The sequence below is a fragment of the Manis javanica genome, chromosome 3 (genome assembly GCF_040802235.1).
Source record: "Manis javanica isolate MJ-LG chromosome 3, MJ_LKY, whole genome shotgun sequence".
Lineage (NCBI taxonomy): Eukaryota > Metazoa > Chordata > Mammalia > Pholidota > Manidae > Manis > Manis javanica.
Window position 1 is genome coordinate 176581169 of NC_133158.1, and position 288358 is coordinate 176869526.

Sequence of the window (288358 nt, forward strand, 5' to 3'; positions counted from 1 at the left end):
GTGAAAATACAGTTAATGCAACTAACCCTAAAACAGCAACAGGAAAGAAGGCTGCACTAGACTGCATACAGACCTCAAGAACAGAGGTAATGTACCAAAGCCTTGATCTGGATGGATCCAAGCCCTTCCCCCACCCCAGCTCACTACCAGAAGGAAGAGAAATGGAGCGGGGAGGGGGTGGAAGCCTGGGACTGCTGAACATCCAGCCCTGGAGGTCTGCTTTGCAAGCAGAAACCTACACTGTGTGGTGCTCTGGACGTTGGGGAGCTCAGAAAGGCAGAGTGCTTGAGAGACTAAGATTCTGGCCATTAGTGGAGGAGGGGATTCACACCTGGCCACTCTGGGACAAGGGAAAGGCAGGCAGTCTGGGAGGATTCCTAGCAACTGAAGCATCAGGGTTTGTATGGAGTTTGCTGCATGGGAGAAGAGGTAGGGGGACAAGGTTGTCTGGGCATGCTCTGTGCAGCAGATGGGAACTTGGAGGAGCTTCAAGCACTCCACCCCTTGGCTCGCTACTCAACACAAAGCCCCCCACAGTGACACACAGCCTGCTGAGCCTCCCTTCTGGCCTGATGGCACCGGCTCACAAACCAGCAGTCACTGCATTGGCATTAGCCAGTCAAAGGGAGGCCCTGCCAACAACACTAGAGTTGCCAAGCATAGAGGCTTATATACAATGTGCTGGGACCACTGGCTCTCATATGGGAGATGGCATGGCAGACGAGAATCAGGAAACAGGTCTTTCCTCTGCCCAGGCATCAGCACTCCCCTACGACCCCTAACCTCACTCTAGGGGCTGAGCAGCTCCAGAGACAGGAGCTTCTGGGCACTAGAGGGCACCACACAGAAATATGAAACATCAAAAGAACATGTTTCAGACCAAAATCTCACAAAGCCCCCAAAAAGGGCCAAATGAAACTGAACTCTCCAATCTTCCAGAAAGAGAGTTCAAAATAAAAATCATAAACATGCTTATGGAAGTACAGAAAAATATTTAAGCACTCGGGAATGAATTTAAGATGGAGATTCAATCATATAAAAATTCCATATCTGAAGAGAAACATACAATGGAGGGATTTAAAAGCAGATTCGATGTAGTGGAAGACATGGTAAATGGAATATAAATTAGAGAAGAGGAATACAAAGAAGCTGAGGAACAGAGGGAAAAAAGAATCTCTAAGAATGAAAGAATATTCAAAGAACTGTGTGACCAATCCAAAAGGAATGATATTCACATTATAGGGGTACCAGGAGAACAAGAGAGAGAAAAAGGGATAGAAAGTGTCTTTGAGGAGGTAATTGCTGAAAACCTCCCCAATCTGGGGAAGGAGATAGTTCCTCAAGCCAAGGAGATACACATATCTCCCAAGACAAGGGACCCGAGGAAGATAACATCAAGACATATAATAATTAAAATGGCAAAGATCAGGGATAAAGACAAACTTTTAAAAGCAGCTAGAGAGAGAAAAGATCACATATAAAGGAAAACCCATCAGGCTATCATCAGATTTCTCAACAGGAACCTTACAGTCCAGAAGCGAGGGGCAAGATATATTTAATGCAATAAAGGAGAAGAGCCTTGAACCAAGAATATTCTACCCAGCAAGGTTATCATTTAAATTTGAAGGAGAGATTAAACAATTTTCAGATAAGCAAAACCTGAGAGAATTTACTGCCCACAAACCACCTCTACAGTGCATTTTGGAGGGTCTCCTATAGATGGAAGTATTCCTAAGGCTAAATAGATGTTACCCAAGGGATACACAAAGAGTACAGAGTATAATTCATAACATACAAAGAATGGAGGAGGAAGAAAAACGAGGGAAAAAAAGGAATCTTTAGTTTGTGTTTCTAATAGCATATGAAGGGAGTTAAATTAGACTGTTAGATAGTAAGGGAATTACCCTTGAAACTTTGGTAACTGTGAATCTAAAGCCTGCAATGCTAACAACTACATACCTATCGATAATCACCCTAAATGTAAATGGTCGGAATGCACCAATCAAAAGACATAGAGTCACTGAATGGATAAAAACACAAGACCCATGTATATGCTGCCTACAAAAGACTCATTTCAAACCCAATGACATACATAGACTGAAAGTAAAGGGATGGGAAAAGATATTTCATGCAACTAATAGGGAGAAAAAAGCAGGAATTGCGTACTTCTATCAGAAATTTTAGGTTAGATTCAAAACAAAGAAAGTAAGAGACAAAGAACATTACATAATGATAAAGGGGTCAGTCCAACAAGAGGATATCACCATTCTAAATACCTATGCATCCAACACAGGATCACCTACAGATATGAAACAAATACTAACAGAAATAAAGGAAGAAACAGAATGGAATGCATTCATTTTTGGAGCATTCAACACACCAATCACACCAAAGAACAAATCAACCAGACAGAAAATAAATAAAGCGACAGAGGCAGTGAACAATAAATTAGAACAAATGGACCTAAATGGACATCTACAGAACACTCCATCCAAAAGCAACAGGATACACATTCTTCTCAAGCGCACATGGAACATTTCCAAGAATAGATCATATACTAGGCCACAAAAAGAATCTCAGTAAATTCAAAAAGATTGAAATTGTACCAACCAGTTTCTCAGACCACAAAGGTATGAAACTCAGAATAAAATACTCAAAGAAAATGAAAAAGCCCACAAACACATGGAGGCTTAATAACATGCTCCTAAATAATCAATGGATCAATGACCAAATAAAAACAAAGATCAAGCAATATATGTAGACAAATGACAACAAATAATCCAGCACTGCAAAATCTGGGGACACAGCAAAGGCCGTGATAAGGGGGAAATACATTGCAATACAGGCCTACCGCAGGAAAGATGAACAATCCCAAATGAATGGTCTAAACTCACAATTAATGAGTACATAAAAGGAAGAACAATGAGGCCCAAAGTCAGTCAGAGGGACATAATAAACATTAAGCTAGAAATAAATAAAAACAAGAAGAATAAAATAATAGAAAGAATCAATGAAACCAGGAGCTGAATCTTCAAGAAAATAAACAAAATAGATAAACCCCTAGCCAGACTTATGAAGGAAAAAAGACAGTCTACAAATATAAACAGAATCAGAAATCAGAAAGGATAAATCACTATGGACACGACAGAAATACAAAGAATTATGAGAGAATACTATGAAAAATTATATGAAAATAAAATGGATAACCTAGAAAAGGACAACTTTCTAGAAAAATACTACCATCCAAGGTTGACCCAGAAAGAAACAGAAAATTTCAAGAGACCAATTACCAGCAAAGAAATTGAATCAGTAATCAAAACCTACCTAAGAAGAAAACCCCTGCACCAGATGGTTTCAGTGCTGAATTTTATCAAACATTTAGCGAAGACCTAACACCCATCCTCCTTAATGTTTTCCAAACAGTAGACAGGAGGGAATACTTCCAAACTAATTATATGAAGCCATCATCACTCTAATACCAAAACCAGGCAAAGACCCCACAAAATAAGAAAATTACAGACCAATATCCCTGATGAACATAGATGCAAAAGTACTCAACAAAATATTAACAAAACGAATTCAAAAACACATCAAGAGGATCATACACCATGAACAAGTGGGATTCATCCCAGGGATGTAAGGATGGTACAATATTTGAAAATCCATCAACATCATCCACCACATCAACAAAAACAAGAACAAAAACCACATGATTATCCCCATAGATGCTGAAAATGCATGCGACAAATTCCAACATCCACTCATAATAAAAACTGTCAACAAAATGGATATAGAGGGCAAATACTTCAACATAATAAATGCCACATATGACAAGCCCACAGTCAACATCATAGTTAACAGTGAGAAGCTGAGAGCTTTCACCTATGATTGGGAACAAGACAGGGATGCCCACTCTCCCTACTGTTATTCAACATAGTACTGGAGGAACTTGCCATGGCAATCAGACAAAACAAAGAAATATAAGGCATCCATATTGGTAAAGAAGAAGTAAGACTGTCAATATTTGCAGATGACAGGATATTGTATGTAAAAAACTGTAATGACTACACTCCAAAACTACTATAACTAATACCGGAATTCAGCAAACTTGAAGGATACAAAATTAATACACAGAAATCTGTGGCTTTCCCATACACTAACGATGAACTTGCAGTGAGAGAAATCAAGAAAACAATTCCATTCACAATTGCATCAAAAAGAATAAAATATTTAGGAATAAACCTAACCAGGGAAGTGAGAGACCTATACCCTGAAAACTACAAGACACTCTTAAGAGAAATTAAACAAGACATGAACAAATGGAAACTCATCCCATGCTCTTGGCTAGGAAGAATTGATATTGTCAAAATGGCCATTCTGCCTAAAGCAATCTGCACATTCAATGCAGTCCCTATCAAAATTCCAATAGCATTCTTCAACGAACTGGAACAAATCGTTCTAAAATTCAAATGGAACCACAAAAGACCACGAAGAGCCAAAGCAACTCTTAGAAGAAAAATAAATCAGGGGGGATCTCACCTCCTAACTTCAAGCTCTAATACAAAGCCACAGTAATCAAGACAATTTGGTAGTTGCACAAAAACAGATTCACAGACCAGTGGAATAGAATAGAGAGTCCAAATATTAACCCAAACATACATGATCAATTAATATATGATACAGGAGCCATGGATATACAATGGGGAAATGACAGCCTCTTCAACAGCTGATGTTGGTAAAACTGAACAGCTACATGTGAGAGAATGAAACTGGATCATTGTCTAAACCCATACACAAAATTATACTCCAAATGGTTCAAAGACCTGAATCTAAGTCATGAAACCATAAAACGCTTAGAAAAAAACATAGGCAAAAATCTCTTGGACATAAACATGAGCAACTTCTTCATGAACATATTTGCCTGGGCAAGGGAAACAAAAGCCAAAATGAACAAGTGCGACTAAATCAAACTAAAGAGCTTCTGTACAGCAAGGACACCATCAGTAGAACAAACACACATCCTACAGTATGGGAGAATATATTCGTAAATGACATATCTGACAAGGGGTTGACATCCAAATTATATAAAGAGCTCATACACCTCAACAAACAAAAAGCAAATTAGCCAATTAATAAATGGGCAGAGGAGCTGAACAGACACTTCTCCAAAGAAGAAATTCAGATGGTCAACAGGCACATGAAAAGATGCTCCACATTGCTAATCAGCAGAGAAATGCAAATTAAAACCACAATGAGATGTCATCTCACACCAGTTAGGATGGCCACCATCAAAAAGATCATGAAAACTCTCAACCTGCTGGGCAGAGTGAACCCACCATTTGTCTACCTATCATTTCTCTGACGAGTAAGCTCTGTGCAATCCTTCCCCCTTTAGCAGCCCTCTTGCTAAGGGCTTCTTGTTAGGAAGTTTCTCAGACTGCCTGCTGTTTTCTTGTTGCAGAGAAGCTGGATGTGGATCCCTGCTTTCCACAAGTGACTGGAGTCTCAGTCTCTCCAGGAATTCTGCCTTTCTTAGCTTTCCAACCCCCTAACCATGAGATTACCATGCAAGCACCATGAAATGTAGGTTTGTGCTTCCAGAGCAGATCTCCAGAGTTAGGTATTCAGCACTCCCAGGCTTCCACTCCCTCCCCGCTCCATTTCTCTTCCTCCCACCAGTGAGCTGGGGTGGGGGAAGAGCTTGGGTCCCATCGAGCCACAGGATTGGTAGATTACTCTGTTCAGTGAGGTCTGCTCTTTTCTCCAGGTGATTGCAGTCTGGTGCAGTCCTTTTTCCTGTTGCTCTTTCAGGATTAGTTGTATTAATTATATTTTCATATTTTATGTGGTTTTAGGAGGAAGCCTCTGTCTCACCTCTCATGCCACCATCTTTAATCTAGACCTTATAGTTTAAATAGCATTTAGATTATGCATGAAATCATAGCACAATTCCATGAATGTTAAAATATATATATATATTATAACAAAAGCAAACAAACAAGCAAAAGCTAATGATGAATTTGACTTGTTTTCAACAGCAAAATCTATGTACTTTTGGAACATCTGTAACTCAAAACCAGTTAATAGCATTTATTATATACAACTCATTTTGTTCTCAAGAAAACCCTCATTATTCCTTGTGGGGAGGGTAGAGGGAAAACTGATGACCAAAGATAGTAAAGTCACACTCCCATTAAGTGGCAGAGAAGGTCTCAAACTCAAGACTGCAAGTTCTGAGTCTATTTTCTTTTTATTATATTTTACTTATTTATTTATTTCTTTTATTTATTAATTTTGTTATCATTAATCTACAATTACATGAAGAACATTATATTTACTAAGCTCCCCCCTTCACCAAGTTCCCACACACACACACCATTACTGTCACTGTCCATCAGCATAGTAAGATGCTGTAAAATCACTACTTGTCTTCCCTGTGTTGCATAGCCTGCCCCATGACCCCCCACACATTACAAATGCTAATCATAAAGCCCCCTTCCTTTTTCCCCACCCTTATCCCTGCCTTCTCACCCATCCTGCCCACTTCCTTTCCCTTTGGTAACTGTTAGTCCATTCTTGGGTTCTGTGAGTCTGCTGCTGTTTTGTTCAGTTTTTCTTTGTTTTTATACTCCACATATGAGTGAAATCATTTGGTACTTGCCTTTCTCCACCTGGCTTTTTTCATTGAGCATAATACTCTCTAGCTCCATCCATGTTGTTGTAAATAGTAGGATTTGTTTTCTTCTTACTGAATAATATTCCATTGTGTATATGTACCACATCTTCTTTATCCATTCATCTACTGATGGCCACTTAGGTTGCTTCCATTTCTTGGCTATTGTAAATAGTGCTACAATAAAGATAGAGGTGCATCTTTCTTTTTCAAACCGGGCTGCTGCATTCTTAGGGTAAATTCCTAGAAGTGGAGTTACTGGGTCAAATGGTATGTCTATTTTGAGATTTTTGAGGAACCTCCATTCTGCTTTCCACAATGGTTGAACTAATTTACATTCCCACCAGCAGTGTAGGAGGGTTCCCCGTTTTCCACAACCTCACCAACACTTGTTGTTGTTTGTCTTTTCAATGATGGCGATCCTTACTGGTGTGAGGTGATATCTCATTGTGGTTTGAATTTGCATTTCTGATGACTAGTTATGTGGAGCATCTTTTCATGTGTCTGTTGGCCATCTGAATTTCATCTCTGGAGAACTGTCTGGGTCCCACTGAATCATGTCTTTGCCACTTTCCCTTTTCTGTGAGGTCTTCTCTTCTTCCCAGATGTAGGCAATCTGTTCTGCAGTCTTCAGGTCATTTTCAGGATTAGTTGTATTTGCTGTATTTTTGTTTTATGTGACTTTGGGAGGAGGTTTCTGCCTTGCTTTTTACACTGCCATCTTTTCCCCAGAATCCTGAGAGGTTCCTATGTTATGATAAAAGACAAAGTCCTTAAAAACAAGATCTGGCCTCCTGCTGTCTTTTGTTAACCTCATCTTCTGCCAGTGTTTCAGTGTCCTCCAGGTACCTGGCAGCCTAACCACTCACTGAGTACATTAGCTATGCTCTCTCTCAGACCCTCTGTACTCTGTGTGAAATGCTTTCTGCCTGGATATTTACCAGAGATGGATTCTTCACTTCTCTTAAATATGCTAAAAAACACCTTAGGAGAGATGATTTCCCTCATGGTCTATTATATATAGCACCTTTTAGTTCACTTCCCCTCCTTCATTTTCTCCATAGTACCCACCTCCATTTTACATACTACCTAGCCATTTGCTTGTTAAGTCTGCTCAGCCACTAGAAGATAAATGCAGGAGGGGAGAAACAGTTTTGCTCACTGCTGCATCCCACCGTCTAGCACAGTGCCTGACACATGATGGGCTGAGATATTTGTTGGATGATGGAACTAGGAAATGTACTGAAGTAACTCAGAATCCAGGACTCTCAGGGCCTGAGACAGTCTCCAGTTCCAGTGCAACCCGACCCGGGTTGACTCTGCCACTACTTGCAGGGTAGAATGTTACACTCTGGGATATAAGATAAACTTCCCCAGCAGCTGCCAAGAGGGACCAAGAAACCCAGCCTTCAAGTGTAAAGAACCTAGTGTCCATGGGATAACTTCCAATAAGAGACAAGAGGCAGCAGATACATTCCATCCCTGTCTTCCCCACCTCCACTTAATGGACTGCCCCTGGGTAGTCCTGCAAGGCCTTTCTAAAAAAATGTTCTACATAAATGAACAAACAGTTGGGTTTTCTTCAGGCCAGCCTGATTAAACTAACTTGATTTCCCTCCACTCCTGCATGACTTACCTTTTTTCCTTTTCTCTTGCTTCCCTGGGGTTGCATCTCCCAGTATAAGCTTTTCCTCAGATTCTGTTTTATATAGTCTATGCAAGCCTGTAAAAAACTTTTCTCCCCAGTGATCCTTTATTAAATCCCAGGAAAATAATTCTGGTTGGTTTTATTTACATTATATGCAAACCCTTGAATTAAGTACAGTTTCCAAGGAAATGCAGTTGGTCAGAGCAGGAGCACATTCTCCACCCATAACCAGAGTGTGCAGTTTGCTGAGGGAAGGGAAATGAGAACACATGCTGGGTAAGCAGGAACAATAGCTACCTCAGTTTTCTACAGAGGAGCAGGGGTCACAGGATCAACACGCAAGTCTCGGGCTTTGCTGGTTTGGATAAGGCTTACTTCCAGTAGTCTGCAAAGGAACTTAGAACAGGCTTGTTAAAAGGTAATTTAAAAAAAAAAAAGGTAAAATCATGACTCACACAAATATAAAATGAACACACATGTTAAAACATGTTGCTTAGCCCATTATTGAGGGAACCAAAAAGATGTTACCACTAGTTAAAAGAAGTCAGAGGACACCTTTACTCAGGCTCACTCCACACTCTGCCTCTTACCAATGTGAGTCATCCCTAGGGGACACGGGTTAGGGGAGTGGTTTGGAGGAACAGGGACAGTTTCTTCATCTACTCTTTGCATTGGTTCCTAGCTGCTGTTATGTCCTTTGCTCTTAAAAGCTTTTCCCCACCTTCTGCTCCCACCTTGTCCAAAGAGTGTGCATCACAGGTTGGAAGCAATATGAAGAGGTGGGAGGCAGCCGTGATGGTCTGGGGGCAGGGGCCTGAACAGTGGAGGCAGCCATGGGAAAAGGACAGAAGGAAGCTTGGAAGAGACCTGCTAGAGGTGACCTCTCTGTCCAGCCATCCAGGATATGACAGCTAGTTGGGTGGGTGTGCAAAGTAAGGAGAGATGGGTAATTCTAGAGCTCTTAACCTTTGCCAGCATTAACCAGAGGGAGAAGGAACATTTTGGGGAGGAAAACAGACCCTCCCTAAATGGGGCAGGTGGATGGGGGTTTTAATCACGTGACATGCTGGCAATTCTTCCTCATGGAGCCTCTCATGGGATGTCAGAATGAAAGGGCTGGAGATGAGGGATTGGGTGGAGTCCCTGGGAATGTGGGGAACTCATGAGGGGCCCACAGAGAATGTGTGCTGTGGGAGCACCAGAATCTCTTATAAAACTGTTCGTCCACACAGGGCACAGTGGCACAGAATCTGTCTTTCACTTGGGCTCCTCCCAAGACATCCCCATCTCTGTTCAGCAGGAGAACCTCAGGGACCCTTCCCAATCCAGTGACATTCAAATGTTTTGATTGCTACCATGCCTGACACTTCCCTTCTCAGCAACTCACTCCAAAATGCAGGCAAGTTGCCTGCTGGTGTCCAGAGCTGATTCTGCATCGTCCTGCCTGGGTCCAGATCCCTTTTCTGCCATGCACAGCACGGTGTGTCCATCCTCTGCCTCTCCGCCCTGGGGTGGATGGCACTGCCCTGATTCCTTCTACCTCCAGCTTCCTGGTTCTGGGGGAGGCCCTGGTAGACCAGAGGGAGGACAAGAGACAGGGTACTGTGTCTGCTCCCTCCCTGCTTTGGCACCGTGTCCCTGGTAGTGGCCATCCCTCTGTGCCCACAGCTTCTCTGGAGGTCCCTCACCTGGACTCCAGACACACATTCCTTCCTTTGCTTCTAGGGATGCTAGAAACTAGGGGATGGCACAGGCTCCAGCTGTTGCTGGCACCCGGGGTGTCACTGTCCCCTGCCACACCTCTGTAAACTGTTCCTGTACTAAACTCTGTGCTTCTTGCCAGGGACCCTACTGACATTGCTGGTGATCAGAGCGTCAGCATGCCTGATTTGTGTTTTATTTACTAGATCAGGCCAACATTTCGAGCTTAACACTGCTTAGTAACAACAGAAGCACAAATACTTTCTTTATTCATTAAATTTCCACACTACAGAAGGAGCCAGTGCTGGAAAGGGTTTTGTACTTGACACTCCAACTCACACAGCATATTTCAAAGCATCCAGGACATAAGTGACATGCCATCTTTGTCTCCTAGGTTAAGACCATATACTGTTTCCCCATGCGTGTCTTCCTTTCCAGACAAATCTTCCTAGGCACACCTCTCCCCCCATCAGGTTTCTAAATCCTACCCACCCTTGGAGGCGTGGCTCAAATACCATACTCCCCCCACCTCTGAACTTCTCCCAGTTATTCTAGCTTCCTGCTACTAGCAGGTGCTGCGTCCTGTAGGTCTTACTCCCCCTGCTGGAGTCCACTCTTAAAAGGGCCAGGTCTCACTCACGGTGGATTCCTTAGCACACCCAGCTCGGTGCCTTTTATGTAACAGTCAATAATAGGTTGTCTGCTGGAGAGATCTGTGAGCTGCTTCAGCTGAGATTAAACAGCTGGATTTCTCGTTTCCTGTTATGTGTCTCCCTGGCTCCTTTTCCTCCCTTCTCTCGTCACTTAACCTGAGTCACCAGCTTCATCCTCCCACCTTCCTCTCCCTTCTGCCGGCCTCTGTTCTGACCAAGGCTTCCTAGCTCCTACAACCACAAGGGCCAGAATTAAGAAGACAGCCCCTCATGTCCAACTCCTTGGACAGCTGTAGAAAATGATGCTCAGAGCCCTCAGCAGCTCACCCAGGAAACTGGGTCCCAAGGGCAGGATGTTGACCTTGGTTCATGGCACCCATACCAGGGATTTTGACCTGCGTCTTCCTACCTCCCCATGTGTACCTCAGGCCTGCCACTCCCAGTGACCCCAAGTCCCCTTCACTGGGGCCCACTTAAACTCATTCCTGGGCCTTTGCTTATTCTGGCCCCCTCCCTAGGCCTTCCCCACCAACCCGGGGCCAACCTGCTCTCCCAGAGCTGACCCGTGAGGCCCCATCAGTGTCCCTTCCACATGGATCTTGCTTCTTCCTCTTCACACACCTCTGTGGTTTTTTTTACACAGCTTGTCCTCTAGTGTCCTTCAGTCATTTGTGTCTACATGTGTGTGCACTGTGTCTTCAAGGACACATGAGGCCCTCACAGGAATCCACCCTAGTCTTGTTTGGCTGGCAGCATGTGGCACAGAGCAGGGCTGATGACAAGGGCTCAGCGTTCTTAGCTGGGTCCCTGAGTGTTTCAGGTCCCTGAGACTTTGAGCCCATCAATACTGGGCTCACCAGGGAGGCCAGCTGGCGTTTCTTCCTGGCCTGGGTGGTCTGCTGAAAGATGAGGTGCGAGTTCCAGCCAAAGGCCTTCCTGTGCTGGCTGTGGCTCTGCCGGGGCCCCAGGAGGGGGCAGCTGCAGGTGAAGGCCTTCCCGCACTGGCACTTTAGGGCCTCTAGCCCATGAGGCTCTGCCGATGTAAAGGGAGGTAGAGCTTGGGCTGAAGGTCCTGCCACACTGGGGGCCAATGTACAGCTTCTTGCCTGTGTGCACACCCTGCTGCACGATGAGGCTTGAGCCCTGGCTGTGGCCTTACCACACTGGCCACAGACATAGGGTTCTCCCATGTGCACCCTCAGATGCCGGATCAGGTGGAGCTGCAAGTGAAGGACTTCCTGCACTCCCTGCACCCACATGGCTTCTCCCTGGTGTGGATTCCCTGCTGGACGACAAGGGTGGAGCTCTTGCCACAATCAGTACACAAGCAGGGGGTTTTGGTGCTGAGGCGGGCGCCTCCATCAAGTTTCATACAGTCCTGGCCTCTCTCCTGATCCATGTTTCTTTTCTTTTGGTGCCTGGCATGTCTCTCCTCACTTGCTTGTCTGCAAGCCATTCAGATTGTTCTACTTTCCCACTCCCCCTTCTCTGACTTCCCAGCCATCTGGAATTTTACCCTGGATTCTTCCAGAGAATTCTCTCAGATTCACTTGTTCCAGAATCAAATCCATCTTTTTAATGTTGGTCTCAAAATCTGCACAATACATAGAAAATGAAAACAAATAATATATAAAAAAACAAATAAAAATAGAGTCATCTTTATATTATGGATAGGAAACATGAGACTATATTGAGATTTGAGGAAACTCAGTTCTCTGAAAGAGGCAAGACGGCTGAAAAGTACAGTATAGGGAATATAGTCAGTAATGGGATTATCTTTGCAGATGGTAACTACTTACTGTGAGGAGCATTTTGTAATGTATATAATTATTGAATAACTATGTTGTGATTCAACCAATAGGATACTGTATATTAACCATAATAAAAAAATAAAGGCAATATAGCAGTGGGGCCAAGAGTACAGTCTCTGGGACCAGACAGCCGGAGGCTGAATCCTGCCTCTGCCACAGCAGTTACTTGACCTCTTTGTCCCTCAGTTTTCCTATCCGAGTTACTACTAGGACCTATTTTATGGTAATGTTGTAAGAAATAGATTAATGTGCATAAAGTATTTAGCTAGGTGTTAGCTATTAGTATAATAATCTGCTCAGTTGAGAAATAAGATATGGGGAGAGCAATATATCATCTTTATTACTGAAAAGCTGATATTGGTGAATGTGGCCTATAGCTGCAGGCAGGTGGGGTCACTAACACCTGAATCCCAGGATGAGAGCACCAAGTGCCCAGGGACTGCTGTGGGAGCATTAAGCAGCCTGAGCTATCACAGGTTTGCTCCTATAACACTGAAGAGAAGAGGAACAGGCAGACACACGGTCTGTGTGGATACTGGAACCCAAGGGAGAGGAGGGAGGACTGGCTTTCTCAGAGTCCATTTCTTTCCACTCATAGTTAAATCCAATCCCCTTTTGTCCTGGGGCAATAGTGTGGGGCCAGAGAGAGGTCACAAGTGTTACACCAGTGAGCTTCCTGAAATATCAGGAGTCAGGAAACAGAGGACTTAAACTCAAATTTTATAAATGTGTACCATGTTTTCAGTATGGGTAGAGAAAACAGAAAAGAAAGAGCAGTAAAGGAAAGCATGCATTCTGGGAAAGGGGCAGGGATGGCACCATCACTAGACATTTGCCCAGGGAGGGCACGCCTACAGATGTAAAGACTGCCAAGCCAGGAGGAGATACACAGGGAGTCTTGGGAACTCCAGAGCAGCAAGTAGGGTGGCTGGAGAAAGGCCCAGATTTGGACAGAGGGGTTCTGGGAGTTAAGGGGCTTGACCGAGAGGATGCAGGATGAGAATTCCTGAGAGAGCTCAGGCATCTATGAGATAAAGGAGAAGAGGGGAGAACAACAGAGCTGCCTGCAGGGAAGGGTGTGGACGGCCTGCTGTGGGCAAGGCCAGTGCTGAGCTTGGCAGTGGGGAAGGTAGACCATTATGGATCCCCTTGCAGCCCATCAGATTAGTCTAGGCGGTAAAAGAGAGCAGAGCAGCTGCCCCTCCAAAGTGGTGGTTGGGGGGGACACACACATGCCCCTTTCCACCCAAAGCTACAGGAAATAAGAGCAGGAAAGGAGGACCATGTTTGAGGAGGTCCAGAAGGGCGTGCGTGCGTGCGTGTGTGTGTGTGTGTGCACGCGCCTGTCTGGTCTGTCTGTAAGTGCTACAGCAGCTCCTTAGCAGAGTTGTCAAGGTTCCACAGGGTGTGGGAGAGCCGGGAGCCAGGAAGGGGAAGAGTTGGCCCCACACTGGGCAAAAGTGTTACCTTATCAACCTGTTTTTGAGCACATTCCTGTAGGGCAGAGAACTGTACTGAGGGTAGAGATGGCCAGGGTCTGCCTCAGTCCAGCACTAGCCCCCAGTCTAAGCTTATCTCCCATTTCCCAACTCCCTCCTCAGCTTCCCTGAGCTTTCTGGTCATACACTCCCCAAGAAAGGTTTCCTGCCTCTGTGTCTTTCATTTTCCTCCTGGCCTGGAGTACCCAATCCTGTCCTCACCTTAACTGCTCATCCACCTACCCCTCCCCCGCTGGCCACCCATCCTCTGGGCCTGGTTCTGCACCTCCCTCAGAAGTCTCTGTCCACTCCTCCCACAGCTCCCAGTGAGTGACTGCATCCCTCCTCTATCCCGACCACCTCTGCCATTCATCCTCACTACCTCGGCAATGACCTCATATTGGTGAATTAGATTTTTCTTCCCACATGTCCATCTTCCCAAGTAGGCTAGGGTTTCTGCAGGACAATAGCTGACTCCTATTATTATACCTGTAGCCTTCTTAATCTGATGCACTTGTGCAAGTCGCTATGAGGACAGGATGCTGGGTGGCACAGTCCCTGCCCTCAGATGTGACAGGAGGTAAAGGGTGCTTTTGTCCTGCCTCCTTTGAGGCCCAGAAAACTCACTACTAGTGCATATCTGGCTAAATGCCCAGAAAGGCTCTGAATGATGGGCCCTGGAGTGAAAGTAATCCTGAGTACTACTGTGTCTGCCAGACAGCTACAGCTAACCAAGGGATGAGATTTGCTGGAGCGGTTCTTTGTTTATTGGGCTATTAGAAAGGATTTGGGACCGAGGCCCAGGAAAGCAGCCTGGTGGTAAACACAGCCTTGTGGCCCCTGGCCTGGCTGGCATTTGGAGCCGACCTGCTCACAGAGCACCGGGCCACATTCTCTCTGGTGCCCTCCTCCACTGACAGTGCAGCATACTGGTGTAATTCTCAGAGATACCCACCAACTGACTAGGGGAAACAGCCGTTCCCAAGACACACAGAGCCTGTCTGGTCACCTTGGGGGTAAGTCAAGTGCTGAAGCCTGGGTCCTAAGAGGCCCACTCTGCTGAGAAGATTGGTATCACCTACATCGCAGAAGAGGGGAGGCCAAGGCTAGTGGGAAGCAGCCTTACCCAGCCTGGCGGAGGCCACTAGCTTTGGCCCCAGTCGTGCTTCCCCAGCAGTGGCCCTAGGGACAGGATCCAGATAGGTCCCAGGAGGCAGGGGGCCTCAGGGCCTAAAGTCAGAGACAGCCCTGGGTGGCTTTCTCATCCCAGATATCATGCTATTGTTGTCGGGATTGGTCTGAGACCTGCAAAGAAATGTTAGAGAAAGTCCATAGCTGACCTTAGGAAGGGAAGCTAAAGAGGGTCAAAGTGCCTTTTCCCTGTCTCCTGGCTGATGGACAGTGGGGAGAACCCATAACAAGTGCAAGGACAACTTTCTGGGGAGGTTTGGGGCTGGAAGGTACAAAAGGCATATACCAAAGAGGCCCCTCCAGCAGGGGATGCTAGCCCTACACAGCTCTTGGTGCACCCCTCCCAAAGAGTATACCCTCTCTTCTTGGACGGGGACTCAGCCTAGTTAATGGTCATGGCAGTACCACATGACAGAACAGTTTTCACCCTGTCCTAGCCAGCTGCCTTTGATGCATCCTGTGAGGCTGGCAGGGTGGGAAATGCTGCTTCATTTGACAGGTAAGGAAACTGATTTGGAGTTTTGACTTCCCTGAGGTGAGGTGACCCAACTAGTCAAGAGGCAGAACAGCTCCTGAAAGATCCCCAATGGGCTGCCTGGACACTGAGTTAATAAGGGAGCCCAGCACACCACCTGTGCTTATATATCTAAGGGTCCAGGTCTCATGAGGAAACAAGAATGACTTGTAAGAGGCCAGAAAATGAGTCCCACCCCTACCTGGAAACCCTCGGTCCTTTTACTGCCCTCTGCTAGGGCCAGCCTATCTTCCACCTCTCCCACTAGGCTGTGGCCCACTGTACCCCACTGGGGAATGCCTGCCCTCAGCCCTGCTGCTGGAGGTCCCAAGGCTAGAGCAATGGGCCCAGGATTCCTCCTCCTCAGGCTCACAAGTCTTGTCCTCCTTTGTGTGCGTCAAATTCTCACTCGTCCCCAAGTGATGGCACAGCAGTCCTGATTGGTCCTGAGGATGGCTTCTTTGGGCTCACAGAGTGTCACCTGGAGGGATGCAAACACTTCATCAGAGACTGGTCCATCTCAGGGGGGCCATACACTCCTGAAGGAGGTAGGGCCAGCCTTGGGATCAGACCCTCTGTGAACACAGCTCATGACAGTGTTGCCCATCGTTCAAAGCCCGGCAGGATGGAAGGAAGGAAAGGTGCTCTTACCCCAACGTCTAGAAGCCACCCCAGTCCCCACAGCTGTTTGGGACAAGTGCCCACCCATCCTACTCCTGCTTCAGGTCCAGACCCTGCCAGACTTACTTCCTGAGACGTCCCCTCCCCTCAGAGGTGCTTCTGGCCTCAGGGGGTCACAGAACCATCTGGCTCCTTCCTCAGCATAGTGGCTTCTTGGATTTTAAACAGATTTTACCTTTGGGTGCCTGAGTTTTGACTTCACATCTCCCCTCCCTGACCTGTTTCCTGTCTCCTCATCAGTGAAGGCCTCTGCTTATTACTCTCAAAGCTCAGGCAAATGTGAAGTAACTTTTAGCAGCCGAGTTGGGGAATCTAGCCTAGCTCCGGGGCAGGACTGTGCTTGGCTGAGGCCTTGACTGGCTCCAGTCTCTGCCCAGCTCAGGGTCCACCACCCACACCAGACAAAATGGAATGGCTGCTCTGGAGCTCCTCCCACTAACATGTATACCGGAAGCTGGTAGTGGGAACTGCAACTCATGTTGAACTGTGAAAGCGTTAGGCAGAAAAATAGGTATGAGCAGGGTGGATAGAGAACAAGGCCAGTAAAGCCCACTAGAAAGGACTCAAGAGTTAATCAGGTGAAACTAGAGAGCCAGAAAAGACAGAATTAATCAGTTGAAGCTCCAAAGGTCAGGAGTAACTTGGCATGTCCAGATGTTCTCCAGATAAAGAGAAGTATCCAAGCACAGCCCATGTCTTCATTGTGTCAATTAGATTATGCAATTGTAAGATTTACTTTAGCCTGCTAAAAGGCCCAGCTTATTCTTTAACTTAGCCTATGTGCTGTTCTTCCTCCTCCTTCATCTCCTAATCAAGTAATTTTATAACCAGGGTGGGAGACAAACATTGTAGCTAATTTTCCAAACAAGCCCAGATATAAACAGTATAGTAAGAACAGGTAAGTTTCCATCTTAGCTAAAATTGCATTTTAAGAGCCAAGAAGTTAGGAAGATTCCTAACATATTCTTTAGCAAACAGACCTCAAACTCAGCCCACCTTGAGGCAGGGCAGGGGTCTTGATTGATATGTTCCCAGAGGAAAGCCCCTATCCAGGGAGAGGAACCAGATCAGTAAATTTCGTGTGTTAATTTAATTTTGCAGAATTACCTGGAGGAATCTTAATAGAGGAAACATGGTGTCTCTCACCAGAGATAAACACCTTGAGGCCACTTAACAAGTCAATACCGGCTAGTCCTTTGTCACGTTCCTGAAAAATCCCTAAAAGAGGGAACCCCCCAACCTTACATGCTCCTCCTGAGGACGCCAGCACTTCTTCACTAAGTGCTTAACTTCAAATAAAACTTTTACTCTGCTTCACTAATGAGTCTCTACCCTTCAATTGTTTGTTGTGGCAGGGACAAGAACGGAGGAAAAAAAAACTCAACCCCCATAAAAAAAGTAAAAAGTTTTCCCAATCAAGTCATGCTTGGTTTTCTTTTGATCCATGGCTACCCTGTCGTCCAGCAGAAATCTGGCAGACCTGTGCAACCAGGCAGCCTTTTAACAGTTACAAAGCCACTTCAAATTCTTCGTTTCATTCCAGCTTCATACCCAGGTGGAGGCGGGGAAGGGAGCATTGCTGTTCAGAGAGGTTAAGGACTTGTCCTGCGTTGGAGGTGGGGGGGCAAGGCCGGCCTAGAATCTGGCTTTTCTCCCACTGTGAGGTTCGAGTGAACAGTCTTCAGCAGCACCTCCGGGTTCTGCCCCGCCCACTGAAGGCCAGAGAAATAGGCCCGACAGGCCCAGGGCGCCACGGCCTCAGAGGAAGCCGTCCCTCCCCAGGACTGAGCCCCTCTTTTCCCAGCCCCGGCCTGTCCCCTTCCGCTTACCGTCATACCGTCCCGCACGTCTCCCCCCTTCCGGTCCCCACTGCCAATTCTCCCCCTGCCGCCCCTGGCCCCCCACCGAGCCCTTCCCGCAGCCACCGCCCCCTTCGCCGCGCAGACCTCAGGCTGCAGCCCCTTTCGCTTCCCTACCGACACGCCCCCTCCCGGCGCCAGGCCGGGGCCCTGCCCCCCGCCCCCGGGTTTCTCGGAGCAGGGAGGCAGCTCCGCCCGTTCTAGCCGCCCACGTCAGGCGCCGCTCTGTGAACCCGCCCGGGGGAACACCGGCTGCAGGCACTGCCCGGCAGCTCTAGGAAGCGGGAGGCGTTTCATCTTTGTGGTTCTGCTGGGTTCCTCCGGCCCGACCCTCCAGGAAAAGGGGCGGGTAGCGGGGTCAGGACCCAACTCAGTCCTTATTCCAAAACTAATTTTAAATGGACCCATTTCAAAGGACTTGGTGAAATAATGGGACAATCCCCTTGAGAGAAGTCTGCTTTTACTTCAATACAGCAATAATTAAAGTACTACTTATAAACTAGGGGAAATATTTGCAACATATATGGCAAATATACACCATAATTTTCTTACTACAGAGTTTGTACAAATAAATTCTTAAATGGATCAACAACCCAACAGAACTGCTAAAGAACATGAACAGGAATTCACAGAAGAAAAAAACACAATTTTTAAACACAAGACACGATTTCGTTTCATTCATAATTGAATGCAAATCAAAATGAGGGCACTTTTATCAGATCAAAAACTATAGTTTTAAGGATGACTTCGGGAAATGGACATTTCTATACACTTACTGGGAACCACATTCACACTTTCTATCAAAATACCAAATGCACCTACCCTTTAACAATTTATCCTGCAGGCGAAGTTGCACAAATACCAAGGATGGTGTGTTGGTATATTCAGCACGGCACTGTGTCTAATACGGCACACTACATGATGTGTGTACATTCATACAGTGGAACATCACACAGCAGTGAAAATAAAATGAGGTAGACCTTACAGGCTAATACAGAACCAGCTATAAGACACACTAAGTGAAAAAAACCAAGGTGTATAGAGAGTGTCTGTGCCTGTGTGCTGAAAGGGGACACATAAGATTGTAAATGCATGGGCTATCTCTGGAAAGATCCTCAAATTTCTTTATAACAGTTATCCTACTTGGGGTACTCCAGCCTGGGAGGGAGACTTACTCTTCACTGCTGCAACTTTTAAGATGGGGGTACAATGAGAAAGGACCTTGAGAGAAAGGGGCACAGGCTTAGCCTCAGTTATTCTGACTGTGACTACTGGCCTTGCAAATGGGGGTCATCAGAGAACTTCCCACCTCAGGAGAGGAATAAATAAGATAAGGAACATGTGGCATTCAGCACTATGCCTAGAACACAGGAACCCCTCAACTAGTGGGGTGATTACAACCTTGCTACTGGCCTGCTAGGACTTGGGCTGCCTTCCTCAACCTCTCTCCCAGCATTACAGAGGTGTCAGCCACTGTGCACACAGGGAGCCCCAGAGAGACACAATGGGACCGGGGCCTCTCAGGCCTGAGCCAGGCCCCATCTGTCACAGGTCATGTCTCATCAGAGTGCAGAGGCCCAGATTTCTGGTTTGGGAATTTGCTACTTGATCCTTCATGCCCCTAAGGCCCGCTCATCCATCTGTCCCTTCTCTGGCCTCACCCCACCACCTGGGTCAGAATCCCAGTGGTCTCTCAGACTCTGACAAGCTAGCTGTCCATGTGGCCTCCAGGGCTCCTTTCTTCCCTTTCCCGCCTAGCCACCACACTCCAGCACAACTGTCTGCCAAACACCAGGGTGACAGTATTCCCTGGTGGAACTCCTGGTTCTTGGAGGTAACTGAGCATTTTATTTTCCCAGTCCTTTATACTGTGGCTCCCTACTGCCCACTCTGTATGCCACAAGGTCTTACCACTCTGCATAAGCTATGATCTTTCTTTTATTAACTTTTCCCCTCCTGATCATGAAAGTAATTCAGGCTTATTGTAGAAAATGCAGACAATATGGAAAATTTAACTACTGTTAACATCTGATGGACTGATTTCTATGCATGTACATTTAAGAAAACTGGGTTTTCTATACACACCATTTAACTTTGTACTTTGCATTTTTCATTTAATATGGAGAACATTTTGTATCACTTAACATTCTTTAAATTTTTTTTAGTGGTTATATTATATTCCATCGTATTATAATTTAATCATTTCTAGTCACTTGGGTTCCATTTACACCTTTTGTAGATTAATAACCCTGACAAATAACAGTATCATTGTCAAAATACTCTTCTTTTGGGATAGCTTTCTAAAGGTAGTACTACTGTACCAAAGTATCCAACATTCTTTTTAAAATGGTTTAGCTTCCCCTGAAATGATAATGGATTAAAATGGTTTAAATAACACTGATGGGATATGGGGAAAATTTTCTAGAAGATGAGAAATAGATGAAGTGGTAACTGATAAAGTTGGGTGGTCACAGCAGGGAACACTTCTAAGAGCAATAGACTGGAAAGAGGCAGGAGACCTACCCTGCCAGAGCCAAGCGGCCTGGAGCCTGGAACTCCCAGGCACATGAAGGTTGGAAGAGAGAGAAGGGCTTAAAATGGGCATTAACTCAAAGTCTGTAATAAACACTTGATTCTCTTCTCCCCCACTCCTACAGTAGCACTCATAGCAACCTCAGACAAAAACATCAAAGGATTTTTTTACTAGAGAAATTTAAGAGCCCACACAAAAGACCTCTGTATTCTGGCATTTAGAGGTTTCCAGGGGAACAGCTTGCTCCTCACCAGTCACTACACAGAGGTCTCATTTGAGTTTTTGACACACACACACACACACACACACAGATTTATGTGTATGTGTATATATGCTGATTTATCAGTAAGAATCACAACATATTTGAGGAAAGTCTCCAGTGAGAGTAAATGTGATAAAGAGAAAAAAGGACCCAGGGGCAAGGGCATGAATGAGTGAGATCATTCAGGTGACAAAAGAGACAGAAAACAAGAAAAGGCTCTTAGAAGTTAAACTAATTACTGCTGAAGTAAAAACATTCACTGGAAAGGTTGAAAAATAATTAAGGTATGCTCCCAGAAAATGGCACAAGGCAAGGAACACGTTGTTGAGGATCAACACACAAAGTACAACATGTGATTGAAAGAAATTTCAAAAAAATTAAAAAGAAAGAAAAAAAAAAAACAGAAAGGGGGAACTGTTACATAAGTAACACAAGAAAATTTCCAAGAGTAGAAGTACCTGAGTCGCTAGATTGAAAAATTCCATTGAGTACTTCTGGGAATTGAGTATATCAGGGATAAAGAGGAGACTTTAAAAGCTTCCAGGTATGGCTGTGGGGGAACAGATCACAGTAAGGTAAATACTATTTACTGATTGTCAGAGAAGTAAAAATCTGACTGGAATCACACAGGAATCCACAAAATTCTGGAGAAAGTTTTCAATCTAGAATTCCAGAGCTAGTCAAATTACCAATCAAGTGTGAGAGTAGAGGAAAATGTTTTTGATATGTAACCAATCAATAATTTTGTCTTCCATATACTTTTTCTTGGCAAGTGACAGGAAGATGTGCTACAGTGAAATGGAGGGAGTACATGAACAAAGAGGAAGATATGGGATAGGACACAATGGAGTCCAGTATAGCATCAGGGCAGTAGGCAGAAAACAGCAAGGGCAGTATAGAGCAGGACGCAAGGTCTCTGGAAGGAAATATACAGGAAAGAAGGGGGCTCAACAGAGTATCTAATTGGATGGAGAATTTGAAAATAACAGAGGATGTGCTAAAAGCAACCAGTGCAAGGGGCAAAGAAAGGTAACTAGAAACTTCAGTAAAAACAAAACATAGTTCCAAAAGGGAAGTATCATCATAGAAAGTTACTTAGATCTGCAGTGAAAAACATTTACATGGTCATAGTAACATTCATGCTGTTTATTTGCAACTTTTAGAACAAACCAATACACAAGGGATAGAAGACTATAGTTATAGGACAGAATTCAAGAATTATCAGACCTGACATTTTCAGAGGTGAAGAGTAGAAAAGGTGGTGATAAAAAGAAGTGCAGGGTATATTCCAAATTTTACAAAATGGGGAATTGAGATAGTTTATAATTAATACAATAAAACAAAATATGTAAATACAATAATTTTTTCCTTATTATAAAATTCTTGCTTATAGAAAATATGGAAATTCCTAAAAACAAACAAATAACCTCTTACTCACCCATAATTCTATTACCCATAGGACCTGGGTTTGAGCCTAAGCTCTGCAATGTACCATCTTTTATGGCTGTGAACAAGTCACATAGCCACTTATATTTTCTTAAATTTCCTTCAGGTAATTTATTACATTTTAACTGTATATGTAACAATATTATGAGAACTGTACTATATTCACAATTTTGAATCCAGATTTTTCTCACTTTAAAACAAAGTAAAATTCTGGATATGTATTATATGCTCTTCTATGCTTCTAAATATGTCCTTGCTATAGGGCAGTCAGTGCTTTCCCAGAAAAATCTGACCAAATCTTGAAAGAAACTTAGGGTTAGGAAAAGTAGGTGGAAGCTGGGTAGGAGGTGGTGGTAACAGGCACCAAGGACAGTTGAGCAAAGGCACAGAGAGCAAGCACGTGCCTCTAGGCAGTAAAAGGTTCATGGAAAGTGAAGAAATGAAATTGGAAGATGACAATGAGAGTTTAGTAAATCATGTTAAGGGATCCAGGCATTTTTCCTGTAAGAGCCATGAGAAAGGGTTTGGTAGACCTTGTTTGTTTAGCACCCCAGGACCTAGTACCATGTTTGCCACAAAGAATGCATCCTAAGAATTTTTGTAATGAATGAATGATGTATAGGAAACCAAAAATGTTTCCAGGGGTTCCAGTGTGAGTGCTGAATAATGCTGCAATTTGCTGGGGAATCCTTAAGAGATGCAAAATTTAAAAGGTTATGTGTTTGGAGATCCTTAGAGATTCTGACCTCATTTAAAAAAACGTCACAGATGATTAAGTAGTGCATTCCCAGATGTGGCTTTAGCCCCTAGAGGATCCATGGATTGGCCACAGGGAACCTATAACCCCAACAAATGAGCAGCTAATTGAATGTGCAATCTGCGTTTCTCCAGAAGGGAATATACAGCCTACATTAGGTCCTCAGAGGCTGTAGGCCCAGGAAGGCTAGGCTCACTGGATAGAGAAGCAAGTGGAGAAGTGACAGATGTGGGAGGACAACTGCTTAGGGAAAGAGGGGAGGGGATCCAGAGCAGAGGAGAATTAGCTTTGCCCAAAGACACCTCTTCCTGACCCAGAGGAATTCGTGGCCAATTGTATTTGACAGATGTGTGTGTGTGTTGAAGAGTCTGCCCCATGTTCCCAAAGCACTGTATGATTTTATTATCACTTTTGCATCTCTGTGCTCCACTTTATGCATCTGCTAGTCTCATTCAAGAGTTAAGGACTGACTTCCCAGCTCTACCCTTACTGCCCATCACTAGGTCTGGCTCTTCCCCTGATAGCTAAATCTGATAATTCTCGGCAACTTAAGAAACAGGGCTTCAGAGTTCCCATCTACTTCTAGAAAGACCAGCCATGAGGGAAGGGAAATGACCCTAAGAAAAAGAAAAACCTAAGCCAACTCTGACAACAAGGGGTGCTCACTCCTCCCCTATCAGAAACCATACAGAAAAAGGGTTGTAACTGATTTTATGAGCTGGAATTGAACTGAGAGGGAGAGTTCTAACTGGAGAAGGATCTAATCTGTTTAGTAATCCATTAAGATCACATGATTGTGGAAACCCAGACCCGGAGAAGTAATACAAGTAGAAATGTCGAAAGTCATTTTGGTGAATGAGGAACATAAAAGTATGTTATATAAAACTTGGTTTGCTTATGTAAATAAAATGTTTGGTATATTCACTTAAAATACAATTAAGTCGGGTCACAGAATCCTTACAGAAAAGGCTTGGCGGAGGTACAGGACCCCCAATGCAGCCAGTGTAGCTGGAATTCTTTCTGTTTTGCTGAAGCCACACAGAACACTGTGCACATTTAGATCCTCACACTGGAGCTGCGCCCCTCCCCCCCACCCTCTGATGGCACACATTTGTGGCCTGCAGGCTTTAATTGGCTGCAGTGGCCAACTGCCTTGGTTGCAGAATGTATTCTCCTCCAGAGTTTTAAAAAATACTGAGGCCTGGAAATGGAAAAACTTTAAAGTGCCCTATATGATTCCAACATGCAGCCGACTGAAAACCACTGCTTTAATGCAGCACTGGGTCCGATTTGCAAGCCCAGCTTTACATTACAATCATCTGGGTAGCTTTTCCACCTATGAATGGCAATCTTTACCCAGGAGATCACAATCATCCATGGTAAGCATTTAACTGTGAGGATGAATATACAACCTGAAGCTAAAACAGTTTAACTGTCTTAATGATCATGAATCCCAGCTGACACCTTTCAGGGACATATACTTTTGGCCTCTTAGAGGGTCAAGTCACAGATTCATCCCTCGGATCTGCTCTCCCTCTTTTCTGAGGATCCTGATCATGCAGAGGGGAAAAAATATGATCTCAACAGAGATATATAGTGTTATCTTTGGGCCTCTTCACTCCCAGACAGGGGGATAGGAACAGTCACTGTCAGGGTAAGTGAAGGAATGAGTATTTTTGATTCTTACTTTTGACTTCTATTGATTTCTTGTGTTTGTATGATTTTAACTAGGGAAAGAAGTTGCACATGCTTTGAAAGGGGAGAGAAAAGGAAATTAATAAGCTTTCTTGTGTATGCCTTCTGCATGTGAAAGTGCTTTGTAAACTACAGAGCACTATTAATAATTGTTGTAGAAATGAAACAAATGCAGGGCACTTCTGCACAAGAGTTGCACCAAACTGCTTATCCCCGGGTATAGCACTTGAGATAAATGCTCCTGCATGCTAAGAGGAGGGGTAGGTGTCAGGAGACTTAAATTCCAGTCTTAGATTTGCTGCTTGCTGGTCACACTGCCTAAGGCACACCCTCTGTCACCTCAGCTTCCTCACTTGTAAATGGGACTATACACCCCATTCTCAAGCTCTCTACAGATCTGGGTGGGGGATTATAGGTGGTTAGACAAGCAGCTTGGTAGAACAAGAAGACTCTGGTTAGATCCTGGGTTTGAATACAGGCTTTGTCACTTGTTACTTGGCCTTGCATTAAATGACCACCATCAGGTAAACAGGGAAACACCTCCTTCAGTGTTTTAGGGACTAAAGTAATGATCTATGTGAAAGCATGAGATAAGTTCTAGGTACCATGATTCTGTACATTATGGTGCATAAACAAAGTTCTATATAAATACAAGGCAATATTATTACATAATTCTTCCTATTGCATAGTTTTATAAATCATTTTCCAGGAGTAAAGGCTCAGTGGTAACAAAGGTTCTTACCTTAGCCAGTTTCCTCAGCCTTTTAAAAGTTTTCATATTCCAATAGCTTTGAACTTTTCAAAAAAAACAAAAAAACAAATTAAGACCTTAGGAATCCCACTCTGTCTCCTCCCTCTCCTGTCATTTCTTTCTTCCGGCCTCTTAAAAATTAAAAGGGCTCCATCATTTCTTCTAAAGACAATAAAGTGAGAATGAATCCCAAACTAAGCCCCCTGGCTGGGTCTGAGTAGAATGAGAGCAGAGACAGTGTGGGCATGCCTCTAGTAAGCCTTCTTTGACTCTTCTATCTGGGAAAGGATCTGTCAGTAGAATCTCACTCAAATGGAATGCAGTGGAAAGTGGGAGTTATTTGGAGCCGCTGATCTTAGCAAATACAGTGCAGCAGCATTTGTGGCCCCAGTACATTGTCTACATCAGTCCTCAAGTGCTTGGCTGTGTAGACTGGGGAATGGTTAGAAGGGACTCATCAGAGGTCCCCACAGCTTTGCCAAACTAAGGCTCATGAGGGATAGGCGTTGAGAGAATTGGCTGTTTCCTATTTCTACCCATTTTAGGAGCTGTAGACAGTTATTAGTTTTGTGGGGGTTTTGATTTTTTTAAATTACTTAGAGACTGGAAACCTTGTATGTGTTCACAGGGGAGTGGTTACTGAATTTCTACCCCTTCACTAGTCAATGCTTAACCCAAAACACTAGAACACAAGGTTCAAAGCTCCAGAATACTACCAAGCAGGACTATACCACTAATGCTTGCTGCTCAAGAAATTACCAGTTTTAAAAAACAAAAATAAAAAATACCTTTCTCAAAATGGGATCTTTATCACTTAGCTTTGTATGACCCATTTCTAAGAAAGCCACCACATTCCATTTTAGACAACATGATCACTTAGGACACAGTTACAAAGTCCTTGCCTTTAGGTGTTTAGTTTCATTTTCTTTAAATTAGCCTCTGAAATGCTTCTATTGTTTTGTGCTGCACTCCTGAAAACTGTTACTTCTAAGTAAATAGCAGGCCTCATTTTTACAAAGGAAGAAGAAAACAAAGAGGTGTCCAATTTGGGAGTAGTAGTTTATGACCAATGCCTGGAGTCTTCCTCTTTACTTGCTACTCAACAAGATGGGTTCTGTGGTGTCGCATGAGATGTGAGTTAGAAATGAAAGCTGCACCACACTTCTCACACTCATAGGGCTTCTCCCCAGTGTGGGTTCTCTGGTGTACAGTGAGACTTGACCTCTGCCTGAAGGCCTTGCCACACTCATTGCATGTATAAGGTTTTTCCCCATTATGGATTCTCTGATGAATAAGCAGGTATGAGCTGCACGTGAAGGCCTTCCCACACTCGTTACACACATAAGGAAGATCTCCACTGTGAATCCTCTGGTGCACAATAAGGCAAGAGAGCTGACTGAAGGCTTTTCCACACTCACTGCAGTCGTAAGGTTTCTCTGCAGTGTGAATTCTCTGGTGGACAATAAGGTGTGAAAAACAACTAAAGGCTTTTCCACACTCCTTACACTCATATGGCTTCTCACCAGTATGGCTTCGCTGATGCACAATAAGATTTGCACTCTGGGTGAAAGCTTTGCCACAATCATTACAGGCAAAAGGCTTCTCCCCGGTATGGATCCTCTGATGAACAATAAGGTTTGAGCTCCGAGTAAATGTTTTTCCACACTCATTACACTCATAACATTTTTCTGTAATGTGGACTTTCTGGTGCCGAGCAAGTTGTGAGCTGTAACTGAAGGCCTTCTCACATTCACTGCACTTAAAGGTTTTTTCTAAGGAGTGGATTTTTTGATGTACAGTCAGATTGGAACTCTGAGTAAAGGCTTTCCCACATTTTGAACAAACATACGGTTTCTGTCCAGTGTGGATTCGCTGATGCACAACAAGGTTAGCACTCTGAATGAAGGCCTTCCCACACTCATGGCACTCAAAGGGTTTCTCCCCGGTGTGTATTCGTTGATGTACTACAAGGTTTGCACTCTGACTAAAGCCTTTCCCACACACACTACATGTAAAAGGTTTCTGCCCAGTCTGGCTTTTCTGGTTTTTAATAGAGCCAGAACTTAGACTATATATTTCCCCAGATTTCTGATATTTTTGGTCTTCCTCTTCTTTAAAACTTTCAGGTACATGACAGTCCTTCACTGTTACTTGTCTGAAATCTCTCTTTTCCCTCTTGATTCTCTGCCTCTTTATGTTCCCTTTTTCACAGGCTTCTCCAAACTCAGGTCCTTGAGGGTCAACTTTCTGGATTCTTCCTGATATTATGAAGGGTTTTTCTGTTTCATCACATATCTCCGTTTTTGGAACCAATAACTGTGGGTTCTTAGTTTCAGCAACTGAAACAAACAGAAAATACAAATGTCAGCTTTTTATGGTCCAAAAAAAAAAGTAGGCTCTTCAAGTCATAAAGGTTACTAAGTATGTGACTTCAGTGTCTGTAAAACAGCTTCATCAAAGGAAAGAATTCCCTCACATGTCACCTGTCCTCTGTGGGTTCTTCTGCCAGGTCTCTACCCTCCCCTACACCTACAGCAGAATCCAAAGACTCATGGTCCTTCCAGTGTTTACCTCCATTAGACACTGAACCCAAGTGCCTCATGCCATGAAAGCCATCTCGACAGCTCTCCTGATTGTGTGATGGCTGATCTCACAACTAGGACCAGTTTTGTAGGATACCAGTCTTTCCCCAGGTTTGGCTTTCTAGCCACTTAGTTTGGATTTGTGTACAACCCACAGTAGTTACTTAGGGAGATTCCCTCCCAGTGAATGAAGACCAAAGCAACTTAGGCTTCTGTATGAGGAAGTTAAATATCAAAGAAAGGATAAGCATGGACAGAAAGGGTCACACTGGATTACAAGAGGGCCACAGTGACCAAAAGTATCCAAACCATTGAGGGGTTCTCGAAAACCTCTATGCTGCATAGCCTCTCAATATTCTAGTAATTTAATTTTTGTGCCTCAGTTTCCCTATTTCTAAAATAGGGACAAAAACAATTTCTACCTCATAAGACCATGGCAGGATTAACTGAGTTACTCTATGTTAACTGCTGAGAACAGCCATGGATCACAGGGAGTGACTCTGTGAGTGTCTGGAATGAATTTCAGCTGGGCCAGCAGTGCTGTGGGTCAAAGTGCTGGAGTTCAGGAGGAAAGATGAACTTTAGGGGACGGAGTTGTCATGCTCATAGAAGGGAGTACAAAAGAAGGTGAGCAGAAAACAGTTTATGCCTTGTGTGGAGCAATTAGCCTAGCTTTATGTCAAACTGACCTTTCTGAGTTAAGTTTGAGATGTGGCCTAGTGTGGGGAAGTTGGGGTTCCTATGGCCAGGATCCTCACTGAACTAAAACCACCTGATGATTTAACTGGCCTGTTCCTAGGCTGCGGCTTCCACACTTTTAGGCAATAAGCTATTATTGCACTATATAGGGAGCTTGGCCCAGTGCTCTGGGCAGAGACAGAAATGCTAGTGCTTGACCTACTGCCAGGAGAACAAGCCGGGTAATAAACCCTTTCACCCCAAAGAACGTTTTGCTGTCAATTTCTTTGGTTACATTGAATCCATAGCGAACTTGCCCAGGGCTGAAACACATTGGCAAGACAATTGGCAAAGTCAGCAGGGTTCATTGTTGACCAAGGGAAAAGATAGGCTGCCCTTATGGGAGGAGTGCTTCAGCGGGCTGCCCCTATGAATGGGGAGACAGTGAACTGTCCCCCAATGGGTAAGTGGTCTGAGGTGGCTTGCCTCCTAGAGGACTGGGCCCCACCCCAGGACTGGAGGCAAGTGGAGGTGACACCTGATGCTGTAGGGGTGGCCCTTGGTATAGTGAGTAGGTCTTTTCAGAGACCGAGTGCCCGTGAGGCAGCAGGGACTGTGGGTTAGCTGTTTCTCACAGTATCAAAAAAGTCTGCAGAGGAGAAGGACACGCTCCTGAAAAAGACCCAAGAAATGGCGGCACAAGAACACGAGCTGCAATCTGCTGTGGATTCCCTGAAGGAAATGACATTTATACAAGAGGAGGCAGCATGAGAACACCAGCAGCGAGGTGCCATTGAAGAGGTAAAAGATTCCTTGGAGAATGCGATGGCAGTACTGCCAGGTGCTCTGAAGGAGGAAGAGACCATCAAGGAAAAAGATGAACTCTTGAGGGAAGCACAGGCAGAGGTGGCATGAGAACGCCAGCTGCGAAGCATAGAGGTGAAGGTAAGAGAGCTTCTGAAGACTGAGCTGGCATAGCTGCGAGGCACAGTAGAAAAGGTAAAGGTTGTAGCAGAGAAGGCACGGGGGAGGGGATAGAAAGGTGCCATCAGCCCCGGAAATGGAGGAGCTGGGGAAGGATGAAGGGGTGGTGCCAGAGGCACTGACGCCTCCTGTATTAAAAGCATGCCCACTGGTTGTAAAGAAAATAAAAGACCTAGCAGCTGAAAGTTCCCAGAGGAGAAAAGGAGCCTCCTCCCCAGGTCATGGAGCACTCTATGCTCTGTCCCTATACTCAGGCTGAGCTGGTGGATTTGGGCTCCCAGTTTAGGCAGAAGCCCTTGGAGTCAATATTAGCTTGGCTCCTGCGTCTGTGGGACTTAGGGGTGGATGGAATGGTTCCGTCGGGATCAGAGATGGGAAAGCTGGCTACCCTGACAGTGCAGCCCGCCTTGAGGCAGCGATAACAAAATGCACATCAGACCCCAGGGAGTCACTCTTCCCTCGACTGGCTTATGGCTGCACTTTGTGCTGTGTGCCCCAATCAGGGTGATCTGCCATTCTCTCCTGTTAGATGGCAGATGTATGCTGAGCTCCAACAGGAGCTTCGAGAGCTCGGCATAAGAAATGCCATTTACAGTGCAGAGAATTATGGCCCAGATGAAGAGATCGCACTACTGGGATGAGAAATATTGTGCTTCAAATGGCTCCCACATCCCTCTTTGGGTCTCTAGTGACCATTCTTTCCCCTCACTTAGGGCATCCCATAAGTGAGGTGACACATACAGTAGCAGACTTAGGAGAGGCTGAAACAATGAGAACAAAGAAATAGGGTCTGCTATTCATAAGAAGAATTTACAGGGCCCCATGAAGGTTAAGAGGACCCAGATGTGGGCTCATTTAATATGGGTGGGAGCAGATGGAAGGAAATTAGATTCGAAGTCAAATAGGATCTTACTAGAGCTATGGCAACAACTGAAACCAGAGCAGGAGTTCCAGCCATTAAGACCAAAGAGGCAGAGGTCAGACACAGAGCCACGAGTCCAGCCTGTGTGTTTGCAAGACTTTCTGCAGGAGAGCGAGCCAACCGCACTTGAGCCCACACAGGAAGGTGACTGGGGAACATGGTTTGACTGAGGGGAAGGTCAAGGTATCTGCCCTGAAGGACCAGGGGGGACCAGAGGCCACATGCTGAAATAGCTGTCCATTGGTCCTCAGTGAACATACAACGTGTCCTGGCTCTGGTGGACACAGGGGCTGAATGTTCACTGATTCATGGTAACCCTGAGTGGTTCCCCGGGACCCCCACTATCATAGATGGATACGGGGGTAAGTCTATTAGAGTGAAACAAGCCCAAATCCCTTTGGGAATAGGGCGTCTACCCCAAAAACGGTATACTGTGTATATATCTCCTATCCCTGAGCACATTTTGGGGGTTGATATCCTGCTGGGTCTATGGCTGCAGACCACTGCAGTTGACGTCAGACTGAGAGTACGTGTGGTGAAAGCAGTTCTGAGGGGACATGCTAGGCACCTGCCCATAGCTTTGCCTGTTCCCCGGCGGGTGACTAATACCAAACAATACAAACTGTCTGGAGGGCATAAAGAGATTGGAGAAACTCTCCAGGAGCTGGAAAGGTGGGTATTATAAAGTCCACCCATAGTCCTTTCAATTGCCCAGTGTGGTCAGTAAAAAAGCCAGATGGCTCCTGGCGTATGACTATGGATTACAGAGAACTGAATAAAGTCATACCCCCTATGCATGCTGCTGCTCCTCTATTGCAGGACTGATGGATACCCTCAGCCATGAACTAGGAACATAACATTATGCGGTAAATCTTTGTAATACCTTCTTTTCCATTGACATTGAGCAGGAAAGTCAGGAACAGTGTGCCTTCACATGGGAGGGACGGCAATGGACTTTCACCGTCCTTCCACAGGGATACCTCCACAGCTCCATCTGTCATGGACTTGTAGCCCAGGACTTGGCTACATGGGAGAAACTGCTAATGGTGCGGCTGTACCAGTATATTGATGACGTCATGCTAATGTCCGATTCTCTTTCAGATCTAGAAGGTGCACCACCTAGACTGCTGCAACATTTACAGGAGAAAGGATGGGCTGTGAACAGCATCAAGGAACAGGGACCTGGTTTGTCTGGCAAATTCTTGGGGATCATCTGGTCGGGTAAGACCAAAGTTATACCAGAAGCAGTTATAAAGTCCAGGCCTTTCCTACCCCTACAACTGTAGCATTGCTACAGGAGTTTCTGGGTCTTCTAGGCTACTGGAGAGTGTTTATACCGCACTTGGCACGAATTCTGAAGCCCTTATACAAGTTGGTACGAAAGGGCATCAGGTGGGACTGGGATGAGACATGTGCAGCTGCCTTTACTACAGCAAAATGGGCAGTCAAGGCCGTACAGGCCTTGAGTGTGATAGACCCATAAACACCCTGTGAGCTGGACATTCATGTCACTGAAGACGGTTATGCCTGGGGTCTCCGGCAGGGGCTTGAACGAATTCGCCAACCTATTGAATTCTGGTCACAACTCTGGAAAGGGGAAGAAGTATGATACACTTTGATAGAAAATCAACTGGCTGCTGAGTCGTGTATCATGCCTTGCTGGCTACAGAACCCATCACTGGAATGGCCCCAATAAAGGTAAAAGCCACCTGTTCCATCTTGGGGTGAGTACGAGACTGGATCCAAAAGTCAAGGAGTGGTGTGGCACAAACGCTCACACTGGCCAAGTGGAGTGCTTACCTACAGCAGCATAGTGCCCTGTCTAGTAGCCCCTGGAGTGAAGAACTCCAGTGCTTATTGGGGCCAGTGACATGTACTAGTGAAAAAGAGAAATAATTTGCTTTTGAACCATTAGTAGCAGAGAGTCCCTATCGGGAGGGAAGAGCCCCTATATCTGAAGATTTATGGTACAAAGATGAGTCCAGCCATGGGGAGACCCCAAAATGGAGGGCCATAGCTTCCATCCTAAGACTGAGACAATATGGATAGAAGATAATGAGGGGAAGAGCAGCCAGTGGGCAGAGTTGTGGGCCATGTGGCTTGTGATCAGCCAGGAGCCCTCCCCTATAGTTGTCTGTACTGACAGCTGGGCTATCGGGGCTTGACTCTGTGGCTACCAACCTGGTACCATGCCAACTGGCTGGTTGGTCACTGACCCCTTTGGGGGACAAGGCCTGGAAGCTGACCTCCTGTTTATTTCTGGAATAACAGCAGAGGTGCCCCCCAAAGGTCACAGTAGTATATCCTGAATGGCCACAAGGTAGGAGCATCTTGCCAGGGAGTTTTGTTTTATCATTATGGCCAGTGCATGCACCTCCAGTAGCACTATATATAGACCCTTCAGTAGCCCTCATAGGGAAAGGAGTAAAAGTATGGTATACTAGACCTGGAAAGGACCCCCTTCCTGCTACAGTCCTATGACAGGACCACTCTCTTGCATACATCCTACCTGATGGAGAAGATTTGCCTATGTTGGTGTCATTAAAACATGTCTCTTATTGCCCCAAAGGTCTTTGTGGATTGAGAACTTCCTCTGGCTTGAGGACTATTATAATTTTTGTTATTAGGAACCTCACCTGGCTTGAGGATTATTATAATTTTTGTTACATGTATCAAAATCTTGTTGTATTTTAATTTTTGTTATTATCTCTAAGTTGTTGTTATCTTCTCTTGCTATTGTGGAATCTGGTTACAGTGCTCCAGCTTTCTTGCACAGGGACCACTGTGGAAGATTGAAAGCGTGTAGATTGTAAGATGAGAATCCTGGAAGGGTGGAGTGTGGGGAAGCTGGGGTTCCTATGGCCAGGATCCTCACTAAATGTAAACCATGTGATGATGTAACTGCCCTGATGATGTTGCTAGGTTACCGCTTCCACACCTTTAGGCAATAAGCTATTATTGTGCTATACAGAGAGCTCGGCCCAGTGCTCTGGGCAGAGGCAGAGACACTAGTGCTCGACCTACCGCCAGGAGAACAAGCCGGGTAATAAACCCTTTCACCCCAAAGAACGTTTTCCTGTCAATTTCTTTGATCACATTCAATCTATAGCGAACCTGCCCGGGGCTGATACCCATTTGGTAAGACACATAGCCTGCTCCCTAATGCCAAAAATAGGACAACACTAAAACATACCTAAGTTTTAGAAGTCTGACTAGTCTGACGATCTACATTGCCTCAGAGCCCTAATGGTGTCAAAAAAGGGTCCTGAAGTCAGTAACATCATATCTGAGTTGTCTGTCTACTCTCTACCCCCACCACCCTTGACCCTGGAATGTGCATCCATTAGCCTAGTGTCAGTAGAGTGAATCCTCAGTGTTTGTGAATTAAACTAATGTCAGAAAAAGTACTCAATAATAAAACAAATGAAATAAGGTCCAGCAGGAATGGAAGGCAAGCTTGCAGAAGTATTCCCACCGAGGGCATCAGCTTAGAAGTGAGTAGTAAAGGTGTGAGCTGCAAGTCATGCAGCAACTGCAGGAGGAGAATGCAGCATCCACAGAACATCCTACCAGAAGAGGCTTGGGCCATCCTGCAAACAGTGAGGTAAGTGGGCAGCATGGGGATGGTGGGGTACAAAGCAAAATGGGGAGGCAGGGGAACAACCCAGTTTCATTGCCTAGTTCAGACACAGTAACATTAAACTGTATCACAGTCATTCAGATAAGATGGGCATTGTTGGAGAAAGGAAATACCTGAGCACCAGATACAGTAAAGCCCCAAATGTGACAAGAACAAAAAAAATCTGAAATGCTATCTTTTCCTGGTCATTTCTATTCCTACTATTCTGGTATCTTTTTAAAATCTATTCCATTTTTCTCCCTGTCATTTAACTGCTCTTAGATCTTTTCTTCTCTTACCTTCCCCTACTGCCTCTTCATCTCTCCTCTCTTGGTCTTTATTTTTAATTTTGTGTGAAATATTCTGATTTTTATAGTTTCACATCTCTTCTACTTTTCTTTTGCTCATTAGTTTCTCCTATGTTTTCCACTATACTTTATCACCTACACTTCACCTTATTTTTCTCCCATCTAACATTTCTGTCCTTTTTCTCACCTTTTCTCCTTTACCTCCCCATCACTGACACTGGGGACCCCTGTCCCCCACCAAGCATCTCTCCAACAGAAACAATGTCCAAGAACACTTTACCCTATGACCTCACTCCTGTCCTCCTCACTGTGAGATTTGAAATACTAGAAAGACATGAAACATGAAGCCCAGTGGGACCTACTGAACCAACTAGAGCCAGCAGAAGAAATAGGGAGCTACTGAAACAACTAGAGCTGATAGAAGAAACAATTCCTTATATTTGCATATGCTTTATTATGTCATAATTATTACAGAGCTAGGCACAGCTGTAGCCTACAAGGTCTTAATGTAGCAGTAATTTAATAGGGATGAAGTAAGAGCCAGGATCTTGGCAAGTGCTCAGGGTGTAAGAAAAGGGAGTTGAGGCCCTTCTGTGTGCTCAAGCTCAATGTTCTTGGGCAATTAATTAGACAATAACCTAGGACCTGTAACTTTGGCTTCAGATGGTATTTTTTCTTTTTTTGGATATTGTAGGATTACTGTAACCTTAGGAAGTAGAGAAATCAGTATACAAATAATGAAGTAGTAAACTAAAATCTCACTGGTGATCAACTAGAGTACAAACATAGTAATAAGTTTTGAAATCCTTTTCTAAAAAGGAGAGATGTGAAATGCTATATGAATCTGCCATCTTAGTTGGTGACTATATTCTGAGATATGAAAGGCAATTTGATTTACTAAATTTGTAAGTCCAATTCACTAGATTTACAAAAGCTCTGTGTTTAATCAAGATTTCTTTTATAAGATTTGTAAGTCTGCCAACTTAGGTATTTTTTTATAGAAGGAAATTGATACATAGGTAGAAGAAAATGTTTTTAAAAGTTTAAAAATTTAATCTGTAAAACTTAAAGCTTAACTAAACATGAATTTAAGAAAAAGCACAAGTGTTCTCATTTTTATAAAAGTATTTCTAGGTGTATAAATGAAATAAAAATAAGTATGCTTGAAAACTTGGTTTTAAATGTATAAACTTTAGTTCACACGTAGGCAACAATAGATAAGCCTCTCAGATATTAATCCAGCAATACACCAAAATTTCCAAAGCACTGTGGATAAAGTGAAGGCTCCTATGGCTTCTCACCTGGCCTTGGTCAGCTTACTCACTAATATGTGTGGGCAATGCGTTGTTACTGACTGTATATAAAGAGATCCACCCAGTGCTCTGGGTGTCACGGTGGCATGGCTGCATGGCTGCAAGAGAGCAGAGACTGGAGTGGTGGCAGCGCAAAGGACAAAGACTGAGACAACTACAGTGGTAGAGAGGCCCAGAGGCAGTGACTGGCTTGCTGCCACCAGGGGAATAAAGTTGGGTAATAAATCTTTTTTACCCCCAGAATGTTCCACCGTCATTCCTCATTCTCATTGAATCCACAGTGAATTTGTCTGGGGCTGAAACCCACTGGCAAGACAAGTACTTTCATGTATATTATGTAATTTTATCATCAAGATGAAAATTCTTGTGTGGGAACTTAAACAGGGCAAGGCTGTGTCTTAATTCACTGCTGTATCCCCAGCATCTATCACACTGCTCAGCACACAGGAAGCAGGTCCCCAACAAATACTACATTTATTGAATGAATGCACACCAGTTTAGAGAACAGGAAATGGAGGTCCAGAGAAAGAACTTGCTCAAGGTCACAGAGTTGTCAGAGGCATGGCAGCAACTACACTCAGATCTTTCTCTTAATTCTTAGAGCTCAGTGTCCTGCCATCACCTGCTATTATGGGAATGACTGGCAGCACAAGAAAAGGCAAATCTTGGCTGGCTTACTACAGGGTCTTGAAGTAAGAGGCAGGAAGGAAAATGGTGGCCATTCGAGGGTATGGGAGCAGCTGTGGGAAGTTTAAGACTATGAATAACTGTTAAGCAAGGGAACAGAAATGATACACAGGGAAATACATCACAGAGAGTGGAATAGGTCAACAGAAGTTGCCAAGAGTTTGGGAGATAATTAAAGGAGATAAGGGAATGAAAGTTGGCAATCCTAACCTGCCCCACAAAACTGGTTTAACACAGTGACCTGGTCCACAAGTGCCTGAGGAATAGGCTAGGGAGGAAAATGGGTTAAAAATATTCTGGCACAGCCCTGTACTACGCAGCCTCAGAGCATGTGAGTGCCAAAGGGGCCTTGGCAGTCATCCAGGAATTGCTTCCACATCACAGGACCCATGGTCACCACACTGCTGACAAGTTACATGTGTCGCTCTTTCATATGCAAGCTTCTGCCACTGCCAGTCAAACATATCCTGAGTCTCACCTCAGAGAAAACCAGGTGGTAAGCTTTGGACATCATTATGGTTGGCACAACTGCTCAAAATCCTCTATAATTTGCACAAAGATGTATGAAAAATGAACATCTCCATGTAAGATCCTCAAAATTACCACAAAAGCTGAGCCTTCCTAACTTAGCTAGCTTCTCTTGCAGGCTTACCAACCTGTGATATGTCTCCATGTGCAAATAAATATGAAACTTGCTGAACAAATGTGATTAAAAGGTGAACTCAGTTCACCTGTGTTTGTCCTGAGACTGTATGTAAAATAAGCCACTTCTTGTGACAAATGCACAGGCATTGTCCAGCATTCCTCTATCCAACCCCCCTGGACTCGTTCAACGCCTCAGCGCTCTCTGTTGCTCAAACCAGGAGATCATACCATCAGTCTCTTAACAGATTTTGAGGAACCCCAGTGGTCAGATTCTGAATCACAGAGGTTGAACCTTACCTAGAGAAGCCATGTTCCCATAAGTCTCCATTATCTCACTCTTGGCCAGAGTCCCTGGTAATGAGTAGATGCCAAGGCTTGAAGCAGCAGGCACCTCCTTCGTTGCTTTCAGAACCATAGCCATGTCCCAAAACATGTTTGGACCCTGAAGACAAACAGATACAGGTGAGTTTAGGAGGGGATTGTCAGTTGGAGGTGGTGTGAATACAGCTTTGAGGATGAGAACATAAGTAGCTATTCCTGGAGGCCACAAAACATTAAGGAAAAAAAAAAAACAAGGAAAAGGAAACCAGTCTTCCCTAATCCCCAAGGTGAGTTAGGCAGAAAAGCAAACCTGCTACCTTTTTCCCTATCACTTTGATTTTACCTCATTGTCCACTCCAGCACCCAAACCTAACTTGCCTGGAGTGCATGACAAGTGAGCACAAAAGGACATTCTCCAGAATAGACTTTTCTGAGGTCTAAAGATCAAAGAAGCAAGGTTCTGATCATATTAGCACAGGGATGCTTTGAGAAACCTCAGTCCTTATCTAGCTAGTGATGGTAAGGGATGTGTTTGAAAACACTGAGGGCCACAGTATATAGTTTCACTACTCAAAGCGCGGTCCACAGATCAGCAGCATCACCACCTGGGAGCTTGTGACAATGTCAGACCACACTCCAGACCTCCTGAATCAGAATCAGCATTTTCAGAATACCCCCTGGTGACTCCTATGTATATTAAAATTTGAGAAGCACAGGTTAGAGTTATCAAATCTTGACTGTTATCACCTGAAGAGTTTTTAAAAAATACTGATGTCTGGGTCTCACCCACTGCCCACCCCAGAGATTCTGATTTAACTGGAATGGGGTATGGTATAGGCATCACTATTTTACAGAAAGCTTCCAGGTCATTCTGTGTAGCAAAGTATAAAAGTACTATATGTCACATCAATCAGAAGAAAATGTTCCTATTATGTTCTAAAGGACTAAAGGCCAGAGCCCTAGCCAGGACACAAGATTGCAGGTGTGCAGTCTCCTCTGAAACCACTTGAGGTCTTCAGTTCTCTCACCCCTCCTTCCTCCCAGCCCTTTTTTACCTTTTCCTCCTGTTCTGATACATCAAGGCCTGTCTGAGGACCCTCCCCAGGAGCCCAGACCTTGATGTTCTCAGAGGGCACTTGCTGGCTGGACGCCTGACCTAGGAAGTTCTCCTCCTCTTCCTCTTCCTTTTTCACTGTCACTGGGCCCCAAGGGGCCAGGGCAATAGCCTCTCTCAATTCTGCAGTCATCTTCTCTGCTCAGCAGGGGAACTCCAATAGCTGGGGGCTGCCGAGCAGAAGTCAGGCCCCATCTAATCTTTAAGTTTCAACAGCTTCTTCTTGAGTTTCTCCCCTGGGCCAGGATGAGTATCGTCTACTGAGAAATCAGAAAACATTGTCAACGCTCAGCAGAGGTTTGCCTGGATGCCACTAAGCCCACTGACCAGTTTCCTCAGTGCCTGGGCAGTGGCCACTGCAGTACAGTACTCATAGGATGGAAAGAGTTGAACCGTGGACACATAATTTGTCACCTTACAAACAGCTTTATATAATAGCCATGGATGTCCCCCCCCCCCCCCAGCGATTACACAATCTATTTTTATTGTAAAAACTTGAAAAATACAGAAAATGACTAAGAAAAATCACCCTGGTCTACCTCCAAAGACATAACCCCTGTATATAGAATTAAAGATATTTCTTATAAGGGAAAACCTCCTACACTGACAATTATGACAATAAAATTTTTGTGTTTACAGGAATACATATTTTCACAATTATCACCATGTGTTTTTCAAAGAAACACTATTACAATACAGATTTATTTTTTATTGCCAAAGATACACAATAGCATGAACAAAAGAAATCTCAAGAAAAAGACTAGAAGTCTAGACACCAACATGTTAGGGACAGTCATTTCAGGGTCATAAGATTACAGGTAGTTTTGAGGTTCTTTTTGTCTGATTTTTACATTTCCCACTTCTTCCAAATGTCTAGTGAGGTCAAGTATTACTCTTAAGATAAAAAAATATTTTTTCTTGTTGCCATTCTTTATGCTTATCATATTTAGTCTACATAATAATGTATGGTATTGACTGTCATTCTCACTGAAAAAGGACCAAATAATACAGAAATATGTAGAATTAAATGTCTACACACACACACACACACACAGAATAATTATCAGTTATCAATCTTTTCTTGGCATTTCTCTCTCTATATATACATCTTCACACATATTACTTTCCCCAAAAATACATCAGCTTACACTTGTACATTGTTCAGCAACTTGTAGTGTTTGTTTTTTGAACTTCCATATTTCACAAGTCTTCAATAGATCTTTCAATGTAAGTACATACACAGGTACCTCATTCTGGCACAGTATCCTAAATCACGGCTACAATTTACCTAGCCACCCCCTATTTATGAACCATTGTTTTAGTAAAAATTTTATTTCCAGTTTTCCTTAATAATTATTGTTAAAAATTTTTCTGTTCAACTGGTTATTTCTTCTGCTGAATGACTCCTTTAGGATAGAGGAATTACTGGTTCAAGGATTTTATATTTGACATGTATTCTAACATTGCTTTCTAAAAGGACCACACCAAATGACACCATCACTAACTTAACAATACCCTTTATCATAGCCAAACCAGCAGGTTTTTGTTATTTTTTTAAATTTGTGAGTTAAAATATCTACTTTAGCTGACCTTTAAGAGATTGAAAAATTCCTATTCCCCTTCAGACGTTTTATTAGAAAAAAAGTGCTAATTTTATTAAGTCCCTTTTTGAGGCTACTGAAGTGATTATATGCTTTTTCCTCTGTCAACTTACTGTATACAATGAATTTGAGAACGCAGTAGTTTCATTTCTGCAACAAATCTTAATTCTGGGTGATTATCCTTTCCATGGCTAGCTGAATCTACTGGGCGGGAAGGCCCTTAACACTCATTTCGTCTGTGTACTGAGCACGACGACCTACGGTGTTGTCATCGGACTGCTGATCAAACTCAAATCGGCCTCCAGACCCAGAGAGTACAGTCCTAAGAAGGGCTTCCTTTTCAATGTCCTGTCCCTATTTCCAAAGGTGGCAACCTGCCGCCTCAACCCCACGCCGCCCTGTTCCCGGGGGTGAGCCTGGACCCTGGGGCGGTCCGTGTCCAACTTCCCCCGGGGTCAGGCCCCCGTATGGCGGCAGCCAGCTTTCCGAGGTGCTGGGGTGCGGAGCTGCCCCTAGACAGACAGGGCTGAGTCCCCAAGAGAGAGATGCAGCGGGCCGCCCCTGGGATGACTCCTCTCGCGCCCCCGACGTTCGTGCCTATCCCCGTCAACCTTGCTCACCGTGCGCAGAGAAGAGATCCGGACAGAGCTCGCAGGCTCTGGAATAGAAGGCCAGCGATCCAGTTTACACCTACCGGCGGTGGGAGAACAATGACTGGACAGGAAGTGCCTCGAGATGGGCTTCCGGCTCCCAACTCGTCAGGATGTCCTCTCTAGGCATCTCGGAGGTGCTTTCTTCTCGATGGGTGTCCGATACCGCTCTAGACCAGGAATGGGGAGCAAGGGCGTCTAGGCTGAGGTTGCAGATGGACTGTGACACAGAGCCTCGGGGAAGATTTCTCCAGGCGGGGCAGTTAAGCGAGGAGCGCACCCGGGAGTCTGAAGCTATAAAGCACTAATCTGCAGAAAGCCCTGATAATTTTGGCCCAAACGTTTTATTTGAAAATATCAAACAGTAAAGTTTAAAGAATGTACAATATACCTGTATCCTTCATCTGGACTCAATAATTAACACTGGGTACGTTTGCCTTCTCTCTGTATACCACCTACTGAAAAACAATTTTTTGGAAGTTGTAAACATCAAAACACTCTATTCTAAATATTTCTATATGCATCCTTTAATAAGAATATTCTCCAAATTAACATCATTACAGGCAAGAAATTCAACGATCCCCTAATATATAATATCCAGCATTATTCAGATTTCCCCAACTGTCCTAAATAACTATATATATATATAGTTTTGTTTTTCCAAATAACACTGCATTTGGTTATGGCTCTTTAGTGTTTGGGTTTTTTTTTTTTACATTTTGAATTTATAAATTGACAGGAAGTTTCAAAGATACTTACCTTTCACCCAGATTCCTTCAGTGGGTACATCTTACATAATGACATAGTTTAAAAATTAGGAAATCGACACTGGTAAGACGTGTATGCTTGCGTGGCCTTTTATTACGTGTATTCGTGTAACTACCACCACAATCAAGATCACAATTGTTTCCACACCACGAAGACTTCCCTAGTCTACCCCTCCCTCTCCTGCCTGCCCCTCCCACCATCCCCAGCCTATGACAACCACTAATCTGTTTTTTCATCTCTATAGTTTCATCATTTTAGAATATGTAAATAAAAGGATGTCAATGCAATTATATAGTATATGACCTTTTTGAGACAGGATTTTTTTCACTCACACAGTTCTGAGATTCACTGATTCATTGCAGGTATCCATAGCTGATTCCCTTATTGCACAGTATTTAGTATCCCAGGGTATAGTTATTCCAGTTTTAACCACCTGTTAGAAGATATTTGGATTACTTAGCAATTTTGACTATTATGAATAAAACTGCTATGAACTGTCATGTACAGGTTGTTGTGTGAACTTAAGTTTTCATTTCTCTGGGATAAATGCTCAAGAGTGCACATAAGTCGATCATATGGTGTTTGATCTTACAAGAAACTGCCAATCTATTTTCCAGAGTGGCTGTACCATTTTCTGTTCCTAGCAACATATGGGATCGTTTCTCTGAACTTTGATAACACTATTTTTTAAAAGCTATTATGATAGGTATGCAGTGGTCTTTAACTTGCATTTCTCAAATGGCTAAAAATGTTGAACATCTTTCCATTTGCTTGCCATCTATACTTCAGTAAAATGTCTTCCCATGCCTTTTGCCTATTTATAAAAAATGAATCTTATTAAGAAACCTTCATGTAATTTGAGAAATCTTTATATAGTACAGATGCAAATTCTGTGCTGATACATGATTTGCAAATATTTCCTCCCAGTCTGTAATGTTTTATTATCCTCTGAAAAGTCTTTTGCAGAGCAGTTATACTTCTGCTGAGGTCCAGTTGATCACTTTTTTCTTTTATAGAGAATGCTTTTGATATGAGTCTGAGTTCAGTTAGTCCTACTCCCTTATTTATTTACAGCCTATGGATATCCAATTGCTCCAGGAGCATTTGTTGAAAATACCATCCCTCCTCTACTGAATTGCTTTTGTACTTTTGTCAAAAATCAATAAGGCATTTGTGTTAATCTATCTCTGGGTCTTAATATATTTTAAAAACAACCCCACTCATCTACTTTCTGTGTTTCATTATGGGGAATTTCATATATGTACAAAAGCAGAGAACAGTACAATGAATTCTCAGTACACATCCAGCTTCAACAATTGTCACCCCTCCCTTCTTCACCATATCTTTTTGAAGAATCCAGTGCAGTTTTCTTATACAATATCCCACATTCTGAATTTCTGACGGTGTCAATTATCTTGTTCCTCTGCCTCCTGTATGTCCTGTAAACTAGCAATCAGATCTAAGAAACTTGATAAATTGTTATACTTTTGGCTTGTTATATCACCTGAGGAAGCACATGATGTGTGCTCTCAGTCTTAGTGATGTTACATTTTGTTAACTAGTTAAAAGATAAATGGCATCTTTCTCCACTATTAAAGTACATCTTTCCCTTTGCAATTATTGTGCAATCTGGGGTGATTCTTCTACAGCAGGTACATAAAACATCTTCATATTCATTACCTCATCACAACTTTGTGAGGTAGATATTCTCCCTGTTTAACCGATCAGAAAACAAAGGCTCCAAGAAATGTAGGCATTTGTCCAAGCAAAGTGGCAGAATCTGACTCATACCCAGTCTTTAGACTTTAAACCTGGGACCCCATTTCCAGTTTTCACTCTTGGGTACCTTTCAGTCTAATGAGGTACCTTTCAGTCTAATGAGGAATCAACCCTCAAGGAACTTCGGGGTTGAATTAATGACCTTTATTATAATCAATACACCACTTCAACACAATCAGCAACAGAAAACACCATCCTGATATTAAGGTATTTATAGTCCAGCTGCAAAATTGGAGTTTTGAGAATTACAATATAAAATTAGCAACTCAAGAATATAGTATGAATGAAATCTACAAATGTACATAAGGGCATAGATTGAATGAATGATTGGTTCACATGGAGTAACTGACCTGACCAACCAGAGGTGGATTCTGAATTGGTTTAATCAGAACTTGAAGGGACTGGCTCTGTGTGAAAAACTTACATAGTAACTTAAGTGCTGGGCCAGAATGGTGTTCCTTAAGTAGCAAGTTACCATATGTCAGCAAAGGTAAAATGCTGATTACAACTGAAAATGACAGTGGCAGGATCATCAGCTCAGGAGGTGGTGTTAAGGATTTTTCCCTATGAATAAGGCAACATAGGATCATCCTTTCATTTTGACACTCTACATCTCTAGGTTTCAAAGTCAAAAGTTGAAAAATAAATTTTCCTTGGCAACAATGTTGGCAGTTGGACATATTATTTTTCCATAATAAATATTTTTCCACTAAAACAAACCAGGCATATTATCTATTAATTCCCTTAAACATTTTTAAAGCTACAGGTTTAAAAAGATTTCTTTGAATAGTAAATTCCAAAGTCAGCTACCCACCATACTTCCTCTTATAAAAATGAGTATCTTTTGAGGCTGGCATCCTTATACTGACTTAATGAATCCTTATATTACATTATATCATATTCTAGATTTTGACCTTACCTCTTTTTCCAACTTTACTGACAACTAAATTATTTCACAAAGTCCTTTCACAAATACCCTTTCATTTAATCCTCACAACAGCCCTGTGAGATGGGCATTATGTCAACATTTGACTGAGGAAATGAAGCTCAGAGACTGACCTAAACATATGACATAGCTTAGTAAAAATAGCCAAGACCTAAACCTAGGTCTTCTAATTTCAAATCCACACCTCTTCTTAAAGGTCCTCAAACAAAAGTCTTGCCCACCAAACTCCATGTCCAACTCATCTCGAACATACATACTGTCTATATACTTTCTATAGCAGTGATGCTATCTTTACAATATACACATTTCCAGAAAAAAATGTCCACTTTTTAATACAAAGATATTTTTACTGTCATATATAACTACATCATTACATCTTATAAAACATAAACCCAGCTTCTTCAGAGTCCTCAGTTGTTTGAAGGTCCCTTTCTAGCGTCATAACAAACAGCCTGAGAGTATCCTTTAACTAGAATTTGCAGATAATGTTTTTGTAGTCTTGAAAGTCTATATTAACTTTCTTCTACATGCAACTCACTTGTCAACAAAAGGGTCAACCATGGGTTTTTTTCCCTATGAGAACTATATACTGCCATTTCTTCAACAGTTACTTAAGTAGGCAGGGATTCTATTCTATTTTACATATGACACTATTTCTGAATCTCTATCTTGGACTTGGCATTCCTCCACAGTATGGGTTTTTTGTTGAAGATGAAGGTTTGAAGTCTGACAGAATTCTTTTTCAGACTCATCACAGTTACAGAATTTTTCATCTGTATGAATTTTCTGATGTACAGTAAGGTTTTTCCTTTGCCTAAAAACTTTACTACAATCATTACACCCATATGGTTTCTCCCCAGTGTGGATTCTCTGATGGCCAACTAAATTCCTCTTAGAAGTAAAAGATTTTCTACATTTCTCACATTCATATGGTTTCTCCCCAGTGTGCATCCTCTGATGTACAACAAGGTTTTTATTCTGACTGAAGTCTTTTCCACACTCATTACATTTATAAGGTTTCTCTCCAGTGTGGATTCTTTGATGCACCATAAGATTTCTACTAGAGGTAAGAACTTTCCTACATATATGACATTCATAGGTTTTTTCCCCATTGTGAATTCTTTGATGTTCAATAAGGTTTCTGTTGTAAGTAAAGCCCTTCCCACACTCATTACATGCATAGGGCTTCTCACCAGTGTGGATTCTCTGATGGGCTATAAGGTTTGAGCGGTAACTGAAGACTTTCCCACAGTCATTGCATTTATAAGATTTTTCCCTTGTGTGAATCCTCTGATGTCCAATGAGGCTTTTCTTCAGAATGAAGCATTTACCACACTCATTACACTCATAGGGTTTCTCACCACTGTGGATTCTCTTATGTTCAATGAGGTTTCTGTTAGAACTGAAAGCTCTTCCACACTCTCCACATTCAAAGGGCTTTTCCCCAGTGTGGATTCTCCGATGTACAAGCAGGCTTGAATTGTAACTGAAAGCCTTTCCACAATCCTCACATTTGTAGGCTTTCTCCTGTGTATGGAGTTTTTGATGGACCATGAAACTTTTGCTCATAATGAAGGTTTTCCCGCACTCTCGACATTCATAAGGCTTCTCCCCATTGTGGAGTCTCTCATGGTCAATGAGGTTTCTGTTAGAACCAAAGACCTTGCCACAGTCTTTACATTCATAGAGATTCTCTCCAGTGTGGAACCTCTGGTGTAAAATGAGGCTCTTCTTCAAAATGAAAACTTTCCCACATTCATTACATTCATAGGGCTTCTCTCCATTGTGGAGTCTCTGATGGTCAAAAAGGTAAGCACTCTGAGTGAAGGCTTTCCCACATTCAGTACATTTATAAGGCTTCTCTCTGCTATGCATCCTCTTATGGTCAATGAGGTTTGACTTGGAATTGAAAATCTTCCCACATTTTTTACAGCCAAAGGTCTTCTTTTCTGTATGTACTCTCTGGTGTAAAAGGAGGCTTTTGCTTCTAATGAACACTTTTCCACATTCTTTACATTTGTATGGGTTCTCTGCACTGTGGAGTCGCTGATGGTCAACAAGGTAAGTGGTCTGAGCAAAGGTTTTTCCACATTCATCACATTTATAGGGTTTTTCCCCAGAGTGAATTCTCTGGTGTAAAATGAGGCTCTTCTTCAGAATGAAAGCTTTCTGACACTTGTTACATTTATAAGGTTCTTCCCCTTTGTGGAGCCGCTGATGGTCAATGAGATAAGCATTCTGAGAGAAAACTTTCCCACACTCATTACATTTATAAGGTCTCTCCCCAGAATGGCGCCTTAAATGTATAATAAGGCCTGAGTGCCTATAGAAGCCCTTTCCACACTCCTTACACTTATAAGGTTTCTCCCCGGTATGGATTCTTTGATGGTTTAGAAGATAAGCACTTTGAGAGAAGGCTTTCCCACATTCATTACACTTGTAAGGTTTCTCCCCAGAATGGTTCCGTAAATGCATTAAAAGGCTTGAGCGCTGAATAAAGCCTTTTCCACACTCCTTACATTTATGAGGTTTCTCACCAGTATGGATTCTCCGATGGTTTATAAGATGGGAGATTTTATTGAAATGTTTACAGCATATATCACATTTGTAAAACTTTTTTCCTTCAGAACCTATTAAATTTTCAGAAAGAGCTGAACCTAAAGTAAAGCTTTCTCCAAATTCTTTCCACTTTTGGCTTTGCTTTTCTGGTTGAGCTCCTTTCTTCTTGTCTCCTTCACAGAGGGAACCTTTCTTCAGCGTATCTCTTTCCCCTATTTCATTTCCCCAGTGATTTACCAAAACTTTCCATTCATATTCTTCCTCCAAATGAAGGACTTGGGGAATACCTCCTTGAAGTCTTTTTGATGTTCCTTTCTGAGAATCTGCTCTTTGAGAAATACTTGGCTTTGATGTCACCTCCTCATTCTCAGTCATGGTCTCCCATTCTAGTAAAAGGAATTAAAAATGTAAATGTTACCACATCCCTGTGTTAGTGCAAAATCTTCAAATGACTTTAAAATAAGCTAATAGGGAACACTTACATAAATACAAAAAAATAAACTTTTTACTAAATGAAGGTACAAAGCAGAATGAAACACTGACAGAATGTTGTAAATAGATTGACACAATTCACTCTGACTCTGACTCTTCAAAGCTCTTTGTCTTCAGAGCGCAGATGGGAAAATAGAAATGTTGAAAAAAACAGATGCAAGGAAAAACCAGATAGAGAACATGGGATCCTATGCAGGTGATTCAGATCTGAGGCTCAAGAACTGGGATGGAATAAAGAATCATTTGGCTCATAAAGAACTATCTTTTTGTTTTCTTCATGCTAGCAAGGGAACTGTAATGGAGAGAAAATATTCTTAAGGACTCTGAAAAGGCAATCTTTAATTTCTGGAGCGTCAAATGCGTCAATACTTTTTAGTTACTTGAAAGCAATTCATCTACAGGAAAAAAATCCATTTAAAAGCATCTTAATGCTGAGAATTCATATATAACTCTCACTATTCTAAAATTGAGAAATGGAAATTTAAAAATTCATTTCACAAAAACATCAGGTCTGGGTTAGAAACTCTCAGTTAGACACAAAAGAAGAAATACAGACTGAAAAGAAAAGGTATAGAGACAAATTTTAAAACTATGATAGCATCTATAAAATGAGGCTGAACTAGTAAACCGCCAAGGTCCCTTTCTTCTTTCTCAGATATTGTAACATGTGGAATTATTTTTTTTTTGAAAATCCATTGGAAACTTACTTTTACCATCCAAATGTGAAAAAAATTATGAACTAGTTCCCCAAATTAGCTAAAAAGTAAAATTATGTAATAACAGTAACATTATCTCCTGTTTGAGAATAACAACACTGTTCTTCTACCTAAACAGCAAAACATAGGAAAGGAGTATACCTATTTTATTTCTTCTTTAAGTTTATGAGAGTACAAGAATGGAAAAAATTTGATAAATGTTAACTTTAACTATATTCTTAGGTCAGGTCCTCGTGTCTCATCAACTGCCCCTGTTTCCAGGATTTAGTCAGGATTGCCAAACACCCTACCCTACTTCACCTGGCATGTATCCTGACCCTACCCAAAATTGGCACTCCAGTTTCTCTATCCACAGTGTTTGGATCAAGGACTGGTTTTTCAATTTAAGAATGAAACTGGTAGAAAGGAAGGATCTCTTTGAAATACAAGTGTTTTAAGGAAGTAGTTTTAATGAAGTAGAAGTGTTGCAAGTGGTTGAGAGGGAAAATGTTTAAGAAATGAAATGAGCAAGTTTTGTACAGTTGCCCTTGAACAGCACAGATTTGATCTGCACAAGACATTTATACACAGGTTTTTTTCAATAAATATATTGGCATTTTTTTTGAGATGTGCAACAATTTGTAAAAACAGTTCCTTTCCTCTAGCTTACTGCATTATAAGAATACAGCATACAACTCACATAACATACATGTGTTAATTGACTTATCAGTAAGGCTTCCAGTCAACAGTAAGCAATTAGTAGTTAAGTTTTTGGGGAGTCAAAGTTTATATGGATTTTTTTTTACTGTGAAGGGGTTAGTACCCCTAACCCTTGCTTCAAGGATCAAATGTACACACAGTAGCTAATTAGATGGCTACACTATCTCAAATTTTAGTTTAGGAATCAGACAATATATGGGCCTATTGAGCTTTAGGGGACTTAGTGAAAAAAAATGTCAGAATAATAAAGGAAGCTAGTTATTTTGTGCAATCTTTGATTAAGCCTGCAAGAAACAGGCTTCCCTATCTTCATCCTCTCCATTCTTTTAATGCATTTCCACTCCACTGTCAATTATCTTTCTGATAGGTAAGTTTGATCATGTTACTCAACTGCTCAAAACAACTGGCTCTTCATTGACTACAGAATAAAGCACAAATGACCAGCAGGGCCCAAGACACGCTCTCACCCACTGTCTGCCTACTTTCTGGTTTTATTTCTTGTCAGTATCCTTTATGACCTTAGACTCTAGCTAGAGAACTACCTGCAGATGCCCAAACATGTTGTTTTTGCTTGCTCCTCTATCATTGTCCATGCCTTTTCCTCTTCCTGAATTGCTTTTCCTCTTCCCAACTTACTATAAGCATTGTACTTACACCCTTAAAAACTAAGCTCAAAAGTCACCCCCTCTGAATCTACAGATTCAATACAATCCCTATCAAAACACCAATGGCATTTTCCACAGAACTAGAACAAATAACCCTAAAATTTGTATGGAACCACAAAAAACCCAGAGCAATCTGAAGAAGAAAACAAAGCGGAAGGTATTGTGAATACCGGTTTCAAACTATACTACAAAGCTATAATGATCAAAACAGTATGGCACAAGCACAAAAACAGATACACAGATCAACAGGGCAGAACAGAGTGCCTAGAAATAAACCCATGCTTATATTGTCAATTGATCGACAACAAAGGAGGCAAGAACATACAATGGGTAAAAGTCTAATAAACAGTGTTCAGAAAACTGGACAGCTATATACAACAGACTAAAACTGGATCACTTTCTTACACCATACACAAAAATAAACTTGAAACAGATTAAAGATCTAACTGTAAGACCTGATACCATAATACTCCTTAAAGAAAATACAGGAAGTAACTCTTACTGTCCTGAGCAATTTTTTTCTGAATATGTCTACTCAGGCAAGGGCAACAAAAGCAAAAATAAACAAGTGGGACTATATCAAACTAAAGGCTTCTGCACAGTGAAGGAAAGCATCAACAAAATGAAAAGGCAACCTATGGAATGGAAGAAAATCTTTTCAAAAGATATAACCAAAAAGGGATTTATATCCAAAATACATAAAGTGCTCATACAACTCAACACCAAAAACACCAATCCAATTAAATGGGCAAAGAACCTGAATAGACATCTTTCCAAAGAAGACAGATGGCCAAAAGACATATGAAAAGACGCTCCACATCACTAATCATCAGGGAAATGCAAATCAAAACCACAATGAGGTATCACCTCACACTAGTCAGAATGGTTAGGATCAAGAAAAAAAAAATAACAAGGGTTGGCAAGGATGTGAAGAAAAGGGAATGCTTGTGCTCTGCTGGTGGGAATGTAAATTGGTACAGCCACTATGGAAAACAGTATGGAGGTTTTTCAAAAAATTAGAAATAGAAATACCATATGGCCCAATAATTGCACTTCTGGGTATTTACCTGAAAAAAAACAAAACAAAAAAACACTAATTCGAAAATATACATGCACCCCTATATTTGCTACAGCATTATTTACAGTGGTCAACATATGGATGCAACTCAAGTGTCCATAGACAGAAGAATGAATAAAGAAGATGTGGCATGCACACACGTGCACACACATAAACACACAATAGAATATTATTTAGCTGTAAAAAAAGAAAGAAGTTTTGCTATTTTCAACAACACAGATGGTCCTAGATGGTATTATGCTAAGTGAAGTAAGTCAGACAGAGAAAAGACAAATACCCTATGATTTCATTTACATGTAGAATCTAAAAAACAAAACACAAACAAAACACAAATACTCATAAATAGAACAAACTGATGGTTTCAAGAGAGGAATGGGGTGTGGGAATGGGTGAAAGAGTTGAACAGGATAAAGAGGTACAACTTCCAGTTATGAAACAAATAAGTCACAGGGATGAAAAGTAAAACATGGAATATAGTCAATACACTGTAATAGCTTTGTATGGTGACACTGTAACAACATGTATCACGGTGAAAATTTCATAATGTGTATACTTCTCAAAATCACTATGTTGTACATCTTAAACCAATATAATATTGTATATCAACTATACTTCAATTTTTAAAGTCCATCCCCTCTGGACATTACGACTGAGCTTACAGAAACAAAAAGGATTATAAGGGGACATTATAAATAAAATCTGTGCCAAAATATTGGACAAGACAAAATGTGCAATACAAATTACTAAAACTGACTCAAGAAGAAATAGAAAATATGAAGAGATCTATAAAAATTTAAGAAATTTAAACTGTATTTTTTTTAAAACTACCTACAAGGAAAATCCCAGGCCCAGACTGCTTCACTACAAATTCTTGGTAGCAGAATTGGTAAATTCTACCAAACATTAAAAGAATTAATGCCAATTCGTCACAAACTCTTCCAATAAATACAAGAGGTAGGAACCCTTCCCAACGCATTCTATAAGGCCAGTATTACCCTGATATCAAAACCAAAGATTATCACACATACACAAAAAGCTACAAATATATCTTATAAATACAGACATTAAAATCCTCAACAAAATACTACTAATTCATCTAGCAACACAAAAAGAATTATATACAATGACCAAGTGGATTTACCACAGGAATGAAATGTTGATATAAACCAGAGAATCAAGTAATGTAATACACCATATCAATATAATAAAAGACAAAAATCACATAATCACCTCAATATACATAGAAAAAGCACTTGGCGAAATCCGACACTGCTTCATGTTAAAAACACTCAACAAAGGGGGCGGAGCCAGGATGGCGGCGTGAGTAGAGCAGTGGAAATCTCCTCCCAAAAACACATAGAGCTATGAAAATATAACAAAGAAAAATCTTCCTAAAATAGAGACCACAGGACACAGGACAACATCCAGACCACATCCACACCTGCAAGAACCCAGCACCTTGCGAAGGGAGTAAGATACAAGCCCCGGCCCGGCGGAACCCGAGCGCCCCTCCCCCCGGCTCCCGGCCGGTGGAGAGAAACTGGAGCGGTTTGTTTTTTTTTGGCGAGCGCTTTTTGGAAGCCTTAGAAGGACGGGCCCCCGTTGCTGGGGAGGCAGGGTGGCGGGACCGGTGAGCAGGTGCCTGGGAACGGCGCCGGAGGACAAAGAATATCCCGCGTTACTTCCTGCGGGACCGGCGGGCGGGTGCCTGAGACCGGTGCCAGAGGACGGAGGAGGTCGCGCGTTTTTCCCCCTTTTTTTTTTCTCTTTTTGGCGAGCGATTTTGGAAGCCTTGAAGGGACGGGGACCCCAGTGCTAGGGAGGCAGGGTGGCGGGACTGGTGAGCGGGTGCCTAGGACCGGCGCCTGAGGACAAAGAATATCCCACGTTTTTCCCTGCGGGACCGGTGGGCGGGTGCCTGAGACCGGCACTTGAGGACAGAGGAAATCGCGCGTTTTTCCCCTATTTTTTTTCTCTTTTCTGCGAGTGCTTTTTGGAAGCCTAAAAGGGACAGGGACCCCGGTGCTAGGGAGGCAGGGCGGCGGGACTGGTGAGCGGGTGCCTGGGACCGGCACCTGAGGACAAAGAATATCCCGCATTTTTCCCTGTGGGACCGGTGGGTGGGTGCCTGAGACCGGCACCTGAGGACGGAAGAAATCACACGTTTTTCCCCTTTTTTTCTCTCTTTTTGGCGAGTGCTTTTTCGAAGCCTTGAAGGGACAGGGACCCCGGTGCTAGGGAGGCAGGGTGGTGGGACTGGTGAGCGGGTGCCTGGGACCAGTGCCTGAGGACAAAGAATATCGAGCATTCCTTCCCTGTGGGACCGGTGGGTGGGTGCTTTTTGGAAGCCTTGAAAGGACAGGGACCCTGGTGCTAGGGAGACAGGGCAGCAGGACCAGTGAGCGGGTGCCTGGGACCGGCACCTGAGGACAAAAAAAAAAAAAAAAAAAAAATCGCTTGTTTTTTCCTTTTTTCTTTTTTTTTTTTTCTTTCTTTCTGTTCCCTCTCTCATTGTTGCTGCTGTTGTTTTGGTTTGGAGAGTGCTTTTTGGAAGTCTTAAAGGGGCAGGACAGGTCACTTAGACCAGAGGAAGGGAATCTGGGGATCTCTGGGCACTCTAACCCCCGGGGCAGCAGGGAGCACAGAGGCCCCTTACGGAGATAAATAGCCTCCTGGCCGCTCCCCCTCCAACGGGGCTCCACCATTTTGGAGGAAGAGCCCCAGCCAGGCCAAGCCCACAGCAACAGCGGAGATAAACCCCAAAGCAACTGGGAAGGAAGCAGAAGCACTGTCTGCGTACAGCTGCCCAGCACAAGCAACTAGAGGTCGCTATTCTCCCAGGAAAAGGCTACAAACCAACAAGAAGGGAAGCTCTTCCAGCGGTCACTTGTACCAGCTCTGCAAACGATCTTTATCACCATGAAAAGGCAAAACTACAGGCAGACAAAGATCACAGAGACAACACCTGAGAAGGAGACAGACCTAACTAGTCCTCCTGAAAAAGAATTCAAAATAAAAATCATGAACATGCTGACAGAGATGCAGAAAAAAATGCAAGAGCAATGGGATGAGATGCAGAGAAAAATGCAGGAGCAGTGGGATGAGATGCAGAGAAAAATGCAAGAGCAGTGGGATGAAGTCCGGAAGGAGATCACAGATGTCAGGAAAGAGATCACAGAAGTGAAACAATCCCTGGAAGAATTTATAAGCAGAATGGATAAGATGCAAGAGGCCATTGAAGGAATAGAAGCCAGAGAACAGGAACGTATAGAAGCTGACATAGAGAGAGATAAAAGGATCTCCAGGAATGAAACAACACTAAGAGAAATATGTGACCAATACAAAAGGAATAACATTCGTATTATAGGGATACCAGAAGAGGAAGAAAGAGGAAAAGGGATAGAAAGTGTCTTTGAAGAAATAATTGCTGAAAACTTCCCCAAACTGGGGGAGGAAATAATCGAACAGACCATGGAATTACACAGAACCCCCAACAGAAAGGATCCAAAGAGGACAACACCAAGACACATAGTAATTAAAATGGCAAGGATCAAGGACAAGGAAAGAGTTTTAAAGGCAGCTAGAGAGAAAAAGGTCACCTATAAAGGAAAACCCATTAGGCTAACATCAGACTTCTCGACAGAAACCCTACAGGCCAGAAGAGAATGGCATGATATAATTAATGCAATGAAACAGAAGGGCCTTGAACCAAGGATACTGTATCCAGCATGACTATCATTTAAATATGATGGTGGGATCAAACAATTCCCAGAGAAGCAAAAGCTGAGGGAATTTGGTTCCCACAAACCACCTCTACAGGGCATCCTACAGGGACTGCTCTAGATGGGAGCACCCCTAAAAAGAGCACAGAACAAAACACACAACATATGAAGAATGGAGGAGGAGGAATAAGAAGGGAGAGAAGAAAAGAATCTCCAGACAGTGTATATAACAGCTCAATAAGCGAGCTAAGTTAGGCAGTAAGATACTAAAGAAGCTAACCTGGAACCTTTGGTAACCACGAATCTAAAGCCTGAAATGGCAATAAGTACATATCTCTCAATAGTCACCCTAAATGTAAATGGACTTAACGGACCAATCAAAAGACATAGAGTAATAGAATGGATAAAAAAGCAAGACCCATCTATATGCTGCTTACAAGAAACTCACCTTAAACCCAAAGATAAGCATAGACTAAAAGTCAAGGGATGGAAAAACATATTTCAGGCAAACAACAGTGAGAAGAAAGCAGGGGTTGCAGTACTAATATCAGACAAAATAGACTTCAAAACAAAGAAAGCAACAAGAGATAAAGAAGGCCACTACAAAATGATAAAGGGCACAGTCCAACAAGAGGATATAACCATTCTAAATATATATGCACCCAATACAGGAGCACCAGCATATGTGAAACAAATACAAACAGAACTAAAGAGGGAAATAGACTGCAATGCATTCATTTTAGGAGACTTCAACACACCACTCACCCCAAAGGATAGATCCACCGGGCAGAAAATAAGTAAAGACACACAGGCACTGAACAACACACTAGAACAGATGGACCTAATAGACATCTATAGAACTCTACATCCAAAAGCAACAGGATATACATTCTTCTCAAGTGCACATGAAACATTCTCCAGAATAGACCACATACTAGCTCACAAAAAGAGCCTCAGTAAATTCCAAAATATTGAAATTCTACCAACCAATTTTTCAGACCACAAAGGTATGAAAGTAGAAATAAATACTACAAATAAAACAAAAAGGCTCACAAACACATGGAGGCTTAACAACATGCTACTAAATAATCAATGGATCAATGAACAAATCAAAATAGAGATCAAGGAATATATAGAAACAAATGACAACAACAACACTAAGCCCCAACTTCTGTGGGATGCAGCGAAAGCAGTCTTAAGAGGAAAGTATATAGCAATCCAGGCACACTTGAAGAAGGAAGAACAATCCCAAATGAATAGTCTAACATCACAATTATTAAAACTGGAAAAAGAAGAACAAATGAGGCCTAAAGTCAGCAGAAGGAGGGACATAATAAAGATCAGAGAAGAAATAAACAAAATTGAGAACAATAAAACAACAGCAAAAATCAACGAAACCAAGAGCTGGTTCTTTGAGAAAATAAACAAAATAGATAAGCCTCTAGCCAAACTTATTAAGAGAAAAAGAGAGTCAACACAAATCAACATAATCAGAAATGAGAATGGAAAAATCACGACAGACTCCACAGAAATACAAAGAATTATTAAAGACTACTATGAAAACCTATATGCCAACAAGCTGGAAAACCTAGAAGAAATGGACAACTTCCTAGAAAAATACAACCTCCTAAGACTGACCAAGGAAGAAACACAAAAGTTAAACAAACCAATTACAAGCAAAGAAATTGAAACAGTAATCAAAAAACTACCCAAGAACAAAACCCCGGGGCCGAACGGATTTACCTCGGAATTTTATCAGACACACAGAGAAGACATAATACCCATTCTCCTTAAAGTGTTCCAAAAAATAGAAGAAGAGGGAATACTCCCAAACTCATTCTATGAAGCCAACATCACCCTAATACCAAAACCAGGCAAAGACCCCACCAAAAAAGAAAATTACAGACCAATATCCCTGATGAATGTAGATGCAAAAATACTCAATAAAATATTAGCAAACAGAATTCAACAGTATATCAAAAGGATCATACACCATGACCAAGTGGGGTTCATCCCAGGGATGCAAGGATGGTACAACATTCGAAAATCCATCAACATCATCCACCACATCAAAAAAAAGAAAGACAAAAACCACATCATCTCCATAGATGCTGAAAAAGCATTTGACAAAATTCAACATCCATTCATGATAAAAACTCTCAGCAAAATGGGAATAGAGGGCAAGTACCTCAACATAATAAAGGCCATATATGATAAACCCACAGCCAGCATTATACTGAACAGCGAGAAGCTGAAAGCATTTCCTCTGAGATCGGGAACCAGACAGGGATGCCCACTCTCCCCACTGTTATTTAACATAGTACTGGAGGTCCTAGCCACGGCAATCAGACAAAACAAAGAAATACAAGGAATCCAGATTGGTAAAGAAGAAGTTAAACTGTCACTATTTGCAGATGATATGATACTGTACATAAAAAACCCTAAAGACTCCACTCCAAAACTACTAGAACTGATATCGGAAAACAGCAAATTTGCAGGATACAAAATTAACACACAGAAATCTGTAGCTTTCCTATACACTAACAACAAATCAATAGAAAGAGAAATCAGGAAAACAATTCCATTCACCATTGCATCAAAAAGAATAAAATACCTAGGAATAAACCTAACCAAAGAAGTGAAAGACTTATACTCTGAAAACTACAAGTCACTCTTAGGAGAAATTAAAGGGGACACTAATAAATGGAAACTCATCCCATGCTCATGGCTAGGAAGAATTAATATCGTCAAAATGGCCATCCTGCCTAAAGCAATATTCAGATTTGATGCAATCCCTCTCAAATTACCAGCAACATTCTTCAATGAATTGGAACAAATAATTCAAAAATTCATATGGAAACACCAAAGACCCCGAATAGCCAAAGCAATCCTGAAAAAGAAGAACAAAGTAGGGGGGATCTCACTCCCCCACTTCAAGCTCTACTACAAAGCCATAGTAATCAAGACAATTTGGTACTGGCACAAGAACAGAGCCACAGACCAGTGGAACAGATTAGAGACCCCAGAAATTAACCCAAACATATATGGTCAATTAATATTTGATAAAGGAGCCATGGACATACAATGGCAAAATGACAGTCTCTTCAACAGATGGTGCTGGCAAAACTGGACAGCTACATGTAGGAGAATGAAACTGGACCATTGTCTAACCGCATATACAAAGGTAAACTCAAAATGGATCAAAGACCTGAATGTAAGTCATGAAACCATTAAACTCTTGGAAAAAAACATAGGCAAAAACCTCTTAGACAAAAACATGAGTGATCTCTTCTTGAACATATCTCCCCGGGCAAGGAAAACAACAGCAAAAATGAGCAAGTGGGACTACATTAAGCTGAAAAGCTTCTGTACAGCGAAAGACACCATCAATAGAACAAAAAGGAACCCTACAGTATGGGAGAATATATTTGAAAATGACAGATCCGATAAAGGCTTGACGTCCAGAATATATAAAGAGCTCACACGCCTCAACAAACAAAAAACAAATAACCCAATTAAAAAATGGGCAGAGGAACTGAACAGACAGTTCTCCAAAAAAGAAATACAGATGGCCAAGAGACACATGAAAAGATGCTTCACATCGCTAATTATCAGAGAAATGCAAATTAAAACTACAATGAGGTATCACCTCACACCAGTAAGGATAGCTGCCATCCAAAAGACAAACAACAACAAATGTTGGCGAGGCTGTGGAGAAAGGGGAACCCTCCTACACTGCTGGTGGGAATGGAAATTAATTCAACCATTGTGGAAAGCAGTATGGAGGTGCATCAAAATGCTCAAAACAGACCTACCATTTGACCCAGGAATTCCACTCCTAGGAATTTACCCTAAGAACGCAGCAATCAAGTTTGAGAAAGACAGATGCACTCCTATGTTTATCGCAGCACTATTTACAATAGCCAAGAATTGGAAGCAACCTAAATGTCCATCGGTAGATGAATGGATAAAGAAGATGTGGTACATATACACAATGGAATACTACTCAGCCATAAGAAGTGGAAAAGTCCAACCATTTGCAGCAACATGGATGGAGCTGGAGAGTATTATGCTCAGTGAAATAAGCCAAGCGGAGAAAGAGAAATACCAAATGATTTCACTCATCTGAGGAGTATAGGAACAAATGAAAAACTGAAGGAACAAAACAGCAGCAGAATTACAGAACCCAAAAATGGACTAACAGGTACCAAAGGGAAAGGAACTGGGGAGGATGGGTGGGCAGGGAGGGATAAGGGGGGGGAGAAGAAGGGGGGTATTAAGATTAGCATGCATGGGGGGGAGGGAGAAAGGGGAGGGTGGGCTGCACAACACAGAGAGGACAAGTAGTGACTCTACAACATTTTGCTAAGCTGATGGACAGTAACCGTAATGTGGTTGTTAGGGGGGACCTGATATAGGGGAGAGCATAGTAAACATAGTATTCTTCATGTAAGTGTAGATTAAAAATTTAAAAAAAGAAAGAAAGAAAGAAAGAAAAGGGGGATTACTCCTTAACAGGATAAAACTATTGGTAAATCAAAGATCAACGCATGCTTTAAATATCCTTAATGTTGATCACTTAAAGGGTGTCAGATGATCAGCTATGGAGGTACTCTTTTCTGATAATATTCCTTTCTCTTAATTAAAAAAAAAAAAAAAAGCAGTTACTGTGTGCTGACCTCCAATGAGTTCTGCACAGTGGTATAGAGGGGATGTCAAAGTGTGGGCAAAGGGTCTGTTTGTTTCTACGCAGAAGATCAAGGCCTAGCTTGGATACCCAGAAAATGAACTAAGATACGATATGAGGAGGAGCTTCCGGCATCAGCACTCTCTGGAGGACTCGTGCCAGGGGATGATCATCAAAAAGCCTCCACAGGGATCCGGACGATGCTGCGGTTGTGGCTGCATCCAGCCCACCGTCTCCTGGACTTGCCATAAGAAGGAGGAGGGAGATGTCTAGGCTGGCATGTGCATACAGTGAGACAACGAATTTGACCGGATCTGTACTGTTGGAACTCAACCAGGAGGTGGGAGGGGTGCAAGGTGTAGCACTCCAAAATCTCATGACTATAGACTATCTATGGTTAAAAGAACATATGGGATGTGAACAGATCCCAGAAATGGGCTGCTTTAATTTGTCTGATGGTTCAAGTACAGTTGGACAATATCCATCATATCATAGATAAATTTTCACAAATGCCTAGGGTGCCTAAATGGTTTTCTTGGCTTCACTGGAGATGGATGGTAATTATAGATTTGCTTTGTTTACGTCACCGTATTCCTATTATGTTAATATGTGTGTACAAATTAGTTAGTAGTTTAAAACGTATACATACTTAAGGTACTCTACAAGAAGATATGTCAAAGAAATAATCAATCCTCCCAAGTTTCCTTCATATGCTACATCTATAGCTTTTCTTCTTCCTTCCTAATTACAACCCTTAAATAGAATTCGTGCCTCATATCGAATTTACCGAGTATCATAATTCCTCCAGGTGGTAAAGATACCTCGAGACAAGTGCTGGGCATAGAAGCCACAGGGCATAAATCTGCAAAGAAGTAAAAAGCTAACCTTTTCAAACAATATGGCTTCTCTCTCACTTACCAACTTTACATTTCCCTGTATGGTCCCGGAAGATGACTGGTTAGCCAGAGACGGGTAAGATTCCTCAAGGGAGGAACAACCTAAGACAGGCACAGTCGCAGGGGGGGCCATCAGGTGAGAATTTGGGGATCAACAGAGGTGAGGCTCAGAACCTCACCCCCCCTGCTTTGAGAGAAATCTTCTGCATCCGTGGATGTCTTGCTGCCCTTGTCTAGCCTGGATTAATACTTAGTCCATAGGCACACACCTGATCATCTGATCATCTACATTTGCCTTCTTACAGCACTAAACTATGTTTTCTACCTTTATCTTGCATCTACCTACCACTTCAGCATTTTATTAAAAATAAAAATAATAATAATAATAAAGGGAGAAATGTGGGATCAACATATAAATCAAGTACAAAAATCAAACGAATATTCATATTTGACCTGATTGTTTATAGGTCATAATGCGTGATCAAAACCGAAAGTTTCTGTGATGACTGCCCTTGTACTGTTCACCATGTAAGAATTTATTCACTATGTAAGAATTCGTTCACCATGTAAGATCTTGTTCGTTATGCTTCAGAAGATTGGAGACTGACGAGAATTAGGCTTGAGATGGATTAATGATTGTACATTGAGCGTTGACCCCCCTATACTGAATTTTATTGTTGTTAACAACCATTTGATCAATAAATATGAGAGATGCCCTCTCAAAAAAAAAAAAAAAAAAAAAACACTCAACAAAGTAGGAACAGAAGGGACCTTCTTCAACCTGATAAAGGACACCTACAAAGCTAACACCATACTTAATGATGAACAATTGATGCTTTTTCCCTCTAAGAGCAGGAACAAGAAAGAACTTCTGCTCTTGCTACTTTTATGAAAGACGTACTGCAGGTTCTAGCCATGGCAATTAGGCAACAGAAAGAAATAAGTCATCCAGATTGGAATGGAAGAAGTAAAACTATCTGCATCTGCTGATGACAAAATCTTGTAAAGAATATCCTAAGCCATTTACAAAAAAACTATTAGAACTAAGTAAGTTCAGTAAGGTTGCAGGATACAAGATCATATACAAAAATCAGTGGTATTTCTATATACTAGCACTGAACAATTCCAAAATGAAATTAAGAAATAGTAACATGAAAAAGAATAAAAGATTTAAGAGTAAACTTCAAAAAGAAGTACAGAACTTATTCTATGAAAACCACAAAACATTGTTGAAAGAAGTTAGACTAAATAAATGGAAAGATAGCCCATGTTCATGGATTGGAAAACTTAATATTGTTAAAATGGCAATACATCCCACATTGATCTACAAGTTCAATGCAATGTCTATCAAAACCCCAGCTGGCTTCATCACAGAAATTGACAAGCTGATCCAAAAACTCATGTGGAAACTCAAGAGACCTAGAATAGCTAATCTTGAGTAAGAACACAGCTGGATGACCCATACTTCCTGATTCAAAATGTATTACAAAGCAACAGTAATAAAACAGAATGCCACTGACATAAGGATAGACATAGAATCAAAGGAATAGAACTTAAGAGTCCAGAAATAAACCCTCACATTTATGGTTAACTGATTTTCAAAAGGGTACCAAAACAACTCAATGGGGAAAGAATAGTGCTGGGATAACTGAACAGTCACATGGAAAAAATGAATTTGAATTTGGATGTTTACCTCACACAATATAGACAAATTAACTAAAAAATGGATCAAGACCCAAATAAAAGGGCAAAAACTATAAAAATCTTAGAAGAAAACATAGATATGTTTTCATGACTTTGGATTAGGCAATAGTTTCTCAGATATGACACTAAATCACAAGCAATAAAAGAAAAAGTAAATGTGAATGGATAGCCAACAAGCATATGAAAAGATGCTCTACATTGCTTAGTCATCAGTGAAATGCAAAACAAAACCAAATGAGGTATCACCTTACACCAGAGTGGTCTCTATCCAAAAGGCAAGAAATAATAAGTGTTGGCAAGGATGTGGAGAAAAGGGAACCCTCCTACACTGTTGGTGCGAATGTCAATTGGCACAACCACTGTGGAAAGCAGTATGGAGGTTCTTTAAAAAACTAAAAATTGACATATCATACAACCCAGTAATTCCACTTCTAGGAGTTTACCTAAAGAAAACAAAATCCCTGATTCATAAAGATATATGCACCCCTATGTTTAGTGCTGTATTATTTACAATAGCCAAGTTATAGAAGCAACCTAAGTGTTGATCAACAGATAAGTGGATAAAGAAAATGTGGTACATAAACGGAATATTATTCGGCCATGAAAATGAGAAATCATGCCATTTGCAACAACATGGATGGACCTAGAGGGTATTAAGCCAGGTGGAGAAAGACAAATACCATATGATTTCACTTATTTGTGGGATATAAAAGCAAAACAAAACAAAAGGAACAAAATAGCAGTAGACTCATAGACACTGAGAAATGACTGGTAGTTACCATGGGGAAGGGGTTGGAGCGGGTGGTAGGGCGGCTGAGTGAGATAAAGGGGCACAAAAATTCTTAATCATAATATAAGTTGGTCATGGGGATAGTAGAGTAGAGATAGTCATGGAGAATATAGGCAATGATTCAGAAACATCTTCCTATGTTGACAGGTAGTAACTGAACTAATGGAGGTGAGGATTTAATAATATGGGTAACTGTTGAACCACTGTGTTGTATACTTGAAACTAATATAAGATTATATATCATTGATACTTCAATAAAAAAAGTAAAGGTGAATTCACCTTTGTGCTTCAAAGGATACAACTGAGAAAGTGAAAAGACAACCCACAGAATGGGAGAGAATACTTGGAAGTCATATATCTGATTAAGTACTTGTACACAGAATATATAAAGAAGCCCTACAACTCAATAATAGACAATCCAATTAAGATACAAGCAAAGACTGTGAGTAGACATTTCTTAGAAGACATATAAACAGCCAATATGCACATGAAAAGTTGCTTAACATCTTTAGCCATTCAGGGAACTGTAAATTAAAACCACAATGACATATTATTTCAGACCCACTAGGATGGCTATAATCAGAAAGATAATATATGCTAGAAGATTTGGAGAAACTGAAATCCTTATGAATTGTTGGTGGGAATGAAAAATGGTGCAGCAACTTTGGAATATAGTCTGTCAGTTTATCAAATAATTAAACACAGTTACCATATGACCCAGCAATTCCACTCCTAAACATATATCCAAGAGAAATTAAAACATGTCCACACAAAAGTATAGACAAATGTTCATAGCAGCATTATTCATAATATTCCAAAGGTGGAAGCAACTTAAATGTTTATCAACTGATGAATGGATCAATAAAACATGATATATCAATACAATGTAATATTATTCAGCAATAAAAAGGAATAAAGTATTAATACATTCTACAACACGGATGAACTTTGAGAACATTATGCTAAGTAAAAGCAGTCAGTTACAAAAGACCACATGCTGTTTGACTCCATTTATATGACATGTCCAGAATAGGCAAATTTAGAAACAGAAAGTAGATTAGTGGTTGCTAGTTGTAGATTGGAGGGGTGAGCTGAGTGAAATGAAGGTGACTGCTACAGTAGACAAGGTTTCTTTCTGGGATGATTGAAATTTTCTAAAGTTGATTGTGATGATGGTTGCACAACTCTGTGAATGTACTACCAGCTACTAAACTATAACCTTTAAATGGGTGAACTGTATGGTATATGAATTACATATCAATAAAGCTGCTATTAAAAGTAAAGTCACCCCTCTGCAAATCTTTCCCTGGACTACCCGCCTCTCCAACTCTTCCAGTCCTTCCACTATCCCAAGCTCCAATGAGCTCCCACACTTGTACATACTTTTATTACACAGCATTTGCCACACTGTATTATAATTACTAGTATAAATGTCTATCACCCCAACTTGAATGTATTTCAAGGTAGGAGGTAAGCTTGACTCCAATCTCTTAAAAGAACATATACAAGTCTTCTCATATCGAAGCAACGTGTAAAAAGCTATTTGGGAGTCTGCTTTTCCATCAAATAGTTTTTCAATGCATGGAAATTGAGTGCACAGAGTTGTCATATTCGATACTATTATAGTATAACTCCAGGTCAAAACATCATAGCCTGCTTAGTACTTTATCTTGGGGGATCTGGTTGTGCCCAACTTTCAACCATTACAAACACTTTGCTGAAAGTATCTTAAACATATTCCCTATTTTTCCTCTTTCTGAACCATTTCCCTAAGGTATCCTCCTCAAATCAGAATTATGAGGTCAGAGAGCATTAACACCTCGGTGTCTATTTGCCTAAAGCCCCAAAAATATTGCAGTTAGAGTATATCTTGTTCCTTAAAGTTGATTCAAACTTCTGATTTTTCAAAGAGCTAGGATAAATAAGCAGTTCTATTTTGTAATTTTTTTTTAGTTTAACTCTTGGACCCATCTGGAATTTATTTTGGCTTACAACATGAGGTATGGATTCATGGTGAGTATTTTTCATAAAGTTAATCAATTTACCCATAAAGCATATTTAAAAATTCTTAGAAAATATGGATTATTGAGTAAATAGAATTGAACTACTAAAAGCCAACTGGGTTAAAAAACAAACAAACTGGACACCTATGTCATTCTGTATAATAAGATAAATTTTAGATGGAGTAAAGCTTAAATGTAAAAATGAAACAATAAAGTATCTAAAAAGAATACAGAAGATTAAAAAAATTATGGAGAAGAAGACCATGACAGCCACAAAGGAAAATACTGGTAAGTTTAATACTGCATAAAATATTTTCTTAGGCTTAAAACTAACAAATCATAAATAAAGCTGAAAGGCAAACAAATGGGAAATACATACACAACACTTGACAAAGGGTTAGTGGTTCTAGTAAATAAAAGAAATATGAAGGACGGACATGTATGAATAGGAGCAAAATAACCAATAAACATGTGAAAAGATTTCAACCACAATAATAACCAAAGAAATGAAAACAAACAAAAGACAGTGTTCTTCATCTACCTAGCAAAGATTTAAAGCACTGAACAAATCACAAACACATACAAGGGAAATGGACCCTCTTTTACTGTTTCCATGGTTATGTAAATTGGTACCCCATTGGCAGAAAGCCATTTGGTAATGTGTATTAAAATATAAAATATACAGAATGTTTGACTTACAAGCAGCACAGCTGAGATATTAAAAGGTTCTCATAAGTATAAAAATATACAACATAAATTACTATGGACAATAAAGGCTGCAACATAAAAAAATCAGTATTTTCATATATGCAAAAAAATAGTCAATTAGAAAATATCAGAAAAGATTCCAATACAAAAAAAATCAGAGGCAGAGCAAGGATGGCGGCGTGAGTAGAGCAACGGAACTCTCCTCCAAAAACCACATAGAATTATGAAAATATAACAAAGACAACTCTTCCTAAAATAGAGACCAGAGGACACAGGACAACATCTAGACCACATCCACACCTGCGAGAACCCAGCGCCTCGCGAAGGGGGTAAGATACAAGCCCCGGCCCGGCGGGACCCGAGCGACCCTCCCCCTGGCTCCCGGCAGGTGGAAAGAAACCGGAGTGGTTTTTTTTTCTTTTTTGGTGAGTGCTTTTTGGAAGCCTAAAAGGGACAGGGACCCCAATACCAGGGAAACAGGGCAGTAAGACCGGTGAGCAGCTGCCTGAGACTGGCTCCTGAGGACAAAGAAAATCGCGCGTTTTTCCCTCTTCTTTTTTTTGGTGAGTGCTTTTTGGAAGCCTTAAAGGGACAGGGACCCCAATACTAGCGAAACAGGGCAGCGAGGCCGGAGAGCGGGTGCCTGAGACAGGCACCTGCGGACAAAGAAAATTGCGTGTTTTTCCCCTTTTTATTGGCGAGTGCTTTATGGAAGCCTTAAAGGGACAGGGACCCCAATACTAGGGAAACAGGGCAGCAAGACTGGTGAGCGGGTGCCTGAGACGGGCGCCTGAGGACAAAGAAAATCGCGCGTTTTTCCCCTTTTATTTTGGCGAGTGCTTATTGGAAGCCTTAAAGGGACAGGGACCCCAATACTACGGAAACAGGGCAGCAAGACTGGTGAGTGGGTGCCTGAGACAGGCGCCTGAGGACAAAGAAAATCGCGTGTTTTTCCCTTTTCTTTATTTTGGCGAGTGCTTTTTGGAAGCCTTAAAGGGACAGGGACCCCAATACTAGTGAAACAAGGCAGCAAGAACGCTGAACGGGTGCCTGAGACCGGCGCCTGAGGACAAAGAAAATCGCACGTTTCTTCCTTTTTTTTTTCCTCTTTCGTTGTTGCTGTTGTTGGTTTGGTTTGGAGAGTGCTTTTTGAAAGTCTTAAAGGGGCAGGACAGGACGCTTAGCACACAGGCAGGGAATAAGGGGCTCTCTGGGCACTCTAATGCCCTGGGCAACAGGGAGCACAGAGGCCTCTTACGGAGATAAATAGCCTCCCGGCCACTCCCCCTCCAATGGGGCTCCACCACTTTGGAGGAGCAGCCCCAGCCAGGCCAAGCCCACAGCAACAGCGGAGATAAACTCCATAGCAAACGGGCAGGTAGCAGAAGCCCTGTCTGTGCACAGCTGACAAGCATAAGCCACTAGAGGTTGCTATTCTCCCAGGAGAGGAAGGCCACAAACCAACAAGCAGGAAAGCTCTTCCAGCTGTCACTCGAACCAGCTCTGCAAACTATCTCTATCACCATGAAAAAGCAAAACTACAGGCAGACAAAGATCACAGAGACAAAACCTGAGAAGGAGACAGACCTAACCAGTCCTCCTGAAAAAGAATTCAAAATAAAAATCATGAACATGCTGACAGAGATGCAGAGAAAAATGCAAGAGCAATGGGATGAGATGCAGAGAAAAATGCAAGAGCAATGGGATGAAGTCCGGAGGGAGATCACAGATGTCAGGAAGGAGATCACAGAAGTGAACCAATCCCTGGAAGGATTTATAAGCAGAATGGATAAGATGCAAGAGGCCATTGAAGGAATAGAAACCAGAGAACAGGAACATATAGAAGCTGACATAGAGAGAGATAAAAGGATCTCCAGGAACAAAACAACACTAAGAGAACTATGTGACCAATCCAAAAGGAATAATATTCATATTATAGAGGTACCAGAAGAAGAAGAAAGAGGAAAAGGGATAGAAAGTCTCGTTGAAGAAATAATTGCTGAAAACTTCCCCAAACTGGGGGAGGAAATAATCGAACAGACCATGGAAATACACAGAACCCCCAACAGAAAGGATCCAAGGAGTACAACACCAAGACACATAACAATTAAAATGGCAAGAATCAAGAACAAGGAAAGAGTTTTAAAGGCAGCTAGAGAGAAAAAGGTCACCTATAAAGGAAAACCTATCAGGCTAACATCAGACTTCTCGACAGAAACCCTACAGGCCAGAAGAGAATGGCATGATATATTTAATGCAATGAAACAGAAGGGCCTTGAACCAAGGATACTGTATCCAGCACGACTATCATTTAAATATGATGGCAGGATTAAATAATTCCCAGACATGCAAAAGCTGAGGGAATTTGCTTCCCACAAACCACCTCTACAGGGCATCTTACAGGGACTGCTCTAAATGGGAGCACTCCTAAAAAGAGCACAGAACAAAACATACAACATATGAACAACGGAGGAGGAGGAATAATAAGGGAGAGAAGAAAAGAATCTCCAGACAGTGTATATAACAGCTCAAAAACCGAGCTAAGTTAGGCAGTAAGATACTAAAGAAGCTAACCTGGAACCATTGGTAACCACAAATCTAAAGCCTGCAATGGCAATAAGTACATATCTCTCAATAGTCACCCTAAATGTAAATGGACTTAATGCACCAATCAAAAGACACAATAATAGAATGGATAAAAAAGCAAGACCCATTTATATGCTGCTTACAAGAAACTCACCTCAAACCCAAAGACAAGCACAAAGTAAAAGTCAAAGGATGGAAAAACATATTTCAGGCAAACAAGAGTGAGAAGAAAGCAGGGTCTGCAGTACTAATATCAGACAAAATACACTTCAAAACAAAGAAAGTAACAAGAGATAAAGAAGGACACTACATAATGATAAAGGGATCAATCCAACAAGAGGATATAACCATTCTAAATATATATGTACCCAACACAGGAGCACCAGCATTTGTGAAACAAATACTAACAGAACTAAACAGGGAAATAGACTGCAATGCATTCATTTTAGGAGACTTCAACACACCACTCACCCCAAAGGATAGATCCACCGGGCAGAAAATAAGTAAGGACACACAGGCATTGAACAACACACTAGAACAGATGGACCTAACAGACATCTATAGAACTCTACATCCAAAAGCAACAGGATATACATTCTTCTCAAGTGCACATGGAACATTCTCCAGAATATACCACATACTAGCTCACAAAAAGAGCCTCAGTAAATTCCAAAATATTGAAATTCTACCAACCAATCTTTCAGACCACAAAGGTAAAAAACTAGAAATAACTTCAACAAGAAAACAAAAAGGCTCACAAACACATGGAGGCTTAACAACATGCTTCTAAATAATCAATGGATCAATGAACAAATCAAAATAGAGATCAAGGAATATATAGAAACAAATGATAACAACAACACAAAACCCCAACTTTTGTGGTATGCAATGAAAGCAGTCTTAAGAGGAAAGTATATAGAGATTCAGGCACACCTGAAGAAGGAAGAACAATCCCAAATGAATAGTCTAACATCACAACTATCGAAACTGGAAAAAGAAGAACAAATGAGGCCTAAAGTCAGCAGAAGGAGGGACATAATAAAGATCAGAGAAGAAATAAACAAAATTGAGAACAATAAAACAATACCAAAAATCAATGAAACCAAGAGCTGGTTCTTTGAGAAAATAAACAAAATAGATAAGCCTCTAGCCAAACTTATTAAGAGAAAAAGAGAATCAACACAAATCAACAAAATCAGAAATGAGAATGGAAAAATCACAACAGACCCCACAGAAATACAAAGAATTATTAAAGACTACTATGAAAACCTATATGCCAACAAGCTGGAAAACCTAGAAGAAATGGACAACTTCCTAGAAAAATACAACCTCCCAAGACTGACCAAGGAAGAAACACAAAAGTTAAACAAACCAATTACAAGCAAAGAAATTGAAACGGTAATCAAAAAACTACCTAAGAACAAAACCCCAGGGCCGGACGGATTTACCTCGGAATTTTATCAGACACACAGAGAAGACATAATACCCATTCTCCTTAAAGTGTTCCAAAAAATAGAAGAAGAGGGAATACTCCCAAACTTGTTCTATGAAGCCAACATCACCCTAATACCAAAACCAGGCAAAGACCCCACCAAAAAAGAAAATTACAGACCAATATCACTGATGAATGTAGATGCAAAAATACTCAATAAAATATCAGCAAACCGAACTCAACAGTATATCAAAAGGATCATACACCATGACCAAGTAGGATTCATCCCAGGGATGGAAGGATGGTACAACATTCGAAAATCCATCAACATCATCCACCACATAAACAAAAAGAAAGACAAAAACCACATGATCATATCCATAGATGCTGAAAAAGCATTTGACAAAATTCAACATCCATTCATGATAAAAACTCTCAGCAAAATGGGAATAGAGGGCAAGTACCTCAACATAATAAAGGCCATATATGATAAACCCACAGCCAGCATTATACTGAACAGCGAGAAGCTGAAAGCATTTCCTCTGAGATCGGGAACCAGACAGGGATGCCCACTCTCCCCACTGTTATTTAACATAGTACTGGAGGTCCTAGCCACGGCAATCAGACAAAACAAAGAAATACAAGGAATCCAGATTGGTAAAGAAGAAGTTAAACTGTCACTATTTGCAGATGATATGATACTGTACATAAAAAACCCTAAAGACTCTACTCCAAAACTACTAGAACTGATATCGGAATACAGCAACGTTGCAGGATACAAAATTAACACACAGAAATCTGTACCTTTCCTATACACTAACAATGAACCAACAGAAAGAGAAATCAGGAAAACAATTCCATTCACCATTGCATCAAAAAGAATAAAATACCTAGGAATAAACCTAACCAAAGAAGTGAAAGACTTATACTCTGAAAACTGCAAGTCACTCTTAGGAGAAATTAAAGGGGACACTAACAAATGGAAACTCATCCCCTGCTCATGGCTAGGAAGAATTAATATCGTCAAAATGGCCATCCTGCCTAAAGCAATATTCAGATTTGATGCAATCCCTCTCAAATTACCAGCAACATTCTTCAATGAATTGGAACAAATAATTCAAAAATTCATATGGAAACACCAAAGACCCCGAATAGCCAAAGCAATCCTGAGAAAGAAGAATAAAGTAGGGGGGATCTCACTCCCCCACTTCAAGCTCTACTACAAAGCCATAGTAATCAAGACAATTTGGTACTGGCACAAGAACAGAGCCATAGACCAGTGGAACAGATTAGAGACGCCAGAAATTAACCCAAACATATATGGTCAATTAATATTTGATAAAGGAGCCATGGACATACAATGGCAAAATGACAGTCTCTTCAACAGATGGTGCTGACAAAACTGGACAGCTTCATGTAGAATGAAACTGGACCTTTGTCTAACCCCATATACAAAGGTAAACTCAAAATGGAGCAAAGACCTGAATGGAAGTCATGAAACCATTAAACTTGTGGAAAAAAACATAGGCAAAAACCTCTTAGACATAAACATGAGTGACCTCTTCTTGAACATATCTCCCCGGGCAAGGAAAACAACAGCAAAAATGAGCAAGTGGGACTACATTAAGCTGAAAAGCTTCTGTACAGCGGAAGACACCATCAATAGAACAAAAAGGAACCATACAGTATGGGAGAATATATTTGAAAATGAGAGATCTGATAAAGGCTTGATGTTCAGAATATATAAAGAGCTCACACGCCTCAACAAACAAAAAACAAATAACCCAATTAAAAAATGGGCAGAGGAACTGAACAGACCGTTTTCTAAAAAAGAAATACAGATGGCCAACAGACACATGAAAAGATGCTCCACATCGCTAATTATCAGAGAATTGCAAATTAAAACTACAATGAGGTATCACCTCACACCAGTAAGGATAGCTGCTATCCAAAAGACAAACAACAAATGTTGGCGAGGCTGTGGAGAAAGGGGAACCCTCCTACACTGCTGGTGGGAATGTAAATTAGTTCAACCATTGTGGAAAGCAGTATGGAGGTTCATCAAAATGCTCAAAACAGACCTACCATTTGACCCAGGAATTCCACTCCTAGGAATTTACCCTAAGAATGCAGCAATCAAGTTTGAGAAAGACAGATGCACCCCTATGTTTATCGCAGCACTATTTACAATAGCCAAGAATTGGAGGCAACCTAAATGTCCATCGGTAGATGAATGGATAAAGAAGATGTGGTACATATACACAATGGAATACTACTCAGCCATAAGAAGAGGAAAAATTCTACCATTTGCAGCAACACGGATGGAGCTGGAGAGTATAATGCTCAGTGAAATAAGCCAAGTGGAGAAAGAGAAATACCAAATGATTTCACTCATCTGAGGAGTATAAGAACAAAGGAAAAACTGAAGGAGCAAAACAGCAGCGGAATTACAGAACCCAAAAATGGACTAACAGGTACCAAAGGGAAAGGAACTGGGGAGGATGGGTGGGCAGGGTTTATAAGGGGGAGGAAGAAGAAGGGGGGTATTAAGATTAGCATGCATGGCGGGGAGGGAGAAAGGGGAGGGAGGGCTCTACAACACAGAGGATAAGCAGTGATTCTACATTTTGCTATGCTGATGGACAGTGACCGTAAGGTGGTGTTTAGGGGGGACCTGATAGAGGGGAGAGCATAGTAAACATAGTATTCTTCATGTAAGTGTAGAATAAAGATTAAAAAAATAAAAAAAAGAAAGAAAGAAAAAGGGGATTACTCCTTGATAGGATAAAACAATTGGTAAATCAAAGATTAACGCATGCTTTAAATATCCTTAATGTTGATCACTTAAAGGGTGTCAGATGATCAGCTATGGGGATACTCTTTTCTGATAATATTTCTTTCTCTTAATAAAAATAAAAAAAATAAAAAGTAAAAAATAAAAAAATTTTTTAAAAAAGCAGTTCCTGTGTGCTGACCTCCAATGAGTTCTACACAGTGGTATAGAGGGCATGTCAAAGTGTGGGCAAAGGGTCTGTTTGTTTTTATGCAGAAGATCAAGGCCTAGCTTGCTACCCAGAAAATGAACTAAGATACGATATGAGGAGGAGCTTCCGGCATCAGCACTCTCTGGAGGACTTGTGCCAGGGGGATGATCAACAAAAAGCCTCCACAGGGATCCGGACGATGCTGCGGTTGTGGCTGCATCCAGCCCACCGTCTCCTGGACTTGCCATAGGAATGAGGAGGGAGATGTCTAGGCTGGCATGTGCATACAGTGAGACAACGAATTTGACCGGATCTGTACTGTTGGAACTCAACCAGGAGTTGGGAGGGGTGCAAGTTGTAGCGCTCCAAAATCTTACGATTATAGACTATCTACGGTTAAAAGAACATATGGGATGTGAACAGATCCCAGAAATGGGTTGCTTTAATTTGTCTGATTTCTCTCAGACTGTTCAAGTACAGTTGGACAATATCCATCATATCATAGATTAATTTTCACAAATGCTTAGGGTGCCTAAATGGTTTTCTTGGCTTCACTTGATATGGCTGGTAATTATAGATTTGCTTTGTTTATGTCACTGTATTCCTATTACGTTAATATGTGTGCGCAAGTTAGTTAGTAGTTTAAAACCTATACATACTTAAGGTACTCTACAAGAAGATATGTCAAAGAAATAATCAATCCCCCCATGTTTTCTTCCATATGCTACCTCTATAGCTTTTCTTCTTCTTTCCTAATTACAACCCTTAAATAGAATTCGTGCCTCATATCGAATTTACCGAGTATCATAATTCCTCCAGGTGGTAAAGATACCTCGAGACAAGTGCTGGGCATAGAAGCCACAGGGCATAAATCTGCAAAGAAGTAAAAAGCTAACCTTTTCAAACAATATGGCTTCTCTCTCATTTACCAACTTTACATTTCCCTGTATGGCCCTGGAAGATGACTGGTTAGCCAGAGACAGGTAAGATTCCTCAAGGGAGGAACAACCTAAGACAGGCACAGTCGCAGGGGGCCATCAGGTGAGAAATTGGGGAACAACAGTGGTGAAGCTTAGAACCTCACCCCCCACCCCCGTGTTGAGAGAAAGCTTCTGCATCCATGGATGTTTTATTGCCCTTGTCTAGCTCGGTTTAGCACATAGTCTACAGGCACACAGCTGATCATCTACAATTGCTCTCTTACAACACTGAACTATGTTTTCTACCTTTATCTTGCATCTACCTACCACTTCAGCATTTTATTAAAAATAAAAATAATAATAATAATAAAGGGAGAAATGTGGGATCAACATATAAATCAAGTATAAAAATCAAATGAATATTCATATTTGACCTGATTGTTTATAGTTTATAATGCGTGATCAAAACCGAAAGTTTCTGTGATGAATGCCCTTATACTGTTCACCATGTAAGAACTTACTCACTATGTAAGAATTCGTTCACTATGTAAGAACTTGTTCATTATGCTTCAGAAGATTGGAGACTGATGAGAAGTAGGCTTGAGATGGATTAATGATTGTACATTGAGCATTGACCCCCCTATACAGAATTTTATTGTTGTTAACAACCATTTGATCAATAAATATGAGAGATGCCCTCTCAAAAATAAAAATAAAAATCAATATAACCAGAAATACGCAAGATCTAGATGAATGAGACTTAAAAACAGGCTTGAAACACAGTAAGGTAGAACTGAACAAATATAAAACGCATGTAATGCTCTTGAATAGAAATCCAGTATCATAAAGCTATCAATATAAAGCATGTTACACGAAAAATGGAACACTATGCAGCTATTTAAACTGATAGAAGTTTGTATTTCAGTCCAAATTAGGCCAGTCCATTAGCTGATTCTTCAATTTTTAATGTCTGTTTCTCCAAACAAATCCTGCTTTTTTCTTCAAGGTCCAGCACAAAGCTGCCTCCTTTATTGCCTGTCCTAGTCCTCAGAAATGGTACTGGTTGCTTTGTTCTCTCCATTTCCATCTTAAGAGCCTTATGACACTCTTATACCACTTTACTTTGCCTAATTTATTCTTTCTATATTCATCTCCCAAACCCTGGTAAGCTACTTAAGAGCAGAATCACATTCCCACAGTTGCCAAAACATGATAGGTATTTTATGTTGGAAGTACAAGTAGCTAATAAATTTTTTAGAAATACTCTTACTTTACTACAAAGACAGCTGCTTGAGAATAAATAGATATTGTAGCTTTAAAAAAAATTGTCATAGCAAAAGTTTAAAAGAATGGGTTTTCTCAGTACCAATAAAGACAGAGCAAAAGGAGTGTTCTTATGTACCACTGGTGAGAGCAGAGAAGGCGGAGACCACTATGGAAAGCAATTTGGCAGTATGAAGCAAGAACCTTAAAACAATTCGCACACTTTGACCTTGTAGTTCTACTTATGAGAAATAAAAAAAGACCTAGATACAGTGATTGCAGTGGGGTGGGGGGGGGACTTGATTGTGGGTGAATGTAGTAACCACAATGTTACTCATGTGAAACCTTCATAAGATTGTATATCAATGATGCCTTAAAAAAAAAGACCTCAGTCATAGAGATAGATGATTGTTACAGCAATTATCTAAAACAAAGGAATGGCCAACTGAATTATGGCACAAATTATATATGTATACCAATATAGATAATACTTAAAAATAATTTGTAATAATGTAAGTGAGGGAAATGCAAGGGAAGTTTACACATACACACACACTTATTACACATACTTAAAACAAAGTAAGAAAAACTTAAACATAGGAAAAAAAACAGAAAGGTAATATGCCAAAATTCGAATAGTGGTCTGCAAATAGTGGGTTTAAGTGTTTTTTCTTGTTTCTAACATTGTGTTTTCCAAAATAAGTATATACTACTTTCATAATCAGAAAATAAACAAAGGCCGATTAAATGAATTTAAGAATTATGGGAAGAAAGGACCCTTACCCAAGGAGGTCACATTTCCATATGTCTCCAGCATCACATCCCAGTACAAAGCCCTCTGAATTGGGCTCAGACATGACCATTCCTCTGAAGTGAAGCATACTGATACTTCCTCAAACATCACCAATTCCTGAAATAACAGGTATGTCTAAGATTATCTATGGCCAGGAGCTCCCCTACTGAAAGGTTCCTTTAACTTCTGGGGAAGGGACACACTGTGAGGCCAGGAAGTGGGCAAGGGGTATCAGGCCCACATGAAGTTTGCCTTCCACTAGCATGGACCTTGATTTGGAGATGGGAACTGACTGGACACCTAAGTACCAGCATTAGAAAGAGCACTTCAGCCACAATTAGGTAGTGCAGATAGGGCCTTAGGAAGGAAAGAGGTTGCAAACCTTACCTGGGGCTGTGCTGTTAGGAGCATGAGGGCCATTAATTGATTTCTTGGGTTCTCTTCCTGGGAAAGTGCAGAAGCTTCAGGGGCAGGAGAATCTGAAGAAGGAGAAAAAGCTGCATGTGAGATTACTGCTGTTCCTACCTACTCTTCAAGTCTAATGTCTTCTACAAACAAGGAGTTCAGAAAGACCCAGAACTCCCACCATAGACAAAGATGGCTATGGAATGACCTACAGACCTTTTCTGAGTGACCTACATATGCAGGGCTGGAATAACACAAAGAGTAGCAATAAGAATGGATAAAGGGTCAGAGGAACCCAGGAGAGAATGAGGGAGAATAGCAGAAAGAGCTTGGGACCATAAAAGATTCATACACAGGGCAGGAGAGGAGGCACCTATCTGGGAATAGGGGGAGATGAGCCACAGTAAAGGTCCTGAGAAAGTCCAAACACAGGGCCACTGAGTAAGTACCATGTTGAGGATCCTGGAGATTGAACACCACTGGGTCAGTAAAAGCATATGGACAAAATTCAGCAGACAAGGGGCTGCCAGTGGGTGTATGAAGTGTTGTTCCTGTAGTGCTCATACCCTCCTGGAAAGTGTCCTGGTCCCTGATGAGGACTGGAACCTGAGGAAAACAAAACAAAATGAGCTGACTCTTCTTGTACCTCCAGAAAATGGACTCACCTAACCACCATGAACCTCCTTCTGCCCACAATCTAGAACTGTGAGATCAGAGAAACCCATCTCAAGTATGGAGCATCAAAACAGCAGTAAAGCTTTGCCTTGAGAACAATGGAGCTGCCCGCTAGCCCCACTCATGGCACTGGTGACCTCTCCCAGAGGAGACTGAACAGAACAGTGGAAACAGAAGCCATACCTGGGTGTGGATTAAGGAGGGAATGGGAAGGAACAGGTAATAATTAAGAGCATGGGTTTCTAGCTTCAGACCTGGTTTTAGATCAGACCTGGGTTCCACACACTCTTCTACTTATTTAACCCTTTCTGCTCCAACAGAAGGAACACTAGAGTAGGAGTCTAGAAAGTTGCTTTTGCTTTTAGTGAGACATCTGATCTAAGGCAATCCAGTGAACCTTCCTCTCCCTTCATTTTTTTCTCTCTCAAAGGAGAAGGATGGAATAGTGATTTGTAATGAAATACAAAACTCTAAAATTCTTCACTTTTATGACTTTAACAAACAAGCCCATCCTTGGTACCACTCCCAAGTTTAAGCTATGTTTCAGACTTCTTAAATAGATATGTTTCTAGTGGGCTACAGACTGACAGAATGAGACCTCTCACACTCTAGAAATTATATTAAGATCCCAATTTAATAGTCAAGAAAATCTTCAAATATTTCAACCCAACCTATTGGCTATAGAATACCCAGTAGGGGCCACATGGGGTGGTCTTGACAAGTCTAGAAAGCTTCATTCTTGCTCTCACACTGTCTTTTATACTACAGGTTTACATCATCATTCCAAAGAGACTTACACAAATAGTATGCATGCTTCTGATCAGAAGAACACTTAGAAACATTATAGTCTTCAGGTTTTAGAACCAACCTTAGCATTAGCAAGCATCTCCCAGGGGTACAATGCAGTCAAAGCCTTTGTGCTGATTCTGAATTGACCCTAATCATAAATTCATTTCTCTACAAAGATATTCTATGGTTCTCAACAGCTCATGAACCTTCTTTAATTAGCATGAGGGTTACTAATCTGCTACTGTTAATGAAAATCACAGCATCACACTCCAGCCCAGCCTGTCCTGCCTTAATTCTCTCTTTCTTTTCAGCCCAAGCTCTCTCTCTTCTCCCTTTCTCACTTTTAGTTCTGGTCCATCGAGATCTTTCTGCAGCTCCTCTACAAGGGCAACGGCCTCCTCACCACTCCCGGGGCGATGGATCTGCACCCAGGTCCGAATCTCCCCAGGCAAGATGCTCAGGAACTGCTCCAGCACCAGCAGCTCCAGGATCTGGGCCTTGGTGCGGGCTTCTGGCCTCAGCCACCGGCGACAGAGCTCCCGCAGCCGGCTCAGCGCCTCCTGGGGTCCAGATGTTTCATGGTAACGTAACTGTCTAAAGTGTAGGTGGGAAGTCTCCCAAACAGAGGAGCTGCTCCCTTGGAAGCTCGTTCCCCATTTCCAGGTATCATCCTTCCCTTTAACAAGCCCCTCTTGTCTCAGGGCATTGTGGGTCCAATTTTCTCTTGTCATTGTTGTCGTTTAAGAAAGGCTCCTCTCCAGGCCCTCTCAATCTTTGCTTGAGTTCTTCCTTAGAACTTGAAGAACATCATCTATAAGACCTCAAGAAATAATTGTTAAAGTTAATCCAGAGAAACACCAAGTTTTCCAGATCCCAGTCAGCTCCCAGTGATGAAGAGAACCTCCCTGAACACAAAATTCTAGGCTCTGAGCAATGTCTCCTCTGACAGAAACCCCCTGCCCAAGGCTCTGGGGACACAGACACTCATGTTACCCAGACTGTCTTTGAAACCAAAGACATGAAATTCCTTTGGTCTTTATTCACAGTGTCTCCTCCACCTAATTACAATAAATCCTTTATCTACCACTCTAAACAGAGGGCACCCTGTCTACTCCCGTATGGCCTTGAACAAGTTACCTCATGTTTGAATCTTAGTTTCTTAACCTGTAGAACAGGGAGTAATAACATTTCCTATCTCACAGGCTTGTAAGGATTTGATATCTAAATACATTCAAGTTTTGACCAGTGCCTTGTATATGGACTCAAATATTAGTTATTATCGTAATGTAACTAGCACTCTTTCCTATATTCTATATGGTCAACAAGTAATCATGGTCTTAATCCTGATGCACATGAGATAAAACCCTAACACCTTCCCAATTAACAAAAAAAAGCTAAACTAAGTTTTGTGCAGCTCTGCTGCACATTCTTTGAATCCTCTGAAAATTATTCACTCTGTTGATCAAAATATTATTGAATTATCTGAAAATTCTTCATTCTTAATATTAATCCAAAAAACATTTGGAAATTTTTGAATAAGGTTTTATTACACAGAACTTATGCTTGTTGCTCTTTAGAAATAACATTTACTTTTCTTATCACAAAACATATAATTTGTAAAGTCAGAAAAGACATAGAAAACCAGAGAATAAATCACTGCTATTGCTTTGTACTATGTTCTTCTCTATGCACTGATTTGGATCACAAGATTGGACCCAATGATACTGCTCTGTAACTTGCTTTTCACACCTATTATGTGTGAACATAATATTCTTCATCATTATTTTTAAGAGCATGTGACCCTATTCATACTTAATTGGTCCTCTGTTTTTAGCATTTATTTTTACTTTTCTCCTATTATAAATTATGCTGCAGTAACTATCCTTGTTAGTGAATTTATGGTTACATCTATGCCTATTTTTTTTTTTTGGAAAACCATCCCCTAAAGGGGGAAAATATTGCATCAAAAGTAAAATAGCTTTAAACTTTTAAGATTGTAACAGTTACATCACTATCAATGACATATGAAAGCACCCTCATTCATTTTATTTAACACATGGCCCCTTAAGAAACATGCTTGTAAATGAGCAGAGGAGGCAGAAATATAAACAATTTCAGTATAAAGTATAAGTAAAATTAATAGGAGGTCATACAAGCATAGGAAGAATTCCTGAAAGGTAATTTTGGGTCAGGCTTTAAAGAAAAATAGAGAGCACTGGAGTACAAGAAAGAAAGAAACTATAATTTCAAAAGCATGGCAATGACAGCATGAATAGCTGTGTTAGAAATGAGCTTTGCAAACCAGAAAAGGGAAGTAAACTCTGGAGGTAAGGTTGTAAGAGTAGAGCGGAGAGATACAGAAGTTAAATTATAAAGGCTCTTGAGAGGCAGAACAAGGAGGTGATTGTGTACTATGAACGATAGGCAGCCAGTAAAGGATTTGACTTTACATTTTTCTTCATTATTTCTGAGAATAGATAATATATTCACATAGTTCAAATTTTTAAATTAAGAAATGCATACTGAATAGTTTCTCCCCATTAGTTTCTCAAATATCTTTCCAGCTATTTACATACAAGTATGTATAATGTATGGTGTTTTGTACTTCTCTTTTCTCACAAGTGATAGAACACCATGAATCATGTACTCCATCTTCCTTTTCTTAATTAACAATGTATCCAAGAGCTCCTTCCTGTCAGTACACAGCTCCTCCCCCATTTCTTCAAGTGTATGGTATCACTGTATAGCTGTATCATAATTTATGTACCCACTTCAGCACTGATGGGACATTTAGGCAGTTTTCAATCTTTTCTTATTCACAATATTATCATGAAAAACGTTGGGCATACATCAATTTGCATGCATGTGGGCAAAATGAAAAAGTACAGAAAAGTTCCTTGAAACAGAATTGCTGGACCAAAATTTATGTGACTTCATAATTTTGATACTGTCAGTTAGTCCTTCATTGAGCTTGGAACAACTTACAATTTACACTCCCATCAGCATGAGTGGTGTGGGAGTTCCTGTTTTCTCACCAATGCAGCTGTCAAAGTTTGGGATCTTTACCAAATCTCTAATTTGCACTTTGAGAGAAGGAGTATATTTTTAAGTTATCTATATTTTATTTTCTCTTAACTATCCCTATCTTTTCCCTGTTTCTATTGGAATGTTTGGTTTTGTTCATTTGTACACACTCATTGGAAAGTTAGTCTTTTGTTTACAATGGGAGCTGCAAATTTTTCCATTTGTTATGTCTGTCATATATCATGTGACTTTGTTTTTAGTTTTTGCCAAGCACTAATTTTTTCTTTTATGGCTTTTGGGTCTAGTGTTATACTTAGAAAGGACTTTCTCACTCTGAACATGAAGACAGTATTAAGTAATGTGGGCAGGAACCTATAAAGGAGGAATGATGCAGTTGGGAGGACTGGTATCAGGAAGGCTGGTAAGCTTTTTGCAATAGTCTGAACAAATGATTAAGTTCTAATATAAGTAGCAGTATGATAGAACAAGAGATGAAAACTGAGCAGTTCTTGGTAACTGATCTGGGGGTGATGGAAAGGAATTCTTAAAAAGGACTTTTATCCCACATCCATAGCTAAAACGTCTCAATATCGTCAAAGAGCCACTTCTTTCCAACTTCGTCTATAGATTCAATGCCATCCGAAGCAAAGTATCAGCTAGTTATTTTGTGGATATTGACAAATGGATTCTAAAGTTTATATGAGAGGCAAAAGACCCAGAATAGCTAACACAATATTGACAGGGAAGAACAAACACCACCAAACCACTTGAGGTAATATAAATATGTACAGTAATCAAGACAGTGTGGTATTGGCCAAAGAATAGAAAACTCAATGGAACAGAGTAGAAAGCCTAGAAGTAGACCCACATAAATACAGCCAACTGTTCTTTGATAAAGGAGCAAAGGTAATACATTGGAGCAAAGATAATTTTTTTCAGCCAAGGTGCCAGAACAATTGGACATCCATATGCAAAAAGATGAATCTAGACACATATCTCACACCCTTCATAAAAATTAACTCAAAATGGGCCTAAATGTAAAATGCAAAATTATAAAACTCCTAGATGATAACACAGGAGAAAATTTGGATTATCTTGGATATAGTGATGACTTTATAAATATAACACAGAAGACATGATCCATGAAAGAAAGTTAAGCTGGAGTTCATTAATATTAAAAAACTTCTGCTCTATGAAAGACAATGTCAAGAGAGTGTGAAGATAAGCCACAGACTAGAGAAATACTTGCAGAAGATACACATATTGGATAAAAAACTGTTATCTTTGTATATGTTACACAGAGAACTTTTAAAACTCAAAAAGAGATTTCACTCATCTGTGGAGTATAAGAACAAAGAAAAAACTGAAGGAGCAAAACAGCAGCAGACTCACAAAACCCAAGAATGGACTAACAGTTACCAAGGGAAAGGGACTGGGGAGGATGGGTGGGAAGGGAGGGATAAGGGTGAGGGGTTTGAGGGGAAGAAAGGCGGCACTAGGATTAGCATGCATAATGTAGGGGGGGCACAGGGAGGGCTATATAACACAGAGAAGACAAGTAGTGATTCTACAGCATATTACTACGCTGATGGACAGTGACTGCAATGGGGTATATGGGGCGAACTTGGTGATGGGAGGAGTCTAGTAAACATAATGTTCCTCATGTAATTGTAGATTAATGATAACAACAACAACAACAAAAAAAAAACTCAATAAGAACAACTCAGTTATAAAAATTGCCCAAAGACCTTAACAGACACCTCACCAAAGAAGATACACAGATTCTAAACAAGCGCATAAAAGATGCTCCACATTATATGTTGGAGAAATGGGCTAAAACAATGAGAAACCACTGCACACCTTTCAGAATGGCCAACATCCAGAACATGGACAACGCCAAATGCTGGTGAGGATGTGGAGTTGAAAACTATGTTGACACAAAAATCTGCACACAGATGTTTATAGCAACAATATTCATGATTGCCAAAACCTAAAGCAGCCAAGATGTCCTTTAGTAGGTTACTGGATAAACTGTGGTACATTTGGACAATGGAATATTACTCAGTGCCAAAAAGAAACAAGCTATCAAGACTGTACAATTCAACTACACAGCATTCTGGAAAAGGCAAAACTATGGAGTCAGTAAAAAGATAAGTGGTTGCCAAGGGGTTGGGGAGAGGAAGGCATTAACAGGCAGAGCACAGAGGATTTTTTAGGGCAGTGAAAATATTCTGTATGATACCATAAATGGTGGGCATAGAATACATGTAAATACACATTTTTTCAAACAACAGAAGGTACCAGACTGTAATGTAAAAAACTATGGACTTTGGGTGATTACGATGTGTCAATGTAGGTTCATCAATTGCTGATAGTGGGTGAAGTTATACATGTCTATGTAGGGAGTATATGGAAAAATTTCTGTGCTAATTTTGTTATGAACACAAAAGCTCTAAAAAATTAAGTTTATTTTAAAATAATGTTGAGCCTGGAAAAAAAGGATTTCTAAATATTTTTCTACTGTAAATTATCAGAACCCTATTCTTACTTTACACATACGAATAAATCTTTAAATATATTTTTGTTTGCTTCTCACAAACGCTTTGTGAACTCTAAGTTAAAAAAGAACAAAAGAAGGCTCAGAGGAGCTGAGTCAATGAAGGCCTCTCAACTAGTTAAGTTGTGGGAGCAAATTCTGAACTAAAGGATTCTAATTCCAAAAGTCCAAAATACTTCCATCTAAGAGAAGACTTCTAAAAGCCAAATATTTATCCTAAAGCAAATTTCCAAACGCTCGTTCATTATAAGCTTTAACCTAGCCAACTGTGTAAGGAAAAATATACATAGCCACTGACAGGCTGGCAATGACCTTTCTTGCAAGGGACAGCATATATTCTAAATTTAGGGAGTTAGTACTTGGCGTTAAAATATATTCTCTGAAGTAACGGTGGTATGGATGGTTTAAGTTTGCTTTTAAATAACATTGCAACACAAAATTAAAAGACGGGAACTGATCCATCCCTCAAAAAATAAAATGGAAGTGCCCAGAAGTCTGGGGGCCACCGCTCAGGATGCGTCCAGCTGTTTCTCTGAATGAGCCTCAACGAAGGCTGAGGGAGGGCGGAAAGGCCCGGGCTGGGGAACCGGGTTCCGGAGGCAGCTGTTCTCAAGGCGGAAGTGAATTGACTGACTCGAGCACCACAGACACACATCGACTCGGCGCTGCCGTCAACACCCTCCCCAAGCCGGCGGCTTGCCCTCGTCGAGGACACGGCGTCCTCCGCAACACAGCGCGGAGGACGGGCCGCGCTGGCGGGGACAAGCGCCCGGGAGCGGCCGGCGAGGGGGGCGCTGTCCTAGAGAGCTCCCGGCCGACCCCCCGGGCGCCCTTTGCGCATGCCCACCCCACCCAACCCACCCGGCTCACCAGGGGCTCCCGCTGCGGCTCCGGCCTTGGGTACCGTCTCCCTGGCGCCGGGACGCTAGAAGATGACACGCGAACTCTGTGCGACGGCAGCCGAAGCCCAGAATAATGGCTGACCCAGTTACGGAGACTTCCGGTTGCTGGCCTCTCCGTCCCTGGCTCTCTAGGAGACCACATCTCTATGGTTTCTTGCTTTTCCCAGGCGACAAGGGGCGGGGCTCCTGGGCTCTGCTCTTCGTCCTGAGAACCGGTGGATGCTGCTGCGTTCCAGACCCGAAGGCTGCAGCGGTGAATGACGTATCCCAGGTCTTCGGGACTCTTGTTGCTTCTTGAAGGAGTTGGACCTATCTTGGCATGTACCACCTGATCTTCTAAGTAGAAGTGTATGAGCCTTACCCATCTTGAACATACTCATCTTTGGAGAGGCCCAAAAGAAGTGGTAGTTCTGAGGTCAGTCTGGTATCTCCTAGTCTTAGAACTGGCTAGGTTTCTGGGGAGCAGAGCAAAATGTTTAACAGAGACCCTTCCCAGTCCAAGAGGTTGTGCAGATACTTTTGGGCATTGCAAATAGGGAAGTAGTTTTGTTAATTAAAACTACTAATTTTTTTTCTTGAGTTTTTTTTGTTGTTGTCATTAATCTGCAATTACATGAGGAATATTATGTTTACTAGGGTCCCCCCTTCACCAAATCCCCCCCCACATATCCCATTACAGTACTGTCCATCAGCGTAGTCAGATGCTGTAGAATCACTACTTGTCTTCTCTGTGTTGCATAGCCCTCCCCATGCCCCCCCCCCCACATTATACATGCCCCCTTTCTTTTTCCACAACCTTATCCCTCCCTTCCCTACCTTTCTCCCCAGTCCCTTTCCCTTTGGTAACTGTTAGTCCATTCTTAGGTTCTATGATTCTGCTGCTGTTTTGTTCCTTCAGTCTTTGGGTTTGAAGTGAGTCTCTTGTAGCCAGCATAGAGATGGGTCTTGCTTTTTTATCCATTCTATTATTGTGTCTTTTGATTGGTGCATTCAGTCCATTTACATTTAGGGTGATTATTGAAAGATATGTACTTATTGCCATTACAGGCTTTAGATTCATGGTTGCCAAAGGTTCAAGGTTAGCTTCTTTAGTATTTTACTGCCTAACTTAACTCGCTTATTGAGCTATTTTAAACACTGTCTGGTCATTCTTTATTTTTCTCCCTTCTTATTCCTCCTCCTCCGTTCTTTATATGTTGGTTGTTTTATTCTGTGCTCTTTTGTGCTTCCTTTAACTGCTTTTGTGGGTAGTTGATTTTATTTTTTGCCTTTAGTTAGTATTTTGTTGGTCTGCTTTCTTTGCTGTAATTTTATTTTCTCTGGTGACATCTATTTAGTCTTAGGAGTGCTCCCATCTAGAGCACTCCTTTTAAAATACCCCATAGAGGTGGTTTGTGGGAGGCAAATTCCCTCAACTTTTGCTTGTCTGGGAATTATTTAATCCCTCTTTCATATTTAAATGGTAGTCATGCTGGATACAGTATTCTTGGTTCAAGGTCCTTTTGTTTCATTGCATTAAATATATCATGCCATTCTCTTCTGGCCTGTAATGTTTCTGTTGAGAAGTCTGATGATAGCCTGATGGGTTTTCCTTTGTAGGTGACCTTTTTCCTCTCTCTAGCTGCCTTTAAAACTCTGTCCTTGTCCTTGACCTTTGCCATTTTAATTATTATGTGTCTTGGTGTTGTCCTTCTTGGGTCCCTTCTGTTGGGGGTTCTGTGCACTTCCGTGGTCTGATTGATTATTTCCTTCCCCAGTTTGGGGAAGTTTTCAGCAATTATTTCTTCAAATACACTTTCTATCCCTTTATCTCTTCTTCTTCTGGTACCCCTATAATGTGGATATTGTTCCTTTTGGATTGGTCACACAGTTCTCTTAATATTGTTTTATTCCCGGCGATCCTTTTATCTCTCTCTGCGTCAGCTTCTGTGCGTAAAACTACTAATTTTAAGTAGAGTTAAATCCCACACAGATGAGATTGTTGGAAGACACTAAATTCTTTGAGTCAGATATTAGAAGCAGCTTCTGCTTGTTACCTACAGAATATGCTGTCTGTGCTCTATAGTCGCTTCTGCACACCTGTGATTTTTGTGCAACTGCTGAAGAATGATCCTGTCCACCTTGAAAGCCTCTCATCTCACGTGTGCACTGTAACGTCATTTTTTTTGGCCTTAGGGCTTTATCTGAAGCTTCAGAAGCTTGCCAGCCAGGTCTCAGGTACAGCCTGGAAGAAGTAGATGAGAATAATATCCCCAAGGGCTGCCCTGAAAGAACGACAAATAAGAATGAAGTGTTAATGCCTAAAATTCCTGTCTTTTGACAAGAAAATTCTTGGCTATGCTCTACATGGGTCCTTAGTGATGCCGGGGCTCTTGCTCATGGAGTCGAAGAATGAGCTTCACAAACACTCAAGGTAGGAAAGCAAGGGAGAGGCTTTTATTTAGAGAGAAAGAGATAGGACAGAGCTCCTGGTGCACACCAGGAGGGGACAAAAGAGCCTGGGGTTGGGTGTTGTCTAGGGGTTTTCATCTTTAGGTTTAATTGAGAGGTGTTTAGTTACTATTGGTCCCAGCCTAAATACTGCCTTTTTGTTTTAACCAATCCCACCGAAAATTGCCTATATTCCTAATTTGATATTTTAATCCTAAAGAATCTGTATGACTGATTTTGCTTGGTGTTTAACACAGAGTTTGGGTAGGAGTTTTTCTGCACATTCTTACATTGTTCTGACCATAATTATCCTGCTTTGGTTCTTCTGGAGGCCTTTACCCTACTCTGTCTAAACCCCTGGTCCCTGTCTCATTAGGGGACCCAAGTGAGATTGTGCCTCACTTGGCCACAGTGAAACCACTCAATAATCTACCTTTTTTGGATTTTCATCTATTGTCAGTCTTATTCTCCCTGCTCCCTCCTTTCTGCTCCATGGGATTACTTTCCAAATAACCTACCTCCCCCTATGTCCTTATCACAGGCTTTGCTTTTGGACAAACCAAAACTTATAATTAGCGTTGTAGATTCAGTCAAAATTGTGTCCTTCTACGAGGCCCAATTTTGTGAACACCCATGTAGTAGTCTGAATGAAAGACTAATTCTCTTGTTTCAGAGGATCCAGAAGCCAATTCTTTAACTTCTAAGTATATAGGACCTGACACACAGATTAGTAAACTTTATTAACATAACACATCTCATGCTCCTGAATTACCTATAGGGTAATAAGGGAAAGGGAGGATCCCTAGCCAAAGATGAGTTCTGGTTAAAATTTCTCCCCACCATGGGAAGGAATCCAAATCCTACTAGAAGACTGTAGCAAACAAGGCCTCATGTAAAATGCACCTTGATGCAGCGCAGTCTGGGGGCCTCGGCAACAACAATAAGTGGATCTTTATTCCAGTGTCTCACTGTGAATGTAACACTGCTCCCTGTTTATCTGTTTTCTTCTTCCACTACCACTGTTTCTTCATTCCAAACTTTCTGTCCCTCTCGTAGCTCCTTCTGCCTTATTGTTTCTATTCCCTCCTACTTTCTTCTTCTTCACCGTCCTCCCCTTCTCCTCCTCCGCCCAGGCTCCTAATGACTCAGCATCATTTTGGCTTCAGCTTCTGCTCTTAACAGCCTTATCTTTGCCCTATTTACAATTCAGAATTTGCACACACAAAGAGGGACTCTAGTTGGCTCGGCACGCCGGTGTGTGGCCCTGGTTAAGAAGTGATTGAGAGGAACCAACATTTTCATGTTTAGTGATTATGACCATGATTACTCTGCCTTCTATTTTTGACTTGAGGTGCTTAAGATCACCATGTTTTACAAATTTCTCTACTGCTTTCCAATTGCTCTTCTAACTTGGTTGTGATGATTCAACATCTGTCTGTCCTGATATCTCTTCTAGCCTCTTCAATTGATCAACTTCCCCTTCTTTATATTTTTCTGTCCATGAAGAAAACACTGAACTATTTCTGAATTTCCCTCCTGTTCTCAGTGTGTCACCTCATTCCTTACCCATAATGTGAAGGCTTTTGGTTTTGTTTTTATCTTTAGGTAAAGTCTCTTGGTGATTCTGTTTCCACAGGGGAAGAACTTAGGGAAAGTAGTTCTCATATTTTCTTTTGATAAATGAAAACAGGATGGAGATTTTTCTTCAAAGAAGGAAATTTCTAAAAGATAGGAGTCATCTGATGGGACACAGGATGAATCTATGGAATGGTTCCTGGGGAATCAGAAGTTGGAGATGCCTGTGAAGATTCTTTAAAGAAGCCAGAAGGCAAACTCTCAGATGAAGAAGGGAATAGATTGGAAAGTGATTTCTTGGAATTAATACACAAAAATTTTGACAAATATACACAAAAAGATGGATATGATGAATATGAATATAAGGAACTTAGGGAACATTCTAATATGTCCTTCTGAACATTAAGGAGTTTTAAAGGGACAGAAATTCTATCAATGTGATGAATGTGGAAAGCTATCAGTCAGAGCTTACACCTGAGTGGCCACCAGATCTCCACTTTGAGTGTAATGAATGTGGTAAGATTTCCAGGTAGAACTTTCTATCCAGTTGTAATTTATCTATCTATCCTAAATTGTAATTTTCATATTTAGAAGTTCAGTTTGGGGATTTTAAATTTCTTTCGTAGCTGTTAAACAAGTTCAATCTTTCCTTTAGGTTTTTGATTATGTGACACAGTCTCAGTAACTTTTGATGTCCCTGTTGGTTGATTTCTAATGTCTGTATCAGTTCTGGTTCAGTTTTGATTGATTTTGTGTGAAATGTAAATACAGGTTGTATTTTCCTGCTTGTTTGCATGCCTGGTAATAAGTATATGCCAGATATTTTGAACTTTTGACGGGTAGGATATTTTTTGTTCCTATAAATATTCTTGAACTTGTTTTAAGGGGGCTGTGCAGTTAAGTTATGTTATATTCACAGAACATACTTCATTTATTTCAATGCTTTTAAATGTATTGAGGTTTGTGTTATGGCCTAGTACATCCACTAGGTCTATATGGATGTTCCACATGCATGTGGGAGAAATGTATATTATGCTATTCTTAGGTATAGTGTTCTAGAGATATATATTAGGTTTTGTGTTAAGTGTTAGAAGTGCCCAAGGCTTCTCTTTTCTTGTTAATCTCTATGGTTGTTATATCTATTCTTTTTTTAATTACTATCGTATTTTTTTCAAAGTATAGTTAATATACAATATTACATTGGTTTCAAGTATACAACATAGTGACTCAAGTTAACTACATCGTTAAATGCTAACCCCAATTAGTGTAGTTACTGTCAGCATAGAATGATGTTACAGAATTGACTATGTTCTCCATGCTGTATTGTCGTCCTCATGACTTCTATTGAGATTTTGTGCCTCTTCAACCGTTTATTCTCTATTCTTTTTTTTATTGTTATCATTGATACCCAGTACTATGAAGGTTTCACATGAGCAACATTGTGGTTACTACATTCACCCATATTATCAAGTCCCACCCACACCCCATTGCAGTCACTGTCCATCAGTGTAGTAAGATGCCACAGAGTCACTACTTGTCTTCTCCATGCTACACTGTCTTCCCTGTGACCCCACTACATTATGTGTGTTAATCACAGTGCCCCTTAGTCCCCTTCTTCTGCCCTATACACCCCCTTCCCTTTGGTAACCACTAGTTTCTTCTTGGAGTCTGTGAGTCTGCTGCTGTTTTGTCCCTTCAGTTTTTGCTTTGTTCTTGTACTCCACAGATGAATGAAATCATTTGGTACTTGTCTTTCTTCTCCTGGCTTATTTCACTGAGCATAATACCCTCTAGCTCCATCCATGTTATTGCAAATGGTAGGATTTGTTTTCTTCTTATGGCTGAGTAATATTCCATTACCACATCTTCTTTATCCATGCATCTACTGATGGACACTGAGGTTGCTTCCCTATCTTGGCTATTGTAAATAGTTCTGTGATGAACATAGGGGTGCATATGTCCTTTTGAATATGAGAACTTGTATTCTTTGGGTAAATTCCTAGGAGTAGAATTCCTGGGTCAAATGGTATTTCTATTTTTCGTTTTTTGAGGAACCTCCATATTGCTTTCCACAATGGTTGAACTATTTTACATTCCCACCAGCAGTGTAAGAGGGTTCCCCTTTCTCCGCATCCTCATCAGCAATTGTTATTCCTAGTCTTTTTGATGTTGGCCGTCCTCACTGGTGTGAGATGACATCTCACTGTGGTTTTAATTTGCATTTCCCTGATAATTAGCGATGTGGAGCATCTTTCCATATGCCTGTTGGCCATCTGAATTTCTTCTTTGGAGAAGTGTCTATTCACATTTTCTGCCCATTTTTAAATTAGATTTTTTGCTTTTTCAGGTGTTGTGGCGTGTGTGTTCCTTATATATTTTGGATGTTAACCCCTTAATGGATTTGTCGCTTATGAATATATTCTTCCATACTGTAGGATGCCTTTTGTACTGCTGATGGTGTCCTTTGCTGTACAGAAGCTTTTTAATTTGATATAGTCCCATTTGTTCATATTTGCTTTTGTTTCCCTTGCCCAAGGAGATGCATTGAGGAAAAAGTTTCTCATGTTTATATTCAGGAGATTTTTGCCTATGTTTTCTTCTAAGAGTTTTATGTTTTTATGACTTACATTCATGTCTTTGATTCATTTCAAGTTTACTTTTATGTGTGGAGTTAGTAATCCAGTTTCATTCTCTTACATGTAACTGTCCAGCCTTTTCAACACCATTTGTTGAAGAGATTGTCATTTCCCCATTGTATGTCCATGGCTCCTTTATCATATATTAATTGACCATATATGTTTGGGTTAATGTTTGGAGTCTCTATTCTGTTCCACTCATCTGTGGCTCTGTTCTTGTGCCTGTACCAAATTGTCTTGATTACTGTGGCTTTGTAGTAGAGCTTGAAGTCAGGGAAAGTAATCCACTCTGCTATATTCTTCCTTCTCAGGATTCCTTTGGCTGCTATTCGGGTTCTTTTGTGGTTACATATGAATTTTAGAACTATTCTGTCTAGTTCGTTGAAGAATGCTGTTGGTATTTTGATAGGAATTGCATTGAATCTGTAGATTGCTTTAGGCAGGATGGCCATTTTGGTAATATTAATTCTTCCTGTCCGTGAGCACGGGATGTATTTCCATTTATTGGTTTCTTCTTTAATTTCTGCCATGAGTGTCTTGTACTTTTCAGAATATAGGTCTTTCATTTCCTTCGTTAATTTTATTCCTCGGTATTTTATTCTTTTTGATGCAATTGTGAATGGAATTTTTTCCAGATTTCTCTTTCTGCTAGTTCATTGTTAGTGTACAGGAATGCAACAGAATTCTGTGTGTTAATTTTGTAGCCTGCAACTTTGCTGAATTCAGATATTAGTTCTAGTAGTTTTGGAGTGGATTCTTTAGGGTTATTTTATATACAATATCATGTCCTCTGCAAGCAATGACAGTTTAACTGCTTCTTTACCAGCCTGGATGCCTTGTATTTCTTTGTGTTGTCTGATTGCCATGGCTAGAACCTCCAGAACTATGTTGAATAAAAGTGGGGAGAGTGGGCATCCCTGTCTTGTTCCCGATCTTAAAGGGAAAGCTTTCAGCTTCTCGCTGTTCAGTATGATGTTGGCTCTGGGTTTGTCATATATGGCCTTTATTATGTTGAGGTACTTGCCCTCTATGCCCATTTTGTTGAGAGTTTTTATCATGAATGGATGTTGAATTTTGTCGAATACTTTTTCAGCATCTGTGATCATGTGGTTTTTGTCCTTTTTTTTTTTTTTTTGAGAGGGCATCTCTCATATTTATTGATCAAATGGTTGTTAACAACAATAAAATTCTGTATAGGGGGGTCAATGCTCAATGTACAATCATTAATCCATCTCAAGCCTAACTCTCGTCAGTCTCCAATCTTCTGAAGCATAATGAACAAGTTCTTACATGGTGAACGAATTCTTACATAGTGAATAAATTCTTACATGGTGAACAGTACAAGGGCATTCATCACAGAAACTTTCGGTTTTGATCACGCATTATGAACTATAAACAATCAGGTCAAATATGAATATTCATTTGATTTTTATACTTGATTTATATGTTGATCCCACATTTCTCCCTTTATTATTATTATTATTATTATTTTTAATAAAATGCAGAAGTGATAGGTAGATGCAAGACAAAGGTAGAAAACATAGTTTAGTGTTGTAGGAGAGCAATTGTAGATGATCAGGTGTGTGCCTGTAGACTATGTGTTAATCCAAGCTAGACAAGGGCAATAAACCATCCACGGATGCACAAGATTTCTCTCAAAGCAGGGGGGATGAGGTTCTGAGCCTCACCTCTGTTGATCCCCAATTTCTCACCTGATGGCCCCCCTGTGACTGTGCCTGTCTTAAGTTGTTCCTCCCTTGAGGAATCTTACCTGTCTCTGGCTAACCAGTCATCTTCCGGGGCCATACAGGGAAATGTAAAGTTGGTAAATGAGAGAGAAGCCATATTGTTTGAAAAGGTTAGCTTTTCACTTCTTTGCAGATTTATGCCCTGTGGCTTCTATGCCCAGCACTTGTCTCGAGGTATCTTTACCACCTGGAGGAATTATGATACTCGGTAACTTCGATATGAGGCACGAATTCTATTTAAGGGTTGTAATTAGGAAGAAAGAAGAAAAGCTATAGAGGTAGCATATGGAAGAAAACATGGGAGGATTGATTATTTCTTTGACATATCTTCTTGTAGAGTACCTTAAGTATGTATAGGTTTTAAACTACTAACTAATTTGTACACACATATTAACATAATAGGAATACGGTGACGTAAACAAAGCAAATCTATAATTACCATCCATCTCCAGTGAAGCCAAAAAAACCATTTAGGCACCCTAGGCATTTGTGAAAATTTGTCTATGATATGATGGATATTGTCCAACTGTACTTGAACAGTCTGAGAGAAATCAGACAAATTAAAGCAGCCCATTTCTGGGATCTGTTCACCTCCCATATGTCCTTTTAACCATAGATAGTCTATAGTCATAAGATTTTGGAGTGCTACAACTTGCACCCCTCCCAACTCCTGGTTGAGTTCCAACAGTACAGACCCGGTCAAATTTGTTGTCTCACTGTATGCACATGCCAGCCTAGACATCTCCCTTCTCATTCCAATGGCAAGTCCAGGAAACGGTGGGGTGGACGCAGCCATAACCGCAGCATCGCCCGGATCCCTGTGGAGGCTTTTTGATGATCATCCCCCGGCACGAGTCCTCCAGAGAATGCTGATGCCGGAAGCTCCTCCTCATATCGTATCTTAGTTCATTTTCTGGGTATCCAAGCTAGGCCTTGATCTTCTGCATAGAAACAAACAGACCCTTTGCCCACACTTTGACATGCCCTCTATACCATTGTGCAGAACTCATTGGAGGTCAGCACACAGTAACTGCTTTTTTTTTTTTTTTTATTAAGAGAAAGGAATATTATCAGAAAAGAGTACCTCCATAGCTGATCATCTGACACCCTTTAAGTGATCAACATTAAGGATATTTAAAGCATGCGTTGATCTTTGATTTACCAATAGTTTTAACCTATCAAGGAGTAATCCCCCTTTTCTTTCTTTCTTTCTTTTTTTTTTTAATCTTTAATCTACACCTACATGAAGAGTACTATGTTTACTATGCTATCCCCTATATCAGGTCCCCCTTAACAACCACATTATGGTTACTGTCCATCAGCTTAGCAAAATGTTGTAGAGTCACTACTTGTCCTCTCTGTGTTGTGCAGCCCACCCTCCCCTTTCTCCCTCCCCCCAATGCATGCTAATCTTAATAACCCCCTTCTTCTTCCCCCCCCTTATCCCTCCCTGCCCACCCATCCTCCCCAGTTCCTTTCCCTTTGGTACCAGTTAGTCCATTTTTGGGTTCTGTAATTCCACTGCTGTTTTGTTCCTTCAGTTTTTCCTTTGTTCCTATACTCCTCAGATGAATGAAATCATTTGGTATTTCTCTTTCTCTGCTTGGCTTATTTCACTGAGCATAATACTCTCCAGCTCCATCCGTGTTGCTGCAAATGGTTGGATTTTTCCACTTCTTATGGCTGAGTAGTATTCCATTGTGTATATGTACCACATATCTTCTTTATCCATTCATCTACCGATGGACATTTAGGTTGCTTCCAATTCTTGGCTATTGTAAATAGTACTGCAGTAAACATAGGGGTGCATCTGTCTTTCTCAAACTTGATTGCTGCGTTCTTAGGGTAAATTCCTAGGAGTGGAATTCCTGGGTCAAATGGTAGGTCTGTTTTGAGCATTTTGATGAACCTCCAAACTGCTTTCCACAATGATTGAACTAATTTACATTCCCACCAGCATTGTAGGAGGGTTCCCCTTTCTCCACAGCCTCGCCAACATTTGTTGTTGTTTGTCTTTTGGATGGCAGCTATCCTTACTGGTGTGAGGTGATACCTCATTGTAGTTTTAATTTGCATTTTTCTGATAATTAGCGATGTGGAGCATCTTTTCATGTGTCTCTTGGCCATCTGTATTTCTTTTTTCTTTTTTTTTTTTTGAGGGAATCTCTAATATTTATTGATCAAATGGTTGTTAACAACAATAAAATTCAGTATAGGGGGGTCAATGCTCAATGTACAATCATTAATCCATCTCAAGTCTAATTCTCGTCAGTCTACAATCTTCTGAAGCATAACGAACAAGTTCTTAGATGGTGAACGAATTCTTACATAGTGAATAAATTCTTACATGGTGAACAGTACAAGGGCATTCATCACAGAAACTTTCAGTTTTGATCATGCATTATGACCAATAAACAATCAGGTCAAATATGAATATTCGTTTGATTTTTGTACTTGATTTATATGTTGATCCCACATTTCTCCCTTTATTATTATTATTATTTTTATTTTTAATAAAATGCTGAAGTGGTAGATAGATGCAAGATAAAGGTGGAAAACATAGTTTAGTGCTATAAGAGGGCAAATGTAGATGATCAGATGATCAAGTGTGTGCCTATGGACTAAGTATTAATCCAGGCTAGACAAGGGCAGCAAAACATCCACAGATGCAGAAGATTTCTCTCAAAGCAGGGGGGATGAGGTTCTGAGCCTCACCTCTCTTGATCCCCAAATTCTCACCTGATGGCCCCCCTGCAACTGTGCCTGTCTTAGGTTGTTCCTCCCTTGAGGAATCTTACCCGTCTCTGGCTAACCAGTCATCTTCCGGGGCCATACAGGGAAATGTAAAGTTGGTAAGTGAGAGAGAAGCCATATTGTTTGAAAAGGTTAGCTTTTCACTTCTTTGCAGATTTATGCCCTGTGGCTTCTATGCCCAGCACTTGTCTCGAGGTATCTTTACCACCTGGAGGAATTATGATACTCGGTAAATTCGATATGAGGCACGAATTCTATTTAAGGGTTGTAATTAGGAAGAAAGAAGAAAACCTACAGATGTAGCATATGGAAGGAAACATGGGAGGATTGATTATTTCTTTGACATATCTTCTTGTAGAGTACCTTAAGTATGTATAGGTTTTAAACTACTAACTAATTTGCACACACATATTAACATAATAGGAATATGGTGACATAAACAAAGCAAATCTATAATTACCATCCATCTCCAGTGAAGCCAAGAAAACCATTTAGGCACCCTAGGCATTTGTGAAAATTTGTCTATGATATGATGGATATTGTCCAACCGTACTTGAACAGTCTGAGAGAAATCAGACAAATTAAAGCAGCCCATTTCTGGAATCTGTTCACATCCCATATGTTCTTTTAACCATAGATAGTCTATAGTCATAAGATTTTGGAGTGCTACACCTTGCACCCCTCCCAACTCCTGGTTGAGTTCCAACAGTACAGATCCGGTCAAATTCGTTGTCTCACTGTATGCACATGCCAGCCTAGACATCTCCCTCCTCATTCCTATGGCAAGTCCAGGAGACGGTAGGCTGGATGCAGCCACAACTGCAGCATCGTCCGGATCCCTGTGGAGGCTTTTTGATGATCATCCCCCGGCACGAGTCCTCCAGAGAGTGCTGATGCTGGAAGCTCCTCCTCATATCGTATCTTAGTTCATTTTCTGGGTATCCAAGCTAGGCCTTGATCTTCTGCATAGAAACAAACAGACCCTTTGCCCACACTTTGACATGCCCTCTATACCATTGTGCAGAACTCATTGGAGGTCAGCACACAGTAACTGCTTTTTTTTTTTTTTTTATTAAGAGAAAGGAATATTATCAGAAAAGAGTACCTCCATAGCTGATTATCTGACACCCTTTAAGTGATCAACATTAAGGATATTTAAAGCATGCGTTGATCTTTGATTTACCAATAGTTTTATCCCATCAAGGAGTAATCCCTCTTTTCTTTCTTTCTTTCTTTTTCTTTTTTTTAAATCTTTAATCTACACTTACATGAAGAATACTATGTTTACTATGCTCTCCCCTATATCAGGTCCCCCCTAACAACCACATTACGGTTACTGTCCATCAGCTTAGCAAAATGTTGTAGAGTCACTACTTGTCCTCTCTGTGTTGTGCAGCCCACCTTCCCCTTTCTCCCTCCCCCCATGCATGCTAATCTTAATAACCTCCTTCTTCTTCCCCCCCCTTATCCCTCCCTGCCCACCCATCCTCCCCAGTTCCTTTCCCTTTGGTACCTGTTAGTCCATTTTTGGGTTCTGTAATTCCGCTGCTGTTTTGTTCCTTCAGTTTTTCCTTTGTTCCTATACTCCTCAGATAAGTGAAATCATTTGGTATTTCTCTTTCTCTGCTTGGCTTATTTCACTGAGCATAATACTCTCCAGCTCCATCTGTGTTGCTGCAAATGGTTGGATTTTTCCACTTCTTATGGCTGAGTAGTATTCCATTGTGTATATGTACCACATCTTCTTTATCCATTCATCTACCGATGGACATTTAGGTTGCTTCCAATTCTTGGCTATTGTAAATAGTGCTGCGATAAACATAGGGGTGCATCTGTCTTTCTCAAACTTGATTGCTGCATTCTTAGGGTAAATTCCTAGGAGTGGAATTCCTGGGTCAAATGGTAGGTCTGTTTTGAGCATTTTGATGAACCTCCAAACTGCTTTCCACAATGATTGAACTAATTTACATTCCCACCAGCATTGTAGGAGGGTTCCCCTTTCTCCACAGCCTCGCCAACATTTGTTGTTGTTTGTCTTTTGGATGGCAGCTATCCTTACTGGTGTGAGGTGATACCTCATTGTAGTTTTAATTTGCATTTCTCTGATAATTAGCGATGTGGAGCATCTTTTCATGTGTCTGTTGGCCATCTGTATTTCTTTTTTAGAGAACTGTCTGTTCAGTTCCTCTGCCCATTTTTTAATTGGGTTATTTGTTTTTTGTTTGTTGAGGCGTGTGAGCTCTTTATATATTCTGAACATCAAGCCTTTATCAGATCTCTCATTTTCAAATATATTCTCCCATACTGTAGGGTTCCTTTTTGTTCTATTGATGGTGTCTTTCGCTGTACAGAAGCTTTTCAGCTTAATGTAGTCCCACTTGCTCATTTGTCCTTTTTTTTGATGTGATGGATGATGTTCATGGATTTTCGAATGTTGTACTATCCTTGCATCCCTGGAGTAAGTCCTACTTGATCATGATGGATGATCTTTTTATGTATTTTTTAATTCAGTTTGCTAATATTTTGTAAAGGATTTTTGTATTTATGTTCATCAGGGATATTGGTCTGTAATTTTCTTTTTCTTTGGTGTCTGCCTGGTTTGGTATTAGATTGATGCTGGCCCCGTAGAATGAGTTTAGAAGTATTCCCTCCTCTTCTACTTCTTGGAAAACTTTTAAGTAGGCTGGGTACTAGGTCTTCACCAAATGTTTGATAAAATTCAGCAGTAAAGCCATCTCATCCAGGAGTTTTGTTCTTGAGTAGTTTTTTGTATACCAATTCAATTTCATTGCTGGTAATTGGTCTGTTCAGATTTCCTGTTTCTTTCTTGGTCAGCCTTGGAAGGTTGTATTTTTCTAGAAAGTTGTTCATTTTTCTAAGTTATCTAATTTGTTGGCATATAATTTTTCATAGTATTCTCTAATAATTCTTTGTATTTCTGTGTTGTCCATAGTGATTTTTCTTTTCTCATTTCTGATTCTGTTTATATATGTACACTCTCTGTTTTTCTTGATAAGTCTTGTTAGGGGTTTATCTATTTTGTTTATTTTCTCCAAGAGCCAGTTGGTTTCATGGATTGTTCCTATTGTTTTATTCTTCTCAATTTTATTTATTTCTGCTGTGATCTTTATTATGTCCCTCCATCTTCTGACGTTGGGCCTAATTTGTTCTTTTTCTAGTTTCACTAATTGTGAGTTTAAACTGTTCATTTGGGATTGTTTTTGTTTCTTGAGGTAAGCTTGTATTGCTATATACTTTCCTGTTAGTACTGCCTTCACTGTGTGCCGCAGATTTTGGGGTGTTGAGTTGTTTTAATTTATCTCCATATATTGCTTGATCTGTTTTTATTTGGTCATTGGTCCACTGATTATTTAGGAGCATGTGGTTAAGCCTCCATTTATTTGTGGGCTTTTTCATTTTCTTTGTGTAATTTATTTCTAGTTTAATGCCTTTGTTGTCTGAGTAGCTAGTTGGTATTATTTCAATCCTTCTGAATTTCCTGTGGCTCTTTTTGTGGCCTATTATGTGATCTGTTCTTGAAAGTGTTCCATGTGCACTTGAGAAGAATGTGTAAATTGCTGCTTTGGTCCATCTCTTCTAATGTGTTCTTTCTTATTTTCTATCTGGTTCATCTCTCCTTTGGAGTGTGTGGTGTGTTGAAGTCTCCTAAAATGAATGCATTGCCCTGTATTTCCCCCCTTTAATTCTGTTAGTATTTGTTTCACATATGTAGGTACCCCTATGTTGGGTGCATAGATATTTATAATGGTTATATCCTCTTGTCGGACTGAGCCCTCTATCATTGTGGCCTGTTACTATCTTTGCTTTGAAGTCTCTTTTGTCTGATATAAGTACTGCAGTGCCTGTCCCCACCCCCTATTATTTGCATGAAATATCTTTTTCTAGCCCTTCACTTTTAGTCTGTGTATGTCTTTGGGTTTGTAGTGAGTCTCTTGTAAGCAGTGTAAAGATGGGTCTTCTTTTTTTATCCATTCTATAACTCTGTGTCTTTTGATTGGTGCATTCAGTCCATTTACATTTAGGGTGATTATCAATTTGTACTAATTGCCATTGCAGGTTTTAGATTTGTGCTTACCAAAGTTTCAAGGGCAGCTTCTTTACTATCTAACAGTCTAACTTAACTTGCTTATTATGCTATTTCTAGCAGAATCTAAAGTTTTTTTTCCTCCCTTCTTTTTTACTTCTCCTCCACTCTTTATATATTAGGTATGATATTCTGTACTCTTGGGCTATCCCTTGTCTGACTTTGTGGGTAGTTGATTTAAATTTGCATTTGCTTACAGGTGGAGAAAGACAAGTGCCAAATGATTTCCCTCATTTGTGGAGTATAACAACGAAGCAAAACTGAAGGAACAAAACAGCAGCAGACTCAGAGACTCCAAGAATGAACTAATGGTTACCAAAGTGGAGGGGTGTGGGAGGGCAGGTGGGGAGGGAAGGAGAAGGGGATTGAGGGATATTATGTTTAGTAGACATGGTGTGGGGGATCATGGGGAGAACAGTGTAGCACAGAAGGCACATAGTGGATCTGTGGCATCTTGCTGCACTGATGGACAGTGACTGCATTGGGGTATGGGTGGGGACTTGATAATATGGGTAAATGTAGTAACCATATTGTTTTTTCATGTGAAACCTTCATAAGAGTGTATACCAATAATACCTTAATAAAAAATATTTTAATTGCATTTGCTTAGTAATTAATTGGTCTACTTCCTTTTCTGTGGTTTTATATATCTCTGCTGATAGCTATTTAGCCCTAGGAGCACTTCCATCTAAAGCTTTCCCTCCAAAATACACTGCAGAGATGGTTTGTGGGAGATAAATTCTTTCAACTTTTGCTTATCTGGAAATTGTTCAATCCCTGCTTCAAATGTAAATGATGATCTTGCCAGGTAGGGTATTCTTGGATGGAGGCCGTTCTGTTTCATTGCATTAAATATATCATGCGTGTATCAACCTTCCTTCTGGCTTGTAAGGTTTCTGCTGTAGGTGGGGCAACCTTCCAGCTAGCCTAGAACCATGGCAGGGGCAGCAAGTTCGCAAACCGGTGTTGCTGGCAGCCAGGAGGAAGGAGCGGCAGGTTGCATATCACAGTGGGGGGCCTCAGTGCTGTGTTGCCAGCCAGGGGAATGGACTGTGTGAAGCTCCTGAAAATTCCCAACCTGCAGGGCATAGTGTGCTGGGACAATTTTGTCCACCTGTCCCTTCCCTGAGCTCAAGGTCTGTGTGATCCTCACCCCTTTAGCACCCCTCTCACTGTTGGGAAGTCTTTCAAAGTGTCTGCCTTATTTTGTCCCAGAGCAGCTGGTTGTGGGAACCCATTCAACACAAGCAGCTGGGTTCTCAGTCTCTCTGAGTATTTTGCTTGTCTTTGCTTTTCAACCCCTCTAATCTCCAGAGCAGCATGTAACGTGGGTTCATGCTCCCATAGCAGATCTCCAGGGTTGGGTATTTAGTAGCCCCAGGTTTCCACTCCCTCCCCACTGTTACTCTTCCTCCAGTTGATGAGCTGGGGTGGGGGCAGGGTTTGGGTCCCACCAGATCACAGCATTGCTACTTACCCTTTTCCATGAGGTCTTCTGTTTTCCACAGATGTAGGTTGTCTGTTGCATTCTTCTTTCCATTTACTCCTTCAGGATTAGTTGTATTTGCTCTATTTTCATGTTATATGTGGTTTTGGGAGGAGTTGTCTGCCTCACTTCTCATGCTGCCATCTTGCTTAATCCTTTACTCCCATTCTTGAAAGTAAGGTATTGATGTCTCCAATTATTGTTGAATTATCTATTTCTCCTTTCTCTCAGTTTTTGTTTCACATATTTTGGGGGTCTTTTATTCGATACATATATAATTGTTAACATCTTCTTGATAGATTAACTGAACATCGTAAGAAGGCAACTTCCTGAGTTAATCCATCAGGAAGATGTTACCAGTTATATATGCATCAAATAAAAGACCACTCCAAGCTACATGCAAGAGAATGAAACTGGATTATTGTCTAACCCCATACACAAAAGTAAACTCAAAATGGATCAAAGACCTGAATATAAGTCATGAAACCATAAAACTCTTAGAAGGAAACAGGCAAAAATCTCTTGAATATGAACATGAGCAACTTTTTCCTGAACACATCTCCTCAGGCAAGGGAAACAAAATAAAAAATGAACAAATAGGTCTACATCATGCTAAAAAAAGCTTCTGTACAGCAAAGGACAACCATCAGCAGAAAAGGCATTCTACAGTATGGGAGAATATATTTGTAAATGACATATCTGTCAACGAGATAACATCCAAAATATATAAAGAACTCACATACCTCAACACCCAAAAAGCAAACAACCCTATTAAAAAATGGGCAGAGGATATGAATAGACACTTATCCAAAGAAGAAATTCAGATGGCCACAGGCACGTGAAAAGATGCTCCACATCACTAATTATCAGGGAAATTAAAACCAAAAGATATCACCTCACCAAGTTAAGATGGCCAACATCGAAAGGACTAGGAACAACAAATGCTGGCAAAGATGCGGAGAAAGGGGAACCCTCCTACACTGCTGGTGAGAATGTAAAATAGTCCAACCATTGTGGAAAGCAATATGGAAGTTCCTCAAAAAAACAAAAAGAGAAATATCATTTGATCCAGGAATTCCACTTCTAGGAATTTACCCTAAGAATGCAGGATCACAGTTTGAAAAAGAGATATGCACCCCTATGTTTATCGTAGCACTATTTACAATAGCCAAGAAATAGAAGCAACCTCAGTGTCCATCAGTAGATGAATGGATAAAGAAGATGTACATATACACAATAGAATATTATTCAGCCATAATAAGAAAACAAATCCTACCATTTGCAATGACATGGATGGAGCTGGTGGGTATTGTGCTCAGTGAAATAAGCCAGGTGGAGAAAAACAAGTACCAAATGATTTCACTCATCTGTGGAGTATACAAACAAAGTGAAAACTGAAGGAACAAAACAGCAACAGACTCACAGAACTCAAGAATGGACTAACAGTTGCCAAAGGGAAAGGGGCCAGGGAGGGTGGGTGGGAAAGGAGATTGAAGGGGAATAAGGGGCATTATGATTAGCACACATAATGTGGGGGCAGGGGGCACGGGGGAGGCAATATAGCACAGGGAAGACAAGCAGTGACTCTATAGCATCTTACTACGCTGATGGACAGTGACTATAATGGGGTATGTGGTGGGGACTTGATAATGGGGAGAATCTAGTAACCACAATTGAGACAGGGACCGTGGGTGTAGTCAGGGTAGGGTGAGGGCCTCTGGGAAAAGCAGGGCAGAATATTTACAGTGAGAGCAATGTAACAATGGGCAAAGAAGTCCTCATTGAAACTCTGTTGAGCATTATGCAAAATCAAGGTCACACTAATTCTCTAGGGTAAAGATATAGACATCTTCAGTGAGATCAGTTAAAGGTCAAAAGGCCAGAAGCAACTTGGCCTGGAATGTTTGAGTGTTGGGCAAGGGTATCAGCATAACCCGTGACTCTGCTGTCAGCCCTAGCAATCAGACTACGACCCAGCCCACCTTGAGGACAGGGCAGCTGATGCAAGTCTACACCCCTAAGTTTTTTCATGTTCTCGAAAAATCCTCAACTGCCTATAAAACCCCCTAGACAATGCACCACTACTGGGCTCTCTTGTCCCCTCCTGGAATGAGCCAGGAGCTCTATTCTCTCACTTTATTTCTAAATAAAAGCCTGTACCTTGCTCTCCTACCTTGACTGTTTGTGAAGCTCATTCTTCAGCTCCGCAAACAAGAACCTCAGCATCACAATGTTGCTCATGTGATTGTATATATGGCAAAATAATAAATGAATAAATGAACGAATGAATGAATGAATAAATAAATAAATAAATAAATAAATTTGTGAAGAGGTACAAAAGTAGATGAAAAGTGGGAAAGTATAATATGGGTATAGATATCATATGCGAAACTGAAGAATATCACTTAAGCCTTGGCAAGAGTTGTTTTTTTTTTTTAATCATTGACATACAGAAAGAAAAAAAAAAAGAACACTCCAGGTTGCTGGTCTTTTTTTCCTCCCCTGATGTATCAGAAAAAGTTCTGTCCTTTTACTTTTATCTTTGAAACCAAAGTATGCCTTCCGTAGGAAGAGTACAGCTGTATCTGTTTCTTTATCCAGTCTGACCATCTCTGATTTTTGATTGGATGGCTTAATTCATTGACATTTAATGTTATTAATACAGTTTAATTTACATTTGCCATTTTACTTTTTGTTTTTCATACATCTTGTGCATTTGTTTATCTAGTCCTTACTGCTTTATTTTGCATTAAGTGAATATTCTCACATTTTAATTTCTTTATTTTTTTCACTATGGTTCCCGTTATTTCCTTAGTGGCTGCTCTTAATTTACATCTTAATTTATGAGACTCTGCTTCAGATTTACACTGAATTCCTGTGACAAATAGAACTTCTGTGTAGTTCCTCAACAGCTGTTTTCTTTCCCCCCTTTTTGTGCTGTTATTATTACTTTATATAATTTTATCTCTTTCAAAGAAGCTGAGAGAAGAGAACAAGTATGCATTAGTAGTGTTCTGTTATTTACTGTTTCTCATGATCTTCATTTGTTCCTGTGGATTTAATTTACCATCTGGTGTCATTTCCTTAGTTGTCTTGCTGGGTCCATGTCCTTTGTGCTTTTATAGGGAAATTGTTACATTTACATATATATTATAGCCTCAAGAATACATTTACATACATATTGTACAATTGCTTTTAAATCAGTTAAGAGCAGAAATATGCATAAATGTTGTTTTTTTGCAATTACATAATTACCATTAGCAGGGTTCTTTCTTTTTTCATGGGAATTCATATTACTGCCTGGGGTCACTTGCTTTCAGCCTGAAAGTCATCCCTAGTATTTATTGTAGGGCAAATATGCTGGAAACATTTGAAAGGCCCCCACCAGTAAGATGGCAAACTTCCGGCTTCTCTTCGGTGGGGGGGTGGGGGTCCTCGGTTCCCGCTGGCGCCACCTGAAGCCCAATCACCTCTCGCCCCCCTCCCAATCCCAGCACCTAGCTAACAGCCACCAGCCCCATAGAAGTGACACCTCAATCAATTCATGTCCCTTCCTATATAACCCAGCACCTTTCCCTAATAAAGCGGAATTCTCCGGTGAATTGCTGCTGTGTGTCGCTCCTTTCCTTTCAACATTCAATTTTCATTTTTCTGGGAGTGTCTTAATTTCACCTTTCTTTATTTTTGTATTGAGGTAAAATAGACATAACAAAATTTTCCATCTTAACCACTTTTCATTATACAGTTAATGGTATTAAATACATTAACCTTGTTGTGCAACCTTCACCTTTACCACCATCCATCCCTGTAACTCTCTTCATCTTGTAAAACTGAAACTCTATACCTGTTAAACAATAATCTCCCCTTTATCCCTTCCAACAGCCCAGGACAACAACCATTATACTTTCTGTCTTTATAGTTTTAACTAACCACCACATATAAGGATAAATCATACACTATTTGTTTTTTTGTGACTGGTTTATTTCACTTAGCACAATGCCCTCAAGGTTTATCCATATTGTAGCATATTGTAAAATTTCCTTCCTTTTTAGAAAAGCGTGAATAATATTTCATTGTTTATATACTGCCTTTTACTTATCCATTCATCAGTGGATGGACAATCGGATTGAATCCATATTTTAGCTATCATGAATAATGCTCTGAACATGGATATATAAATATCTCTTTGAGACCCTGCTTTCATTCTTTTGAGTATGTATCCAAAAGTAGAATTTCTGAATAATATAGAAATTCTATTGTTATATTTTTGAGTAGCTGCCGTGCTGTTTTCCACAGCAGTTGTGCCATTTTATGTTCCCACCAACAGTGGACAAAGGCTCCAATTTCTCCATACCTTCAACAAGCTCCACTTGTTTTCTGTTTTTTTGTTGTTGGCAGGAGCTTCCCTGATGGGTATGAGATGCCACTCCCATTTCCACCCCTTGATTCCTGGGTCACAAATCCTGGATATTGGAGAAAGGGCACTATATGTCAGCCACTAATTCAGAGCATACACGGCCTTCTGGAGAAACTTGCCCCAGTCCTGCAAGATACGGTCACCTAGCAGGTGCTGTAATTGAGTATTAAAAGGGCCATCCCATGTTCTATCAAGCCAGCTGCTTCAGGATGGTGGGGAACATGTAAGACCAGTGAATTCTATGAGCATAGGTCCACGGCTGCACTTTTGCTGTGAAGGGAGTTTCTTGATCAGAAACAATACTGTGTGAGATACAATGATGTTGGATAAAGTCCATGGAGAGTAGTTTCAGCAGAAGCACTGCATACAGGGAAGGCAAATCAAGGACAAAACACTGCCCCTTCCATGATGGAACTTTTATTATTATACAGACCAAGTAAGAATTTAGTAGGCTTTGATGGGGACGGCCTTTGTCTTCTCACATGTCTGAATACAGAATGGGAAAGAACCTTCCCCTACGTCTGAATGCAGCATGGGGAAGCAACAGCTTGAGAACAACTGGTGCAGTCCTTGGACGTTATCTGCCCACTGAAGCATGTCTTGTCCTCAAAAAGGAGCCAGGACGCCTCACGCTGAAAACAGGAAGACCTTGAGGATGTGTGAAAACACTGCCCCTGCTTACTGGGCAGATTCTAAGAAAATCAACAAGGTGCTCTGGCCTGTCCCCCCTGATAAGGAAAAGATGAGTATAGCACTTGGCTGAGGTCCGAGAAAGGCAGTATAAAAATAAAGGTGCTGCACCACATCGGGGCTGCAGCCATTGTCTGTCTGTGTTGTCTGTGTTTTTTGTTCACTCCCATTTCGCCTGAGAAAACACTGAAACCAGCGGCACGCAGCAGGTTCCCTATCTATTTCACTTTTAGAAACACCACAGTAACGAGTCAATGCTTTTTTTGGTTGCTGCTTTGACTCTGCTGTTTATTATAGTAACCAAACTCACCTTACTTTTGGTGGTTGAGTGTTGCTACTTGTCCCTTGCGTCCCTGAAGTCCAAATAGCCCTACTACATTAAGGCTTTCCAGTTGAGTGGCTTCAGTTCCCACTGTAAGATCTGGCCTGCAGCAATCATGGAGCTCTTCAAGAATGCTAGTGCTATAATTTCTCAAAGTATTGATGAAAGACGTCTTATCGACTCTCCCAGGGTACGTAGGTCTTAAATGACAAATCTAACATTTCAATCTCTCTAAGCTTTTGAATTCATTCTTCTACATTAAACCAAGGGAGGTGGGGAATTTCCTGTGAGAGCTTATAGTGGACCACGTTTTGGTCCACGTTTCTGCCTGTTGCTCCAGGAAGAGGGGGTTCCCCACTCTAGGCAAGTTCACCGTGAAGCAATAAGACCCAATAACCAAAACAGAACGTTAGGGGTAAAAAGGGGTTCATACCAAGCTTTAGTCTCACAGCAGTAGGTCTAGTGCTACAAGTGCTAAGCTCTCGTCTGCCCATCTCAGTCTCTGGCCCTGGCTCCAGCCTCTGCCCCAGGCACTGCCTCCGCTGTTGGCTCTGTCTGTGTCCCCTACTGCTTCCCTCTGTCCTTCTCTCAGCTCTCAACTTCCTAGCATGGGGCTCTGTGGCTTCCACCTCTGTGCCTTAACACCAGCGGGATCTCTGTGGGTGGGTCTCTATGGAGACTGGCAGATGCCTGACCAATTAAGTCCAGGCACTTGTTTCCTCTCCACCCCTCCCAAGGCTGATACTTCCGTGACTGACAGTTTGCTCTGGGCGGAGTTCTATCAGCCATAAACAGCTTACTGCCAAAGGTATGGAAGCAGGTGCCCGTATATATGCAATGGGCAATATTAGAGTCAGGTGAGAATTGCGGCCATGAAATTTCCATTTTCCCTACACAACTAGTCAACCAAACAGCCCTTTCTAACTCCCAGAGTTTACCGATTCAAATGCTATTCTCTTCTGGAAACAACCTCATACTCTCAAAAATAATGTTTTATCAGCTATCTGGGCATCTTTAGCCCAGTCAGTTCAACATAAAATTAACTATCAATATCCTTTTAAATGGTGTAGAATCTTATCTAATTGATGTCCTCTCTCTTAATCTGGATGTTGGTACTTTGTGTCTGAATCAGTCTTACTAGAGGTTTAAAAATGTCATTGATTTTTCTAAAAAAACTTCTTTTGGTTTCATTGATTTCATCCACTGTGTTTTATTTTACAGTTTTCCATTCTGACCTTATTTTATTTCTTCTGCTTTTTTTATTTTAATTTGCTGTTCTTATTCTAGTTTCTTAACCTTTTCCCTTTTCTCAGACATTTTGTGCTATAATTTCTCTCTAAATACTCCTTTAACATTCCATACATTTTTATGTATTTTCTGAATCAATTCAAAATACTTTTTCTAACATACCTTTTATCTTTGAAATATATTTTGTATTTAGAAGTGTGTTATTTAGTTTCAAATATTTGAGGGTTTCCAGAGAGCTTTCTGTTACTGGTTCTAATTTAACTCCATTGTGGTATGTTTTATTACTGCTGGATAGAAGTTCTTTGTCAGTTAGGTCAAGGTGGTTAGTGGTATGGTTCAAATCTTCAACTTTGCATATTTTCTTCTTATTTATGCTCCTTATTTATTGAGAGATAGGTATTGAAATAAACTCTAAATGTAGATCTGCTATTTTTTCTTAGAGTTCTACCAGTTTTGGCTTCATGTATTTCAAAAACAGTATTGAAACTTTTTGGTCTATAAATGTTTAAAATTGCTGTGTCCTCTTAATGACTTGATCCCTTTTCATAAGGAAAGTACCTTTTTGTGTATAAAGCATATACTTACAAGTATTTATGATAGCATTTGAAGAAACTAACTTCATTTACTTCTTTTGAATTTACTTGGAATAATCTTTAAGGGTACTTTAGATGTTGTGAACTGTCCATTATCAGTTAAATGGCTTCTTTAAATGTATAATTACATATGCTCATAATATGTATAGGATGGAATTAAATTGTGATCAGTTTAGTCTGATTTTGTTTTCTTTTTAGAATTTTTTTTTTTTCAAGAACCAAAAGTTAAAAAAAAAAAGTATAGTGTGTTCCTTTGTACCTTTCTCCCAGTATTCCCCAGTGGTCACATCTTGCATAACTGTAGTACAATTTCAAAACCAAGAAATTGAAATTGGTACAATCCACAGAGCTTTTTCAGGTTTTACCAACTTTAATGCACTTATTTGTGTATGTGTGTAGTTCTATGCAATTTTACCCTTTTTTCAAATGAACTATAACTGTTTTATTTTAATGATTGCCTTGGGATTTATAATATCTGTATCAGTCTATCTTCAAGTGATACTTTATGACTTCCTGTATAGCACTGGTTCTCCCCTAAGGACAATTACAGATCTTTTTATCACATCTCGGGGGTAGGGACAATGGAATTTAGTGAGTGGAGGCCATGAGAGTTACTAAATATCCTGTGATGCAGAGGACAGCCCCATACAACAAGGAATTATCTGGCCCAAAATGTCAATAAGATCACAATTATAAAAATCTACATATCCATCTGGTGTCATTTTTCTTCTGCCTGAAAGACTTGAACATTTCTTGTAGTGCACATCTGCTAGTGATGAATTCTTTTTGCTTTTCAATGTCTGATAATGTGTTTTGCCTGTTTTTGAATGATATATTGGTTTAGAATTCTAGATTGGCAGTTTTTGCTTTCAGTACTTTAAAGATGTTGCTCCATTGTCTACATGCTTGAATTGAATCCAGCGAGAAATCTGTTGTAATCCTGTCCTTCTTCCTCTGTATATGTCTTACCTTTGGCTGTTTTGTAACTTTCTCTTAACTGTTTTTGAGCAATTTAATTCTGATGTACCTTGGAGTAGTTTTCTTTGGATTTATTTTATAGCTTATTGTTCTCCATTACTGAGGCAAGCCCCTTCTGAGTACTTTACCCAATGCACAAATAAATTTTGTTTTTTCTGTCTGGCTGTGGGAACTAGCGCTACTTTTGGCTTTGTTTTTGTGCCTGGAACTGTTTACTCAAATCCTTTGGAATGGTTTTCCTTAGCCTCAGATAAGCTTCATCATAATGTGCCAGTCAGTAGTACTCTGAATATCTTAGGGGGACAATTCACAGATTCCCCCCAATTCTGTGTTGTTCTCTTCCCTCCAGTACTGCCTTGTGAACCCTACCTGTCAGGGTTCTCCTTAGATTATCAGCTCTCATTTGAGTCAAGAATTTTGCTGGACTCCACCTTGTTCTTCCTCCCTGTGCCACTGCTTGCAGATTTTCTCAAGGCAACAAACTAGGGCACTTAACAGGGCTTACCTCACTTGTTCCCTATCTCTCAGGGATAGTTGTCTTTCATTGCTGATATCAATGTCTTAAAAGTCATTGTTTAAAATATTTTGTCTGGGAATTTTATTTCAGGCAGCTGTGAAATTCTAGTCCCTGTAACTCTGTTATGGCCAGAAGAGGGGGGCCTGTCTCTCCTTCAGTTTTATTCATGTCTAAGTATTTTATAATTTTTGTTTACTTCTTTACCCATGAATTATTTAGAAATGTGGTGTTTAATTTCCACATGTATGTGAGTTTGTTAGTTAATTTAACTTCTATCCTAATTGCATTATGATCAGTATAGATGATATTTTGTTGCAGTATGGACTTCCCTGGATTGTTCCTTCTCCTCAATTTCACTAGAGGGACAGGCTGAAAACCTTCAACTATGAGCTCTCTCCGGGAGCTACCTTCAGCTGAAGAAGTCTACCTCACCCAAAAGCATGCTTCTCTTCAGGGTGGTGTAGTGAGGCTTGTACTCAATAACTGGTCAATAAAGGGATAGGAAGGCCCAGACCTCTCACATCAAGTTTGGACAGTTCTGAAAGGTTATCCCAGTCTGAGTCTGAAGCCAACAAAGGCAACACAGGTAACTCTATTAACTGCAACATAGCTAAATTCTCCCACTACTAATCTTGCTTCCTTCCCTCTCTTTACGGGTATTAATCCCAATACTCTCGAATTAATTTGCTGCCTTTTAACCTCTGTCTCAGTTTGCTTCCTGAAAAGTTCAATTTAAGAGTTAGATAAATCATAGGGAAGTTCCATGTATACTAGGAAATGTGCATACCTACTTTTTTTTGGTATAATTAATCTACAATTACATGAAGAACATTATGTTTACTAGGCTCTCCCCTTCACCAAGTCCCCCACACATACCCCTTCACAGTCACTGTCCATCTGCGAAGTAAGATGCTGTAAAATCACTACTTGTCTTCTCTGCGTTGCACAGCCCTTCCTGGGCCCCCCACACACTATACATGCTAATCGTAATGCCCTCTTTCTTTTTCCCCACCCTTATCCCTCCCTTCCCACCCATTCTCCCCAGTCCCTTTCCCTTTGGTAGCTGTTAGTCCATTCTTGGGTTCTGTGATTCTGCTGCTGTTTTGTTCCTTCAGTTTTCCTTGGTTCTTATACTCCACATATGAGTGAAATCACTTGGTACTTATCTTTATCCACCTGGCTTATTTCACTGAGCATAATACCCTCTAGCGCCATCCATGTTGTTGCGAATGGTAGGATCTGTTTTTTTCTTATGGCTGCATAATATTCCATTGTGTATATGTACAACATCTTCTTTATCCATTCATCTACTGATGGACATTTAGCTTACTTCCATATCTTGGCTATTGTCAACAATGCAGTGATAAACATAGGGGTGCTTCTGTCCTTTTCAAATTGGAGTGCTGCATTCTTAGGGTAAATTCCTAGAAGTGGAATTCCTGGGTCAAATGGTATTTCTATTTTGAGCATTCTGAGGAACCTCCATACTGCTTTCCACAATGGTTGAACTAGTTTACATTCCCACCAGCAGTGTAGGAGGGTTCCCCTTTCTCCACAACCTCGCCACCATTTGCTGTTGTTTGTCTTTTCGATGATGGCGATCCTTACTGGGGTGAGGTGATATCTCATTGTGGTTTGAATTTGCATTTCTCTGATGACAAGCGATGTGGAGCATCTTTTCATGTGCCTGTTGGCCATCCGGATTTCATCTTTAGAGAACTGTCTATTCAGCTCCTCTGCCCATTTTTTAATTGGATTATTTGCTTTTTGTTCATTGAGGTGTGTGAGCTCTTTATATATTTTGGATGTCAATCCCTTATCGGATCTGTCATTTATGAATATATTCTCCCATACTGTAGGATACCTTTTTGTTCTATTGATGGTGTCCTTTGCTGTACAGAAGCTTTTTAGCTTCATATAGTCCCACTTGTTCATTTTTGCCTTTGTTTTCCTTGCCTGGGGAGATATGTTCATGAAGAAGTCACTCATGTTTACGTCCATGAGATTTTTGCGTATGTTTTTTTCTAAGAGTTTTACGGTTTCATGACTTACATTCAGGTCTTTGATCCATTTTGAATTTACTTTTGTGTATGGGGTTAGACAGTGATCCAGTTTCATTCTCTTACATGTAGCTGTCCAGTTTTGCCAGCACCATCTGTTGAAGAGACTATCATTTCTCCATTGTATGTCCATGGCTCCTTTATTGTATATTATTTGGCCATATATGTTTGGGTTAATGTCGGAGTCTCTATTCTGTTCCACTGGTCTGTGGCTCTGTTCTTGTGCCAGTACCACATTGTCCTGATTACTGTGGCTTTGTAGCAGAGGTTGAAGTTGGGGAGCGAGATCCCCCCCACTTTATTCTTCCTTCTCAGGATTGCTTTGGCTATTCGGGGTCTTTGGCGGTTCCATATGAATTTTTGAACTATTTGTTTCCAGTTCATTGAAGAATGCTCTTGGTAATTTGATAGGGATAGCATCGAATCTGTATGTTGTTTTGGGTAGGATGGCCATTTTGGCAATATTAATTCTTCCTAGCCAGGAGCATGGGATTAGTTTCCATTTGTTAGTGACCTATTTAATTTCTCTTAAGTGTTGTAGTTTTCAGGGTATAGGTCTTTCACTTCCTTGGTTAGGTTTATTCCTAGGTATTTTATTCTTTTTGATGCTATTGTGAATGGAATTGTTTTCCTGATTTCTCTTTCTATTAGTTCATTGCTAGTGTATAGGAAAGCTACAGATTTCTATGTTAATTTTGTATCCTGCAACTTTGCTGAATTCCAATATTAGTTCTAGTAATTTTGCAGTGTACTCTTTTGGGTTTTTTATGTAAAATGTCATGTCATCTGCAAATAGTGACAGTTTGACTTCTTCTTTACCAATCTGGATTCCCTGTATTTCTTTGTTTTGTCTGATTGCCGTGGCTAGGACCTCCAGTACTATGTTGAATAACAGTGGGGAGAGTGGGCATCCCTGTCTTGTTCCTGATCTCAGAGGAAAAGCTTTCAGCCTCTCGCTGTTCAGTATGATGTTAGCTGTGGGTTTATCATATATGGCCTTTATTATGTTGAGGAACTTGCCTTCCATGCCCATTTTGTTGAGAGCTTTTATCATGAATGGATGTTGAATTTTGTCGAATGCTTTTTCAGCATCTATGGAGATGATCATGTGGTTTTTGTTCTTTTTGTTGATGTGGTGGATGATGTTGATGGATTTTCAAATGTTGTACCATCCTTGCATCCCTGGGATGAATCCCACTTGGTCATGGTGTATGATCCTCTTGATGTATTTTTGAATTTGATTTCCTAATATTTTGTTGAGTGGTTTTGTATCTACGTTCATCAGGGATATTGGTCTGTAGTTTTCTTTTTTGGTGGGGTTTTTGCCTGGTTTTGGAATTAGGGTGGTGTTGGCTTCATAGAATGAGTTTGGGAGTATTCCCTCCTCTTCTATTTTTTTGGAAAACTTTAAGGAGAATGGGTATTATATCTTCTCTGTATGTCTGATAAAATTCCGAGGTAAATCCATCTGGCTCGGGGGTTTTGTTCGTGGGTAGTTTTTTGATTACCAATTCAATTTCATTGGTGGTAATTGTTCTGTTTAGATTTTCTGTTTCTTTCTGGGTCAGTCTTGGAAGGTTGTATTTTTCTACAAAGTTGTCCATTTCTCCTAGGTTTTCCAGCTTGTTAGCATATAGGTTTTAAAATATTCTCTAATAATTCTTTGTATTTCTTTGGGGTCCATGATGATTTTTCCTTTCTTGTTTCTGATTCTGATGTGTGTTGACTCTCCTTTTCTCTTAATAAGTCTGGCTAGAGGCTTATTTATTTTGTTTATTTTCTTGAAGAACCAGCTCTTGGTTTCATTGATTTTTTCTAATGTTTTATTCTTCTCTATTTTATTTATTTCTTCTCTGATCTTTATTATGTCCCTCTGTCTGCTGACCTTAGGCCTCATTTGTTCTTCTTTTTCCAGTTTCGGTAATTGTGACATTAGACTATTCATTTGGAATTGTTCTTCCTTCTTTAAATATGCGTGGATTGCTATATACTTTCCTCTTAAGACTGCTTTTGCTGCGTCCCACAGAAGTTGGGGCTTCGTGTTATTGTTGTCATTTGTTTCCATATATTTCTGGATCTCCATTTTAATTTGGTCATTGATCCATTGATTATTTAGGAGCATGTTGTTAAGCCTCCATGTGTTTGTGAGGCCTTTTGCTTTCTCTGTACAATTTATTTCTAGTTTTATACCTTTGTGGTCTGAAAAGTTGGTTGGTAGGATTTCAATCTTTCGGAATTTACTGAGGCTCTTTTTGTGGCCTAGTATGTGGTGTATTTTGGAGAATGTTCCATGTGCACTTGAGAAGAATGTGTATCCTGTTGCTTTGAGATGTAGAGTTCTATAGATGTCTATTAGGTCCACCTGTTCTAATGTGTTGTTCAGTGCCTCTGTGTCCTTACTTATTTTCTGTCTGGTGGATCTGTCCTTTGGAGTGAGTGATGTCTTAAAGTCTCCCAAAATGAATGCATTGCACTCTATTTCCTCCTTTAATTCTGTTAGTATTTGTTTCGCATATATTGGTGCTCCTGTGTGGGGTGCATATATGTTTATAATGGTTATACCCTCTTGTTCGACTGAGCCCTTTATCATTATGTAATGTCCTTCTTTATCTCTTGTTACTTTCTTTATTTTGAAGTCTATTTTGTCTGATACTAGTATATTGCAACACGTGCTTTTTTCTTTCTGTTGTTTGCATGAAATATCTTTTTCCATCCCTTGACTTTTAATCTGCGCATGTCTTTGGGTTTGAGGTGAGTATCTTGTAAGCAGCATATAGATTGGTATTGCTTTTTTTATCCATTCTATTACTCTGTCTTTTGATTGGTGCATTCAGTCCATTTACATTTAAGGTGATTATTAAAAGATTTGTACTTTTGCCATTGCAGGCTGTAGATTTGTGTTACCAAAGGTTCAAGGTTGGCTTGTTTACTACCTTACTGTCTAACTTCACTCACTTATTGAGCTATTATAAACACAGTCTGATGATTATTTCTCTCCCCTCTTAATCCTCCTCCTCCATTCTTCATATGTTGGGTGTTTTATTCTGTGCTTTTTTTAGGAGTGCTCCCACCTAGAGCAGTCCCTCTAAGATACCCTGTAGAAGTGGTTTGTGGGAGGCAAATTCCCTCAACTTTTGCTTCTCTGGGAATTGTTTAATCCCTCCTTCATATTTACATCATAATCATGCTGGATACAGTATCCTTGGTTCAAAGCCCTTCTGTTTCATTGCATTAAATATATCGTGCCATTCTCTTCTGGCCTGTAAGGTTCCTGTTGAGAAGTCTGATGATAGCCTGATGGGTTTTCCTTTGTAGGTGACCTTTTTTCTCTCTCTGGCTGCCTTTAATACTCTGTCCTTGTCCTTGATCTTTGCCATTTTAATTATTATGCGTCTTGGTGTTGTCCTCTTTGGGTCCCATTTCTCGGAAATTCTGTGTGCCTCCGTAGTCTGAGCAACTATTTCCTCCCCCAGTTTGGGGAAGTTCTCAGCAATTATTTCTTCAGACACTTTCTATCCCTTTTTCTCTCTCTTCTTCTTCTGGTACCCCTATAATGTGTATATTGTTCCTTTTGGATTGGTCACACAGTTCTCTTAACATTGTTTCATTCCTGGAGATCCTTTTATCTCTCTCTGTGTCAGCTTCTATGCGTTCCTGTTCTCTGGTTTCTATTCCATCAATGGCCTCTTGCATCTTTTCCATTCTGCTTATAAATCCTTCCAGAGTTTGTTTCACTTCTGTAATCTCCCTCCGACATCTGTAATCTCCCTCTGGACTTCATCCCTTAGTTCTTGTGTATTTCTCTGCAGCTCTGTCAGCATGTTTATGATTTTTATTTTGAATTCTTTTTCAGGGAGACTGGTTTGGTCTGTCTCTGCTACTCCTCTCTCAGGTGTTGTCTGACCTATCTTGGACTGGACTAAATTTTTTTGCCTTTTCATGGTGATAGTGGTGGTTGTAGGCAGGTTGTGGGTGTGTCAGCTGGGAGAAGAAAGTCCTTTCTGTTTGCTGGATGCCTTGCCCTTCTCTGCTGCCTGTGTCGGTTACCTGCACTCCTGGAGCAGCCACTGGGTTAGTCCCCTAAGCTGCTGTGGGTGGGGTGTCCGTCAGAACAGTGCGGAGCCCTGCGGGGAGTGGCAGGCATGCCAGGTGCACTCCTTTGTGATAGCGGCACCCCTGCCGGGCAGCTGTGTGCCACCAGTGGCCTTTGGGTCTGGCCCGGGTGGCTGTGCATTGGGCTGGGATTCCGGTTGGCTGCTGGGAGTGCACCTGCTCCCTCTGGCTCCACTGCAGGTACGCGCGGGGCTCTCCCACGCGGGCCTCTACCAGGCTCCTCTGGCTCCTCTGCTGCCGGTGCACACAAGCCGCACCCGGGCTGTTCGGTCATTGCTGCTGCAGGCTCACACAAGCCTCTCCTGGTCCCATCTGGCGCCATTGGTGCACAGATCTGCTCCTGGTCCCTTCCAGCACCACCACCCCCAGCACGTGCTGCCACTCTCCTGCTACTGGGCTGGTGTGTCGGGGTCTGCGCCGGTTGGATTAACGACTGGCAGGCTGCTTAGTGCCATGAGGGGCTTCAGAGCTGCACTGGTTCCCTGGGGTTTAGGGCTCCTAAGGTTCCCCTGGATTCCCAGCTCCTGGCTAAGTGTGCCAGGACGATCCAGCTATGGGATCCCTGTCTCTTTCAGACTTGCAGAAAGCACTAGCTTTTCTTTTGTCTCAGGGGCACCAGTTGCGGGGACCTGCCCACAGGTTTTGCTTTTCCATTTCTCTAATATCCAGCCCCCCATGCACCTTGTGTCTGTGCTCTGGGTGCAGATTTCTAGAGCTGGTTGTTTAGCAGTCCTGGGCTTTCACTCCCCGTTCCGACTCCTTCCTGCCAGGTTCTGGGTGGGGGAGTGTTTGGGTCCCGCCTGGCCACGGCTTGTATCTTACCCCCTTCGTGAGATGTTGTTCTCACAGATGTAGAACTATCCTGGCTGTTGTACTGCATCCATTGGTGTCTCTTTTAGGAATAGCTGTATTTATTGTATTTTCATAAATATATATGTTTTGGGGAGGAGATTTCCTCTGAACTACTCATGACACCATCTTCCTGTGATCCCCCCCATACCTTATTTTATATTACTTTCTTGGCATGGTGTCTCCCAAATTTGAACCTTAAATTACCATAAAGATTGACTAATGGTTATAAATTAGCAGGGAGACTTCTATTTTCCACTTAAAGCCCAGGACAAGTTCCACAAACTTTCCTATGTTTTCCTCTACTCCTGATGACTTTTTTCTAATGCATGCTTTCACTGAGTGTGTAGTTCTATAAACATCTTGGCTTCTTGTGGAGCTTTTAGTTTCAGTTCTCTCTCTTGCAAGCCCAAAGACTCAAATTTTGCCCTCCAGCTGATAAAAATGTTAAGTTCTTTGGTTACCAAGATCATTAAACTGCCTCATAGTACCCAGTGCATCATCACCTGCTTAACCTTTCTGGCTTCCGCTTCCTCTTTGTTTTAGGCTCTGAAGATTTACTTTACTTTCTTGAAAGCCCTTTAAAAGGACGTTTAAGTTTTTCCCAGCATTTCTAAGTTCTGTAGCCAAGGGGCTTTACAATTAGCTAGCTTGCCATGCTGTTCTGCCTTTTAAAAATAAGAATCTCTGCTCAATTCTTTGATTAAACCAACACTGCTAATGTGATTCATTTTCTTTCAGACTGGGTGCTAATTTGTCATGATTATACAAACTGGCATATGTCTGAATTATTTTGTGATTTATAGGTTCTTCTGGGGAAAAATGAACAATCTTAAAAATAATCATGTAAAGAGTCTAGGCTCCTAATTGAAAATTTTCTTCCAATTCCCACTGTGAAAATTTTGTTTTATATAGGTTCCTAGGCCCTGTTCCAGATATGCTGATTTGATGGGCCTTGGAAATTGATCTGTATGTATGAAATTACCCCTGTAACTTCCAGATTTGGAGTCCACTGGCTTCAGTTTCAGAGACTCATCACAGCTTTTGCACATCTACAACCCATATAGTCAAACTGTGCCATGTTCATTTGAAATGGTCAAATACATTTTGAGGAGTGGGAACTAATCAGGTCTTGTATCTGTTACCCAGGAATGTGTCTCTCATCTCCTTTTTTACCCCTCACAAACCCCCCTTCTGGAACAGCAGACTTCAGGGAACAGTTAGCTTTTACACAGCTAACTATGGTTTACATATGGTAGAGTTTTGAAATTCAGATGTGGCAAGAGAGGAGTGGGACAATAACTGGCTCTGTAAGTCCTCTGAGGAAATAAGAGGACACTTTCTAATGACTAGAGAGTTCTCTTTTATGTATTATATGAAAATAACAAGCTTCATGTTGTGTTTGAATTAGAAACAAGCCAGAATCACTTCTTCATTCCAAAAACAGCTGCTTTAAAGAAGACTGAACTGTTTTCTTCCCACTCTGAACAGAGGAAATGAAAAAAAAATTCAGTGATGCCTTTAATAAGTAAATGACAAGTTATTTAACAAGTAGACATTTATTGAAGGAATTATAGCTATTTCCTGCAAAAAGTTTTATGACTCGTTTTGTAATATCAGAGGTATCAAAGACAGTCTAGTTTGTAAAAACAATCTACTAGTATGAGCATACTATTTCATTTATATTGAATAGAAAAAATTAAAAGAGGAAATCTGTCACCAATATAGAACTGAAATGAAATTTAGTCATGGGATTCAGATTCAATGGAATTACTCAGCTTTTTAAAGTTCTTTTTTATTTCAATTTTCTTCTCAGTTGCAAGTCAGACCTAACACAACATCAGTGAAAATCATCTCTAAGTAGGATTCTTTGTCTTTATTTCACCCCTCAATCAAGGCTATATAAGATTTTATTTCACACTTTTTCTCTCAGCTAAAGAGACATATATTTTTCTATTCCACACAAGAGTAATCCTATACAACCAGGATGTCTGTGTCTAAAAAAAATTTGCCTTTTCATATTCCTCATGAGTATTCAGGGTACTAGAAGCAATAAATGAATAAATGTGAGTGCACAGGAAGCCAGTAGACATGAACAGGGATGGATAATACACATTGGTCTAGTAATGTACATTTCAAAAGAACTGGGTTTTTGGTACAGAACAGACATGGCAGTACAGACAGGTAAATGGGTTGCAGGAGACAAAAACTAGCAACTGAGGGAATGCAGAGGGAACACTGCTATTAAGGAACAATCAGGTTTCCATTAGAAGAAGGTTAAAAAAAAAAAAACACATTCAAAGAGACAGCCCCTGAATTGCAGAATGTATGGTAAAAGGCTTGAACTGCATAATGAAACTGACTGAAGTAAACAGCTGGTAGTCTTGAACAACAACTGGAGGAGGATAGGTGAGATTATTATTTTTCAGAACACTTATCTGAAAGGGTACAGGGACCACATGTCAACATTTACTCCTGCAGCTCAAGACACATATCAGCTGAGAAGATAGATGAGGGCCTCCTTTTCCTCAAGATTCTGTTATCTTAACTTCCCTGGGGCAGGAAGTGTGAAGATCTGTATTCACATCTCAGTTTGAGATGACATGGTATCCTTCCTAAATTATGCTTGAAGATTACAGAGTTTTGTGAGATGAAAAACCCTATTTGAAGAATCTCAGACACTATGACACAATGATAGGAAAATGTTTGGTCAGATAATATCTATTTACTAAAAGAGGAAGCATCAACAACTCTACTCAGCAATAATCAATGCTCAAAAAATATCCCAACAGGCACACAGAAAGCTAATTACCTATTTTCTTAAAGCAGTTTTGGCAGGGTCAGTAGACATTAGTCATGGGGAATTTCCACATCGGTAGTCAGCAGGTGAGGAAGGCTGGCATGACAAAAGGCATGGAATAATAATTACAGACGCTTTCTTTAAAAGGACATGTAACAAGGGAAAAATGGACGTGTCCTTACTACTGCAGTTCTGTTTAGCCGCTGTCACATGTGGGTTACCCTACTGTCATGTACACCCGGACTCTTGGGGAAGTTGTCTACCCCAAGGGTGACTACTTATGTAATAGACCTATCTCCTGAATGCAGCAAATCTGTATCGAGCCTCCAAATCTTGCTCTAAATAACTATGCAAAGAGGGACCATTACATCACAAAATTATATGTAAGTCACAATCCTATCAAAATAAGACAAAATCAAACAATCCTTTTTCATACAAATATACTCTTCACACCTTCCACTTCTTTCTTCCCAGTAACAGCAAGGAAGAAAAATATAATCCTTAAAACTGGATTGCAAAAATATCCAAAATTTATAAAGAACTCACATGCCTCAACACCCAGAAAGCAAATAACCCTATAAAAAAAATGGATAGAGGATATGAAGAGACAGTTCTCCAAAGAAGAAATTCAGATGGCCAACAGGCACACGAAAAGATGTTCCACATCGCTAATTATCAGGGAAATGCAAATTCAAACTGCAATGAGATATCACCTCACACCAGTTAGGATGGCCACCATCCAAAAGACTAAGAACAACAAATGCCGGTGAAGATGCGGAGAAGGCAGAACCCTCCTACACTGCTGGTGGGAATGTAAGCTAGTTCAACCACTGTGGAAAGCAATATGGAGGTTCCTCAAAAAACTAAAAATAGAAATACCATTTGACCCAGGAACTCCTCTCCTAGGAATTTACCCAAAGAAAACAACTTCTCAGATTCAAAAAGACATATGTACCCCTATGTTTATTGCAACACTATTTACAATAGCTAAAATATAGAAGCATATACACAGTGGAATATTATTCAGCCGTAAGAAGAAAACAAGTCCTACCATTTGCAACAACATGGATGGAGGGTTCTATGCTCAGTGAAATAAGTCAGGCAGAGAAAGATAAATATCAAATCATTTCCCTCATGTGTGGAGTATAACAACAAAGCAAAACTGAAGGTACAAAACAGCAGCCGACTCACAGACTCCAAGAAGGGACTAGTGGTTACCAAAGGGGAGGGGTGGGCAAGGGCAGGTGGAGAGTACAGACAGGTAAACGGGTTGACAGAGAAGGGGACTGAGGGGTATTATGATTGGTGCACATGGTGTGTATGCAGTCATGGGGAAGAAGTGTATAGCACAGAGAAGACAAGCAGTGACTCTGTGGCATCTTACTACACTGATGGACAGTGACTTCAACAGGGTATGGGGGGGTCTTGATAATATGGGTGAATGTAGTAACCACAATATTTTTCATGTGAAACCTTCATAAGAGTGTATATCAATGATACCTTTATTTAAAAAGTTTTTTAAAAACCCTGGATTACAAGATGCAGAGATAGGCTGATAAGCATCTTCCTTCCGAAGACATGATGAAATAATTTTAGATTCAATCACCCTCCTAGAAGTAGCTACCCAGAAGAATCCAACTGGTCTCCTACTCACATACAAAACCACCATGATGGGCAGAGGTACTTTGTTATAATGAACAAAGTACTGACTTGAAAGTCAGATTTGAGTTCAAATCCTAGCTCCACGTACTTATTAGCCAGTCATCTAACCTCACTGAAACTCAATTTTCCTGGACAAATGTTAAGAGGTCTGCATGGGACAACACATCCTCAATTAATTCCTGAAACAATAAGTCACTATGTACATTGACAAATGTCATAGGCTAAGGAATTTGCTGTATACAAAGAAAGAGGAATGGTCATGTTAAGAACGAGGAGATTCGAGGTGTTCTCAGATGGATTTTGAGCTGACTTCAAAGTTTAAAATATTGGTTGAAAGTGGGTTAAGGCCTTCAGAGAGGCTGGATATAAAGAAAGGCAGAAGAAGCTAGAAAGTCCCTGAAGCACTGACTGCTCAGCCTCCTTCCTTCTTTTGGGAAGTTTTTCTCAATGATAAAAGAAAAAAGGAGAAAGATGAGAAAGCCTCAGCTCCCTTTGTCACTTCCTGACTTGGAAGGAGTTATTTAAAGAAAAGAGTTTGCTGCTTTAGCCACTATCTTGCAACCATGAGATTGTAAAAAAAAAAAAAAAAAGGAAAACTAATATGCTGAAAATTGTGGAGCTAAGAAAGAAATGTGAATTGCTGAGTTGCCAAATCAAATTTGGGACTGCTTACTTCTAGACTTCCCTTTAAGTAAATAATCAATGTTTTAAAGTTTAAGCTATTTGGTTCTTGGTATTGTGTGCATTACACCTGAAAATATTCTATATGCTACCTCAGATAAAAATTCTCTTGAATCATTCTCATGAATCATTTAGAAGGACTGCTCCAATGGCCTAAATTTAACCTATTATGATACCATGTGCCAGACTTGTCACACATTACATCCATTATCTCAGTTCTCACAACAACCCTGTGAGGTAGGTAGTTATTCCCTTTTTACAGTTAAATCTGAGGCTCAGAGCACTTAACTGATGTTCAAAATTGACAAGCTAATGCATGGCAGATCTGGGATTGGAACACATGTATCTGACTCCAAAGTCCGCACCTCTGGCTACTCAACTCTACATAACATATGAAGGAGGGTTTTCTCCTAGTTTTAGATTATTCTGACTGTCTCTCTTTAAAGATCATGACTCTGCAATTGTTTCAATTTCATATGGGGACATTTTTTTCTTGTTTTGTAGACATATATGGAAAAGATGGAGCCTAGGTAGTTCTTAGCACCCGAAGATCCTTCTAATCTGTGGGAGGTGAGGATGTAGTAAATTTTTGCTGTGTTCTTTTACCCTGAAAGTGATTAAACAAGTAAATTATACATTATGTTGACAACTGTAAAACCAGTACCTTAAAGCTGCAAAAGACCAATGACTGGTGTTTATAATTTAATAAACAAGAAACAGGGTCTAAAAGGAACTGACTTGCTCATGGTTCCACTGCCACTAAGTACCAATATTCGGGTGCAATCCTAGGTCTTCAGAGTCTATGTTCTATGCACCATTCATAATACTGAAAATGAACATGTGTTCATTGCCTTTAAAAATACCATTATTTTCCCCTGATTATGAAAGTAGTACATTCTCACTGTAGAAAATCTAAAAGGCATAGAAAAGTATAAAGAAGAAAATAGAAATAACCTATCATACTATCACCCAGAGATACTGTGAACGTTTTGGTTTGGTATTATTTCATTCCCATTTTTCTCCTGTGCGTAAATGTTTCTTAAAAGGTTTGGGTCATACATCATTGTTTTTTCTTTCATTTATCTTCCATTGTATCCACATCATTTCCTCCATGGCATATAGTCTTTAAAAATGTTAAAAATGGCTGCAAAACCATCAGATGGATAGATCACCATTCATTTAAACCTTGTACTGTTGAAAATCTAGCTTTCTTCCTTCAGTTATATATGATACTGGCATTAGTATCTCTTTTGTTAATCTTTGACTACTTCTGATTACTTCCCTGTACAGATTCTTAGAAATAGAATAAGTTGCTGCTACTAAAAATAAACAGCTTTTCCAAAAAGTAGCAATTAGTCCTACTACCAACAGTGTATGTTATTTATGGGATTTCTTTCTCATTATGTTTTCTCTGGTGTTGAATAAGCTGTGAGCTATAACGATAGCCTTTTCCACACTCACTACACTTATAGGGTTTCTCCTTCGTGTGGGTTCTTAAATGTAGAATAACTTGAGAAGTTTGCCTGAAGGTTTTTCCACATTCATTACACTTATAAGGTTTCTCTCCAGTGTGAACTCTCTGATGATCAATAAGGTTTCGGTTAGAAGTAAAAGCTTTTCCACACTGATTACATTTGTAAGGTTTCTCTCTACGATGAAGTCTCTGATGTTCATTAAGGGTCTTCCTTAAGATGAAAGCTTTTCCACACTCACTACATTCATAAGGCTTCTCCCCTGTATGAATTCTCTGATGATCCATAATCTTTGTATTAGAAACACATGTTTTCCCACATTCCTTACATTTGAAAACTTTTTTTCCTTTGTGCATTTTCTGATGTTGTGTAAGGTTTGAACTACGGCTAAAGGCTTTCCCACATTCAATACAAGTATAGGGCTTCTCCCCAGTGTGAACTCTGTGGTGTGAAATAAGACCTGAACTCCGACTAAAGGCTTTCCCACATTCCTTACATTTATAGGTTTTCTCCCCACTGTGGATACCCTGGTGGCGAATGAGGTGTGACTTACCACTGAAAGATTTCCCACATTCACTGCACATGTAGGGCTTCAGTCCAGTGTGGATTCTCTGATGAACAACAAGGTTGGAGCTATGACTGAAGGCTTTTCCACACTCCTTACACTTATAGGGTTTCTCTCCTGTATGGATTCGCTCATGTACTGTAAGGTTTGCACTCTGACTAAAGGCTTTCCCACACTCTGTACACACATACTGTCTCTTTTCAGCCTGAATTGTCTCATTTGCTGCAGAGTAGGAGCACTGAGTATCACCCTTTTCAGATTCTTGGTCACTCACTTCGGTGAGTGTTTTATTGTCTTTTACTGTCTTCTGTTTGAAGTTGCTTGTCTTTCTCCTCATTTTCTCTTGCTTGGAGCATTCCAGTGACCTCCTGAGTCTTCTCTTTCCCTTTAGGGCAGCTTTCTAAGTTTTTACTTCCTTGACAACACCTTTGTGGAGTTCTCTTAATGTGAGGTTCTGATTTTTTTCAAGAATGATACTTCAAAATCAACACCTCCTCAGTCATAGGTTCACCATCTGACAGAAGAAACAGAGACTCCACTTGTCACCTGTTCTCTATACTAGACAAAGAATAATTACCCAAGAAAAAAAAGATGTGGTAGACCTCAGGGTCTCACATGGAAGGGACACATCAAAAAAGATAAGAAAAATGAGGTTACACAATGAGGCCAAGGTAAAGGCTTACTGAAAGCCAGGGGCTAACAGATCAACAGGCTCAGCATCAGAATAAGCAATGAGTAATACAAAATCCACTGATATTTTACTGTCTCAGGCTCTACTCCTAGAATTGGGGCCATCTAATTCCTAATCTGGTCCTCAGAAGAAAAATGAACTGTAAGACTCTTAGATCAATAGCTCAAATGACTAATCTTCAGGTCAGTTTGGCTTTTAGTTTTTGCTGACCTATCCCCTTTGTACCAGTAGTATAGTGGACGGCACAAAATAGGTGCTCAAGAATTGTTTTGACTAGAATTATCTTCGGATATGACTAAAATTTAATCTTTTGCTCTAAATCCAAGTACTAGGCCCCTGTCTACATCCCTGTTCTTAAGCTGTCTTGATAAGAGGTAACACAATTCTTCCAATTTGGGGGCCTAGTCACATCATACTCTACTTTGTTGGGGCTGATCTGTAGGTGGATAGAGCTGTATGTCCTCATTCAGTCTGTTGGCTTTTCTCCAAGCTATCCCTCTGACAAACTATCACAGTCTACTGGGTAAATCCAAGCTGGGGAACAGGGCTAGTTAAAGCATGGCAGGGGAAACCCCTGACAGGATCTTGCATGACATAATTTCAAAGTATCTAAAGATGGCAAAAGGGTGAGAACAGGGGACAGCACAACCAAAAGGGCTGATACATGAAACCAGTGTCAAGAATGAGCAGGAATTTCCCTAGCAGATCTCAAATCTAGAAAGGGTTGGGTCATAAAAGAAAACTCATAAAGATGATTCCATGGTACTAATACATGACTAATTTTTCCTTTTACATATTCCTTTGCAGGTTATATAGTTATAACATATGGTAGATATGATTAACCACTATCAGTAATGCTATCATGATCATTTTATACATAAAGTTTTCTTACTATTGAAATGTACTCCCAGGATGAAAGTTCCACAAGTGAGTTATTGGGTCAGACAGAATGAAAATGTTTTGCAGCATTGCCCCTTGCTTTTCAAAAATGTTTGTTTGATTTCCACTATTTCATGGCTTTCTAATAAACTGAGTCACAGTTTCTCAAGAAGAGACATATCCAATAGTGAGTGCTTAAGACCTTCAAGAAAAAACTATAGAGGTTAGAGTTCATGCCTCAGAAGTCTATGATGCCATACATAGGCACATCTACACAGATTAATGCCCAGGATATGAAGAGTAGGCACAGTAAATGGCAAAGCAGGAGGAGTGGATTCTTGCCAGGATCCTGAGTGCACTCACATCCAGCTGCTGCTACATCTCCTGATCAGAGGAGGAACCGTGGAGGAAATTCAGTGAAAAGCCACGGGACTGCACAGGAGAGCGGACAGCAAGTTAAGCCACCTCCAAAGTTGTCTTTGAGAAAGTTGATGGTTATATCTGAGTTTCTTTTCCATTTCTTACCTTCTCTGAAGCTATCTCTTTTCTTCGTACAGGTCTTAAACTAGTAAATATGGAGCACTCTACCCTGTATACATCTCTGTTCTAAATCTAACACAGGTAATGTTTTAAAAAGCATTGTTGCAGAAAAGTAGAAAGTAACTATTTGTGGTATGAATGACTGGATTGGTGAACACCTGGGTGAAGTTTACATATTTACTGTTAGGAAGACCTCTCATTTTACTGGCAAACTGTCTTCGGCTAACTAATATTAATTCTTCTTCCTTTTACAGTACCACTTATTAAAATTTGGGAAATGACTTCAGAGAAACAGATTCCCATCATTACTAAAACAAAGCATTTTAGAGATTCAGATTGAGACAATGTCTTGAAGCCAGCACCTGAATATCTAAATTCTAGGCATGGCTGACCCAAAGTTCCCCACTTAGCTAGTACAGTAACTGTTCTATCCTTGAAGGGTACTGTGGAAAAGATCAGCCCCACTGCCTTCCAGAAAGAGGTGTCCCAGAGAAAATGTTAATAGCCAGGTATTTGTACACTCTGTAAGAAAGCAACAAACAAAATTAATGCCAAAAAGGGCGGGGGGGAAGCACAGCTATGCACTGAATGTGTTCCTGCCAAAGTCATGTTGAAGCCCTAAAAGTTAATATGATTATATTTGAAGATGTGACCTCTAAGGGTAGTTAGGTTAACTGCAGCCATAATGGTAGGGCCCTGAATCCCACAGAATTAGTATGTCCTTATAAGGAGACATAGAAGACTGAGAGAAGATTAAAGATGGTGGATTAGGAAGCCAAGATGGAAACCTCCTCCCAAAAACACATAAGAGGAAAATACAGCAAATACAACTAGGCCAGAAAATGACATGAAGTCTGCAGAACAAACCACCTACCCCTGAGGAAGAAGAAAGGACCACACAGAAAAGGGTGAGGTGGCAAAGCCAAGATCAAGTGGGACCCGAGACTACATGCAGAAGAGGAATGGAGCAGGGAGGGGGAAGGTGCCCAAGAGTGCTGCACACCTGGCCCAGGAGATCTTCTCCAGAGAGAGAGCCTACATTACAATGGGCTCTGGTGATTATCGGGGCTGGACACCACGGGCAGGTGGAACACTCTGGGAAGCTGAGACTCCAGCCAGGGTGGAGGTCTGGCACGCTCCATCAGTCCTGAGACTGAAAGCAGAGGTAACAGTTCGAAAGTCTTGCCAGCAGTGGGAGGGGTACTAGAGAGGATGAGGGTTGGACAGAACTCTCTCCTCAGGAGAAAGGTCAGGTAGAGAATACCTCCTCCAGCCCTTCCTCGGTCCAACAGATCGGGAGCCCAAAAAGCTCCATCTTCCTTGCTGGCAATACTGCCCCAAGGCTCCTCCCTGTACATGATGCCAACAAACAATACATGTGGCCCAGAGGCAGCATCAGAGCTTGCTGCTTGACCTTGCTTGGCTCCATTTCGGCCCAACTAGAGAGGTGCCTGGAGTAGCAAGCCCCAAGCACACCTCCCTCCCTGAGGGTTTCCAAACCCAGTGCTGCATGTTGGGCTGGAGTATACTGGTCTGCCCACTCCATTTTCCCTTTAGCCCTGCCATTGCTACAGGCCAAGAAGAGGGAGGCCCTGCCCACAGCTAGCTCAACAGAGATTCCTGAGCTGATCACAAAGACAGATCAAGCAGACTTCCCACCCAGACTTAGACCACTACAGAAGCAAGACAGAAAGGTTGCACAAGCCACAGCATGCGAAGAGCTGTGCCCCCCACAAAATATAACCAAGCATTAGGAAGTAAAGAATCCTGAGCTTCTGGGCACCACAGACACCTTCATCATAAAGCTATTACTCTTTAGACCAGAAAGCATAGCAGTGACATTTAATACAAAGTTAGAAACATAGACTCCTTGGCAAAATGGGTAAGAAGAGGAATTTGATCCCAACAAAACTACAAGACAGAACCCCAGAAACAGGGGTAAATGAAATAGATATCACCAAACTTCTTGATTATATTTCAAAATAAAAGTCATAAACATGTTCACAGATTTACAGAGAAGTATTCAAAATCTCAGGGAGGACTTCAACAAAGAGAAAAAACTTTAAAAAGAGCTACTCAGAGCTGAAGAGCACAGAAGCTGTAATGAAAAAACATACAATAGAGGGATTTAGAAGTAGATTAAATCATGTGGAGGAGACGGTAAATGAAATAGAAATTAGAGAACAGGAAAACAAGCTGAGGAACAGAGAGAAAAAAGGATCTCTAGGAATAAAAGAATGGTAAGAGAGTTATGTGATCAATTCAAATGGAACAATATTCACATAACAGGTGTACCACAAGGAGAAGAGAAAGACAAAGGGATAGGAAGTCCTTCTAAGGAAATATTTGTTGAAAGCTTCCCCAATCTGGGGAAGGAAACAGACACTCAGGTCATGGAAGTGCAGAGAGCCCTAACAAAAGGAGCCCCAGCAAGACAAAACCAAGACATAAAATAACAAAAATGGCAAAGATCAAGGACAAGGAGAGAGTATTGAAAGCAGCCAGAGAGAAAAAAGATCACTTATAAAGGAAGTCCCATCAGGCTATCAGCAGACTTCTCAACAGAAACTCTTCAGGTCATAAGGGAGTAGCATAATATAGTTAATGTATTGAAACAGAAGGACTTGCAACCAAGAATCCTCTACCTGGCAAGATTATCATTTAAATTTGAAGCAGGGATTAAACAATTTCCAGACAAAGGTTGAAGGAATTCACTACCACTGAGCCAGCTTTACAGGACATCCTAAAGGGACTGCTGTAGACAGAAATGACCATAAGGCTAAATAGCTTTCACCAGTTAAAATAAACCCAGAGTAAAGGTAGTAGACCAACTAATTACCTGTATGAAATTAAAACAATACAAAAGAAGCCAAACCAACTATACACAATATCAGTCAAGGAATACACAGAAAGTGCAGATTATGATATCTAACACTAAAAATGTGGAGGAGGAAAAAGAAGGAAAAAATGTACGTTTAGAATGTGTTTGAAATAAGAGTAACCAGGTGAGGGGTTAAAGATGGCGGCGTGAGAGGAGAGACAGAGGCTTCCTCCTAAAACTGGATACAATTAGAAAATTTAATTGGCGCAACTAATTCTGAGAGAGCAACAGGAAAGAGGACGGCATCAGACTGCACACAACTAGAGAAAAGAGCAGACCTCACCGAATGGGGTAAGTACCAGAGCCATGACCCGGCAGGACCCGAGCCCATCCCCCACCCCAGTTCACTGGTGGGACCCAGAGCAAGGAGGGAGGGGAAGGCTTGGGACTGCTGAATACCTAGCTCAGGAGATCTGCTCTGGGAGCACAAACCTACATTTCATGGTGCTTTCATGAGACTCACATGACTACCAGGTTGGAAAGTTAATACAGGCAGAATTCCTGGGGAGACTGGGATTCCAGCTGCTTGTGAAAAGCAGGAATCCATATCTGGCTGCTCTGGGACAGAAACATACCTGTGTGACCAGCCCACTGGCTCAGGCAGTGGAGACAGGCACAGGAGCCAGGAGGCGGAGAACAGCTCTTTCCTCCCCCCAGGTAGCAGTATCGCTCCCCTGCGACCCCCGACATTGCTTCAGGGACTGAGCAGCTCCACAATAGAGCTTCTGGACACTAGATGGCGCCATATACAAACATGAAACGCCAAAGGAACCTTGTCCAGAGTAAAATTATTACAACTCGAGAGAAAGATTTAAATGATATGGACCTCGTGACTCTTCCTGAAATAAGAGTAACCAGAAATTTAAGATAGATTATTATTTATTAAAGAGGCTATCCTTGAACCTCTAATCACAAAATAAGGCATACAATACACACACACACAAATAAAAGAGAGAAATCCAATTACAACACTAAAGAAAACCATAAGAGAAAAGCATAAAACAGAAAGGAACAGAGAGACGATATAATAAAAAAGCCAGAACAAAATCAAATGTCAATAAATACATATCGATCAGTAATCACCTTAAATGCAAATGGACTGAATGCACCAATTCAAAGACATAGAGGAAACAAGACCAATCTATATGCTGCCAGCAAGAGACTCATTTCAGACCTAAAGACATACACAGACTAAAAGTGAAGGGATGGAAAAAGATCTTCCATGCAAGTAATAGGAAGAAAAAAGCAGGAGTAGCAGTACTTATATCAGACAAAATATATTTCAAACAAAGAAAGTAAAAAAAGACAAAGAAGGACATTACATAATGATAAAGGGGTCAATCCAACAAGAGAACATAACCATTATAAATATCTATGCACCCAGAATAGGAGCACCTAAATATACAGAACAAGTACTAACAGCACTAAAGGAGGAACTAGATTGCAATACATTCATTTTAAGAGACTTTAACACACCACTGACATCAGTAGACAATTCAACCAGACAGAAAATAAACACAGAAACAGATGCACTGAAAAATATACTAGATCAAATGGACTTCACAGATACCTACAGAACACTCCACCCAAAGGTACTAGGATAAACAATTTTCTCAAGCGTGCATGGAATATTCTCCAGACTAGATCACATACTAGGCCACAAGAAGAGCCTCAATAAATAAAAAAGATTGAAATTGTAACAAGCAGCTTTTCAGACTGCAATGATGCAAAAACAGAAATAAATTACACAAAGAAAACAAAAAGACATACAAACACATGGAGGCTTAACAACATGCTTCTGAATAATCAATGGATCAATGAACAAATTAAAACAGAAATCAAGTAATACATGGAGACAAAATACACTACAGCCCAAGATCTGTGGGACATGGCAAAGGCAGTTCTGAGAGGAAAGTACATAGCAATATGGGCATACCTCAAGAAACAAGAATAATCTCAAATAAACAACCTAAAAAAAAACCAGGAAGAGAAGAACAAATGAGGCAGAAAATCAATAGAAGGAGGGACATAATATAGATGAGAGCGGAAATAAATAACACAGAAGAATAAAGCAATAGAAAAAAATAGTGAAACCAGCAGCTGGTTCTTAGAGAAAATAAGCAAAACAGATAAACTCCTAGCCAGATTTATCAAGAGAAAAACAGAGTGTACACACAGAAACAGAATCAGAAAGGAAGAAGGAATAACAACAGTGGATACCACAGAAATACAAAGAAATATTAGAGAATACCATGAAAAATTGTATGTCAATAAACTGGACAACTTAGAAGAAATGGACAACTTCCTAGAAAAATACAACCTTCCATGACTGACCCAGGAAGAAACAAAATCTGAACAGACCAATTACCAGCAATGGAATGGAATTGGTAATCAAAAAAGTCCTGATAAAAAAGAATCAGAGATTCAAGATGGCGGCCTGAGAGGTGAGACAGAAAACTCCTCGCAAAACCACAAAGAGTACGAAAATATACTTAATTGATACAACCCTAAAATAGCAACAGGAAAGAAGGCTGAACCAGACAGCACACAGATCTCATGAACAGAGCAGACCTCCTGAAACAGGGTACTGCACCAAAGCCTTGATCCGGCAGGACCCAAGCCCTTCCCCAACCCCAGCTCACCAGCAGGAGGAAGAGAAATGGAGCCCGGAGGGAGTGGAAGCCTGGGACTGCTGAATACCCAGCCCTGGAGGTCTGCTTTGGGAGCAGAAACCTACACTGTGTGGTGCTCTGGACATTGGGGAGCTGGGACAGGTGGAGTGCTTGAGAGACTGATTCTGGCCATTTGTGGAGGATGGGATCCACACCCGGCCGCCCTGAGACAAGGGAAAGGCAGACACTCTGGGAGGATTCCTAGCAACTGAAGCGGCAAGGTTTGCACGGAGCCTGCTGCATGGGAGAAGGGGTAGGGGGCAAGGATGTCTGGATGCACTCTGCCCAGCAGGTTGGGAACTTCCAGGAACTTCAGACACTCCATCCCCCTGGCTGGCTGCTCAGCTCCAAGGCCCCCCACTGTGACATGCTGCCTGCCGAGCCTCCCTCCGGGCCTGATAGCACCAGCTCGCAAACCAGCAGTTACTGTGCTGGTGTCAGGCCAGCCAGAGGGAGGCCACACCTACAACAGCCACAGACACAAAGCACAGAGGCTTACACCTGTGTGCTCGGCCCACTGGCTCTGACACTGGAGACAGGCAACGCAGACGGGAATTAGGGAATAGCTCTTTCCTCCCCCAAGGCACTAGCTCCACTCCCCTACAACCCCCAACCTCACTCTAGGGGCTGAGCAGCTCCAGAGACAGGAGCTTCAGGGTACTAGAGAGCACCACATAGAAAGGTGAAAAGTCACAACCTGATTCAGACACAAATATCACAAACCCCAGAAAAAGGGCCAAATGCCACTGAACTGATCAATCTTCCTGAAAGAGAGTTGAAAATAAAAATCATAAACATGCTTATGGAGTGCTGAGGGGGAGGAGCCAAGATAGTGGCATGAGTAGGGCAGCAGAAATCTCCTCCCAAAAACATATGTATTTTTAAAAATACAACAATTACAACTATTCCTAAAAGAGAGACCAAAGGATACAGTACAACAGTGAAGCTACATCTACATCTGCGAGAACTCAGCATCTCATGAAGGGGGTAAGATACAAGCCGCAGCCCAGTGGGACTAAAGCACTCCCATCACCCCAGCTCCCCGGCGGGAGGAAAGGAGTTGGAGTTGGGAGTGAAAGCCCAGGACTGCTAAACAACCAGCTCTAGTAATCCACACCAGGAGCGCAGACACAGTGCACAGTGTGCTGGATATTAGAGAAACGGAAAAGCAAAATCTGCGAGTGGGTCCCCCACAGCCGGCTCCCCTGGGACAAAAGAAAAGCGAGTGCTTTTTGAAAGTCTTAAAGGGACAAGGGCCTCACAGCTGGATGGAATCGTCCCAGCACACTCAGCCCAGCAGACTGGGAATCCTGAGGAACATCAGGTGCACTAACCCCCTGGGTGGCAATGCAGCTTTGAAGCCCCTCAGGGCAATAAGCAACCTGCCATTTGTTCCCCCAGAGCAGCACTGCACCGACACAGCAGCAGAGCACCCAGAGAGCGGCCCCGCCCACAGCAACCTCCCAGAGTCTCCTCCGAGCACACAGCTGCCCGGGCCAGACATGGGCTGCCACCAGTGCGCAGCTGCCCAGCATAGGCAGAGGAAGCCGGGGCAAGGTGTGGAGGGGTGCCATTCTAGCAGGAGAGCACACACTGAGCACTTGCCACTCCCCACATGGCCCTGGGCTACCCTGAGGGCTGCCCCTAGTGTGCGGGTAACTGACATAGGCAGCGGAGAAGGGCAAGGCAATCAGCAACCAGGAAGGGACTTTGTTCTCCCAGCTGACACATGAGCCACCTGCCTATGGATACCTCTACTGCCATGAAAAGACAGAAGAATTTGGTCCAGTAAAGAATTACCCAGACAACCCCTAAGAGAGGGCCTGGTGAGACAGATATAACCAATCTTCCTGAAAAATAATTCAAAATAAAGGTATAATCATGCTGATGGACCTGCAGAGAAATATGCAAGAGCTAAAGGATGAAGTCAGGAGGGAGATTACAGAAATGAAACAATCTCTGGAAGGACTAAAGAGGAGACTGAATGAGCTGCAAGAGACTGTTAATGGAATAGCAAACAGAGAACAGGAATACAGAGAAGCTGAGAGAGAGAGAGATAAAAGTATCTCCAGGAATGAAAGAATATTGAGAACTCTGTGATGAATCCAAACGGAACAATATTCACATTATAGCGGTACCAGAAAAAGGAGAGAAAAAGGGATAGAAATTGTCTTTGAAGAAATAATTGCTGAAAATTTCCCTTAAGCTGATGAAGGAAATACTCTCTCAGACCATGGAAGACCACAGATCTCCCAACACAAGGGAACCAAGGACAACACCAAAACATATAATAATTAAAATGACAAAGATCAAAGACAAGGACAGGGTATTAAAGGCAGCCAGAGAGAGAAAAAAGGTCATCTACAAAGGAAAACCCATCAGGCTATCATCAGACTTCCCAACAGAAACCTTACAGGCCAGAAGAGAATGGCATGATATATCTAATGCAATGAAAAGGAAGGGCCTTGAACCAAGAATACTGTATCCAGCACAATTATCATTTAAATATGAAGGAGGGAATAAACAATTACCAGATAAGCAAAACTTCAGGAAATTTGCCTCCCACAAACCACCTTTACAGGATATTTTAAAGGGACTGCTCTAGATGGAAGCACTCCTAAGGCTAAATAGACGTTACCAGAGAAAATACAATCACACCAAAGAAAGCAGACCAAGCAAATACTAACTAAAGGCGAAAAATAAAATCAACTATTCACAAAAGCAGTCAAAGCAAGCACAAAAGAGTACAGAATGAAACACCCAACATATAAAGAATGGAGGAGGAGGAATAAGAAGGGAAAGAAATAAAGAATCATCACACTGTGTTTATAATAGCTTATTAAGCTAGTTAAGTTAGACAGATAGTAAAGAAGCTACCCTTGAACCTTTGGTAACCACAAATCCAAAGACTGCAATGGCAATACATACATATCTATCGATAACCACCCTAAATATAAATGGAATGAATGTAACAATCAAAAGACACAGAGTAATAGAATGGATAAAAAAGCAAGACCCATCTATATGCCGCTTACAGGAGACTCACCTCAAACCCAAAGACATATACAGACTAAAAGTCAAGGGATGGAAAAAGATATTTCATCCAAACAATAGGCAGAAAAAAGCAGGTGTACCCGTACTTGTATCAGACAAGAGAGACTTCAAAACAAAGAAAGTAACAAGAGATAAAGAAGGACATTACATAATGATAAAGGGGTCAGTCCAACAAGAGAATATAACCATTATAAATATATATGCACCCAATACAGGAGCACCAACATATGTGAAACAAATACTAACAGAATTAAAGGAGGAAATAGAATGCAATGCACTCGTTCTAGGAGACTTCAACACACCACTCACTCCAAAGGACAGATAAACTAGACAGAAAGTAAGTAAAGACACAGAGGCACTGAACAACACACTAGAACAGACGGACCTAACAGACATCCACAGAACTCTACACCCAAAAGCAGCAGGATACACATTCTTCTCAAGTGCACATAGAACATTTTCCAGAATAGACCACATACTAGGCCACAAACAGAACCTCAGCAAAAAGATTGTAATTCTACCAATCAACTACTCAGACCACAAAGGCATAAAATTAGAAATTGTACATAGAAAACAAAAAAGCTCACAAACACATGGAGGCTTAATAACATGATCCTAAATAATCAATGGATCAATGACCAAATGAAAATAGACATCAAGCAATATATGGAGACAAGTGACAACAACTTCACAAAGCCCCAACTTTTGTGGGACACAGCGAAGGCAGTTCTAAGAGGAAAGTATACAGCAATCCAGGCCTATTTAAAGAAAGAAGAACAATCCCAAATTGTGTCTAAAGTCACAATTACTAAAACTGGAAAAAGAAGAACAAATGAGGCCCAAAGTCAGCAGAAGGACGGACATAATAAATATCAGAAATAAATAAAACTGAGAAGAATAAAACAATAGAAAAAAAATCAATGAAACCAAGAGCTGGTTCTTTGAGAAAATAAGCAAAATAGATAAGCCCGTAGCCAGACTTATTAAGAGAAAAAGAGAATCTACACACATCAACAGATTCAGAAATGAGAAAGGAAAAATCACGATGGACCGCACAGAAGTACAAAGAACTATAAGAGAATACTATGAAAATCTATATGCTAACAAGCTGGAAAGCCAAGAAGAAATAGACAACTTCCTGGAAAAATACAACCTTCCAAGACTGACCAAGGAAGAAACAGAAAATCTAAACAGACCAATTACAGGCAACAAAATTGAATCGATAATCAAAAAACTACCCAAGAACAAAACACCCAGGACAGATGGCTTCACCACTGAATTTTATCAGATATATAGAGAAGACATAATACCCATTTTCCTTAAAGGTTTCCAAAAAATAGAAGAGGAAGGAATACTTCCAAACTTATTCTATGAAGCCAACATCACTCTAAGACCAAAACCTGGCAAAGACACCACAAAAAAAGAAAACTACAGACCAATATCCTGATGAACATAGATGCAAAAATACTCAACAAAATATTAGTAAACCGAATTCAAAAATACATCAAGAGGATCATACACCATGATCAAGTGGGATTTATCTCAGGGATGCAAGGTTGGTACAACATTCAAAAATCCATCAACATCATCCACCACATCAACAAAAAGGACAAAAACCACATGATCATCTCCAAAGACGCTGAAAAAGCATTCGACACAATTCAACATTCATTCATGATAAAAACTCTCAACAAGATGGGTATAGAGGGCAAGTACCTCAACATAATAAAGGCCATATATGACAAACCCACAGCCAACATCATACTTAACAGCGAGAAGCTGAATGCTTTTCCTCTAAGATTGGGAATAAGACAGGGATGCCCACTCTACCCACTATTATTCAACATAGTACTGGAGGTGCGAGCCATGGCAATCAGACAAAACAAAGAAATAGAAGGCATCCAGATTGGTAAAGAAGTCATACTGTCACTATGTGCAGATGACATGATATTGTACATAAAAAACCCTAAAGACTCCACTCCGAAACTACTAGAACTAATATCCGAATTCAGCAAAGTTGCAGGATACAAAATTAATATACAGAAATCTGTTGCTTTCCTATACACTTATGATGAACTAGCAAAAAAAGAAATCAGGAAAACAATTCCATTCACAATTGCATCAAAAAGAATAAAATACCTAGGAATAAACCTAACCAAGGAAGTGAAAGATCTATACTTTGAAAACTACAAGATACTCTTAAGAGAAAGTATAGAGGACAGTAACAAATGGAAACTCATCCCATGCTCTTGGCTCGTAACAATTAATATTGTCAAAATGACCATCCTGCCTAAAGCAATCTCCAGATTCATTGCAATCCCTATCAAAATACCAACAGCATTCTTCAATGAACTGGAACAAATAGTTTTAAAATTCATATGGAACCATAAAAGACCCTGAATAGCTAAAGCAAATCCTGAGAAGGAAGAATAAAGCAGGGGGGATTTCGCTTCCCAAGTTCAAGCTCTACTACAAAGCCACAGTAATCAAGACAATTTGGTTCTGGCACAGGAACAGAGCCACAGACCAGTGGAACAGAATAGAGAGTCCAGATATTAATCCAAACATATATGGTCAGTTAACATATGATTAAGGAGCCATGGACATACAATGGGGAAATGACAGCCTTTTCAACAGCTGGTGTTGGCAAAACTGGACAGCTACATGTAAGAGAATGAAACTGGATCACTGTCTAACCCCATACACAAAAGTAAATTAGAAATTGATCAAAGACCTGAATGTAAGTCATGAAACCATAAACCTCTTTGAAAAAAACAGAGGCAAAAATCTCTTGGACATAAACATGAGCAACTTCTGCATAAACATATCTCCCTGGGAAAGGGAAACAAAAGCAAAAAGAACAAGTGGGACTATATCAAGCGGAAAACCTTCTGTACAGCAAAGGACACCATCAACAGAACAAAAAGGCATCCTACAGTTTGGGAGAATATGGTCATAAATGACAGATCCGATAAAGGGTTTACATCCAAAATATATAAAGAGCTCATGCACCTCAGCAAACAAAAAGCAAATAATCCAATTAAAAAATGGGTAGAGGAGCTGAACAGACAGTTCTCCAAAGAAGAAATTCAGATGGCCAACAGACACATGAAAAAATGCTCCATATCGCTAGTAATCAGAGAAATGCAAATTAAAACCACAATGAGATATCACCTCACACCAGTAAGGACGGCCACCATCCAAAAGACAAATAACAAATGCTGGCGAGGATTCCGAGAAAGAGGAACCCTGCTACACTGTTGGTAGGAATGTAAATCAGTTCAATCATTGTGGAAAGCAGTATGGAGGTTCCTCAAAAAACTAAAAATAGAAATACCCTTTGACCCAGGAATTCTACTCCTAGGAATTTACCCAAAAGAAACAAGTTCTCAGATCAAAAAGACATATGCACCCCTATGTTTATCTCAGCACTATTTACAATAGCCAAGAAATGGAAGCAACCTAAATGCCTGTCAGTGGATGAATGGATAAAGAAGATGTGGTACATATACACAATGGAATGTTATTTAACCATAAGAAGAAAACAAATCCTTCCATTTGCAACATGGATGGAGCTAGAGCGTATTATGCTCGGTGAAATAAGCTAGGTGGAGAAGACAAGTATCAAATAATTTCCCTCATTTGTGGAGTATAACAACTGAAGCAAAACTGAAGGAACAAAACAGCAGCAGAGTCACAGACTCCAAGAGGGAACTAGCAGTTACCAAAGGGGAGGAGTGGGGTAGGGTGGGTGGACAGGAGGCAGAAGGGGATTAAGGGGTATTATGATTAGTACACATGATGTGTGGGGGGTCATGGGGAAGACAGTGTAGCACAGAGAAGACAAGTAGTGACTCTAGCTTCTTACTACAGTGATGGACAGTGACTTCACTGGGGTGTGTGGTGGGGGTTGATGATATGCGTGAATGTAATAACTACAATGTTTTTCATGTGAAACCTTCATAACAGTGTATATCAGTGATGCCTAAATAAAAAAAATAAATAATCCATGAGGTCCCAGAAGTCCCGGAGACTGATGGGTTGAGTGTTCTGATCTCAGGCTCACCATTGATCCTGTGAAGAACTCACAAAGGGCAGAGTCCTAACCGCAGAGAGAGGTTTTACCTAAGGAGGAAGTATTCCTTTAATTCGCCAGCATCACCTGCCTGTTCAGGTTCCTCTGAGCAGTGATCACATGGTCCTTGGTTCTTGATTAGCTGCAATGGAGTGAGGAGCAAAAGGCAATACCTGAAAACAAATTTCAGAGAGACAGATGAGTGAAATATAAAATAAACAGGAAAAATAAATGAGAAAGTATCAGGGTACTGATTCATTCTCAGGGAGAGAAAGGCCTAAGCCATGAACATAAAGGCTGACATTGTAACAGAAAAGCTAATAGATTTGGCCTTATAGTTTTCTGTACTTATAAAAAAAACACCATCACAAATCTGTAATACAAGCTAAAGTTGCCTTATACTAGAATTACTTGTGTGTATGTCTGTGTCCTTTCTTCCTGCATGTACACAGTAGGCTCTAAGTCCCAGAGAACAGGGCCCATGATATTCACATATGGATATCACATAGTGCCTAGGATAAAGAGGGCTCAGTAAATGCTGATTTGAAATGTTAAGCAAGTTCAGGGTACTATCTAATTTTATCAGGGTGTAGGGGTGGTGACAAGAGCCTCTGCCACATATGCCCATCACCATCCCTCCTCCACCCGTTCAACCCTTTTGAGCTTCATATTGTCTGAACCCCATGACAGTATACTATTTGCAATCTTGGCAATTCTCAGAAGAGCCATCAAAGGGCCTAAATTCCCTAAGAGATTGACATAGTCCACTACTCAGATTTTCAAAATGTCAGAGCTGAAAGGAACCCTCCAGCCTTATGTCAAACTAGAGACGGGAAAATCAGAACATAGAGGAGAGCTTGGACTCAAGTCTTAAGTCTCCTGACACTCAAATGTGAGTTCTTCTGTATCACGCTTACTTCCAGAGCATAACTCTACTCCTCAAGGTCCAGAGGCCCCCTCCCACTTCTCTGCTCCATAAATAGCCATCTAGAAATGCTCCCTTTCAGCCGTGGTCCCCATATTCTCTAGCATGCAGGATTCCTATCCCCAGATTAATTTTACAGTATAGGTCTCACCTGCCCAGCACAGACAGCCTTAGTCCAAAAGTTCTGCCCAGCAATATATCCTGCCTAAAATCGTCCTTGGGTTTGGTGAGGAAGTTCCTAATGGGGTCTTGAGTCACTGTAAACAGACAGAAATGACTGAGTTCTCTGAGAGCTCAACTCCAAGAGGACAGTAAGGGCAGGGTCCCATCCTACACAACTGTGAGCAATACAGATGATTTTTATTTTAACAATGAGGAAATGAAGCCCCCAGCTTGAATGACTTTCCAAAGGTTATATGCTAGTGAGAGACAAGACTTCTGTGTCTGAAGGAAATCTTCATGCCATCACACCGCAGTTACTCCTTTTCACCTATTCTGTTCGTATCTAAGTCTCCATATTCTCCTCTAACTGCAAAATGCATTCCAACTGCAATCCAGCTTTCCAGTGAAAGTATGCAGAGGAGGGATGAGAGAGGAACTTTGCAGTCAAATGTCTTTAGAGAAAGAGGAAGAAATAAGACTTTAGAGGGGCGCTAGAATTATTTAAAAAATCATTACCCACTTCTTAGGATTACTAGGGCACAAAACCTGTTTTGTTTTTCCCCTTTCAGATTGCCAGATTCTGCTTCTAACTCTCCAAGTTTATTACATTTCTTCCTAGAACACAGCTCTGTCTTGTACACGGCTGTAACCCCAGGACAGAATACACCACTAGGTAGGTAGTCAAGTATTTGTTGAATGAATAAATAATCTTGGCAAGATTCTGCCCTCATCTCCAAGTCCGTTTCCTCACTGATGAGCTGGAGTTAATATATCGGACCGGTGACTCGAGTCAAATACTCAGGGATTGTGGAATTCTTTGAGCCTGGGCGGGACCTCCACTGTTATGACCAGGGCTGCCCCCTGGTCGGGGGCGGGGATGACACGGTTCTGTTACTACTCTCAGGCCAGTCACAGCAAGCGGCTCCGCCGAGTGAGAGACCCAAGACAAAGAGGCAGCGCCAAAGGAGGACGGGGAGGGGACCCCAACTACCCCCGTGGGCCGCCGCGCCCCCGTCTCCGCAGCAGGGAGTCGGGCAGTGGGCCTAGATCCCGGCCGGTGCCCCCCAGACACTCGCAAAATTCGGCCCGAACCCCCACGCCAGGTTGCCGCAAACCCCCTCACCGACAGCGTCCGACCCACATCTTGGAACGGAGCGGAGGAGGAACTACGTCACCGGCTCCCTAGTAACTCCGGCCTGGCCCTCCGGTCCTTCTAGGCAGCGGGAGGTTCCGGCATCTCTGTGACCCTGAGGCCGGAGCTCTCCCTGCCGGCGCTAGGGCCCGCGGACTCCGGGGGCGCTCTGGTCCCGCCTCCCGCCCAGCTTTCGCCCTAACACTGGCTAGGAGGACGAAAAGGCTTGGAGAGTTCAGCCCATGAAAAGAGGGCTCAGAAGGGGTGGAGCCCGGAACACTCGTTGGAGCGGGAAGGGGAACCATTGCATTGGACAGCCAGTTTTCCTTCCCCTCCCCGAAGTCGCACCGCCAGCTCTGGCTGCTGAGCAGAAATCATCTTTCCGCAGATACCGCGCCTTTCAACCTCAAAGCCACCATCAGCTACCGTTTACAGCAGCATAAAAACACACATATTGGGTGTCTACTTTGTCACTGTTCTGGGCACCTCAGATACAGCAATGGTGAAAATGAACTTGCTGCCCCATGAGCATTACTTTCAAGTCAGGCAAGACAATGATAAATACATGAGCGATTAGGGTATGTGGGCATCTGAGGCATTTGGGGATCCTAATGGATCATCTAAAGCTTGAATCAGGAGGGACGGGGCACACATTCCGGACTTTAAAGGCCATAACGGCTTTGGATGTGTCCTGAATAACTTGGAGGGTTTCGGGACTGAGGAGTGACATAACCTTTTAATTTTTTTCCTGACATACGTACATATATCAAAGATTAGCTATCAGGAAAGGAACCAAGAAACTCGTTCCTGTAAATTGTCTTGCTTTCAGTCTTCATGCAACTAGACATAAACCTTGCGTGCAAGTTTCACACAGGGACATAACATTATAAAAATTTGCTCCAGCTGCTTTGTTGAGAATAGTTTGAAGGTGGGCAATAGCAGAAGCAGGGAGATTAGGAGGCCATTGCACTCTTCCAGATGAGACATGATGGACTAGTTTAGAAGTGAGGTAATGAGAAATAGTTCTGCATATATTTTGAAGCTATGCCCAGCATGATTTGCTAATGAATTGGTTGTTGGCTAAAGTTCAAAGTTATTGGTATGAGCAACCAGAATAGATTACCTTTGGAAATAGAGTAAACTGAAAGAATAGTTTCAGGGGTATGGATTAACAGTTTTGTTTTGGATATAACTGAAAATTGTAATTAGACATTCAAGAGGAAATGTCAAACAGGTGGTTAGGAGTACAGAGTTTGGTGAAGGCATCACCAACAGAGCTGTAAATCTGGGAGGATACTCCAGGGAATGTTTGTAGATAAAGAAGTTGTCTGAGATTGAGCTTTGAAGCTCTTTATCAATCAACAAATATGTATTGAATACTTAAAGTATACCTGGAGTTTTTCTATCTGTCAGATCAAGTAGGTGGCACAACTCTGCCATGTTCTACAGAGACTGAGGAACAGATTCAGAGAAATCATGACTTACACTTCACATCCTCCAGTGGATGCTAGAAGTCAGGAGCACAACTATTGCCACTACACCAGGAAACTCTTAAGAATATTCATGTATATTAGGACAGTTATAATCAAGTTAAAGTCCTCTTTTTCACCTATTTTTTTAAACTGGGGGAGAGGTCATTAATTCTGATTCAAGCTGCTAACTCGGCATTTGGCCCCAGCAGTAATGATTACTCATTGATATTCTGAAAGCCCAATAGTTCTAAATTTTAGAGAGTTTAAGAATCACTTGGATATACGTTAAAAGTGCAAATTTCAGGGGCTCCTATCCTTATTGCAATTTCCCAAAGGCAGTTCAATCCAGATATGCCCTTGAGTTAAACTGATATTAAAACAATACCAAAAAATCCATTAACATTATGGGCTAACTTGTGTCCCTCACAAATTCATACAAAGTCCTAACCCCCAGTACCTCACAATGTAACTGTATTTAGAGATAGAGCCTTTAAAACGAGGTAATTAAGGTTAAATGAGGGTATTAGGATGGGTCCTAATCTGATGTGAAAGGTATCTTTATAAAATGAAGAAATTAGGACTCAGACTAACACCAAAGAAAGACCATGAGAAGATGGAATGAAGTGCCCATTTACAAACCAAGGAAAAAGGCCTCAAAAGAAATCAACCCTGCTGACACCTTGATCTCAAACTTTGAGCCTCTAGAGCTGAGAAAATTAATCTCTAGTTTAAGCCACTCAGCCTGTGATGCTTCGTTATGCAGCCCCAGCAGACTAACATACCTGACTTTCTTGAGGAGCAACAAATTTGGTGGTGACCAACTCACAATCCCAAGGAAAAAGGGTGTTCCAGTACCAGGAGATGCAGAGCAGGTGGCATGTCGGGGAATGGCTTTGCAAACTTGGCATCAATTTTAGGCCCATGACTTTATAGTTTCTTGTTTGGGGCAGGGCAGCTAGAACACACCTTTACCTCTGTCTCTATACAAGCTGTTCAGAACTTACTGTAGCATATTGCTCTTGACAAATCAGAGCTCCCTGACAGATGTGCAACTTCTCATCCTTCAGACTGTTGGGAATTTTTCAGCTGTTCCTGATCCTACTTGTTCAAGTATCCCACATGTCCACTCTAAATGGAAACCTTAGGGAAGGCTAAAAGGTGAATTGTTGTCGTGGCTTTCTATGGAAAGTCTTTTAAAGAATAACCACAACTATCTCACTGTTCTAGTGACCCTCACTAGGATAGCCATAGTAAATACACAGCTTAAACTGGAGAATACAGTTGTCAGTGGTTTAACTTTAGCACCATACCAGCTGCCATGACCACTTTCTCCATAAAAGGCCTCTGTAATAAATAGGCTGCACATATCTCAAAACCTAGAGGCACCAGCAGTGCGGTCCCTCAGTAAGAGCTTGATTGTCATTAATTTGTGTACATTGCTGAGGCTGACTGGCTTGCCAGAGGGTGCTACAGGCATGGTGTAACTGCAGTTGTTCTGCACCACCCTCCCATGGGAAACAACATAACACTGCTGTCTCAGTAAAGGAATATAGCATTTTTCAACTTTCCAAAAATGGGAATCAAAGTATATAATATAAACCCAGATCTATATAACCTGGGCTGGGCATGTACACATGCCCCATGGTCCTGAACATCTAGCTGTGGTTACCATTCAGTTCGAGAGGAATACATATTATCTTGTTGATTTTAGTTCAATTATTTCATTGTACCCAAATCTTGGGTAACTACTGGCCCTGTGCATCTCTCAATTTGGGGGGTAAAAGCCTGTAAGCCATCTCTATAAAATGCCACCTGTACATTCATTCCTAGAAACTTTCAAGTCTATGGACTGGGCCACCTAAAGTGGAGATTTTTATTCAGCTGACAATTCCTGACCAAGCATAACTTGAGGAATACCCACAGATTAGAAGAGGCAGTTCACCATACATTTCTCTCCTACTGTGTTGTCATGTAAAGCATTCACATGACTTAAAAGGGTATCTCTACCTCACCTTACTTGGCACACACCGGGGTGCATAAATTAGTGAGAAGACTGTTGTGGTTCAGTGAAGACTAAGTCCATATTCTATACTAGGTCAAACACTTGGACCATTAGGTACCTGAAGCCAGGTGACATCCTAACACCTTCCAGCTGGGGCAAGTGCTTCTATATGGCCCCATCAGGAAAGAACATATTCTAACATTAGGGGCAGGGGATTTATTTTCTACAGAGCAAACCCACTCTGTGGGTATTCACCAATTATCCCTAGCTCCTAGAGGTTTCCAGGAATGTGTCCTTGGTATCACCCCAGGTCAGTGCCTTACCAGAAATGTCTCCCAACATAGGACAGTACTCAGTAACTTGTCGGTACCTACAATCTCTTGACCTTTCCTACTGGATTTAAAAGCTGAATGACCAGGGTTAGAGATACACATTATAGCTGTGGAGTACTTTCCTTCTGTGTATAAAAGTTAAGAGGGCAAGTGCCCACCTCCTAGCACCTTTACCATATTTGTTCACTTGAATTATCTACTGGGTATAAATACTAATTTTTAAAATAAATCAGAAGTTCTTTATGCCATTGACAGTGCAACCACTGAAGAAATCAGAAGTTCTTTATGCCATTGACAGTGCAACCACTGAAGAAATCAAAATGTTATTAGATATGTCACTCCCAATTCCCTCCCTCCCAAAAATATCAGGCTGAGTTCTTTCTAGCCTTCAAAGAATAATTCCCACATTATGTAACTCTTCATAGAAGTAGAAGAGAAATAAACATTCCAAATACATTTTGAGAAGCCAGTAAAACCTTAGTAAAGTCAATCTAGTTCTACACATAACAAATAAAAACCACCACGAACAAATGGATTTTATTCCAGGAATGCAAAGGAATTTCAATTATTAGGAACCTTCTGAAAAAAAAAAATGAAGTACAAAAAGAATAAATGATATGACCCATAAATTAAACTAATAATTTTTTTTAAAACTTGGCAAAACTTAACGATCATACTAATAAATACTCTACAACAATAATGGCTATAGCGTGTACTAAGTGCCAAGCACTGTTTAAATTAAAGCACCTTATACTCAGGAACTGATTTTATCCTCACAACCCTATCAGGTAGCTCAATTTTATAGATGGAAGAACTAAGACATGAGGAAGCTAAGTGACTTGGCCAAGAACACAAACCTAAGAAGAGTGGTGGAGACAGGATTTGAACCTACTGTGCTAGGACAAACTCTGGGTTCTTTACTGTACCATAATGCTTTGCCTCTTCTAAACAGGAATACAAGGAAACTTCCTAAACACGATATTTATAAAAAACGTACAACAAAGTAACAGTAGTGGGACTTCTAGAAGTACACACAGAAGATATTAATGAGGCCTTTTTATGTGATATTCTGTAAGATTCCACTTTCATTTTTAGAAGCTTCTAGTCTGGTTGGCAGGATGGGGGATATAATGCCCAATTTAAGGATGGTTCAGTTGGAAAGCTGACTTAAAATATTTTATTAAACAAGTATATGAAAATCATTATCCATGTGCTAAAAAAATAGCTATCACACCTACTCTCAAAAAGCCTACAATAGTTTACACATATGCATTGAGAAAAACTTACAAGGCAATTCAACAATTGCATATTGTAACAACAACTAAGGTCAAATGAATAGAAGCTGAAGAGGAATGAAGAGGCATTTGAAGAAGAAAATCTTTCAGGGATGAGGAGGATCTAGAAGGCTCTAAGGTACATAGATTTAGCAAGTGGGAAGAAAAGGTCACCTAGGTGCAGAGGATCTGGATTAGAATCAAATTAAGAAGTATACAAGAAGGGCCATATCCAAGAGAAAGGAAAAAATTAGTCTTGGAAAATAACTTTCTGTAAATGCTAAAATGGATTGGTGGGAAATGAAAAGGAAAACACAATCTGTTCTTGAAAAGAGTCTGATTATGGTTTGAATAAAAATGAAACCGGTTTTTAAACAAATGAAAGAAAAAAGGACATCCATCAAATACATGAATGTGTAGTCCTTATATCCCTAAAGGTGGGGAAGGACTGTATTGACTCCCTCTCCCCCACCTTTGAGCCAGCAATAAAGGACATGGCTTACTTTGATTAGTGGTTCCAGGAGATTAAGATGACTATCCTTCTTATAATGAAAACTTAACTCAAATTCCATCCTCTATCTTGGAGAATCAGGCCTTAAGAAACTGATGGAGCCACACCTGAGTGCTTATCACCAGTGTGAGTTCGCTGGTGGTGATTGAAAGTGGAACGCTGGCTGAAGGCTTTCCCACACTCAATACATTCATAGGGTTTCTCTCCAGTGTGAACTCTCTGGTGCACAATAAGTTGTGAGCTGTCACTAAAGGCTTTCCCACAATCATTGCATTTGTAGGGTTTCTCCCCAGTATGGGTTCTCTGATGCACCATAAGACTGGAACTATAACTAAAGACCTTCCCACACTTATTACATTCATAAGGTTTCTCACCAGTGTGAATTCTCTGGTGTATAATGAGGTGTGAGTTTTGATTGAAGGATTTTCCACACTCATTGCATTTATAGGGCTTTTCACCTGTGTGAAGTCTCTGATGTCGAATAAGACATTTACTCAAACTGAATGCCTTACCACACTCGTTACATTCAAAAGGTTTTTCTCCGGTATGAATTCGCTCGTGGTCTATAAGCTGAGAGTTCTGGTTGAAAGCTTTCCCACACTCACTACATTTGTATGGTTTGTCCCCAGTGTGGAGGCTTTGATGTCGAATGAGACATTTACTCCGACTGAAGGCCTTGCCACATTTGTTACACTCATAAGGCTTCTCCCCAGTGTGGATTCTCTGATGGTCAATAAGATTTCGATTAGAACAGAAAGCTTTCCCACATGCATTACAGTTGTAGGGTTTCTCACCACTGTGAAGTACCTTATGTCGGACAAGACTTTTACTCCGAATGAAGGCCTCCCCACACTTGTCACACTCATAAGGTCTTTCCCCAGTATGGGTTCTCTGGTGGTCAATGAGTTGTGAACTCTGAGTGAAGGCTTTTGCACATTCATTACATTTATACGGTTTCTCCCCATTGTGGAGCCTCTGGTGCTGAATGACATGGGAGCTGTGCCGATAGGTCTTCCCACACACACTGCATTCATAGGGCTTTTCCCCTGTGTGAATTCTGAGATGAACTATGAGCTGAGAGGTCTGCCTGAAGGTCTTACCACACTCATTACACTCATATGGTTTCTCTCCAGTGTGGATTCTCTGATGGCCAATAAGGTGTGAACTCCGATTGAAACCTTTGCCACATTCACCACACCTATAGAATTTCTGTCCCTTTAGAACTCCTTGATGTTCAGTGGGAATGGAGGATAGATTTGAAAGCTCAAGTTCCTTATATTCATCACATCCATCTTTACTGAATTTATTTTTATCCTCATGTATTTCCAAAAAACCACATTTTAGTCTGCTCCCTTGCTCATCTGACTGTGCTTCTAGCTTCTCTAAAGCATCTTCACAGACATTTTTAGCTTCTAGTCCCCCAGGAACCACCCCATGGAGGCATCCTGATATCCTGTCAAATGACTCTGATCCTTCAGAAATTTCTTCCTTCGGAGACAACTCTGAACTCTCCATTCTAGATTCATTTGCTGCCAAAAGAAAGAAAACTTATTCATTTCTTGTCCCACTGAGGGAACAGATTAATCAGGAGCCTAAGTACCTGGAAAAAACTTCACATTATGGGTAAAGAATGAGATGAAATACTGAGAACGGGAGAGAAAATGAGAAAAAAAGTTTTCTTCATGGACAGAAAGATGAAAAGGGAGAAAATGGTTGGTGGAGGGTGGAAGAAGGGCTATCAAGACAGACAAATGTAGCACAAATAAGAAGGGCAACTGGAAGACAAGATACCAGATTGTGATGGTGTTATGGAAGTCACATGCTATATCTCTTTAGTAAAATGATAAACTATAAAGTCTGTCTTTTCCAACTATGATATTGTATGGTTCCACATTTCTAAGCAAAGACACTGCAGAAACAGAAGCATGGCAAACATCTCAAGTGATAAATGAATGACATGTTTGTGCAAACATGGGAGTGATGGATAGGTAGTTTACATTATGAGGGTGTGATTAGGAAATATATATACTAAGAGGGAGGATTCTGCTGTGACAGCACAGTGATAAGATCTGGAGAAGGCAGCAGTTCAGAAATGCTGGGGAAAAGTATTGACAAGAGAGACCTCTAGTCCCAAGTAGCGATCCCTTAGTTCCTGGAGCCCTGGACTGGCAGGAGCCAATATTGCTTGCATATAAAAATTCAGAAGGGCATCAGTAATTTAAAATATAAATCAAAACATGTCTTTGGTATCTTGATAATCTGAAATCACAAGGGAACTGATCAGTTGATTATTTGCCTTTGAATTCCGGAATCATTGAATACAAAAGCTGGGAGAAGGCAGAGCAATCATGGTCCTAGTTGGACACAAATATCTTGGTTCCTTTCAATCACATCTTAACCAGGCCACAAATCATCATGCCACTTTAAGATGTGGATGCTACAGATGTCTGAATCCCTGACTCCAAGCCCACCCTCTCCAGAGATGGCTATTGTGCTAGGTTTCTCATAGAACTTGCCAAGCAAACATCCCATACAAGGAAGCTGTCCCACCCCAGTCTTTACTCAGAGGGAAGCTGAGACAAACATGCTTTATGCCAATGAACCAGGCTCATCCCATGATGGACCACAGGTGACTGGACAAGGGCCAGGCACTAGACCCTAGGATAGCTTATCTGTAAACATCAAGATTCTTCTGTGGCAAGGACTGAAGTTTTGCCCAAACAGAAACGATATTTAATGGCTGAACCATGCTTGTGGTAAATTCTGAACTGGAAGTAGAGCAAAATCAAGGAAACTACAATGTAAGTAAGAGTTCTAAGCAGAAATGATGCATGGAGAGAAGGCAAGCCACTAGGAGCCACAGCAAGCATTAAGTATGAGGGAACAGATAGTCTATTCAAGAAGGAGACGCGAGAGAACAAAAGATAACAGAGTGAAGAGAGTGGGTAGCAGGCAGAGGACAAAACAGATATTCAGGAAGCAGCTGTGTTCCAGTCCAGTAGAACCCTAGCATAAAAATTCATTTACTTTTGGTGCTCAAGCTCCCAGGCACCCAATGCTCCACACGGCTTTGTTGACCCAAGGGTAGCTTAGCTGGTAGGTTTGTTCAGGGTGTCCATTCCTCTACCCTTAGCGTAAGTAACACAGCTCATTATTTACAAGAACATAAGGGCTCTCTATCCTTGCAACTACAAACTGGAACTAAACGACCCAAGGCCATTCAGTGATGAAGTCAAGCCAGTGTCAATAACTGATAAAGCTCCATGATGGGACCAGAGAGGTTCATTACACTATTCTCTGTACTTTGTCTATGTTTGCAATTGTTCACAATAAAAAGTTTAAAGAGAAAAAGAACATAGCAAACAGAATATAAAGAATGCAGACTCACTTTCCAAAATATAGAAGAGGAGGGAATACTTCCATACTCAATCTATGAAGTCAGCATTGCTCTGATACCAAAACCAGGCAAAAACACGACAAAAAAAGAAAATTACAGACCAATATCCCTGATGAACATAGATGCAAAAGTACTCAACAAAATATTAGCAAACCTAATTCAGAAATACAAGAAGAAGATCACACAAATGATCAAGTGGGATTCATCCCAGGGATGCAAGGATGGTACAACATTTGAAAATACATCAACATCATTCACTCTATCAATAAAAAGGACAAAAGCTACATGATCATCTCCATAGATGCCAAAAAAGCATTCTACAAAATTCAACATTCATTCATGATAAAAACTCTCCACAAAATGGGTTTAGAGGGCAAGTACCTCAACATAATAAAGGCCATATATGACAACCCCACAGCCAACATCATACTTAACAGTGAAAAGCTAAAAGCTTTTCCTCTAAGATTGGAAAGAAGACAAGGATGCCCACTCTCCCCACTTTCATTCAACATCGTACTGGAGATCCTAGCCACAGCAATCAGACAACACAAAGAAATAAAAGGGCATCCAGATTGGTAAGAAAGAAGTCAAACTGTCATTGTCTACGGATGACATGATATTATACATAAAAAAACCTAAAGAATCCACTCCAAAACTACTACAACTAATATCTGAATTCAGCAAAGTGGCAGGATACAAAATTAATACACAGAAATATGTTGTATTCCAACACACTAATGATGAACTAATAGAAAGAGTAATCAGGGAAACAATTCCATTCACAATTGCATCAAAAGGAATAAAATACCTAGGAATAAATCTAACCAAGGAAGTGAAATACCTATACCCTGAGAGCTACAAGACTCTCATGAGAGAAATTAAAGAGGACATCAATAATGGAAATTCATCCCATGCTCCTGGATAAGAAGAATTAATATTGTCAAAATGGCCATCCTGCCTAAAGCAATCTACAGATTCAATGCAATTCCTATCAAAATACCAACAGCATTCTTCAATGAACTGGAACAAATAGTTCTAAAACTCATATGGAACCACAAAAGACCCCGAATAGCCAAAGCAATCCTGAGAAGGAAGAATAAAGCAGGGGGGATCTTGCTTCCCAACTTCAAGCTCTACTACAAAGCTACAGTAATCAAGACAATTTAGTACTGGCACAAAAACAGACCCATAGACCAATGGAACAGAATAGAGAGTCCAGATATTAACCCAAGCATAAATGGTCAATTAATATATGATAAAGGAGTCATGGATATACAATGGGGAAATGACAGCTTCTTCAACAGCTGGTGTTGGTAAAACTGGACCGCTATATGTAAGAGAATGAAACTATGGAACTGGATTTCTGTCTAACTTCATATACAAAAGTAAAATTGAAATGGATCAAAGACGTGACTGTAAGTCATGAAACCATAAAACTCTTAAATAAAACAGGCAAAACTCTCTTGAATATAAACATGAGCAACCTTGTCATCAGCATATCTCCCTGGGCAAGGGAAACAAAAGCCAAAATGAATAAGTGGGAGAATAAGAAACTAAAAAGCTTCTGTACAGCAAAGGACACCACCAATAGAACAAAAGCTTCCTACAGTATGGGAGAATATATTCATAAATGACATATCCGATAAAGGGTTGATATCCAAAATATATGAAGAGTTCACATGCCTCAACAACCAAAAAGCTAATCATCTGATTAAAAAATGGGCAGAGGAGCTGAACAGACACTTCTCCAAAGAAGAAATTCAGATGGCCAACAGGCACATGAAAAGATGATCCACATCACTCATTATCAGATAAATGCATATTAAAACCACAATGAGGTATCACCTCACACCAGACAGGATGGGCAACATCCAAAAGACAAACAACAACAAATGTTGGCAAGGATATGGAGAAAGGGGAACCCTCCTACACTGCTGGTGGGAATGTAAATTATTTCAACCACTGTGGAAAGCAGTATGGAAGTTCCTCAAAAAATTAAAAATAGAAATACCATTTACCCAAGAATTTCACTTCTAGGAATTTACCCTAAGAATGCAGGGTCCCAGATTCAAAAAGACATATACACCCCTGTGTTTATTGCAGCACTATTTACAATAGCCAAGAAATGGAAGCAACCTAAGTGTCCATCAGTAGATGAATGGATAAAAAAGATGTGGTACATACACACAATGGAATGTTATTTAGCCATAAGAAGAAAACAAATCCTACCATTTGTAACAACATGGATGGAGCTAGAGGGTATTATGCTCAATGAAATAAGCCAGGCGGAGAAAGACAAGTATCTAATGATTTCACTCATTTGTGGAGTATAACAACAAAGCAAAACTGAAGGAACAAAATAGCAGCAGACTCACAGAACCCAAGAATGGACTAACAGTTTCCAAAGGGAAAAGGACTGGGGAGGATGGATGGGAAGGGAGGGACAAGGGGTGAGAAGGGGCATTACGATTAGCACACATCAAATGTAGGGGTGGGTTCCACAGGGAAGGCAGTATAACACCAAGGAGACAAGTAGTGATTCTATAGCATCTTACTACGCTGAGACAGTGACTGTAATGGAGTATGTGGTGGGGACTTGATAATGGGGGAAATCTAGTAAGCATAATGTTGCTCATGTGATTGTGTATTAATGATACCATAAAATTAAAAAAAAAAAGAATGCAGGCTCTAAGTCACCAGGGAAGAGAACCATTACCCGATGAGGCCATGCTGTGGTAATTTTGCAGCATGATGTTCTGGCACTGGGCTCTCTGACTGTACGCCAGACGTTTCCACCTCTTCTGAGTATAGTCCACAGGCAGGAACTCATGTGCTGCAGACCCCTGGAATGACAAGCTTCTATTGCTCATGGATGTTCCCAGCCTGAAGGGAAGAGCCATCGGGGATGCAGAGAGCATGGGGAAGGGCCCTGGTGAGCAAAAGGCTGGGGAAGGGGAAGAAGCTAGGACGACATAACTAGAGGACAAGTCCAGGGCTAGACAGAGTCGATGAACTCAGCAGGCAGGACCCAGTTTCAGGGCAAACAGTTAGGCAGGGAAGCCACAGGAACAGTCTCAGGGTGGGCCCAAGCCCTGGAGATGAGCTCTGCTATTCCTGGGCCACAGACTTGGGAATTCAGGAAAGTCAGAAAGAACCAAGCTCACCTGGGGCCTGACCATGGGAAGCACAGTTGCTGCTGCTTGGTCTCCTAAGTTCCCAGGCTGAGGAGGGGCAGGAACTGGGGAAGTACGCTGAGCTGAGGGAGGAAAGAAAGCTGTGAGTAGGACAAGACTTGCCTTGGATCCCAGAACATCTGTATCCCAGCAAGTGGATTCAAGAGAACCCAGGCAACTCCACAAATACTGACTGTCATGCCTCTTCCACAGAGGTGCTGTCCTGTGTGTGCTGTGAGCTTGGCCTGGAGGACCTAGTGGAAGGCCCCTGCTCACATTGAGAGCTGGCTGACCCTCCCAGCCCTCAGGTTCTTCAGCCTCTCTGAAGGAAACTATACTCCTGAGCACTTTCTCAACCCCATGGCTGCCCTAGTACCAGCCTAGCCTAATTTTCCTCTTGGACCTCTGGTCCCCCATACCCTGGTTTCTCTGCCTTCTACAACACCCTCACATTATGCACACTCTAGGCACTCAGGCCTCAGACTTCCCTTTTCTCTGTTAAGAGATCTTACCAACTCTCACTGCTCTAATGCCACTCTCAAGTTCTCATTCTCTTCTATGTCCCTATCACAAACTTACCGTTGCGTACTGGACGTTTCATTTGTGTATCCCACAACGTCTTAAGTTCGGGGTCTAAGAGACATGTTCTTCCCATCTTCTCTTGACTTCCCAAGTTCTGTCAATGATTCTAGATATTGGGAAAATCTTCTAATTCCCTGTCCTTTCTGTTTTCCTATGGATTGTCCTTCAGTATCACATCTATAACTTTTCACTCCATTCAACCCCACTCAAGTAATAACTATCTCACATCCATTCTCCTACATTAGCCTCCCACTCAAGCTCCTGGTCAGTGGTCTCCCCATTCAATCCACAGTGCTGTCACAAGCCAGAGTTATTCTTCCAAAATACTGTTTCTAACTCATCACCCTCTGCCCATAGTCTTCCTCACCTCAATCCTTTGCCCTGCACAGGCAGACTCCAGCCTCCCAAATACAGTCCTCCCGGACCCCATCTCAACTTGATCCAAGGAACCCCTACTTATAATCTTTTGTTTATATCCTGTTCTGGTGCCTACCACTTTTCTCTCCTCTTTAATTTCTCCCCAGCTTTCCCACTGCTACTTCTTCCATGAAGCATCCCCTATCTACTCCAGCCCATAGTGATTTTGCTCAGTTTATATGGTCCACATTGTTCATTTGTGAGGACACTGAATGCCTGTGGACAGATACCACCCCTACATATCTTACAAGGGTGCCTCTTCTTGCATGCATGACTAACTCTGCCAACTGGATGCTCTTTGAAAGCAGTAATGATGTACCTTATTTCTGTGGTTCCCAACAGTGCCTTTCACATGACATGTGCTTGAGAATAACTTGCAAATACATGAATGGAGAAAAAGCAAAAGGAACAAAGACACTAGGGAAGGAAGACACAGGGCAAGGCAATGAGGGATTCCAATAGGGTGGACATGGTAAGATGAATGAAAGGAGACTTAGAGATGAGAAGGGAGTTGTAACTTGAGGCTGGGGGGAGGGGTGAGTACCAGGGTGCCCATGGGGGAAGTGGTGTAGCCCTGCATGGTGAGGAGGGTCCAGGTGGATTCCAAGAGCTGAATCCTCACTGAGGGGTGAAGTAGGAGGAGATTCCTCTATTGCACCCAGGGCTGTTGTCTCCTCCAAATGCATTTCCGGTTCCTGGGCTGGAACTGAAACCTAGAGATGAGAAATTACAATGTATTCAAAAGAGCACCTTGAAGGTAAGGAAACCAAAAACTCTAAGGAGCACTCTCCAGAAAAAAGCAAGGGACAAAACAGCCAGTGTCCTTCCAGCCCCACCAGTACAACCTACTAGGGAAAAAACTGTCAAAGCAGGATCTACAGCTTACAATCCTAGTTGCCATTTGTTGAGAGTTTGAAGACCCTCCTGGTAAGAGCTTGAGGCCCAGATTATACAGTCATTTCCACTTCGCCATTTCTTCAGACTCAAAATTTGCTTATGAAGAACCATCTAGAATCAGGAGCCAGGAAAGCAATTCAGTATATTCCCTATGACCTTAGTCTACAGAAGAAACCGACTGGTACCAAGTACTTGGTACAGAAGTACCAAGGAAATAAAAAATGATAGGTGTGTGTACCTTTGTGTGCACGAACAATACTTCTGAGGCTGACAGCTAAAGCAATTCCCAGAACAGCAGCTGATGAACCTTAAGAGAGATTTTCCAATTTCTCTTAGCAAAAGGGTTTCCTCTTTAGAGAAGCAATCTCTGACCTCACTGACAAAGCAAGGACCGTCACTTTCTCTTGAATTATCTGATTATATTTCTATATAGCATGTACTAATTTTTGTCTTATTTAAACCTTCATTGTCTATTCCTCCCTTAATAAAATATGTGCTTTTCGAGGGCAAGAATCACTAGTTCCGAGAACAATGCTTGGCCCAACGTTGGTGTTCAATTAGTATTTGCTGACTTCCTCTCTATATTTGCTGTTTTAAAGATTATCCGCAAACTCAGTTTTTAATATGTACTATCCCTCCCCAATAATTTAGATAAAAGAGCCAAAGAGAATCAGATAATACCAATCTTTAGAGACCTTGAGAATACCTCAGAGTATAGACCTTTTATTTCTAACCCTTGCTTGTTGTCATCAAAATAACTCCTCCCCCTCACGGTTACTATCTTTACCAGCATTTGGAGCAGAAAACTTAAAAGATAAATCACCTACTCACTCGCTCTGGCATGTACACAGTAGAGCAAAAGGTGAAAATAACTTCTTCAATGAACCATGATGGATCTGCCCTACTGGGTTACATCTGCTGAGATGTGGGGGAATCTCCCCTTTAGTGGATGTCTCTCCAGCATAGTGGGCAGGACTAAGAGGCTCCCCGGGGTCTGTGGTTCCCAGGTTCTCCACTGGATGGTTCTTATGAGAGTTACAGCTCTTAAATACAGCAGCTGTGCGTAGTGGCAGAAGATAGGTAACCACACTGTGACAATACAATCTTATAATTCACCAACAAATCCTGGCACATTTCCTGCTCATTATCAACGACTCAGACTCATAAGTTTCCTTTCTTCTCAGGCATGAGAACCCCATTCCATGTTTCATTCTAAGATGGCATTCTACAGCGAGGTACTAGGGAAAAGCTAGTGGCTTAGAGTCCACAGAGCTGGAAAATTCTGATTCTTCCACTTGGTGTTAATCAGCAATAACCACACTGGCTAAATCTCATGAACAAAGAGAAAACTCACGGTCATCTTAGATGAGTCAATTAAACTCTCTGTACTCGTAATCACTTGTCAAATGGAGGTAATGATTACTATTTGCCTATTTTGTAAGCCTAGCAGAAGCTGAAATAAGATACGGAACATAAAAGCATTTTTTAAGTTGCATGGTTCCGCAGCCCAGCAGGGATCACTCTACAACCCCCTCCGTCCCCAGTGTGCACACACATGCATGCTCACTCCTGCCAGGCAGAATGACTGATCTGCCCTGATACTCCTTCATCTACTCCTTGCAAACTGCCATGAAAAAGCCTGTTTATTCATTTAGCCATAAATACATTTTCTGAGCCCTTGCGAGGAAAGACAGTCCTGTTCTAACGTCTTCTTGTCAGAAAACTTAAGCTTACAATAATGGCAAAGTAAGAATGGAGTCCAAAGACCCTCCTTATAGGCTGGAGCCATCATGTTCAGTTACCCTATCAACTGTTAGTCACTCTCCTGGGTCTGTAACTCAGTCATCTTTTTCTGAGGCTCCCTGGATAAAAGATCGAGTTTTAATGGAGAGAGAGCTCCTTTCTGCTTAAGCCAAAGAAGGTTAGAAAAAGGAAATTTTCCTTCCACTGTCCCCACTAAATGGCACTTTAAACACTTCTTCAGCCACTTATCTTTGCCCATGGCTGGGCCTAGTTGCTTTCTAGACCATGACAATGGTTGTTTTATTCCTGTGTGTTTACTTGTTTACACAAGGAAATATTAGTTGAAATGGACGCAATAATGCCAAATGCGCAGTGGCTAGTACTCCTGGAACAGCCCCAGGACTCCAAACAATTGAAACTGATTCCAAAGGCACAAATAAGCAATCATTTTTTTTAAAAGTATTGAATAAAATTATATGCTGGGTACTCAGGAAATTTCATATACTGGTTTTCCATAGCAGAGAAAAAGGAGACAGTAACTTCTACTTCAATAAACCATGCTGGATCTGCCCCATTGGGTTTCATCTGCTGAGATGTGAGGGGACTCTCTTGTCTAGTACATATCTCCTCAGTGTAGTGGGCAGGACTGGTAAAGCACAAAGGAGTGAAAGAGCGGGACTCTAACCCACCCCACTCAGTTACAGGGGGCAATTTGAGACTCAAGAGAGACTAACTTATCCATGCTGTGATCATCTTTCGATGTGTAAATTTAGGATGGATTAGGTGTTGCTGTGAAGGTATTTTGTATATATTAAAATCCATCATTAGTTTAAGTAAAGGATTATTTGAAATAATCTGGATGGCTCTGATTTGATCACTTGCAAGGCCTTAAAAACCAGAGCTGAAGGTTCCAAGAAGAAAAATTCTGCCTGTGGACAGCAGCTTCAGTCTGTGCCTGAGATTTCCAACCTGCCCTACAGATTGCAGATGTGCCTTGCCAGCTCCCACAATCACATAATGCACTTTCTAGCCATAATGTAAATGTAATATTTATATATACTGGTTTTGTTTCTCTGGCTGAACCCTACTACACATGGTTACTGAGCTAGTTAGTTCTATGGCCTTAAAGACAGATTTCCCATTGTTACTACACTGCTGGTTCCCCAACTTCTCCTCTGATTTGAGTTACCTTGGATTTAAACTTGACAGAGCTCCAGGAAATAGGAAAAATAAAAATAAGAAGTAAAGAGGCAAAAGATCCCAGCTGGGCTTAGAAAGCTAGGAAAGGAACAAATGACTCTGAAGCCCAGAAATGTCACCTCTCATAAAGAAACTAAAAGGCAGGAAGAAAGAGAATTGACTATGAGTAGTCTAAGGAAGTGCATAAAAAGAACTTCTCAAAAAACCCATGTTATCAGTATATCCAAAGATCAACCTCTCCTAATGACACTGCTCCATTCTAACCAGAGTACAAATCTTCTGCCTGCCAGGAGTCCTATGTGGCTCTCCAGGCTGAAGCTAGGCTCATGACACAGTATTTCAAAATGATTCACAGAGCCTGGCTGGGATTTGCCTCTTTATCTACCTTGGAACACAAAATCATTTTCCTTTTATCCATGGAACTGGCTCAGGAATCTTACAGGCAAACCAGCCTGGAGTAGGGAATGGAGAATGCCTACTGCCAGGCTAACCCAAGCACTACAGACTGGTTCTAGATGCTACTCCAGGCTCAACTGCTCACCTCTGCTGGTCCACCAAAGTGTCTCTGGAAATCCTCCACCACAGCCACAGCCTCCTCACCGCTCTCAGGGTGATGCAGCTGCACCCAGGTCCGAATCTCCCTGGGCAGAATGCTCAGGAACTGTTCCAGAACTAGCAGCTCCAGGATCTGCTCCTTGGTGTGCACCTCTGGCATCAGCCACCAGCGGCAGAGCTCCCGGAGACGGCTCAGTGCCTCCTGCGGCCCAGACATCTCATGGTAACATAACTGCCTGAAGTGCAGCCGGAAAATTTCACAGACAGGAGGATGGTTCTTTTGGAGGCTGCAGCCCTGCCCCCAGATCTGGCTCTCTGGCTCCTGCTTCACGGTTGGAAGGCCCTCCTGCTTCTGGAGGACAGCACCCCTAGGGATGATTCCTAAAGTTCCCCTGCCATGGGTGGCCATCGTGATCCCCAAAAGCAGCCTGTTGCAGCTGCAAATCTGTCTGATTAAAATGATGATCTGTAATTCAGATCTCAGGAGACCTTTTTCAGAGTTGGGGGTGTGGAGTGATGGAAGGGTCACCTATAAAAACATGAAGAGAGGAATCAGAGTCCCCAGAGTGTTCAGCCACTGGCTGAACGGATAAAAAAATGCAACATTCCAGGAAAAAAGACTACAACCAGAGCAGCCTCTCTTAAGTGTCTCACTTAGTGATTCTCTTCTTAAACTTTCAGTGGCTCCCATCACCTACAGAATAAACCTGAATGTCTATGCTTAGTACTCATAGCCCTTTACATCCTGGGCTTAGGCCTCTGTTCTAGCCACACACTCAACCACTCTCCCCAGGCATCCAGGCTTAGAAAGACAGCAATAATCTCCAAATGTGGGATACATAAAAAAATACTTGTTATAAGTAGTTATTTAACTCCTACTTAGTATATGTTCTTTAACATGCATTGAAATTTGTAAAATAGTACATGTCTTAAATTGATAAGCAAACCTATGTTGGAAGTGCATGCTCAAAACTCTTGTACTTCTATCATGACAGACATGCACAAGAAGATAAGTTTGGGACTAAAGCCCTAAAGACAAAGCTAGAAGCCACATATACTCTTTCCCTATTTGGACTTTTCTTACTCCTTTCAACTTTTGACAAACTCTATTCATTTGTCAAGACATAGAACACATACCACTTTCTCTTGAAGGCTCTCCTGATTGCCCCATGCAGGAAGAGAGCTAGTAGCCTCTCTCTGTACCTCTCACTGCAACAGTGTTATTTACAGTTTATGCACAACTTGCCACTCACACCCACCAACTGCTGGAAGGCTACCAAAAGAAAGAAACCTAATGGAGTCAGAAAATGCCAGACCTTTTTCTACTCAATCCACCTGCCTTGGAAAGCCTTCCTGCTTTCTCCAGCCGTAAGTGTGGTTACTGCCTCAGCAAGCATACAGTACCGTTTTCCTTTAAACCTCTGCCAGAGTACTTCTCACATTGTGTTTGTGGTTTACACAGCTGTCTCTCCTTTTCTGGGATGACAGCAGGTCTGGTTCCTTTACATCTTTATACACGTGTGTGTACACAGCACAGAAGAATATTGGTAAACGAATATGGTTCATTTAGCTGATAGTGAAATGGGGAACTTGTATCCAGTTTACATATTGTAGAACTGTTTGAAAATCAGCATCTTAGTGGTAACTTCCAATTCATCATGCATCTTAGCTTACCCTTGGTAAGCTACTTCTCTCTAGGCCTCAATTTCATTATAAAGACAAAGATGGACTTAAAATTAACCTGTACATTCTGCTGAGATCCCTCACCTGTAGAAAGTTCTGGTCACTTTCCAATTTTTCATACTGCTCTCAACAGCTTACCAAATCTGGATTTTTGTCTCCAGGTCAGACCCCACATTTGAAATTCTGAGACTGTGCGACCCACTTCCGATGTTTCGTACTGTCTCTCAGTGCAAGACTGGGAAAACATCTGCCTACATTTCGCGTTAAACCGGGCCTCTACGGCGCCGCTCACCTGGCCACATCTGCCCTGTTCATCGCTGTACCCGCAGGTGCGCGGCTCCGTGCGAGGCTCGACTAATCGGCGAAAAGGTACAAAGGCGGCTCTGTACCTGGCAGCTTCGGGACATTACAGGGAAGGCACCGCCGGCCGCGGGGACGAAGCGTGGGCCCAGCCGGCGTCATCAACGCCGCGGACGGCCACAGATCCAGCCTAGCGATCCTGGGCCCGGCAACGCCTCCATCCCCGCCGCGAGTCCGCTCACCAGCGCCAGGGGCCTGCCACCCTTCCACAACCTGACACCGCCGCTGCCGGCAGAAGCAAACACAATGGCTGTGCCGGAACAAAACAGCCCCACTTTCGTCCATCTGTCATCATTTCCGGTCCTCCAGGATCCCGGAAGTATCGGTTGCGTAGGTGGGCGCGCACCTCCTAGTTCACCGGTGGAGGAATGAGTCCGTGGAGCAGTGTGAACCGACTTCGCACGTTGGAGGGCTGGCTGCGCTCGGAGCGCAGACTACGCTGTAGCTCCCTGGCGAAGACGGGCCATCTGTTAGGAGAACGAGGGCGGGGCTCAACTGAGGCTCCAGGCTGCGTATACACCCCTCTCAGAGCTTAGAAAGTCCGGGCTGCACTCGTCCACAGTTGGCGTTGGGTATGGACCGTCCCTCGTGACTCAGATGGGGAGACAGGCCAAGAGCGGCGGGGACCTGCCAGGGATCCCAGCGCATCCGTGATGGCGTTTGATGGGAATGCAGTGCCTCTACCTCCCCACTTAGTACCGTCCTGGTTCTCTGTGCTTCCTTCCTTCGGTTCCTTCTCCGTGGTTCTACCACAGTGGTCTTGGGAGAGTGGGGCGTTATACCTCCTGTACTCTGTTCTGGCCAAATCCCCGCCCAGAACCTGCCATCCTGACCACCAGCCTTCTTACTGGACCTTCCTGCTGCAAATTTCTGAAGTGGAAGGAGCATTTTCAGCCCATCTTACCCACAGCGTTCAGCTACCAGGGTTGTTAGCAAGCGCTCCTGGACCGCACAAGCATCCTCAGAGGAGCCGGTCCAGCTACCACATTCCTAGTTTACCGGTGGAAGAATGGGCTGGGCCCATGGAGCAATATGAACCGACACCTCCTGCCTCCCATTCCAGAGACCTTGTCTCTTTTTTTGAGCCAGTGTCTGTGACTTTGATTCCCCTAACACATAGTTTTGGTCTTGAAAATTATAAACTTGACACTACTGGTTGTAGTCTTTCAGTTTTTGGGTATTGTTGAACCGTAACTTTGAAGTACAAGTTCTTCCAGAAGCATCTCAAACATAGACTGGAATTTCTTTCCAGCCTGTGAGTATGACAGACCCTAGCTCTGCCACTTTCCATCTGGGATTTCTGACCTTGGGCAAATTATGTATCCACTGAGTCTTAAATTCTTCATTTGTAAAATGGGAAAAAAATCTGCCTGCTTACCCCTCAGGGTTGGGAGGATTAAGTGAGGTAAATTGTAAGCTTTGACATATCCTATTAAGCACTACACAAATATAGAGAAGACATCTATGCGAGTAACTGTTTGGATTCTAGGAGGGAGACTGGTAAGACTGGACCTTGGAAACATCAAGGACAAGGGGCAAGCAGATACCAATGACTAACAAAAGTCCATATGTTACACCCAACCAAAGAGAAGTTCAGAGAGCCCAGGAAGAGACTGGTTTTGAAAGGGCTCAGAGGCAGTCTTGAAGGGAACAGCATTGAATTGAGACTTAAAGATGGATTTCAAGGTGTGGAGGGAAAGGGAACAACATGATCATTTGTCAAGAGATACACATTTGGGGACAGGTTATTAGTCCAGATTACTTCCTATTGTAAATTTTAGAGAATTAACAAAAAGTGATGCAATCTCCAATTTAGACATATAAAATCTGTATATCTGTAAATGACTGTAACGTCCCCTGTTGATCCTTTTCTTCCACTGTTTTAGAAAACAGGTGCTACTTACATTCTACATTGCTAGTTGAACAATGGGAAGGAAGCCAAGAAGAAGCTGAGCCCTGAAATTCCAAGGAATTTGAAAATTCCTGCAGGATGCTTTCATCTTCCCCTGGGGCTCTTCCATGGCTAAGTCTATGTCTTCTTTTTGAAGAGTATCTAGCAGATTACCCTATAACACCAATGATCCACACACTGTTGTTTCTCAGATTAAGCAGGCAGAACTCCTTGGTGGATGTTTCCTCCTTCCTTGGAGGAGGCGTTCTGAAGGGCCAACTGGATTCTCCCCAGTAGCAGATGGACAGGAGTATTGTTTCCTCCTTTCTTTCCTAGCAGTGCCTGGAACAAATCTGTACCCAGGGTTACTCACCTGAAATGAGTTGGGCCTGTTCCCCAATCATCTTAATTCCATTTTTGGCTTTCTTCTTCTGAGCAGAAACTGAAAAATCTGATTCCTCTCTAAATACCTTTTAGGATTAGAGGGGCTTGTGTTTTAACCACTGACATCAAGTTTACTGATGGGATGCAAAATAAAGATTGAAGAGTAAAGCCAGGTAGGAGCTTCTCAATGTGCAAAGGTCAGTTGTGTATTTGAATTTGTCTTGTGTTTTTGCTCTTTGCTTCTTGGATTCCAACAAATGCTATAAATCTTCTCTAGATCCTACCCCCCTCAAAGTTTTAATGTATCTTTACTTTTAGGAGTTTTCCAGTATTTGGTTTATCTCATTAGCCCTAACCACACACCTCTGTTCCAAATAATTCCACTCTGCTGTGATGTCTTCTAATTTCAAAACTCATAACAAATACTAACTATTAACAATTTCTATAAACACTGTATAAAAATGAACTTCTTATAGCTGGCTTCCAGTCTACATTACTTCAACTAGTTTCTGGGATGTCAGTTTCATTTATTCAGGCTATCATTACATATACATATTTGTTATACTCCAGCAGATTGAATGCAGAAGCAGACATGAAAATCTGGCTATGTGCTATTAAAACAGTCTTTAGTCAACTAATCAAGTGAACAATGTGCCACTTCAGTCCACTCAAGTCCAAAATCTCTGATAAATGCACCTAGAGCAATAAATTCATCCAAATCTAAATAAACTCAGTCCAGTTCTTCTCTCTCTTGCCAAATTCCCTGCATCCAATATACTATGCATATTCTTTGGATCCAATTTATGGGATTCTCATAAAACTCCGGGCAGTTAATAGAAAAGCCTTATTCTCTTTAATTTCTACTTTTGTCTGCTGAAAGCAGTAAACAGCACACACCAAAACTCCAAGTCTTTTCTGACATCTTCTCTAATGTTACAGCTTTAGTGAGCATGTTGTTTGCATCATAATAGGCAACATGTGAAAAAATGCTTTTCCACTGTATAACCAGTGTTGTCAGCAGCATCCCACTACTTCAGGGTTTCTCAATCCCAACCCTTTTGGATCAGACAATTTTTTGTTGGGGGAGGAGGGACTGTCCTATACATGTAAGATATTAAGAGCATCCCTAGCCTCTACCCATTAGATGCCAGTAGGACCCCACCTCCAGTAGTGACAATAAAAAATGCCTATAGATGCCCCTGGGGAGTACTACATGTTCCAAATTCTGTATCAATGAATAATGCACTGAGCAGTAGCAGAAACCTGAAAGCCACTAGGCATTGCATCTGTATGCTAAGCAGAACCGAGGGGGAAGGTCAAGTCTTGTCCCCAAAAGGCTATAAAACAGTTATGCAACAAGGGACACCCTCATCAGGGACTTTCTCTTATACATTAGAACTGGCCCCTCTTAGTTCTAAGAGAACCTGGAAGACTGAATATTTTAGGTTTCTGGCCTCTATAGTAGCTCTATTCAATAAAATGTTCTGCGATGATGGAAATGTTCTGTATGTGCTCTAATAATATGATAGTCACCAGCTACATGTGGTAATTGAACAGTTGAAATGTAGCTAGTATGCCTGAAGAAATGAATTTCTAATTTCAGTTATTAGTCATATGTGGCAAGTAGCTACCATACTGGACACCCACAGCTCTAAAATAAAGGAAGTCAAGGAGTAGGGACTAGAAAAGATATTCAGAAAGCCAACTTAAAGTATTTGCCACCGGGATATTTTTACTTTCTTGAACTTCCCTTATTACTTGACTTCAGCAACATACTCTCAGTTCTACTTCTTTGACTCACCCTTCCTAGTATATAGCATCAAAGAAGTACTGGGCTTTCAATATGAACCAAGCTTTTCCCCACTCACCCGTTATGTTAATGTTCTCCAGGGTTTTCCTGATTTTCTTTTCATCTCACTTTTTACACTTTCCCTCTCTGAGTGAGCTCATCTACTCATTGTTTTATCTACCTCCCGCAGGCTGATGACTTCTAAATATCTGCTACAGTAAACAACAGCTTCATACATCCATCTCTCTACTTGTCTCTACCTAAGTGTCTCTACCTCACAGACCTCAAAGTTGTATCACGTTGAATGAAACAAATATTAATTTGCCAGGCAGTGAGTTAACTGAGGAATAAAGATACAAATAGGCTGGACATGGTCCTTCTGGTTCCTATAGTTTAGCAGGTGCAATAGGTAGGTTTTCTCTACTGAACTGGCTTCAACTGTCTTCATTTAGTTATATTCCTTCTCACCCAAGTAGAAGGGTTTTTTCCTTTCATAATGTCATTCTTCTACATCAGTTCTCCAATTCTTTAGTCTTAAGAACCTCTGAAGCTCTTAAAAATTGTTCAGGTCACCAAGCAACTGTTGGTTGTGTGGTTGTATCTCTTGAGATTTACTTATTAGTAATGAAAGTGAGTCACTATTTATTCATGTATTTAGAAATAACAATAGTAAACTCATTACATGTTGATATTTTCATTGTTTGCAACATATTTTTATGAAAATTAACTTCTAAAATGAAAAAGTAGAAAAATGGCACTGTTTTACATTTTTGCAACTCTTTAAATATTGGTTTAATACAAGTTGGTTGGATTCTCAGATCCGCTCCAGCTGCATTTAGTCTCTTGTAATATGACAGATATGTAGCCTCTGTATACTCCACTGTGCAGTCATGAGAGAATGAGAGTAAAAGAGGCAAGTAACATATGATTATTATTATGAATACAGTCTGAGCTTTGTGGACTCCTGGAAGGTGTCCCGGGGATGCCAGTTGTCTCCAGAATACACTTTGAGAACTGTTTGTTCCCTGGACCGCCAGGGCCACTCTCCTGTTTTAGGAAGCTTACAAATGACCTACGTTGTTGAAAAGGTGGTTTGGATGGGCTGTATGTGCCTCAGTCATAGACTGTGTCTTCTCTGCTGGTTGAGCAAGGATAATCTGTGGGCAGCTGTTACATAAAGATCCTCAGCAGATGGATCCTGGCCACAGCAATGGCACTTGAAGTTTGGGGAAAGGTCTTGAATCACTGGCACAACAGCATGGAGTGGATTCCCAACAGAATGTCTCATCACTCACCCACTCATTCATCTTCTCATTTAGTATGAGAGCACTTACATGTGCTTTGGATAGAGTGGGAATAGAAGCAAAACAGCAGTTAAGGAGTGAGTCAGGCCTTTCCATGGTGATGGCTAAGCCACAGCACCTTTCTGCACAGCTGGCAGTGTTCAAACAATTTGATGATGTCACCAATTCTAACCATGTGATTTTGGGCATGGGACTTTATCTATCTGATCCTCAGTTTCCTCTATCTGTAATGTAAAATGGAGATACCTCTCTCTAGGTGGTTGTGAGGACTAAAATGGGATAACATCACTAAGAAATCAAAAACAAAGTAAGGTGCAGAGTAAGATTAAATGTTAGTTCCCTTTACTTTCCCTTGCGTCTGTAGAGAGATGAACCCTGCCAACCTCACCCAGATTTGAGGATGGATGTAGAAACCATACTGGCAATGAGCCATTATTGTATAAAAGGGTGACTGCCAGGCACTTATGCTTGGAGGTGTATTGTGGAAGGCAGGCTTGCTACATGTAGATGTGCATTCACAGATGTGGATGGGGTTCAAAAGCTCTACCTGCCATGGTGACAATAAAGCTTGGTAAAAGAGGAGGTAGGTAGTCCTATTACCCAGAGAAGACAAGTAGTGACTCTATAGCATTTTACTACACTGATGGACAGTGACTGTAATGGGGTATGTGGTGGGGACTTGATAATAAGGGGAATATAGTAACCACAATTTTGCTCATGTGATTGTATATTAATGATACCAAAATATAAACAAACAAACAAACATATATATGTAAATAAATAAAAACAAAGGCAAAGGTTAGAAGTACAATGATTTTTTAAAAAGAGGTAGGTGGTCATTTCTTTGGTGACACTGAATCCATAGCGAACTTGCCCGGAGCTGAAACACATTGGCAAGACAATTGGTGACAGTTGGCAGGATTCATTGTTGACCAAGGAAAAAGACAGACTGCCCTTATGGAAGGGATGCTTCAGCGGGCTGCCCCTGTGAATGGGGAGACAGTGGATTGTCCCCCAGTGGGTATGTAGTCTGAAGTGGCTTGCCTCCTAGAGGGCTGGGCCCCACCCCAGGACTGGAGGCAAGCGGAGGTGACACCTGAGGCAGTAGGGGTGGCCCTTGGTACAGTGAGTAGGTCTTTTGAGAAACAGAGTGCCTGTGAGGCAGCAGGAACTGTGGGTTAGCTGCTTCTCACAGTATTAAAAGTCTACAGAAGAGAAGGACATGCTCCTGAGAAAGACCCAAGAAATGGTGGCACGAGAATGTGAGCTGCAAACTGCTGTGGATTCCCTGAATAAGGAAATGGTATTGATACAAAAAGAGGCAGCACAAGAACACCAGCAGCAAGGTGCCATTGAAGAGGTAAAAGATTCCTTACAGAATGAGACAGCAATGCTGACAGGTGCTCTGAAGGAGGAAAAGACCATCAGGAAGAAGAGGAACTCCCGAGGGAAGCACAGGCAGAGGTGGCATGAGAACACCAGCTGCGAAGCATAGAGGTGAAGGTAGGAGAGCTGCTGAAGACTGAGCTGGCATTGCTGCGAGGCACAGTAGAAAAGGTAAAGGTTGTAGCAGAGGAGGCACTCAGGGGAAGGGAGAGAAAGGTGCCATCAGCCCCGAAAATGGAGGAGCTGGGGAAGGATGAAGGGGTGGTGCCAGAGGCACTGACCCCTCCTGTATTAAAAGCATGCCCACTGGTTGTAAAGAAAATAAAGACCTAGCAGCTGAAAGTTCCCAGAGGAGAAAAGGAGCCTCCTCCCCAGGTCATGGAGCACTCTATGCTCTGTCCCTATACTCAGGCTGAGCTGGTGGATTTGGGCTCCCAGTTTAGGCAGAAGCCCTTGGAGTCAATATCAGCTTGGCTCCTGCGTCTGTGGGACTTAGGGGTGGATGGAATGGTTCCGTCAGGATCAGAGATGGGAAAGCCCGCCTTGAGGCAGCGATTGCAAAATGCACAACAGACCCCAGGGAGTCACTCCCTCCTCGATTGGCTTATGGCTGCACAATGTGCTGTGTGGCCCAGTCAGGGTGATCTGCCATCCTCTCCTGTTAGATGGCAGATGTATGCTGAGCTCCAACAGGTGTTAGGGGAGCTAGGCATAAGAAATGCCATCTATAGCCCAGAGAACCATGTTCCAGATGAGGAAACTTTCACTACAGGGGTGAGAAATATTGTGCTTCAAACGGCTCCCACATCCCTCTTTGGGTCTCTGGTGGCCATTCTTGTCCCTCACTTAGGGCACCCCATAAGCGATGTTACACATACAGTAGCAGACTTAGGGGATGGTGAAGCAATGAGAACATGGAAAGAAATAAGTTCTGCTACTTACAAGAAGAATTACAGGACCCCATGAAGGTTACGAGGACCCAGATGTCAGTTCATTTAAAACGGGCAGTAGCAGATGAATGGAAATCAGCTGGGAAGTTAAATAGGATCTTAGTAGAGCTTTGGCAACAGCTGAAACCAGAGCAGCATTTCCAGCCATTAAGACCAAGAGGCAGGGGCAGGAGACAGAGCCACGAGTCCAACTTGTGTCTACAAGACTTTCTGCTGAGCCAACCTCACTTGAGCCCCCACAGGAAGGTGATTGGGGAACTGAGAGAAAGGTCAAGGTATCTGCCCTGAGGGACCAGGGGGAGACCGATGGCCACATGCTGAAATAGCTATCCATTGGTCCCCAGTGAACATACAACGTGTCCTGGCTCTGGTGGACACAGGGGCCAAATGTTCACTGATTCATGGTAACCCTGATCAGTTCCCCGGGACCTTCACTATCATAGATGGATGCGGAGGTAAGGCTATCAGAGCGAAACAAGCCCAAATCCCTTTGGGAGTAGGGCGTCTACTACCAAAGGAGTATAGTGTGTATATATGGCCCACCCCAGAGTATATTTTGGGAATTGACATACTGTAGGGTCTATGGTGCAGACCACTGCAGGTGAGGTCAGACTGAGAGTACATGTGGTGAAGGCAGTTCTGAGGAGACATGCTAGGTACCTGCCCATAGCTTTCCCTGTGCCTCAGCGGGTGACTAATACCAAACAATACAAACTGCCTGGAGGGCATAAAGAAATTGGAGAAACTCCTCAGGAGCTGGAAAAGGTGGGTATTATAAAGCCCACCCATAGTCCTTTCAATTCCCCAGTGTGCCTAGTAAAAAAGCCGGACAGCTCCTGGCATATGACTGTGGATTACAGAGAAGTGAATAAGATCATACCCCCTATGCATGCTGTTGTCCCTCTATTGCAGACCTAATGGATACCTCATTCACGAACTAGGAACATACCTTCGTGTGGTAGATCTTGCTAATGTCTTCTTTTCCATTTACATTGAGCAGGAACAGTTTGCCTTCATGTGGGAGGGACGGCAATGGACTTTCACCATCCTTCCACAGCCCCACCATCTGTCTTGGACTTGTAGCCCAGAACTTAGCTATGTGGGAGAAACCACCAACGGTGCTGCTGTACCATTATGTTGATGATGTCATGCTCATACCTGATTCTCTTTCAGATCTAGAAGGTACGGCACCTAGACTGCTGTAACATTTACAGGAGAAAGGATGGGCTGTGAACAGCACCAAGGTTCAGGGACCTGGTTTATCTGTCAAATTCTTGGGGGTTGTCTGGTTGGGTAAGATAAAGTTGTACCAGAAGCAGTTATAAATAAAGTCCAGGTTTTTCCTACCCCTACAACTGTAGCATTGCTACAGGAGTTTCTGGGTCTTCTAGGCTACTGAAGAGTATTTGTTTATCCCACACTTGGCACAAATTCTGAAGCCCTTGTATCAGGTGAGACTGGGATGAGACATGTGCATCTGCCTTTACTACAGCTAAACAGGCAGTCAAGGCCATACAGTCCTTGAGTGTGATAGACCCATCAAGGCCCTGTGAGCTGGACGTTCATGTCACTGAAGATGTTTATGGCTGGGGTCTCTGGCAGTGGCTTGAATAACTCGCCAACCTATTGGATTCTGGTCACAACTCTGAAGGGCACAGGTACGATACACTTTGACAGCAAAACACTGGTTGCCATGTATCACGCCTTGCTGGCAACGCCTTGCTACCTGATAAAGGTAATAACCACCTATCCCATCTTGGGGTGGGTATGAGACTGGACCCAAAATCCAAGGTGTGGTGTGGCACAAACGCCCACACTAGCCAAGTGGGGTGCTTACCTACAGCAGCATAGTGCCCTCTCTAGTAGCCCCTTGAGTGAAGAATGCCAAAGCTTGTTAGGGCCAGTGACATATACTAGTGAAAAGCAGGAAGAACTTGCTTTTGGACCATTAGTAGCAGAGAGTCCCTATTGGGAGGGAAGAGCCCCTGAAGATGCATTGTACACAGATGGTTGCAGCCATGGGCAGCCCCCATAATGGAGGGCCATAGCTTTCCATCCTAAGACTGAGACAATATGATGGAAAATGGTGAGGGGAAGAGCAACCAATGGGCAGAGTTGTGGGACATGTGGCTTGTGATCAGCCAGGAGCCCTCCCCTATATTTCTTTGCACTGACAGTTGGGCTATCTATTGGGGCTTGACCCTGTGGCTACCAACCTGGTACCATGCCAACTGGCTGATTGGTCACTGACCCCTTGGGAGACAAGAATTCTGGCAAGACTTGTGGGTCTCTAAGGCTAAAACAGTTCCAGCATATCATGTGACAGGTCATTTGCCACTGGCATCCCCAGGAAATAATGAAGCAGATAAATTGACCCAGATATGTTGGTTAGAAGGAAAGCCTACCTCTGATGTCACCAAGTGGTTACATCAGCATTTGTTGCATGATGGGGCAAAAGACAATGCGGGCTGTAGCCAGTTGGTGAGCTTGCCTTTGACCTTTGAAGAAGTTAGTAGAGCCCAGCAGGAGTGTGTCATGTGCTCCAAAAGGGACTTAAACCAAGTTCCACAGCAACATGGGACAATAGCTAAGGGGCCTGTACCCCTCGTCAGGTGGCAGATAGACTATATTGGGCCTCTACCTGTGTCAGAAGGATATCGGTATGTGATGACTTGTGTGGACACAGCTACTGGACTTCTGGTTGCTTTTCATACCCATTGTTCAGACCAGCAGATGACCAAAAGAGGCCTGGAGCATCTCTTTGCCGCCTATGGCTGACCACAGGTAATTGAGAGTGATCAGGGCACCCATTTTACTGGACATACACTGCATGAATGGGTACAACAGCTGTGAATCAAATGGAAGTTTCATGTGCCATACAGTCTACCACAGCAGGCATGATAGAGAGGCACAAAGGCTTGTTAAAATCTGGGGTAAAGTCAGATACCAATAGTCTGCGGGGATGGTCAGTTCGCTTATGGACCATGGTACAGCATTTGAACAAGAGACCCCTGAAAGGGAGTCCTGAGCCCTGTAGACTTGCTAACACATATGGCTGCCTCCCCTATACAACTGCAAGTACAAACCAAGGAACAGTCACTGAAGCTGAGGTTCGGCCACCAGAATAACATCTTGCTGCCAGCACCAACTGCACTGAACCCCGGAGTCTCTATTGAGTGGATGTGGCTTTGGACTTTTTGACACATGGACCAATGATCACTGGCTCTCCTGAAACCTTGGGGATAAGGCCTGGAAGCTGGCCTCCTGTGTATTCCTGGAATAACAGCAGAGTGGCTGCTAAAGGTCGTTAGTAGTATATGCCAAATGGCCAGAAGGTAGGAGCATCTTAATAGGGAGTTTTGTTTTATCATTATGGCCAGTGCATGCACCTCCAGTAGCACTATATATAGACCCCTCAGTAACACCCACAGGGAGAGGGGCAAAGATATGGTATACTATACCCGGATGGGACCCCCTTCCTGCCATGGTCCTATCACTGGACCACTCTCTTGCATGCATCGTATCTGATGCACAAAATTTACCTATGTTGGTGTCATTAAAACCTAGGTCTTTGTAGATTGGTGTGGATAAAATGAGAGTTCTTGTGGCCAGAATTCTCACCTGGCCCTGGTTGACTAGCTCACTGCACACCTGTAGGCAGTACATGGCTGTTGACTGTATAAAAAGAGCTCTGCCCAGTGCTCTGGGGTGACATGGCGGCAGGGCTGCAAAGCTGCAGGAGAGCAGAGCAGAGGCTGGAGTGGTGGCAGCGCTGGGGACAGAGGCCCAGAGGATGGCTGTGCAGGATGACTGTGCAGAGAGGCCCAGAGGACAGCTGTGTGGGATGGCTGTGGAGGACAGCTGTGCAGAGAAGCCCAAAGGATGACTGTGTGGATGAGGGGCCCAGAGGCAGAGACCGGCTTGCTGCACGCAGACTCGCTCTGAGTGATTGGAATTCTAGTGACTGACCTGCCACCTGGAAATAAAGTTGGGTATAACCCTTTCACCCCCAAGAACATTTTCCTGTCATTTTCTTTGGTCACACTAAATCCATAGTGAACTTTCCCAGGGCTGAAACTCATTGGCAAGACAATTGGGCATACACCATAGCAAAAAAACCTGTTACTCACTCGGGGTCACAGAGCTCCCTATCTGTACCACTGTATGAGTTATGAACTCATCTAAGTAGAACTGATTTTGAATACAGCTGAAATAACCTTCTCAGTCTTGAGGATTATTATAATTTTTGTTACCTGTATCAAAATCTTGTTGTATCTTAATTTTTGTCATTTTCCCTATGTTGTTGTTGTTGTTATCCTCTGTTGCTGTTGTGGAATCTGGTTACACCACTACAGCTTTCTCGCATGGGTACCGTTGTGGGAGATTGAGAGCATTTAGATTCTGAGGGCAGAGTACTGCAGTGGTGGAGTGTGGATAAAGTGAAGGTTCCTATGGCCAGGATCCTCATCTGAACTTGATGGTATAACTGGCCTACTGTTAGGCTACTGCTTCCACACCCTAGACGATGAGCTAGTATTGACTGAGTCACTATATAAAGGAGCTCTTCCCAGTGCTCTGGGTGGAGGCAAAGACAAAGGAAGATTACAAACCTGCAGACTATTGGATGAAGACATAATTCTAGTGCTTCACCTATTGCCAGAGAACAAGCTGGATAATAAACCCTTTCACCCCAAGAACATTCCATTGTCATCCCTCAGTCTCATTGAATTCATAGGGAACTTGTCTGGGGCTGAAACCTATTGGCAAGACACTCTAATAGCCAATCAATTTCAAAAAGAACTTAAAGTGCCTAATCCAAACCCTTACTTATTTAATGTTATGGTTGGCAAGCTTCATAGGATATCATGCCTACCTTGGAAAGCTGTCATAGGACCAGCTTCAAACACTTGAAGGGGTTCTGAACAAGCACACCTTCCCCACCTCCTTTGCCACCCCCAAAGAGGCCACTTTGGCATGAGGATTTTGTGCTGAAGGCAGTCAAGACCCAGCAGACTCAGACAAAGCTCTTTATCTCCTCCCTAAACTGCCTGAAAGAATTATAAATTTCTCCTTTTGTGGGGAAAAAATGCAATTAGAAATAAATTTACATTGGAAAGGTTGCCAATATCAAGAAAAGCTATCAGAGATAACATTTTTTAAAAATTTTGTTGTCATTAATCTACAATTACATGAAGAACATTATGTTTACTATAGTCCCCCCTTCAACAAGTCCCCCCCCCACACACCCCACTACAGTACTATCTGCAGAGTAAGATGCTGTAGAATTACTACTTGTCTTCTCTGTGTTGCACAGCCCTCCCTATGACCCACACACACATTATACATGCTAATTGTAATACCCCCTTTCTTTTTCCCCACCCTTACCTCTCCCTTCCCTCCCATTCTCCCCAGTCCCTTTCCCTTTGGTAACTGTTAGTCCATTCTTAGGTTCTGTGATTCTGCTGCTGTTTTGTTCCTTCAGTCTTTCTTTGTTCCTATACTCTACACATGAGTGAAATCATTTGGTGTTTGTCTTTCTCTGCCTGGCTTATTTATACCCTATAGCTCCACCCATGTTGTTGAAAATGGTAGAATTTGTTTTCTTCTTATGGCTGAATAATATTTTATTGTGTATATGTACCACATCTTCTTTATCCAATCATCTACAGATGGACACTTAGGTTGCTTCCATATTTTGACTATTGTAAATAGTAGCTTTTGGATGTAGAGTTCTATAGATGTCTATTAGGTCCATCTGTTCTAGTGTGTTGTTCAGTGCCTCTGTGTCCTTACTTATTTTCTGTCCAGTGGATCTATCCTTTGGAGTGAGTGGCATGTTGAAGTCTCCTAAAATGAATGTATTGCATTATCTTTCCCCCTTTAGTTCTGTTAGTATATGCTTCACATATGTTGCTGCTCCTGTGTTGGGTGCATATATATTTATAATGTTTATGTGCTCTTGTTGGACTGAGCCCTTTATCATTATGTAATGTCCTTCTTTATCTTTTGTTACTTTCTTTGTTTTGAGGTCTATTTTGTCTGATACTACAGCAATACCTGCTTTTTACTCCCTGCTGTTTGCATGACATATCTTTTTCCATCCCTTGGCTTTTAGTCTGTGCATGTCTTTGGGTTTAAGATGAGTCTTTTGTAAGCAGCATAGAGATGGGTCTTGCTTTTTTATCCATTCTATTACTCTGTGTCTTTTTATTGGTGCATTAAGTTCGTTTATATTTAGGGTGATTATTGAAAGATAATGTACTTATTGCCATTGCAGGCTTTGGATTTGTGGTTTCCAAAGGTTCAAGGTTATCTTCTTTAGTATCTTACTGTCTAACATAACTCACTTATTGAGCTATTTTAAACACTGTCTGGTGATTCTTTATTTTTCTCCCTTCTTATTCCTCCTCTTCCATTCTTTATATGTTGGTTGTTTTATTCTGTGCTCTTTTGTGTTTTCTTTAACTGCTTTTGTGAGTAGTTGATTTTATTTTTTGACTTTAGTTAGTATTTGGTTGGTCTGCTTTCTTTGCTGTAATTTTATTTTCTCTGTTGACATCTATTTTTAGTCTTAGGAGTGCTCCCATCTAGAGCAGTCCCTCTAAAATACCCTGTAGAGGTGGTTTGTGGGAGGCAAATTCCCTCAACTTTTGCTTGTCTGGGAATTGTTTAATCCCTCCTTAGTATTTAAATAATAATCATGCTGGATACATTATTCTTGGTTCAAGGCCCTTCCTTTTCATTGCATTAAATATATCATGCCATTCTCTTCTGGCCTGTAAAGTTTCTGTTGAGAAGTTTAATGATAGCCTGATGGGTTTTCCTTTGTAGGTGACCTTTTTCCTCTCTCTAGCTGCCTTTAAAACTCTGTGATTGTCCTTGATTCTTGCCATTTTAATTGTTATGTGTCTTGGTGTTGTCCTCCTTGGGTCCCTTCTGTTGGGGGTTCTGTGCACTTCTGTGGTCTGATTGATTATTTCCTTCCCCAGTTTGGGGAAGTTTTCAGCAATTATTTCTTCAAATATACTTTCTATCCCTTGTTCTCTCTCTTCTTCTTCTGGTACCCCTATAATACAGATATTTTTCCTTTTGGATTGGCCATACAGTTCTCTTAATATTGTTTCATTCCTGGGGATCCTTTTGTTTCTCTCTTTGTCAGCTTATATGTGTTCCTGTTGTCTGGTTTCTATTCCATCAATGGCCTCTTTCATCTTATCTATTCTGCTTATAAATCCTTCTAGAGATTGTTTCATTTCTGTAATCTCCTTCCAGACATCATCCCTAAGCTCTTGCATATTTCTCTGCAGCTCCATCAGCATGGTTATGACCTTTATTTTTAATTCTTTTTTCAGGGAGATTGGTTAGGTCTATCTCCTTCTCAGGGTTTGCCTCTGTGATCTTGGTCTGTATCAAATTCTTCTGCCTTTTCATGGCGAAAGAGGTATTTGTGGGGAGCTGGCACATGTGTTGGCTAAGAGAAAGTCCCTTCTTGCTGGTTTGTGGCCTTCCTCTCCTGGGAGAACAGCGACTCCTAGCGGCTTGTGCTGGGTTGCTGCATACAGGCGGGGTTTCTAATTCTTCCCAGCATCTGTGGAGCTCCGTGGTTGCTGTGGGCATGGCCAGCCTCAGGCTACTTCTCCAATATGGCAGAGCCATGTCGGAGGGGGAACAGGCAGGAGACTGTTACTGCCATGAGGGGCCTCTGAGCAGTGCTGCCACCCAGGGGGTTAGGGTGCCCAACTTCCCTGGGATTCACAGCTGCTGGGCTAAGTGTCCCAGGACACTTCCGTCCAGCTGTAGGGTCCCTTTCCCTTTATGACTTTCAAAAAGCACTCGCTTTTCTTTGTCCCAGGGGTGCTGGCTGCAGGGACCTACTCACAGGTTTTACTGTCCTGTTTCCCTAGTATCCAGCACAACACGCACTGTGTGTCTGCACTTCCAGTGTGGATGGCTAGGGCTGGGTGTTTAGAAGTCCTGGGTTCCCTCTCCCTACCTGCTCCAACTCCTCTCTTCCTGCTGGGAGCTGGGGTGAGGGGCGCTTGGGTCCTGACAGGCCGCAGCTTGTATCTTACCCCCTTCACGATGCGCTGGGTTCTCGCAGGCGTGGATGTAGTCTGGCTGTTGTCCTGTGTCTTTTGGTCTCTCTTTTAGTAATAGTTGTATTTGTTGTATTTTCAAAAATATATATGGTTTTGGGAGGAGATTTCCACTGCTCTACTCACGCTGTCATCTTGGTTCTCTGCCATCCCATGTGTGCTCTTTAAATACATGGACAATACCTACAAATAAGGAAAGATCCAGGAGCTGGCTGACCCGTGGTGAGCCGGGCATCGCAGTTACTCTCGGGAGCCTCTGCCATGGCCCTGGGCTGCCAGATCCCTGACAGAGACCGTCCATTCAGAGATAACATTTTTTAATCTAGGAAACTTACCTGCATAACAGAGTGTGGGAAAATGGAAGTTCCTATGGCCAGGAACCTCACTTGACCCTAAACTACTTGATGATGTAAGTGGCCTACTGCTAGGCTACTGATTCCACACCACATATAGGCAATGTGCTATTATTCACTGAGTCACTATATAAAGAGCTCTGCCCAGTGCTTTTGGCAGAGGGCAGAGATGGGGTAGATTATATACCTGGAGACTGCTGGATGCAGACATGATTTTAGTGCTTGACCTACCTCCATGACAACAAATCCACGTATAAACCCTTTTACCCCAAGAACACTCTGTTGTCATTTTTTATCTCACTGAAACTATAGTGAAGCTGCCCAGGGATGAAACCTTCAAGCGAGACACAACAAAATTTGTTTCCCAAATATTTCATCTTCTTACCTTCATGTGAATTTACTTCCCTCACTTTGAAGCCCCAGTCCCCTAACACTTCTCAGCTCAGGATAGTATATAAGCCTCAATTGCTTGGTTGACTTTTGGGTCTTACAGCTTTGTAGGGCTCCCTTTGGTATGTGATTAAGATTGTTTTTCTCCTATTAATATGTCTAATGTCATTTTAATTATTAGACTAGACACAGGATCTAGAAGAGTAGAAGGAGAAATTTTCCTCCCCTCTACTCTTTAAGAATCTGGATAAATAGTAAAGTATTTTTAATGTAGAGAATTCACTGACTCCTAAAGGACACCCCCCTCCTTTTCCATCACCTTCACACCCATTTTATCTATTATCTATTCAGTGCAATTTTCTGGACCTGAATGGCCAGCCCTCCATCAGCCACTCATTCATTTTGGCACCAAATTCACAGTGAAGAGAGAAACACAGTTCACCCGGGAGGCTCATTTCCCACCACACCCCACTTTTCTCCTGGCACAGCCGTTTAAATCAGCCCAGCAAAGAATAGGCTGAAATCAACCTTGGAATGCAAAGCTCCCTTTCTAACAAAAGCCTAACTTCTTCCAGGAAGCTCCCATTCACAGTCACCCCTGTTTCCTGCTGATACATAGAACACCTTGGATGGGAGGGTACTTCCCCTGGAGTCCTTCTCACAGAGGGTGAAATCTTGGTATTTCTCTGATTAAGCACTGCTCTCTGGGGGAGTTTTAGGAACTTATAGGGATTTCTGTAAGCTCTATTTCTCTATGTGTGGATGTGCCAATCTTCTGCTGCTGAATCTTATTTTGCCACTCTGCAATGAAGCTCTAGTGGTGTGCTTGTCTATGCCTTGGCTATACTGCCACTGATGGATGGTCTCCCTCCAGTTTGTACACCCCCAGATGGGAACAAATGGAAGCTGGGCACTGCAGGTGGTTGGAATTCAGCAGTGACAAGGCCAAATGGCCTACCCGCTTCTCCAGAATGTCTCTGTCCTGGAGAAGAATTAAAACGACTCCAGTTTTCTTTGTATCAGACTTTTGCCTGCTTCCCTTTTTCTTTTCTCTTCTCTGTTTTTTCTTTTCCACCCCCTCCTCCCATGAACCTCAACTGGCATTAGTTAACAGTTAATCTGCAAAACTTACAAAGAAAGATAGCTCTCTGAAGGGCTGTTCTGACAGTTGTCAAAATGAGATGGCACCCAAGATTCCCAAAAGAGGCACATAAAACCTAACATAGGCTACTGTAGCAACCACAAGTTTTGCAGCAGTTACAGATAAAGACAACTGTGGCCAGGAAACACACACTATCACAGTTATGTGCCCTTCTCTTTTCTTGGCCTTATAAAAACTCTGATGTTCCTTTGGATCAGGGAGTTACCTAATGTTTTATTTGTTTGTTTCTTTGTTTGTTTATATTAATGTATCATTGATATACACTCTTATGAAGTTTTCACAAGAAAAATGATGTGGCTATTACATTCACCCTTACTATTGAGTCCCCCCATGCCCCATTGCAGTCACTGTCCATCAGTGTAGTAAGATGCCACAGAGTCCCTATTTGTCTAATCTGAGCTACACTGTCTTCCCCGTGACCCCACACACACCAGGTGCACCCATCATGATACCCCACAATCCCGTTCTTAGGGAGTTATCTAATTTTGAGGTGCTTCTGGATGTACTTTTTTTTGGTAAAGTTAAGATGTGGTGCTGGAAGGTCACTTGAACATTATTCTGTCCAACATTCCTTTAAGAACACACGTGCAATATAATTCCCTGCATCCCAGGTGAAACTATCTTCCTTTCATGGATAGCAGCACAGGATAGTTCAGCAGATAGTAACAGGAAAGGGATCTGTAGCTAAAACAGGTAGAAAGAGGAAACTGCCAGAAGCTGTTGACAAATGACACCAAGGTAAGAAGTTCAAGGTTTTCCAGAAAGCAGCAGAAGAATGCCAACCCTGAGTTGAGTGACTAAGAAAGTGTAATTTTAGAGTGAAGTTAAATTTGTATCTTTCTTTCTCTATCTTTTTATTTTGGTATCATTAATATACAATCACATGAGCAACATTGTGGTTACTAGATTCCCCCCATTATCAAGTCTCCACCACATACCCCATTACAGTCACTGACAATCAGCGTGATAAGGTGCTATAGAGTCACTGCTTGTCTTCTCTGTGCTATACTGCCTTCCCGGTGACCCCCCACCTACGTTATGTGTGCTAATCGTAATGCCCCATATTCCCCTTATCCCTCCCTTCCCACCCACCTTAACCAGTCCCTTTTCCTTTGGTAACTGTTGGTCCATTCTTAGGTTCTGTGAGTCTGCTGTTGTTTCGTTCCTTCTGTTTTGCTTTGTTTTTTGTTTTATGTTTTTTTTCCCCTTCTGTATGTTTTCTTTTTTTGCTATCATTAATCTACAATTACATAAAAGACATTATGTTTAGTAGGCTCCCCCCTTCAACAAGTCCCCCCCACTTAACCCTTCTCAGTCACTGTCTGTTAGCGTAGTAAGATGCTGTAGAATCACTACTTGACTTCTCTGTGTTGCACAGCCCTCCCCATGCCCCCCCGAACTATACATGCTAATCATAAGGCCCCCTTTCTTTTTCCACTGCCTTATCCATCCCTCCCCACCCATACTCCCCAGTCCCTTTCCCTTTGGTAACTGTTAGTTCATTCTTGGGTTCTGTGATTCTGCTGCTGTTTTGTGCCTTCAGTTTTCCTTGGTTCTTATACTCCACATATGAGTGAAATCATTTGGTACTTGTCCTTCTCCACCTGGCTTATTTCACTGAGCATAATACCCTCTAGCTCCATCCATGTTGTTGCAAGTGGTAGGATCTGTTTTTGTCTTATAGCTGAGTAATATTCCATTGTCTATATGTACCACATCTTCTTTATTCATTCATCTACTGAAGGACACTTAGTGGCTTCCATATCTTGGCTATTGTAAATAGCGCAGCAATAAACATAGGGGTGCATCTGTCTTTTTCAAACTGGAGTGCTGCATTCTTAGGGTAAATTAATAGAATTGGAATTCCTGGCTCAAATGGGATTTTTATTTTGAGCATTTTGAGGAACCTCCATACTGCTTTCCACAATGGTTGAACTAATTTACATTCCCACAAGCAGTGTAGGAGGGCTCCCCTTTCTCCACAGCCTCGCCAACATTTGTTGTTGCTTGTCTTTTGGATGGTAGCCATCCTTACTGGTGTGAGGTGATATCTCATAGTGGTTTTAATTTGCATTTCTCTGATGACAAGTGATGTGGAGCATCTTTTCATGTGTCTGTTGGCCATCCGAATTTCTTCTTTAAACAATTGTCTATTCAGCTCCTCTGCCCACTTTTTAATTGGATTACTTGCTTTCTGTTTGTTGAGGTGCGTGACCTCTTTATGTATTTTGGATGTCAACCCTTTATTGGATCTCTCATTTATGAATATATTCTCCCATACTGAAGGACACCTTTTTGTTCTATTGATGGTGTCCTAGGCTGTACAGAAGCTTCTCAGCTTGATATAGTCTCACTTCCTCATTTTTGCTTTTGTTTGCCTTGCCCAGGGAGATATGTTCAAGAAGAGGTCACTCATGTTTATGTCTAAGAGATTTTTGCCTGTTTTTCTCTAAGAGGTTTATGGTTTCATGACTAACGTTCAAGTCTTTGATCCATTTCAAATTTACTTTTGTGTATGGGGTTAGACAGTGATCCAGTTTCATTCTCTTACATGTAGCTGTCCAGTTTTGCCAGCACCATCTGTTGAAGAGACTGTCATTTCCCCATTGTATGTCCATGGCTCCTTTATCGTATATTAATTGCCCATATATATTTGGGTTAATGTATGGAGTCTCTATTCTGTTCCACTGGTCTGTGGCTCTGTTCTTGTGCCAGTAAAAAATTGTCTTGATTACTGCGGCTTTTTAGTAGAGCTTGAGGTTGGGGAGCATGATCCCCTCACACTTTATTCTTCCTTCTCAGGATTGCTTTGGCTATTTGGGGTCTTTGACAGTTCCATATGAATTTTTGAACTATTTGTTCCAGTTCATTGAAGAATGCTGTTGGCAATTTGATAGGGATTGCATCGAATTTGTATATTGCTTTGGGCAGGATGGCCATTTTGATGATATTAATTCTTCCTAGCCAGGAGCATGGGATGAGTTTCCATTTGTTAGTGACCTCTTTAATTTCTCTTAAGACTGTGTTGTAGTTTTCAGGGTATAGGTCTTTCACTTCCTTGGTTAGGTGTATTCCTAGACATTTTATTCTTTTTGATGCTATTGTGAATGGAGTTGTTTTCCTGATTTCTCTTTCTATTAGTTCATTGTTAGTGTATAGGAAAGCTATAGATTTCTCTGTGTTAATTTTGTATCCTGCAACTTTGCTGAATTCCAGTTATTAGTTCTAGTAGTTTTGCAGTGGACTCTTTAGGATTTTTTATGTACAATATCATGTCATCTTCAAATAGTGACAGTTTGACTTCTTCTTTACCAATCTGGATTCCTTGTATTTCTTTGTTTTGTCTAATTGCTGTGGCTAGTTACTCCAGTACCACGTTGAATAACAGTGGGGAGAGTGGGCACCCCTGTCTTATTCCTGATTTCAGAGGAAAAGGTGTCAGCTTCTTGCTGTTCAGTATGATGTTGGCTGTGTGTTTACCATATATGGCCTTTATTATGTTGAGGTACTTGCCCTCTATACCCATTTTGTTGAAAGTTTTTATCATGAATGGATGTTGAATTTTGTTGAATGCTTTTTCAGCATCTATGGAGATGATCATGTGGGTTTTCTCCTTTCTGTTGATGTGGTGAATGATGCTGACCATAGGCCTCATTTGTTCTTCTTTTTCCAATTTCGATAATTGTGACATTAGACTATTCATTTGGGATTGTTCTCCCTTCTTTAAATATGCGTGGGTTGCTATATACTTTCCTCTTAAGACTGCTTTTGCTGCGTCCCACAGTAGTTGGGGCTTTGTGTTGTTGTCATTTGTTTCCATATATTGCTGGATCTCCATTTTAATTTGGTTGTTGATCCATTGATTATTTAGAACCATGTTGTTAAGCCTCCATGTGTTTGTGAGCCTTTTTGCTTTCTTTGTACAATTTATTTCTAGTTTTATATGTTTGTGGTCTGAAAAGTTGGTTGGTAGGATTTCAGTCTTTTGGAATTTACTGAGGCTCTTTTTGTGGCCTAGTATGTGGTGTATTTTGGAGAATGTTCCATGTGCACTTGAGAAGAATGTGTATCCTGTTGCTTTGAGATGTAGAGTTCTATAGATGTCTATTAGGTCCATCTGTTCTAGTGTGTTGTTCAGTGCCTCTGTGTCCTTACTTATTTTCTGTCTGGTGGATCTGTCCTTTGGAGTGCATGGTGTGTTGAATTCTCCCAAAATGAATGCATTGCATTCTGTTTCCTCCTTTAATTCCGTTAGTATTTGTTTCACATATGTTGGTGCTCCTGTGTTGGGTGCATATATATTTATAATGGTTATATCCTCTTGTTGGACTGAGTCCTTTATCATTATGTAATGTCCTTCTTTATCTCTTGTTATTTTCTTTGTTTTGAAGTGTATTTTGTCTGATACTAGTATTGCAACACCTGTTTTTTTCTTTCTGTTGTTTTCATGAAATATCTTTTTTCATCCCTTGACTTTTAATCTGTGGATGTCTTTGGGTTTGAGGTGAGTATCTTGTAAGCAGCATATAGATGGGTGTTGCTTTTTTTTATCCATTCTATTATTCTGTGTCTTTTGATTGGTGCATTCAGTCCATTCACATTTAGGGTGATTATTGAAAGATATGTACATATTGCTATTGCAGGCTTTAACTTTGTGGTTATCAAAGGTTCAAGGTTCGCTTCTTTATTATCTTACTGTCTAATTTAAGTCACTTATTGAGCTATTATAAGCACTGTCTGATGATTTTTTATTTATCTACTTTCTTAGTCCCCCTCCTCCATTCTTCATATGTTGGGTGTTTTGTTCTGTGCTCTTTTTAGAAATGTTCCCATCTAGAGCTGTCTCTCTAAGATACCGTGTAAAGGCGGTTTGTGGGAGGCAAATTCCCTCAACGTTTGTTTGTCTGGAAATTGTTTAATCCCTCCTTCATATTTAAATGATAATCGTGCTGGATACAGTATTCTTGGTTTAAAGCCCTTCTGTTTCCTTGCTTTAAATACATCATGCCATTCTCTTCTGGCCTATAAGGTTTCTGTTGAGAAGTCTGATGATAGCCTGATGGGTTTTCCTTTGTAGGTGACCATTTTTTTCTCTCTGGCTGCCTTTAATACTCTGTCCTTGTCTTTGATCTTTGCCATTTTAATTATTATGTGTCTTGGTGTTGCCCTCCTGGTTCCCTTGTCATGGAAGTTCTGTGTGTTTCTGTGGTCTGAGAGGCCATTTCCTCCCCTAGTTTGGGGAAGTTTTCAGCAATTATTTCTTCAAAGACACTTTCTACCCTTTTTCTCTCTCTTCTTCTTCTGGTACTCCTATGATGCGAATATTGTTCCTTTTGGATTGGTCACACAGTTCTCTTAATATTCTTTCATTCCTGGAGATCCTTTTATCTCTCTCTGCATCAGCTTCTCTGCATTCTTGTTCTCTGTTTTCTAGTCCATTAATGGTCTCTTCCATCTCGTCCATTCTGCTTTGAAGTCCTTCCAGAGATTGTTTTATTTCTGTATTCTCCCTCCTTAGTTCTTGCATATTTCTCTGCAAGTCCATCAGCATGGTTATGACTTTTGTTTTGAATTCTTTTTCAGGGAGATTGGTTAAATCTACCTCCCAAGATTCCTTCTCAGGAAAGGATGTCGAGGTGTGTGGGTTAGCCTGGTCTGGATCAAATTTTTTTGCCTTTTCATGTTGATAGATGCAGTGGTATGCTATTGACTCATCTGTCAGCTGGGAGAGTCAAGACCTTTTCCACTTGCTCCTGAACTTTCTTTACTGGGACAACGGTGACCCCTAGTGGCTTGTGTTGGGCAATGGCACATAGACTGGGTCTGTTGTTTGCCCAGCCGCTATGATGGAAGCTCCCTTTCTGTGGGTGTGGCCAGTCTCAGGCTGCTGCTCTGCTATGGTGGCACGCCAGAGTGGGAACAGACGAGGGGGCTGTTTATCACCGTGAGGGGTCTCAGAGCTGCTGCCCAGAGGATTAGTGCACCCAGAGTTCCCCAGGATTCCCAGCTGCTGGACTAAATGTCCCGGGATGCTTCCGTCCAGCTGTGGGTCCCTTTAAGACTTTCAGAAAGCACTTGCTTTTCTTTGTCCTAGGGGCACCACCTGTGGGGACCTGCTCACAGGTCTTAGTGTCCTGTTTCCCTAGTTTCCAGCACCTCACGCACGCACTGTGTCTGCTCTCTGGTGCAGATGGCTAGGGCTGGCTATTTAGCAGTCCTGGACTCCCTCTCCCTCCCCGCTCTGACTCCTCTCCTCCTGCCCAGAGCTGGGGTGAGGGGCTCTTGGGTCCCACCAGGATGGGGCTTGTATCTTACCCCCTTTGCCAGGCACTGGGTTCTCTCGGGTGTGGATGTGGTCTGGCTGTTGTCCTGTACCTTCTGGTCTCTCTTTTAGGGATAGTTGTATTTGTTGTATTTTCAAAAATATATATGTTTTCCCACTGTCCTACTCACGCCGCCATCTTGGCTCCACCCCCTTTGCTTTGTTATTATACTCCACATATGAGTGAAATCATTTGGTATTTGTCTTTCTCCACCTGGCTTATTTCACTGAGCATAATACCCTCTAGCTCCATCCATGTTGTTGCAAATGGTAGGATTTGTTTTCTTCTTATGGCTGAATAATATTCCATTGTGTATATGTACCACATCTTCTTTATCCATTCATCTACTGATGGACACTTAGGTTGCTTCCATTTCTTGGCTATTGTAAATAGTGTTGCAATAAATATAAGGGTGCATATGTCTTTTTGAAACTGGGATCCTACATTCTTAGGATAAATTCCTAGGATTGGAATTCCTTGGTCGAATGGTATTTCTATTTTTCATTTTTTGAGGAACCTCCATACTGCTTTCCACACTGGCAGTGTAGGAGGGTTCCCCTCTCTCCCCTTTCTTGCCAGGATTTGTTGTTCCTAGTCTTTTGGATGGTGGCCATCCTAACTGGTGTGAGGTAATATCTCATTGTGGTTTTAATTTGCATTTCTCTGATGATTAGCGATGTGGAGCATCTTTTCATGTGTCTGTTGACCATCTGAATTTTTTCTTTGGAGAAGTGTCTGTTCCTATCCTCCACCCATAAATTTGTACATTTAATCTTGCTGTAAACATATCTTTAACAAATATTGAAAAGGTAGCTCTTGGCATTGAAAATGTAAGGCATTTCTATGACTAAATTATGTGCTTTTCTAACTTCTCTGCTCTCTTTGACCTAAGAAAGGTTATCTGTAAGGGTCATCCATGAATAGCTCCTAGTCTTATAGCAACCTCAGAGAAGCCATCATTGTTTTCAATTTTTGAAAGTTTGAATTTTGCTTGAACCCTGTGCTCCTGGTAAACAATGGATGTTAAGAAATCCCCTCTCTCTTTTGTGTTCCAGAAGACAGCTTACTGTAAAGAACCACCCTTCCACACATGACTTAGATGAGACTCACAGATGCCCTCTTTTTTCACTTATAACCCCCCAAATTCCCATTCTCTATGCCTCATTAGCTGAACTGCTTGTCTCCACTGATCAATTGGAACAAAATGCTTGTTAGCTAAACTTTACTCAGGCTTCCTTCTTTCCTATAGGCCTCTGACCTCTGCTTGCTCCCAGGGTTGATCAAGTACATGAACATGGAACATACACCCCCTTATCAGCTTCTGGGAATTGCCTGACCACAGATATACTTTCCGATCAGTCTCCACTGGCAATTTCTCCTTGTTTGTGTAGCTTCACCTCCAAAGACTCTGCTTATCTCTGCCTCCTCCTTACCCTATAAAGAAAAGTCTTCTTCTGTTTGCCTTTGAGACACGGGAAGACCTTATGATCACATTCTTTCTATTGCAATACTTTCCTTACCCCTCTTACAACAATTCTTTTGAATAAAATCTCTCCTTGTTAAGTCTGGATTTGTTTTTCTATAGTAGTTTCCTACCACGTTGGTCATCTTTCAGTTTGCAAGCATACCAGGCTCATGACTACTTTAAGGCCTTTGCATGCTGCTCCCTAATATGTAATATACCTTTCCCATCTCTCTGGATGGCTTCACAGCCCTCATTTCTAGCCACAACCCTGGCCCTGCTCCCTGTGGGCTCTGATACAGCTGGCCATACTTTGGATGCCTGTTGCCATAGACCAAGAATGAGTCTGAGGGCCAAAGATCATTAGTATCTTTTCATGTTCAAGAGCCACTCTTTTTTTCCCTCTAGGTATTCAAGGAAATTTCTGTGGTCTGTGGTCCTCTCTATGCAGAATCTAAGTCAGGAAGAAAGCAGGAGAAAGTCAAGATCCAAATCAGTCCAGAGGCAGGAAGTAGGTCTTCCTTCATCCAGGTAGAGCTATTCCAAGTCTAACGAATACAATTAATCGTACTTCCAATGATCATTTCCTCTTACTCTCCCTTAGAAGCTTAGGAGTGCTGATGCAGGGATTTGGCTTTATGTGGGGATGTGCCCAATGGTATCGATGGGGGTATCTTGAATAATGCTGCTATAAAAATTCGTGTACAATTTTTTGGTGGATGTATGTGTTCATTTCTCTTAGGTATATGCCAAGGAGTAGAATTTCTGGCACATATAGTAATGTTATATTTGAAATTTTGAGTAACTGCCCAACTGTTTTTCAAAGCAGCTGCACCATTTTACACTCCCACCAGCAATGTGTGGGGGTTCCAATTTCTCCACATTTTGAAAACATTTGTTGTTATCTGTCTGTTTAACCGACATCCTAATGGATGTGAAGTGCTATCTAGTGGTTTTCATTTGCCTTTCCCTAATGATTAATAATAATGACCATCTCCTTCATGTGCTTATTTGCTATTTGTGGATATAGATATATCTTCTTTGGAGAAAGTGAAATATGCCCATTATCCAATTGTTATTTTTTTGTTTTTTTTATTGTTGAGTTGTAAGATTTCTATATGTATTCTGGATACAAATCCCTTATCAGAAATACACTTTGCAAATATTTTCTTGGAATTCTCTCTCATTCCTGATTGTTAGCTTAGCTGAGTATTGAACTGCATTGGTCTACTTACATTTGAATTTTTTTCAGTAAGTATATTGTAATATTTTTTTGGTAACTTGCAAAAATTTGAAAGCAACATTTTCTTTTCTCCAGCTTCATTATTGTAAGAATGCAGTATATAATACATATAACATAGAAAATGTGTTTTAACTGTTTATGTTATCTGTAAGGCTCTGATCAGCAGTAGGCTATTAGTAGTTAAGCTTTTAGGGAGCCAAATGTTACATGAATATTTTTTACTGTTTGGGGGTATGGTACCCTTAACCCCCTTTGTTGTTCAAGGGTCAACTGTGGATCCTTTGTAGGAAGCTCTTTTCTCTTTGGTTGATTATAGGATGTTATTGTTTTTGATGCCCTGCAATTTTACTACTGAGACAGGGACCATGGGTGTAGTTAGAGTAGGGTGAGGGCCTCTGGAGAAAAAGTAGAGCAAGATAATTACAGTCAGTGTTGGATTCTCTCAGAGGAGGACGCTGCCCCAAATCACTCACGGAAGGCATCTCTTGATGCAACAAGCAAGAGGAATTTATTCAGGAACCAGCTAGCTGGGGTCCAAGTGTCAGCCCAACGCAGCGGGTCTCAACAAGGACCTCGAGCACTCAAAGCCAAGGGTTTATATAGCATTTTCAAAGCACTTAACTCATAGTAGTTTTCCACAGCTATACATTATTCTTGCAAGACATACATCCTGGGGTTAAGCAAGGGCAGGATAAGACTACTCCTCAATGGTTGGGGAGGTTCTGCACGATAAGCTTGGTATGTAAGATTAACTCACCAAGGTTAGCTGACCAAGGGTCACAGCTGCCCACCACCCAGTGCTCATGATTAACTTGTTTTTCAAGGCCTTACCCAGGCCCAGTTTTTTTTTCTTCCTGAGTCACACCCTCAGAAAATGGTTTCTAGGTTTCTAAGATTGCTATGCTTATGCTAATTTACTAATCTTACTAATGGTTAGATTCTACATTTCCCCCACTTTTCTTTTTAGACATTCCAATCATGGAATACTCGTTTCTTCTTGCTGTGTAAGAGAGTGATACTGTTGTCTCAGCATTAGTACCTGAACAGTACTCACTCTTTCTCTAACCAACGATATTAGCCGGTTTAAAACACAGGGACTAAAAGTGAGAAGTATTACAAAAATAAGCAAGGGTCCCGCCAGGGTGGATATCAGGGTTGTAAGCTATGGGGATCGAGTAAACCAGGATTCAAATAGACCTTGGCTAGCCTCTCGTTTTCTCTTCCTTTGATCTAGTCTTTCTCTAAGTTTAGACATTGAATCTCTTACTATTCTGGAATGGTCTGCATAGAAGCAGCATTCTTCTTTTAGGGCTGCACAGAATCCTCCTTCTTTTAAGAACAGTAGATCTAGTCCTCATTTATTCTGAAGCACTACTTCAGAAAGGGAAGTTAGGGACTCTTCAAGTTTAGTAATAGATTGCTCTATAGTTTTCAAATCTTCATCAATAGCTGCCCTCAGTCCCTCTAGTGTTGGTTCCCTTGGATGATGGCAGCTGTCCCCGTTCCTACTCCAGGTGCAACTCCTACTCCCAACAACATGGCTAAAGTCAGCGAGACTGGTTCTCTTCTAAATCTCTGTCTGGGTTCAAATTCTGTTACAAATGAGAGATCATCATGATACATCAGCCTAGGCACTAGCTGGACCATGATACAGAAATCACGGGAGGAATTGAAGGTGGAGGTGGAGACACACGGGGTCAGTCCAGCATTACAAGCCCACCACCCCTGGGGAGGAGGGACTAGATATCTGTTTTCACCTGACGAAGCTACGGGTATGGTCTCATTCTCCCCTCTACAGATAGAGACTCTAGCTGCTGCTAGGGAAAAAGGGGCGATGACTGCTCTGGCTGCTTCGCGCTGAGAAGGGGGCGCAGTAAAGGGTGCAGCTAGGTCTCTATCACTGGTCAGTTGAGAGGGCCTCAGAAGGCTGGCGCTTCTATTCTGGGTTTCATTTCTATTACTATTTGCAGTTTTGTGGCTTCTAGGCAAGATAAAACAAATTGTGTTATCAGGTTATGTAGCAACATCTGGAGTTGGATTTTCCATTCTGGAAGGAGGCTGCATTATTGAAACAATACTTATCTCTAAAATCACTCTCATTTTTATTAGAAGTAACCAGGTTAAAAAAATAATTAACAGTTGGCTTGATTATTTGCACAAGTGCAGCAAGAAGAGCAATTGATTACACAGGCTCTTTTAAATATGCTTTGCTGCAACTTTTTGTAAGGAATGTCAGATTGAACTTTTAAAGGCTTCTTGAGGCCAGACAGCCAAGCCAGACTTGCCATCAGGCTTTGCCTGCAGTACCTGTAGATTTGGATGAATTTCTCTCTTCTTGAGGTCTCTGCACCTGCCAGGAAGTGACCTTCTTTACTCACCTGGTAAGGCTGCTGGGAACTCTGTAAGCAAGGTACCAGGCCAGTTCTTCTAAGGGGCTTTGTTGGCTTTATAAAGTCAATCTTAGTTCTTTAAAGTTGTTCACATCTGAGTCCATGCACATGTCTCTCAGGTATGACATTCCAGTCAAAGCCCTGGCAGTATAACCAGTGTTCTTAAGTAGTCTTCTCACAAGGAAAGCAGATTCTTATTGAACTCGTGCAAATAAACATACTGCCATGGAATACAAAAACAGTGACTGAAAGTTTTTAAACTCTGGAGGGATCAGGTAGAGAGAAGGATGTTTCAATTCTGAGTCATTTACTAAACTGTTGTCAGTTTAAGAGAACAAGGTTAAAACACTTTATCAGCAACATTTGAAACAAAAAGACACAAAATCATTTTCTTTAGTTTATGTAAACTTATGTAACTAATACCTGTTCTGCTCAAATCTAGTTCTTTACTAGTTTAGGAATAATAAAACTGACTATAAATGACAAAAGACTTACAAATGACAATGGTTAAAGATCTGATGAGAGCTTACTGTAAGACAGTTGACATAAGGAAATTCTGATATTTCTGTAATATAAAACATTCACTAACAAAATTTAGCATCATTCTCTTTGACAGTGCTTTCCTGGTAAATATATATATATTCCAGGGGCCCTCTGGAACATGTCAGAGTTGACTAGAGGTAAAAGCACTTTTTTGCATTTAATTCTATTAGAACTGTCTATCATTACACATTTATTATCTATATACCCAGCACAGTAAACGAGATACCTTAAAAAGGTGGGGCAGCAGGGGAGACTGCTGCTGTCAGTTTAAAAGACAATATATAGAAAGTCAAAATAATTCTAGGTTACCAAGCATTCTTGAGAGAATGGTAGCAGATGGTAGATTCCTCTGCTTTCATCTTCAGGAAAGGAAAAAAAAGCTACAATAAGAATTCACATTTAGCTGAAAGAACTGTCTAAACTCAAGGCAGAGTATAATATCACCAGGCATACAAAAGACCTGTTAGAGATACATACAAAGAATGAATATGGCTATAGTCAAATTCAACTTAAAAGTTTAAGCAGAATCTCAAATTTAAATGTCTCTTTCCTTCACACAGATATTCAGATCTGACCAGAAATATGCTTTGAGATGAAAGAGATCAGGCATTTTACCTCTTCATTTAGGGATTGAGAAATGATGACCTTTGGCTTACAAATAGCTTACAAACAGTGAAAATAATAAGAACATAACTCAGCATAAGTGTCTAAGACCAGATACAAAAAAGCAGAGAAAGTGCTTAAGTCTACAGGTCTTCCCTGAAAGCTTCAAGAATGTTTTACTCTTTAATAGTAGATAGAGCTTTTAATAGAATTTGCATAGCAGCTTATAAGATCATTTGCATTAAAAAAAATATGGAGAGTCCTCCATGTTTTTTTTTTTTAAACATACAAACATATGATTTAAAACATGTTTAATTAAACAAGAAGACCTGGTGGTTCTCTAAAAAATCTATTACAACTTTTCTCAAAAGTGGTCACACGTTCGTCCATCTAAACTGAAGGGTCCCCACCAGTAAGATGGCAAACTTCTGGCTTCTTTTCGGGGTCCTCGGTTCCCGCCGGCGCCACCTGAAGCCCAATCACCTCTCGCCCCCCTCCCAATCCCAGCACCTAGCCAACAGCCAACAGCCCCATAGAAGTAACACCACAATCACCCTATGCCCCTTCCTATATAACCCAGCACCTTTCCCTAATAAAGCGGAACTCTCCAGTGAATTGCTGTTGTGTGTCACTCCTTTCCTTTCATTGGTGCCGAAACCCGGGAGATGGGACACCCCAACTGGGCCCCGTCTTTCCCCAACATCAGCAGCAGCTTGCCCTCGTCCTCTTTTTCCGGCTCTGGCTCATCTCACTCACCACTCCTCTCTGGCCTTTAGGTAAGTTTCCCCCCCACCCCCGGGGTGGGCCACTCTTCCCTGAGCTATCGCAGTGCCATTGACCGTGATCGTCCGGCAAGGCCCTGACGCTTGGGGACGAGGAGGGAACCCTCCCCGCCTCAGGCCTTCACGGCTGAGGCGGACCCTCAGGCCCCTCCCCAGACAGCCATAAACCCCCCACCTCAGGCCTTCACAGCTGCAGCAGACTCTCAGGCACCCCCTCCAACAGCCATAAATGAGGTGACTCCTTTGCGGATGAGAACGCTCCCTTTCCCGCCCCCTCCTCCTTCTGTTCCGTCCGCCGAAACCTGTTCGGTCTGCCGAAAACACCTAGCGCTAGGTACCTGGTGACTCCAGCACTCTGCCTTCTTAGGGAAGTCTGGGTGACGACCCACACTTCCCAAGAAATTCCGACTCGTATACGAGTTTCCGCAGACCACCAAGGATCATCGGGGACGCCCTTTGTCTCCTTGTGGTCTGCCTCCAGTCTGAGGATCTCCGTTTGTCTTCCCCTGTTTGTCTCCTTCTCTGTCCTTTAGCCATGGGAGCCTCCTCATCCCTCCCTGAAAGTTCACCTCTTGAATGCCTGCTTAAGCATCTGGCTACCCTCTCCCTGACACCTGATATAAAACCAAAACTTCTCCGTAAATATTGCTCCCAAGATTGGCTGACATACCCCCAAGACAATAACAACCAATGGCCTGCAGGGGGAACTCTTGATCCTAACATCACTCGCAATCTCTTTAACTACTGCCAGCGCCTGAAAAAATGGAAGGAGATTCCCTATATCGAAGCTTTTCGCCTCCTAGCTCAAAATCCCAGCCTCTGCACCACCTGCTCCCCGCCCCAAGTTCTCCTAGCCTGCAAGCCCTCTCCCTCCCATCCACACACTCCCAGTCCCTCTTCAATTACCTTTGACCCGGCCAAGGAGCCTCCGCCATACAGACTTCCCCCTTCGGCCCCTCCCCCTCCTACAACCCCTCCACCCTCCGCCACCGCTGCCGCCTCTTTCCCCACGGCAGAAGCTTCCCATCCTCTCCCTTCCCCTTCTTCTCCTACAACAGCCCCTCCCCCTTCCTCTACCGCTGCCACCGCTGCCTCTTTCCCCGTGGCAGAAGCCTCCCATCCTCTCCCTTCTCCTTCTTCTCCTACAACAGCCCCTCCCCCTTCCTCTACCGCCGCCACCCCGGCCTCTTTCCCCGCGGCAGAAGCCTCCCATCCTCTCCCTTCCCCTTCTTCTCCTACAACAGCCCCTCCCCCTTCCTCTATCGCCGCCGCCGCCTCCAACCCCGCAGAAGCCTCCCATCCTCTCCCTTCCCCCTACTCCACCATCTCCTCCTGCACCTCACCACCTCCTCCTCCGTCCCCCTCACCTTCCCCCCTCCCGCAAATTGAGCCTGAGCCTTTCAGCCCCCCTCTAACTAAGTTCCAAGAGCCTCGTCCGTCTTTGCTCCCACAGATTCGGTCCCGAGAGCCTCCCAAAATTATCGCGGCTTTGCCCCCATCACCTGTTTCCCCTGCACAGACTTAGCCAGAACCCTTCAGTCCCCCTCAGACTCGGTCCCGAGGGCCTCCCAAAATTATCGCCCCGCTCTGGGCAGTAGCAGGATCCGAAGGCATCGTGCGCGTTCACGTCCCTTTCTCCTTAGGAGATTTAGCCCAACTAGAGAAACGCCTAGGTTCCTTTTCCACTGATCCCACGACATACATCAGGGAGTTTCAATGGACCCTCCAGTCTTACAGCCTCATGCATCATGACATTTTCATGCTCCTGGCCAATACTCTCCTCCCTGAGGAGCGTAAACGAGCTTGGGACTTTGCCCAAATGCATGCTACCGAAACCCACAGGACTGACCCCACCTGTCCCCCTGGTCCCACTGCTGTCCCCAAACAAGACCCACACTAGGATTATAACACCGCCGTGGGTCTCCACTCTCGAGATATTTTTGCCTCCTGCTTAATAGCAGGTCTAAAAAAGGCAGCTCGTAAAGTAGTCAATTTTCAAAAGCTCCAAGACATAATTCAAAAGAGAGACGAAACCCCCTCCGAGTTCTTAGATAGACTCACTCAAGCCCTGTTACAGTATATCAGCCTGGACCCAGAAACACCTGAAGGAAGACAGGTCCTTATGACATCCTAGCTCAAAGCTACCCCGACATTAAAGCTAAACTCACAAAGTTAGAACAGGGCCCCGCTACCCCACAGACTGAGATCCTAACAGTGGCCTTTAAAGTCTTCCATAACCGGGAGGAGGAGAAACAACGCCGTAAACAAAAGGCTGATCAGGCCAATTTCCAGATGTTGGCCCAGCTGATAAAACCACAACCTGGGCGCCCCTCTACAGACAAGCCCCCCCACAGGAGCTTGTTTCAAGTGTGGAAAAGAGGGACATTGGTCAAGGGAGTGGCCCTCCCCCAGATCTCCTACCACCCCATGCCCCAGATGCGACAAAAAGGGCCACTGGGGGTCTGATTGCCCAACCACCCGAAGGGGAGGCTGGATGAACAACCCCCATCCTAAGCCCGCCGTAGTGGGGCTGGCAGAAGAAGATTGATGGGGCCCGGGGGCTTCCCGCCCGACCATTTCCATCACCAAACAGGAGCCCAGAGTTACTTTAACAGTAGACGGTCGCCCCATCTCCTTCCTCCTAGATACAGGAGCCACCTTCTCAGTCTTGCGAGAATACCGGGGCCCTACCATGCCAGCCATTACTCCTATAGTCGGGGTAGGAGGTAAACAGATTTTCCCATTAAACCCTCCCCCTTTTATGCACAATCCTAGACAGTCCCATACCTTTCTCCCACTCCTTCCTGGTTATGCCCCAGTGTCCCATCCATTTACTAGGATGGGACATCCTTTCCCTCCTCCACGTTTCCATAACTATATCCAATCCCACAGCCCCCAATACTCCCTTTCTGATGGCCCTCATAGCCGACAACCCCTCTCTACCCAATAAAAGCTCCGGTTCTGCCCTTATACACCCTGTAAATCCCAAAATTTGGGACATTGCAAGCCCCTCCATGGCCCTATGTCCCCCTGCCTCTATCAAATTACGTGACCCCTCTCAGTATATCTGTCAGGCCCAATATCCCCTAACCACTTCAGCCCTCATAGGCCTCCAACCCATCATTCAAGATCTCTTAAACAAAAACTACCTCAGACCCACTCACTCCCCATTTAATACCCCCATATTAGCTGTTAAAAAAAACAATGGATCTTTCCGCCTTGTCCAAGACCTTCGCCTCATCAACATAGCCGTTGTCCCTATCCATCCCTTAGTTCCAAATCCATACACCCTTTTATCGCAGATCCTTGCTTCCGCATCCCACTTCTCAGTCCTAGATCTCAAGGACGCATTTTTTTCTATCCCTCTAGACCCCTCCTCCCAAGATTTTTTTGCCTTCACCTGGACGGACCCATACACCAGACATTCTGTACAACTTACTTGGACAGTTTTACCACAAGGCTTCCGAGATAGTCCCCATATTTTTGGACAAGTCCTAGCTCAAGACCTCAAACAGTTTCACCATGATCACCCCGAGTCCACTTTATTACAATATGTAGATGATCTTCTGCTCTGCAGTCCCTCATGGGAACAGTCTCAACTTGACACTGCTTCTCTACTTAACCTTCTAGCTTCCAGAGGTTACCGAGTATCTCCCATCAAAGCTCAAATCTCTTCCCCTTCTGTCATTTACCTTGGATTCCTTCTGTCTCAACAAAGAAAGTCCATTACCTTAGACAGAAAATGACTCCTCTCTGACCTGCCCGTTCCCAAAACCAAAACAGAAATCCTTTCCTTTCTAGGCCTGGCTGGGTATTTCAGAGCGTGGATCCCTAACTTCTCCCTGTTGGCAAGACCCCTATACGACCTCAGCAAGGGCCCCCCTGAGGAACCATTATCATCCTCACCCCGACACTCCTTCATTAAGCTCCGTCAAGCCCTTGTAGAAGCTCCAGCTCTCCATCTCCCTGATTTGTCAAAACCCTTCTCATTATACATTCATGAGACGTCCAGTCAAGCTCTAGGCGTCCTAGGCCAATATTATGGCCCATCCTTTGCCCCAGTAGCTTATCTCTCCAAGCAATTAGACCCCACAGTTCGGGGATGGGCCCCCTGCCTACGGGCATTAGCTGCTGGACAACTCTTGCAGAAAGAAGCTCATAAACTAACATTTGGAGCGCCCCTTACCATTCTGTCCCCACATCACCTAAAAGATCTCTTAACCTACAAAAGTTTACAGACTCTCCCTCCCTCCAGACTCCTGACCTTACTGTCCTCTTTCCTCCAAAATCCAAACATTTCTTTCCTCCCCTGCCCGCCCCTGAATCTGGCCAGTCTTCTTCCTCTGCCCTACTCTCCTCATACTCCCTCGCATGATTGCCTGGAAGCCCTTCACAACTTCCTTCCATGCCACTCCACGATCTCCGAATGAGCCCTCTCACACTCCGACCTCATCTGGTTTACTGATGGGTCCTCCTTTAAACATGAGGGCATCCACTACTCAGGATATGCAGTAGTCTCCCTCGAAGATGTCATTGAAGCATGAGCCCTACCCCCTGGTACAACCAATCAGCAGGCTGAACTCATTGCAGCCACCAGAGCTTGCACTCTGGCCTGGGACATGTCTCTCAAATTGTACACTGACTCCAAGTACGTATTCCACATTCTCTTGTCTCACGCGGCAGTATGGAAAGAACGAGGCCTCCTCACCACAAAAGGGAATTCCATAACTAATTCAGCCTTAATTACTAAACTTCTAGAGGCTTCACAACTCCCACACCAACTAGGCATAGTCCACTGCAAATCACATCAAAAAGATGACTCCCCCATTGCAAGAGGTAACAACAAAGCCGACAGAGTAGCCCGGTCAGTTGCCCTATCAGAAAATGCACCAGACAACAATCCGTCTGCCCTTGCAGTTTTAGCCCTATCACAAGACGCCCTCTGCTCTCAGGACAAAGAGTCCCTCTTCCGCCTCTTACATGACCTGTTCCATCCCAGCCCCCAATCCTTGATCCATTTTTTACAATCTTTTTTTCCTCTCTCTCCTGAAGACAAAACCTTACTTAACCAAATCACCTGCAAGTGCACCATCTGCCAACGCACTAACCCTAATACCCCCCTCAAAGCCCGACCCTTCCTGGCTCATCAAGCAAGGGGTAATGTCCCCGCTGCAGATTGGCAAATAGACTTCACTAACATGCCCCCTGTACGACGTACCAGATACCTACTCGTGCTAGTAGATACATTTTCAGGATGGGTCGAAGCTTTCCCCACCACTAACAAACGAGCGTCTGTAGTTGCCTCTATCCTCCTCACCCAGATCTTTCCTAGGTTTGGGATGCCCACTTCCCTCCAATCAGATAACGGCCCTGAGTTCACTGCCCAAATTATCCAGAACCTCTCCAAGTCACTCTCGCTCCCCTGGCATTTACATTGTCCTTATCGACCACAAGCTTCAGGAAAAGTAGAAAGAGCCAATAGGACTCTAAAAGACATCCTGACCAAACTATCTCTAGAACTACACCTTGACTGGGTTCGCTTACTTCCCTTAGCTCTACTCCACATTCAAGCCCTCCCAAAGAAACCTTCCTTCTTGTCGCCCTTTGAGATCATGTATGGCCGCCCGATTCTACCCCTGGGGCTCCCTTCCCACAAAGGACCAATTCCTCCCAATAGAGCCCTTCCACTACTCTCTCTCCTCCGCACTGAATTGTGGAAATATCAGGATTGGCTCCTTCCTGATCCATCCGCCTCCCAAAATCCTCCTGTCTTACAGCCCGGCCAACTAGTGTTTTATAAGCCACCAGAGGATCAGCCCTCTCTCACCCCGAAATGGGAAGGTCCACCCCCAGTTATTCTCTGCACCCCCTCGGCCACCAAGCTCTCACTGCCTGAAAACTCTGTCACCCCTTGGATTCATATCTCCAGGTTGAAACCAAATACCCAAGACCCACCTTCTCTGGACACCCAAGACCCATCAGTCACAATCCAGAGTCCTTCGGATACAGCCCAAGACGCTGTCTACTCTACCACGCCTCATCCCTCTGATCCCTTGAAGCTCCGCATCTCCCGTGCACCCCCTTTGCCATCCATACCCGAATCATGACTTTTTCCTCCTTTACGGCTCTCTTGCTTTTCTCCCTCATTCCTATTGTCTTCCCTGCCGCCCCACCCTCCTTTGTATGGCGATTCAAAGTCAAGCAGACTTACACACAGCATCAAACAAAAGTTACTGCCCTCATTGCCACATTAGACTGCCCTCTGAAAGGCTGCTCTGAGCCTTTGTACCTCCACTTTCCTCCCTCCACCGAAGTATTCATTTACAGCTACCTTTATTCTCCCTACCTCTGCTTCCTCTATGACTAAAGACAAGCCTATTGCAGGCGATGGGAAGACACCTACGGGGGATGCCCCTACTGGTCTTGCACCATTCACTACATGGGTGACTTCCAGTACCCACAGTATTACTCCTCCAACCGTTTCATGAAATATCCCAACGGCTCATTCTCCTTATCAATCCCAGATCCCTGGGACTCTCAATGGGCTGCTGGTGTAACAGCCTCAGTTTACTACAAGGGGTCCTCGACCCCCCATGGTACCCTTCATATCTCTCGAGAGTATGTTCCCTCTCGCTCCCAGATCCCTCAAGTTGCATCAGATATCAGACATTCCGAGAAAGTCATTATCCAAACTCTTGATCGCACCTCTTCATCTTCTTATTCCTCCTACTCTTGGTTACAGCTCATTCAAGACACCACCATCTTTCTCAACCACACCCTCAACACCGCCAATTGTTTCTTGTGCGCATCACTACAGCGCCCACTGCTGGCCGCCGTGCCCCTCAATATTTCCAACTACTCCTTCCATGCAGAAGGACAACCCCTCCGTCCCCTGGCAGACATACCCCTATGGGAACCAGAATACCCAGATAATCTCACCATCCACCACTGTGTAGGCCCAACTCCACCCCCCTCCAGTGTACTTCACTGCCTCTCTATCTACACCCCTACCTCCGGCTCTAAGACTTTTACACAACCGGGACACTTCTTTTGTTGTAATGGCAGCCTTTTCAACTCACTACCTCTCAACTCCGATACACCCTGCATTCTCGTCACCCTAATCCCACAGCTTACACTTTACAGCATGGCAGAATTCCTTGAGCTCCAACCTCCCTTGCACTCGCGCACAAAAAGGGCTGCTTTCCTTCCCATCATGGTCGGAATCTCTTTAATCACCTCAGCCATTGGGGTGGGGTTTTCGGGAGGAGGCTTGGGTCACTCTCTATGGGCAGTTAGAGATCTCGATGCCAAACTTGAGGGAGCCCTGACATCCACTGCCGATTCCCTAACCTCTCTCCAAAGACAGGTCACTTCACTAGCTAAAGTCACCCTTCAAAACTGGCGGGCCCTAGATCTGCTTACAGCCGAGAAGGGCGGCACCTGTGTCTTCCTCCAGGAAGAGTGCTGCTATTACATCAACGAATCCGGCATTGTAGAAACTGACATCACCAAACTCACCGACCTTGCCTCCAGCCTCCACTCTGCTTCCAATTCCAACCCATTCTCTTCAATACTAACAAACCCCCTCCTCACCTGGCTCTGGCCCATTGCAGGCCCCATAATAGTCATTCTTCTCGTCTGTCTCTTCTTACCCTGTATAATAAAGTTCATCAAATCCCAAGTCGGAAAAATCTCTAATCAAGCTTTCAACCAGCTTTTACTCAGGAACTACCAGCTTCTGGCCACAGAAGACCCCTCACCCTCACGTGATCTCCTCACCACATGCTGAGATGGACCCGTCTCTCCACTGGAAACTGTTCCTGGAAACAATGGCCACAGACGCCTGGCTCCTGACACCCATATCCTCTTGGCACCATTGGAATCAACAGGTCCTCAACCTATGGTTACAGGGAACCTTCATTGATTTCCAACCTGAAGAAGTCCACATCTACTCATCCTTACTGTGGGGAGTCCTATCAACCCTTTCCTCCCAATAAGCTTGGTATGTAAGATTAACTCACCAAGGTTAGCTGACCAAGGGTCACAGCTGCCCACCACCCAGTGCTCATGATTAACTTGTTTTTCAAGGCCTTACCCAGGCCCAATTTTTTTTTCTTCATGAGTCACACCCTCAGAAAATGGTTTCTAGGTTTCTAAGATTGCTATGCTTATGCTAATTTACTAATCTTACTAATGCTTAGATTCTACATCAGAACAAGGTAACAATATGCAAAGAAGTCCTTATCAAAACTCTGTGTTAAGCATTATGCAATGTCAGAGTCACACTAATTCTCTAGGATAAAGATTTGTATACATGCCTAGGAATACAGACATTCTTCAGTGAAATCGCTTAAAGCTCAAAAGGCCAGGAGCAACTTGGCCTGGAATGTTTGAGTGTTCTGCAGATAAAGAAAAATATCTCAACATAAACCATCACTTTATTGTATCAATTACATCATGAAAATGTAAAATTTACCTTATCCTGCTAAAAGACCCAGTTTATTTTAATTGTAACTATGTGCTATTTTCCCTTCTCTAATCGTAATCTGCAACCTAGGCAAAGACTACTTTGGTAAGCAATCTCAACTTTAAACAACCCAAGCAAACAGACAACAACCCAGCCCACCTTGGGGGCAGGGCAGGCGGTCTTACAAGTCTACACTCATAACCCTTTACCCTCATTCTTGAACATCCTCAACCACGCATAAAACCCCTAGATAATGAGACAACCACGGACTCTCTTGTCCCCTCCTGGTGTGAGCTGGGAACTCTGTCCTCTCACTTTATCTCTAAATAAAAGCCTGTACTTTGCTCTCCTACGTTGAATGTTTGTGAAGCTCATTCTTCAACTTCGTGAACAAGAACCCCGGCATCACTACAATATGTGTGGCTGTGAATTTATATTTATACTGGATACATTGACTCTAAGGATCTCTGAATCTAAGAATTTAGGCTTTTCAACAATTTTTGAAAATCAGCTGTCCTATCGTTGAAGATATCCAGTTATTTCTTATTTTTTTCTGGAACTCTTAATAAATGTAGATGAGACTTCTAATTCCTTCCTCTCTATTAAACTTTTTAATATTTTCATGTGGGATTATTATAGAAATCAAATGTATAATCATATATGACTTGATTATTTTTCCTCTAATTCCTGATAAGTGAGCAGGAACAGAACAAACAAGACCAAAACTGTTTCTGTGACCTAATTGCCTTTGCTATTGTTTTAATACCCTCTGAGACTTCACACCCCAGGAGACTGGAGACTCTGAGGATTAAGTTTTGAGTTAGTTAATGGTTGTCTATTAAGTCAGTCACACAGAATTCTATTGTTATCTTGCATTTGTTCAATAAATACGAAGGGTGCCCTCTCAGCACCACTCTTGCGCTGTTACGCCTCGAGTCCCCTGGCTGGCCCTTTCAGATCTTCGATATCTCATCTTGTCTCCTCCCTTGTCTGCGGGTCAGAGTCAGGGAGGGACCGACAAGTGGAGCCCAAACAGGGACCTGCTTGAAGCTCAGAATAGGGAAGCTCCGAAGATCGTTGATCTGGTAAAGCTCCCGGGAAAGCACGTGTAGGGACAGGATCTAGACGTCAGGGACACTATAATGGTCCAATAGGAAACTAAAGCAGATAAGCTGGAGGATTAGTTAAAATTACTCTGTGCCCTCCTAAAAACATCAGGAGTGAAACCTTCTAAAAAGGACTTCGCTCAACTTCATAAATACATTAAAAAATATTGTTATCAGTTGCCTCCACAGGGAACCTTCAGGCAAGCTGATGGGAGTAATGGATTAAGAGATTTCAAAGAGGCTCACAGACAGGGAAACATTATCCCTATACCTGTTTGGGTGGATCAATAGCCCATCAATAAAGAAAAACTGGCAGCCTTACATAGCAACTTCAGTTAGATTAGAATTTTCCAAGGGTCCGTGGAATTCCCCTGTATTTGTTATATAAAAAAAAAGAAGTTAGAAAATTGGAAACTCTTACATGACTTAAGGCAAATTAATGCAGTTCTTAAACGTATGGGACCTTTACAACAAGGCCTCCCTTCTCCAGCTATGATTCCCAAAGACTGGAACATGATCTTAAAGATTGCTTTTTAAAATTCCTTTAACCACAACAGACAGGGAGACATTTACTTTCACTGTCCCTTCCCTGAACTTACAGGCCCCATCAGAAAGATTTCAATGGAAAATACTTCCTCAAGGAATGCTAAACAGCCCCACAATTTGCCAAATTATGTGCACAGAGCCCTTCGGCCTATACATGAGAAATGGCCTTCAGTTTATGTCATTCATTATATGGATGATATTCTCATAGCTCTACCTAAACATTTGTCTCTTACCACTATCCTTTTGGAAACTGAGACTGAATTAAAACCATGGGGCTTAAAAATAGCTCCTGATAAAATACAAATACAATACCCAATGAATTACCTGGGGAATAGAATTCACGAAAATTCAGATAAGGAGAGATCATCTTAAAACTACATGATTTTCAATAATTATTAGGATATCAATTGGATCCAACCATTACTAAATATTCCTACTTATAAACTGCAACATCTCTTCGATACTTTGAAAAGACCCTCAGATCTTAATAGTCTTAGAGACTTAACCTTAAAAGCTGAAGAACTCAAGTAGGTAGAACAACACATTAAAAAAAACTAAATTATCAAAAACTGACTTACACAAACCTTTACTCTTATTAATTTACCTTGCTCCCCATTCAAAGCAGTCCTCTTAGGCCTGCACCACTTTCTCTTGTGTAATGTAAATGAAGTATGTAAAGCCATCAAGCTGAAACCTCAAATCAACATGTAAATAGCTCTATTCTATTGACTCCTTTCCTTAGAGGCAGTCATCCTGGAGCTAGGCATTTCTTTTTCTGCAGCTCCTGGGGAGCAAAACAAGCTTGTGACTCAGATTAAGGCCCTAGCAGAGAAAAGTCACACAGTCCCTGCATTTATCAGACAGTCAGGGGCCTCCCAAGGAATGACTAAAGCTCATGCAGAGAAAACTAGGGAAACTGGGAGCAATTTGATCCCTAAACTAAAAAAGAAGTGTCTTATCTTCTGCACACAAACCTGGCCTCAATACAAACTCTCTGATTAGAGAGGCTTGGCCCCTGAAAGAAGTATGCTATATGTTATGCAGCTAAATATATTTTGCCACAAGGGAAGAAAATAGTCAAAATCCCATGAACTACTACAACATGGAGCTGGTTTTTCTAAATTATTTTAGTGAAAATCTATTTTACTTATTGGGTTCATCATTATCTTTGAAAATTGAGAAGTTTTAAACTAGACTCCCTGAGATAGAAGAAATTTATCTTTTGCAATATAGCCTGGCTTTAAATGACTGGTGCTAGAATTGTACTTGTGTTTCACTTCCAGCACCCTGGACGCACACAGTCCCTATCAGTGCAGAGCCTTCATCAGCCCTGTTAGTCTGGGGCCATCTAAACCTTAACCCAGTTATGTAAACTGTTCGCCCTTAGAGTGTATTCTTGAAAACTGAAGTACTTTTAATAAGTAAGCTAAAAAGAAAGAAGGCAATTGAACATTAGTAACTCAAATCTTTGTATCTGTCTGTCTGTGTATATGTTCTTTTATGAAAAGTGTTGTTAACTGTAGTCATTACGTCTTGTAGGATCTGAAGAATCAAAAGTTAGCATAAGTACAGCCATCTTAAAGGCTTAAATACCACCCCCTAACCTAGAAGGAGGAAAATTATTAGAATCTTGAAAAACAAGTTAGTCAGCCAGTGTTAAATGTAGTGACCTTTAATTAGCTGACCTCAAATCAGTTAATCATACACACCAAGCTTATCTTACTAGAACCACCCTAAACATTCCGAAGGTAATCTTATCTAACCAGACCCCAGGATGTGGCCCCAGGCAAAGATTTATGTGTCTATGAAAAAACTGTATTGTGATTGTGGAAAATGTTGCCCCCTTTGAAAATGCTATAAAACCTTCTGGCTTTGTGTGCTCAGGGTCCTTGTTGAGACCCACTGCGTCGGGCTAACTTGGACCCCAGCTAGCTGGTTCCTGAATAAATTCCTCTTGCTTATTGCATCAAGAGACGCCTTTCATGAGTGATTTGGGGCGGTGTCCTCCTCTGGGAAAATCCAACATTCTCAATGTATATGTTTCTATTTCTGAATGTGTAGATGAAAAATATTTTTCTATCTCCGGATGGTATTAATAAAAAGTGATTTAAAGACAAGCGCTTGTAAATTTGGGCATTCTAAAACTTCCATAAAATTCTAATAAAAGATACTAAGCATTAATGCTAATTTAAGGTAAACTGAAATGTACATGTCCTTATAGTTATCAGCTGCCTAAATTTACCTACAGTCATTGAAGTTGATGTTATCTGTTAAATAATTTAAGAAAAAATGCCTAAAGACAGGCTTGACTTTGTCTATTGTTTGGTAAAAGTTTTGTGAGCATAGTTGTTAGGAATAAGTAAACTAAATAAGTGTAGCAAATAAACATCTTAATAATAGTGTGTTTGAAAGAGTATCTCACCGCGACCCTCCTTACCCAGAATGACTCAGGAGACATTGGGCCCACGCAAGAGACTTTATTATCTGAAGGAGAAAGTGGCTGCCCCAGAGGGGGTTGGGAGAGAGAGAGAGAGAGAGAGAGGGAGCAGCAGAGAGAGCAGCGGGACAGAGAGAGCAGAGAGGGAGAGAGGAAGAGAGAGCAGGGAGACATAGAGACAGAGACAAAGAGAGACAGGGCAGCGAGACAGACAGACAGACAGAGACAGAGAGAGAGGGCAGCAGCGTGGTACCTTTTATTGTGGCAGATCCGCTCAGCCTGTTGCCTTGGGGGAGGGTCAGGATGTTTAGAGATAAGGCGCGGTAAACCCAGTCAAGCCCCAGGCAAGCCCAGGCATAATTCTCACCGGTTTATGTGCTTGGGACCATGGGGCAAATGGAGGATAAATTACTATATTCTTACAGTGTTAATGCATTACAGTGTGTATACCTACAAACTGCCTGGGAGTCTTTGTAGTAACCTAAAACCTTAAAGTTTTGCTGAGTTAAGTAGACATATTTTGTGCTTAGAGATTATGCTGTAAAGCACAAGGTTCCAGGAATTATAAAGTGTGTTCATTAATTTGTTAATCTAAAGAATGCTAGTGCAATGGTTTATAATAGCCCACTTCTCAGTGGTCACGGAAAATTTAAATTCCCAATGGTTTTAAGGTCTAATTAAAGCTACTTAAAGAAGGAAACATCTCTACTTGCTAAAAAAGATGTGTGTTTTAATAAGAGAAAGTATAAAGAACAGAAATTCGTTTTGTTGAGGGTAAAAGGAGGTAATTGTTCTAAAGTGCAGCTATTTATTTAAAGAGGGAGAACACTGAATGTAAAAGGAAAGTTGTAGAAAGCTTGTGGAAAAATTGATATAGTCATGCTATGTGAAATTAAAGCAAATAAATCTTGATATCAAGTACACAAGACTAGAATCTTTTGTTTCTTAAAAGAACAAAAGTTTATTATTCTACCTTTAATGTTGAAAGATTGCAAAAAGTTTTCTAATTGTTTATTAAAACAGTTTCTTATGCTTAAAGTCTCAATGAATTGTCTGAGTATTTAAGAAAATGAGACCTTAATATTAAAAAGATTGTAAGCTAAGTGTTGTTAACAACTATGTAACCTTCTGTATTTGCTTTTAAACCTTATTATCATTATGGTTAAATTATAAGTGTTATTTAATAACTGTAATTCTATTTAGGCAAGTGCCTTAAAAACTTTTGACAGCTTCCCAAGACCAAATTTAAAAAGGTACCTTTACCTCTAGTTAATGCTGATATTTTCCAGAGGGCCCCTGAAACATATCAGAGGCATTTCTTCTCCTCATCAAGGAAAATATTTTACTAATTTGGCTTATTAATCTGATATATATTTACCTGGAAAGCACTGTCAAAAGGAATAATGCTAAACTTTATTACTGAATATTTTGTTACAGAAATATCCAAATTTCTGTATATCAACTGTCTTACAGTAAGTTCTTATCAGACCTTTAACCATTGTGATTTGTAAATCTTTTGTCATTTATAATCACTGTGTAATTACTCCCAAACTAGTAAAGAACTAGATTTCAGCAGAACAGGTATTGGTTATATAAAATTAAATAAACTAAAGAAAAATGATTTTATAGTTTTTTGTTTCAAATGTTGCTGACAAAATGTTTTAAGCTTTTTCTCTTAAGCTGACTGACAATGCTCCAGTTTACCTCTCTACATTAAAAAATTTTTTTCAGCTATATATCACTCATAAAACAGGCATTTCATACAATTCTACAGGCCAAGCTCTAATTGAACATCATCCTCTTACTCTAAAGAATTATTTATTAAAAGAAAAAGGGAGATTACTGCCCGATATGATAAAATTAACTGCAAATCAACAATTAATACATGCTTTACATATCCTTAATTTTGATCTTTTAAAGGGTGATGGACAATCAGCTATGGAAGTGCATTTTTCTGACAATATTTCTTTTTCTAAAACAACAGCAGTTCCTGTATGGTGGACTCCAATAGGTTCTTCACAATGGTATGAAGGTCATATTAAAGTGTGGGGCAAAGGGTTTGTTTGTGTCATTACAGAGGATCAATGACTAATCTGGCTACCCAGAAAATGAATTAAGATATGATATGAAGAACTCCCAACATCAACACCCTCCGGAAGAGCTGCTCCAGAGGATGGCCACCAACAAACCTCACCAATGGAGTGAAGCTTCCTGGATAGTGAAGTTTCTACTTTTGTTTTTGGTGATGGTATTTATACATACACACACTACACAAGCTTGCACTATTACAGCTAGTGTGAGCAATCCACCACATTTAGGCCAAGGAGTAGTACTTCAGTGTGTATCCACCTGTTTTACTCCTGTAGGTCCTGTAGTATGGAAAAAGAATGGTGAGGAAATATATAGACAAACGTCTGGAGGAAGACTTGGATGGTGTAATGCTACTGATAAACCTAAAAAGAAAATAATCGATATGACATTTATAAAACAGTTTTGACTCGAGAAGATATTGGAAATTATATCTGTGAAAATTTTCAAAAAGGATATCTCTTGATATCTTATATAAAAGTAGTTATGTGTATTTAAATATATCACTTGTACAGAACATAAGTTCTCCTCACCTAACCCGTGGTTGCAACTTGCAAGCCAAGGATTAAGTAAGTCATCTTTTTGTGTAGCAGGAGATTCTTCCATTAGTGGATTATTAACAAAGAATTTAATAGGAATAGGACTTCCTCCCCCAGTGTTCATCAATGTATCAGGTATAAACATTACCCATTCTCCTAGAATTCTTGTGTGTGATATTCAGTTAAATTTACCTGTCAGTACTACTATAATTTCTGATTGTATGTGTATTAATTGTACTCGTATACCTTCCTATTGTAATTCCACTATTCGTGTAAAATGGCCATATGGATATAGACTCCCAAATGGTTGGGTGTTTCTGTGTGATAACAAAACCTATCAAGCCTTTTCTTCATATTACCAAGGTGTTTGTGGCATAGGACGTATTCTTCCTTCTCTCATAGATCATCCTGGATATACACATAGGAGATCTCCTGGAGCCCTACTGTCTGGCTGTGGTGACAACTTGAAGTTGTTAAATTCTGCTGCGGTTGCAGTTGCTGCTGCATTCCTTCTGCCAGTCCCCGGGTTTGCTACTGGGTTGCAAAATGAAATATCTAAGTTGGCCTGTGCATATAGTAAGACTACAAACTTGACTGCTTCTATATTATCTGAACTCAACCAGAAACTGGGAGAAGTATGAGTTGCAGTACTTCAAAATCACACTACTATAGATTATCTACTGTTAAAAGAACACATGGGATGTGAACAGTTTCCAGGAATGTGTTGTTTTAATTTGTCTGATTTTTCTTAAACTATTCAAAATCAATTAGATAATATCCATCATGTTATTGATGTTTTCACAATGCCTGGATTATCAAATTGGTTTTTTTGGTTTCATTGGATATGGCCAATACTTATAGGTATACTTCTATTATGTACTTGTCTTCCTGTTCTGGTAATGTGGGTACGACATTTGATCACTAATTTATTGAAGTCAATACATACTTATGCTACTTTTCAAGAAATAACATCTAAGAAATTATTGTTCTCTGTCTACATTACCCCCCATGAAAGATCGTGCAGTGAATCATTGTATTCTGTGATTTTTATGATTATGGCTGGACATGAGAGTATGAGAAAAGGCATTGACCTACTTCAAATGCCTCTTTTTGCTGCATGTTATCCTGTATGGCCCTGGAGGGTGGCTGGTTAGCCAGAGACAGGTAAGATTCCTCATGGGAGGAACAACCTAAGACAGGCACAGTCGCAGAGGGCCAACAGGTGAGGAGAAGGGTGAAAGGAAAGGAGCGACACACAGCAGCAATTCACCGGAGAGTTCCGCTTTATTAGGGAAAGGTGCTGGGTTATATAGGAAGGGGCATGGGGTGATTGTGGTGTTACTTCTATGGGGCTGGTGGCTATTGGCTAGGTGCTGGGATTGGGAGGGGGGCGAGAGATGATTGGGCTTCAGGTTGCGCCGGCGGGAACCGAGGACCCCCACCCCCCCCACCCCCCCACCCCCGAAGAGAAGCCGGAAGTTCGCCATCTTACTGGTGGGGTCCCTTCAAAGGCGGCCAACTGAGGCGAGGCTTGGAACCACATCTCCCCATTTATGTGAGGCATTCTCTGCTGCTTTCACCCAGCTAATACCTAAATTGGAGAGTGGACTTCCAGCTTGTATTATGCCCACTGTTTTGGTGTTCTTTATTTAAAAAATAAGGGGAAAATGTGAAATTATTATATAAATCAAATGTATAATCATATATGACTTGATTATTTTTCCTCTAATTCCTGATAAGTGATCAGGAACAGAAAAAACAAGACCAAAACTGTTTCTGTGACTTAATTGCCCTTGCTATTGTTTTAATACCTTGTGAGATTTCACACCCCAGGAGACTGAAGACTCTGAGGATCAAGATTAGAGTTAGTTAATGGTTGTCTATTAAGTCGCTCACACAGAATTCTATTGTTGTTATCTTGCATTTGCTCAATAAATACGAAGGGTGCCCTCTCAGCACCACTCTTGCGCTGTTATGCCATAAGTCCCCTGGCTGGTCCTTTCAGATCTTTGATATCTCATCGTGTCTCCTCCCTAGTCTGCGGGTCAGAAGCAGGGAGGGGACTGACATTTCAATCATACATCTCTGTACAACAGGGCTTGTTTTTAAGTAATCTATTATGCAAAGATACTTGAAACAGAAATACTGCCCCACTACTATTGATTGGTCTAGGACTTGGTATGCAACCTCAACCAGATCAATCAGTATTTTCCTTAGCTTTTTAAAAACTTGGAACTGAAGGTAAAGCTATTAGGTATGTTCTGACAGACTTTGCAGTGTCTGTTTCCAGTGGCTTCTAAGACTCAGCTGAACCCTTGCTATTCTGGTGTTCATGCAAGATCTTTTTAATAATTTCCCCTGTTGATCAAAGTAGTTTGATGTGTGTCTCTTATATGTGATAAAGAAAGTCCTAACTAATGCATAGGACTATTTCAAGGTTCCCTAGTACTATTTTAGAGAGGGAGTCAGGAATTGCAGACCAAGGCCATTAGGAGAAATTTGACAGATTTTAAAACTTTGTGTATTCATTATCTACTGGTATATAAAAAATTACCCATAAAGCTTATGGCTTAAACAACCAACATTTCTTATCTCACAGTTTGTGTGAGTCAGGCATTCAGGAGCAGCTTAGCTGGGTTGTTCTGGTTGAGGGTCTCTCTTAAGATTTTATCATGATATTGGCCAGGGTTGTAGTCATCTGAAGACTTGACTGGGGCTGGAAGAGCCATTTCCAATATAAAGCAGTTACATGACTGCAGAGAAGGCACTTGAGCTTTTCTATAGATGTTGGCAGGGGTCTTCAGTTTCTCACTATGTGGGCCTTCTGGAAAACTGCTCAAGTGTTTTCAAGACATGGCAGATATCTTCCCACAATGCAAATGATTTCAGAAAGACAGGGAACAGAAAGCAAGCCACAGGCCTTTTTTTTTCTTTTTTGGTATAATTAATCTACAATTACATGAGGAACATTTTGTTTACTAGACTCCCCCCATCACTAAGTCCCCCCCACAAACCCCACTATAATCACTGTCCATCAGCGTAGTAAGATGCTGTAGAATCACTACTTGTTTTCTCTGTATTGCACAGCCGTCCCCATGCTATCCCCCACATTACACATGCTAATTATAATGCCCCCTTTCTCCCCAACTCCTTATCCCTCCCCTCCCACCCATCCTCTCCAGTCCCTTTCCCTTTGGTAACTGTTAGCCATTCTTGGGTTCTGTGTTTCTGCTGTTGTTTTGTTTCTTCAGGTTTTTCTTTGTTCTTATACTCAACAGATGAGTGAAATCATTTGGTATTTGTCGTTCTCTGCCTGGCTTATTTCATTGAACACAATACCCTCTAGTCCATTCATGTTGTTGCAAATGGTAGGATTTGTTTTCTTCTTATGACTGAACAATATTCCATTGTGTATATGTACCACATCTTCTTTATCCATTCATCTACTGATGGACACTTAGGTTGCTTCCATTTTCTGGCTGTTGTAAATAGTGCTGCAATAAACATAGGGGTGCATCTGTCTTTTTCAAACTGGAGTGCTGCATTCTTAGGGTAAATTCCTAGAAGTGGAATTCCGGGGTCAAATGGTATTTCTATTTTGAGTTTTTTGAGGAACCTCCATACTGCTTTCCACAATGGTTGAACTAGTTTACATTCCCACCAGCAGTGGAGGAGGGTTCCCCTTTCTCCACAACCTCACCAACATTTGTTGTTGTTAGTCTTTTCAGTGGCGATCCTTACTCGTGTGAGGTGATATCTCATAGTGGTTTTAATTTGCATTTCTCTGATGACTTGTGATGTGGAGCATATTTTCATGTCTGTTGGCCATCTGAATTTCTTCTTTAAACAATGGTCTATTCAGCTCCTCTCCCCACTTTTTAATTGGATTATTTGCCTTCTGTTTGTTGAGGTGCATGACCTCTTTATATATTTTGGATGTCAACCCTTTATTGGATCTGTCACTTATGAATATATTCTCCCATACTGTAGGATGTCTTTTTGTTCTACTGATGGTGTCCTTTGCTGTACAGAAGCTTTTCAGCTTGATATAGTCCCACTTGTTCATTTTTTCTTTGTTTCCCTTGCCCAGGGAGATATGTTCATGAAGAAGTCACTCATGTTTATGTCCAAGAGATTTCACCTATCTTTTTTTCTAAGAGTTTTATGGTTTCATGAATTACATTCAGATCTTTGATCCACTTTAAATTTACTTTTGTGTACAGGGTTACACAATGATCCAATTTCATTCTCTTACATGAAGCTGTCCAGTTTTGCCAACAACAGCTGTTGAAGCGTCTGTCATTTCCCCATTGTATGTCCATGGCTCCTTTATCACACATTAATTGACTGTATATGTTTGGGTTAATATCTGGACTCTCTATTCTGTTCCACTGGTCTGTGGCTCTGTTCCACTGGTCTGTGGCTCTGTTCTTGTGCCAGTAAAAAATTGTCTTCATTACTGTGGCTTTGTAGTAGAGCTTGAAGTTGGGAAGCGAGATGCCCCCTGCCTTATTCTTCCTTCTCAGGGTTGCTTTGCCTATTCAGGGTCTTTTGTGGTTCCATATGAATTTTAGAACTATTTTTTCTGGTTCATTGAAGAATGTTGTTGGTATTTTGATAGGCATTGCATTGAATCTGTATATTGCTTTAGACAGGATGGCCATTTTGACAATATTAATTCTTCTTAGCCAAGAGCATGGAATGAGTTTCCATTCGTTAGTGTCCTCTTTAATTTCTCTTAAGACTGTCTTATAGTTTTCAGGGTATAGGTCTTTCACTTCTTTGGTTAGGTTTATTCCTAGGTATTTTATTCTTTTTGATGCAATTGTGAATGGAATTGTTTTCCTGATTTCTCTTTCTGTTAGTTCATCATTAGTGTATAGAAAAGCAACAGATTTTTGTGTATTAATTTTCTATCCTGCAGCTTTGCTGAATTCAGATATTAGTTCTAGTAGTTTTGGAATGGAGTCTTTAGAATTTTTTATGTACAGTGTCATGTCATCTGCAAATAGTGACAGTTTGACTTCTTCTTTACCAATCTGGATGCCTTGTATTTGTTTTGTCTGATTGCCATGGCTAGGACCTCCAGTACTATACTGAATAACAGTGGGGCGAGTGGACATCCCTGTCCTGTTCCCAATCTTAAAGGAAAAGCTTTCAGCTTCTCACTGTTAAGTATGATGTTGGCTGTGGGTTTGTCATATATGGCCTTTATTATGTTGAGGTACTTGCCCTGTATACCCATTTTGTTGAGAGTTTTTATCATGAATGGCTGTTGAATTTTGTTGAATGTTTTTTCAGCATATATGAAATGATCATGTGGTTTCTCTCATTCTTTTTATTGATGTGGTGGATGATGCTGATGGATTTTTGAATGTTGTACAACCCTTGCATCCCTGAGATGAATTCCTCTTGATCATGGTGTATAATCCTCTTAATGTATTTTTGAATTCAGTTTGCTAATATTTAGTTGAGTATTTTTGCATCTATGTTCATCAGGGATACTGGTCTGCAATTTTCTTTTTTTGTGGGGTCTTTGCCTGGTTTTGGTATTAGAGTGTTGCTGGCTTCATAAAATGAGTTTGGAAGTATTCCCTCCTCTTGTATTTTTTGCAAAACTTTAAGGAGAATGGGTATTATGTTTTCTCTATATGTCTGATAAAATTTAGCAGTGAATCCATCTGGCCTGAGGGTTTTGTTCTTGGGTAGTTTTTTGATTACCACTTCAATTTCTTTGCTGGTAATTCATCTGTTTAGATTTTTTGTTTCTTCCTTGTTCAGTCTTGGAAGGTTGTATTTTTCTAGGAATTTGTCCATTTCTTCTAGGTTTTGCAGCTTGTAAGCATATAGATTTTTGTAGTATTCTCTAATAATTTTTTGTATTTCTGTGGGGTCTGTCATGATTTTTCCTTTCTCATTTCTGATTCTGTTGGTGTGTGTAGATTCTCTTTTTCTCTTAATAAGTGTGGCTAGGGGCTTTTCTATTTTATTTATTTTTTCAAAGAACCAGCTCTTGGTTTCATTGATTTTTTTCTATTATTTTATTGCTCTCAGTTTTATTTATTTCTTCTCTGATCTTTATTATGTCCGTCCTTCTGCTGACATTGGGCTTCATTTGTTCTTCTTTTTCCAGCTTCAATAACTGTGGCTTTAGACTATTCATTTGGGAATGTTATTCCTTCTTTAGATATGCCTGGATTATTATATACCTTCCTGTTAGAACTGCCTTCGCTGCATCCTACTGAAGTTGGGGCTTTATGCTGTCAGTGTCATTTGTCTCCATATATTGCTTGATCTCTGTTTTAATTTGGTCACTGATCCATTGATTTTTTTAGAAGCTTTTTGCTAAGCCTCCATGTGTTTGTGAGCCTTCTTGTTTTCTTTGTACAATTTATTTCTAGTTTTATGCCTTTGGTCTGAGAAGTTGGTTGCTTGAATTTCAATCTTTTTGAATTTACTGTGGCTCTTTTTGTGGCCTAGTATGTGCTGTATTCTGCAGAATGTTCCATGTGCACTTCAGAAGAATGTGTATCCTGTTGCTTTTGGGTGTAGAGTTCTGTAGATATCTGTTGAGTCCATCTGTTCTAGTGTGTTGTTCAGTGCCTCTGTGTCCTTACTTATTTTCTGTCTGGTGTATCTGTGCTTTGAGTGACTGCTGTGTTGAAGTTTCCTGGAACGAATGCATTGCATTCTATTTCCTCCTTTAATTCTGGTAGTATTTGTTTCACATATGTTGGTGCTCTTGTATTGGGTGCATATATTTATAATGGTTATATCCTCTTGTTGGGCTGACCCCTTTATCATTATGTAATGTCCTTCTTTATCTCTTGTTAGTTTCTTTGTTTTGAAGTCTATTTTGTCTGATACCAGTATTGCTGCACCTGCTTTTTACTCCCTATTGTTCACATGAAACATCATTTTCCATCTTTTTGCTTTTAGTTTGTGTATGTCTTTGGGTTTGAGGTGAGTCTCTTGTAATCAGCATATAGATGGGTCTTGCTTTTTTATCCATTCTGTTACTCTGTGTCTTTTGATTGGTTCATTCAGTCCATTTACATTTAGGGTGATTATTGAAAGATATGTACTTATTGCCATTGCAGGCTTTAGATTTGTTGTTCCCAAATGTTCAAGTGTAGCTTCTTTACTATCTTACTGTCTAAATTAACTGGCTTATTAATCTATTATAGGCACAGTCTGATGATTCTTTATTTCTCTCCCTTCTTATTCCTCCTTCTCCATTCTTTATATGTTAGGTATTTTATTCTGTGTTGTTTTGTGTTTCCTTTGACTGCTTTTGTGAGTAGTTGACTTTATTTTTTGCCTTCAGTTAGTATTTGGTTAGTCTGCTTTCTTTGCTGTGATTTTATTTTCTCTGGTGACATCTGTTTAGCCTTAGGAGTGCTTCCATCTTGAGCAGTCCCTCTAAAATACCCTGTAGAGGTGGTTTGTGGGAGGCAAATTCCCTCAACTTTTGCTTGACTGGGAATTGTTTAATCCATCCTTCATATTTAAATGATTATCATGCTGTTTACAGTATTCTTGGTTCAAGGTCCTTTTGTTTCATTTAATTAAACATATCAGGCCATTCTCTTCTGGGCTGTAAGGTTTCTGTTGAGAAGTCTGATGATAGCTTCATGGGTTTTCCTTTGTAGGTGACCTTTTTTTCTCTCTCTAGTTTCCTTTAATACTCTGTCCTTGTCTTTGATCTTTGTCATTTTAATTACTATGTGTCTTGGTGTTGTCCTCCTTGGGTCACTTGTGTTGGGATTTCTGTGGTCCTCCATGGTCTGTGAGACTATTTCCTCCCCCAGTTTGGGGAAGTTTTCAGCAATTATTTCTTCAAAGACAGTTTGTATCCTTTTATCTCTGTCTTCTTCTGGTACCCCTATAATGCAAATATTGTTCCATTTGGATTGGTCAAACAGTTCTCTTAATATTGTTTCCTTCTTGGAGATCCTTTTATCTCTCTCTGCATCAGCTTCTCTGCATTCCTCTTTTCTTGTTTCTATTCCATTAATGGCCTCTTCCATCTCATCCATTCTGCTTTTAAGCCCTTCCAGAGATTGTTTTATTTCTGTAGTCTCCCTCCCTACTTTGTCTGTTAGCTCTTGCATTTTTCTCTGCAGCTCCATCAGCATGGTTATGACCTTTATTTTGAATTCTTTTTCAGGAAGATTGGCTAGGTCTATCTCCCCAAGCTCCTTCTCAGGGTTTGTCTCTGTTAGTCTGGTCTGGAGTGTTCTGCCTTTTCATGGCGATAGAGGTAGTTGTGGGGAGTTAGCACTTGTGTCAGCTGGGAGAATGTCCCTTCTTGCTAGTTTGTGACCTTCCTCTCCTGTGAGAACAGTGACCCCTAGCGGCTTTTGCTGGGCCGCTGCATGGAGACAGGGCCTCTAAATCTGTCCCAGGCGGCTGGCCTTAGGTTGCTCCTCCGCTATGGCAGAGTTGCGCTGGAGGGGGAACGGGCAGGAGGCTGTTTATCGCAGTGAGAGGCCTCCAAGCTGCACTGCCACCTAGGGGGTTAGGGCACCCAGAGTTCCCTGGGATTCGCAGGCACTGGGATGAGTGCGCCAGGGCGCTTCCATCCAGCTGTGAGGCTCCAGTCCCTTTAAGATTTTCAAAAGGCACTCGTTTTTCTTTTGTCCCAGGGCACTGGTTGTGCATACCCACTTGCAGATTTTACTGTCCTGCTTCCCTAGTATCCAGCACACCACACACTGTGTTTCTGTGCTCCTGGTGCAGATGGCTAGGGTTGGGTATTTAGCAGTCCTGGGCTCCCTCTCCCTCCCTGCTCTGACTCCTCTCCTCCCACCGAAGAGCAGGGGTGAGGGGTGCGCTCAGTTCCCACCAGGCTGCAGCCTGTATCTACCCCCTTTGTGAGGCACTGGGTTCTCGCAGGTGTAGATGTAGCCTGGCTGTTGTACTGTATCTTCTGGTTTCTTTTTTAGGAGTAGTTGTATTTGTTGTATTTTCAAAAATATATGTAGTTTTGGGAGGAAATTTCCACTGCTCTATTCATGCCACCATCTTGACTCCTCCCTACATCCACTCAACAGAGTCTTGGGCTTAATGCACCTGAGGCAGGTAGCAGGGTGTTGCTCTGCTGACCATACTCTGGCTTCAGTAACTCCTCTTTGGTTTGCACACACAGCTGTGTAGGAGAGGCAGTAGTGTGTGTTAGCATGCCCACAGGGCTCAAGGTTCCTTTTCAGGGTTTTTCACTCAAATGCTGCAGCACTTTCCATAGGTGAAATGACTAGCCCCATGGACAATTGGTGTCCAAATTCAGTTCAGATTTCAACACACTGTTGTACCTCTCTATCATGTCTGTCCCAGTAGGGTTATATGGTACATGAAACTTCCACTTTATTCCTAATTGCTTCACCCGTTATTGTAACACATGTCCAGTCAAGTGGGTGCCTTGAGCACTCTCAGTCACCTGCAGCCAGCCGTAGGCAGCAAAGAGATGCTCTAGGCCCCTCTTGGTGGTTTTCTGATCTGCACAACGTGCAGGAAAAGCAACCAACAGTTCAGTAGCCATGTCCACACAAGTCATGGCATACTGATATCCTTCTGATATGGGCAGAAGCCTGACATAGTCTATCTGCCCCCTGACAAGGGTCTTAGCCCCTTACTATTGTCCCATGTTGCTTCAGGACATGGTGCAAGTCCCTCTTAGAGCACACACGGCACTCCTTCTGGGCTCTGCTGACTTATATAAAGTTCAATGCAAGCCCCACTGATGGGCTGAAGCCCACATTGTCTTTTTCCCCAGGTGCAACAAATGCTAGTGTAACTATTGGACCACATCAGAGGCAGGCTTTCTTTCTTGCCAATGCACCTGGGCCAATGTGTCTGCTTCATCATTCCCCAGGGATGCAAAAGGCAAATGGCCAGTCACATGACATATGGTAACCATCTTAGTCTGACTGTAGGCCCATAGATCTTGCCACAACTCTTGCTCCAAAGGGGCCAGTGACCAATCATCCAGTTGGCATAGTACCATAATGGCAGCCAAAAGGTCAAACCCTGATAGACGGTCCAGCTGTCAGTGCAGACAACTATAGGGGAAGGCTCCAGGGTGATTACGAGCTATACTACCCACAACTCAGCTCATTGACTGCTCTTCCCCTCTCTGTCCTCCATCCATATTGTCTCAGTCTTTGGATAGAAAGCCACAGCCCTCCACTACAGGGGCTGCCCAGCTGCCCACAACTTCAGCCATCTGTATACCAAGCATCTTCAGGTATAGGGGCTTTTCTCTCCTGATAAGGATTCTTGGCTACCAATGACTCAAAAGCAAGTTCCTCCTGCTTTACACTGGTATATGTCACTGGCCCCAATAAGCACTGGAGTTCTTCACTTAAGGGGCTAGTAGACAGGGCGCTACGCTGCTGTAAGTATCCTCCCCATTGGCTACTGTAGACTGTTCCACACCACTCCGTTGCCTTTGAGTCCAGTCTTGCCCCCACCCCACAATGAGATAGGTGGTTATTACCTTGGATGGAGCTGTTCTGGGGATGGGCTCCATAGATAGCAAGGCATGGCACATACCAGCCTGTTGTTTCTCTATCAAGGTGTGCCAGACCTCTGCTCTTTTCCACAGTTCTGACCAGAATCCATAGGTTGGCATGTCTGTTCAAGCTGCTGCCAAAGGCCCCATCCAAAACCATCTGCCATTACATGAACATCTATCTCACAGAGCCTTGATGAGTCCATTATGCTCAAGGCCTGTATAGCCTTGACTGCTTGCTTGCAGCAGTAAAAGCAGCTGCACATGTTTCATCCCAGGACCATGTGATGTCTCTTTGTACCAACTGGTATAAGGGTTAAACACTCTCCAATAGCCCAAAAGACCCAAAATCTCCTGTAATACAGCTGCAGTGGTAGGGGTAGGGAATGCCTGGACATTGTCTATGACTGCTTCTGGGATAATTTTAGTTTTACTCATGCAGACAAACCCTAAGAACTTTGCTAACAAACCAGGTCCCTGAGACTTGGTGCTGTTTACAGCCCATCCATTCTCCTGTAGATGTTGCAGCAGTCCAGGAACTGCCCCTTCTAAATCTGCAAGAGATTCAAACATGAGCATGATGTCATCAATGTAGTGATACAGCCGTACTCTTTGCAGTTTCCTCCATGTGGACAAATCCTGGGCTGCAAGTCCATGACAAATGGTGGGACTGTGGAGGTATCCCTGTGGAAGGACAGTGAATTCCCACTGCTGGCCTTCCCATGTGAAGGCAAACTGTTTCTAACTTTCCTGTGCTATGTGAATAGAGAAGAAAGCATTAGCAAGGTCTAGTACATAATGATTCGTTCCCAGTTTGTGGCTGAGGGTGTCCAGAATGTCTGCTATAGAGGGGACAGCAGCATGCAAAGGGGGTATGACTTTATTCAATTCCCTGTAATCCACGGTCATACTCCAGGAGCCATCCGGCTTTTTCACTGGCCACACTGGGGAATTAAAAGGACTATGATTGGGCTTTATGATGCCCACCTTCTCCAACTCCTGTAGAGTTTCTCCAATTTCCTTGTGTCCCCTAGGCAATTTATACTGCTTAGTATTTGTCACTTGCTGAGGTACAGGCAGAGGTACAGACGGATGCTTAGCATGTCCCCTCAGAACTGCTTTTACCACACGTACCCTCAGTCTGAACTCACTTGCAGTGGTCTGTAACCACAGACCCTGCAGGATATCTACCCTCAAAATATATTCAGGGATGGGAGAAATGTACCCGGTATACTCCTCTGGGGGCAAACGCCCTATCCCCAGTGGGATTTGGGCTTTCTTCACTCTCACTGCCTTACCCCCACAGCCATCAATCCCAGCAGGATTCCCAGGAAAATGCTCAGGGTTGCCATAAATCAAAGAACACTCAGCTCCTGTGTCCACCAGCATCAGGACACGTTGTACATTCACACATTCACAGGGGACCAATGAATTGCTAATTCTACATGTGGCCTCCTGTTCTCATGACATCCCCCAAAGTGGGGACCTTGACAACCCCTCAGTCAAACCGTGATGCCCAATCATCATTCTGTGGAGGTGAGGGTCCAGGCGGAACCTGAGTACTTGTCCCCAAGGAAGTCTTGCAGGGACGCAGGCCAGACAAGGGGCTTTTCTTTCATCTTCCATGTCCTGAAATTTAGCAGCTGGGATGGTTCTTCTGGTTGGAAGTGGTGCCACAGTTCTACAAAGATCCTATTGGGTTGCCCATCAAGTTTTTGTTTCACTACCCCCGCCTTTGTCAAATCAACCCACATCTGGGTCCTTGAGACCTTCATGGGGTCCTTTGCACTTCTCCTTTCAGTTGTAGCCTTTACTTTACTTCCTTCCATGCTCTTGTTGTTTCAACCTCCCCCAGATCTGCTAATGTATGAGTAGCCTCACTTATGGGCTTCTCTATGTGTGGGGAAAGAATAGTCACTAGGGACCGAAAGAGAGATGGGGGAGCTGTATGGAGCACCAGATTTCTCATTCCTATAGTGAACACTCCCATTGGGGACTTGTGGGTCCATATTATAGATGATATTTTTCATGCCCACCTTACGTAACACCTGCTGGATACATTTTCCAGCTGGTGAGTAACTATGTAACTATGGTAAATCACTCTGATTAGGCCTAACTGCCCTGATGCTGCTGTCAGCCAATCCAGAAGTGCCCAGTTTCCTGAGGTGTGATGAGCACTTTGCATCCACTGCCATCAGGAAGGGTGAGTCATCAGGAAAGCCAGTCTACACATTTCATAACCCAACATAACAATATTTTCCAGCCCATATCCCAGAGACGCAAAAGCCATGTAAACAAAGGTTCCAATGGCTTCTGCTGAAATCAAACACTCATGTTTACCAGCTCATCCAAGGTATAGGGGTGAAGCATGGAATGCTCCCCAACCTGGGGAGGGGGCTGCTCCTCCCCCCGAGGAGCCTGCAGTTGTTGCATTTTTATTTTCTTAATTGCAACCAGGCAGACTTTTAATACAGGAGAGGCTGGTGCCTCCAGCAGTAGACTTGGCAACAGATTAGCCCTTGGTCACAACCCCCCATCCTCTCCTGACATCTCCTCCTGCATCACAGCTTCTCCTGCTGCTTCCACCCTAGGTGCTGTTAAGGAATCTTCCAGGAACACTGCAACCTGTCTTCTCAGTAACTGTCTCTCTTTCTTAAGGGCATCCCATAGGTCATCACCCAGCTCCTCCAAGCAATGCTGAAGTGTGTCTCTCTCCTCCTGAAGTCTCTCTCTCTCTCTTTGATAACCCTCTCTCTGTCCTCGATAACGCTTTCCACTATCTTGAGAAACAAACACCCCACAATCCCAGCTGCTAAATGGTCACTCAGTGCTTCTAAGCAGTCTTCTATCTCACAGAGGGCTAATTCCACAGCTTCTGGTGTCTCCACCCTTCCCCAATTCTGGGGAAAGGCCCATCCATGTAGGAGGTGTTTACCCTAGACCAATTCCCCACTAGGGGCTCCCGAGTTGAAAACCCCACAGATAGGGGGCTCTCAAGTGAAGCTGCACCCTCTACCCCTGCTGCCACTGGGGCCTCCCCACCATCAACAAGGGTGGGGGTTGTGGGCATCTCCCCACCATCTGTAGAGGAAGCCTGCCCAAGGGTCACACCCATGTAGACAGGTTCAGAGGTCCTGCCACTACCACCAGATGTAACTCCCAGGGAAAATCCTGGGGCAAATTACCTTTGAAACCGAAATCAGCCAAGGGAGAAATAAAGTGGTTTATTACTTACAAGGAGTCGTAAAGTTCTGCTCTCCAGTGTCTATGATGATCTGGCTGCTGGAGAAGGGGCGCCACCCAACTTCTCTGGTCCAGATATGCTCTCCCTTACCCTTGTAATTGTCTATTGATATGGAGATGGCCTACTTCTCTCCACCCCTTGGGAACACCTGTTGATATGGGGATGCACTAAGGCCAGGCACGAGATTGTGGAAATATTGCCATTTTATCCAGTCTGTTTGCATGTGCTGTTTTCCTGTGCCTCATTACCATCTCTGTGGAGCCATGATCCATTCTCTGTTTATATCCTTGGTGACTGAGGCACTGAAAAGCAGCCTGGGGCCGTTCAGGTAAGTGGAGCAGAGCCTCAAGACACAGATGGACACCCCGCCTAATGGACAGTCAACCGGCAATGGGCTGAAGTCTGACCCTAGAAACCACACCAGAGGGCAACCAGGACAGCCACCTGGCCCCTTGACACAGCGGCTTCTCTGCACCTTGCTCAAGCGGCAGCAGTAGGTCTTTGTGGCGTTGGCCCCACTCTCCAGGTTCTCTGGCGCTGTTGACAGAAGACATTTGCTTCTACCTGGGCTGGGCAGCCTCTTGGTGTTGCTTCGACTCCCAGTAAAGGGGCCTCTCCACCCCCAAACCTGCTCCTTCGGGATTTCCCATATTGACAAATAATGCCATTGTTCAAGCACCAGGTGAGCTAGTTAGAACTCGCCCCTAGGAGGGAACACTGGGGGCTGTAGATGGTAAAGTCGTGTATGCCTGTGGCTGGGAATGATCAAGCATCCTAGTTTGGGTGGTGGAGGTTTGGGTGGGGGAAAAGGTCATCCTGGAAACTAGCCCCCGCCTTCGTATCTGATTCCCCGCATTGAAGGGTCCCAAGGGAATAATGAATGATCCCCTTAATAATAATGATTAATAATAATGAAGCTATTAAAGCTCTTCCCAGGCAGCACCGGTCAGCTAGATCTTGCTAGTTCCCTATTTCGACCCTGGCTTTGGGTTCTGTTCTTCCTTGAGGGAAGGCAGCCCTGTGCACACATTGGGAGGGATGTGGAAAACCAGGTCTGGGCCGAGACAGCTCTGGGGCCCAAAGGGGTAACGGGCAGAGGAGCGCAGGATGCCGGCGGGTCAGACGTGGGCCAGCAGAGCACTCGGGCTGCGGAGGAGCCGAGACTTTGGCCCTCCCACTTTCCTAGAGAGACCGCCAGTGCCGGGCGCCGGCGCGCGTGCGCGATCCCGGCCTGCGCTGAGGCGGGCACTGGGCGCGGGTGTTTCCGTGTGGTCCGAGGACTGAGTGCGGGGGGGGCCTCGGGAGTAGGTGAGTGGCCGGCGAGGCGCTGGGGCTCCGGCGGCGGCGGTGCGGGCGGTGTGGGCGGTGTGGGCGGTGCGGGCGGGCGGGCGGTGGGGGCGCTGGGGGCTGCCGGGGGTGGCGGCTGAGGCCCGGCCCGGCGCCCGCGGGCGTATCCGGAGGCGCTTAGCCGCCCGGGGAAGGAATTTGGCGTAATGGTTTCCGCGCTTCATCACTTCTGCCAATTATGCAGACAAAGCGTACTTACTACACACAATTAGACGACGTGGGCGAGTGGAAGAAAAGTAAAAGTAACCGCAGTCCGCAAACGTTTTCGTTTGTATGCTCCCTGACATTTGAAATTTTTGGGTAATTATGCAAACTCACATACTGTTTCTGTGTACGTTGTTTGCGAAATGGGATCCCGGTGTTGCTTTTACAAGCTTTGTTTAATAAGCTTTTTGTTTGTGGTAAGCAGTATTGTGACGAAATAATGCAGAACGTTAACCTTATTACACGAAAATTTACCGTTCAACCATTTTAATGTGTATAACTCAGGGGGATGAGGTACATTCATACTATTGCTTTTGAAAAGTACACCATCCCGTGGAATGCAATTTGTTTAATATATTGGTTAAAATTCGTGCTAGCTAGTGACTCTATGGCATCTTAGTATGCTGATGGACAGTGACTGTAATGGGGTGTGTGGTGGGGACTTGCTAATGGGGGGCATCTAGCAATCACAATGTTGCTCATGTGACTATATTAATGACACCATAAAAAAATCGGTGCTAGCTTTGTGACACCACTAACATTTTGCAAGTATAATTTAAAAGAAGACATGTCATTTGCAGTTTGTTTTCTATATCACCCATTGCAAGAAATTGTAGATGCTCAACAAGTGACGTTTGTGCAGAAAAATAGCAGAATCTTCTTTAGTAGGGTGATTGTGCTTTCCCAAGGAAAGAGTAGTAAATGACACACAGTTTTTTAACCCTAAGGTACAGCTCTAACCTAAAACGACTGCCTTCTCTACTGTCCTCTGACTTGCATAGGTCTAAGAAAGCAGAGAATGGTTTCTTCCTAAGGTAAAAGTAGTAGTGGGGGAAGAACACCATCCTGTTTCAGACTGTGGTTCAAAAGTGAAAACTCATTAACATGAGATTGATTATTTTGCAGGGAAGTGTCAGGGAGTGATTTTAGGCCCAATTTAGTTAAGGAGTTTCAGCGAACTTACATCTGGTACACACAGTTACGTCCATGTGCATATCTGTGTGTGTATTGAAGAACTGTTGAATGAGGCTGCTTTTACATGTTAGTGCTGAGGAAAGGCAGACAAGTTTTATTTAGAAGAGTAATGCCAAAAAGATGGGAATGTTTTGAAGATAGACCTCAATAGGTGCTTAGAAGGGAAGTGACAAAAGCATCAAAAATATCAACTGTTCCAACAGTAAGTTTTCTGGGGCTCCTGGTATCGTGGAAGTATTAGTGCATAAGTACTCTTTATGTGGGACAGTTTACTTGAGAGTAAAACTACATAAACATAATAAGCCTCACTAATCTTATTTTGCACCCCTCAGGATTCTACATCAGGAACAATCTGAAGGAACTCCCTTGGGTGACTCATGGTATCCTGTACAAGATTGGTATCTTGAGCTTATACTTTTCCTTCCCTGATCTTACATCTCTTATCCTCCTTCCTTGTTTTGTTACACTTGTCACTAACACACTAACACACTTGTCACTAACGTACTACATCTTTAATTTATTTGACTGTCCATGGGTGCCTCAAGGCAGTGCTTTTGTCTACTTTATTCATTGTTGTGACCTTGTGCCTGGGACAAAGCACGTGCTCCATAGCTATTTACTAAATTAATGAAAGAATGAATCCAAGTCAGAGATAAGAATTGACAGTATTTAATATCTTTGATTGCCAGGTTAATTTTTTTTACTAAGGTATCATTGATACGCAATCTTTTTTTAATCAATTTTTATTCATTTTTAAATTTTCAAAAATTTTGTGTCATTAATATACAATCACATGACCAACATTGTGGTTACTAGATTCCCCCCATTATCAAGTCCCCACCACATACCCAATTACAGTCGCTATCTATCAGCATAATAAGATGCTATAGAGTCACTACTTGTCTTCTCTGTGCTATACTGCCTTCCCCTGCACCCCCCTTACTACGTTATGTGTGGTAATCGTAATGCCCCTTATTCCCCTTCTCCCTCCCCAGTCCATTTTGCTTTGGCAACTGTTAGTCCATTCTTGGGTTCTGTGAGTCTTCTGCTGTTTTGTTCCTTCAGTTTTTGCTTTATTGTTTTGTTCCACAGATGAGTGAAATCATTTGCTACTTGTCTTCCCCTGCTTGGCTTATTTCACAGAGCATAACACCCTCTAGCTCCATCCATGTTGTTGCAAACCCTTATGGGGTATTTTGTTTACGAATATATTCTCCCATACTGAAGGATGCCTTTTTGTTCTACTGATGGTGTCCTTTGCTGTACGGAAGCTTTTAATTTGATGTAGTCCCATTTGTTCATTTTTGCTTGTTTCCCTTGCCTGAGGAGATATGTTCATGAAAAAGTTGCTCATGTTTATATTCAAGAGAGTTTTCACTATGTTTTCTTCTAAGAGTTTTGTTTCATGACTTATATTCACGTCTTTGATCCATTTCAACTTTATTTTTGTGTATGGAGTTAGACAGTAATCCAGTTTCTTTCTCTTAAATATGGCTGTCCAGTTTTGCCAACACCATTTGTTGAAGAGACTGTCATTTCTCCATTGTATATCCATGGCTTCTTTATCATATATTAATTGGTCATATATGTGTGGGTTTATATCTGGACTCTCTATTGTATTCCATTGATCTGTGTGTCTATTCTCGTGCCAGTACCAAATTCTCTTGATTACTGTGCCTTTGTAGTAGAGTTTGAAGTTGTGGAGTGTAATCCCCCTGCTTTATTCTTCCTTCTAAGAATTGTTTTGGCTATTCCGGGTCTTTTATGCTTCCATATGAATTTTAGAACTATTCTAGTTCATTGAAGAATGCTGTTTGTATTTTGATAGGGATTGCATTGAATCTGTAGATTACTTTAGGCAGTATGGTCATTTTCACAATATTAATTCTTCCTACCCATGAGCATGGGATGGATTTCCATTTATTGGTGTGTAAGTTCTCTCAAGAGTGTCTTGTTAGAAGGGTTTAGGTCTTTCACCTCCTTGGTTAGGTTTATTCCTAGGTATTTTATTCTTTTTGATGTGATTGCAAATGTAATTGTTTTTGTGATTTCTCTTTCAGCTAGTTCACGGTAATGTATAGGAATGCAACAGATTTCTGTGTATTAATTTTGTATCCTGCTACTTTGCTGAATTCAGATATTCTAGTTGTTTTGGGATGGATTCTTTAGGGTTTTCAGTATCTGCAAACAGTGACAGTTTAACTTGTTCCTTGCCAACTGATGCCTTTTATTGATTTATGTTGTCTGATTGCCATGGCTAGGACCTCAAGTACTATGTTAAATAAAAGTGGGCAGAGTGGGTATCCTTGTCTTGTTCCTGATCTTAGAGGAAAAGCTTTCAGCTTTTTGCTGTTAAATGTGATGTTGGCTGTGGGTTTGTCTTATATGTCCTGTTGAATTACTTACTTTCTATACTCATTTTGTTGAGAGATTTTATCAACATGGGTGGATGTTGAATTTTGTGGAATTCTTTGTCAGCATCTATGGAGATGATCATGTGATTTTTGTCCTTTTTTTTGATGTAGTGGATGGTTTTGATGGATTTTCCAGTATTGTACCATCCTTACATCCCTGGAATAAATCGCACTTGATCATGATGTTTTGTCTTTATGATGTATTTTTAAATTTGGTTTGCTTATGTTTTATTGAGTATTTTTGCATCTATGTTCACCAGGAATACTGGTCTGTAATTTTCTTTGTGGTGTTTTTTTCTGGTTTTGTAGAGTAATGCCTGCTTCATAGATGAGTTTGGAAGTATTCCCTCCTTTTCTACCTTTAGGAAAACTTTAAGGAGGATGGGCATTATGTCTTATCTAAATGTCTGATATTATCAGTAGTGAAGCTATCTGGTCCGGGGGTTTTGTTCTTGGGTAGGTTTTTGATTACTCATTCAATTTCATTGCTGGTAATTGGTCTGTTCAGATTTCCTGTTTCTTCCTGGGTCAGTCTTAGAAGATATTATTTTTCTAGAAAGTTGTCCTTTCCTTCTAGGTTATCCAATTTGTTAGAATATAATTTTTCATAGTCCTCTCTAATAATTCTTTGTATTTCGGTGGTGTCCTTAGTGATTTTTCCTTTGTCATTTCTGATTCTGTTTATGTGTGTAGACTTTTTTTTCTTGATAAATCTGGTTAGGGATTTATCTCCTTTGTGTATTTTCTCAAACAACCAGCTCTTAGTTTTATTCTCTCTATTGTTTTATTCTTCTCAATTTTATTTATTCTCTGGTCTCTATTATGTCCCTCCCTCTATTGACTTTGGGCCTCATTTGTTCTTTTTCTTGTGTCATCAGTTGTGAATTTAGACTGTTCTTTGGGATTGTTCTTTCTTGAGATAGGGCTGAATTGCTGTGTACTTTCCTCTTAGAACTGCCTTCACTAAGTGCCACAGATGTTGGGGTGTTGAGCTGTTGTTTTCATTTGATCCCATTGCTTGAAGTCTGTTTTAATTTGTTCACTGATCCATTGATTATTTAGGGGTATGTTGTTAAGCCTCCATGCGTTTGTGGTCCATATTGTTTTCTTTGCACAATTTATTTCTAGTTTCATGCCTATGTGATCTGAGAAGCTGGTTGGTATAATTACCATCTTTTACAATTTACTGAGGCTCTTTTTGTGGCATAGTATGTGATCTATTCTTGAAAATGTTCTATATGCACTTGAGAAGAATGTGTATCCTGTTGCTTTTGGGTGGAGTGTTCTATAATGTCTGTTAGGTCCACCTCTTCTAATGTGCTGTTCAGTGCCTCTGTCCCCTTACTTATTTTCTGTCTGGTTCTGTCCTTTGGAGTTAGTAGTGTGTTGAAGTCTCCTAAAATGAATGCATTGCATTCTCTTTCCCCCTTTAATTTTGTTAGTATTTGTTGCACACATTTGGGAGCCTCTATGTTGGGTGCATTGATGTTTATAAAGGTTATAGCCTCTTGTTGGACTGACCCATTTATCATTATGTAATATCCTTCTTTGTTTCTTGTTACTTTCTTTGTTTTGAAGTCTATTTTGTTTCATGCAAGTACTGCAACTCCTGCTTTTTTGTCCCTGTTGTTTGCCTGAAATATCTTAATCCATCCCTCCTTCAGTTCTATTTTGTGTGTGTCTTTGGGTTTGAAATGAGTCTTTTAGGCAGCATATAGATGGGTGTTGCTTTTTTATCCATTCAGTGACTCTATGTCTTTTGATTGGTGCATTGAGTCCATTTACATTTAGGGTGATTATTGAAAGATATGTACTTATTGTCATTGCAGGCTTTGGATTCATGGTTACCAAGGATTCAAGGGCAGCTTCTTTACTAACTAACAGTCTAACTTAACTTGGCTATTGTGCTATTATAAACACAATCTGAAGTTTCTTTTTTTCTCGGTTCTTTTTCTTCCTCCTCCACTCTTTATATGTTAGGTGTCAATATTCTGTACTTTTTTGTATCCATTGGCTGATTTTAATGGGTCACTGGTTTAGTTTTGTGTTTGGTTAATAAATAATTGGTCTACTTTCTGTACTGTGGTTTTATTTTCTGTGGTGACAGCTATTGAGCCTTAAGAGCACTTCCATCCAGAGCAGTCCCTTTAAAATACACTGTAGAGATAGTTTGTGGGGGTAAATACCTTCAACTTTTGCTTCTCTGAAAATTGCTGAATACCTCCTTCAAATCTAAATGATAATCTTGCTGGATAGAGTATTCTTAGTTTGAGGCCTTTCTGTTTCATTGCTTTGAATATATCATGAAACTCCCTTCTGGCGTACAAGGTTTCTGCTGAGAAGTCTGATGGTAGCCTAATGGGTTTTCCTTTGTAGGTGATCTTTTTTCTCTCTCTGGCTGCTTTTAATACTCTGTCCTTGTCCTTGATCTTTGCCATTTTAATCACTATATGTCTTGATGTTGTTATCCTTGGGTCCCTTGTGTTGGGAGATCTGTGCACTTCCATAGCCTGAGAAACTATGTCCTTCCCCAGATTGGGGAAATTTTCAGTAATTATTTATTCAAAGACACTTTCTATCCCTTTCTCTCTCTTCTTCTGGTACACCTATAATACGAATATTGTTCTGTTTGGATTGGTCACACAGTTCTTTTAATATTCTTTCATTCCTAAAGATCCTTTTTTCTCTCTCTGCCTCAGCTTCTCCGTATTCCTGTTCTGTAATATCTATTGCATTTGCCGTCTCCTTTACCTCATCTAATCTGATTTTAAACTCCTCCATTGTATGTTTCATTTCAGCTACTGTATTTTTCAAAGTGTGTATCTCCATCCTGAATTAGTCCCTTAATTAGCTCTTGAATATTTTTCTGTAGCTCCATTAGCATGCTTATGACTTTTGTTTTGAATTCTGTTTCAGGAAGATTGGTGATTTCAGTTATACTGAGCCCTTTTTCTGGTGTTTGTGGGATTTTGGATTGAACAAGGTTCTTCTGCCCTTTCATAATCCTACTGGATAATTAGAAATATTAGGTTTGTGTAGGTGGCACCCTCTAGTGCCCAGAACCTCTGCTCTTCGGAGCTGACGAGGACCTGGAGCAATGGTAGTGGTCGCAGGCTAGTGGTGCCAGTGCCTATCCTAAAGAGAGAGCTCTTTCCTGCCTCCTGGCCACATTGCCTGCCTCCACTGTCAGGGCTAGAGAGCCACATGCAGAGAGCAGCTTCTGCATTAAGCCTGTGTAGTTGCTGTAGGCGTGGCTGCCCACTGTCTGGTCTGGAGCGATTGCAGGGGTCACAGGTGATCCGTGCCAGTGTCTGCTGGGAGGACTGAGCCCTTTCCTGCTTCCAGGCTGCAGTAGCTGCATCCACTGTTAGGACCAGTGAGCTGCTCACAGGGGCAGCCTCTGTGTTAAGCTGTGTAGTTGCTGTAGGCAGGGCTGCCCTCCAGCTGGCCTGGCATGATGGTGGTGGCAGCAGGTTTGCATGCAGGTGCTGGCTGTGAGGAAGGAGCAGCACATTGCTTATCACCTTGGGGGGCCTCGGAGCTGCATTGCTAGCCAGAGGAAAATGGAGCGCTTGAAGCTCCTGCAAGTTCCCAACCTGCTGGTCTTAGAGTGCTTGGACGATAAGGTCCACCTGTTCCTTCTCCTGAGCAGCAAGCTTTGTGTAATCCTTGCCTCTTTAGCAGCACTCTCACTGTTGGGAAGTCTTTCAAAGTGCCTGCCCTTCTTTTGTCCCAGAGCAGCCAGTTGTAGAAACCTTTTCCCCAATAAACTCTGATCTCCAGAGCACCATGCAGTATGGGTTTGTGCTCCTGGAGTAGCTTTCTAGGGCTGGGTATTTAGCAGTCCTGGGCTTCTACTCCCTCCCTGCCCTTGTTTTTCTTCCTCCTGCTGGTGAGCTGGGGTGGGGGTTGTGTTTGGGTCCTGCTGGGTCATGGCTATGTTACTTTCTCTTTTCTGAGATGTAGATTTTCTGTTCTTTTTTCCCAGATGTAGACTGGCTGGTGCAATCTTACTTCTGGCCACTCTTTTAGGAATAGTTGTACTTGAGTATTTGCTGCAAAAATATGTTATTTTGTGAGTAGATTTCTGCCTCGCTTCTCATGCTACCATCTTTTTTCCCCTCCCATTTTCACATTCTTAATTCTTCCTATCCATGAGCATGGGATGTATTTCCATTTATTGGTGTCTTATTTAATTTGTGAGTGTCAAAAAAGTAGTTTTCAGAGTATAGGGCTTAAGCTTCCTTGGTTAGATTTATTCCAAGGTATTTTATTCTTTTTGATGCAATTTTAAATGGAGTTGTTTTCCTGATTTCTCTTTCTGCTCTTTTTTTGTTACTGTATAGGAATGCAACAGATTTCTGGGCATTAATTTTGTATTCTGCAGCTTTGCTGAATTCAGTTATTCTAGTAGTTTTTTCATGGATTCCTCAGGGTTTTTTGTGTACAATATCAAGTCATCTGCAAACAGCTGAACTTCTTCTTTACCAATCTGGATGCCTTTTATCTCTTTGTGTTGTCTGATTGCTATGGCTAGGACCTCCAGAACTATGTTGAATAAAAGTGGTGAGAGTGGACATCCTTGCTTGTTCCCTATCATAGAGGAAAAGCTTTCAGCTTTTTGCTGTTAAGTATGATGTCGGCTGTGGGTTTGTCATATATGGCCTTTATTAAGTTGAGGTCCATACTCTCTCTACCAATTTTGCCGAGAGTTTTTATCATGAATGGATATTAAATTTTGTCAAATGATTTTTCAGCATCAATTGAGATGATCAAGTGATATTTTTTCTTTTTTTTTTCTTTTTTTTGGTCTATGAGTTTACTACTATTTTGTGCCTTCTCTTTTTTTCTTTTTTTGAGAGGGCATCTCTCATATTTATTGATCAAATGGTTGTTAACAACAATAAAATTCAGTATAGGGGGGTCAATGCTCAATGTACAATCATTAATCCATCTCAAGCCTAATTCTCATCAGTCTCCAATCTTCTGAAGCATAACGAACAAGTTCTTACATGGTGAACGAATTCTTACATAGTGAATAAGTTCTTACATGGTGAACAGTACAAGGGCATTCATCACAGAAACTTTCGGTTTTGATCACGCATTATGACCCACAAACAATCAGGTCAAATATGAATATTCGTTTGATTTTTGTACTTGATTTATATGTTGATCCCACATTTCTCCCTCTATTATTATTATTATTTTTATTTTTAATAAAATGCTGAAGTGGTAGGTAGATGCAAGATAAAGGTAGAAAACATAGTTTAGTGCTGTAATAGTGCAAATGTAGATGATCAGAGGATCAGGTGTGTGCCTATGGACTAAGTATTAATCCAGGCTAGACAAGGGCAGCAAGACATCCACGGATGCAGAAGATTTCTCTCAAAGCAGGGGGGGTGAGGTTCTGAGCCTCACCTCTGTTGATCCCCAAATTCTCACCTGATGGCCCCCCTGCGACTGTGCCTGTCTTAGGTTGTTCCTCCCTTGAGGAATCTTACCCGTCTCTGGCTAACCAGTCATCTTCCGGGGCCATACAGGGAAATGTAAAGTTGGTAAGTGAGAGAGAAGCCATATTGTTTGCAAAGGTTAGCTTTTTACTTCTTTGCAGATTTATGCCCTGTGGCTTCTATGCCCAGCACTTGTCTCGAGGTACCTTTACCACCTGGAGGAATTATGATACTCGGTAAATTCGATATGAGGCACGAATTCTATTTAAGGTTTGTAATTAGGAAGGAAGAAGAAAAGCTATAGATGTAGCATATGAAGGAAACTTGGGAGGATTGATTATTTCTTTGACATATCTTCTTGTATAGTACCTTAAGTATGTATAGGTTTTAAACTACTAACTAATTTGCACACACATATTAACATAATAGGAATACGGTGACATAAACAAAGCAAATCTATAATTACCAGCCATCTCCAGTGAAGCCAAGAAAACCATTTAGGCACCCTAGGCATTTGTGAAAATTTATCTATGATATGATGGATATTTTCCAACTGTACTTGAACCATCAGACAAATTAAAGCAGCCCATTTCTGGGATCTGTTCACATCCCATATGTTCTTTTAACCATAGATAGTCTATAGTCATGAGATTTTGGGGTGCTACAACTTGCACCCCTCCCAACTCCTGGTTGAGTTCCAACAGTACAGATCCGGTCAAATTCGTTGTCTCACTGTATGCACATGCCAGCCTAGACATCTCCCTCCTCCTTCTTATGGCAAGTCCAGGAGACGGTGGGCTGGATGCAGCCACAACCACAGCATCGTCCGGATCCCTGTGGAGGCTTTTTGATGATCATCCCCCGGCACGAGTCCTCCAGAGAGTGCTGATGCTGGAAGCTCCTCCACATATCGTATCTTAGTTCATTTTCTGGGTATCCAAGCTAGGCCTTGATCTTCTGCGTAGAAACAAACAGACCCTTTGCCCACACTTTGACATGCCCTCTATACCACTGTGCAGAACTCATTGGAGGTCAGCACACAGGGACTGCTTTTTTTTTTTTTTTTTTATTAAGAGAAAGGAATATTATCAGAAAAGAGTACCTCCATAGCTGATCATCTGACACCCTTTAAGTGATCAACATTAAGGATATTTAAAGCATGCATTGATCTTTGATTTACCAATAGTTTTATCCTGTTAAGGAGTAATCCCCCTTTTCTTTCTTTCTTTCTTTTTTTTAAAAAATTTTTAATCTACACTTACCTGAAGAATACTATGTTTACTATGCTCTCCCCTATATCAGGTCCCCCCTAACAACCACATTACGGTTACTGTCCATCAGCTTAGCAAAATGTTGTAGAATCCCTACTTGTCCTCTCTGTGTTGTGCAGCCCATCCTCCCCTTTCTCCCTCCCCCCATGCATGCTAATCTTAATACCCCCCTTCTTCCCTCCCCTTATCCCTCCCTGCCCACCTATCCTCCCCAGTTCCTTTCCCTTTGGTACCTGTTAGTCCATTTCTGGGTTCTGTAATTCTGCTGCTGTTTTGTTCCTTCAGTTTTTCCTTTGTTCCTATACTCCTCAGATGAGTGAAATCATTTGGTATTTCTCTTTCTCTGCTTGGCTTATTTCACTGAGCATAATACTATCCAGCTCCATCCATGTTGCTGCAAATGGTTGGATTTCTCCACTTCTTATGGCTGAGTAGTATTCCATTGTGTATATGTACCACATCTTCTTTATCCATTCATCTACTGATGGACATTTAGGTTGCTTCCAATTCTTGGCTATTGTAAATAGTGCTGCAATAAACATAGGGGTGCATCTGTCTTTCTCAAACTTGATTGCTGCGTTCTTAGGGTAAATTCCTAGGAGTGGAATTCCTGGGTCAAATGGTAGGTCTGTTTTGAGCATTTTGATGAACCTCCATACTGCTTTCCACAATGGTTGAACTAATTTACATTCCCACCAGCAGTGAAGGAGGGTGCCCCTTTCTCCACAGCCTCGCCAACATTTGTTGTTGTTTGTCTTTTGGATGGCAGCTATCCTTACTGGTGTAAGGTGATACCTCATTGTAGTTTTAATTTGCATTTCTCTGATAATTAGCGATGTGGAGCATCTTTTCATGTGTCTCTTGGCCATCTGTATTTCTTTTTTAGAGAACTGTCTGTTCAGTTCCTCTGCCCATTTTTTAATTGGGTTATTTGTTTTTTTTTTTCTGAGGCGTGTGAGCTCTTTATATATTCTGGACATCAAGCTTTTATCGGATCTGTCATTTTCAAATATATTCTCCCATACTGTAGGGTTCCTTTTTGTTCTATTGATGGTGTCTTCCGCTGTACAGAAGCTTTTCATCTTAATGTAGTCCCACTTGCTCATTTTTGCTGTTGTTTTCCTTGCCCGGGGAGATATGTTCAAGAAGAGGTCACTCATGTTTATGTCTAAGAGGTCTTTTTTCCAAGAGCTTAATGGTTTCATGACTTACATTCAGGTCTTTGATCCATTTTGAGTTTACCTTTGTATATGGGGTTAGACAATGGTCCAGTTTCATTCTTCTACATGTAGCTGTCCAGTTTTGCCAGCACCATCTGTTGAAGACACTGTCATTTTGCCATTGTATGTCCATGGCTCCTTTATCAAATATTAATTGACCATATATGTTTGGGTTAATGTCTGGAGTCTCTAGTCTGTTCCACTGGTCTGTGGCTCTGTTCTTGTGCCAGTACCAAATTGTCTTGATTACTATGGCTTTGTAGTAGAGCTTGAAGTTGGGGAGTGAGATCCCCCCTACTTTATTCTTCTTTTTCAGGATTGCTTTGGCTATTCGGGATCTTTGGTGTTTCCATATGAATTTTTGAATTATTTGCCCCAGTTCATTGAAGACTGTTGCTGGTAATTTGAGAGGGATTGCATCAAATCTGTATATTGCTTTGGGCAGGATGGCCATTTTGACGATATTAATTCTTCATAGCCATGAGCATGGGATGAGTTTCCATTTATTAGAGTCCCCTTTAATTTCTCTTAAGAGTGACTTGTAGTTTTCAGAGTATAAGTCTTTAACGTCTTTGGTTAGGTTTATTCCTAGGTATTTCATTCTTTTTGATGCAATGGTGAATGGAACTGTTTTCGTGATTTCTCTTTCTATTGATTCATTGTTAGTGTATAGGAAAGCTACAGATTTCTGTGTGTTAATTTTGTATCCTGCAACTTTGCTGTATTCTGATATCAGTTCTAGTAGTTTTGGAGTGGAGTCTTTAGGGTTTTTTATGTACAGTATCATATCATCTGCAAATAGTGACAGTTTAACTTCTTCTTTACCAATCTGGATTCCTTGTATTTCTTTGTTTTGTCTGATTGCCGTGACTAGGACCTCCAGTACTATGTTACATAACAGTGGGAAGAGTGGGCATCCCTGCCTGGTTCCCGATCTCAGAGGAAGTGCTTTCAGCTTCTCGCTGTTCAGTATAATGCTGGCTGTGGGTTTATCATATATGGACTTTATTATGTTGAGGTACTTGCCCTCTACTCCAATTTTGCTGAGAGTTTTTGTCATGAATGGATGTTGAATTTTATCGAATGCTTTTTCAACATCTATGGAGATGATCATGTGGTTTTTTTCTTTCTTTTTGTTGATGTGGTGGATGATGTTGATGGATTTTCGAATGTTGTACCATCCTTGCATCCCTGGGATGAATCCCACTTGGTCATGGTGTATGATCCTTTTGATATACTGTTGAATTCTGTTTGCTAATATTTTATTGAGTATTTTTGCATCTTCATTCATCAGGGATGTTGGTCTGTAATTTTCTTTTTTGGCGGGGTCTTTGCCTGGTTTTGGTATTAGGGTGATGTTGGCTTCATAGAATGAGTTTGGGAGTATTCCCTCTTCTTCTATTTTTTGGAACACTTTAAGGAGAATGGGTATTATGTCTTCTCTGTGTGTCTGATAAAATTCCTTGGTAAATCCGTCCGCCCCTGGGTACTTTGTTCTTGGGTAGTTTTTTGATTACTGTTTCAATTTCTTTGCTCGTAATTGGTTTGTTTAACTTTTGTGTTTCTTTCTTGGTCAGTCTTGGGAGGTTGTATTTTTCTAGGAAGTTGTCTATTTCTTCTAGGTTTTCCAGCTTGTTGGCATATAGGTTTTCATAGTTCTCTTTAATAATTCTTTGTATTTCTGTGGGGTCTGTCGTGAATTTTCCATTCTCATTTCTGATTATGTTGATTTGTGTTGATTCTCTTTTTCTCTTAATCAGTTTGGCTAGAGGCTTATCTATTTTGTTTATTTTCTCAAAGAACCAGCTCTTGGTTTCTTTGATTTTTGCTATTGTTTTATTCTTCTCAATTTTGTTTATTTCTTCTCTGGTCTTTATTATGTCCCTCCTTCTGCTGACTTTAGGCCTCATTTGTTCTTCTTTTTCCAGTTTCGGTAATTATGATGTTAGACTATTCATTTGGGATTGTTCTTCCTTCTTCAGGTGGGCCTGGATTGCTATATACTTTCCTCTTAAGACTGCTCTCGCTGCCTCCCACATAAGTTGCGGCTTTGTGTTGTTGTTGTCATTTGTTTCTATATATTCCTTCATCTCAATTTTGATTTGTTCATTGATCCATTGATTATTTATTAGCATGTTGTTAAGCCTCCATGTGTTTGTGAGCCTTTTTGTTTTCTTTATAGAATTTATTTCTACTTTTATACATTTGTGGTCTGAAAAATTGGTTGGTAGAATTTCAATATTTTGGGATTTACTGAGGCTCTTTTTGTGAGCTAGTATGTGGTCTATTCTGGGGAATGTTCCATGTGCACTTGAGAAGAATGTTTATCCTGCTGCTTTTGGATGTAGAGTTCTATAGATGTCTATTAGGTCCATCTGTTCTAGTGTGTTGTTCAGTGCCTGTGTGTCCTTACTTATTTTCTGCCCGGTGGATCTATCCTTTGGGGTGAGTGGTGTGTTGAAGTCTCCTAAAATGAATGCATTGCAGTCTATTTCCCCCTTTAGTTCTGTTAGTATTTGCTTCACATATGCTGGTGCTCCTGTATTGGGTGCATATATATTTAGAATGGTTATATCCTCTTGTTGGACTGAGCCCTTTATCATTATGTAGTATCCTTCTTTATCTCTTGTTACTTTCTGTGTTTTGAAGTCTATTTTGTCTGATATTAGTACTGCAACCCCTGCTTTCTTCTCACTGTTGTTTGCCTGAAATATGTTTTTCCATCCCTTGACTTTTAGTCTATGCTTATCTTTGGGTTTAAGGTGAGTTTCTTGTAAAGAGCATATAGATGGGTCTTGCTTTTTTATCCATTCTATTACTCTATGTCTGTTGATTGGTGCATTAAGTCCATTTACATTTAGGGTGAGTATTGAGAGATATGTACTTATTGCCATTGCATGCTTTAGATTCGTGGTTACCAAAGGTTCAAGGTTAGCTTCTTTAGTATCTTACTGCCTAACTTAGCTCGCTTATTGAACTGTTATATACACTGTCTGGAGATTCTTTTCTTCTCTCCCTTCTTATTCCTCCTCCTCCCTTCTTCATATGTTGTGTTTTTTGTTCTGTGCTCTTTTTAGGGGTGCTCCCATCTAGAGCAGTCCCTGTAGGATGCCCTGTAGAGGTGGTTTGTGGGAACCAAATTCCCTCAGCTTTTGCTTGTCTGGGAATTGTTTAATCCCGCCATCATATTTAAATGATAGTCGTGCTGGATACAGTATCCTTGTTTCAAGGCCCTTCTGTTTCATTGCATTACATATATCATGCCATTCTCTTCTGGCCTTTTTTTGTTTCTGTTGAGATGTCTGATGCTAGCCTGATGGGTTTTCCTTTATAGGTGACCTTTTTCTCTCTAGCTGCCTTTAAAACTCTTTCCTTGTCCTTGATCCTTGCCATTTTAATTACTATGTGTCTTGCTGTTGTCCTCCTTGGGTCCTTTCTGTTGGGGGTTCTGTGTAATTCCATGGTCTGTTCGATTATTTCCTCCCCCAGTTTGGGGAAGTTTTCAGCAATTATTTCTTCAAAGAGACTTTCTATCCCTTTTCCTCTTTCTTCTTCTTCTGGTATCCCTATAATACGAATATTATTCCTTTTGGATTGGTCACATAGTTCTCTTAGTGTTGTTTCATTCCTGGAGATCCTTTTATGTCTATGTCAGCTTCTATACGTTCCTGTTCTCTGGCTTCTATTCCTTCAATGGCCTCTTGCATCTTATCCATTCTGCTTATAAATCCTTCCAGGGATTGTTTCACTTCTGTGATCTCCTTCCTGACATCTGTGATCTCCTTCCGGACTTCATCCCACTGCTCTTGCATTTTTCTCTGTATCTCATCCCATTGCTCTTGCATTTTTCTCTGCATCTCTGTCAGCATGTTCATGATTTTTATTTTGAATTCTTTTTCAGGAGGACTGGTTAGTTCTGTCTCCTTCTCAGGTGTTGTCTCTGTGATCTTTGTCTACCTGTAGTTTTGCCTTTTCATGGTGATAGAGATAGTTTGCAGAGCTGGTACAAGTGACCGCTGGAAGAGCTTTCCTTCTTGTTGGTTTGTGGCCTTCCTTTCCTGGGAGAATAGCGACCTCTAGTGGCTTGTGCAGGGCAGCTGTGTGCAGACAGGGCTTCTGCTTCCTGCCCAGTTGCTATGGGGTTTATCTCTGCTGTTGCTGTGGGCGTGGCCTGGCTGGGGCTGCTCCTCCAAGATTGTGGAGCCCCATTGGAGGGGGAGCGGCCGGGAGGCTATTTATCTCTGTAAGGGGCCTCTGTGCTCCCTGCTGCCCAGGGGGTTAGAGTGCCCAGAGATCCCCAGATTCCCTGCCTCTGGTCTAAGTGACCTGTCCTGCCCCTTTAAGACTTCCAAAAAGCACTCTCCAAACCAAAAGAACAACAGCAACAATGAGAGAGGGATCAGAAAAAAAAAAAAAAAAAAGAAAAAACACGCGATTTTTTTTTTTTGTCCTTAGGCGCCGGTCCCAGGCACCCGCTCACTGGTCCTGCTGCCCTGTCTCCCTAGCACCAGGGTCTCTGTCCCTTCAAGGCTTCCAAAAAGTATCCACCCACTGGTCCCGCAGGGAAAAACGCGCGAAAATATTTGTCCTCCGGTGCCAGTCCTAGGCACCTGCTCACCAGTCCCGCCGCCCTGCCTCCCTAGTACCGGGGTCCCTGTCCTTTTAAGGCTTCCAAAAAGCACTCGCCAAAAAGGAAAAAAAAGGGGAAAAACGCCCGATTTCCTCCGTCCTCAGGTGCTGGTCTCAGGGACCCGTCCACCGGTCCCGCAGGGAAAGACGCGGTATATTCCTTTTCCTCAGGCGCCGGTCCCAGGCACCCGCTCACCAGTCCCGCTGCCCTGCCTCCTTAGCACCGGGGTCCCTGTCCCTTTAAGGCTTCCAAAAAGCACTCGCCAAAAAGAGAAAAAAGAGGGAAAAATGCGCGATTTCCTCTCTCCTCAGGTGCCGGTCTCAGGCACCCTCCCACCGGTCCCGCAGGGAAAAACGCTGAATATTCTTTGTCCTCAGGCGCTGGTCCCAGGCACCCGCTCACCAGTCCCGTCGCCTTGCCTCCCTAGCACCGGGGTCCCTGTCCCTTTAAGGCTTCCAAAAAGCGCTCGCCATGAAGAGAAAGAAAAAGGGAAAACGCGCGATTTCCTCTGTCCTCAGGCGCCGGTGTCTGGCACCCTCCCACCGGTCCCGTAGGGAAAAATGTGGGATATTCTTTTTCCTCAGGCGCCGGTCCCAGGCACCTGCTCACCGGTCCCGCCACCCTGCCTCCCTAGTAATGGGGGCCCTGTCCCTTTAAGGCTTCCAAAAAGCACTCGCCAAAAAAAAAACCGCTGCGATTTCTTTCCACCCGCCGGGAGCCGGGGGGAGGGGCGCTTGGGTCCCGCCGGGCCGAGGCTTGTATCTTACCCCCTTCGCAAGGCGCTGGGTTCTTGCAGGTGTGGATGTGGTCTGGATGTTGTCCTGTGTCCTGTGGTCTCTATTTTAGGAAGATTTTTCATTGTTATATTTTCATAGCTCTATGTGTTTTTGGGAGGAGATTTCCACTGCTCTACTCATGCCGCCATCTTGGCTCTGCCTCTGATATTTTTTCTTTTTGTTGATATAGTATATGGTATTGATGGATTGAAACATCTGTGCATCCATGGAATAAATCCCACTTGGTCATGATGGATGATCTTTTTGATGTATTTTTGAATTCAGTTTACTAATATTTTGTTGATTATTTTTGCATCTATGTTCATCAGGGATATTGGTCTGTAATTTTCCTTTTTTGTGGTTTCTTTTTTGGGTTTTGGTTATTAGAGTGATGCTGGCCTTACAGAATAAGTTTGGAAGTATTTTCTTCTGCTTTTTGGAATACTTCAAGAAGAATGTATATTAGCTCCTTTTAAATGTTTGAGAAAATTCAGCCATGAAGCCCTCTGGGGTAATAATGGTTTTGTTCTCAGGTAATTTTTTGGGTTTTTTTTATCTTTTATTAAGGTATTATTGATACACACTCTTATGAAGGTTTCAGATGAAAAAACAATGTCGTTACTACATTTACCAATATTATCAAGTCCCCACCCATACCCCAATGCAGCCACTGTCCATCAGTGTAGTAAGATGCCAAAGATTCACTGTTTGCCTTCTCTGTGCTACACATGCCACATCATGTGTACTAAACATTATACCCCTCAATCTGCTTCTCCCTCCCTCCCTACCCTCCCTCCCATGCCCCTCCCCTTTGGTAACCACTAGTCCCTTCTTGGAGTCTGTGAGTCTGCTGCTATTTTCTTCCTTCATTTTACTCTGCAAATGAGGGAAATCATTTGGCACTTATTTTTCTCCGCCTGGCTTATTTCACTGAGCATAATGTCCTCCAGCTCTATCCATACTGTTGGAAATGGTAGGATTTCTTTCTTTCTTATAGCTGAATAGTATTCCATTGTGTATATGTACCACCTCTTCTTTATCCATTCATCTACTGATGGACACTTAGGTTGCTTCCATATCTTGGCTATTGTACATAGTGCTGTGATAAACATAGGGGTGCATATGTCTTTTTGAATCTGCAAAGTTGTATTTTTGGGTAAATTCCAAGGAGTAGGATTCCCAGGTCAAATGGTATTTCTATTTTTAGTTTTTTGAGGAACCTCTATACTGCTTTCCACAATGCTTGCACTAGCTTATATCCCCACCAGCAGTGTGGGAGGGTTCCCCTTTCTCCACATCTTCACTAGCATTTGTTATTCTTAGTCTTTTCATAGCTGGCCATTGTTACAGGTGTGAGGTGATATCTCATTGTGGTTTTAATTTGCATTTCCCTGATGATTAGGGATGTGGAGCATCTTTTCATGTGCCTGTTGGCCATCTGAATTTCTTCTTTAAGACAGTTTCTGGGTTCCAGTCTGACTCCTACCAACCCCAGGCATGTTATTTAACAATTCTGAGCTTGTTTCTTCACCTACAAAAAGGGGGACCCTGCCTCAGTTGAAGTGCTGAGAGGATTACACAAGGTAATGGTTATGTACACTCTGCACAGGGTCAGGCACGAACCCAACTGTTCTGGCTCCTAGCCCAGCCAGTGTTCCTTCCACAGCAGTGCTGCCACGTGTTTCCTAATTTCTAGTGCATTGAGCTTTTCCTTCTTTTCCTTGCCTCCCTCCAGGAAAGCTTCCTGGGTCTTCTTGGTCCATCCCTTCCGCAATCCCCTCTCCACCTGAGGCTCAGTCGGCCTGCCTCCCTCCTCCCTCCTGGCAGGTAACGGCTGAGTTGGCTGATCCCTGTGCACTGCCAGTTTGGCCTCTCCTTCGAGTCTCTGTGCCTGACAGTGAACACTCTGGACCACTTCCTTTTAACCACGCCTGTGGCTGTAGACTGCTTCCAGCTGCTTGGGGTCATTTCCTTGCTCATCGCTTGCAAACAGGTACCTCCACGCAAGGTTGTGGCAGGCAGTCGGGCAGCCCATCTCCTGGCCACTCTCTTTCCGCCTGGCTCTCTAGCACACACTTTAATGTTATTGTAGTCTGTGAGGGAAAAAAATATTCAGAATTTCTTAAACCCGCCTTTAGAGGGGCAGTGATTAGAGAAACTATGCTAGAAGTATAGTGATTAAATGGATTAAAATGGAAGGTGATTAAAATGGAAGTAACGGAGAGAAGAAGCCCCAGCTGTCTCTCTGGAAGGAAGGGATGCGGGGAGAGGAGTCCTGGTTTTTCTACCGGGTTTGAGACTTTGGTGGACCTTGGGCCCTTGATGCAGTGTGGCTGGAGATGGGGGCCACTGTGTTACAGGTGGAGGTGCACCTGCCATGTGTGAAGCAGGTCCTGGCTCTGTGCTGCAGCGCCTTCTCTCAGCAGCAACTCTGTAACCTTGAGTATATCATGCTACACAAACTGCACTTCAGCATGGGCATGCCAACCATCAGCTTCCTGGAGCATTTCATGCACAAGTGCGTGGATGCTGGACAGGCAGAAGTCTCCGAAACCCTGGAGGTGCAAGCCCTGGCACGTGGGGTGGTCGAGCTAAGCCTGGCAGACTATGCCTTCACCAACTACACTCCCTCCCTCCTGACCATCTGTTGCCTGGCTCTAGCTGACCATAAGCTGCAGCTTCTGTGCCTGGTGGACTTACACCTGGGCGGGCACCCAGAGGCAGCACTGCAGGACTGCCTGGGCAAGCTGCAGCTGCTGGTGGCCATAAATGGAACCTCATTGACTCAGATGCTGCTCTCCCATATCTCCAAGAAGTGCGGCCTGTTCCTGAGCTCAGAATAAAGTAGAACCTTTGTTTCCCTTTATCACCTGCCCAGCCTGGCCTCTGGACCTTTCCCATTGCTTTGAAAGAGTGGGGTTCAGAGATCCCACTTAGTCAACAGATCATCCTGCCCATTGTAAATTGTGTGCACAGTAGAGTCTAGTCATTTATTTATTTTGCTTAGAGTGTACAACAGAGTCGAATCTTTCCCCAATAAACTGTTCTGGCTTGTTTGAATGCTACTATAGCCAGCTTTGTCCTCCTGGGGAGGGGGTGAGATGAAAGCAGCTCTGAGTAAAGATGATTGGTCAGTAACAATGAAGGGGTTTTCCCTCCATCCAGATCCACTCTATACTTGGCATTTCTGGGGGGAAAAAAATCCTCTGCCCATTTTTTAATAGGGTTATTTGCTTTTTGGGTGTTGAGGCAAGTAAGTTCTTCATATATTTTGGATGTTAACCCCTTGTTGGATATGTCATTTACAAATATATTCCCCATATTGTAGGATGCCTTTTTGTTCTGTTCATGGTGTCCTGTGCCATATAGAAACTTTTTAGTTTGATGTAGTCTGATGTGTTCATTTTTGCTTTTGTTTCCCTTGCCTGTGGAGATGTGTTCATGAAGAAGTTGCTCATGTTTATGTCCAATAGAATTTTGCCTATGTTTTTTTCTAAGGTTTTTATGGTCTCATGACTTACATTCAGGTCTTTGATCCATTTCGAGTTTACTTTTGTGTATGGGGTTAAACAATAATCCAGTTTCATTCTCTTGCATGTAGCTGTCCAGTTTTGCCAACACCAGTTGTTGAGGAGGCTGTCATTTCCCCATTGTATGTCCATGGCTCCTTTATTGTATATTAATTGACCATGTATGGTTGGGTTTATATCAGGGCTCTCTAGTCTCTTCCATTGGTTCATGGGTCTTGTGCCAGTACCAAATTGTCTTGATTACTATCTTAAAGCTTACTTCAAGTAGAGCTTGAAGTCAGGGAGTGTAATTCCCCTGCTTTATTCTTCCTTCTCAGGATTGCTTTGGCTATTCGGGGTCTTCTGTGGTTCCATATGAATTTTAGAATGATTTACTCTAGTTCACTGAAGAATGCTGTTGGTATTTTGATAGAAATTGCATTGAATCTATAGATTCCTTTAGGCAGGATGGCCATTTTGAAAATATTAATTCTTCCCATGAGCATGGGATGTGTTTCCATTTATTGGTATCTTTAATTTCTCTTATGAGTGTCTTGTAGTTTTCAGGGTATGGGTCTTTCATTTCCTTGGTTAGGTTTATTCCTAGGTATTTTTTTTTTCGATGCAACTGTGAACGGAATTGTTTTCCTGATTTCCCTTTCTGCTAGTTCATTGTTAGTATATAAGATTGCCACAGATTTCTACATATTAATTTTATATCCTGAATCATTGCTGAATTCAGATATTAGATCTAGTAGTTTTAGAGTGGATTCTTTAGAGGTTTTTATGTACAATATCATGTCATCTGCAAACAATAACAGTTTAACTTGTTCCTTGCAAACTGGATGCCTTTCATTTCTTTGTGCTGTCTAATTATGGAGGCCAGGACCTCCAGTACTATGTTGAATAGAAGTGGGGAGAGTGGGCATCCTTGTGTTGTTCCCGATCTTAAAGGAAAAGCTTTCAGCTTCTCACTGTTAAGTATAATGTTGGTTGTGCGTTTGTCACTTATGGCCTTTATTATATTGAGGTACTTGCCCTCTATGCCCATTTTGTGTAGAGTTTTTATCATGAATGAATGTTGAATTTTGTCAAATGCTTTTTCAGCATCTACAGAGATGATCATGTGGTTTTTGTCTTTCTTTTTGTTGATGTGGTGGATGATGTTGATGGATTTTCAAATGTTATACCATCCTTGCATCCCTGGGATGAATCCCACTTGGTCATGGTATATGATCCTCTTGATGTATTTTCAAATTAGGTTTGCTAATATTTTGTTGAGTATTTTTGCATCTACGTTCATCAGTGATACTGGTCTGTAGTTTTCTTTTTTGGTGGGGTCTTTGCCTGGTTTTGGTATTAGGGTGATGTTGGCTTCATAGAATGAGTATGGGAATATTCCCTTCTCTTCTATTTTTGGAAAACTTTAAGGAGAATGGGTGTTATGTCTTCTCTGTATGTCTGATAAAATTCCAAAGTAAATCCATCTGGCCCGGGGGTTTTGTTCTTGGGTAGTTTTTTGATTACCACTTCAATTTCTTTGCTGGTAATTGGTCTGTTTAGATTTTCTGTTTATTTCTGGGTCAGTCTTGGAAGGTTGTATTTTCTAGGAAGTTGTCCATTTCTCCTAGGTTTCCAGCTTGTTAGCATATAGGTTTTCATAGTATTCTATAATAATTCTTTGTATTTCTGTGGGGTCCGTCGTGATTTTTCCTTTCTCATTTCTGATTCTGTTGATGTGTGTTGACTCGCTTTTTCTCTTAGTAAGTCTGGCTAGAGGCTTATCTATTTTGTTTATTTTCTCAAAGAACCAGCTCTTGGTTTCATTGATTTTTTTCTATTGTTTTATTCTTCTCAATTTTATTTATTTCTTCTCTGATCTTTATTATGTCCCTCCATCTGCTGACTTTAGGCCTCATCTGTTCTTCTTTTTCCAATTTCAATAATTGTGACATTAGATTAATCATTTGGGATTGTTCTTCCTTCTTTAAATATGCCTGAATTGCTATATACTTTCCTCTTAAGACTGCTTTTGCTGCATCCCACAGAAGTTGGGGCTTTGTGTTGTTGTTGTCATTTGTTTCCATATATTGCTGGATCTCCATTTTAATTTGGTCGTTGATCCATTGATTATTTAGAAGCATGTTGTTAAGCTTCCATGTGTTTGTGAGCCTTTTTGCTTTCTTTGTACAATTTGTTTCTGGTTTTATACCTTTGTGGTCTGAAAGTTGATTGGTAGGATTTCAATATTTTGGAATTTACTGAGGCTCTTTTTGTGGCCTAGTATGTGGTCTATTCTGGAGAATGTTCCATGTGCACTTGAGAAGAATGTGTATCCTGTTGCTTTTGGATCTAGAGGTCTTTAGACGTCTATTAGGTCCATCTGTTCTAGCATGTTGTTCAGTGCCTCTGTGTCCTTACTTATTTTCTATGTGGTGGATCTGTCCTTTGGAGTGAGTGGTGTGTAATGTCTCCCAAAATGAATGCATTGCATTCTATTTCCTCCTTTAATTCTGTTAGTGTTTGTTTCACATATATTAGTGCTCCTGTATTGGGTGCATATATATTTATAATGTTTATATCCTCCTGTTGGACTGAGCCCTTTATCATTATGTAATATCTTTCTTTATCTCTTGTTACTTTATTCATTTTAATGTCTATTTTGTCTGAAAGTAGTATTGCAACACCTGCTTTTTTCTCTCTGTTTGCATGAAATATCTTTCTCCATCCCTTGAGTTTTAATCTGTGCATGTTTTTCTGTTTTAGGTGAGTCTCTTGTAGGCAGCATATGAACGGGTCTTGCTTTTTTGTCCATTCTATTACTCTGTCTTTTGATTGGTGCATTCAGTCCATTGACATTTAGGGTGCTTATTGAAATATATGTACTTATTGCCATTGCAGGCTTTAGATTCGTGGTTACCAAAGGTTCAAGGTTAGCTTGTTTACTACCTTCCTGTCTGACTTAACTCGCTTATTGAGCTGTTATAATCACATTCTCATGATTATTTCTCTCCCTTCTTATTCCTCCTTCTCCATTCTTCATATGTTGGGTGTTTTGTTCTGTGTTCTTTTTAGGTGTGTTCCCATCTAGAGCAGTCCCTCTAAGATACCCTGTAAAGGTGGTTTGTGGGAGGCAAATTCCCTCAACTTTTGCTTGTCTGGGAATTGTTTAATCCCTCCTTCATATTCAAATGATAATCGTGCTGGATACAGTATCCTTCGTTCAAGGCCCTTCTGTTTCATTGCATTAAATATATCATGCCATTCTCTTCTGGCCTGTAAGGTTTCTGTTGAGAAGTCTGATGATAGCCTTTGTAGGTGACCTTTTTTCTCTCTCTGGCTGCCTTTAATACTCTGTCCTCGTCCTTGATCTTTGCCATTTTAGTTATTATGTGTCTTGGTCTTGTCCTCTTTGGGTCCAGTCTCTCAGGAGTTCTGTATGCCTCCGTAGTCTGAGCAACTATTTCCTCCCCCAGTTTGGGGAAGTTCTCAGCAATTATTTCTTCAAAGACACTTTCTATCCCTTTTTCTCTCTCTTCTTCTTCTGGTACCCCTATAGTGCGTATATTGTTCCTTTTGGATTGGTCACACAGTTCTCTTAATATTGTTTCATTCCTGGAGATCCTTTTATCTCTCTCTGCATCAGCTTCTGTGTGTTCCTGTTCTCTGGTTTCTATTCCATCAATGGCCTCTTGCATCTTATCCATTCTGTTTATAAATCCTTCCAGAGTTTGTTTCATTTCTGTAATCTCCCTCCAGACACCTGTAATCTCGCTCCGGACATCTGTAATCTCTCTCTGGACTTCATCCCTTAGCTCTTGAATATTTCTCTGCAGCTCTGTCAGCATGTTTATGATTTTTATTTTGAATTCTTTTTCAGGGAGACTGGTTAGGTCTGCCTCTGCATATCCTTTCTCACGTGTTGTTTGAACTATCTTGGACTGGACTAAATTTTTTTTGCCTTTTCATGGTGGTAGTGGTGCCTGTAGGTAGGTTGCGGATGTGTCAGCTGGGAGAAGAAATCCTCTCCTGCTTGCTGTATGCCTTGCCCTTCTCTGCTGCCTGTGACGGTTACCCGCACTCCTGGAGCAGCCACTGGGTTAGTCCCCTAAGCTGCCTTTGGTGGAGTATCCGTCAGAGCAGCATGGGGCCCTGCGAGGAGTGGCCGGCATGCCAGGTGCGCTCCTCCTTGCTAGCAGCACCCCTGCCAGGCAGCTGTGTGGCAGCAGCTACCTTTGGGGCTGGCCTGGGCAGCTGTGCATTCGGCTAGGATTCCGGTCGGCTGCTGGGAGTGCGCCTGCTCCCTCTGGCTCCACTGCATGTGCGTGCAGGGCTCTTCTGCGCAGGCCTCTACTGGGCTCCTCTGGTTTCACTGCTGCCAGTGTGCATGAGCTGCACCCGGGCTGTTCGGTCGCATCGTGGCAGGCTCACACAAGCCTCTCTAGGTCCTGTCTGGTGCCACTGGTGCATGGATCTGCTTCCGGTCCCTTCCATCGCTGCTGTCCCCGGCATGCACTGCCACTCTCCCACTACTGGGCCAGTGTGTCGTGGTCTGCCCCAGTTGGAGGAACGACTGGCAGGCTGCTTAGTGCCGTGAGGGGCTTCAGACCTGCACTGCCTCCCTGGGGTTTAGGGCACCTAAGTTTCCCCAGGATTCCCAGCTGCTGGCTATTTGTGCCACGACAACTTCGTCCAGCTATGGGGTCCCTGTCTCTTTAAGACTTGCAGAAAGCACTCACTTTTCTTCTGTCTCAGGGGTGCCGGTTTGGGGACCTGCCCACAGGTTTTGCTTTTCTGTTTCTCTAATATCCAGCACCCCGTGCACCCTGTGTCTGCGTTCCAGGGTCCGGATTTCTAGAGCTGGTTATTTAGCAGACCTGGGCTTTCACACCCTCCCTGTTCCGACTCCTTTCTTCCCACTGGGTTTTGGGGTGGGGGAGCGTTTGGGTTCTACCTGGCCGCGACTTGTATCTTACACCCTTTGTGTGATGTTGAGTTCTCACAGATGTAGATGTATCCTGGCTGTTGTACTATATCAACTAGTGTCTCTTTTAGGAATAGTTGTATTTATTGTATTTTCATAAATATGTATGTTTTGAGGAGGAGATTTCCTCTGAACTACTCACCCCGCCATCTTCCCATTATTGTTCCCGATCGTAAAGGAAAAGCTTTCAGCTTCTTGCTGTTAAGTATAATGTTGGCTGTGTGTTTGTCATATATGGCCTTTATTATGTTGAGGTACTTGCCCTCTATACCCATTTTGTTGAGAGTTTTTATCATGAATGGATGTTGAATTTTGTCAAATGCTTTTTCAGCATCTACAGAGATGTTCATGTGGTTTTTGTCCTTCTTTTTGTTGATGTGGTAGGTGATGTTGATGAATTTTCGAATGTTGTACCATCCTTGCATCCCTGGAATAAATCCTACTTGATCATGATGGATGATCTTTTGAATGTATTTTTTTTAATTTTGCTATCTTTAATGTATAATTACATGAACAACATTATGGTTCCTAGATTCCCCCAATCACAAGTCCCCACCATATACCCATTACAGTCACTGTCCATCAGCATAGTAAGATGCTATAAATCTCTGCTTGAATTCTCTGTGTTACACTGCCTTCCCCATGTCCCCCCACCCTACATCATATGTGTTAATCATAATGACCCTTTTCCACCTTATCCATCCCTTCCCACCCATCCTCCCCGATCCCTTCCCCTTTGGTATCTGTTAGTCCATTCTTGGGTTCTGTGAGTCTGCTGCTCTTTTGTTCCTTCAGTTCTTTCTTTGTTCCTGTACTCCACAGATGAGTGAAATCATTTGATACTAGTCTTTCTCTACCTAGCTTATTTCGCTGAGCATAATACGCTGTAGCTTCATCCATGTTTTCACAAATGTTAGGGTTTATTTCCATCTTATGGCTGAATAATATTCTATTGTGTATAGGTACCACATCTTCTGTATCCATTCATCTACTGATGGACACTTAGGTTTCTTCCATTTCTTGGCTATTGTAAATAGTGCTGCAATAAACATAGGGGTGCATATATCTTTTCCAAACTGGGCTCCCACATTCTTAGGGTAAATTCCTAGGAGTGGAATTCCTGTGACAAACGGTATTTCTATTTTGAGTTTTTTGAGGATCCTCCATACTGCTTTCTACAATGGTTGAACTAGTCTACATTCTCACCAGCAGTGTAGGAGGGTTCCCCTTTCTCCACATCCTTGCCAACATTTGTTGTTTGTCTTTTGGATGTTGGCCATCCTAACTGGTGTGAGGTGATATCTCATTGTTGTTTTAATTTGCATTTCCCTGATGATTAGGGATATGGATCATCTTTTCATGTACCTGTTGGCCATCTGAATTTCTTCTTTTGGAGAGCTGTCTGTTCAGGTCCTCTGCCCCTTTTTTAATTGGCTTATCTCCTTTTTTTTTTTTTTGAGGTTTGTATTCTCTTTATATAATTTGGATGTCAGCTTGTTATCAGATATGTCATTTATGAATATATTCCCCCATACTGTAGGATCTTTTTGTTCTACTGATGTTGTCCTTTGCTGTACAGAAGCCTTTTAGTTTGATATAGTCCTACTTGTTCATTTTTGCTTCTGTTTCCCTTTCCTGGGGAGATATGTTCTTGAAGAAGTTGCTCATGTTTATGTCCGAGATTTTTGCCTGTGTTTTTTTCTGAGAGTGTTATGGTTTTATGACTTACATTCAGGTCTTTCATCCATTTTGAGTTTACTTTTTTGTGTGGGGTTAGAGAGTAATCCAGTTTCATTCTCTTAGATGTAGCTGCCAAGTTTTGCCAACACCAGCTGTTGAAGCATCTGTCATTTCCCCATTGTATGTCCATGGCTCCTTTATTGTATATTAACTGACCATATATGTTTGGGTTAATGTTTGGAGTCTCTATTCTGTTCCAGTGGTCTGTGGCTCTGTTCTTGTGCCAGTACCACATTGTCTTGATTACTGTGGCTTTGTAGTAGAGCTTGAAGTTGGGGAGTGAGATCCCCCCCACTTTATTCTTCCTTTTCAGGTTTGCTTTGGCTATTCAGGGTCTTCAGTGTTTCCATATGAATTTTTGAACTATTTGTTCCAGCTCATTGAAGAACGCTGTTGATAATTTGATAGGGATTGCATCGAATCTGTATATTACTTTGGGTAGGATGGCCATTTTCATGATATTAATTCTTCCTAGCCAAGCATGGAATGACTTTCCATTTGTTAGTATCTTCTTTAATTTCTCTCATAACTGTCTTGTAGCTTTCAGAGTATAAGTCTTTCAATTCCTTCATTAGGTTTATTCCTAGGTATTTTATTCTTTTTGATGCAATTGTTCATGGAATTGTTTTCCTGATTTTTCTGTCTGCTAGTTCATCATCATTGTAAAAGAATACAGCAGATTTCTGTGCATTAATTTTATATCCCATACTTTACTGAATTCAGATACAAGAACTAGTAGTTTTGGAGTAGATTCTTCAGGGTTTTCAATGTAGAATATCATGTTATATGCAAACAGGAACAGGTTGACCTTCTCCTTGCCAATGTGGATGCCTTTTTATTTCTTTGTGTTGTCTGATTGCCATGGCTCGGACCTCCAGAACTATGTTGAATAAAAGTGGGGAGACGGCTTCCTTGTCTTCTTCCTGATCTTAAAGGAAAAGCTTTCAGCTTCTCACTTGTAAATATAATGTTGGCTGAGTCTTTGTCATATATGGCCTTTATTATGTTGAGGTACTTGCCCTCTTTACCCATTTTGTTGAGTTTTTATCATGAATGGATGTTGAATTTTGGCGAATGCGTTTTCAGCGTCTATGGAGATGATCATGTGGTTTTTATCCTTCTTGTTGATGTGGTGGTCGATGTTGATGGATTTTCTAACGTACCATCCTTGCATTCCTGGGATGAATCCCACTTGATCATGATGGATGATCTTTTTGATGTATTTTTAAATTCGGTTTTGCTAATATTTTGTTGAGTATTTTTGCATCTATGTTAATCAGGTATATTGGTCTGTAATTTCTTTATTTGTGGTGTCTTTGCCTGGTTTTGGTAATAAAGTGATGTTGGCCTCGAGGAATGAATTTGGGAGTAGTCCCTCTTCTTGTACTTTTTGGAAAATTTTAAAGATGGTGAGTATTCGGTCTTCACTAAATGTTTGATAAAATTCATCAGTGAAACCATCTGGTACAGGTGTTTTGTTGTTAGGTCATTTTTTGACTACCATTTCAGTCTCTTTGCTGGTAATTGTTCTATTCAGATTTTCTGTTTCTTCCTGTGTCAGTCTTTGAAGGTTTATTTTTGTAGAAAGTTGTCCATTCCTTCTAGGTTATTCAGTTTGTTACCGTATACTTTTTCATAGTATTCTGTCATATTTCTTTGTATTTCTGTGTTGTCCATCGTGATTTTTCCTTTCTCATTTCTGATTCTGTTTATATGTGTAGACTCTCTTTTTTTCTTGATAAGTCTGGTGAGGGGTTTATCTATTTTGTTTATTTTTTTTAAGAACCAGCTCCTGCTTTCATTGATTCTCTATTGTTTTATTCTTCCAGATTTTATTTGTTTCTGCTTTCATCTTTATTATGTCCATCTTTCTACTGACTTTGGCCCTCATTTCTTCTTCCTTTTCTAGTTTCATTACTTGTGAGTTTAGACTGTTCATTTGAGATTGTTCTTTCTTGAGGTGGGCCTGTATTGTAATATATTTCCCTCTTAGCACAGCCTTTAATGCGTCCCACAGATTTTCTGGTGTGGAATGATTGTTGTCTTTTGTCTCCATTTGTTGCTTGATCTGTGTATTTATTTGGTCATTGATCCATTGATTACTTAGGAGCATGGTATCAAGCTTCCATGTGTTTGTGGGCTTTTTTGTGTTCCTTGTGTAATTTATTTGTAGTCTCATACCTTTGTGATCTGAGAAGCTGGTTGGTGCCATTTCAATCTTTTTAAATTTACTGAAGTTCCTTTTGTGGTCTAGTATATGATCTATTCTTGAAAATGTTCCATATACACTTGAGAAGAATGTGTGTCCTATGGCTTTTGGATGGAGTGTTCTGTAGATGTCCATTAGGTCTATCTGTTCTAATACATTTTTCAGTGCCTCTGTCTCTTTACTTATTTTCTGCCTGGTTGATCTGTCCTTTGGAGTGAGTGGTGTTTTGAATTTTCCTAAAATGAATGCATTGTATTCTATTTCCCCCTTTAGTTCTGTTATTATTTGTTCCATATATGTAGGTGATCCTGTGTTGGGTACACAGATATTTATAATAGTTATATCCTCTTATTGGACTGACCCTTTTATCATTATGTAATGTCCTTCTTTGTCTCTTGTTATTGTCTTTGTTTTGAAGTCTATTTTGTGTGATACAAGTACTGCAGCTCCTCTTTTTTTACTCCCAATTAGTTGCATGACATATCTTTTACCATCCCTTTACTTTCAATACTGTGTATGTCTTTGGGTTTGAAGTGAGTCTCTTGTAGCAGCATATAGATGGGTCTTTTTTTTAATTTTTAAATTTTGATATCATTAATGTACAATTACTTGAAGAACATTATGCTTACTAGACTGTCCCATTATCATGTCCTCACATGCCCCATTACAGTCAGTGTCCCACACCATAGTAAGATGCTGTAGAATCACTACTTGTCTTCTGTGTATATGCTGCCTTTCCCATGTCCCCCCCTACATTATGTGTGCTAATCATAATGCCCCATTTTCCCCCTTATCTCACCCTTCCCACCCACCCTCCCCAGTTCCTTTCCCTTCGGTAACTTTGGTTCTGTGAGTCTGCTGCTGTTTTGCTCCTTTAGTTCTTATTTTGTTATACTCCACAGATAAGTGAAATCATGTGATACTTGTCTTTCTCTGCCCGGCTTATTTCAGTGAGCATAATGCCACAGTAATCAAGACACTTTGGTATTGGCACAAGAAGAGACCCAGAGACCAATGGAACAGACTAGAGAGCCCTGATATAAACCCAACCATATATGGTCAATTAATGTACGATAGAGTGATTATCTATATGTACCATAATGTTCAATGGGGAAATGACAGCCTCTTCAACAGCTGGTGTTGGCAAAACTGGACAGCTACATGCAAGAGAATGAAACTGGATTATTGTCTAACTCTGTATGCAAAGTGAACTCAAAATGGATCAAAGACCTGAATGTAAGTCATGAAACCACAAAACTCTTGGAAGAAAACATAGGCAAAAATCTGGTGGACATAAACATGAGCAAGTTCCTCATGAACATATCTCCCTAGTAATTGAAACAAAAGCAAAAATGAACAAGTGGGACTGTATCAATCTAAAAAGCTTTTGTGTAGCAAAGGATACCATCAGTAGAACAAAAAGACATCCTACAGTATGAGAGAATATATTCATAAATGGCATATCTGATAAAGGGTTGACATCCAAATCATATAAAGACCTCATACACCTCAACAAACACAAAGCAAATAAGCCAATTAAAAAATGGGCATAGGAGCTGAACAGACACTTCTCCAAAGATGAAAATCAGATGGCCAACAGGCACGTGAAAAGATTATCCACATCGCTAATCATCAGGGAAATGCAAATTAAAACCACAATGAGATATTACCTCACACCAGTTAGGATGACCAACATCCAAAAGACAGACAACAACAAATGTTGGTAAGGATTTGGAGAAAGGGGAACCCCCTCCTACACTGCTAGTGGGAATATAAACTGAGTCTTGTTTTTTTATCCATCAGTGACTGCATGTCTTTTGGTTGGTGCAGTCAGATCATTTACATTTAGGGTGATTATCGACATGTATGTACTCGTTTGCATTACTGGCTTTAGACTTATGGTTACCAAAGGTCAAGGGTCATTCCCTTACTATCTTACAGTCTGACTTAACTCACTTTGCTATAACAAACACAACGTAAAGCTTTTCTTCTTTTTCCTCATTTTTCTTCCTCCTCCATTCTTTGTATGTTGTGAATCATATTCTATACTCTTTGTCTATCTCTTGGGTGACATCTGTTTAGCCTTAGGAATACTTCTGTCTTTAGGAGTCCCTCCACAATGCGTGGAGGTGGTTTGTGGGAGGTAAATTCTCTCAGCTTTTGCTTATCTGAAAATTGTTTAATCCCTCATTCAAATTTAAATGATAATCTTTCTGGGTAGAGCATTCTGATTCAAGGCCCTTCTGCTTCATTGCATTAAATATATCATACCACTCCCTTCTGGCCGGTAAGGTTTCTGTTGAGAGAAATCTGATGATAGCCTGATGGGTTTTCCTTTGTATGTGATCTTTTTTCTCTCTCTAGCTCCTTTTAAAAGTCTATCTTTATCCTTGATCTTTGACATTTTAATTATTATATGTCTTGATGTTGTCTTATTTGGGTCCCTTGTGTTGGGAGATCTGTGCACCTCCATGGCTTGTGAGTCTATCTCCTTCCTCGGATTGGGGAAGTTTTCAACAATTACCTCCTCAATGACACTTTCTATCCCCTTTTCTTTCTCTTCTTCTGGTACCCATGTAGTGCAAATATTGTTCCTTTTGGATTGGTCCCACAGGTCTCTCAATATTCTTTCATTCTTGGAGATTCTTTTTTCTCTCTGTGCCTCAGCTTCTTTGTATTTTGCTTCTCTAATTTATGTTACATTTACTGTCTCTTCTACTACATCTAATCTGCTTTTAAATCCCTCAATTGTATGTTTCTTTTTAGATATGGAATTTCTTAATGATTGAATCTCTGTCTTAAATTTGTTCCTGAGTTCTTGAATATTTTTCTATACCTTCATAAGCATGTTTATGATTTTTATTTTGAACTCTGTTTCAGGAACATTGGTGAGTTCAGTTTCATTTGGCCCTTTTTCTGGGGTTTGTGAGATTTTAGTCAGCACCAGGTTCTTTTGACTTTTCATATTTCCAAGTGGTGCCCTCTAGTGCCCAGAAGATCCAGTCTCTGGAGCTGCTCAGCCCCTAGACTGAGGTTGGGGTTCATAGGGGAGTGGAACTGGTGCCTGGGGGGAGGAAAGATCTGTTTCCTGATTCCTGTCTGCGGTGCCTGTCTCCAGTATCAGAGTCAGTGTTCCGAGCACACAGGTATAAGCCTCTGTGCTTTGTGTCTCTAGCTGTTGTAGGTGGGGCCTCCCTCTGGCTGGCCTGATGCCAGCACAGTGACTGCCAGTTTGCAATCTGGTGCCAGCAGGCCAGGAGGAATGCTCGGCAGGCTGTGTGTCACAGTGGGGAGCCTCAGAACTGAGCCGCCAGCCAGGGGTCTGGAGCACCTGAAGTGCCTTAAAATTCTGAGCCTGCTGGACAGAACATGCTCAGACAACCTTGTCCAGCTCTCCCTTATCCCACGCAGCAAGCTCCGTGCAAACCCTGTGCCTTCAGCAGCCCTATCACTGCTAGGAAGCCTCTGAGACCACCTGCCTTTCCTCTGACACACAGTGTCTGGATGTGGATCCTCTCCTCCACAAATGACCAGAATCTCAGTCTCTCAAGCACTCCACCTGTCCCAGCTCCCCATCCTCCAGATCACCACACAGTGTAGGTTTCTGCTTGCAAAGCAGACCTCCAGGGCTGGGTGTTCAGCAGTCCCAGGCTTCCACCCCGCTCCCCGCTCTGTTTCTCTTCCTCCCGCTGGTGAGCTGGGGTAGGGGAAGGGCTTGGGTCCTGCTGGATTAAGTCTTTGGTACATTACCCTGTTTCATGAGGTCTGCTCTGCTCATGAGGTCTGTATGCAGTCTGGTTCAGCCTTCTTTCCTGTTGCTGTTTTAGGGTAAGTTGTATTAATTAATCATATATTCATACTATTTTTAGTTTTGTGAGTTCTGTTATCTGTCTCACCTCTCACGCCGTCATGTTGAATACCCCATGTATTCTTTACCCAGTTTTCTACTTCCTCCTGTGGTCCCAATGACAATGCATTGCAAAGCTAGTACATTATCATAACCAAGACATTGACATCGATACAGTCAAGATAGAGAACATTTCCATTACCGTAAAGATCCTTCATGTTTTTCTTTTATACTATTGTCAACCCTTGGTGGTGGAATAGACCACTGTGCCCCCCAAACAAGCTGTTTTTCCTGGATATTGAGACTGTTGAAGACATGTGTGCAAGCATGTGCATGCAATTATGTGCACCTACCTAATACAGCTTTTGGAAAGAGCAAGACATTTGGGATTAATATATAAGTTAAGTATAGAAATCAAATGTATAATGATATATGACTTAATTCTTTTTCCTGTAATTCCTGATACATGATCAAGAACTGAACAAACAAGACCAAAACAGTTTCTGTGACCTAATTGCCCTTGCTGTTGTTTCAGTACCACATGAGATGTCATGCCCTAGGAGACTGGAGACTGCTGAGGATTAAGTTTAGAGTTAGTTAATGATTGTGTATTAAGTCCCCCACACAGAATTCTATTATCATTTATTTGCTCAATAAATATGAAGGGTGCCCTCTCAGCACCACTCTTGCACTGTTAAGCCTCAAGTCCCCTGGCTGGTCCTTTCAGATCTTCAATATCGCATCGTGTCTCCTCCCTTATCTGCAGATCAGCAGCAGGGACAGACCAACAAGTGGTGCCTGAAAAGGGACCTGAAACTCATAGCAGGGAAGCTCCCGAAGATCGTCGATCCAGTAAGATTCCCGGGAAAGCGTACGTAGGGATAGGGTCAAGATGTCAGGGACACTATAATGGGCCAAACTGAAACTAAAGCATCTGAACTGGAGGATTATTTAAAATTACTCTGTGCCCTCCTAAGAACTTCAGGAGTGAAAACTTCTAAAAACGACTTTGCTCAACCTCACAAATACATTAAAAAATATTGTTACTGGTTACCACCACAGGAACCCTCAGACAAGCTGATTGGACTAATGTATTAAGAATTTCAAATAGGCTCACAGACAGGGAAACATTATCCCTGGACCTGTTTGGGTGGACCAATGGCCTCCCAGTAAAGAAAAACTGGCAGTCTTACACACATTAGTTCCAGAACAGCTTCAATTAGATAGATTAGAATTTTCCACAAGCCCGTGGAATTCCCCTGTATTTGTTATAAAAAAGAAGTCCAGAAAATGGAGACTCTTACATGACTTAAGACAAATTAATGTAGTCCTTAAACCTATGGGTCCTTTCCAAGAAGGCCTGCCTTCTCCAGCTATGATTCTGAAAGACTGGGACATGGTTATCATTGATCTTAAAGATTGTTTTTTTTTTACAATTCCTTTAGCTTTGGCAGATAGGGAAAATTTCACTTTTACTGTACCCTCCTTAAATTTACAAGCTCCTTCAGAAAGATTCCAATAGGAAGTATTTCCTCAAGGAATGTTAAATAGCCTTACAATTTGTCAAATTATGTGCACAGGGCTCTCTTGTCGCCTCCTGACATGAGCCAGGAGCTCTGTCCCCTCACTTTCTCTCTAAATAAAAGCTGCTCCTACCTTGGGTGTTTGCTAAATTCATTCTTCAACTCTGCAAACAAGAACCCAGCATCATTTTTGGGGGCTTGTCTGGGATAACTTCGGAGGTGAGTATTGGCATCCAACCCTGTCTTTTCTTTCACTGTCCTTATAGAAGGAAGCCATCTGTAGCACACAACATTGGGTGTTCATCAGCCACTTAAATGGTACTGGCCCGGCTGCCGATCTCAAAGTCTAGAGGGACAGGTTCCCCTGTGTCTCCCTCAGTGGATCCCCTGTCTCCCTTGGGAGCTGGGAAAGTCACCTGAGTGGAGGCCAGGATTCCTCTTCAGAGGCATCTCCTTGGATGCGAGGGACTGAGGAAAGCTGTGGGCAACTGCGAGAGTCTAGGCTGAGGCTACACTTCAGTGACTCCTCAAAGGCCCGCGTGTCTGGAATCAGACCCCGATAGCCCGACTGTGTATCCGTGAGGAGCATCTCTCTGTCTTTGACCTCCAGCCTGCTTCTTCAGGCCACCCTCTTCTAACTTCCTCTCTTCATCAATTTCACGGAACCCATTGCTCATCACCACAAGGTAGGAGATCCACACTTCGCTCTTATTCCTGACTAAATTCTGCACTTTTTATCTCATAAAAATGTGTCTGGGTACCTGTTAGCCACTTAAATGACTATTAGCATCCGCCACCAGTCTTAAGTCTTAGGTGAAAGGTTTTCCAGTGTCTGTCGTTCCTTGATCTCCCACCTCCGGATGCACAGGAATGTCAGGGAGTGGCTGAGCCGATTTGCTACTTTCCTATCCTGATCTGCAGACTCTGAGGGCAGACCGGACTAGTAGACAGTGGTCCTGAGATCTCGGCTCCAGCTGATCCATCCAGTGGCACTGAGTGAACCTCCAGCTAGGCTGCTGCCTATGTGAGAGTTGCAGATGACACCTAACCTCTTGTCTCACAGATCAAATTTTTTACAGTGGGTCACTAGCAGGATAATTCCCAGGCAGTAGGAGAAACTGGTTTTTAAGAGTACAGACCCTGCCCCCAATAAATGTCTGTGGCAGTCTCTGAATTTTATCTATGGCATTGGAAGAGTTCCCCTGCTCCCCATTCAAAGCAGTCCTAGCCACTTTCTCCTGTGTAATGTAAATGATGTCTGGGAAGTAGTCACGCTGAAACCTGACACCAACATGTAAATGGCTCTATTCTGTTGGTCTCCTTTCCTGGCAGTCATCCTGGGGCTATGGCATTTCCTTCCCTGCAGCCTCAGGGAAGCAAAACATGTTTGTGACGCTGACCAAGGCTCTGGCAGCCAGAGGTCACACATTCCCTGCACTTATCAGACAGGCAGCGGGCTCTCAAGGAATGACTGAAGCTCGTGCAGACAAAGCTAGGAAAACTCCCAAAAGGCGTAAAGTAGGAGCACACTGGTAAGGGCCCATTGACTCCAGAGCTCTGAGGTGACTCTTGCTTAGTGGGAAGGCAAGAGGGAAATCAAGACAAAGTGCAGGCCACGCTGGTAAGGAGCGGTTAAATCCAGTTGGCCTGGCAAAAGAGGTGATTGACTGCTGTCACCCATGCTCTAAGGCAAGGGGACACTCACACAGGCTGATCAGGTGTTACACACCTGTCTCTCTCTTCCAGATGGGAGCTTCCTCTTCAAGGTTAAAGGCAGACAGGCCTCTGGCATGTGTGTTGAAGAACTGGGAGAAATTTGATCCCCAGACCCTGACAAAAAGTGCCTTATTTTCTGCTTACAAGCCTGGCCTCAATATAGTCTCGAATTAGAGAGGTTTGACCACTGAGAGAAGTATATAATATAATAACATTATGCAGATAAACATTTTATTGTATTTTATTTTTTGTATCATTAATCTAAAATAACAGCATTATTGTTACTACACACCCCCGATCATCAAGTCCCCACCACATACCCCATTACTGTCACTGTCCATCAGCATAGTAAGATGCTATAGAATCTCTACTTGTATTCTCTGTGTTGTACAGCCCTCCCCCTGCCCCGCCACCTACATTATGTCTGCTAATCATAATGCCCATTTACCCCCTTATCCCTCCCTTCCCACCCATCCTCCCCAGTCCCTTTCCCATTGGTAACTGCTAGTCCATTCTTGGGTTCTGTGAGTCTGCTGCTGTTTTGTTCCTTCAGTTTTTGCTTTGTTCTTACACTCCACATATGAGTGAAATCACTTGCTACTTGTCTTTTTCTGCCTGGCTTATTACCCTGAGCATAATACCCTCTTGCTCCATCCATGTTGTTGCAAATGGTAGGATTTGTTTTCTTATTATGGGTGAAAGTATTCCATTGTGTATATGTGTCACATCTTCTTTATCCATTTGTCAACTGATGGACACTTAGGTTGCTTCCATTTCTTGGCTGTTGTAAATAGTGCTGCGATAAACATAGGGGGGATATGTCTTTTTCAAATTGGGCTGCTGCATTCTTAGGGTAAATTCCTAGAAGTGGAATTTCTGGGTCAAATGGTATTTCTATTTTTAGTTTTTTGAGGAACCTCCATACTGCTTTCCACAATGATTGAACTAATTTACATTCTCACCAGCAGTGTAGGAGGGTTCCCCTTTCTCCACAACCTTGCCAACATTTGTTGTTGTTTGTTTTTTGGATGGTGGTGATCCTTACTGGTGTGAGGTGATATTATGGTTTTAATTTGCATTTCCCTGATGATTAGCAATGTGGAGCATCTTTTTATGTGCCTGTTGGCCATTTGAATTTCTTCTTTGGAGAAGTGTTGTTCAGGTCATCTGCCCATTTTTTAATTGCCTTAATTGCTTTTTGTTTGTTGAGGTTCATGAGCTTTTTATATATTTTGGATGTCAACCCTTTATAGGATATGTCATTTATTAATATATTCTTCTATACTGTAGGATGTCTTTTTGTTCTAACTTTGCTGTGCAAAAGGTTTTCAGCTTGATACAGTCCCACTTGTTCATTTTTGCTTTTGTTTCCCTTGCCCGGGGAGATATGTTCATGAAGAAGTTGCTCATGTTTATGTCCAAGTGATTTTTGCCTTTGTTTTTTTCTAAGAGTTTTATGTTTCATGACTTACATTCAGGTCGTTGATCCATTTTGAATTTACTTTTGTGTATGGGGTTAGACAATGATCCAGTTTCATTCTCTTACATGTAGCTATCCAGTTTTGCCAACACCAGCTATTGAAGAGGCTGTCATTTCCCTATTGTATATCCATGGCTCCTTAATTGTGTATTAATTGACCACATATGTTTGGGTTAATATCTGGACTCTCTATTCTGTTTCACTGGTCTATTGGTCTGTTCTTGTGCCAGCACCAAACTGTGGCTTTGTAGTAGAGCTTGAAGTTGGGAAGCAACATCACCCCTGCTTTATTCTTCTCAGCATTGCTTTGGCTATTCGGGGTCTTTTCCAGTTCTATGTGAGTTTTAGAACTATTTGTTCAAGTTCATTGAAGAATGCTGTTGGTATTTTAATATGGATTGCATTGAATCTGTAGATTGCTTTAGGCAGGATGGCTATTTTGACAATATTAATTCTTCCTACCCAAGAGCATGGTATCAATTTCCATTTATTTTCTCTTTAATTTCTCTTAAGTCCTCTTTAATTTCTCTTAAGACTGTCTTGTAGTTTTCAGGGTCTTGGTTAGGTTTATTCCTAGCTATTTTTTATTCTTTTTATGCAACTGTGAATGAATTGTTTTCCTGATTTTCTGCTAGTTCATCGTTAGTGTATAGGAAAGCAACAGATTTTTTTGTTTTAATTTTGTATCCTGCAACTTTGCTGAATTCAGATATTCTAGTAGTTTTTGAGTGGAGTCTTTAGGGTTTTTTATGTACAATATCATGTCATCTGCAAATAGTAACAGTTTAACTTCTTCATTACCAATCTGGATGCCTTGTATTTCTTTGTTTTGTCTGATTGCTGTGGCTAGGACCTCCATTACTATGTTGAATAACAGTGGGGAGAGTGGGCATCCCTGTCTTGTTCCTGATCTAAGGTGAAAAGCTTTCACGTTCTCTCTGTTAAGTATGATGCTGGCTGTGGGTTTGTCATATATGGCCTTTATTATGTTGAGGTACTTGCCCTCTATACCCATTTTGTTGAGAGTTTTTATCATGAATGGATGTTGAATTTTGTCGAATGCTTTTTTAGCATCTGTGAAATGATCATGTGGTTTTTGTCCTCCTTTTTGTTGATGTGGTGAGTGATGTTGATGGGTTTTTGATAGTTGTAACATCCTGGTATCCCTGGGATGAATCCCACTTGATCATGGTGTATGATCCTCTTGATGTATTTTTGGATTCCGTTTGCTAATATTTTGTTGAGTAATTTTACATTTATGTTCATCAGGGATATTGGTCTGTAAGTTTCTTTTCTTGTGGTGTCTTTGCCTGGTTTTGGTGTTAGAGTAATACTGGCTTCATAGAATGGGTTTGGAATTATTCCCGCCTCTTCCCCCTGTTAGAAAACTTTAAGGAGAATGGGTATTATGTCTTCTCTGTATGTCTGATAAAATTTAGTGGTGAATCCCTCTGCCCCGGGAATTTTGTTCTTGGGTAGTTTTTGATTACTTATTGAATTTCATTGCCTGTAATTGGTCTGTTTAGATTTTCTTTTTCTTCCTTGGTCAGTCTTGGAATTGTGTATTTTTCTAGGAAGTTGTCCATTTCTTCTAGGTTTTGCAGCTTGTAAGCATATAGATTTTTGTAGTATTCTCTAATAATTTTTTGTATTTCTGTGGGGTCCGTCATGATTTTTCCTTTCTCATTTCTGATTCTGTTTATGTGTGTAGGTTCTCTTTTTCTCTTAGTCTGGCTAGGGGTTTATCTATTTTGTTTATTTTCTCAAAGAACCAGTTCTTGGTTTTGTTGATTTTTTCTATTATTTTATTCTTTGATCTTTATTATGTCCCTCCTTCTGCTGACCTTGAGCCTCATTTGTTCTTCTTTTTCTAGTTTCAATAATTGTGACTTTAGACTATTCATTTGGGATTGTTTTTCCTTCTTTAAATATGCTTGGATTGCTATATACTTTTCTCTTAGAATGGCCTTTGCTGTGTCCCACAGAAGTTGGGGTCTTTGTGCTGTTGTCATTTGTCTCTATATGTTGCTTGGTCTCTGTTTTAATTTGTTCATTGATCCATTGATTAGGAGTATGTTGTTAAGCCTCTATGTGTTTGTGAGCCTTTTTGTTTCTTTTTATAATTTATTTCTAGTTTTATACTTTGTGGTCTGAGAAGTTGGTTGGTAGGATTTCAGTCTTTTTGAATTTACTGAGGCTCTTTTTGTGGCCTAGCATGTGATCTATTCTGGAAAATGTTCCATGTGCACCTGAGAAGAATGTGTATCCTGCTGCTTTTGGGTGTAGAGTTCTGTAGATATCTGTTAAGTCCATCTGTTCTAGTGTGTTGTTCAGTGCCTCTGTATCCTTACTTATTTTCTGTTGGGTGGATCTGTCCTTTGGAGTGAGTTGTGTGTTGAAGTCTCCTAAAATGAATGCATTGCATTCTATTTCCTCCTTTAATTCTGTTAGTATTTGTTTCACATATGTTGGTGCTCCTGTATTGGGTACATATATATTTATAATGGTTATATCCTCTTGTTGGACTGACCCCTTTATCATTAGGTAATGTCCTTTATCTCTTGTTCTTTCTTTGTTTTGAATTCTGTTTTATGTGATACAAGTCCTGCAACACCTGCTTTTTTCTTCCTTTTGTTTTCATGACATATTTTTTTCCATCCCTTCAGTTTTAGTCTGTTTATATCTTTGTGTTTGAGGTGAGTCTTGTAAGCAGCATATAGATGCATCTTGCTTTTTTATCCATTCTTTTACTCTGTGTCTTTTGGTTGGTGCTCTTAGTCCATTTGCATTTAGGGTGATTATCAGTAGATATGTACTTATTGCCATTGCAGGCTTTGGATTCATGGTTACCAAAGGTTCAAGGGTAGCTTCTTTACTATCTGTCTAACTTAACTCTCTTATTAAGGTATTGTAAACACAGTCAGATGATTGTTTATTTTTCTCCCTTCTTATTCTTCCTCCACATTCTTTATATGGTAGGTGTTTTATTCTGTACTCTTTTGTGTTTCATTTGACTGCTTTTGTGGATCGTTGATTTTATTTTTTTGCCTTTAGTTAGTATTTGTTTTTTCTGCTTTCTTTTCTGTGATTTTATTTTCTGTGCTGACATCTATTTGGCCTCAGGAGTGCTTCCATCTAGAGCTGTCCCTTTAAAATATTCTGTAGAGGTGGTTTGTGGGAGGCAAATTCCCTCATATTTGCTTGTCTGAAAATTGTATAATCCCTCCAAATTTAAATGATAATATCACTGGATACAGTTTTCTTGGTTGTAGGCCCTTCTCTTTCATTGTAGTAAATATACCATGCCATTCTCTTCTGGCTTGTAAGGTTTCTGTTGAGAAGTCTGATGATAGCCTGATGGGTTTTCCTTTGTAGGTCATCTTTTTTCTCTCTCTGGCTGCCTTTAATATTCTGTACTTGCCTGTGATCTTTGCCTTTTTAATTATTATACGTCTTGGTGTTGTCTTCCTTGGGTTCCTTATGTTGGGAGATCTGTGGGCTTCCATGGTCTGAGAGACTATTTCCTTCTCCAGCTTGGGGAAGTTTTCAGCGATCATTTATTAAAATACACTTTCTATCCCTTTTTCTCTTCTTCTTCTGGTACCCCTATTATGCAAATATTGTTCCATTTGGATTGGTCGCACAGTTCTCTTAATATTATTTCATTCCTAGAGGTCCTTTTATCTGTCTCTGCCTCAGCTTCTCTGTATTCCTGTTCTCTGATTTCTATTCCATTAACAGTCTCTTGCTCCTCATCCAGTCTGTTCTTAAGTCCTTGTATTGATTGTTTCATTTCTGTTACCTCCCACCGGACTTCATCCCTTAGCTCTTGCATATTTCTCTGCAGTTCCATCAGCATTGTTATAACTTTTATTTTGTTTTCTTTTTCAGGAAGTTAAGTTATGTCGATCTCATCAGACCCTCTCTGTGGGGTTGTCTTAGTCATTTTTGGCTGGACCAGATTCTTCTCCCTTTTCATGGCGATATAAGTGGTCGCAGGCAGATGGCGTGTGTGTCAGCTGCGAGAACAAAGTCCCTTCCTTTTTCTTGGTCACCTTGCCCTCCTCTGCTGCCTGTGCTGGTTACCAAGCGCACCAGGAGCAGTCTCTGGGGTAATCCCCTGACTTGCTGTTGGTGTTTTGGCCCTCGAGATAGTGTAGCGCGCTGCGGGGTGTTATAGCCCCGTTGGGTGTGTTATCCTGTGAGAACAGTGCCCCTTCCTGCCTTCTGGACCTTACTCTGGCTTCCTTTGTTTGTCCCAGTTAGCTGTGTGCTGGGAGATGACTCTGTGTGGTTGCTGTTGGCAGGGCTGCTTTCTGGCTGCTCCGCCGCTACAGCAGGTCAGCCAGTTTGCCTGCAGCACTGGCCCCAAGTGATGAATGGCAGGCTGCTTATCATGAATGAGGGGCTTTGGGACTGTTTTACCCCCCAGGGGGTTAGGGTGCCTGAAGTTCCTCAAGATTCCCAGCTTGCTGGGCTGAGTGTGCTGGGACAATTTTGTCCAGCTATTGTGCCATTTCCTTTTAAGACTTTTAAAAAATGCCTGCTTTTCTTTTGTCCCAGGGTAGCTGGCTGTGGGGACCCGCTCTCAGTCTGTCTCAGATTTTACATTTCTGTTTCTCTGATATCCAGTACACCATGTGATGTGTGTGTGTTTGCTCCTGGTGCAGATTGCTTGGGCTTATTTAGCAGTCCTGTGCTTCCACTCCCTTCCCACTCTGATTCTTCTCCTCCCACTGGTGAGCTAGGGTGGGGGAAGTGCTCGGGTCCCTCTGGGTCACAGCTTTGTATTTTACCGTGTTCGGAGATGCTAGGTTCTCACAGATGTAGCCTGGCTGTTGTACTCTATCTTCTGGTCTCTTAGGAGTAGATGTATTTGTTGTATTTTCAAAAATATATATGGTTTTAGGAGATTTCTTCCACCCTACTCATGCCACCATCTTGAGCTCCCTCTCCCCCAGCTAAATATCTTTTGATGTAAAGAAGGGAAATGGTCAAAACTTCTGTAGACTATAATATGGAACTAGTTTTCTAAATTTTTTTTAGTGAAAATCTATTCTACTTATTGGGTTCATCATTATCTTCAAAAATTCGGGAGTTTTTGAACTTGACTCCCTGAAATGGAAGAAATTTATCTTCTGCAATACAGCCTGATTTTAAATAACTGGTGCTAGAATTGTACTTGCATTTCATTCCCAGTCCCCTAGACACACACAGTTCCTATCAGTACAGAGCCTTCATCTGCCCTGTTAGTCTAGGGTCATCTAAATCTTAACCCAGGTATGTAAACTGCTTGCCCTTAGAGTGTATTCTTGAAAACTGAAATACTTTTAGTCAAATAAGCTAAAAAGAAAGAAGGCAACTGAATATTAGTAACTGAAATCTTTTTATTAGTTTGTCTGTGTATATGTTCTCTTATGAAAACCCTTGCTAACTGTAGTCATTATGTCTCAATCTGTATGTTTGTGTGTCTAAGTGTGTACATGAAATGTGTTTTCCTACCTATGGATGGTATTAATAACAATTGATTTAAAGACAAGCGCTTGTAAAAATTGGGCATTCTAAAACTTTCATAAAATTTTGATAGAAGATATGAAACATTAATGCTAATTTAAGTTGAACTAAAAACAGACACGTCCTTATGGTTATCAGCTGCCTAAGTTTACCTAAAGTCATTTAAGTTGATGTTATCTGTTAAATCTTTCAAGGAAAAATGCTTGGCTTTGTCTAATGTGAGTAATGTTAAGCTCTAGAGTCAGATCAGTTAAAGCTCAAAGGGCCAGAAGCAACTTGGCCTGGAATGTTTGAGTGCTCTGCAAATAAAGGGTATCTCAGCATAACCTGTGACTTCACTGTAAACAGCCCTAATGAACAGACAACAACCCAGCCCACCTTAGCGGCAGGGCAGCTGGTACAAGTCCACACCCTAAGCCCTATCTTCACATTATCAAAGTAAATGTGGCGTGGGATGCATCCTTCCTACTCTAAAAGATTATCCCAGAAATAGTCATAAAAGACTTCTCTGAGCTCTGCTGTCTGATTGTGATGACAACTTGAAACTTTTAGATCCCACATCTGTTGCATTTGCAGCTGCATTCGTCCTGCCAGTTCCTGGACTTGTCGGTTGAATGCAAAATGAAATATCTAAGTTAGCTTGTGCATATAGTAAGACAAATTTCACTGCTTCCATATTATCTGAACTCAATCGAGGATTGGGGGAAGTGCAAATTGCAGTACTCCAGTATCGTGTTACTATAGACTATCTGATGTTAAAAGAACTTACAGGATGTGAACAGTTTCCAGGAATGTGTTGTTTTAGTTTGCCTGATTTTTCTCAAACTATTCAAAATCAATTAGACAATATTCATTACATTATTAATAAGTTTTCACAAATGCCTGGGTCATCTAACTGGTTTTCTTGGTTTCATTGGATATGGTCGGTAATTGTAGTTCTGCTTTTGTTGTGTATCTGTATTCCTGTTCTGTTAATGTGTGTACATAATTTAATTATTAGTTTGTTAAAACCTATACATGGTTACATTACTCTACAAGAAGTTATGTCAAAGAAATAATCTCATATTTTCTTCCTTTGCTACTTTTATAGCTTTTCTTTTTCCTTCCTAAATTCCTTACTAGAATTTGTGCCTCATACTTAAAATTACTGTGTATCATAATCCTTCTAGCTGGTAAAGATACCTCAAGACAAGTGCTGGGCATAGAAGCCACGGGGCATAAATCTGCAAAGAAGTAAAAAGCAAACCTTTTCAAAGAATATTGCTTCTCACTTACCAACTTTACACCTCTCTGTATAGCCCTGGAAGATGGCTGGTTAGCCGGAGATGGGTAAGATTCCTCAAGGGAGGAACAACCTAAGGCAGGCACAGTCAGTTGCAGAGGGGCCATCAGGTGAGAAAATGGGGGCCAACAGAGGTGAGGCTTAGAACCTCACCCCCCACCCCCAGCTTTGAGAGAAATCTCCTGCACCCATGGCTGTTTAGTCGCCCTTGTCTAGCTCAGATCAATACCTAGTCTATAGGCATGGACCTGACTGCCTACACTTGCCTTCCTACTGCACTCAACTCTACTTTCCATCTTTATTTTACATCACGAGATTTAAAAGATAGGTGATCTTTTATGAAAAGATAAACTGTGTTAAAAACCTTTCTATTACAAACTGTAATCTTTATTATGCCTACCTACTACTTAAACATTTTATTAAAAAAATAAGGGGGAAATGTGGGATTAATATAGAAATCAAGTATAGAAATCAAATGTATAATCATATATGACTTCATTATTTTTCCTGTAATTTCTAATACATGATCAAGAACAGAACAAACAAGACCAGAACAGTTTCTGTGACCTAATTGCCCTTGCTGTTGTTTCAATACCATGTAAGACGTCACACCCCAGGAGACTGGAGACTGCCGAGGATTAAGTTTAGAGTTAGTTAATGATTGTGTATTAAGTCCCCCACACAGAATTCTAATGTTAGCATTTATTTGCTCAATAAATATGAAGGGTGCCCTCTCAGCACCACTCTTGCGCTGTTAAGCCTCGAGTCCCCTGGCTGGTCCTTTGAGATCTTCCATATCTCATCGTGTCTCCTCCCTTATCTGTGGGTCAGAAGCAGGGAGGGACCGACAAAGACAGGCTCCACAGCTAGTCTTTTAAAAATGACTTGAGAAAGGAAGAAACTGTCAGATTGTTTTCCAGAGTAACTTTGCCATTTTGCATTCCCGCTAGTAATGTATAAGTGATATAGTTTCTCTGCATCCTCAACAGCATTTAGTGGGGTCACTTTTTTATTTTAGCTATTCTGATAGGTGTGTAGTGATAACTAATTGTGGTTTTAATTTGTATTTCCCTGATGGCTAATCATGTTGAGTATCTTTTCATGTGTTTATTTATCTGTATGTCCTCTTTGGTGAAATGTATCTTTATGTCTTTTGCCCATTTTTCTTATAAGATTATTTGCTTTTGTCCTACTGTTGAGTTTTGAGAGTTTTTTTAATATAATTAGATACTAGTTCTTTGTGAGATCTGTGGTTGGTAAATATTTTCTTCTAGTCTGTAGCTTGTTTTCTTATTCTCTCAGCAGGGGTCTTTCCAGAGCAGAAGTTTTTGATTTTGATGAGGTCTAGTTTACTGGTTTTTCCTTTTATGGATCTTATTTTCAGTATCGATTTTAAGAGTTCTTTGGCCCTAGATCCTGAAGATTTTCTTCTGTGCATTTTTTTATGAAAGTTGTATAGTTTTATATTTAAGTCCATGATTCATTTTGAATTGATTTTAGTATAAGATATAAAGTTGAAGTCAAGTTTCATCATTTTGCCTGTGGATGTCCAGTTGCTTCAGTAGCAATTATTGAGAAGACTATCCTTCCTCTTTTGAATTGTTTTTTACACCAAAAATCACTTGGGCAAACCTGCAGGGGTGGACTCCTTTGCACAGGCTTCTTCCCCAGGTGTGAAGAAACAAACATTCTTTGAGAGGCTGAAATGTTCCCTAGGTAGTTTTTTTTTTAATCCTCACAACCACCCCCCATTTTATACAGTGAGGCCACAGAGATTTCAAGAGGTTAAAATGGTGTGTCCAGGTCATATAGTTCATAATTCAGAAGCTGAATTTGAGCCCAGCCCTGCCCGCATGTTCTCTACTCTCTTCACTTTAGCTCTGCTGTCTCCTGAAAGTGGAGACCCGTTAGCCTCTAATTATGATGAATTTTAATTTAAAATGAATTTCTTATAAAAAGAAATAGAGCTTAGTAGAAAGCTGGATTACTAGCTTACAAATTATAGTTCTTAACCCTTTGGTGGATCACAAAATCATTTAGGGGATTCCCAGTTAGCATTTGTTTTGTTTTTGAATACTTGAGATATTTTCAAATATTTACTATTAGTAAAAGCACATTTGATATTATATCAGTTGTTGCATTTGTGTTGGTCTATTTCAGGTTTTTCATGTCTGTCTTTCTCCACCAATACCACAGAGTCTTGACTTCTGTAGCTATAAGTCTTGAACAGACTGATTCCCCATATTCTTATTTTTCAAAGTTGTTTAGGCTATTGTAATTTCTTTGCCTTTCCACATAAACTTTAGAATAATCTTGTCTATATCTGCAAAAAATCTTGCTGAGATTTTGATAGGAATAGCATCAAACCTGTGTGTCTATTTGGGGAGAATTAACATCTTTACTATCTCGAATCCACCAATATGTGAATATGGTAGGTCTATCCATTTATTTAGATCTTTTTTGATATCTTCCACTAGCCATTTGTAGTTTTTAGCATATAAACCCTGTACGTTTTACTGTATTCTGGAATATTTTCTTAGTTTACCTGAATATATGACAATCTAGCCCTGCTTTCCTTGATACTGGCAGACACCACTGTGCAAATATTCATGCATCCATAGATAATTGCAAATTACAGGATTTGGCTGTACCACCATTTTCACATCTCTCCTGAACAGTAATATTGGTTATTTCAGTCTCTTGCCAGTGACATCCGATGTCCCAGAAAGTGGCATTGTCCACTACAGTGCTGAAAAGATACTCCTGACTTCCCAGCAGCGACAGCCTGCGTAAGACTTTGTCACATTCAACTGGGTAGATCCTGAATAGGCATGATGCCTCCAGGCAGGTGGGATGCTGTCCGTCCAGCTCAGGCCCAGGCTTCAAGGGAGCGAGGACATCTTCTTCAGATGGTAAAGAAAGAAGAAGATGATGAAGGCTATACTTCAGTGCAGGCTGCCAGGCCACAGACACTCAACCGTCCTGGCCAGGAGCTGTTCCGCCAGCTTTTCAGACAGCTTCGCTACTATGAATCTTCTGGGCCCCTAGAGACCCTGAGCCGTCTCCGGGAGCTCTGCCGCTGGTGGCTGAGGCCTGATGTTCTCTCCAAGGCTCAGATCCTGGAGCTGCTGGTGCTGGAACAGTTCTTAAGCATCCTACCTGGGGAGCTCCGGACCTGGGTGCAGCTGCATCACCCTGAGAGCAGTGGGGAAGCTGTGGCCCTGTTGGAAGAGCTGCAGGGAGACCTTGATGGAAAGCCATGGAGGGTAAGTGTGAACAAGTGTGTGGTGCAAAGTGAACTCTGCCTGCCAATGAGCCAGCTTGTCTGGGTGAGATTGGCCTCTGAACCCTCATTGTTGAGGAATGCAGGTGAAGTCTTCTCATTCCCTTGGCACCTGAACAGCTGAGAACTGGACCCTAAACCGAGGACCTTTTAGCAGGCAACCCTTCCTGCCTTCCCAGAGGACTCATCTCCAGGAACACTATCTTCCCCAAGGCCTACATTAGAGGCCAGGGAGGATAAGGGGTGAAGAGATTCCTCATTTCCCCTCTGCCTGTATAGGTGATAAAGGGCCTAGCTTGTGCTTCCCTGGGCCTCTGCCCTTTAGAAATTGGCCACTTGGCCTCTTCTCTGAATTTGCTTTCTGATTCCCCATGGGGCCCATCTCACAACATTTTTTTCTCACCAGGATCCAGCCCCTGCCCAGAGCCCAGATGTGCATTGGATGGGTACAGGAGCCCTGCAAGCCACACAGATATGGCCCGCTGCTTCACATCTCAGGAGCAGCTCTGCTCTGGGGGACCACCTGGAGCCTCCCAATGAAATAGGAGTGCGTGACTTCCTCGCTGGGCAATCCGGTACTCACTGCCTGGCCCTTAAACCCCAGCCTTGTGCCACACTTACAAATTTCCAGTAGTGCCCTCTTTTCACAAGCTGTCCTCAAGAGAATCGCTTTCTTTGCTGGTCTTTAGCTCTATGTCCTTTCTACCCATTCTGTGACCCATAGCTGCCTAGGTCCTCCACCCATTGCACCCCCTACTCCTGACTCCCAGCAGACACTGGGTAATGTGAAATGGGTGTTTAACAACAGTCCATATCTGCCTGTGGGCACAGGGGGCAAAAGTGGGCTTCTCAGTAGAGCGCCAAGAGCTGGGCTGTCCTCTCTCATTGCTCTTCCTTCTCCTTCAGATCTTACTGCTGCACGGGCACTTGCCCTCTCCCAGAGAGACGGGTGCCCAGGAGACCAGGTGACAGCCCAGCCTCAGGTGAGCCGCATGACTTTTGGTCCTTCATGACTTCCCAGTGTTGCTGCCTAATAGAGTAGCTGCACCTCCTCCTCATCCTGAATCTCTGGATGTGAGATCCAGAGACTAGATTATTCCCCTTCATCCCAGAGCTCTTCTGTTAGGTGTTGGTCTTCTCTTTCACTCTTACCAAATCCATCCTGTACTCGTTCAGAACCAGCCCCATTCCCTGCCCCTTCCTAAAAGCCGGGAGCTGTGGATAGGCTCAAGGTGTAGGATGTGTTTTTCAGGAGGCTATGACTTTCAAGGATGTGGAGGTGACCTTCTCCCAGGATGAGTGGGGATGGCTGGACCCTGCTCAGAGAAACCTGTATAAGGATGTGATGCTGGAGAATTATGGGAACATGGCTTCTCTGGGTAAGGCATTGATACCCCCATGCTTCCACCTTTATTTCTGCTTATTAGTTTTCATTATGGTAGCTAGAAAGGGGCCTGACCTGAGATTAGATCATGGTTCTGTACTAACCAAATCATTCAACCTATCTTGAAAAACAGGTATAATAGTACCTGTTTACAATAACTCATGTAATTGTGCACTTTAAGCCATCTTATTGTGCAGATTAAGCCATGTGTTGAGTTCCTAGACCCTTTAGGCATCCAAAACATGTTGGCTTATTTAACTGATTGTCATGTGGTTCCCACCTCCAGAAAATTCCAGTGTTATTTTTGGCTATGACTTCTCTGAGCCCCTCTTGTCTCTGCTCAAAGCTCTTACAAATGGTATCTGGACCTCCTACCCTATACCTTTGTCCACCTGCCTCCCTGGTATTTCCCTCCTCCCTACCAGGATCTCAGGCCTTAGTGGGTCTGTATGATTTACCTACCTTCCAACCTATCCTCTCCCCTTCTCTTCTGCAGTAGGGCCATTCACCAAACCTGCTCTGATTTCCTGGTTGGAGGCAAGGGAGCCATGGGGCCTGAATGTTCAGGGAGCTCAACCTAAGGGGAATCCAGGTGCTGCCCCTGCAGGTGAGTACCAGAAAACCTACCAGATCCTGCTCCTCCCACATCTGCTCTTCTCTTCAGGGCTTTTACACGAAGAAAATCACAGGGAACTTACTCCATTGTTTGTTATATGGAAGATCCTTAGCGGTGTTGGGAACCCTGGACTTTTGCCCTCCAAATTGGTCTTTCAGACATTTGTTTCTGGCCCTGCTTCTTCCCTAGAAGCTCACTCAGTAACAGTTCTTGCCCACCTGGAAGCTTCACCATTCCTTTCTTTTCCATTCATTCACATTCCTCCTCAACCGTGTGCTGTGCTCCTGCTGAATCCCCTGTGCTCCTTCTTCCTGCTTGTAGGAGCTGTCATCCTCCTCCTGCTCCTCCTCTCTGTGTGACCCTTTTCCCCATGATGGACTCGATCCCCCACTCTTTCAGCGGCCCTCCTTAGACCCCAGCCTTCCTGCTGTGCTCTTGTACGATGATTCCTCTCCTCACTTGCTATTGAACACTCCCCCTCAACCCTTTTTATTTCTCAGTGGGATGTGATTTCTGCCTTTGTCCAGCTGCTGTGCTGATCTTGCTTTTCCTCATCCCTTTTCTGTCAGCTGGAATACTCTTCCCAGCTTTGTCTTATCCCTGACTGTTTTTTAAAGGTACTGGCAGTCAGGCAAAAGTCTCACCACCCAAGTTTGTGACTTTTTTTTTTGGCCCTTGGTGCTTTTTGCAGTTCCAAGTATGGGAAGAGAGTACATTCTCTTGTGTTTTATTTTATCTCAGAAGGTGAGCTCCAGATTAAAACAAAGAAGTTCATCTTAAAACATGAACCTTTGGAAGAAGACAAAACTTTAGCTATGCCACCAGGGTGCTGTGCAACAAGTGTTTCTAAGGGATCAGGGCTTAGAAACTCTTTTGAACAGAAGAGCAGGTTAAAGGAGCAATGTGGAAGCCCTGGGCAAGTGAGAATTAAGAAAGAAGAGACCCATTTCAGTCAAAGGACAGGAAAAGAGTCTGAAGAATCAGGAAAAAGTAGTAGTCTTAATCTAAATCATGTTACATATTTGAAAGTTCCCAGAAGAAAGCGATCACTTAAACATGGCTGTGGCAGGCACTTAAGAGGGAATTCATACCGTTATGACTACAAGGAATATGGGAAAGGGCTCAGACGCATGATTGGTGGGTTTAATCTACATCAGCGAATTCATGCTGGACTAAAAGGGAATACAAAGGATGCGCGTGGGAAAGACTTCAGCCTTAGCTCTCATCCCCAGCATGGGCAGAATCTTCACACAGTGGGGACATCGTATAAGTGCAGTGACTGTGGGAGGACCTTCAGTCATAGCTCCCATCTTGCATGTCATCAGAGACTTCATACTCAAGAGAAACCATTTAAATGTAGGGTTTGTGGGAAAGCCTTCAGGTGGAGCTCAAACTGTGTGCGACATGAGAAAATTCACACTGGAGTGAAACCTTATAAGTGCAGTTTATGTGACAAAGCTTTCCAGCGCAAGTCTGCCTACCGTCTGCACCAGGAAACCCATGCTAAGCAGCAGTTTCTTGAATCTAATCAGTGTGAGGAAGCTCTTATCTGTGGCTCAGGTTTTGATGATAATTTGAGAGACCCAAATGGGGAGAAACCCTTTGACTGCAGCCAGTGTAGGAAATCCTTCCATTGTAAATCATATGTACTTGAGCATCAAAGGATTCACACTGAAGAAAAACCCTATAAATGTACCAAATGTAGGAAAACCTTTAGGTGGAGATCAAACTTTACTCGTCATCTGAGAATGCATCAGGAAGAAATAATCTATGATCAAGACAAATGTAGAGAAGACTTCAGGCAGACTTCCAACTGCAGTGAGCTCCAGACTGCCCCCACTGTGGAGAATGCTTTTCTGTGTCAGCCTTGTGGGAAAAGTTTTACTCAAAAGAAATCTCTTATTTATCATCAGAGAACTCACACAGGTGAGAAACCATACCGATGTAGTGACTGTACAAAGGAGTTTACTCATCAGGCGGCCTTTATTGCTCATAAGAAGCAGCATGTCACTAAAAGAAAACCTGAAGATGAGCCATCTTTTAGTCAGGACAGAATGTTCCAAGTTCCTCAGAGCAGTCATCATGGCATGGAGGAAGACTACAAATGTAGCCAATGTGGCAGAGCCTTCCGTAATCATTCGTTTCTCCTCATCCATCAGAGAATTCACACCAGAGAGAAGCCTTATAAGTGCAGGGAGTGTGGGAAAGCTTTCAGATGGAGTTCAAATCTCTCTCGACATCAGAGAATTCACTCTTTCAAGAAACGGTATGAGTGCCACGAAAGTGGGAGCACTGAAAATCTGCAGCCACAAATTCTCTCTGGTGAAAAACCATTTTGGTGCCAAGAATGTGGGAAAACCTTCACACGTAAAAGAAGTCTTTTAGATCACAAGGGAATACACAGTGGAGAGAAGCGCTATAAATGTAATCTTTGTGGGAAATCTTATGATAGAAATTATCGCCTTGTTAATCATCAGAGAATACACACTAAAGAGAGACCTTTTAAATGTCAGTGGTGCGGGAAGGATTTCATCGGAAGGCATACCCTCTGCGTTCATCAGAGAAAACACGCCAGGGCGGCACAGTCCGGATGCAGCCTGACTGGGTTGTCTTCATGCCAGGACACAGGGGTGAGTTTACAGGAATTAAAACCAATTGGGGAGAAGCCCCTTGAAGACTGTGAGGAAGCTTGTGACCAGAGCTCCAGGCTCACTGGACTCCAGAAAAAGTGCCACAAATGTAGCACATGTGGGAAAACTTTTAACAAGAGTTCACAGCTCATTAGCCACAAGAGATTTCATACTCGAGAGAGGCCCTTCAAATGCAGAGAGTGTGGGAAGACCTTCAGGTGGTCTTCAAATTTGGCTCGGCATATGAAGAACCATATTAAAGAGTAGCTTGGGGTCTGACTGGAGGGAGAGGGGTTCCTAGCTACCTGCTAGAGGACTCTTAATTGAGGAAAACCTTTACAAAGGGCCCAGCCTCTTTTTTGGAAGCTAATGGCAGAGAATCTTGAGGATTTTAAAACTCACGGTGTCTCCCATCCTACCTGCTGGGAAGTGAGATGCTGGGAAAGAGCAGGAACATGTTCTTTGGGGCCCTTCTGGAGGCTCAGGCCCCAGGAGTAGCCTTTTCACAGTGGCCTGGAGCTGCCCCAACCAAGTCTCCTTCCATAATTCTAAAGGGAGAGATCATTGCCCTTTGTGGTTTGACAAAATGTTTGGTATAGTAGGCTGTGACTGCTGGGAAGGGGCCAGTTGGATCTTAAGTGTCCATTTGAGTTAGGCCTGTGATTGTGCATATTCTATTTGACCATACAAGCAGCAGCAAGAACTCTTAGTCTCGCCAGATGTCTCCTGGGGGCTCTTGGCTAAGGCTTCAGTCTTCACAGATGGCTCTGGACATCTGTAATGGGCACAGAGTTATCTCAGCGGCAAGTGGAGGAGAGCAGGCCACTGGGTTCAGTCACCTGGAGGATGGAGCTCTCCCGGTCGCTGTCACCATCTCTCTTCCACAGGTCTGTGTGGCAGTAGCAGTCCATCTATTAAACAAATGTGCTAAGCACCTCTCATATGCCAGGGTCTCTTGTGTGTGCTAGAGACCCAACAGTGACTGGATTAGACAAAAAATCTGCCTTCTGAGGATCTTTACAGACAATAAACAAATAAGGTATATAGTATTTTGGATGGTTATGTATGTTGTAGACAAAATGACCCAGAATGAAACGGAGTGCTGGATTGGGAGGTGGCTTGTGATTTTAAATATGCTGGTTAGTGAGGGCCTCAACTGAGAAGGTGAAATTTGAGCAAAGACCTGAAGATCAGGGAATGAGCCCTGTAGGTCCTAGAGACAAGGAGGTGGGGTCTTGCCTGGCTTCCTCAGGAAATGGAAAGGAGGCCCCTAGGCCAGAGCAGAGTGAGCCAGTAGAAGAGAGGGTCCCTGAGGTGGTGGGCCAGGTCATGTGAGCAGCATGGGTCCCTTCTAGTGTTGGGGCTGCCTCAGAGGTGGTATGGAGCTTTTGGACAGTTCTGAGATGAATCTGAATTACATTTTATAAGGATTAACCATAGAACCAAGGGCTCAGCCAAATTATATAGATGAAAGATTTTTATGTAGTTACCCCTGCTACCAGTTCCTATGAATGGGACTCCCCACTCCCTACCAATGTCTGAATTTTCTATAAGACCTCCAGCTCTCAGCAGATGTAAATGCTTAATTATTGCACTTGCATCTCTAACTTCTGCACACTGCAGGCTCCCCCTCACCCTCATACAGCCTCTATGTGTTGGATCTGGTACTGGTATCAAGGTCAATCCAAACATACCAGTTCATGTGTCTGATGCCTTCAGGAGAAAGGTATCTCGGTGGGGGAGGCATTGCCTTCTCACTTTCCAACCCACCTGTGTTGAAGCAAAAAGCAAGAATCAGTTCATTAACAAAATAAAGGAGTGATGTTTCTAAAACTCATGTAAGTAATCATTGCTTTTGATCCTTGAAGTGCTCAGATTATAAAAAGAAAATGTTTCACCCAATAGTAAAGCAACATCTCAAACTACATTTTCCTTCTGCGAGTAGGGGCACACTCATGGAGCAGGATGTTTCTTGTAATGAAAAGAGACCAACCTGGAGGTGAAAACAGAGGGTTTGATTCTGTGTGGTCCTGTCACATGGGATGTGCAGGGGGTGGGGAAGAGAGATGCCGGGCAGGGATCAGAGACCTACGTGCTGAGGACCCAGAGTCATGGGAAGGACCTTGGAGTTGTCAGGTTTGGGTCGCAGACTTGGTGTGCCTTTTCTTGGCAGGATGAACTTGGGCAAGTGACTGAACATCTGTATCTATTTCCTGTGTAAAAGTAGAGAAAATGGCTGTGCTACCTGACTTCTGGGATTGGTGAATGAGGGCATGGTTTACAAAAGCTGTGGGTTAGGTGGTTGAGCACTTGGACCAGAGTCTTCACAGAGCTGCAGCTCCCACATCTTCAATGCCACAACCATGGACGTACCCCTTTTCTGTCCATATTTTCATTCCCTGCTCCTGCTGCCTGGCACCTCATAGTGTTCCTGCCCCAAAAGGGGTATTTTTACTGCCATTTTTATAAAATGAGATAAAATTATTTCAAAACATTCAAATCAGATTTAAAAATGTACAAAGAATAAAGTAAAAATATGAAATTTCCTCTATAATGAGATAAGCCATTAATATTTTGGGATTATACTTATGCAGTCTGTTCATTACCTGAGTTTTTAGATAGTCTTAATTACATGAGTAATGTGGTTATCACAGAAATATTAGTAAATACTGATTGGGAAACAGAGAAGTCTTACTTTGGAGCTAACTACGAAACAGTGTAATCAGTGCTGGCTCTAACTTCACTGCCCTTCCCTGTGTGCCCTGCCTGAGCCGTCTTCCTTCATAGGGAGCGCCACACTGCTCTGTGCTGGCCCAGCCCTCACTCACCAGGGCCCAGCCTTCCCTGACCCTCGTCCCTCTAAGATTCTCCCCTGACCCCACCACTCTGGCACTTGTATCTTACTCTGTTAGGTGGTGCCTGGGTTTCCAAAGGATTGAGCGTTCTGAAGGACCAGGGTTGGGTGCTTTTTTATTCATTTGCCATGCAGAGATTTTTTACAAAGTTGCCTCTGTTAAGAAATATAAAACTGAATTTAGTTCAGCTAAGTCAGGATTGGAGTTTTTGAACAGGCCCTGAGTGAAATCTTGACTGGAGGCTCCCATTAAGCTTATTCCTGCTAGTTAGAAACCCGGCTATTTGTGGTTCAAAGCCATATGGTTCCTGTTCACAGTTTCAGATTGCTCCAGCCACCAGTTCTCATTTCCCTGTGTAAAAGTAGAGAAAATGGCTGTGCTACCTGACATTCCCTACCCCATCCTGGCCTGGAGAACATACAGCCTTCTTCCAACCCTGCTCTAACTTCTCTCTGCCTAGAAGGAACTGAAGTTGGAACTGGGGAGAGCCAGATGGGTTGGTATCCCAGAGAGGAGTGGGTATTAGAAGTGCTTGAGTCAGTTGTTGAGTGTGGTTGGCCCACCCTTGTGACAGACTGTCAGCCCAGACAGAGGCATGTGCAGAGTAGAAAGCACAGGAAAAGTAAATATAGACCATCTCATACACCAAGTGGCAAAGTTTTAAAAACTCTAGCATGGGTGAGAATGTAGATTGGTGGGAACTCACTGCTATGGGAGTGGAAATTAGCTCCCACAACTCCTGTGTCAAGCAATTTGCAAAATCTTCTAAAGTTGTGTATACTCAACCACCCAACAATTCTGCTCCTGGGAAAACCCTTGAAGAACTCATGTGAAGAAGGAAATGTGTATAAGACTTAATTGTAGTACTGTTTGTTCACTGCGGCATTGTGTGGGTAGCAAGATTGGGAAAAGCCTAAATTTCATCAGCAGAAAAAGAGGTAAATAAATGGGTTGTTTTTGGTACTTCATGAAATGAATGTGAACTAGAGTTATGTCTTCCAACATAGATTAATGATGCTGAGAAAGAGGCAGACACTACATTCAATATACCATTTACATAAAGTTAGGCGTACCATGTTATCTGTGGGCACATTATTTAAACTTATTTGTATTTCACTTTTTCTGTAAAATGGGACAACAGTGTCAACCTAACAGGGTTATTGGGGGTGGGGGGATGGTTAATAATGCATGTAAAGTGCTTAGAATAGTGGCTGGTATGTAAGCATTGTTGGTATGTAGTAAACAGTGTTGTGTTGTTTTGCACAATATATTTCCTGTGGGTTCAAATTGTATGAAGCAAGAGTATAAAATGTATTGGAGTGATGTGGGAAATTTATGCTCTGCCTTCCCAGGGCAGGAGTTGTCGATGGAATCAGGGAGGGTACATGGAGGCTTCAGTTGTGTTTTCTTTCCTTTAAAGAAGTTGATATAGATAGCCCAGCATGTTGATTTAACAGGATAGTGTGGTGAGTTCTTTAAAAAAATTTTTTTTAATCTGTTTGCTTAAAATATTTAAAAATAAAAATATTTTTAAGCATGGGCTCTGACACCTGCCACTTATGTGATATTACTTAGAGTGAGCCATGTAATCTCTCAAGGCTTGTTTCCTTACTTGCAAAAATAGGGAGCAACCGAAATGGCTGTTAGTGGAATGGTCAAACTGGTCTGATGCATCTACAGTGGACTACCCATGCAACAGTTAAAAAGAATGAGGATGTTCTCCATGTATTGATAGGTGATCTCCAAGACATTCAGTTTATAGGAAATAATGAGCTCTATTTCAATTCCTCTTCACCTTAAAGTAACAAACCAGAAGCTATAGATGCATGTTTAAGAAACAGGATCCTGTGGCTGCAGATGTGCAGTCAGCCATTCCATTTTATTAGGTGGGAGAGGAGAGGCGGGCACATGGCTGCATACTAACCACCACACCTTTGAAGTTAATACTAACCCTGCTAAGAACAGCAAAGAGGTTTTGTATCAGCCAGGTTATAATCAGGAGCCTGAAACCATACAATTATTTTAATAGGCACTTATAAAGAACTGTTTACTACATATATCTAAGGAACAAAAAAGGCAAGAAAATGCCAAGGTATCATGGAGGCAGTAACTTCGAGAAGCACCTCAGGACTGATGGGATTGTAATAGAGTCAGACCCCATTTTTGATATTTGACCACTGATAGCTTTCAAATCCTCTCTCCATTTTGCCTCACGTCTGGGCAAACAAGCAAGAATGTGTAGCCAATACTCAAGGTCCTAATCTCTTTGTTGGCTTACAAGCAAGGGTTGTTAAAGGCAGAATTATGAGAAAGGGTTGCAGGGTGCATGACCAGCTTGGGTATGGGCCTCAGACTGGTCAGTGGTGAAGTGATGAAATTATATCAGGAATTTTAGTTACCAGTTTTCTGGCTCCACCTAGGCTGGGTCTACTGCTTGTGGTCAACAGATGGCTCATCTGATGGTGGTCTAAGTTCCTGCAAAACATCTCAAGGATACTTGACTCCAGAGTTTATGGCCTTGTGGAAAGAACTACAAGTCCTGTGTCTGTTTAGTTTGCTTTACCTTGGTTTGCAAACTCCCGTTTTCCCTAGTCTCTAACTACCCAGTTTAATTCCCACACTCTGGGTCATTGAGACCCTTCAGCTTTTCTTTGTTAATGAGAGATCTGAGGGGTTTCACCAAGAGGCATCCTTGATCAGTTTCACTAGTGTCTGAACTCTGAAGAAGGGTTCTGTGTTGGCAAACTGCAAGCTGGATTCAACTGCTGCTCCCAGAGGGAATTGTCACCATGGGGGTGAAGAAGCAGTGGAAACAGGAAACAACAAATTCCCTCTTCCTCCCTGCATTAGGATTCTTCACAGAGAACCAGAAGGATGTGTGTATACATAAGGAAAAAAATTATGTGGAATTGATTGATGTGGTTATGGAGGCTAGCAAGTCAAAAATCTGCAGGGTGGGCCAGCAGGCTAGAGACCCAGGAAAGCTCATGTCCCCGTTCCAGTCTGAAGGTTGTCTGCTGGGGGATTCTTTCTTGCCTGGGGGATGCCAGTCTTCTGTACAGATCTCAGTTGATCCGATTAGGCCCACCCACATTACGGATAATAATGTTTTCCTCAAAATCCACCAATTTAAATGTTAATCTCATCCAAAAACACTGTCCCAGAAACACCCAGAATAATGTCTGATTAAATACCTGGGCATCCTGTGGCCCAACCAAGTTGACACACAAAATTTATTATCACATTCCTCCAACACAGCAGCTTTGCTCTTAAATTTCTTAATGGCCAAACCTAATGGAACCAGCTGGCAAAGCGGAGAGTAGACTGGAGAGTTCCAACCCCATCATTTCAAAGTATGTATAGAAGGGTGAGTTTGAAGCAGAAAATAAGCTAATAACTGGTACAGCTTTCCTGAATTATTTATCTTAAAAATTACTAAGATGTTTGACACCAAGAATATTTGTTAAGGAAATTATGAGTGTTATGTTGTGGAAAAACATGTCACTTATAGGTGTAAATTTATGTCATAAGCAGTTGATTTTACTCATGGGTTTTGTAATAATTAGCTGTTGACAATTACCTTACCCATCTTGTAATGAACTAAAATTTAATAAAGGCTCCAAGAAGAGTGTCTCAAAATAGGGAATATAGTCAAAGGCATTTATTCAACATTTATTTTATAAGAAAGTTAATATATTTACTACATTGAATAGTAAATTTGTGATTTTAACAAAACAGCACAGAAACCTGATTTGCCTCAAATGGAGCAGTGACTCTGATAAGCCCCCAGAGCATAGGGGAAAGCAAACAGCAGACTCCTATAGTCCGGAATTTTAAAAGAATCAATTAAAAAGGAAGGTTGCCTCCATTTACATCCTATTGTTGAGCCATCTGTCTTTGTTGCTCAGTGATCTGGGGGCACATTAGTTCATGTCTTTTGCTATGAAATCTGTTTAAGCTAGTTAAGCAAGGAGAATGTGAAGGCAAATTCTGGTGCGCTAAGACCCCCATCCCTTAAGATCCAATCTGCACCGACCAGGTGGTCGCCCACCCCTTAAGACCCAATCACCAATGCAGACACACCCTACCCCTACTCCTTAAAAACACACTTCCTCACCCACTAGCTGCTGCTCCCTCCCTCTGAGGCAGCCACTCTCTCTTTCAGATAAACTCTCTTGCGGTGGGCCCATGTCTCCTGAGTCTCTCTGGGGTAAGGAGGGTCGCGGTGAGATACCCTTTCAGAATGTACACATCCAGATCTACAGATCCCTTTGTGACTTTAGGTTTGAATGAAAGGAGAAAAACAGACTGCCCTCAGGTATGTCCTTGAGGTCATTTAAAATAGCCGTGGGAGAGTCTCCTGACTGGAAGGAGTCTGAAGAATCACTTTGCATATAAGCCAATACTAAATACTGACGTCAGCAGCCCAAGAGAAGTCTACTTTTAGATTTACACAAGCTTTTCCATGTACTAGTTGCACACAATCTTACAGAAGTGAGTCATAAAAATTTTGAGAAAATCCACAAGTTTCCTTTTGATCCATTTATAAAAAATAATTACTCTATAGACATATAAGGTTCATAATCTGTAGCTGAGAAGCTCATTCTACCAAGTGTGAACATAAGCAGCAACTTTTATATATTGAAAAAGAGGATTGAGTAGTGGCCGCACAGAAGAAGGAAGTCTGGTTGGAGTGCTGAGAACAAGCAGTTGGTGGCCCTGGGAGGATCTGTCTGAGGTGAGTAGGAAGTTTTACCACAATAATTCTAATTGTATGAGGTGGATTGTAGAATGTTCCAGTTGATAAGCCGTGGTCACTAGTATTGGAGTTAATGTCCAATTGCAGTGTTTTCCTGTCTTCAAATGTACGGAGTGCCCACTCAGAATCAGAAGGCTTAGAAGACAGCTCTGGGAATAATCAGCTCTGGAAGTACAGCTCTGGAGGTAATGATATTTAAAAAATATTTTTAGTGTGCAGCAGTATATGAACGAAAACGGACAACTCAGTTTCATAAAATGAGCTTCCCCTGAATCACTAGCCTGGCTCAGCACAAGAACTCTGCAGGAGGCTTAGAAGCCCCCTCCTGCCCTTCCCCAGTCACTTTCCCACAAAGTAAACCACATTTTCTGGTGGATGGTAATCACTTCTTGCATTTTTTAAAACCTTTTTACCACCTAAGCACACTCCCTTAAACATTACAGTTTTGCCTGTTTTTTTGTTTTGAGTGTTAGATGGACTCTGACCGAACGTACTCCTTTCTGTCTGGTTCCTTTTCATCTAAACTTCTGTTTGTGGGGTTTATCCCTGTTGTGCCCTGTAAGTCTGGGGAAAGAAAATCCGGGGACAAAATACGTCTAAAAACCGAAATCAGTCAAAGGGAGAAATAAAGTTTGAAACCCGTTTATTGCTTACAAAACTGCAGTTCAACCCCTCTCTGTCCAGCTCCAGTAGCAGCAAAACCGGCCCTCCCCTCACCTTTCAGGTACAGATAAGCCCTCCTGGCCCAGGTAATACCCATTGATACGGAGATGAACTTCTCCACTCCTGAGGAATGATGCAAATGCACTAACGCCCTATCTCTTTCCACCTCTGAATGCCTAGTGACATGCAGATGAACTAAAGCCAGGCGAGATATTCTGGAAATGTTACAATTTTATCCACAGTCCCCCTCGGGCTGGTTCATTTTCACATGGAAGTGTAGGTAGCCCAGGCGATCACAGAAGATCTGAGCAGGTTAGCTCTTCAAAAATCCTGACAAGAATGGAAAAAAGTGCCATTGGGAGGGAAATAGCTATTTTCCACCCTGCCCCACCACACACGCACACACTCTAAGCTTTCTCGGTTGCTAAGCCTCAGATTTGTTTTCATCTTTTCAGATGAGGTGGAAGGGAATGTTTTGGATGTGGAAATTTTGTTGAAGGAAGTAAATAGGACAGTCAACTCAGGAGAGTTGTAGGAGCTATTCGCAGAAGCCACGTCAGGCCCATATCTGTGGGGTCTGGTGGGGAACAAGGAAATGCTCAGGGAGGGAGAGGGAAAGATTCAGGAGTTCAGGGAACAAGCTCTGGATCCTGATTGTAGAGGAGCTAACCTGAGGAGTTGGTTAGAAAGTCAAGAACTGTGGGCTGATTTCCTCTTCACCAAGGCCAGTGTACCTGCCTCAGGACCAGTGCTGGGCTCTGTGGGTGGGCAGCTTGTGCAGTTACAGGACCTCAGGCTGAGAAGAGCCTCACACTTGCCCTAATGCCCTGCTCTCGCTGCCTTGAAATTTGGAATAATTCTGAACATTTTGCACTTGACCTGGAAAATTATGTGGCTGGTCCTGATCAGATCTCAAGGCAACCCCAATCAATACTTGGAAGGCCAGCACTGTAGCCCCACTGGTGAGTGGCTGAGAATCATCCAAGTGAGCTGAGAATTATCTGAGACTTGAGGGCAGCCCCCTTGGAAAACAAGAAAACATTTTGGTGGTTCCCCAAAATGTTAGAGTTACCATATGACCCATGTAAAATTGTCTCTTGTGGCTACTTTAAACATACAGAACATAAATACTGGAAACATTACAGAGAATGGAATTTTGGAAAACATGTCTCATCTTAGCCAAATTGGGTCAAGTTTTTTTTCTCAGACTGTGGCATGTTATGTATCTTAACATGTTCAGAGAAGTTGCTTCTTCCTCCACAGTGGATTTAATTATAATATCAATGTAATGGACAAGTGTGACATCCTGTGGGTGGAGAGGTAATCAGAGTAACTGAACCAGCTTGTGACTAGGGTTGTAGAGTTGATGTGGCCCTGAGGTAGGGCAGTGAAGATGTATCCGGCTAAAAGCAAACTGCTTTTGATGGTCTTTACTAACAGGTACAGACAAAAAAAAAGCATCACCAGATTAGTAACTGCAAATCAGGTACCAGATAATGTTGATTTGCTCAGCATCACAGCCACATGTGGAAATAGCAGCTGCACTTGGAGTCGCAACCTGATTAACCTGATGATAACCCACTGTCATTCTCTAAGGCCGTCTGTATTCCACACACACCACACAGGTGAGCTGAGTGGGGATGTGGTTTCCAGTCTCTGGTGGTGGCACTGATCTTGGCAGTCTCCACAGGAACACAGTATTGCTTTGGTTCACTGTTTTTGTCAAAGGACAGAGGCGGTTCTTGCGGCTTCCACTCGGCCTCTTCTGCCGCAGCAGCTTTCACTCCATGGGTCAGGGGACCGGAGTGGGGGTTCTTCTGATTGTTTAGTGTATCTAGTCCAATCATGTATTCCAGACTGGAGAGATAATCACAGGATGGGTTCAGGAACCCACAAGGCCCACAGTGAGATGGATCTGAGCTAAAGCTCTGTTGACCACCTGACCTCTATATGCTCCTGCTCAGCGGACCACAGCAGCGTTTTGAGTCTCCTGAAATCAGGGTTAGTTCAGAACCAGGCCCTGGTGATCCCAGAAAAGTCTGTTTGCCCTTCCCGATTCATAGTTAAATGTCCCTGGTTGCCTCTGGGGAAGATGAGGAAGATTAGAAGTACAATTGTTTTTGGTTGTATCTTCAAAGGGACCTGCCTACCCTTTATTCAAGCAGCTCTGGGTCTGTGAATTAGCTTCAATCTGGAAATTGAGTAATGGATTGTAACTCTGTTTTACTGATTCAAGTCAGACCTCTCTGCAGTAGGCCCAGCACTTTTCCACTTACTCACATAAAGTAAAACTTAAGTAGGCAGCCCATCCATTTAGTTCTAGGGATGCCGTAAACGGACTGACCTAACAGACCTCTGCAGTCAGACTGCTCAGATCACTGCTCTGGCTCCATTACAGCGGCCACACCCACTGTGTATGGTGTTTGTGACCACAGGGCTGCCCCCTCGGGATTCCATCATCCCTTGCATTTAGAAATCCCAGTTCAGGGTTAGTGATTCCCAATATCTGTAGATTCCTTTGGTTTTTCTATGTAGATACATTTTACACCTGTAACTAATGGCAGTTTTGTTTCTTTCTTCCTGATGTTTATGCTTTTATTTCTTGTACACATGTTAGTGAACTGGCTAATTTTACAGTGCTGACTTCTCACCTGATTCCTGATTTTAAAGGGGGTGTGAGGGGCTGAAGCAGTTTCAGACACAAAAATAGGACACAAAGCTCTCTGTAAAGTTAGCCCCAGACCCTAGTCACATACCAACTTCTGAGAAATTAAAGGAAAAGATATAAATCCCATGTGAAACAGGATGCTCAACTAACCCCAGGCTATTTTTGCTTCTGTACATTGCTTTGTTAGAGACCAGCAGTATCACACGTTTCCTGCAGTAGGTGGGCAAAGCAGGATGCTTAAGCCCCCCCCACCGAGCATTAAACAAGGAATATAGCTTGCTGAATTTAGGCGAAGGTGGAAAAGTTGCAAAAACTAAGCAGGATGTGGTAAAAATGCTTAAAAGAATGTTGTAACAGGGACTATGGCTGCACTTGGAGAGCTTGCTCCTTGGCAGACGCCGGCCGGCCAAAATAAAGGCTCCCTTTTATTAAAATTTATTTTGGTATCATTAATCTACAATTACATGAAGAACATTATGTTTACTAGGTTTCCGCCTTCACCAAGTCACTGTCCATCTGCATAGTAAGATGCTGTAAAGTCACTACTTGTCTTCTCTGTGTTGCACAGCCCTCCCAGTGTCCCCCACGCACTATATATGCTAATCGTGATGCTCTCTTTCCTTTTCTCCGCCCTTATCCCTCCCTTCCCACCCATCATCCCCAGTCCCTTTCCCTTTGGTAACTGTTAGTCCATTCTTGGGTTCTGTGATTCTGCTGCTGTTTTGTTCCTTCAGTTTTCCTTTGTTCTAATACTCCACAGATGAGTGAAATCATTTGGTACTTGTTTTTCTCCACCTAGCTTATTTCACTGAGCATAATACCCTCTAGATCAATCCATGTTGTTGCGAATGGTAGGATCTGTTTTTTTCTTATGGCTGAATAATATTCCATTGTGTATATGTACCACATCTTCTTTGTCCATTCATCTACTGATGGACACTTAGGTTGCTTCCATTTCTTGGCTATTGTAAACAGTGCACCGATAAACATAGGGGTGCATCTGTCTTTTTCAAACTGGAGTGCTGCATTCTTAGGGTAAATTTAAAGACTCCCCCCCTTTTTTTTTTGAGAGGGAATCTCTCATAGTTATTGATCAAATGGTTGTTAACAACAATAAAATTCTGTATAGGGGGGTCAATGCTCAATGTACAATCATTAATCCATCTCAAGCCTAATTCTCATCAGTCTCCAATCTTCTGAAGCATAACGAACAAGTTCTTACATGGTGAACAAATTCTTACATAGTGAATAAATTCTTACATGGTGAACAGTACAAGGGCATTCATCACAGAAACTTTCGGTTTTGATCAAGCATTATGAACTATAAACAATCAGTTCAAATATGAATATTCGTTTGATTTTTATACTTGATTTATATGTTGATCCCACATTTCTCCCTTTATAATTATTATTATTATTATTTTTAATAAAATGCTGAAGTGGTAGGTAGATGCAAGATAAAGGTAGGAGACATAGTTTAGTGTTGTAAGAGGGCAAATGTAGATAGATGATCAGGTGTGTGCCTATGGACTAAGTATTAATCCAAGCTAGACAAGGGCAGCAAAACATCCACGGATGCAGAAGATTTCTCTCAAAACAGGGGGGTGAGGTTCTGAGCCTCACCTCTGTTGATCCCCAATTTCTCACCTGATGGCCCCCTTGCGACTGTGCCTGTCTCAGGTTGTTCCTCCCTTGAGGAATCTTACCCGTCTCTGGCTAACCAGTCATCTTCCGGGGCCATACAGGGAAATGTAAAGTTGGTAAGTGAGAGAGAAGCCATATTGTTTGAAAAGGTTAGCTTTTTACTTCTTTGCAGATTTATGCACTGTGGCTTCTATGCCCAGCACTTGTCTCAAGGTATCTTTACCACCTGGAGGAATTATGATACTCGGTAAATTCGATATGAGGCATGAATTCTATTTAAGGGTTGTAATTAGGAAGGAAGAAGGAAAGCTATAGAGGTAGCATATGGAAGAAAACATGGGAGGATTGATTATTTCTTTCACATATCTTCTTGTAGAGTACCTTAAGCATGTATAGGTTTTAAACTACCAACTAATTTGCACTCACATATTAACATAATAGGAATACAGTGACGTAAACAAAGCAAATCTATAATTACCATCCATCTCCAGTGGAGGCAAGAAAACCATTTAGGCACCCTAGGCATTTGTGAAAATTTGTCTATGATATGATGGATATTGTCCAACTGTACTTGAACAGTCTGAGAGAAATCAGACAAATTAAAGCAGCCCATTTCTGGGATCTGTTCACATCCCATATGTTCTTTTAACCGTAGATAGTCTATAGTCATGAGATTTTGGAGTGCTACACCTTGCACCCCTCCCAACTCCTGGTTGAGTTCCAACAGTACAGATCCGGTCAAATTCGTTGTCTCACTGTATGCACATGCCAGCCTAGACATCTCCCTCCTCATTCCAATGGCAAGTCCAGGAAACGGTGGGGTGGACGCAGCCACGAATGCAGCATTGCCCGGATCTCTGTGGAGGCTTTTTGATGATCATCCCCCGGCACGAGTACTCCAGAGAGTGCTGATGCCGGAAGCTCCTCCTCATATCGTATCTTAGTTCATTTTCTGGGTATCCAAGCTAGGCCTTGATCTTCTGCATAGAAACAAACAGACCCTTTGCCCACACTTTGACATGCCCTCTATACCACTGTGCAGAACTCATTGGAGGTCAGCACACAGGGACTGCTTTTTTTTTTTTTTTTTTTATTAAGAGAAAGGAATATTATCAGAAAAGAGTACCTCCATAGCTGATCATCTGACACCCTTTAAGTGATCAACATTAAGGATATTTAAAGCATGCATTGATCTTTGATTTACCAATAGTTTTATCCTATCAAGGAGTGATCCCCCTTTTCTTTCTTACTTTCTTTTTTTTTTTTTAATCTTTAATCTACACTTACAAGAAGAATACTATGTTTACTATGCTCTCCCCTATATCAGGTCCCCCCTAACAACCACATTACGGTTACTGTCCATCAGCTTAGCAAAATGTGGTAGAGTCACTACTTGTCCTCTCTGTGTTCTACAGCCCACCCTCCCCTTTCTCCCTCCCTCCCCATACATGCTAATCTTAATACCCCCCTTCTTCTCCCCCCCTTATCCCTCCCTGCCCACACATCCTCCCCAGTTCCTTTCCCTTTGGTACCTGTTAGTCCATTTTTGGGTTCTGTAATTCCACTGCTGTTTTGTTCCTTCAGTTTTTTCTTTGTTCTTATACTCCTCAGATGAGTGAAATCATTTGGTATTTCTCTTTCTCCGCTTGGCTTATTTCACTGAGCATAATACTCTCCAGCTCCATCCATGTTGCTGCAAATGGTTGGATTTTTCCACTTCTGATAGCTGAGTAGTATTCCATTGTGTATATGTACCACATCTTCTTTATCCATTCATCTACCAATGGACATTTAGGTTGCTTCCAATTCTTGGCTATTGTAAATAGTGCTGTGATAAACATAGGG

At 41.8% G+C, this 288358-nt stretch overlaps 4 protein-coding genes, 1 long non-coding RNA gene and 1 pseudogene across 40 annotated transcripts; 3 read left to right on the forward strand and 3 right to left on the reverse strand.

The window, feature by feature from the left end:
• Window positions 1-10272: 10272 nt before the first annotated feature.
• On the reverse strand, window positions 10273-41172 carry ZNF35 (zinc finger protein 35). 10 transcript variants are annotated; one of them, XM_073232430.1, is made up of 8 exons: window positions 41048-41166; window positions 38768-39086; window positions 37689-37833; window positions 27177-27992; window positions 25645-25697; window positions 16043-16150; window positions 15091-15269; window positions 10273-12269 (listed from the first exon to the last, which is right to left on the reverse strand). In XM_073232430.1, the coding sequence occupies exons 2-6, from the start codon at window positions 38957-38959 to the stop codon at window positions 16067-16069; spliced, it is 1290 nt and encodes a 429-aa protein (XP_073088531.1). In that variant the 5' UTR covers window positions 38960-39086; window positions 41048-41166; the 3' UTR covers window positions 10273-12269; window positions 15091-15269; window positions 16043-16066. The 10 variants fall into 10 exon arrangements, with proteins under 10 accessions (XP_073088531.1, XP_073088529.1, XP_073088527.1 ...); XM_073232428.1 differs by having other exon boundaries at window positions 15091-16150; window positions 18297-25697; window positions 26442-27992; window positions 41048-41165; XM_073232426.1 differs by having other exon boundaries at window positions 18327-27992; window positions 41048-41165.
• A 2571-nt stretch (window positions 41173-43743) lies between these two features.
• ZNF197 (zinc finger protein 197) lies at window positions 43744-83722 on the reverse strand. Of its 2 annotated transcripts, none has more exons than XM_036996241.2 (6): window positions 83588-83722; window positions 77478-77947; window positions 76122-76278; window positions 75655-75746; window positions 75258-75384; window positions 43744-47515 (listed from the first exon to the last, which is right to left on the reverse strand). In XM_036996241.2, the coding sequence occupies exons 2-6, from the start codon at window positions 77865-77867 to the stop codon at window positions 45204-45206; spliced, it is 3078 nt and encodes a 1025-aa protein (XP_036852136.1). In that variant the 5' UTR covers window positions 77868-77947; window positions 83588-83722; the 3' UTR covers window positions 43744-45203. The 2 variants fall into 2 exon arrangements, with proteins under 2 accessions (XP_036852136.1, XP_036852134.1); XM_036996239.2 differs by having other exon boundaries at window positions 77478-77956; window positions 83588-83721.
• LOC140848520 (uncharacterized) lies at window positions 83642-99466 on the forward strand. The gene is made up of 2 exons (XR_012129555.1): window positions 83642-84034; window positions 99067-99466. It is a non-coding gene; the product is annotated as an uncharacterized lncRNA (long non-coding RNA).
• Window positions 85742-162380, reverse strand: ZNF660 (zinc finger protein 660). Of its 10 annotated transcripts, XM_073232433.1 has the most exons (9): window positions 159959-162365; window positions 157873-158415; window positions 154036-154204; window positions 152484-152575; window positions 152036-152162; window positions 139189-139294; window positions 138163-138285; window positions 118953-119036; window positions 117491-117623 (listed from the first exon to the last, which is right to left on the reverse strand). In XM_073232433.1, the coding sequence occupies exons 1-8, from the start codon at window positions 159974-159976 to the stop codon at window positions 118991-118993; spliced, it is 1224 nt and encodes a 407-aa protein (XP_073088534.1). In that variant the 5' UTR covers window positions 159977-162365; the 3' UTR covers window positions 117491-117623; window positions 118953-118990. The 10 variants fall into 10 exon arrangements, with proteins under 10 accessions (XP_073088532.1, XP_073088537.1, XP_073088536.1 ...); XM_073232431.1 differs by lacking the exons at window positions 117491-117623; window positions 118953-119036 and adding an exon at window positions 85742-85883 and having other exon boundaries at window positions 159959-162367; XM_073232436.1 differs by lacking the exons at window positions 117491-117623; window positions 118953-119036 and adding an exon at window positions 100366-100521 and having other exon boundaries at window positions 159959-162364.
• Window positions 162381-221114: 58734 nt separating this feature from the next.
• ZNF445 (zinc finger protein 445) lies at window positions 221115-274973 on the forward strand. Of its 17 annotated transcripts, none has more exons than XM_073232440.1 (11): window positions 221115-221228; window positions 222779-222844; window positions 251601-251885; window positions 255263-255367; window positions 256286-256705; window positions 268708-269277; window positions 269701-269869; window positions 270201-270277; window positions 270547-270673; window positions 271175-271285; window positions 272036-274973. In XM_073232440.1, exons 6-11 carry the CDS (start codon window positions 268843-268845, stop codon window positions 274189-274191), a joined length of 3075 nt encoding a protein of 1024 aa, XP_073088541.1. In that variant the 5' UTR covers window positions 221115-221228; window positions 222779-222844; window positions 251601-251885; window positions 255263-255367; window positions 256286-256705; window positions 268708-268842; the 3' UTR covers window positions 274192-274973. The 17 variants fall into 17 exon arrangements, with proteins under 17 accessions (XP_073088541.1, XP_073088540.1, XP_073088545.1 ...); XM_073232439.1 differs by having other exon boundaries at window positions 255263-255348; XM_073232444.1 differs by having other exon boundaries at window positions 222779-222826; window positions 255263-255348.
• LOC140848521 (cyclin-O pseudogene) lies at window positions 237291-251583 on the forward strand (annotated as a pseudogene).
• Window positions 274974-288358: the final 13385 nt, after the last annotated feature.

What these genes read in the sequence shown, in the direction of transcription:
- ZNF35 (XM_036996244.2), bottom strand. Translation starts at nt 38,959, where the DNA reads ATGACTGCAGAATTGAGAGAGGCTATTGCCCTGGCCCCTTGGGGCCCA. An exon ending in TATCAGAACAGGAGGAAAAG is followed by an intron (nt 37,834 to 38,767) that starts GTAAAAAAGGGC and finishes GTTTGTCTTCAG; the next exon opens with GGTCCAAACATGTTTTGGGA. An exon ending in TGGGAACATGGCTTCTCTAG is followed by an intron (nt 27,993 to 37,688) that starts GTAAGGTTCAAC and finishes TGTTTGTTTCAG; the next exon opens with TTGCTGAAACTAAGAACCCA.
- ZNF197 (XM_036996241.2), bottom strand. Translation starts at nt 77,867, where the DNA reads ATGACAAGAGAAAATTGGACCCACAATGCCCTGAGACAAGAGGGGCTT. An exon ending in TCCTAACAGCACAGCCCCAG is followed by an intron (nt 75,385 to 75,654) that starts GTAAGGTTTGCA and finishes CTGTTATTTCAG; the next exon opens with GAATTGGTGATGTTTGAGGA. An exon ending in TGGAAATGTGACCTCCTTGG is followed by an intron (nt 47,516 to 75,257) that starts GTAAGGGTCCTT and finishes TCCTTTTACTAG; the next exon opens with AATGGGAGACCATGACTGAG.
- ZNF660 (XM_036996242.2), bottom strand. An exon ending in CCACAGCATGGCCTCATCGG is followed by an intron (nt 147,452 to 152,035) that starts GTAATGGTTCTC and finishes TTCTTTTGGCAG; the next exon opens with CAAATGAATCTAGAATGGAG. An exon ending in CGAACTCACACTGGTGATAA is followed by an intron (nt 123,515 to 146,037) that starts GCACTCAGGTGT and finishes GGCTGAAAAGAG; the next exon opens with ACAGTATGTGTGTACAGAGT.
- ZNF445 (XM_073232440.1), top strand. Translation starts at nt 268,843, where the DNA reads ATGATGCCTCCAGGCAGGTGGGATGCTGTCCGTCCAGCTCAGGCCCAG. An exon ending in CTTCCTCGCTGGGCAATCCG is followed by an intron (nt 269,870 to 270,200) that starts GTACTCACTGCC and finishes CTTCTCCTTCAG; the next exon opens with ATCTTACTGCTGCACGGGCA. An exon ending in TCCAGGTGCTGCCCCTGCAG is followed by an intron (nt 271,286 to 272,035) that starts GTGAGTACCAGA and finishes ATTTTATCTCAG; the next exon opens with AAGGTGAGCTCCAGATTAAA.